The 240,850-nt window shown below is 33.8% G+C and overlaps 16 protein-coding genes and 1 non-coding gene across 22 annotated transcripts; 8 read left to right on the top strand and 9 right to left on the bottom strand.

The window, feature by feature from the left end:
• Positions 1-4,262: 4,262 nt before the first annotated feature.
• LOC126768139 (lipase member H-like) lies at positions 4,263-8,856 on the bottom strand. The gene is made up of 6 exons (XM_050486071.1): positions 8,690-8,856; positions 8,023-8,203; positions 7,338-7,486; positions 5,818-6,060; positions 5,263-5,593; positions 4,263-4,396 (listed from the first exon to the last, which is right to left on the bottom strand). The coding sequence occupies exons 1-6, from the start codon at positions 8,724-8,726 to the stop codon at positions 4,366-4,368; spliced, it is 972 nt and encodes a 323-aa protein (XP_050342028.1). The 5' UTR covers positions 8,727-8,856; the 3' UTR covers positions 4,263-4,365.
• A 9,321-nt stretch (positions 8,857-18,177) lies between these two features.
• On the bottom strand, positions 18,178-20,199 carry LOC126781367 (pancreatic lipase-related protein 2-like). Its single transcript, XM_050506327.1, has 5 exons — positions 20,163-20,199; positions 19,925-20,087; positions 19,401-19,795; positions 18,973-19,300; positions 18,178-18,223 (listed from the first exon to the last, which is right to left on the bottom strand). The coding sequence occupies exons 1-5, from the start codon at positions 20,197-20,199 to the stop codon at positions 18,178-18,180; spliced, it is 969 nt and encodes a 322-aa protein (XP_050362284.1).
• Positions 20,200-21,924: 1,725 nt separating this feature from the next.
• On the bottom strand, positions 21,925-24,119 carry LOC126768162 (pancreatic lipase-related protein 2-like). The gene is made up of 5 exons (XM_050486109.1): positions 24,083-24,119; positions 23,816-24,005; positions 22,884-23,278; positions 22,203-22,536; positions 21,925-21,970 (listed from the first exon to the last, which is right to left on the bottom strand). The coding sequence occupies exons 1-5, from the start codon at positions 24,117-24,119 to the stop codon at positions 21,925-21,927; spliced, it is 1,002 nt and encodes a 333-aa protein (XP_050342066.1).
• Positions 24,120-27,172: 3,053 nt separating this feature from the next.
• LOC126768153 (pancreatic triacylglycerol lipase-like) lies at positions 27,173-32,539 on the bottom strand. Its single transcript, XM_050486097.1, has 5 exons — positions 32,503-32,539; positions 32,235-32,424; positions 28,470-28,864; positions 27,783-28,116; positions 27,173-27,218 (listed from the first exon to the last, which is right to left on the bottom strand). Exons 1-5 carry the CDS (start codon positions 32,537-32,539, stop codon positions 27,173-27,175), a joined length of 1,002 nt encoding a protein of 333 aa, XP_050342054.1.
• Positions 32,540-40,908: 8,369 nt separating this feature from the next.
• On the bottom strand, positions 40,909-43,472 carry LOC126768146 (pancreatic triacylglycerol lipase-like). Its single transcript, XM_050486084.1, has 5 exons — positions 43,436-43,472; positions 42,897-43,086; positions 42,342-42,736; positions 41,615-41,948; positions 40,909-40,954 (listed from the first exon to the last, which is right to left on the bottom strand). Exons 1-5 carry the CDS (start codon positions 43,470-43,472, stop codon positions 40,909-40,911), a joined length of 1,002 nt encoding a protein of 333 aa, XP_050342041.1.
• Positions 43,473-56,515: 13,043 nt separating this feature from the next.
• On the top strand, positions 56,516-63,325 carry LOC126769842 (pancreatic triacylglycerol lipase-like). Its single transcript, XM_050488746.1, has 6 exons — positions 56,516-56,561; positions 59,322-59,376; positions 60,816-60,961; positions 61,995-62,234; positions 62,764-63,112; positions 63,261-63,325. Exons 1-6 carry the CDS (start codon positions 56,516-56,518, stop codon positions 63,316-63,318), a joined length of 894 nt encoding a protein of 297 aa, XP_050344703.1. The 3' UTR covers positions 63,319-63,325.
• A 2,285-nt stretch (positions 63,326-65,610) lies between these two features.
• Positions 65,611-71,589, top strand: LOC126781361 (pancreatic triacylglycerol lipase-like). The gene is made up of 6 exons (XM_050506315.1): positions 65,611-65,653; positions 65,800-65,968; positions 69,608-69,756; positions 70,273-70,521; positions 70,911-71,244; positions 71,532-71,589. Exons 1-6 carry the CDS (start codon positions 65,611-65,613, stop codon positions 71,587-71,589), a joined length of 1,002 nt encoding a protein of 333 aa, XP_050362272.1.
• A 3,910-nt stretch (positions 71,590-75,499) lies between these two features.
• On the bottom strand, positions 75,500-79,362 carry LOC126770773 (uncharacterized). Its single transcript, XM_050490326.1, has 5 exons — positions 79,293-79,362; positions 77,388-77,534; positions 76,577-76,669; positions 76,055-76,271; positions 75,500-75,719 (listed from the first exon to the last, which is right to left on the bottom strand). Exons 1-5 carry the CDS (start codon positions 79,360-79,362, stop codon positions 75,500-75,502), a joined length of 747 nt encoding a protein of 248 aa, XP_050346283.1.
• A 5,141-nt stretch (positions 79,363-84,503) lies between these two features.
• On the top strand, positions 84,504-88,020 carry LOC126770781 (uncharacterized). Its single transcript, XM_050490340.1, has 5 exons — positions 84,504-84,576; positions 85,884-86,036; positions 86,151-86,240; positions 86,429-86,788; positions 86,867-88,020. The coding sequence occupies exons 1-5, from the start codon at positions 84,504-84,506 to the stop codon at positions 88,018-88,020; spliced, it is 1,830 nt and encodes a 609-aa protein (XP_050346297.1).
• Positions 88,021-88,869: 849 nt separating this feature from the next.
• LOC126781351 (uncharacterized) lies at positions 88,870-90,400 on the top strand. The gene is made up of 4 exons (XM_050506302.1): positions 88,870-88,876; positions 89,314-89,829; positions 89,908-90,076; positions 90,145-90,400. The coding sequence occupies exons 1-4, from the start codon at positions 88,870-88,872 to the stop codon at positions 90,398-90,400; spliced, it is 948 nt and encodes a 315-aa protein (XP_050362259.1).
• Positions 90,401-90,874: 474 nt separating this feature from the next.
• Positions 90,875-91,874, top strand: LOC126781344 (uncharacterized). Its single transcript, XM_050506290.1, has 4 exons — positions 90,875-90,944; positions 91,022-91,354; positions 91,433-91,601; positions 91,706-91,874. The coding sequence occupies exons 1-4, from the start codon at positions 90,875-90,877 to the stop codon at positions 91,872-91,874; spliced, it is 741 nt and encodes a 246-aa protein (XP_050362247.1).
• Positions 91,875-95,882: 4,008 nt separating this feature from the next.
• Positions 95,883-104,499, top strand: LOC126770904 (N-alpha-acetyltransferase 35, NatC auxiliary subunit). Of its 3 annotated transcripts, none has more exons than XM_050490530.1 (14): positions 95,883-95,978; positions 96,767-96,849; positions 96,926-97,077; positions 97,552-97,775; positions 98,120-98,300; positions 99,081-99,270; positions 99,373-99,554; positions 100,002-100,241; positions 100,890-101,030; positions 101,235-101,398; positions 102,001-102,181; positions 102,920-103,077; positions 103,436-103,529; positions 104,152-104,498. In XM_050490530.1, exons 2-14 carry the CDS (start codon positions 96,771-96,773, stop codon positions 104,290-104,292), a joined length of 2,127 nt encoding a protein of 708 aa, XP_050346487.1. In that variant the 5' UTR covers positions 95,883-95,978; positions 96,767-96,770; the 3' UTR covers positions 104,293-104,498. The 3 variants fall into 3 exon arrangements, with proteins under 3 accessions (XP_050346487.1, XP_050346474.1, XP_050346480.1); XM_050490517.1 differs by having other exon boundaries at positions 95,889-96,058; positions 104,152-104,499; XM_050490523.1 differs by having other exon boundaries at positions 95,892-96,058; positions 99,376-99,554.
• Trnad-guc (transfer RNA aspartic acid (anticodon GUC)) lies at positions 100,462-100,533 on the bottom strand. The gene has a single exon. It is a non-coding gene; the product is annotated as a tRNA-Asp (tRNA).
• A 2,830-nt stretch (positions 104,500-107,329) lies between the features above and the next one.
• LOC126768493 (uncharacterized) lies at positions 107,330-109,359 on the bottom strand. 2 transcript variants are annotated; one of them, XM_050486655.1, is made up of 4 exons: positions 109,229-109,359; positions 108,845-109,113; positions 108,604-108,748; positions 107,330-107,550 (listed from the first exon to the last, which is right to left on the bottom strand). In XM_050486655.1, the coding sequence occupies exons 2-4, from the start codon at positions 109,061-109,063 to the stop codon at positions 107,453-107,455; spliced, it is 462 nt and encodes a 153-aa protein (XP_050342612.1). In that variant the 5' UTR covers positions 109,064-109,113; positions 109,229-109,359; the 3' UTR covers positions 107,330-107,452. The 2 variants fall into 2 exon arrangements, with proteins under 2 accessions (XP_050342612.1, XP_050342603.1); XM_050486646.1 differs by having other exon boundaries at positions 108,845-109,080.
• Positions 109,360-116,900: 7,541 nt separating this feature from the next.
• On the top strand, positions 116,901-118,536 carry LOC126781334 (B1 protein-like). The gene is made up of 2 exons (XM_050506278.1): positions 116,901-116,991; positions 118,177-118,536. Exons 1-2 carry the CDS (start codon positions 116,938-116,940, stop codon positions 118,534-118,536), a joined length of 414 nt encoding a protein of 137 aa, XP_050362235.1. The 5' UTR covers positions 116,901-116,937.
• Positions 118,537-121,375: 2,839 nt separating this feature from the next.
• LOC126768274 (adenylate cyclase type 2-like) lies at positions 121,376-147,550 on the bottom strand. Of its 3 annotated transcripts, none has more exons than XM_050486289.1 (20): positions 147,090-147,550; positions 139,322-139,504; positions 138,344-138,490; positions 137,652-137,817; positions 136,282-136,490; positions 134,672-134,821; positions 133,562-133,680; positions 131,278-131,422; positions 131,059-131,195; positions 129,631-129,780; positions 128,237-128,381; positions 128,045-128,122; positions 127,343-127,479; positions 126,305-126,475; positions 125,489-125,804; positions 125,048-125,411; positions 124,500-124,678; positions 124,150-124,417; positions 123,715-123,839; positions 121,376-122,340 (listed from the first exon to the last, which is right to left on the bottom strand). In XM_050486289.1, exons 1-20 carry the CDS (start codon positions 147,090-147,092, stop codon positions 121,885-121,887), a joined length of 3,648 nt encoding a protein of 1,215 aa, XP_050342246.1. In that variant the 5' UTR covers positions 147,093-147,550; the 3' UTR covers positions 121,376-121,884. The 3 variants fall into 3 exon arrangements, with proteins under 3 accessions (XP_050342246.1, XP_050342248.1, XP_050342257.1); XM_050486291.1 differs by having other exon boundaries at positions 136,288-136,490; XM_050486300.1 differs by lacking the exon at positions 147,090-147,550 and adding an exon at positions 142,029-142,187.
• A 9,977-nt stretch (positions 147,551-157,527) lies between these two features.
• LOC126781088 (tsukushi-like) lies at positions 157,528-218,592 on the top strand. Its single transcript, XM_050505913.1, has 3 exons — positions 157,528-157,749; positions 200,362-200,445; positions 215,111-218,592. The coding sequence occupies exon 3, from the start codon at positions 215,139-215,141 to the stop codon at positions 216,867-216,869; it is 1,731 nt and encodes a 576-aa protein (XP_050361870.1). The 5' UTR covers positions 157,528-157,749; positions 200,362-200,445; positions 215,111-215,138; the 3' UTR covers positions 216,870-218,592.
• Positions 218,593-240,850: the final 22,258 nt, after the last annotated feature.

Here is a 240,850-nt window from a genome sequence, read left to right as displayed (position 1 = left end):
ATAAAGTCCGCCCACCCAAGGCTAAGCCAACCATCGTTATGCGCCGCAGTTTCAAAGACTTTAATAATCATGACTTCATGCGGGACTTGAACTCGATTGACTGGAATTCAGTTTTCAACGCTCCAACGATAAATGATAAACTAAGCATTTTTAATTTCCTACTTACTGAACTTTTTGATAAGCACGCTCTTAGACTTACTAAAATAAAACACATACCTGCTCCTTGGCTGACCGATGACATTAGAGCTCTAATGACAAAACGCAATGCTGCAAAGGCCAAATATAAATCCAGACCAACGGATGATAATCTGTCCAGGTACAAACGATTCACTTCCGTCAAAAATAAAAACCCGGCTGATGTATGGAGATTTTTAGAATCTCTGGGAATAGGACGATCAAAAACTAACATATCTCTTACGATAGATTTAGACAGACTAAACTGTCACTTTTCTAACTTAGGTAATTTCAATAACGTCCATAAATATGAAACCACAGCACATCTTAATGCACAAGTAAAACCTGACTATCCCATGTTTTCCTTCAGTACTGTCACCAACGACGACGTTATAAAGCACGTGTCCGCTATTACCTCTGACGCGACGGGTGGTGACGGTATAAACAGAAAAATGATAACCTTGGTCCTGAATAAAGTTGTACCTGTCCTCTGCCATATATTTAACTTCTCGTTATCTTCTAAAACGTTTCCTAGTACCTGGCATGTTGCCCATATTATTCCTATCCCTAAAATTTTAAATCCTACAACACCTTCACACTATCGACCAATTTGTATTTTTCCTTTTCTGTCTAAAGTCTTTGAACGTATTGTCCACTCTCAGCTTACTCTATTCCTATCACAGCATGATATCTAAAGCCCTTTCCAGTCTGGTTTCCATTCGGGACATAGTACTGTGACGGCACTTACTAAAGTTCTCGATGACATTAGATACGGATTAGACCAAAGGCATGTATAATAGCTTTACTAGACTTCAGCAACGCGTTTAATACGGTTGACTTTGATATCCTCCTAGCCATTTTGGACTCAATCAACATATCTCCAGATGTTGTCGAGTGGTTCCGAACCTATTTATATGGACGCCAACAGCGTGTACATGCTGGAGACAGGTTCTCATCATATTGTGTCAGTGCCGGTGTTTCCCAGGGTAGTGTACTTTCGCCGCTTTTATTCTCTATCTTCATCAACACTGTTACCAATCTTCTCTCCGTCCCTTTTCACTTGTATGCCGATGACCTGCAAATCTATTTGACTACACCAGTTGAGAATATTTCAGATGCTATAACTAAATTAAACTCTTTAACATTATTACCTGCTGGAGTAAATCATTTGGATTATCAATAAATGTCAGTAAGTCACAATTATGCATTATGCACCCCTAAGCAACTTTGTAAAGTTGACAAAATTGACCTACCTGATGTTATTTTTGATGGGATGATTTTGCCTAATAACAATGTTATTAAAAATCTAGGAGTTTTAATAGATGCTTCCTTTACCTGGCGACCACAGATTGTTGAAATTAGCCGTAAAATATTCACGACAATCCAACCTCTTCAAAGGATGAAAAACTTCCTACCCACTAAAACCAAAATACTACTTGCTAATTGCCTTCTGCTATCAATTTTGGATTATGCGGATGCGTGTTACCCTGACTTGTCAGAGGAACTAATTAACAAGTTGGAACGTCTGCAAAATATTTGCATAAGGTTTATATTTGGACTGAAGAAATTTGACTGTATTTCAGTACTCTGAAATACAGTCAAAAGTCGTTCTACCCTTAGGTGACTTACAATCAAAGATCGCCGCAATTTACATGTTCTTTCTCTCCTATATTCTATTTTATTTCACCCCTGTACTCCTCCCTATCTGAAGGAACGCTTTAATTTTCTTGGTTCGGACTCAACTCTTCAACTTAATCTTTGCTCCCAGAGTGAAAACAAATTAAGTTTGCCTATATGTCACTCTAAACTATATGCTAACTCATTCACGGCTAAGGCAGTAAGACTGTGGAATACACTTCCATCAGATATCCGTCAATCCTCTTCAATTTCTATCTTCAAAGTTCGAACTAGAAACTATTACCTATCTCTGTAACCTATCTACTTCCTTCACACTTCATCTGTCCACTCTTAATGTTATAAATGTTTGTATTGTAAAAAGATATATGTATGTATGTATTTATGTATATATGTATTGATATATGTTGTATGTTTTATAAATGTATATATGTATCTTTGTGTATGTGTTGTTTACATTTATATATGTATGTACAATGCACTCGCCCGTTAGGTCCTGCCAGCATCTTAATGCAGGGTTGTCTGGAAGAGATCCCTACTTGAATGATAAGACCGCCCTTGCACGCATCATGTTGAGGTCCACAATTTTTTTTTATTTAACATCGCTTCTCTTGAACTTTTGTTTTTCTTTCTTTTTTTTACTATTGTTTGTCTTTTCTTTTTTCGTTGTGAGTGTGTAATAAAGTCATTTGATAATAATAATAAACATTTAATAAATAAATACTCATATTTACGTTGTTTATGTTTTACTTATATACGTTGTTTTACGTGTGATCAGTAACAGTAACAGCCTGTTAATGTCCCACTGCTGGGCTAAGGCCTCCTCTCCCTTTTGAGGAGAAGGTTTGGAGCTTATTCCACCACGCTGCTCCAATGCGGGTTGGTAGAATACACATGTGGCAGAATTTCAATGAAAATAGATACATGCAGGTTTCCTCACGATGTTTTCCTTCACCGTTAAGCACGAGATGAATTATAAACACAAATTAAGCACATGAAAGAAAGAGAAATCTGGACGCCAATTCTACGAACAAATTGTCATTTTATCGAAAGCGAATCGATGCGTGTTCGTTGCTGTTTGTCCGTTTTCCTATTCTTTTATTTAATTATCGACTATTGCCGTAAAAGTAAACAATAAAATTTGGTTTTGACGTAACTGTATATGTTAACATATTGGTTCGGTTCCGATCCGAATAAATATAGAACAGTCAAAGTTGGATTGAAATTGAATCGGGAACGTATTGCAATCGTTATAGATTAGTAGAATTCTGCCTCTGGGTTAAAGTAAGCAGTCGGTAAGCAACGTTTATCAGTAATTTAGTGTAAAACGTAACTATAATGCAAACTAACTTCCTAATTGTTACTCGCGGATGTATTAATAACATTATATAAATTACATTCATTAATTCAATAAATTTGTTAACATTATATGTAGTTTTTTATAAATAATAAGCCGAGATGGCCTAGTGATCTAGATCTTAACCGGTGATCGTAGGTTTAAACCCGGGCAAGCACCACTGAATTTTCATGTGTTTAATTTGTGATTATAATTCATCTCGTGCGTTGACGGTGAAGGAAAACATCGTGAGGAAACCTGCATGTGTCTAGTTTCATTGAAATGATGTCACATGTGTATTCTACCAACCCACATTGGAGCAGCGTGGTGGAACAAGCTCCAAGCCTTCTCCTCAAAAAGGGAGAGGAGGCCTTAGCCCAGCAGTAGGGGAAAATTACAGGCTGTTACTGTTATAAATCTTATATACCATGGCTCTTAGTGTTTAGTGTTACAGCCCTAATGGTTAGTACACCTTCAATGATTTTTCAAGTGTTTAATTTGTGTTTATAAAATATCTCGTGCACAGAATTTATCTAAAATCACGTGACAGAGCAATCACACATTTACATTACTTTATTAAAATGCAATAATAACACGGTTTTCTTTCGCAATTGTAACTTCACTAACTATATTGAACATGACAATTAGCAAAGTTTGCGTCGGCAGCATAACGACAAACTGGTCTCGAATTACTAGACCCTTTTTATGCACTTTATTTAATCATAAAAATGTGGGTAAATCGTTTTTTTACAATCATGCCTTTACTCTCACTTTTCTATCAGAACACAGCATATTGCGTACTTGACGATAGAATAACTGATGATTATGTGTAACTTACGTGAGTAAGATGGCTTGTAACATGAACTCTAGAACTAGTATAAAGCTTCTACCATATTTAAACTGACATGTTATTTTTTATTAAGTATTAATATAATGATCGTTTTTTCCGTGGCGTTATTATTGATTAAATGTTGATTATTAAAACATTTTTTTCTTGCGCAAATCCAAACAAAAAACAAACAGTCAAAATGTACAATTTTTAGTATGATGTATGATGTGGCAAGTAAAATTATAAGGGTTTTAAGTACTAATACAGGTATTAATAACTATAAAGGCATTTATATCAGATCCAGTTTTTATTATGATTATATTTACATTTGATACTTAAAGATTTGTTTTTAAGAATAATTAAAAAATAACATTTCATTTAATTTATATATTCATTTCGTGTTGACGCGAAAAATTCCCGACCTGTAAATAAAATAAAATATTTCGTAGTATAACTATTTATATAAATCTTATATACACCTGTTTCGATGGAACTACGTCCAACATTAGTAAAATGATTTTTAATATTTAAAAAAAAAAACATATAATATAATATTCAAAAAACAAAATCCGTCTCTTTGATTTAGAATGATATCAAACAAACATAGAGTAAAAGATTTTTTTTATATTAAATATTAACTTATGCCGGGACTTTATATTTAACAAAGCGTTTTTGTACAACAGTAACCGATCGTTTGTGAGTTACGACTTACGAGCCAATCGTTCGTTCCTATACGTCACAGGCAACGTCATAACTTTTTGTAGCGACGCTTTTGAGTTTGTTATTTTAGGAAATTTCGGATAGTAACCGTGAGTATAACAAAAGTTGATTACAGTAACCAGGCGTACTATTATACGTACATATATACTATTTATAACATTTTAAATAGCCTCAAATATTACATACAGTATTTAAAAAAAAACATATAATATAATATTCAAAAAACAAAATCCGTCTCTTTGATTTAGAATGATATCAAACAAACATAAAGTAAAAGATTTTTTTTATATTAAATATTAACTTATGCCGGGTCTTTATATTTAACAAAGCGTTTTTGTACAACAGTAACCGATCGTTTTTGAGTTACGACTTACGAGCCAATCGTTCGTTCCTATACGTCACAGGCAACTTCATAACTTTTTGTAGCGACGCTTTTGAGTTTGTTATTTTAGGAAATTTCGGATAGTAACCGTGAGTATAACAAAAGTTGATTACAGTAACCAGGCGTACTATTATACGTACATATATACTATTTATAACATTTTAAATAGCCTCAAATATTACATACCGCGACTTATTTAAATCGCTATTGCCCATTGGGTAAAGATCTCCATTACAGCGGTTTCTTTTTACATCGTTTAAATTATTGCATTCATTAGCGTTAAGGTTGTTATATTTCACCGAATCCGCCATGTACTCGTAACCTTTGCTATGGGAACAAACGTTGATCAAGCAACCTGGCATACTCGAACCTCCATTCGGATAGAAATCGGCGTCACCCAATGGATCCATATAACCAAACATAAAGGTATTTGTGTGAATTACTTCGACATATCGTGCATTGGTATTTTTTAGACGATTTGCATCTTTCTTCCACAATGGACCGGCAGGGTCTAGGGCTGCAAAAAAAATTAATGTATTAGTTTCATTATCAATATATAGAAAAACCGCTTATATTCATTCATGTAATAATTGTTGTAACAATGTTTAGGGAGGAAGAAAAATTGTGCGAACGAAGGAAAACAAGGAAAGACTTATGATAGAGATGAATGCTTATAGTTAAACGTGTATTTGTAAGTTAAGTTTTGTTTAGCAGCATCTGTAGTAATTAATGTAAAATTACCTGTTATTCTCTTAACTTGAGAATGAGTAGAACGACCTGCGTTACCCACAATGTGGGCTCCGAGACTGAATCCCACAAGATGCATCCTATCATAGGAAGCTCCTAATGATACAAGCCAATTAATGAACGTGCCAAGACCTTCTCCTAAAGCGGCAACACCATTCTTCGCTGTTATGTAGTTGTGACCGGCTAATTCGCTCCAATCGAAAACTATGACATTGACATCGTCATTTTCCAAAAACGCTAAAATCAGGTTTTTTTTTATTGATACTTGAAATGTGTTGTAGGAAGAAGCTAGTACAGATTTTCAAGTTGTAATTAATGGGTGCGATTTGTTCTGCCCAAATTTTTAAACTCAATATTTGATTACTAGATATGGAGATAGTGATAGTGAATGTCAGTGTTAATTATGATGCCATACTGTTATATTTAAACGCCATGCAGTACAGAAACAGATTCATTTAATAATGCAATACAATTTGTTTTATGTAACTTAAATCCAGAAAAGTAAACAGCGATCTGTTTTATTTTCAATAACTACGTAATTTATCGATCCCTAATTGGGATTGTAATTGTTGCATAAAACTTAATATTTTCTTTCACTTACTCGGTCTAAAAATTATATTCATCAAATAAATTAAAAAAAAAATACTGTCTTGAACTTAACAAAAACTAACTGATCTTCATTAGGATGTTTCGCATCGGATAAAATTAATCAAGATATGCAAGGCGAAAGAAGGTTGGGGTGCATGTCAGTCACCTCCACGTGGTACACCCTCGGCAACGGGGTCGACCAGCAATCTGATGTTTTTTTTTTTTTTTTTTTTCTTTTTTTTTTTCCGGAATGCTTGTCGATCGCGGCTGAGACTGACGCGGCGGAAGTGTCGCGGGCCGCTCCTGGGACTTCTCTGTTGCGCAGAGTGGACCAGCGAGCGGCTTCGTGGCAAATAGGAGGACTCCGGGGTCCTTTTGGGCCGCCGGAGAGAGAGGAGGAGTTGGTCTCCGGAGTCCTTTCGGGCTGCCGGAGACGGGAGGAAGGAGTACTTCGGTCACCGTTTCCCCATCCAGGCGCCAGCTTGTGGTGGGACCGAGGGCCTTGCCTTTACCGACCGGGCCAAGAGGAGAAAACCTCAATAAAAAACAACAGGTGGGTTGCTCACCCAAAGCGACGGCCGCAGGCGGGGTCGCGGTGGTGAGCTAACGCGTTCCCGTAACCCCGCCACCATGCGGTGAGAAGGAAACGAGGAGGTTTTAGTGGGTAGGACGGTAGCTTTCTGCTCCGGTCGTGTCCGGGCGGCAGGCGTAAATGCCTTTCCTCCTCGAAAAAAAAAAGGCGAAAAAAGGTTCACCATCGTACGCGTACATAAATAATTGTACACACATATATATTTACATACACATTGACAACATAAATAAAACAGAATCGATTCCAAAATGTCAAGATTGGATTAGCGAAAACCAGACCCATCAACAAAATCTTTCAAATAATCTCTTAACTATCGATTTTGCTCATAAGATACCTTTTGTAAGTATTTTATTCATTTCATTATTTCCATTTCCAAGCCAGCCGTGAACGAGAAATACTGTAGTTTTTTCCATATTAAAATCAGAGCTTTTAATACTGTTGACGTCATCGTACACGAGAATTTCTGCTACTGTGGGGTGAGATCTGAAATTTTCGTTTGTTTACTTTATTTACTTGGCGAAGGGCTTTAAGCAAGCTCATTTGGGTAGGTAACACTCATCATATATTCTAACGCCAAACAGCAAATCTTAGGATCGTTGTGTTCTTGTTTGAAGGGTTAGTGGTAAATGAAGATATGGTCACCATATTATGTGACGACATCATCTTCATTATTTAGTAGAAATACAAATTGAATTTGACGAGCCAGTTAGCGTGGTTGGTAGATACTTGCCTTTCACGCCGAAGGTTGTGGGTTCGATTCCTACCCAGGACAGCCATTTGTGTGTATGAACATGTCTGTTTGTCCTGAGTCTGGGTGTAATTATCTCTATAAGTATGTATTTACAAAAGAAAAGTAGTATATGTAGCTTATCAGTTATCTGGTTTCCATAGCACAAGCTTTGTACAAGCTTAACGTAATTTGGGATCAGATGGGCGTGTGTGAAAAACGTCCCAGGATATTATTATTATTAATTGCAGTTTGTAATTAAGAAAGTTTAAATATGAAATGATATACGTGCCTGGTAAATAGCCAATAGTTGTTGTTGCTTGGGTGTCGGGATGATTTGATGATACGATTGTCAATTGGCGCTTTAATATCAACGAGATGTAGCTGACCATCTCCATCGCCAGGAAAGAGAAAGTAACGATCTCCCTCTTGATAACGTTCTTTTGAATCTTTGAGAATATTTGCGAAACAAACTGAAATGTTTATAATTGGACTGATATGTATAAATACCTAATTATTATTATGATTATGAATCAATAAAAATTAAAACTGTTTAATGAAAAAAAACAAATAAAATATAAAATTATTTAATTTTTAAAGACGATTTTACTATTTACATTTAAATAAAGGCTTCTGATTATCCTGAAACGTGTTAAGCAATCCTGGTTCAAAAAGTAAATGAAACTGGATAAAATAATAATAATAAAAATAAAATTAGTTTTAGTTGTTATAGTCGAGGAATCCTTAACATCCAGATTAAACAACGATCCCCATTGTAGCGGATGTAGCGGCCCCGTAAAATCGGGATGCCAAACATTCTCCAATAAATTAAAAATATAACTTATTTATGACAGAATATTTACATGACTTTATTATTTTGTAGCAAGGTAAAAATAAATTTTAAAATGTCACTACATTGTGCTATGGTAATTAATTGACTAATATTTTTAATATCGTACCTGATATGATTGAAGCTAATAATGCAAGTTGCTTCATGTTTCCAAAACAAATTGTCACTGACGTACATAAAACTATAATAATATTGAAAGACAATATAACAACTACAATTTAGATTATCTCATAATTGGTTAGATAACGTTTAACTATTGAGATATTAACTATGCAATACAACATGTAAATAACCATAGCGTGTATTTATATGTTCTGACGGGCTATTCTGTAAGATGTTGTGTATTTACATATTCACATTCTATAATTATCATAATTATTGTATTATATATCAATTATTAATGTAGTTCATTTCAATTTAAATTCAATGGTCGAAGTTGATGACGAGAGTCGAATTCGTTACAGATTAACTTAACAATTGTCGATACTAACTTGCTCCACGATGCTTTTCTTAAATTTGTTATACGTAAACAAGACTATTGATAGATATAAAGCCAAAGCGCTACGTAAATGATACATTTCGGTTTTTTATATAAATATATTTAATAAAATCTTAGCCTGGCTTTATTTTACCTACAAATTAATCATTAAATATTTGACAGCAATATATATTTGAGGTTTAAATACTGGTACAATACAGTACATACATTAGGATAGTATACTTGGTTTGTAGGGCTTAATGATAAAGAATTAGTTGATATTTCTCGCCATTCAAACTTTGAGACAAAAGCAAACACTTATCCCAGTTGGCCTAGTTGTATATTTAATAAACAATCATACGAATGCAGTACAAGTAGCAGATATTTTTGATAAAAATATAAAGGTAGTTAAAGTAAGAATATGATATATATCTGATACATAAAAATTACCAGTCGCTTAATTACCTTAACTATTCGGATTTTTTTTTAACTTTGAAAAACTAAGTTAATTTTGATAATTGACTTATTGCTAACAAACAGACTCATCCTTAAGTGTTTTGTTGTTTTATATATAGATGTAACAATAATTTCAATGGCCACTTGGCACAATTTCGTTTGATTTAGAGGACACTTACATAACACTTTATCGTTTAATCTCAGATAACAATTTAATTATAGCAATTGAGTGAAAATGTAACTATGGAAAATTATACTTATATTTATAAAATATAAAAAGGTGATATTTCTTCTAATAACTTGTCATGACGGTTTTTTTCATATGAAAAAAAATAATAATTAGTTGCTTTATTATCAAGGAAATTTTATTAAAATGAAATTCGTTTTCTTACAGTTTTTTTTTGGTTGCAGTTTAAGAGATAATTTCAAATATCAAATACGCGAGACAATTTTATAAATGTTCGGCCAATCGATCATAAGTAAAAATGCTTACCGCCCAACGAAGTGGGCACGGGTCAGCTAGTTAGACAATAAAAGTAAATGAAATCCCCTTAGACCTTTTTTTTTTTTTTTTTTTTTTTTTTTTTTCGGGGAGGAAAGGCATTTACTGCCGTCCGGTCCGGGGGGACAGGGACGGGTATGTGGGACTCACGGGGCAGAAGGCCCCGTCCTACCCACTAAAACCTCCCCGGATTTCCGCTTTTCCGCAAGGCGGCGGGGTCACGGGAACGTTGTGACTTACAACCGCAACCCCGCCAGCGGTCGTCGCCATAAGGCGACCCATCTCGAGAGCGCGCCAGGATGTTAGGGCGCGCCTCCCTCCTCTCTGTGCCTCTGTCCTGTTACGTGACGGACTCCCCCGAGTCCGCCACTGGAGGCTGGGCGTCAGGGCTTGAAGCCCCGCGGCGGATCAACAAACTGCCTCCGCCGCCAACCACACCTTAACTCTGCGGCAGCATCCGGCCTGCGAAGGCACGTCGCCGTCGAAGAGGTCTCCTTCTTCGTTGCGGGAGCGAGTCCACGTCGTCCTCTCGCTCCCGCTCTGCCTTCTCCTTTTGCGACATGACGCATGCGCTGAACCGGGACACTGCCGCCCAGATCTCTTCGCTTCCGGCCATCTTCTCGACGACGGCCGGAAGCGACAGGTCTCCACCTACGGCCGTGGATAGGACCGCGCGAGGCTCCGCCCAAGCCGGGCACTCTACGCGCGTGTGTTCCGCCGTATCCACGGCTCCTCCGCCACAATGGTGGCACTCCACCGTCGGCTCCCTACCGACCACCTCACACAGGTACCGGCCGAAACAACCGTGGCCGTTCAAAAGCTGTGTGAGGTGATACGTGGGTGGGCCGTGCTTGCGCTCGACCCACTTCCTCAGCACCGGCCGAATGGCCGCAACGAGGTCCCGGCTAGCACCCGGGACACCCAGTCTCTCCGACCACTCGGCGAATACCCTCTCGTGGGCCTCCTCTCGCCACGTCCGAACCTCACGTGGGTGGGGCCGGCTCTCCTCCGCTCTCATTAACGCCTTGATCCGCCAATAGACCCTCGAGTTAGCCTCGGCCTCGAGGTCCCATGGCGGGCTTCCGGCGAGCAGGCACGCCGCGGTGTACGACACCGTGCGGTACGCCCGAGCCGCTCTGAGCGCCATCGCTCGCTGTGGACGTCGCAGCGAGGCGACGTTGCGGGCGCTCAGAGCGTCCGCCCATATCGGCGCCCCGTAGAGCGCCATCGAGCGCACGACGCCGGTGTACAGGCGCCTGCAGGAGCCTCCTGGCCCACCCACGTTCGGGAGGATCCTCCCTAGCGCCCCGGCTGCAGCCACCAACTTTGGGGCCAAGCGCCGGAAGTGCTCTTCGAACTTCCACCTGCCGTCGAGCACGAGTCCCAGGTACTTCATCGTCGACCCGACGGCGATGGAAGTTCCGCCCACCGTTATCGCCGCCCCCGGAGGTGGCGCGTTCCGAGGCCCGTGAAAGACGAGGGCCTCGGATTTGTGTAGGGCCACCTCGAGGCCCAACGCGCGGATTCGGTGGACCACGTGCGCCACCCCAGCCGTGGCGCGATAGGCCGCCTCCCGGTATGAACTGCCGCGGGCCGACACGAGGGTGTCGTCAGCGTAGCACGTGACGCTGACCCCCCGCAACGTGGCCCCGCGCAGCACCCAGTCGTAGCCGATGCACCACAGGAGCGGTCCTAGTACCGACCCCTGCGGAACACCGCACGACAACGACCTGACGGCCCATCCGTCCGCAGTCGGGAAGGCCACCGCCCTGCCCGAGAAGTAATCGGCCACGGTACGCCGCAGGTAGCCCGGCACACCGTGGAACCGCAGGGTCTCCATCACCGTTTCCCAGGGCAGGGTGTTGAAGGCATTGGAAATATCCAGCGACACTGCCAACACCACCCCGCCCCGAGACACCTCCTCCTCGGCCAGGCCCCTCACCCTGGCGATCGCGTCGAGCGTCGAGCGGCCGGGACGGAACCCGTATTGCCGCTCGTCGAGTCCCGGCTCCATACTGCCGACGAGACGGGCAGCGAGCACCCGCTCGAAGAGCTTGCTCACCTCGTCGAGCAACACGATCGGGCGGTAGGCTGACGGCTGATCGGACGGACGCCCGTCCTTGCGGATCAGAACGAGCGTGCCCGTTTTCCACCGTCGCGGGAACCTACCCTGAGCCAGGCATGCGGTGAAGAGGCGCCGCATGCTCTCGCCGAGCTCCTCCGACGCGATCTTCAGGGCTCGACCGGGGATTCCGTCGGGCCCAGGGGCTGTCTTTTTCGACCCTAGTCTGATGACAGCCGTCTGCAGTTCCGCCTCGGTGATCGGAGTCACCGGTGACCCGTCGTCCTCCTCTTGGGGCCTGCTCGCGGGCGGCACCATGGCCGGTGGCACGAACTCTCCCCGCTCGGGGAAGAGCGTGTCCACAACCCTCGCCAAGAGCTGCGGCTGGAGACTGCTGGTCAGCGGAGGAGCCCAGGGTCGGAGCTTTTGTCTCACGACCCGATACGGGCGCCCCCACGGATCGCCGTTTAGCGTCTCCAGCCATTCCTCCCACGCCGCCTCTTTGGCCTGTGCTATGGCCTTCTGTAGGGCCTGGCAGGCGGTCCTATATCCGGTGTAGAAGACCTCCTCCGCGTCGTCATCACGGACCCTTCGTCTCCTACACCGAATGTAACGGCGCCGTGCTGCCACGCACGCCTTGCGCAGCAAACGGAGCTCCGGACGCCACCAGTACACCCGCCGACGTTGCGGGCGTGGCTTAGCCCTCGGCATCGCCGCGTCGCACACCCGGGACAGGGCGCCGTCGATCCGGTCGGCCTCCTGGTCGATCCGGAGGACCGGGTCGGAACCGGCCCCCCAAGCTTCGACGATGGCCGCCTCCTTCGCCAACTGTCCGTCGAGGCGACCCAGGCACCAACGCGGACGACTTTCCGTTCTTCCGTCAGCAGTGGGCCGAACATCCCAACGAGCCGACGCAGAGACATCGAACCGAATATATCGGTGATCCGACAGTGTCTCCACGCCAGTCTCGACCCTCCAGTTTTGAGCACGGCGGGCCAGGGCGTTGGACGCGAACGTAACGTCCACGATCGATTCGCCCTGTCGCCGCACGCACGTGCTCTCCGACCCACTGTTGAGGACCGCCAGCCCCAACGAGACCGCCCACTCCTCGAGCACCTCACCCCGGGCATTGGCCACAGGAGAACCCCAAGCCGTTGATTTGGCGTTGAAGTCCCCCGCGACCAACACCGGTGCGGGCGCCGCTTGCCCGATCAGAGTCCCGACCTCTGCCAGCGTCTGCTCAAACTCGGCGAGACTCCGACTGGGCGAGGCGTAGACGGCGACGACCGTCACACCGCCGACGACGGCCAGCACGCACCCCCTGCTCCTGGCCACACCCTCGATGGCCGGAGCACCAGCGACCGCAGGGGCGACGATCGCCACGACCCGTTCATGGTCGGAGACCCAGTCGTCCCGCGAGGGAACGAAGTAGGGCTCCGATACCACCGCCACGTTGATCTGCCACTCTGCCATGCTTTGGACTAGGAGGTCCTGGGCCCTGGCTGAGTGGTTGATATTGGCCTGGAGACAGCGCAGGGCCATCACTGCGCGGTCTCCATCGGCTCCGCCTCTATGCGTGGAGACGCGGCTACCGGGCCTTTCGTCGCCACCTTCCCTGTCTTCTTTCTCTGCGCGGCGCCCTTTCCGCCCTGGCACGACTTGCTGCAGGCGGCATGGGCAGCTGGCTTACCGGCCGCAGTGCAGACCACGCAGCTGGCTACGGTGGCGGAGCACTCCCGAGCCTTATGACCGGGCTGACCACAGCGGAAGCACAGACGGCTTCGGTCGACGTCCCGGTCACATTTTGCCCCCATGTGCCCCCGCTCGAGGCACCGGAAACAGTGCAGCGGTCTGGGGTCGAGCAGCATGACTCGCGCCGACACCCACCCGACCCTTATGCGACCTACCTCCACGACCTTCTTTGCGGCCGAAACGGGGCAGCTCAGCCATAGAGAGCCCGAGCCGCTCGAGCCGCGAGCGATGATACCCGCTTTAATGGCCCCGGTAGGGCAGCCGCCTTGTTCAGCGACCGCCGCCACGGCTTCCGCCACCGTCACGGAGTCGTCCAGGTCTAGTACCCTTAGTTCGACACACTTTGTGGGTCGATGGATCTGGACGATCTCCGGGCTGAGGGCCTCGCGGAGCTTTTCCGCCAGGGCATCCGCCGCCTTCTCGGCCTCGTTGGTGCCCGGCGGCACCTCGAGCATCCGCGCTCCCGTCGCCGCGGTCCGGAACCGTACCGCCGTCAAGCCGACCTCCCGGAGGCTGATCCGGCTTTTGGCCAGGGCCAGAGCCTTCTCGTAGCTCCACCCCTTTTCCTCAGCACCGGGCTTCAGCGTCAGCGTTATCGCTGCGGTGCGAGGGGGGCGGAGTTTCCTCGTAACCGGGACCTTTTTGGTGGCCCCGGAAGAAGTCGGCTTCGCCGCCGCTGGCTTGGCACCCGGCTTCTCTGCCTTCTTTGGCCTGTTCCTAGCGACCACGACGCTCCACGTGGCCGGAGTGGCGGCCGGCTCCGCTGACGACTGAGGAGCCACCCTCCTGGCTGCCGCCTCTTGGGCAGCCATACTTCTCTTAGGCCGCTTCGGCCTGATAGCAGCAGGCTTGGCGGCACTGGCCTCGATGCCCTCCGTTGCGTGGGAGGCGGCTGGAGCCTCCTTTCCCGCCGCGGCTACGGCCGCTGCCTGCGCTACCCTACGGTCAGCGGCGAGTGGAGGCCGCAGCCGAGGCTCCGGAAGGAGGCGGCCCTCGAGGCCCTCGAGGCGAGCATTCAGCATCGTGCTGAACTGCTCGCGGTTCGCGCGCAGCGCTTCCTCCATGACGTTTTGGAGGTTCGCCTCCGTCGCCGCCACCGGCCGCTGGCGCATTTCGGCGACTTCCCGGCGCAACTCGGCCAGTTGGCCGGAGAGTCGCGTGTTAGCCGCCTCCAGTCGCGCCACCTCCTCCGTCACCGTGAGGGCCCTTAGATCCGCCACCGCACCTTTAATGGTGACGGCGGCGGACTTCAGGGCCCGAACGAACGTACCCTTCAGGTTGCCCGACCTGTCGGCAACCTGCAGAACGACGTCGAGCGCCTCCTTCACCGCCGCGTCCAGCGCGGCAGACGTCTGCGGCACGTCCACGGTCGCGCCGGGTTGGCGTTTCTCTGCTCGGGCCGCCCTTTCTTCAGTGGCCACCTTGGCCGCCGCACTGTACGCGGCCAGTGCGTCCTCCGCCTCGTACCGCCGCTCCTTTGCCTTAGCGGCTTTTAGCTCCTCGCGGGAGCGCCCGAGGCCGACGTATTCGCCCGTCGTGGGCGGTCGACCACGCCCCCTTTTGGGGGAGGGCTTCAGCCATTTGCTGATGCCTGACCCCGAGAAGCCGCCTTCGCTCATACCCGCGTCGCTCTCGGAGCCGGAGTAGCTCTCCGGCCCAGGACGGGGCCGCTTCTCGCCCTTCCGCCGACGACAGGCGGGGTCTCTTGAAGAGACCATCACCATGCTGGTGGCCGACGAGTCGGACTCTGAGAGTCGTTCCAGTCGGACCACCAGTTTTTTGGACACGAGAGTGTCTTTGGTTTCGGCGCGCGCTATTGGGGCGCCCGCCTCCACCGCCATGTTATCGTTGTCCATATGATCGCCGAGTCCGTTGTTTTTAAATGTTTTGTTTTGTTTATTCATGTATAATCCCACGAGTATGGGGGAAATAAAAAGTCCACCAAGGCAGTGCCCCCTGTACCTTGGTAACCCTATATACACCGTGAGGTCGGGTGGTATCACGGGATCTACAAACTAATGTTTTTTATTGAGGTTGTCTCCTCTTGGCCCAGCCGGTTAAGGCAAGGCCCTCGGTCCCACCACGGGCTGCGAGACATGTCCACAACACCCGGATGGGGAAACGAGTTTGAGAGGCGGTGACCTTTTAGTCTGTCCACCCAGCATCGATACCGACACTGGGCGAACCCGCCTCTCCCACCTCCTTTCTCCGGCAGCCCAAAAAGACCCCGGAGACCAACTCTAACTCGACTGACTCCACCATTGGGAGTAACCTCCAATAAATAAATAAATGAAAGAAGTAAAGTAAATAAAACAAGAAAATAAAACAAAACAAAATTAACAAAAAATGAAACAGAAGAAAAGAAAACGAAACGAAACAAAACGGAAGAAGAACAAAACAAAACAAAGAAAGAAAGCAGAGAGCTTCTTCCTTCCACCTTCAATTTGCCACAAAGCCGCTCGCACAGTCCAGTCTGCTGAACAGAAAAGTACCAGGAACGGCCCGTGGCATTACCGTCGCGTCAGTCTTAGCCGCGGTCGACAGGCCCTCCGAGAAAACATCGGATTACTTGTCGACCCCGTTGCCCAGGGTGCACCACGTGGAGGTGACTGACATGCACCCCAAATCCCCTTAGACCTAGCCTATTCACGTTATTATAGACTAACGTGATCCAAGTGTAAAATATTCTATATCTGATAAATATTTTGACTTTGAATTTTAGTCGAAATACAGTACTGCATGTATACGAAACAATGCAAAAATTTAAATTGTATATTTAGTATTTTTTTATTGATAATATTAATCTTCATTCATTGATATTAATTATATCTGTGACGTATGAATAATACGTTCCGATAAGAGATTTTGATTAAATTAAGTCATACGTTTTAATTGATTTACACTTTAAAATATATTTCAAACTAAACTAAAAATTAATGAAATATATTAAATATTATTTACGTCGAAGTTTAGTTTAGTTTATAAGGCAAAATTATTGTTTAAATATTTACAATGCGTAATGTAATAAAAATAATAAAGTTTACTACACACCAATACAAAACTTAAAGAAATAAATACAGATATGATGTTACAAACGGCGGAGCGAAGTAAAGGCGAAAAGAAGAGCGATTTCTTCGAGACAACTTTAGAGCAAGGGAAAAAAATAATCTTAATATATATCTTAATATATGGTATATTTGTGACGGTGTACCTTTTTAATATGTCTATATTAAGATACACAAATATGTATTTGTATATACACGTAATAACATTTTATTTAAATGTGCTAAAGAGAAGAAAATAAACTTCGAAGTAAATCAAACTCAACATTTCGTGATATTATAACATGCAAATTAATGCTAAATATTTCTTACAGCGCCAGTGTCTATGGCGATGGTGAACACTTATCATCAGGTGGCCAATTTGCCAGTTCATCTACTTATTTAAAAAAAAGGCTTTTATGAGCCTGCGCCTAATCGTTTTATGAGGTTGAGGCAATAGAGAGTGCACTTGCGTACTAGTGCACTAAAATGTACTTCGCATTGGCTAGTCTCTCCACAAAATGATCGCTGTTGCCGAATTCGGACCGGAGGACATCAATCATCCTCAACGACATGCACCATATATATATATTTTTTTTTTTTTTTTTTTTTATAGTAAAGGAAGGCGGACGAGCATATGGGCCACCTGATGGTAAGTGGTCACCAACGCTCTTAGACATTGGCATTGTAAGAAATGTCAACCATCGCTTACATATCCAATGCGCCACCAACCTTGGGAACTAAGATTTTATGTCCCTTGTGCCTGTAATTACACTGGCTCACTCACCCTTCAAACCGGAACACAACAATATCAAGTATTGCTGTTTTGCGGTAGAATATCTGATGAGTGGGTGGTACCTACCCAGACGAGCTTGCACAAAGCCCTACCACCAGTTATATATATATATCAAGTAATATAATTTATAGTATCGTTGTATATAAAAGTTAGTTTTTTTAATGATAAAATAATCTTTAAAAAACACAACTAATTCCATGAAAATCCATTTTAATCACATCAGCGGAAATGTTGTTCATGTAAGAATGTTTTTTTTTTAAATAAAACAATAACAATTATAGAAATATAATTATTTTACTTTGTATCATTATAGGTTGTATAAAAATCTCCGAGTTATTGAGTTATATTTAATTATTTCTGATTTAAAAAAAGAAAAATATAATCAATGTAAATTGGTCTAACTACACTTTTTTATTATAAATAAGAGCAAGATTTTAAAGATGGAGTTTATTCTTCAATTGATTAATTTGAATGATGACCATATATACTATCAATTACCTAAGTTAACAATTAAAAGGGCCAGCTACTTCCCGTGGCTACAGTGTAGATACCATTTCTGAAAAAAAATACAAAAAAGTAAATAAAAATAAAAAGTAACATCCTGAAAATGCCTAGGCCAAGGCCTCCTCTTCCTTTGATGAGACGATTTGGGGTTTTTTCCACAATGTTGCTCTATCGTGGGCTGGTAGATTCACATGTGGCAGAATTTTAGTGCAATTAGACACATGCACGAGATGATTTATAAACACAAATTAAGCACATGAAAGTTCAGTTGTGCTTGCCTGGGTTTGAACCCGCAATCATCGGCTTCACCTTGACTTCGATTTCATAAGTTAAAACTGGAGCCAGCTTTGTATCATTACGTCATTGTTTGCTGTAGAATCTAAATGCTAAATGTAGATAATTATTTATAGACAATAATCAATCGCCAAGATTTTCGAGCTGATGTAACTTTCAAATGTTTATAAGATAGCAACTTGTAATAATTATCATATAAATATGATTATACAATAAACAGTATAATGTAACATTTTATATTTACAGTAGGTATATTGTAATTTTATTTCAACGAATAATAATTTATCCAACTGAAATCAAATCCAAATCAAGTTTAAATTATTGCGAAACTAAGACAAACAAAGAGACAAACGTACAGTAAAATTGACATAATATCAAAAAGGTATGACATTTATATCAACAATAACATTCCTCACGATCGTTTTTTAACAAAACAATATATTTTTACACATACAAAATTATCCTATAATAGCTCAACAATATCAATTATTATTAAAATTGACTTACCCTTTTTTACTTAAAATTCCATTACCCATATTAAAAGTCCTACCATTACATTGGTTTATGATAGCTTGCCAGAGATCTGTGCATTCTCTACCGGTTAAGTGATTTGTTCGAATACTCGAAGCAAATAATTGATATGAACGAGAGTGCGAGCATTGATTCGTGTCACAACCTGGCTGCGTTTGACCCCCATTAGAGTAAAAGTCAACATGGGCTATGGGTTCTGTAATACCCCGAGCAAGTATGTTTGTGTGAATTGCTTCAACATATTGGCCAGAACTCCTGTTTAATGCAAACGGATTGCTCCAAAATGGACCAGCAGGGTCGAGTCCTGCAATGAAAGTGTTAAGCTTGTTAGCGTGGTTTTTTTTATTTTGACAATATTTGAATTAAAATAAAAAAAACAAATCTTATATTAATTGTATACTAACCAGTAACCCTAATCGGTCGACCTCCTACTTCCCGCCCAGCATTGCCTACTAAATGAGCTCCAAGACTATAACCGATAAGGTGAACAGTATCCCAATTTCCACCACCGGTACGAATCAGCCATTGCAAGAAGTTTCCAAGAAACCTGCCTGCCGCTGGTACTCTTACAGAAGCACTAACGTAATCACCACTAGCATCGGCCCTCCAGTCAACAACAATTACATTAACGTCAAATACATCTAGAAATGCTGATGTGATCATAGTGTTCACGGGAGCATTGCCATCTCGGCCCCACCCATGAGCTATAACTTTAAGAGGCTTGTTACTATCATAATTTGACGTCCATAATGATATGGCATCTCCGCTCACAATAATTTGTGGTGTGATTGGATTCTGCCTGTAATAAATGTAATAATGTACATATATAATTAAAGATGAACATCATTTCTGGTTCTGATTTTAAATTGATATCTTTTTTGATCGTTTTAATGGATAAGATACCTTTTAGTTTAACTTAATATCATACCTCGTATAAAGCCAATAAGCGTTGTTATCGTTGGAATTTTGTAAATTTTCAAAGACATCTTTTAGAAAATTATTGTATTGTGATAAATTTTCAACCACTATTTTGTCCTCTTCAGTAGAAACACGAGATCGTAACGTGGAGGCAATAACATTGACGGTACACACTAAAAATATAAACAGTACATTAAAATAAGAAAATAATATATATATATAACTTTATATAATGTTTTAATACTTACTCGATGTGATTAAGATGAGAATCTTCAAGATCTCCATATTGTCGCCAATAACACTTGTACTACGACTAAGACAAAGTTTTTTTGCTTTTTAATGTTGTTATTTTATAATCATGCATGTAATTGAATATATTTTTGATAATACCTAATCTCGCTAATGATAAATAAATATAAAATTATTATGCAGATAATCTTTACTTTGCTAATAATGTAATTGCGTGATTACCATATGTATTCCACATGGAAGTTTTGCTTATTTACGATATAATAAGGTCTATGCTTTTGTTAATGATAATGAAGTACGTCAGATACGCCCGTAGAAGTATGATATACAATGTAACTGTTGTAAAACTATTCTTTAATAATTGTGAATGTATAGGTTAATAAAACATTCCTTGTTCAGACAGCAAATACGATAATTTGAATGGATTAGAATAATAATAATGATAATATCCTGGGACATTTTTCACACACGGTCATCTGATCCCAAATTAAGCTTGTACAGAGATATACTACAAATGTACAACTGATATACTACAAATACTATTTTTCTTTTTTAAACATACTTATATAGATTATTGCACCCAATTACACCCAGACTCAGGACAAACAGACATGTTCATGCACGAACTCGAATCGAACCCACAACCTTTGGTGAGAAAGGCAAGCATCCACCAACTACGCCAACCGGCTCGGCAATATTTATTTACCAAAAAGCTTGCAAAATTTTATCTCGTTAAATAATGATCATAAATAACATTTGATTCACAGGACTGGAGACAGGATAAGACATTGGAATTTAGATTATAGTAGTTGATTTAATGCTATCGGGAAACTGTAGTTGGTACTTATGAATATGATGTTGTAAAAGTAATGATATCTTCGGAATCTCCGTTTCTTAAAAATCTTATAATATTAAATGAGCAATTCTTGTTGTTGTTGTCGGACGATTTGGCGCAAATTTTGTATTTATATAAGGTTTTGCTTTTTAAGTTTATCTATATAGGTGTATTTTCTGAAAACAGTTGAAGTTGCACTCCCTAATACTTTCATTGAATTAACCATTTAAACAGTTATAATTATAAAAATAGTCTTTTCTTTAAATAATTCGTTGTCTCTCAAAATATAACTATATATTTCGCCTCTCTTATCTAAAACTCTCGCTTCTTGGGTTAATATTTATAATAATTATTGACAACAGTCAATCATCGATCATATCAAGGAGGATAAAGCACGGCACTCCCGTGCTTTCCAAAGCACGGGAGTGCCGTGCTTTGGAAAGCACGTAAAGCCGTCCTGCGCCTGAAGTCTCTTGTCTCGTGTCGGATTAGGGTCCCATCGGATTATGACAGCGAGGGAATGAATAGAGCATCTATGTTTGCGGCTTATCTCTCTTGAAATTGGACGCCGTGGCCGAAATCAGTCAGATGAACATCATCATCATCAACATCATAAAAAAGTAAATGCGTTATGTAATTTTGGTGAATAATGAGCCTGATATATATAATAAGCAAAGTTTACATGCAATGTTTTTAGCTTTATTTTTTAAATTTCGATTTGTTAATGCATAAAATTTAATTCATCTCTTTATATTCTAAAATAATATTAGTACCATCGTATCTTTCAGATTCATGCTGTCTATTGATGTATTTAAATCCAAAAAGATTTTTAAAAATAATATAATTGAAAAGTATTAACTGAAGGTGAAAAAAACATTTTTGGGGTATTTTAATGTTTTATTACAAGAGTTTATCCAACGTCTTCTTTAGAAAGGCCAGTTGCTACCAGTCCTTAATCCGTAGAGTCCCGCTCTGTAACAATATACACAATTTTTAGCTTTCAAATTAAATGAAATTATTTTAAATAATATTTTTTAGTCTATGCTCTATAACTTACTAAGAATAGCGTATTGATAATAGAAATTTAGTGTGGTGTATTTGTATTCTGATACATGTTTATTTTAATATAAAATTAAAATTTTTAATTAAATAATTAAGATTTTTCAAAATAAAAGAGAAGGAAGTATTCGAAAAAAGGACTCACCCACTTTTTCCCAAGTCACGGTTACCCATACGAAGCTGGTTACCAGTGCAAGCGCTAAGTTGAGCTTGATTAAGATTAGAACACTGTCTCCCAATGAAGTTGTTAAATCTTATACTGGCAGCGAAAAGTTGAGTGGCGCGGCCGTGGGAACAGGTGCTTATAAGGCAACCGGGTTGTGGGTTTCTACCGCCGTTGGGGTAGAAATCAGCGTTAGAGATCGGATCGAAAATACCCAGAAGACCACCATCGGTGTGGATTGATTCAACGTAAACACCGGAGTTACGATTGAGTGCGTTGGAGTTACCACCCCACTGTGGGCCAGCAGGATCCAAACCTGCGAATACAACATTTTTAAAATACCCACATACTTTAGGAAGAATGAAATCGAGGGTTAGTATTCGTATTTAATCAAACACACTTTATTTACGTTAGATTTTCTTACATAGACTATGTAAAAGATCGAGATTATCATTATAGTAATCATTACTGGTCTGAGACCTGCTAGAAACTTAGTTAGTCCAGACCAGCTAACAAGACAACTTCTCAGACCGGCTAGAAACTTAGGCTTACCCTTTTATACAAATTACAGTTCTGTATTTTAATGAATTATATTTCATTTCAATGTTAAAATGACGTTTCATGCTCAACCATACTACACGTAAAATATGAAGTTTATTGTACCTGTGACACGGGCAGCGCGACCTCCGATAGTGCGACCAGCATTGCCAACAATATGGGCGCCCAAACTGAAGCCAACCAAGTGTAGTTGATTCCAGTTGCCACCAGCGTTATTGAAGAGCCATGCTATGAAATTTCCAAGATGATGACCAACATCGGGCACACCGCGGACTGCTGTTGTGTATAAGCCGTTAGCGAGACGGTTCCAGTCCACAACGATCACATTTACGTCTTGAACTGCGAGGAAAGCGGACGTGATCAACGGGTTCATTTCACTGTTGCCATTGTTGTTCCATCCGTGGACTATAACTTTGGTGGGTCTGTTAGCTCGGTAGTTCGAGTTACGGACGGAATTAATGTTTCCATTCACCAAGATCTGACGACTGGTTGGGTTATTTCTGTAATAAATATATGAACGTATTGTAACTAAAATATAAATAGCAAGCCACAGTTGTATGTTTAAAAGACAAAGAAGCCAAATATTTAAGAATTCAAGATAAACTTTCGTGGTTTTTGTAGTGGCATCATTTAATTGTTATTTGGTTGTTTTTATTGTTAAATAAATAAAATAAAAAATCTGTTTAAAAATGAGAAATGTAAATGTAGCAATAAGATTGATATGTATTTTTGAAAAAAATAATAATTGTAAAATAATCCTGTAAGAACTAGAGCAATTAGTCTATTAATAACAGGACATTTTTTTTAATTAAAAAAGTTTATCTGGCTGAGTATGGAATATAAGTTATATCGATATTTGAATAAAGGCATGCGGTTATATTTATGTATTAACATGTTAATCGTAGATATACCAGTTAATAGCAGTTTTATGTGCTACTGCCACCTAGTATCCTATGCTGGACTATAAAACTTGCAAAGTATTTCCTAGTAAGAAGGTATGGTAATAATTATGAAAGATTATTATTGATAAAACTGACCTGGTAAAAAGCCAATACTGGTTGTTGGCGCCATTTCTAGTGTTCAATAGCTCCGTTTCTTCCGCTGGGGCCTGAAGATCTACCAGCTGAGGAACACCTTCGCCATTTGGCATCCAGATGTAACGGCTCACTCCTTCGATATAGTGGCTGTTGTCTCCAGGTACCAAATTAATGGCGCTCCCAGCACACACTATTAAAAATATTTTTAATAAATAAGGCAATGTTATAATATTTGAAATTTGTTTTTATATTTTAAATTCTACTCACATGTTACAGTAGCGAGAAGAACCGTTAAGAGTTTCATGGTGTCAGGTGTTATACGAATTGTTATGAATCTCCGTATTTTTATAAGGGCTATCAACAAAAAAACAATTCAATTTGATTGATCAGGTCTAATCCGATATGTTAAAAATACAAAATAGTTTATATTAAAGATAGTGTGACGACGTATTGGTAGCAATTAAATTATATATATAAGTATACTATCTGCTCGACTCGACTTCGCACAGGTATGATTTATGTTTTATTTCGCATATCTTTTCCAAAATTATTTTATGTGGAATCTGTAAAATAACTTTTAAGGTTTTTGTGAAAATGTTGCATTTGTAATTCTGGATCTGATTCTAAAATGTTCACATCATTTTTATAAAAAGTATTACATAGAGAAAAATAAATTAGAAAAATCAAATATTGACTTGGATATTCGATCGATTGAGTTTTTGATAGTCACTCACTCGAGAATACAGCAAGACTTACAAATCTCAAGATCTGACATACATCATTCCCCAAGAGCTCACCACCAACCCGACTCATTTAATTACTTAGATGTCTTTCAAACTAGACATTGCAGAAGTCTACTTGCACTAAAGTACTACTCAAGTAAATGTAATATACGTATGGGTGGTGTTTTTAAGAGCTTTCGGATAAAAATACAGTTTCAAAGACACTTATTTTAGTGTTTATATAAATGTTACTATTGTCTGTAAGAAATATGGAGTGGTGGTAAAGCTTTGTGCAAGCTCGTCTGGGTAGGTACAATCTCATCAGATGTTCTACCGCAAAACAGCTGTACTTGGTATTGTTGTGTTCCGGTTTGAAGGGTGAGTGAGCCAGTGTAATTACAGGCACAAGGAATATAACATCTTAGTTCCCAAGGTTGGTGGCGCATTGGGGATGTAAGCGATGGTTAACATTTCTTACATTGCCAACGACTATGGCCGTTGGTGACTACTTACCATCAGGTGGCCCATATGCTCGTCCGCCTACCCATTCAATAATAAAAAAAAAAAGTTAGCAACCGCTTCATCGGTGTATTTTCATCATCGTCGTCATTCGAACCGAAGTTAAACTACCCGCATATGTATAATATTGCGGTGTTTGTAATTATATTGTGTTGTATATATTTTCGATACGAAACGTTTTAAGATATATATTAACATATCATATCAATTGTTTGATTGTTTTGTTAATGTTGCCGTTATATTTATTAACTCAGTATTTTTCTGTCAAATAATATCTTTGCTTTATCTTATCTCGAAGATTATTTTAATAATGATGTTATGAAACATTCTTATAGGATTCATATAGGAAGCTCCCTCTACCCAAATAGTCCAAAATCACGATGGATAGGAACTTATTCTATTTTTGAGGTTTTCTTTTCTTGTGTATAGTGTAAATTATAAATACTCATCTAGCAAGGCTAGGCATGTAACTTTGCGTCTTGCAGTTTTATTCTGTAAGAACTCACATCATTACTCACCCTGATGTGTTTGTCATATCAATCTTTAAAATCTATTTTTTTCACCTGACTAATCGTATGTTGCCTTGTCGGAAAACCAGCGACATTATTTATTTACGCACCATAAAACAAAACTAACAATGTATTTATCAAAAATTACAACAAAATATTTGTTTTATTTTTTTAAATTATTTATTCCAATTCCAATTGAATACATAGCGAAGACAGGACTACGTCGGTCGGTCTAGTATGTATATAACTTTTTACGAAAATGAATTTACAAAATTTTTAAAAGAAGAAAATTTTCTGCAGAGCTGATCCGGCCAGAGAAAAAATAATAAGAATCAAACTATTAAATTTGTATTATTTTATTTTCATTAGTAAAGTCATTCGAACAAAATTCTATTATTATTAATCTTGTAAAAGAAATTAAAATTGATAATATTAATCGATTTATCAGTAGATTGTTTAAACCAAGCAGGGAGTATAAACAAAACCTTAGATTAATAAGATGATGTGCATGTCATTTCATTTTATCAATTTAATTATTTTAATTACTTAAATTTTAAATGATTTTGATAGTAAATCATGAACTAGAAATGGAGTCAAAAGTGTTATTCGAAAATATGTCACCCAATTAAAAATCAACTTTTATCTATACAAATAAATAAAATTGAAGGGTCTGTCAGTGTATTTTTTTTATATTATTCTAGGTAGACGGCATAGGCATTGGCAATGTAAAAATTTTAAGCATTCCTTACATCGCCAATGCGCCAAAAATCTTGTGAACTATGATGTTATATCCCTTGCAACTAAAGTTATACTAGCTCACACACCCTTCAAACCGGAAAGCAAAAATACGAATTATTGCTGTTTAGCGATAGAATATTTGATGAGTAATGTATACAACCAAGGTGTATATAACCAAGGTAGTTGAAGCAATTAAAAAAAATAATGGTAAATGGATAACGGTCTTGCTTGGAAGTTCTTTCAAAGCAATCTGCATTAATGGATTCGATATCTCTTACCACCACATCTCTTATCACCATATCGATATCTCTTATCACCATATAACCCGCACTTAACCCCTAGTAATTTTAACTTATTCCCGAAATTGAAGAAACATATTCGTAGAACTTTCTATGTTTTACTTCATAAAGGATGCAGCCACTCTAAATATTCAATATCTTTTTCATATTTAATAAAGTTATTTAAAATGTTTTATGTTATTTGTGGTTAAAACGCCAATCACAATTTTACCCTGTCGTTTCTCGTCGTTACACCGTTTCATCATGAATTTTTTGGAAATTCAAAACCATATTACTTATCAAATTAATGGTATAGCTGACAGCTTCTAATTGAATATTGCTCAATTTAATTAAATCAATAAGCTTATACATACAAATAATATCGTTTTTTGGAAAAGTATTCAAACTTCGTAAATTGCCTTACTTACTTATGCTTTAACAATATAATAAGCAATTTGGTGTACGTGTCTTAATGCGGGGACTTTTTGGTTAGTGTCATGTGTAAACAAGTATTAAGGTTTACAGGGAATGAAAAAATAAATGTTGTTTTAATAAATAGTTTAATGTTTTAGTTGTAGTTCTCTGTACTACTTAAAAAGGCCAACTGTTTCCAGTCCTTAATCCGAAGAGTCCAGATCTGTAACAATATAAGTAGCATCAATAATAATTTGTTAAATTAGTGGCCCTCTTTACTAAAATAATTACACTTGAGTTGAGTTTGAAAATATCGACCTAATGATAGCGCATACAAACTATAAAAGAAACATACATTATAAACTAAAAAAGAAACATATGTTTTAATTGATAATTAAGTGTATATATGAGAGAATACAGTTTATTACTATATTTATAGATATTTGACAATAGGATATAATGCAATTTAGACTAGTAGTATGGAATTTTTGCTGCACTCCATTTCTTTGGAATGAACGTGATTCTGTTATGTTGGCCCTACTCCTCTTCTCTTTTCAATTATGTATCGGATTTATTTCTCGTCAGATCATGAGACTAAAGTAATAGAGATAGTAGCTTTTATTGTGTATACACTTTACTACAAAATATCCTGCGTTATCGTTTAGTCTCTGTTGAGAATAGTTGCCACATTGTGTAAAGAATGGCTTAATGGACTGATATGACTAATTTTCATTGGTCTCTTATTATTACTTACTGTTACTCTTCAATTTTTGCATAAAATACTCACCCTCTTTTCCCCAAGTCATGATTACCCATACGAAGCTGATTACCACTGCAGTTGTTATTTTGGGCTTGATTCAGATTAGAGCATTGCCTCCCAATAAAGTGGTTAAATCTTATACTGGCAGCGAAAAGTTGATAGGCACGACTGTGGGAACAGTTACTTAATGAGCAACCAGGCTGAGGGTTTCTACCACCATTGGGGTAGAAATCAGCGTCAGAGATAGGGTCGAATATACCCAGAAGACCACCATCGGTGTGGATGGATTCGACGTATACACCAGAATTACGGTTGAGTGCGTTGGAGTTACCACCCCACTGTGGGCCAGCAGGATCCAAACCTGCAATTATAAAAGTTTAATATATTCAATTATACATATAAATTTCGTATATGATGAAATCGATTGATAAGGGGTTAATTGTAATATTTTTATATCATGGTATTTATTAATAGCAAATCGAATCAAAATCCTTTATCATTAAAGGGTTTTACGAAGACTTTTATTAAAGTTCTATATACAAGTCTTTATACAAATATAAATATTTGACAATAAAATTAATTATTCAAGATTTAATATACGAATACTTATACTCGTATGTTCAAAGAAGGCTTTAAATAAAAAAAAAGTTTACCGCTCGAGAACTTATTATTATAATATATAAATAAAAATTATAATATTTAAGTCATTTTTACCTGTGACACGAATAGCGCGACCTCCGACAGTGCGACCAGCATTGCCAACAACATGGGCACCCAAACTGAAGCCCACCAAGTGTAATTGATTCCAGTTGCCACCAGCGTTATTGAAGAGCCATATTAAGAAATTTCCAAGATGACGGCCAACATCGGGCACACCGCGGACTGCTGTTGTATATAAGCCGTTAGCAAGACTATTCCAGTCGACAACGATCACATTTACGTCTTGAACCGCGAGGAAAGCGGACGTGATCAACGGGTTTATTTGACTGTTGCCATTGCTGTTCCATCCGTGGACAATAACTTTGGTGGGTCTGTTAGCTCGGTAGTTCGAGTTACGCACGGAATTAATGTTTCCATTTACCAAGACCTGACGACTAGTTGGATTATTCCTGTAACAAACACATCACCAGATACTGTAACTAACATTGGAATTATAATTATAAATAGGAGAAGTCATGAAAGACAGAGCAATTAAATTAAGCAGTCTGCTTAAAAGTAGGAAAAATAAATGATAACATTACGATTGGTATATTAATTTGAAACCAATAATGGTGGAGTGGTGAAATATTGTATAAAATGTTTCAATCGGTGTCTTTTAAGGCGGTCTTTTCCCATATTTTATTTTGTATCTTTGTTTTTGTTCCAACGAAACCAGTAGATGCTGCAAATCTATATAATCGGCTTATTAAAGTAATTATGTAATTTAAGTAATTATAAAAAATTGTATATTGTTTAGCTAATAATAATTCTATTGTAAAAAGCGGTTGCCGAAGAACCGTCCGTGCAGTGACGGAGAAAGAATACATTTCACTGCCCCTCTCTTTCCCATGGGTGTCGTAAAAGGCGACTAAGGGATATCTGAGCGACCATCTGCTCATCTGGCGGTAAGATGCTAACATCCGCCTGGCTTGTTACCACCGTACGCATGGTGAAAAACTCGTGAAGTGGCTTGCAGCCGCGTTTCGAGGTCAGCCAGCGTACAGCCAGTGCCCGAGCGAGTATTGCCGCGATGGGTGTTGGTCCAGTGGAGACGGCTGTTGAACTGATACCGGGGGAAACTGTATTGACCTGCCGGACAGGGAGACCTGAAGAAACGGCTGTTCCGCCGCTGGCCGCCCGTGGCATAGTACAGGGGCCCGAGCGTGCCTAACCAGCTCGCGAGGCTGCCCCACCAGGCCACGCATAATCTTGGGGTGGACCATCGTGCCGGTTGGTGACCGGAAGGTAGGGTCCCGGCGGCCGATTCCGGGGGGGTTCGGGGGCCCTTCCGTCCGGCGGATCAGTATATTTTCCCTTTTGGCAACCATTTGGGGAAACACGCCTCCATACTTTGCCCATCCCTTTCGTGGCAATACGTCGCTCGCTTCAAGTCTCTTTTCCTTATTTTTCCAAATGGTAGCGCAACTAAGAAATAACGGTCGTTCAGCGGTGCACACCTCCACCATACCCACGCTGTTTGAGGTCGAGTTCTCTAACATCCGAGGACTCCACGCTAACTTCAACGCTGTCCACCACCATCTCGAGACAGCACGGCCAGCAATGTTGTTTCTCACAGAGACGCAAATACTCCGCCCTGCCGACACCAGCTACCTTAACTATCCCGGCTACATGCTTGAAGAATCTTTCATGATGTTTGTTGTCACCGATTGCGCAGCTTGGAGGACCCCTCCTTCTCCATGTTGGTGGTACGTGTGGACCTGGTTCGTCAGAGCCGAGTCTACGTGTGCCTCTACAGATCCCACAATGGTGACTTGGAGACAAGCCGATTATTTGACCATCTTAGTCGGATGGCAGATGCTGCGCAAGAGCAGTTTCCTAATGCGAAATTGGTGTTTTTGGGGGATTTTAATGTTCACCATGAATCATGGTTGAAATCCCTCAAAACTGACCATGCTGGAAGAACTGCTCATGCTTTTGCTCTCACACACGACTTGACACAACTGGTTGATCAGCCCACCAGGAGCCCAGACATTAATGGGCAAGCGCCTTCTCTACTGGATCTTCTGCTGACTTCTCACCCGGTGGAATATCAGGTTGTGGTTCAAGCTCCACTTGGTTCTTCGGATCATGGCCTTATATCTACCAAAGTGCCACAGGCCAAGCTGCCGCCATCAGCGGTATGCAAACGTCGCGTTTGGCACTATAAGTCGGCAGATGGGGACGGTATGCGCGATTATTATGCGTCTGTGCCTTGGAAGGCACGTTGCTTCAGTGGGAATGACCCGACAGCTAGTGCCGCTGCTGTTGCTGATGAGATCATGTTAGGAATGGAATACTACATTCCTAGCTCAGATCTCATCAATAGGGGTACGCGTAACCGTTGGTTCACTCGTGAATATGCCGACGCTGTGTCATCTAAGCAGGCGGCATATCGCGCGTGGATCAACGGCTGCATTAGCGGGGCATCTAACATTGACTCACTGAAAGCAAACTACAATAAAAATTCCAAGTCCTGTAGGAAGGCATACACGAGAGCGGATGCACAGCGCATTGTACAGATTGGTCATGACCTTATTTCGCATCCTAGGGGCTCCCGTAGCTTCTGGCGTCTGACCAAGTCTGTGCAAAACAATTTCTGCCAACCTTCGCTGCCACCGCTCAGAAATCCGGACGGATCGCTAGCTCAAGTCCGCGGGAGAAAGCCGATCTCCTGGCTAAACTCTTTGCCGATAACTCGGTGATCGATTATTGTAGTGCGCTGCCACCAACAATACCTTCATGTGGCCACACGATGCATGACATCAAAATCAGGCAACGTGATGTGCGTGCGGAGCTGCAATCACTTGATATACGGAAAGCTAGCGGTCCCGATGGAATACCAGCCGTAGTGCTGAAGAAGTGCGCGGCGGAGCTGTCTCCTGTGTTAACGCGCCTGTTCCAACTTTCTCTCTCTTCGGGATGTGTGCCGGAGGCTTGGAGAAGAGCTAATGTGCAAGCGGTTCCCAAAAAAGGGGATCGGTCTGACCCGGCAAATTATCGACCAATAGCTATCACCTCAGTACTTTGTAAGGTGATGGAACGGATTCTAAACAACCAACTGATCCATTACCTAGAAGATCACTGTCTAATTAATGATCGTCAGTACGGGTTTCGACCAAAACAGTCCACAGGTGATCTTCTAGCGTACGTAACACACCTCTGGGGTGAAGCTATCGACAAGCATGGAGAATCGTTGGCTGTCAGCCTCGATACCTCCAAGGCTTTCGACAGGATCTGGCACAGAAGTCTTCTCTCCAAACTGCCGGCATATGGTCTGCCTGCTCAGCTATGCACCTGGATTGCCAGCTTCCTACACAAGCGTAGCCTTCGTGTTTTAGTAGATGGTTGAGCTTCACAATTCTATGTAGTGAATGCTGGCGTCCCCCAGGGATCTGTGCTATCTCCCACATTCTTTCTTTTGCATATCAATGATATGCTCTCTCTTGGGAACATACATTGCTATGCAGATGATAGTACAGTGCATGGTGGATACCACGGACGCGCAGTGGCTGGGCGGGCGGAAACTGAGGAGAGGCGGGAGAATCTTGTTATTGAACTCGATAGGACATTAGAGCTCATCGCCAAATGGGGTTCTGATAATCTTGTTGAGTTTAATGCCAAGAAAACACAGGTGTGCGCTCTCACAGCGAAAAAGTCTTATTAAAGGTGGTATTAAGTGATCGTGCTACCCAGTACCCTATGCTGGACCATAAACTTACAAAGTCTTTACTCGAAAGAAGGTATAGTTAATAACGAATGATCATTAATGATAAAACTGACCTGGTAAAAAGCCAGTACTGGTTGTTGGCGCCATTTCTAGTGTTTAATAGCTCTGCTTCATCTGCTCGGGCCTGGAGATCTACTAGCTGAGGAACACCTTCGCCATTGGGCATCCAGATGTAGCGGCTTACTCCTTCAACATAGTGGCTGTTATCTCCAGGCACCAAATTAATGGCGCTCCCAGCACACACTATTAAAAATATTTTTTAATAAATAAGGCAATGTTATAATATTTTAAATACGTTTTTATATTTTAAAATTTCCTTACATGTTACTGCAGCGAGAAGAACCGTTAAGAGCTTCATGTTAGCAGGTTGTATACGTATGATATATTTCTTGTATTTATTATAGCGGTTATCAATTAAATCTGAATGATTAGGTATAATCCGATTATACGAAAAAAGAAAATTGTCTAGTAATATTAAAGACTAGCGCTGGATCCACGGCTTCGCCCACGTCATAATCGAAAATCCAGTTAAACGGGATAAAAAGGCCAAAATATGTTAATTATGTCATTTTTTATCTTTGATAGAGTATAAATAACAAATATAGTAAGAATAAGTAACAAATATTCACAACACACACACAACCTTTCATTTTTCATTTTTATGATATTAATACCATTATTAATATTGTTTTTTTTATTTTATTTTTATTTTTTTATGTAACATTTGCACCTCGCAAATGACGCACTTGTAACCAAAATTTACCATCGCGCGATTAAGTGGGAACGATCGTGTTTGATAGAGCTCACAAGGTTATAGTAGACGCGATACATAAAACTCATACTTGTGATACTTGTTACCAATAGAAGTTGAAGAGTTCAAAAAAGGTGTAAGGTTTTTTCGGAACATATAAAGCCGGCGTGCAAGAACTTACAAATTGCGAAGAGAGAAATAGAGACTCTGGCGTTTGACGAGCAGTTTTGACCTAGGCGGAACATGTTCATCATCACATGTTCTACGCGTTAGATTGAACCAAGCGCAGATTTTACGATTGTCGCAGGTTCAAGCGAGGTAAGGCAATCTCGAACACCTTCATTGGACATACTGTGGCTGCATTGGGAGTAAAGGATGAGACTAGCTCATCGACATCCACCAGAAGGGCCTAAAGTACGCCCGACAGTAACAGTACATAACCACAATTAGAGCAGATTACGCATGTGCTTGACCCCAGAATGCCCCATTTCTTAGCAATAAATTAGCTAGTTCTACACCTTTAATATAATATAATTATAATAAAACAACAATTATATTATCATAATTTGTTGGATGATTATCAAAAATATGGCATAAATAGTGATATGTGGTAATGTATTGGTTTTGATAATACATTAAAAATCTGTATGTAAAAATATAGGCTTTAATAAACTGATATTGAAAGTCATCGTTACATATAGATTTAATCATCGTAATAGCTTATTACGTGGTAAGTATGTGGGGCGCTTCATATCAGTTGTTATAATTTTTTATCGATAGCTATGCACAAAGTTAAATTCCTGAAGAAGGAATGAGTTCATATGTAGACAGTGCTTCTAACAATTTTTCATCCAGCCTTTTCTATTCTTAATCGTCGGCCCAGCATCTATTAATAATAATGCAAGCCTACCCTTGCCAGAGGACTTGAATTAATTGTAGGATTTGTTGTTAAATTGGGGCGTTGAGGTCTTGGGAATTATATTTTTAACTCAAATTGATTAGAGTAAGATGATTGCTATATTTAAAGCCTTTGATGTATTTAGTTTCAATGTGTTTCCGATAAACATGTAGTAAGTGGAATCATCCCCAATGTTATTAGTGAGGAAGGTTGTATGTGGAAATAAAGTTCCAATTTAAAACACACATATGTTACGTCGTATGTTAAATTTTAATTATGACAAAGCAACCGAAGGAAAAATATATTAACCGATTTATTATTGTTCTTTCCTTTAAAGCAAGCAATTTTTCATTCGACCCTTACTAACAGTACCACATAATATATTTTGAGCAACAAAAACAGCATTGCAATTTTAATTGCAATAGCGGTAACCAACGGTTAAACATCAGCGATATGCATATACATATCAAGAGGCAATTCATCAGACATTTTTGGCCCTCGTTAATTATAAGAGTACTATCATATTCTTGCAGTTAAATCTACTACAAATTTTATTATTTATATTCAATGAATAAACCTATGTTCTGCAAGTTATTTATTTATTTAAAAACTTTTTTGACCACCACAGTGTGTAGTAGGACAAAAGGCGGACTTAATGCCTAAAGGTCCTCTACCAGTCAACCTTTAGGCTAAGCAGAAATTCGTGAAGGCGGTAATTAATAATCAAAAATATACATACATACAAATATAACAACAACAAAGAAAATAAAAAACAGAGCTATAATATACATATGAATAATAATGCATTATTTTAAAATACTCAAAGTGATCGGCAATGTTCTTCAATTAATGTAAACTTGTTAGCATATTAAATCACTATTTCAGCTTAAATTGAAATAATCAATGATAATATGTACTTATCGTATCGATTCAATAAGCATGGATCACCTTATTAATTTTGATAATGGTTTATTACAATACACAAAGTTTTAAGGTGCCATAGTAAATAATTATAATTTAATCCATATAATTGTATGTCGGTTACACTTGCAACGTCTATATATAAATGTTATTTGAATTCATTTCATAAATTATTTTATTTTAATTGGTATGGTTAACAATTAGACCAGATTGAAGACACGACGACGAAGGGATAAGTGGATTATTGTTAATGGTTTATTACTAAAGAATTCAACAGTTATTTTTACATGCTGTTCCATGCATAAACATTCTATAAAAATGATTTATTTCAAGTTCTTAAATCTAAGCTTAATATTTTTCAAGGTGTTAAAAGAATTTACTAATTTTTATATTGTAATGACAATTATTCTCTGAATTCAAAATGTTTTTCAAATATTTATTTCTTATATTATTTTATTTGGAAGTAATTTAAAAGTCACAGATATTTTTTCCTTATTTAAATATTTTAATAAACAATAGTAATTGTTTCTTTGATAAAGTGCCCTGATACATATCAATCCATTAATCAAAAATCATACTTCGTGGTTGGATTTTACAAACAATTTATTGATAAAATGATATGTATATCGTTTATTATCTTAATTCAAATAAGATATTCATAGAAGTAAGTTTGTTTGATGCTGTAACGATAGAAATATTACCATGTTCGTACATCGTAATGAACTTTAATAAAAAAGATTTTATAGAATTCAACAAATAAGGATTGTACACGTCAGGTCAGTGTTCTTTTCTGTATTATATCTTGTTTTTCTAACGGTATTATATCGTTATTTTTGTTTCTTTATGTAACAGATATTATTTTATAATTAAATATATGTTTTATTACATTTATTTATTTTGAGAAACATACAGCATAATATAATATATAAACAATTGCTAACAAAATAAGTATCACATAAGCCAATAAAGTTTTCACTTGTACATTCAAACATGGAGTGAACCTAACAATAACAAGTTATTTGACAATTAATTAAAATATATAAAGTCAAGTATTTAAAATATAGTTTAAAAAGCAGAACAAAAAAAAAACGATAGGAATATTAATGACAAATACAGTTTTTTAAGGTTTCTAAGAACTTAAATAAATTTTCGTTAAAGATATCTATATTAGTGTAGCGTTTATTATAATTGTCACATGCTCTTACCAAAAAGCGATTTTTAGCATAGTTCGTTCTACACATTGGGACATAAAAGGTATGTTTTGAACGGGCAATGGAATGTGAACACTTGATATAAATATTGTTGACTAAGTACATTAAATCGACAAAATTATTTTATTATAATTTTGTAAAGAAAAACTTGATCTTTGCATTCCCTGCGTTTCTCAAGCGACAAAATATTAAGCTTATTAATAGAATTGGACCCAAATTTACGCGCTAATCTTCTAATAAATTTATCCTGTACATATTCGATAGCCATAGTATATTTAGAGTATTGTAGAGTCCAAACCGTTGAAGCGAATTTCAAATTAGATCTTACATACGAATTATACAACACATTATATGTTTTGATATTTCTAAAGTCTCTTCCCTGACGAAATATGAAACCCAACTGAAAATGTTATTATATAGCACTTATCAAAATTAAGATGTAGGCCGTTAGATGAACAATATTGCACTAAAATATCTAAATTATATTGCAAATTTGAGTAGTCATCACTTTTTTTAAAGTTTTTAAATAGTTTTGTATCATCGGCATATAGAAGTATGTTAGGATTTTGAAAATTTTTCAGTATATCATTAATGAAAATGTTAAACAATAGGGGACCGAGGTGAGAGCCCTGAGAAACCCCAGATGTTATGGGGACAAAACTAGATATGTCCTTTGACAGCGACTACTTGAGTTCTATCACGGACATATGACGTTATCCATCTTAGCAAAATCGCCGTGTATACAATATATTCAAGTTTTTTAATTAATAACGAATGTGGAATTTTATCAAATGCTTTTGAGTAATCGGTATACACTGCGTCAACCTGATTTCCTCTCTCCATGGCTAAAAGAACAACATCGAGAAACTCAACAAGATTAGACTCAACTGATCTTTTATTCACGAATCCATGTTGTTGGGTAATGAACAGGGGTTTTATTAAAGGAAACAAAGTATCGTAAATAATCTTCTCAAATAATATAGGTATGATTGACAACATTGAAATTCCACGATAATTTTTGACATTATTCTTATCTCCATTTTTAAAAATGCGAACAAAAAGGGATTTTTTCCAAACAGGTGGTAATGTGCCTGAATATATGGATTTGTTAAAAAGTAAATGTAAAGGAATTAATAAAGGTTTAAAAACATAGGAGGTAATCCATCTGGGCCACAGCCTTTAGATGAGTTGAGTTTTGAGAGATATATTCAACGGTACGGCGTGATACATTAATAGTACTAATTAAGGACTGACTATCATGCTTGTTTAAAGTATCAGTATAGGGTTGATTCTCAACATCTACTTCAAAAACTGATTTAAAGAAGTTACTAAATAGATTAGAGATGGAAGAACCGTCGGAGCCAACAGTATTATCATGAAACATGGTGTCAGGTATGTTATTACTTTCTTTGATTACCTTTTACCTTTCTTTGATTTTATAAATGACCAAAATTTCTGAGAACTGTGATAAATATACATTGTTAAGAATATTAGTGTATTATTAACAAAGGAGTATTTAATGTCACGGAGCACACGCCGTCAGTTGAAGAAAAAACATAAATTGACACTTCTGCATCGCCGTCTGCTGTCAAAGCACACATTTTTTCACAATTTTTATTACTCCATATTATTTTCTGTATTCTTCGCTATTCAAGATTTAAATGAAATATTATTTAAATACATATAAGTTTGTAACGTCAAAGAGTTTTACTTCTACGTACAAATTAGCGCAATCATCATCAAAATATATCAAGGCACATGTATGGATCATTGACGCCATAGTCAAATACATCAAGCTATATCCATACATTGACACCATAGTCTTACTACATATTACATAATTTCTCTACTGAACAGATTTTCATATGGTCTTCTCCAATGGATAGAGTGATTCATGGGGAAGGTTTAGGTGTATAATTAATTTAGGTTTTATTGTACGTTCTTATGAAATCGATAAATGCCGGTTGTTTTAGAATATCAGCAATGTTTGCATTTTATGGATCTTGTTTTATTTCTCAGTAAACTAACTACACACTGCCAGTACACATATCTATTTACGTTAAGCTAAATTGCAACGGAAATCGGTCATTAGTTTTTTTTATTATTAAACAATATTAATTGTAAATAACTTCTGCAAGAAACGTTGTTTCCGAATAAATAATATTGTATACATTTTACGATTTAGAACAGTATTTTTAAATAATATAATAAACGCCTTATAAATATTAATAATAAAAAATACTTTTTATGATTTGATTCAATAATACTTTTGCAAATATTACACGCTTTATCAAAATTATTAACATATTAATTTAAAACGACTTCTGCTAATAAAAAATTCTCTGCTATTACACGATGTTTCTATAAATGATTTTATTTATTAGATTGGATCTGATTGTTACATCCAATTAACGATATTACGTGTATTATTAAAATAAGTATGAAATGACTTTTTATAATTTAGCTTAACCAGCTTTCTTAGGCCTAACTCCTGCTCGTTTCTAAGCTTCGAAAATCAATAAATAAAAAATATATCAAAGTTTTCGAAAGTTTTGGTTAAAATGAATTTAGACATTTAAAAAAATTTATTTTAAAGTTTAAAGGGGGATTACATAAATTGCATTGGCTTGGAGTAGTCTACTGCTGAGATGCGTCCTCTCTACTCACTTTCTACGTTTTTTATTACTCACATTTTATATTAGAAACGAATTGCTTAAATATAAAACCAGGCGTAAGGCAAATAGAAGTCAGTAATAATTAATTGTAATGTTATCGTAAATAGATTTTGTAATTGAAAATAAGTCTACAATATATATAAAAAATAAATTATATAATGCTTTATATGATATCCGTTTTTGATACAGATAAATCACGGAAAGTTCCTACTTTCGTACGTAAAATCTAATCTTTATTTTCGAAAGAACTTTAGACGCCACTAATGCTGAATCTAATTAGTCTCAGTTGAGCAAATACTATTATTTTCTTATAATTTGTGAAATATTATAGTAAATCAAATCTAAGTTAATTTGGCGAAAACACGTTAAACGTTAAAAAACGAGAAAAAATTATAAGAAACATGATCATTATTCTCCTTGAAATTCTCTTTTATAATAAATAGTAAAAAAACAAAATGTGTACAATTTACTTCTCTAATGTATAAAATCTATGTATCTTTAAATGGGAAGAATTAAATTATAGATACATTTAGATGTTAGTTATAATATTTTGGCACTAATATTAATAGTCGTTAAGTACGCTGTGTTCGGCATTGTGCATTGGTAAACTTCGAGTTTCCTTATCATACAAATGTTTTACGGTAATCGGTCTAGTTATTCATCTATTTTCTTATAGAAAAAGGATGATTTGTAATCTGGGCTTTAGCTTCCTTTGAGAAGTAAATTAATATAGTGAAAAATATTAAAAACGCTTGCAAAATACTTGTAATTTTGTATGAGTATCATTTTGGCGATTTATAGTTTTTCCTTTCCCCTGACGATATTACATATTATTAGAAAAAAAAGTATACTAATAACGCATTGAAATATGCCAAATAAATTTTAGAATGTAAGTTAATTGTTAAAAATATTATATTTGTCTTTGGTGACAGGTAGCGATAGAATCAAGCGTAACTTTAATAAATTTGCAATGGGTCATATGCACTCATATGTGTTGATAATGATGATCGTTAAGAGGACATCATATATAGAAAATCCAAATACGACACGACACCACCTCTACAATAAACTCACCCGAGTGGACACACCTGGTCGTTGAAGCCGGAAAACAATCCTGGCTTGCGGCAGGCTATTAATTGATTGATATACTCTACGCATATCGCCTAGCAGTTTAAGCGTCATCAAGCGGCGTACAAGAGTTTTCCTTAACGCAGTGTTGAGTTTTGTAAATTAAAATAGTTGATTTCTATAAAGCCTAATTAACATAGCTATACGATTTTAATAAAATATACTAAGTTCTTGACGTGATATCTCGGGCAGCCAATCTTAATGATGACAAATTCAAATTCTGCCAAGACTTCAGTTTGAAAAATATGTATACAGTACAGTACAGTACAGTAACAACCTGCACTGCAGTACAGTAACAACCTGTTAATGTTGGGACATTAACAGGTTGTTACTGTACAGCAGTGAGCTGCTGGGCTAAGGCCTCATCTCCCTTTTGAGGGGAAGGTTTGCAGCTTATTCCACCACGCTGCTCCAATGCGGGTTGGTAGAATACACACGTGGCATAATTTCAATTAAATTAGACACATGCAGGTTTCCTCGCCATGTTCTCCTTCACCGTCAAGCACGAGTGAATTATAAACACAAATTAAGCACATGAAAATTGAGTGGTGCTTGCCCGGGCTTGAACCCACGATTATCGGTTAAGATTCACGCGTTCTAACCACTAGGTCATCTCGGCTTTAATTTTTTTTTAATGTGTGTATTTACTATGAATTGTAAAATAGTTATGATGCTTTTAATTTAAAGTTTGATTTATATAGATAGTTCAGTCCACGAAGACGCGTCATACTAAATTTTGCGGGGGTAAGTGCGGGGTGTGGTAAATTGTCGAGTCTCGACCACGGTTCAAGCAAGGCCTACGAGCCTTTTATTCTTGAGTCAACGAGAATGTTGTTCTACTTAAATTACAAACCTTATTTTTTAAATTTCCAGAAAAAAGAATATCAGAATAGTGTGAAGATAGAATCTTCAAACATAAAATGTGCAATTTTGGTGTATAATACGCCTATTATATTTATAGCAAAGGGGTGGAAAATGTCTCGGAATTTAGATTTAAATTAACTTGGTTAGTGTCATGACAATATTGTACAGAATTATTGGGATTTGGGAAAGTAAAAATATAGATATTGTTTTAATAAATAATTTAATGTTTCAGACTAGTTCACTGTATTTTATTTAGTAATAAAAGTAAGCGTATCCAGTTTAGAAAGGCCACCTGTTTCCAGTCCTCAATCCGAAGAGTCCATTTCTGAAAAAAATATACAATTCTACATTAAAATATACTGGTACTGGTACAACTTTATATGAATATACAATGGTCCTACCATTAATTTTAAAAAATAGTTAACTAAAATAATTAGAATAAGAACTGAGAATTAAAAAAATCCTAATGATATTACTGTTTTTGATACTTTACAATTGAAAAAAGAATAAAGTATTTCAAATATATATTTTTTATAATATATGTCCGCGAAACGGCCAATGTGCTGGTAAGTGGTCACCTCTGCCTATAGTCATTGACGCTGTAATATTTACCGGTAAGGCAATGCACCACTAACCTTGGCAACTAAGATGGTATATTCCTTGTGCCTGTAATTACACTGACTTACTTCTATATACCAGGAAATACAGTTTATGACTACATGAATTAATTTGACATTAGAATGTAATGTTACAGCGGTAGTATAAATTAAGTAATACCTAATATATATGTATATAATTAGTATTTGTAGGTAGTATCGAATCAGTGTTATAATCCATTTTATTTGGAAAGTATATGAAGCTATAGTCTCCGTTGAGACTATTTTTCCGTGATCCGCATTGTGTAAAGAATGGCTTAAAGGACTGATGACACTAATTTCCATTACATGGTCAGTTACTATTTTACTATTCCATAAAAAATACTTACCCTCTTTTTCCCAAGTCACGATTACCCATACGAAGCTGATTACCACTGCAGTTGTTATTTTGGGCTTGATTCAGATTAGAGCATTGCCTTCCAATAAAGTTGTTAAACCTTATACTGGCAGCGAAAAGTTGATTGGCACGGCCGTGGGAGCAGGTGCTTATTGAACAACCAGGTTGAGGGTTTCTGCCACCGTTGGGGTAGAAATCAGCGTTGGAGATAGGGTCGAATATACCCAGAAGACCACCATCAGTGTGGATTGATTCGACGTATACACCAGAATTACGATTAAGTGCATTGGAGTTACCACCCCATTGTGGGCCAGCTGGATCTAAGCCTGAAATTGTAAAAGTTTAATATATTCAATAATTTATATATATTTCACAAAGGATGAAATCGTTCGATAAGGGTTTAATTGTAACATTTTTGTTCATGAACTCAAATCGAAACGTTTTCTCAATAAAGGATTTTACAAATACTTTCAAAACATTGTTACAAAATTATTATGTTAACCTACCAATAGTATAATGCACATTTCGATAATATGTTAATTTACTATTGATAAATATGTATTCCATTGAGAAATCCCATAAAAACAAAAAGAGAAGATGATGATTATTATTATGCAACATATATAATACGAGCACTTATACGTTTGAATAATATATCTGGTTTAAATAAAAACACCTCTAACGCTCAAGAACTTGGTATGCATTTGAGTTAATTGTACCTGTGACACGGGCAGCGCGACCTCCGATAGTGCGACCAGCATTGCCAACAATATGGGCGCCCAAACTGAAGCCTACCAAGTGTAGTTGATTCCAGTTGCCACCAGCGTTATTGAAGAGCCATGCTATGAAATTTCCAAGATGACGACCAACATCGGGCACACCGCGGACTGCTGTTGTATATAAGCCGTTAGCGAGACGGTTCCAGTCCACAACGATCACATTTACGTCTTGAACCGCGAGGAAAGCGGACGTGATCAACGGGTTCATTTCACTGTTGCCATTGTTGTTCCATCCGTGGACAATAACTTTGGTGGGTCTGTTAGCTCGGTAGTTCGAGTTACGGACGGAATTAATGTTTCCATTCACCAAGATCTGACGACTGGTTGGGTTATTTCTGTAAAAAGTATAACAGATGTGAATAATATTAGGATTAATAATACTTTTTTTGGTATTTACTCGTTTGTTCAAATCGATGAATGAAATATATTCCAACAGATTGTAAAACCACATTTGCTTAGAAAATTTAAATTAAAACATATATAAATAAAACTGACCTGGTAAAGAGCCAATACTGGTTGTTGGCTCCATTTCTCGTGTTCAATAGCTCTACTTCATTCGCTGGGGCCTGAAGATCTACTAGCTGAGGAACACCTTCGCCATTTGGCATCCAGATGTAACGGCTCACTCCTTCGACATAGTGGCTGTTGTCTCCTGGCACCAAAGGAATGGCGCTTCCAGCACACACTATTGAAACACATGATGTTATTATTTTATATTTTTAATATAGCAGTTCATTTTTTTTTAAATTTTCGATTTCGAACTGTTGTACTTATGTTTGAACTCATATTTACTCAATATTACATACTTGAAGAATTAAACTGTAAATGTAAAAAATGGTAACAATTACGACAATCCTTATAATACAAATTAAAAAAGTAATAAATTAATAAAAAAGTAGAACAAAACATTATCATTGTAAGTTAAGCAGCAATACACAGCAGTCGGCAGCTTTACTATTTGGGGGTAGAATAAATAAAAAGTAGGGTTCTATCCATAGGACAATTAAAAAATATTACAATAAAATTTTACTCACATGTTACCGAAGCGAGAAGAATCGTTAAGAGCTTCATGACTTGTGGTCTCATACGTAGTTACGTTTGTCAGTATTTATTGTATTTGTTATCATCAAATGTTAATTATCGTTAATTAAATCTGATATATTTCGCCAAGAATAGAGTCACGTAAATGAAAAAGTCAATTTGTTTATAATATAAAAAAAAAATATATATATATAAATATATATATAAATATATATGTATATATATATATATATATATATATATATATATATATTATGAGTAGAAATTTTGTTTCATATAATTTTTAGATCACATCTATACAAATTAACAAAAATTGAAGTATCTGTGTGTGATTTCAAAATAACTACCTTTTCTAAAGTTAATATGACAATTTGATAGTTACCAAAATCAAAACAAGCATTTTTTGTCTGTCTATTGGTCCGGGGTAATCTTTAAAATGGCTAAAAATCACAAATTCAAAATACCGAGTTATTATAAGAAGTATATTAAGGTACCGTATAGTCTTTATTTCATCAAAATCTGTTGAGTTTATCGAAAGTTATAAGAATTAAAGTCCAGGTACGTATTGTTGTTGTTATAGTTTATATGTTGGTCATTAGCCCATAGATGTGGTGTCCTAAAAACCTCAATTTCTGAATCGCGGTGTTCAGATTCTCTCGAGTAGAGTGTTACCTTCTGCCATATATATTCATTCGAGTTTCGTTCAAATTTGCGTTGTCGTTGTTCTATCATCATTTCGTCTGATTGTTTTGAGTTTTTTCATTAATTTCATTATTAAATCAAACAATTAATCAACAGCTAATCGTCGTCCACTGCTGAACATGGCCTGTCTCCTTTCTCCCAAAGTGCGCCAAAGCTCCCGGTTCTAATGCGCATCTACCATGTAGGAGGGTTTGCACATACTCGCCACGCTGGGCAGGCGAGTTGGCGAGCGCAGTAGGGGATTAAGATGTTAACGGGTGGGATGCTGCTCTCCATTCTCCCTTTCCCCGTTCCTTAGTCTCCTCTTACGACATCCACGGGATGAGATTGAGGGAGTACTATTCTAGGCCGGCACTCCACAGCTTAATTTCATTATTAGATTGATAATATTAAATACTTTGTAGCTTTAGGTTGCAATTGTAATTTTGTTCTACTAGTCTTAATTTTTTAAGTTAATATTATTATTTTGAATTTTATAGATCATTACTTTTTTCTTTTAAGGTTACCCTGCAAGAGCTTAATAAAGTTTGCATTAAATTGTTTATTTTTATCCTTATTTATATTTTAATTTGATTATAAAGGTTGTATTTTTTCTATTACTTGCTCAGCTTTACTCATCTTGAACCCATATCAACTAGTAGGAATCGTATGAGACGAACAAGGGAATTTTACTAACCACTTCATCGTAACTGGCGAAACTCACGCTTATTATCATTATAAATAAGGATCATGATAGCATTTTCATACTGATAAGTTGCAAATTTACCGACCATTTCGACGTTAGAAAAAAGGAAAATATTTTGAGGATTGCAATTTTAAATATTGGAACTATGAGTAGAAGATATACTGCGGTGGTCCTTAAAAATATATTTGTGAATGAGATAATGATATGAAAAATGATAAACGTGTTATTATTTGATAAAAAAGGCGAAAGATTAGAATTATCAAAACAATTTTTAACGTCACTCATTTTTAGTAATTATGTTAGCACATCAATTCTTTCTCATTTTTAGTAATTATGTTATCATATCAATTACATATTTACGACAGGCGAAATTATTATTTAAGTATTATTATTAATTAAGTATTCTTTTTAGATTTATTATCAAAAAAATCACCACAATGGATTCATGTTTCTGATAAGAGCATTTTGATTACTATTTATACAGTTTGTATAAAACTCATTATGCTGTTTAGAGAACTTTGTAAAATACTGAATCTATACGGTACTTAACTGTTTTTTACATACAATTTCGCAGTTCGCAGTATATCCATATACATATAATAAATCTGTAACTGATCTCTGTCTGTATATATATGAGTAAAACTACGTATTACCGGGGGCCTTTATCAACGCAATAGAACCCAAAACAATGATTGTTAGAATTTACACTGTATACATACATTTTCGCAGTTCGCAGTACATTAAAATCTATCTAAAATATAAAAATCTCGTGTCACGTGTTTGTGGTCGAACTCCTTCGAAGCGATTCGACAAACTTTTATGAATTTTATTATGTATATTTGGGAGCTATGAGAATAGATCGTAAAGTATATTTCATACCGCTAGCTGATAAGGGTGTCCCTCCCTATCCAAATTTTTTTCCTATTTTTTAGACATTTTTTTTATTTGTACTTTAAATTGTGTTGAAATTTTGCTAAATATTTAACGACTTATTTAATTGATAAGAAATATAAACGTGTTTTATGATATTGAAAAGGTTGGTGAAATACTAAAAGATTAAATACATTATCGGTATACCGTTTTTATCAGTAAATACAACAATTTGGTCTATTTGTGTGTGTGTGTTACAGTGAAAACTGCCAGCAAGACGCATGGAGGCCCATTTGGCCGTCGAACTAATAAAGCATCAAGCATGCGTAATAATAGAGCAGAATGAACAAACGAACAAATCCAACAAAATAACGAAAATGTGCGTGTGAGTATGTCACCAATGAATGGTTTGCTCATCGGCACGTATCTTGTAGCAAGGCTGTTCTTGAAGTCCATTCGCATACGAAAAAATATTGCAAAAGACTTCGTTCCTCTCCGGGTCTCTTCTTCCCCAACCGTACATTGTTTTTTTGTTATCGTTTTAATTTACAAGGGACAAGCAATTATAACAATATTTAATTTATAGTAGACTGTTTTGATTGTTTGAAACTTTTGAAGACATTTTTGATGTTTAATTTATTTTTAAAGGGTTTAAATTACCATGACAATATTCAAAATAAAATCCTTTAGAATATCATTATACTGAATCAAATTTAATTATTTAATGCAATAAGTAGTATTAATTCCATTTGAATTCGGTTAGCAGCGTTACCTTTGATCAGACTATGTTTGTTTATATAGTTAGTGTGAAATAAATCACCTCGAGTTGTGTAAAATATTAAATTATATTTCAAATTTTTTTTAGTAGTAACTCAATTGGTCTGCTTTATTAAAAACCGTTAGTTGCTGATAATGCGAAGGCAGTTTTGATTGAAAGGCAATTAAAAGACGTGGTTGCCTCACTGGAATTATAAAAGGATTAATTTGAATTAAATCTTAGGAGTAATGGCAAAATTAAATTTAGGAATGATGGCCAGTGACGCGACAGCAAAATAGCCAGCCCAAAGATTATGTTCCATTCGTATGTACTATGTTTGTCTCATATTCTACCACCAAACAGCAATATTTAATATTGTTGAATTCCGGCTTAAAGGGCGATGGAGCCAGTGTAATTACAGGCATAAGGGAAAATTTAGTTCCCAAGGTTGGTGGCGCATTTGCGATGTAAGGAATGGTTAATATTTTATAGTGCCAATGTATATGGGTGGGGGTGACCATTTACCAATATTATAAAGAAAACAAATAACGGACCACCTTTTTCAAAAGTTTTGTCTCATAATGTCGGCCAAATGTACGATGAGCCACCACTCTCACACAAAATCCTTAGACATAACCTAAGAAAACAATAATAAATAAACGCATGATAAAATTCGCAGGGTGGTGCTTTATGCATATATGTATAAAGACAATCAATAAATCGCAAGGCCAAACGATGATCGCACTCAATCGCTCTTTGAAATTAATTAACTACTTTAGGATAAATATATATTACTTTTTTCATTTTACATTTAACTTTTAATCAAACAATGAATATGTCCATTACATTGATGATATACATTAAATTGAGAAAATGAATGGTTGGTGTTTTTTTGTTTTTATTGGCGGTTAACGTCTACAGCGCTCCTTTCCTTTTTCTGTCATAGATCCCATCCCTACACACTTACAGGCAAGTACTGGCAGAACAACGTTTGTCGGGTCAGCTAGTATATATATATGTAGCAATTCATTCCAACCACAAGAGGAGTACGGACAAAATCCAACTTTGACATCGAATTGACGCGATATCATTATCATTGGTCGATATCTTAACCTATAATATACACTATGTATTCACGAGAAATTTTTAATGTCGCGAAGTTGTAATCGGAATTTTGGAAGTTAAATTAAGGTGGTTATAATAAGTCTGTAGTAGTGGAATAGTGTTGTTTTATAAATAAAGGTAAATTAATCAATAACTGTTTATAGTAATTAATGTGTAATAATTATTATATTGTGCTATAATTTAACATCTCATCACCATGGTTTGAAGGGATCGCGGATTTAACTTGTTATATCTCTTTTTGTGCGGAATAAGGTTTAAGAAATAATTAGATAACAGTGTTAAGCCCAAAGTGCTACACAGCATAAACAATCGACTTTTATATTCGAATTATAAAGTTACTTATTTATTAATATAATTTGAATTTGGAAATTCGAGTAATTATTTCTAAATACACATTTCCGCTAATCAACGGTTATACTCCCTGGTTGGTTATAAATAATCTATTGATAAATTAGATATAGATAATATTGTATCGTAATATTATTATATAATATAATTCAAATAATATTCGTTATTCGAATGTGCTTAGGAAAAATAAATGAAATAGTGAACTTTATGTTTTATTTATTATAAATATAATATGCAATGCCTCGTTGGTTTAGTGACTAGACGTTAGGCCACAGATAGAGGTCCTGGGTTAAATTCCAAGGTCGAGCAATAAAAGGGTTTTTCTGTCGAAAATATTCAGTAGTAGCCCGGAGTCTGGAAGTTGGAAGTGTGTACACCACCGTGCCTCGGAAAGCACGCAGGCCGTTGATCCTGCGCCTGAACTCTTTCTGGTCGTGTCGGATTGCCGTCCCATCGAATTATAAGAACTAGGGAATAGAGAGTGCAACTGTGTTTGCGCACACACTTGTGCACTATAATATATCTTGCGCAGTTGGCCAATCTCTCTTAAGATTGATCACCGTGACCGAGATTGACCGAGGACATTATTATTATTATATAATATTGGGTCAGATGTCAACTTGTGTTTTTGGTTGGTTAACTGTATGAGACTTATAAAGTGAGAATAGCTGCTCCACGCAGCTTCACCTGCCTTAAACGTTGCTGGTCTGCCCCTTTGGTTATGTTATAATATGGATATAAAATCTTAATAAATGTTATTCTTATTACTATCGTCTTATCCGACTGGTACATCCTGAGATTAGCTGAGGTTATCGCAGTCATACAAACAAAAACCTATTCAGCTGTATATAATAGCATGGAAGAGATTATGTTATATATCAGTTCTGTCAGTGTGGTGATAATTATAATAATTAATGTGTTTTTGATAAATATGTCAAATTGAGATTTTAAATTGATTTAAAGATAATGTATTAAAGATAAATAGACAAGATTGATAATAGAAATATTTTATAAAAAATCAAATCATAAACACAATCAATTTCTTATTATATTATTATATTTTAATAATAATAATAATATTTTATTTATTTCTACACAAAAAGTTTACAAATTAACATATAACATTTAAATATTAGCTAAATAATAATAAAAATAATAATATGAAACAAATATGATGTCCATGCTTATGTGAGCGTGAGTACGTGTGTGCGCACGCGTGTATGAGTGTGTGTGTGTGCATTTAATTTAATTTTAAGGGTGTAAATAAACTATTTATATTTGTGTCAGTTAGTTCCAAAAGGTACTTAAAGATGAATTGCTTTAGTTGTCTGTTTCCTTCCATTGTGTATTTCCTAAGGTTGAGCTTAGCGTGTAATATGTTATTAATTCTAGGAGCCAGATTATTGTAGGATCTTTGGGCAAATCTTGTCCTAAAAAAGGGAACAAGACATTTATTTAGTCTTTTATAAGTAATCTCAGTTATTAAACCTTAACTCTATGGAATCTGCATGTTATTTGGTATATGAATAGCTTACGTACATTCAAAGCTTGACGAGCCGGTTGGCGTGGTTGGTAGATACTTGCCTTTTCACGCCAAAGGTTGTGGGTTCGATTCCCACTCAGGACAGACATTTATGTGCGTGAACATGTCTGTTTGTCCTGAGTCTGGGTATAATTTTCTATATAATTATGTATTTACAAAAGAAAAGTAGTATATGTAGTATATAAGTTGTCTGGTTCCCATAGCACAAGCTTTGTACAAGCTTAATTTGGGATCAGATCCCATCAGATCAATGAATGTCCCAAGATATTATTATTATTATTATAAAACTTGAGTTGTAACATACAATAATGTGGTTGAGTGGCAAATTGGAAGTGCTGTAAGTACCTTTTATTACGGCTCTATGAGCTCTTTCTAGCTTGGTTAAGTGCACTTGTGCAACACTTCCCCAAGTACATATTCAATCACTTATTAGTGATTCTCCCAGTGTTTTGTATGTTCTAATTTTTTTTTCAGCCTTTTGCCGTCCACTGCTGGACGAAAGCCTCCCCCATAGAACGCCAACCATCCTGATCTTGGGCAGTCCGCATCCATCCCGAACCTGCCACCTTTTTTAAATCGTCGGCCCATCTTGTCACAGGGCGTCCTACACTACGTTTGCCTAAGCGTGGTCTCCACTCTAACTCGTGTCAGCTCCATCGGCCATCAATACGTCTGGAGACATGATCAGCCCACTTCCACTTCAGCGAGCTAATTCTACGCGCGATGTCGGTGACTTTAGTTCTCTGGCGAATGTCCTCATTTCGTATTCTAGCTGCTAGAGAAACTCCAAGCATCGCACGTTCCATTGCTCGCTGAGCGACCCTAAATTTGTGGACCAGTCCCGTAGGACTGTTCCACAAATTTAGGTACCGAAACGTGGACACTTACCGTAGTAAGTGTCCACGTTTCGGACGTCTTAAGCGATTGTGGGATCGACGATTCAAAAATATGACGTAACCTCCCGAATGCCGCCCAGCCCAAACGTATTCTTCTTTTAGCTTCCTTCTCAAACTTGTGCCGGCCAAGTTATATAGTTTGGCCCAAGTAGATATATTCCTGACAACTTCAAGTGGAGAGCCATTTACGACGACTGGTCTCGGTCGGTTTGCCATAATTTTGGTCTTTTCAATGTTCATCCCGAGATCTACTTGTCTTGAAGAATCGCTCAGGCTGTTTAGCATCTCTTCCAAATCCTGCAGTCTCCGCCATGATGACAATGTCGTCGGCAAATCGCAGATGTGTAATGTGTTGGCCATTTATATTAATGTTCTAATAAGTAAGGAAAAATTAGCCACTGTGCGTAAGTTTTTGAAAACAAAAATTAGTTTTCTAATACGACTAGAGATAAGAGAAATATGAGAATCCAATTTTAGGCCTCTGCCTCGAATCTCGCGGGCAGCGGGGCGGCGGCGGCGGCGGCGCGGGAGCGGCAGGATCTTACGCGTATAATCAAATGGACCGGCCCTCGAATACAGCGGTGCAGGAGCGGCGCGGGGGCGGGCAACGAGCGGTGCACTCCAGTCAAGCGGTGACCGCCCGCGTTGCGCGTCTGCATTGTAGGTTTAGTGTTGTACATTTTTTTTGTGACGTATCAAAATGTCTTCGGACGTGCAAGAGCTAATTATTTCGGCAATCTTTGAGAGGACACCCATATGGAACAGCAAAGATGTGAACCATAAAAATAGAAGAATAATTAACCAATTATTAGTCGTAGAATTTGTCGGGATTTTGTCTCTGTTCTTCATAATTTCGATAAAACTCGCCATTTATTTTCCTTGCCCTATAGTAGGGATCCACTTCTTCTTTTGCCCACAATAAATCGAGCGTTAGGAATAAATTTGAATCAAAAAGATGTCGCCGTTTTTCAGACATTTCGTTCGCGAATAAAAACAAATATCTCGACAACACAACCACGAACACAACACTACACCGCTATAGTGCCGCGCGATCTGCCCGCTAGTTTGGAGAACAGGTATGCGTTGCCCGCCCCGCTGCCGCGCCGCCGCCGCCGCCGCCCCGCTGCCCGCAAAATTCGAGGCAGAGGCCTTAAAGGTTCATCAATCATGATACTAAGACACTTGATGGTTTTAACGCGGCTTAAAGAGGAGCAGTTGCAATTAGGTGGAGTGTCAGAATGATAATTACAAGGAAGTGTGTGTATTTAAGGTAAATGAAGTGCTTGGGCTACCAAGATCGTTTATTGAAAAACATATAATAACAGTTTTATTTATATATATTTATAGGTATAATAACGAATTTTCTAGCATGCAGTAACCTTGGATAAGCCTTTTTCAGCAATTTTTTTGACATCTTCCCAAGATGATCCATGAAAGATTAGGACGGTGTCGTCAGCAAACATCATTAATTTGCTATTATTTAAGGGGATTTTACAGAGATCATTAATACATGTTAGAAATAGCGTTGGGCCCAAGGTATTACCCTGAGGAATGCCGTAATTACAGGACATAGAATCACTCGTTATTCTATTCACCCTAATAATCTGACTACGTTTTTTAGATAATATTTGAATCAAGTATTTGTTAGTGCCACTCCACGGATGTTTAATACTCTAGATAAGCTTGTGCATGTACAATGGGGGCGTGATACGTTGTCGATTCTATTACATGGATATTTATGAGTGTACAACTTCGAGTCTTTTGGTACTGATGCCTTAGTTTTACTGAAACAGATATACTTCGTCTTCAATCAATCAACAGCCAATCGTTGTCCACTGCTGAACATAGGCCTCTCCCAAGGTGCGCCAAAGCTCCCTGTCCTCCGCCTTCCGCATCCAGTTGGTGCCCACCACCTTCTTAAGGTCGTCGGTCCACCTGGCTGGAGGGCGCCATACGCTGCGCTTGCCGATTCGCGGTCTCCACTCTAGGACTCGTCTGCTCCAACGGCCATCGGTTCTACGACGTACGTGACCAGCCCACTGCTACTTCAGCCTGCTAATTTTGCAAGCTATGTCGGTGACTCCGGTTCTTTTCCGATAATCTCATTTCTGATCTTATCCTTCAAAGATACTCCGAGCATAGCTCGCTCCATAGCACGCTGCTTCGTCTTACTGGTATTAAGTGTTAATAGGTTGTCTTCCAGCCAAGAAATAATAGCGGAAAGTCCATTTTCTGCCAGGTGGTGCAGATAATAACAACAGTGCAATACTTGGGTATAATTATAGATGAAACACTTAGTTGGAATAAATACATAGCATCAGTTTCCAAAAGAATAAGAAAATTAATATACATTTTTAAAATGTTCAGGCATATTGCGGATATTCCCCTCTTAATAAGAACGTATAAAGCTCTAGCAGAATGTATACTTACGTATTGTATTTGTTCATAGGGTGCCGCTGCCAAAACTCATATGTTAATGGCTGAGCGTGCCCAGCGAGCACTACTTAAAGTAATTATGTATTTACCATTCCGATTTTTAACAAAAAAGGTTTATGAAAAGGCGGATGTTTTTTTTTTTTTTTTATAGAAAAGGAAGGCGGACGAGCATATGGGCCACCTGATGGTAAGTGGTCACCAACGCTCTTAGACATTGGCATTGTAAGAAATGTCAACCATCGCTTACATATCCAATGCGCCACCAACCTTGGGAACTAAGATTTTATGTCCCTTGTGCCTGTAATTACACTGGCTCACTCACCCTTCAAACCGGAACACAACAATATCAAGTATTGCTGTTTTGCGGTAGAATATCTGATGAGTGGGTGGTACCTACCCAGACGAGCTTGCACAAAACCCTACCACCAGTAAGAAAACTTTTTGTACACTTATGTATACAAAAATACCATAAAACAGTTGTCCCACTCCTACCCACAACTGATTTCAGTAGAAGAGATCGATTTCTTTACAATAATGTTAAAAGTAAATTTGCACAGCAACAATATAACAGTCTCGCACCTAGACTTTATAAAAAATTAAATCAATTTTCAAGAATAAAGGACATTAATAACTATCAATTAAAAGTCAAAACTAAAACATGGCTAAAACAACTTAATTATGAAGACATTGAGAAACTATAAACTACCTCATAAATGAACATCCATATCACACGCTCAATTATAGCACACACACACACACGCACATTTACACACTCTCGCACACACGGTTTGGATTAACTTACAATAATTAGTAATAAGAACCTTTGTAATACTTTCTAATAATTGAATAGGAAGGAACTGACTTCTAACGCACGGGTAACACCAGTTCAGGAGTCAGGGCTACTTTTTATAATATGTATGTATTGGATAACAATAAAGTATTATTATTATTATTATTATTATTTCTATTTAACTTTTAAAGTTTCTCTTCTTTCGAAGGGTTTAATCCTAAAACGCGGGCTGCAGCCAAGCGTTAAGGAGTGTTGCTTATATTAAAAACGTTGATGATAAAGTGCATACGTTTTCCTGTTAGTGTGTTAAGGGATGTTTTAAGATTTGTGGCGTTTTGTTGTATCTGAGTTTGGATTACTTGCAATTCTGTTCTAACTTCATCGTAAATCTGATCAATGGTTTCTTGTGATAATAATTTCTTTTGTATAATAGCTCTACGTTGGTCACCAATTCTCTGTCTGCTTACTTCCATATGTGAAGAAAGATATGAATTTGTGTCTGATTCTAAATTTGTAAGATATAGGTAGGTACGTAGGATGAACTTATTCATTTCCATACTCCATTTTTTACGTTTTTTTTACGCCACTGGTGGTGGGCACAGGTTCACTGACAAAATTTGTCTCCTGTGCAACATCCGCCAGTTGAGCACCGGTTGATGATGAATTTGGTGAAGATGCATACAAAATTGGTGATGAAGAGGGTATTGATGGGAATAAAGATTTGGAGGATGAATTAGAAGTCTGCGTGGACTCTTCTTCTAACGATGGCTCGTTCGCCTGTATATATTTTTTAGTTTTAGACCTAGTTATCATATTATTCCCACGAGTAGCTAGGGACATAAAAGTCAATCACAGCAGAGCCCTGCATTCACTGTGATAAGGGTAAATTAAATTAGAGGTCCCCTTGTCTCTAAAGTTCGCATACTAACGACTAAGCACCCCCTTAGCCATGGAGCCCTCGGCGTACGCTGTTCCACCTTGGCTTGGGTTGTATCTCTCTTGGTCTGTCTTCTCATCTTAGGCCAATCCAACATGAGTAGCTCGTAACGTAAAGATACGTCGGTGGGGTTATTATTATTATTATTTAATGTTACGTTAGTTTTTATATAAATCAAAATTCACTAGTATAATATTTGTATGTACAAAATAAAAATGCCTGAATGAAATTATTAGCAAATAAAGTTTTTAATGTTTAACAGGAGTTGAGCGAGTGAAAGTAAATTTTGAAATATTTAAATATCATCGCATCACTCCCTGACGGAGTATGCTTCAGAGGCATTCCCTGGCGGTGGTTGTCGGCGGAGACCTCTCCTTGCCGCAGCATCATCAATGCGACGTTTGGAAGCGAAGGGTGCTGGTCGGAAATGGTCACCTTCTATGAAAGTGTGATGTCACACATGGAGGCCGCGCAGCGAGAGCGGGAAGAGGATGCCGCTACAGATTCGCTCCACCGAAGAAGACCGGGGAGAAGAAAGAGGCGCTATGCGCACTTCCTCAACCCATCGCAATAGGCGCCGCCGGGACTAGGTTCCTAGAGAATGGAGGCCCATATAGGTCGGCAGGCCTACAGAGCCTAACAGAGAGGTAACACGCGCAAGCAGACACCAGCGAGCCCCATATACCCCCCCACTATACCCGTGGGGAAAACGCGTAACGAGTTTTTCCTGCGAAAAAAAGGTTAGTATCTTATTAAAATAAACTGACTGAAAAAAACTATTACGGATTGAAAAAAATTGTTTTGTTTTTGATACTATATATTCATGTTTGTATGGAAGTCCGTGATTTTGAAGTATGAACATAGACAGTTTTTAGTACTTTTTATAGTTTTGACATATTTCAACAGGTAGTAGAGTAGGTTGATTGATAATATTCATACTTAAGTATTTGTTTTCGGAGCACTAGAACTATATTATTGAAAAAAAGGGAACTCGATAACATTTATACCTTAAAATTTCGATACTGAGTTTATAATTGTAATTCAGGAAAAGAAGATTTATCCTTATCTTTATCAGTTTTATCGTTTTTAAAAAACATAGATCTTAAGCCGATTCTTTAACCTATTTCAGGTATTTAGTTTACGTAAATAACAAGATCATACAAAAATTTATTTATTTCCATAGTCCGTGACTATGGAAATAAATTAATTTATTATGCTTATGTATAAATTATTTAATGATTATTAATTGAAAGCATTGTAAGAATATTGTAGAGAGCGCAAATTTAAAATAAACGCGAATGCTAATAATTGTTTGAATGTGGAAGGCAGTATATCTGCAGGCACAAGGAACATAACATCTTAGTTCCCAAGGCTGGTAGTGCATCGGCTATGTATGATGATAGTTAATATTTCGTACAGTGAATTACTCTATAGTATCAACTTACCATTATGGTTAAAAAAAATCTTTCTTTTTAATAGAAAATGTATATACCCAGATGTGGGAGTTGTGACATTTACCGGGACGTCATGGTAGTATGCGCAAGGGATCCCGTAAAGACTCCCGAAGTGAGGATACTGCTGGTTTTTTAGTGGATATTCCGGTGCACTGAAAGTTCTTGGCACCGGTGAGTCCAACATACCACTTCACTTCTCTTAAAAGCGTTCTTTCAGAGAAAAATAAAGTAGTGATAAATGCCGATTCTTTCTGTTGACATTGTTGTTAAGTATCAATAAAAATTTAAAGTTTTCATAATTATCCAAAGAATGATCAAAGGAGTGGTCTATCTAAACAAATATTATTTCAATAAATAATGATTATTATTTTGTTATAAGTAAGTCGAATAGTTAATATCTGACAGTTTTACAGTCGTTGATATTTATCAACGTGTTGGATTACAATTTCTTAAAAACATATAAGTAGTTAGATAAATTGAATGTATAAAAACCAAGCGCAATTGGTTATTACGATTTTTCTGGAAACAAAATGTCCGTTATCAAGTGCATTGTAGTGCTATGTGTTGCTATTGCAGGTGAGAAATAATAGAAAATAGAAAACGATGGTGAACGTTTTAATTTATTCGGGTTACATGAAATAAAACGACTTAAATTATATTAAAAGATTTTTTTAAATCTTTCTTATAGAAAGCAATAATATAATTCATTTATCTATTTAAAGAATAAAAATAAAGTCGCTTTTCGCATCTGTTTGTTGGTTGACTATTTCTAAATCTCCACGATTTTAGTGTCTGTGAGAGATGTTTATAATCTTCTATATAATTCATTATATTATTTTAATAATAACACAGAATGTTTTATGTTTTAATCGAGTCCTAGCACTCTTTAAATGTCAATCTAATTATACAATCGTTGTAAAATTTCGAATATTATATAATAAAATTTAATAATATTTCTCTAGAATAAATGAAAATGTTGTATATGTATTACGCAGATATTAAGATATAAGTGATATTCCTAAAAACCTAAACCTTATTATAAATCTAATTCTTATTAATATGGAAGCAAAAATATTAAATATTATAAGTTATTATTATTAGTTATCGTAAGATATATATATATTGTCCTGAGTCTGGGTGTAATTATCTATATAAGTATGTTTACTAATAGTAAGTATATTTACTAAAGAAAAGTAGTATATCAGTTGTCTGGTATATAGTACAATAGTACAAGATCTGCTTAGTTTGGGATCAGATGGCCGTGTGTGAATGTTGTCCCAGAATATTATATTATTATATCTACGCCCCACATGCTTCTTCACAACTCGTATGAAAAGCGTTGTATTATACTAACTAATATTATAAATGCAAAAGTGAGTTTGTCTTTTTGTTATAACTTCACGTCGTTAATGTTCAACCGATCATCATAAAATTTTGCATACAGGTTGTCAGATACAGAAAAGAAAATGGCTTACCTGACACTTCGACTTCTTAAAACCATAACATATTCTTTGTCTTTATTTACCATACCACACCAAATTTCATCAAAATCGGTTTAGTGGTTTAGCTGTGAAAGCGGAACAGACAGACAGAGTTACTTTCATATTTATATTATTAATATAGATCACCTTATTGTAATTGGTAGATTTGTTTTCGTTTAACTTTATTCTCCAAACATCAATACTTTGTATTGTTACATTCCGGTTTGAAGCAAGTTTGACGTGACGGCGTGAGAATCGGATTGTATTTCTTTCAATGCAAATATCAGATTAGATTACTTATTTCAAGCCCGTCTTAATGTTATAATTAAAAAAAATACATGTGGTTTCAAATCTGTTTCAATTTGTACTTTAATTGATGGAGTCTGAACCGAATTTGCTATCGAATATATCCTTCTTTTCTGCTTTAACGGTGATTTCAAAATAAACAACATATTTACTAATATTTGTATGAATATAACATCTATAAACGCGAATCATTATCATCGGTACATAACGTGATTAAGATATTTGTATTGATAACATTTTTCAGTAACCTATCAGTTTTATAATCCAATTTATATAATGTTATCATTAACATTTAGGGTACTGTGTATGTATAACGGTATAACGGAGTTTTATATACTCGACTTAGATTAATAAATCCGTTAATTTACCGAAAATAATATATTTATACGAGACGGTCAACTTTTCTTATCATTATAATTATGCATGCATTATATTTATTTTATATAGTATATAAGGATTTACATAAACGTGGTTATCGTAATGCTATTGGTTTAGTTGACATTTTCTACAATCATCGTCATATTTCTTCATTACGAATTACTCCGTCCATTGGTGAAAACCGTATGAAAATGTTTGGTATTTTTTGAGTTTATCGCTCTTAGACAAATAGATGGAGCAAGAGGCTTTGTTTTATAATATGTAGTGATGATTATATTTTGTAACAAGTTTAATCTGTAATTTTAATTTATCTCGTGCTCAAAGAAATTCTGTATCTCTATAATAGATAATATAAACGAGCCTTTGACGTTACATTGTAATATTTTTATCATCACTACAATATAAACGAATAATAAAAGAAATGCCTTATGATATTTAAGTATTACACTACTGGGTATATAATCCCCGAGGCATTAATATACAAGGTCGATGCGAGTTTTATAATCGATTCTGACATGAAAATATCAAATATTTTAAGATATATCGATAACAAATTACGTCCTTATTATAAATTATCGAGTTCCTACGATGTTAATAATGATAACGGTACGTTTTCGATCGGATATCGATTTTGTTCCCTTTCCTTCATTTATTCCCTGTTAAATTATAAGTAGAAGCCAATTATACTAATTTATTAACGTAATGGTAACGAACCGATTATATTCCGAACTAACTTTGCAATGAACCGCAACTGGATTGTTGTATTAGTAGAATTGGACTTCAGATACTTATTTACTTGTTTTGTCATTCTAATTGTATATGTTAACGTTAATAGAATTGTCTGTTTGTTTGAATGCGATAAAGTTATAAGCTGCAGAATGGTTCTTCATACGGTTTTCACCAATTATCGGAGTGATTCTTGAGGAAGGTTTAGTTTTATAATTCTTTAAGTTTTGTGTAAGTTGGCTGAAATCTGTTGTAAAGTCATACAACAGGGAGTTTTACTGGCGTGCGTAACGTAAACCAAAAGATTTATAATATTATAACGATACAAACGTTTTATGTAGAGCCTTATTTTGGAAATGGCTATTTATTTACAGGGCTGATAAATATTAAAAAATACTGTTATAGAGAAAGAAAAACTTGATAAAATAAACCTTTTCATTTTCAGCAACAAATGGCTTCGCCCTCGGCCCCACGCAGATCGTCTTCCATTTATACACGAGGTTTGTATCAAACGAGTAATTTTTGGAACAAAAATATGAACAACGAGTACTAAAAAAAGTTTGGAATATTCCCTGAATAGACTTTAATTTTAGTCAATATTACTATTTTATATTTATAACTGCAAGGAAACAAATTGTTTTAATTTTATTTATTTATTTCGAACAATTAATATGTATCACAAACAATATATACGATAGTAAATACAACAGTATTAAAATGTATCAGCGACTGGACTTGCTATGGAAGCGTATACTTAAGCCGGGAAGAGGGAATTTAAACAGTAAAGGCGATTATCATTGTTCATGCCAGCAATTTACATTTTATGTTGCATATCAATATGCATTACAATGTATGGGAAATATAAAATATTATTTAGGAATTACACTAAAAAATACGACAGACGCTTAGTCTAAGGGTTTTGTAATGTATGTTTAAAATTCTTACGAAAAAAATAAGAAAGTTATTTTTTTTTATATAGAATAGGAAGGTGGATGAGCATATGGGCCACCTGATGGTAAGTGGTCACCAAACGCCCTTAGACATTGGCATTGTAAGAAATGTTATATATGCTTATAGCCATTGCGCCACCAACCTTGGGAACTAAGATTTTATGTCCCTTGTGCCTGTAATTACACTGGCTCACTCACCCTTCAAACCGGAACACAACAATATCAAGTATTGCTGTTTTGCGGTAGAATATCTGATGAGTGGGTGGTACCTACCCAGACGAGCTTGCACAAAGCCCTACCACCAGTAAATTAAATTAATTGTTTTTTAGTATTATAAGCAGTTATTTAATTAATACAGTAAATGGTATGACAAAAAAAATCCTATATTAATTATACTATTATTATGTTATTATTTTTTTTACACCGTAGAGTAAGTCTAGTGTCTAATTTATAAATCTTTATCAGGATCCCAAGAGTCTAGGTTCGTGTCCCGGGTCAGGCCATTAAAAGTCAATGTATTTTAAGCAGTACAGAGTTTGCAAGTTGGCCGTATCGGATGAGACTTTATCTCTTCATAAATAGTAGTTGAATCAATCGGTAGTCTAAACCAATCGAAGAAGGGGTAAAGAAAAACAAACCTTGGATTTACGTATTACATGCGAATTGCTAATAGCTCTGCTTTGTATATCTTGATTAATATATTTTATTTATACTTCACTATTTCACTACTTATAAAAATCTACTTTAATTTTAATTTCAAAGTTTCGATAACAACTTCGCCGATATTCAAGACGTGATTTTTCGCGCATCTATAGTGAAAATCATAGATAATCTCCAACGATAGCGTCAATTCAATATCAATTGTTTAATTGTCGTAACTCCTTTTGTGGTTCGAATGGGCTAAACTAATAAAGTTGTTACCTCATCCCTTTCCCTTATGTGACTTATTGGTGGGACTTGGTTTTATACCATTTTTGTTTTTATTATAGGTCGAACCCTGAACTGAGTCAGCCTCTGTTGCCTTCTGAGGCATCCATCATGAATTCTTCATTTCAACGCTCGAAGCGCACCATCATCACAATTCACAATCATAGACAATCCGTTGGTGGAAACTTTAACGCTTTTGTAATTCCGGGTATGTATCTATTATAATAGAGTACGAATATTATGGAATTGTAAATTTTTTTTTCTATAAATTATTGATTTATTTTTATCTGAATTAGGTGAAGAAATATCTGTTTCAGTTATCACTTATTTTTGCTATGAATCAGACATTTTTAGGACATATCTCATGATCGGTATAAAAAACGAGTAAATTACCTGCTGCTACTGTACACGACTGTCTCGACTGTTTAGAAGCTAGCTTATAAAAGTGAAGTTCCAAAGGTCCTGGGTTCAAAATCTACTTCGAACCTATGAAATGTCCGCTTGGAATCTGGAAGTTAGCAATGTTTGAACTCGCTTGCGTCATTATTACATATAATAATTTGTTGCTTCATACCTAAATAAAATCATACCTAAACTAAAAGTCAACTGGGTTGCCAGTAATAAACAAGATATTAATTTCTTAATAATTTGAAGGGACTTATAAATGTTGTAGTTTTTTAATTACAATGTAGTCACTGTATGGAATAGCTCTGCCCCCTACGACTCGGGTCTTAGTAGTTTAGGATTATAAAGATTTTTATTATCACTATTATTATTAGTACTCAAGTCGTATCGTCGAATCACAAATTTTAACTTGAATATGCATTATTTCATTTTAATTAATGGTTATTATTTTTATAAATAAAATGAATCTATTAATTTTCAATAGATTAGAATTGTAATGAAATGTTTACAAAATTTGAAAGAAATTGCTTTTATGGCACTTTAATGAGCAGTAAAAGTCAGCAATCAAAGTAACTGTAAAGTAGCGGCTAAACCGTCGAACAAACAGATTTAGCTATGACTTTTTCTTTGGAATGTCAATTTCTTTATTATGTGAATGAATATTCTTGTTACAGTTATCGTCAGGTTATTTAGTATTTCCATTAAAAAATAAATAATAAAAGGTAGTTAACTAACAAGTCCAAATTGAAGTGCATATTATATAGTATAAATAAATAAATGAAATATGGTGCAATTAATGAATGAAAATAAAATGAATATCTTCGATTTCTTTAAAGCTCACCTTGGTGCTGAGGACGTAAATGTGATCGCCGTTGACTGGAGCCCCGGAGCGTCCTCGTACACCTTTGCACTCAGCAATGTCCCACAGGTTGGAAATGTCATCGCCCAATTTGTAAACATTCTCACAAACTTCGGATACAGCACTGAAAACATTCGTATAGTTGGTGTCGGTCTAGGAGCTCATGCTGCTGGTATTGCAGCTAGAAGAATCCAAGGAACCATCCCTCATGTTGTCGGTAATCATCTTTTAAATAAACGTATACATTATATTAAAAAAGCAATAAGACATTCATCATATGGTCATTCAAAATGACGAAATATGGTGAATAGGTTTCTATTATTCTGGTTTTTTGGATCATAGTTTGTAATACCAACAAATATTTAAGTGTTTCTACTAATGCTTTTTTTTTGTAAAATATTAAAACAACGAAGACAAAGAAACTAAACAGCTGACAAGCTGCACTTCTCTACTTCTTCCTTTAGACCATTTATAAAATAATGATGACCTGGAAGATAAATGAAAACAGAACTTGAACTATTTAATTATTTATTTATAATTAAGTTGATTTTGTAAATACTGTGAACTAAGACCGAAATATACTTATAAATAAAAGCATATTAGAGTATGTAATATAAAAAAAATTAACACATGTATAAAACATGTTATAACTGGTATGCACCACAATTTTCCCTTAGCCATAAATTGAATTTCAGGAGAAATATAAAAATATAAACACTCAGACGTAACCTAATTTAATGTTACAGCTCTTGACCCCTCTTTAATCGGCTGGACTCATCATCCTGATATCCTGAATAAGAATGACGCTAATATTGTTGAAGTAATCCACACAACATCTGGTGTTTATGGCTACGATAAGCCACTCGGTGATATTGATTTCTATCCTAACGGGGGTACCGTCCAAACTGGTTGTGGAACTGATACTACATGTTCCCACACCTACGCATACGTTTTTTATGCTGAATCGATAACTGCTGAAGCTGCTAATGGGAACAAGTTCGTCGGAACTGCTTGCGAATCATTGGAAGAAGCCTCGACATTACGTTGCACTGGCGAAAAGAATGCTATATTCGGTGGAACCAATACTAAGACTAGGTGAGTTGTAAAGTATATGGATATAGCAGATTTCTTTTTTGTTGATAGAGTAGTTGAGTTGTAAATAGTCGCGTTATATTTTGTATAGTTGTAGTCTGTAAAATAATATCTTATTATCTGTGTATTTAAATATTTGTTTTTGTTTCAGTGGTAGCGGCATTTATTTGTTCCTGACCAACATTCAGCCACCCTTCGCTAGGGGTTGAAGTGGAGATTTTTTAAGAATAATGTTATGTTTTATGTTATAATAAACGTATTTATTTTTAATTATTTATTTAAACGATTCCTATATATTAAAGAAAAAAACACAATATAATATTTTAATAAATAATGGTCTCCTAAGAATATGACAATTAAAGAGATCTGTAAGACAAAAGTAACAGAATTTAAATGTACAGGAATGTAGGTGCTGATATAATAACCCTGATTTTAATTTTTATATAGCTTTTATCACGATATATTTTCTAACCAATGAGATGTAATATATGCAATTGCTAATCGACCGATTAGGTGGTAGGGCTTTGTGTAAATTGTGTGTGTGTGGACCTGGGTCGTTATTACACATTCACCAGATATTCTACGCTAAGCAGCACTACTAAGAATTATCTTGAAGGGTCAGTTCCCAAGGTTTTACATGCGTTCATTTCAATTTCTCATAATATTTCTAAAATTGCTTATTCGAATTGCAATATGTGCAATGCAATGTTTATTTACATATATGTAAATAAACACATTACATTTTACATATATGTAAATAAACATTGCATTAACATTTAAAATTAAAATGATATTTATTTTTATAAAGATTAATTATTTGTCACTATGATACTAAAAAGCCGAGATGGCCCAGTGGTAAGAACGCGTGAATCTTAACCGATGATCGTGGGTTCAAACCCGGGCAAGCACCTCTGAATTTTCATGTGCTTAATTTATGATTATAATTCATCTCGTGCTTTACGGTGAAGGAAAACATCGTGAGGAAACCTGCATGTGTCTAATTTCACTGAAATACTGCCACATGTGAATTCTACCAACCCGCATTGGAGCAGCGTGGTGGAATAAGCTCCAAACCTTCTCCTCAAAAAGAGGAGAGGAGGCCTTTAGCCCAGCAGTGGGACATTCACAGGCTGTTACGGTACGGTTACGGATGATACTAAATTGTAGTGTAGGTATTTTTGCTCTTTTTTTAAACATTAAAATGTTTAATGTGTTTGTTTTTACAAGTTACGAGATTTACGAGTCCTTCATTAAAAGTATTTTTTGTATCTGTTATAGGTTCGACTGTATCGATTCAAAGGCGTTTAAACCGACCATAACTCTCTCTCCGACTACTTCAGCATATTAAGCTTTATCTCAAAATATATGCAATCTATTAATATACTATAGAGCTTATGTTTGACCTAAAACTATAAACTAAAGTAATATGAAAACTTCATATAAAGTTTTTTCTGTGAAACCGAAAAAAAGCAGAAAATTCAACTCTATATAATGTTAGCATAAAGTATGATAAGTATTATTATTTCAGTCATCATATCATCAGTGTTGTATTATTTGTATGTTCTACATTATTTTGAACTTTCTCTTGATTAAGTTTAAAAATATATATTTTTTTATTTACTTGCCGGGGTTTAATAACAATGTATAATATGTTTACAGAAAGTTATTGCACACCTTAAAAGATATGTAATAAAAAAACAAACAGCTCCATTTTTTAAAGCGCTTTATTGACTGGACATAAAAGATTTTTAGTTAAATTCAAGGGCAATAAAGGATGTCCCTTACTTCTATCTTCGTTAAATATACATTTTTCTCCTGACTGCATTTCGATAGTAAAGTTAGAGCTAAAGCGTGATATTAAAAAATTGCTAACAACAATCCACTAGGCACCACATGTACTTCACAGTAACAGATTTTATTTATTCGAGGCGTAACTATTAACAGATGACGTTGAATCAATGCTGAAGTTTCATTGACTAAGTCTAATCTGAATATTATATTATCTTTATACAGCAAATACTATAGCCATGACGATTGCTCAAGCATTAAAGCTAAAGTTCGTATGGTTACTAAAATGTCATTTTTCATTCGTCAGCTATAACCACTATTTTTACTATTTGTTTCCTTAGATGTGAAAAGTATCTAAGGACTGTAATAGGAAAAAGATATAAAACAGGTTTATTTTAAATGAAATGGTAATATATATACCAATACATCGTAATAAACTTTATTTTTATCATTTTAATATTTCATAGGGAACGGTGTTAAAATGCAAGTAGTAAACAAGCTTCAATAAAATACTAGAAGGCAGTTTTCGCGATTCATCTCAAAATTAAGGTTTTGTCTCTCACGACAATTAAAATTCCACGTCATATTTGTTTAACATATTTCGTTGATTATATTTGTGTTAAATATAATATTTTATCTAAATTATCAATGATCGATGGTCATTTGATGTTAACATTAAAAAAACTCACAGAAATTCCATTCATTTTAAAACAATGAAGCGCACAGCATTTGTTTTAATAATCGGGCTATCGGCTGGTAAGTATTTTCATAAATTATTATTAAAGATAAAACAAAAATATTAGAATTTTTGTATTTTAAAAACCAAATATTTCTTTAATTGACAGATATTTTTTTTTTCAAAAGAAGAAGTTTTTAACCTGTGCTATTGTGAAAAATTACAGTACTCTCAGCTGATCCTATTATTAGGAAACTAGACCCTTTACGTTTCCAACATGAAAGGGATGCCAGTGGAAAATATCATTTAGTGGACTTGTGGATGAAGCTGAGCGATTTATTGCTTACTGTTAGATATAATCCGGCTATATCAAATGTATATCATTTATTCACAAGGTAATTTATTTATTTATAAGCTTTAATGTACACAAACACAAAATATCATAGTATGTGATTGATATAAGACTAAAGATTGAAAGAGTGCTAATCACACAGGCCTAGCGATCTCTTCCTGGCGACCTTTTTAACAGATACCTTAATAATAAAAATTCGATAGTGAATATAGAAATACACAATAAAAAAATGTATGTTGTAATAAGGAATGGATATGTAAGGTAGTACGAAATATTTACCTAACTTACGTTACAAAAAAAAATATAAAAAATAAGAAAACATATGTACATGTTAAACATATGTATATGTACATGTTATGTTAACCGTGGAGTACCGGCTTAGAATAGTACTCCCCCAATCTCATCCCGTGGGTGTCGTAAGAGGCGATTGAGGGACGGGGAAAAGGGGAGATGGGCAGCAGCGTCCCCCCTCCCATAAACATCTTACCCCCTACTGCGCTCGCCAACACGCCTGCCCAGCGCGGCGAGTATGGGCAAACCCCTCCCTTAATGGCAGATGCGCCCAAAAAAAGGCCCCCAGTTACCGGCAAGCCCGCTAGGCCCGACCAAGGTAGCGGTCGCGGTATCGGCAGGGCAGGGGGTGCTAAGAATCACCGGTTCACGGCAGGCTACCGTATAAAACGACTGAAAATGGCAACGTATAATGGACGCTCGATGAGGCTGGACCATCACCTCGCCGAATTAGAGGTAGAGTTAAGTCATATAAACTGGCATATACTGGGGTTATCTGAAGTCCGAAGACAGGGGGAGGACACGATAACTCTAGAGTCCGGTAACTTACTCTACTTCCGCGAAGGTGATAACCTCTCCCAGGGTGGTGTCGGTTTTCTAGTCAAAAAGGATCTCATTAGCAGCATTGTGGAAATCAGTAGTGTGTCGAACCGGGTAGCGTACCTTGTCCTAAAACTTTCCGACAGGTACTCCCTGAAGGTTGTACAGGTATATGCGCCAACTTCGACATACTCTGATGATGTGGTCGAAGCGATTTACGAGGACATCGCAAAGGCCCTCAACGACACCTCGAGGGCCCACTACAATGTTGTTATGGGAGACTTTAATGCTAAAGTGGGAGTACAAGATAGCGGTGAATCGAAAGTCGGACCTTACGGCTTGGGCTGCAGAAATCACAGGGGGCAAATGCTGGTAAACTTTCAAAAAAAGCCTCAGAGGAGGTGGACCTGGCGAAGCCCCGATAACGTGACAAGGAACGAGATAGACTTTATCATTTCGAATAAAAGGCACATATTTAGAGATGTTTCAGTGATCAACAAGTTTAATACCGGAAGTGATCACCGCTTGGTTTGAGGCACTCTAAATATCAACTTAAAAGCCGAAAGATCGAGAATGATGAGGTCTACTCTCCGACCTACCATGCTCCAAGCTGCTCAAGGCTCCGAAAAGTTCCAAATGGAACTTCAAAATCAATTCACCGCGTTGGAAACCATAAGCAGCATTGATGAGAGAACCGACACGCTGGTCAAAATACTGCAAAACACATCCCGCAAGTGTTTTCCGCCACAGAGAAGAGACAACGCACCGAAACTCTCTGCTGAGACACTCGAGCTCATGAGAAAACGACGAGAACTACCATCGTTTTTGTCAGATAAGGCCTTAAACCGAACAATAAAAACGCTGACGCGACGCGATCTCCGACGCTCCAATTCCCGTGCCATCAAGGCTGCGATTGAGCAAAATCGGGGATCGAAAGTGTTCGCTCGCAAGTTTGGGAGGCCGCGTCTGACAAAACTTAAAACTGAAAATGGTGGGGTCGTTACCTCTAGGCCTGAGATTATCGGAGAAGTAGAGAGGTTTTATGGGCAGTTGTTCTCTTCAAGATCGGATAAACCCGTGGGAATCAGTATTGATGACCAGCGCGCCCCTCTTATGCGCCATTACTCCGAGGAGCTAACCCGGTCGTTGACCAAGGAGAGATTAGGGCGGCTCTAGAACAGCTTAAAAACAACAAAGCTCCGGGAGATGACGGAATCACAACAGAGTTGCTTAAGGCAGGCGGGACTCCGGTCCTGAAAGAGCTAGCAAGCCTCTTTAATTCCGTCATCCAACATGGCAAGACCCCGGAAACGTGGAGCGGGAGTGAGGTGGTACTGTTTTTCAAGAAAGGTGATAAAACCCTCTTGAAAAACTACAGACCAATCTCCCTCCTGAGTCACGTGTATAAGCTGTTCTCAAGAGTCGTCACGAACCGTCTCGCCAGACGACTTGACGAGTTCCAGCCCCCAGAGCAAGCCGGCTTTCGATCAGGCTACAGCACCGTGGACCACATCCATACTGTTCGGCAGATTGTGCAGAAGACCGAAGAGTACAATCAGCCACTGTGTATGGCATTTGTGGACTACGAGAAAGCCTTCGACTCCATCGAAACCTGGGCAGTGCTCGACTCATTGCAGAGATGTCATATCGATTGGAGATGTATCGAGGTACTGAGATGTCTGTACAACGCCGCTACAATGACTGTCCACATCCAGGACTGTAAGACGAAGGCGATCCAACTGCGCAAAGGGGTGAGACAGGGGGATGTAATATCCCCGAAACTGTTCACCAACGCGTTGGAAGACGTTTTCAAAACGCTGGATTGGACTAGGTATGGAGTCAATGTAAACGGCGAGTACATCTCACACCTTCGATTTGCCGACGATATCGTCATCATAGCAGAGTCGCTGGAACAACTCACCGAAATGCTGCGTAGCCTAGGCGAGTCTTCCCCGTGTGTCGGTCTCGGTATGAACTTGGTCAAGACCAAGGTCATGTTCAATAGGCATGTCGTGCCGGGACCGATATACGTCGAGGGGAAACCTCTCGAAGTTGTTAGTGAATATACCTACCTAGGACAGATAATACAAGTCGGTAGGAACAACTTCGAGAAGGAAGCCGATCGATAAATTCGCTTGGGATGGGCAGCATTTGGCAACCTTCGTCAAGTCCTCAAGTCGTCTATACCGCAATGTTTGAAGACGAAAGTCTTCAACCAATGCGTCTTACCTGCCATGACATACGGTGCCGAAACGTGGACACTAACTGCGGGACTAGTCCACAAATTCAAAGTCGCTCAGCGTGCTATGGAGCGAGCTATGCTCGGAGTATCTTTGAAGGATAAGATCAGAAATGAGATTATCCGGAAAAGAACCGGAGTCACCGACATAGCTTGCAAAATTAGCAGGCTGAAGTGGCAGTGGGCTGGTCACGTATGTCGTAGGACCGATGGCCGTTGGAGCAGACGAGTCCTAGAGTGGAGACCGCGAATCGGCAAGCGCAGCGTAGGGCGCCCTCCAGCCAGGTGGACCGACGACCTTAAGAAGGTGGCGGGCACCAACTGGATGCGGAAGGCGGAGGACAGGGAGCTTTGGCGCACCTTGGGAGAGGCCTATGTTCAGCAGTGGACAACGATTGGCTGTTGATTGATGTACATAAATAAACAAAATACGCTATGTATTTACACGCTAAATAAAGATAAAAATCATTGATATAATGTCACACATTGTTAGGAATGTTATTTTAATAATTAAAATCTTCATATAGTCTATGTATGTTACACAATTAAAAGCAAATTATGGTCTAAATATGATACCGCATGATTACTAAAGTATTAAATATTTGATTTCAGACAAAACCCCTCATTAAGTCAGCCGCTGCTTTTTAATAATTCTGACCTTCTCCAGTCATCAAACTTCAATAGCAACAGAAGAACTGCCCTTCTCATTCACGGATGGCGAGATAATGCCGTTGCTGATTTTAATACAGTCCTTGTTCCTGGTTTGTATTAAGAGTAGTTATGGTTCTAGATTTTAAGTAATACTAATATGAAATTCACGCTTGTCATGCATGTCAATAGTTTTAAATAAAAGGGGGTGAAAAGCGCATCTACATATGTAATGATATTGCATTCTAAAAACTGTTCCGAAATGCTTATGTACCTATACAAGTTAAGTGTTTATGTATATTAGTTTAATGGTTTAATCAGTTAGGCATTACAAAGAAAATGTCTCCTCATTTATTAGTATAACTTCGCTCATATTAGCATTGTAAGCGGTATAAGCTAATTTTACACTGTCAATGCATTCTCAGTACAATCACGGGATGTGAGATGTTGTATCTCTTGTGACTGTAATTACACTGGCTCACTCTTATACACCTTCGGAAAACAGCGATATAAAATATTGAAAAACTTCAATGAACAGATTGAATAATTGAAGATAGCTTGCATCACATAATGAATACATCCAATAACTATCTAGATGAGATTGTATTGTTTGTTTTCTTTATTCGTAGCCCTTCTATCAGCTGAAGACCTAAATGTGATTGTGGTAGACTGGAGCGCCGGTTCTAATACCATTAATCTGGCTGTTCAAATCGAAAATGCCATCGCCTCCGGTCGGGCTGTTGCAAATTTTATTAACTGGCTCAACAGATCCACTGGTTCCACGCCGTCACAGTTCCATATTATAGGCCATGGAATTGGTGGTCATCAGGCTGGTTTAGTGGGAAGAAATGTGGAAGGAGATGTTGGTTATATAACTGGTATGTGATTTGTTTTCCTTGTACTTACTTCCCAGTGATATGTAGATAAAATCGCGCTCGTTATTTTAAATTTACGTATTTTGAAGAGAGGACCTTCTGCATAATACGTAGAAAACCAAGTAATTAAACGAAAATGAGATATTCTAGTGAATTTGTTAATTTCATCAAATTAAGTTAAATAAATGCAATTTTATAAAAGTCTAGTATTGAAGGAACAAATTTAAGTACCTCATCACACATTTCACTCTTTTGTATAACTGAAAATATTATATAGAATTTTAAAAATATTCTAAAAAACTGTATATTATTCGCTTATTAAGTTTTATTAGTCTTTATAAATATTATATATATATAATCTAAGTAACTGAATAAAATACAACATTTTTTAGCATTGGACCCATCATTAGTTGGATGGATTAATCATAACTATCGGTTCCACCCTGATGACGGTGAATACACAGAAGTAATCCACACGAACTGCGGTGTCAACGGATACCTTGCAGATTTAGGCCAAGTAGACTTCTATCCCAATGGAGGGGAATCGATGCCTGGTTGTGCTAGCCATGCGTGTGATCATGCAAGAAGTTACTTCTACTTTGCGGAATCAATAGCTTCTGGAGGTTTCACCGGTAGAGAGTGCTCGTCATACTTCGCTGCTATTTTACACACGTGCAATTTACTACCCGGGAGATTGCGAATGGGGGGATTGACGCCTAAGAATGGGTACGCATCTACGTTAATTTATAATAATGCGTGTAATTCTTGCAACGAAAAGCTTTTAAAATCTGCCATTTTGTCAAACATAATTTCTTTGAATTATAGATATAAAATATTTTAATTATTAGATAACAGACCGCTGCTACTACCGATAGTACCGGTTTTAGACTATCAAGTTTAAAACAAAAAAGATGATGGTTTTGGTTTGAAGTCATAGGCAGATATTTCTATTTTACTTTTTAAAGGCTTAAAATAAGGCACAATATTTATTATTGATTGATTTTTGTTTTCAGCCAAACTGGTGTGTATTTGCTCGAAACGAACGCCGCTCCGCCATTTTCACGTGGTTGAATGAAATTAATTTAGTATAAAAAAGAAAAAAATTAAAAAATGACATACTAATATTATTTTTTTGTGTTTTATTTTATACCAGTTCATATAAATACAAAAATATGAATTAATGCATAAACATGAAAAAAAAACTAGCAGCTTTGTACGGTTTTGCCCACGTTAAACGTTGTTGATCCGACTCATGGGTTGTAGTGTAATGTTATACAGACGTAAATTGTAAATCAGTTTTTTGGTAAAAACTTGTGTAAAAACAAGTTTATCTTAAATACTGTTTTTATCTACAAGTAAATTGTTACGTTAGTAGGGAATTATTGATTTGTTTGATAACAATAATCGCAGAAATTTAATTAATTTTATAAAATACAAAATATTTAATCACGATTGTAAATAAGATTAGTGTAAGCGATTGTTTTAACGATATTTTTTATAGATAAGTCTTAGTGTCCAAACGCTGTTCATGTAAACTGCTCCAAGATGCTATCATTTGCGCTACTTTTGTGTGCATCCATATGTTCTGGTAAGTTATATTCAATAAATGTAACAACAAAATGCATAGTGTACATTTTGTCGAATCATTATTATGCTAAAAAAGATTGACCTTAAACTTTACCATATCTCTGAAAACTCAGTGAAACACTAAAACTGCAAATTTGCAAAATGCTTTGAAACAAAGTGTAAGCGTTTAGCATCTACCCTTTTTCACTTACAAGTTGCGTAGCTGTTCTCTAGTAAGTTGCACGGGTGCATAATGCAGTTCTACAAGCTGCAGTTCTGTGTAGAAAGGCACCCTAATTATAATAAGCAATTATTTGTTTCATCTATTCTATAATCTATAATTCTTCTATAATCTTATATTTTTCAATTAAATCACATTGTTTAACAGTTTAATACAGAGAATGTTATTTAACATTTATTTTGTAAGCATTATCTTTACGATCGCTTTCACGATTATGCCATTTAAAGTCTTCCCGGTATATCATATAAAGTTAGTTTGACTGATGACACCACTCCTTAAGTTTTCTTTTCGTGGGTTCATTATACATACTGCCTCTTTTGTAGCATAATACATATTAACTAATTATAAATTAAGTAAATTATTAATCGATGGAAGTTCTTTGTTTAAGCATTACAGCCAAACCAGATACTAACAGGCCTTGCTCAGCCACGTTTTCAATATGCGGCTGATTCGAATGGAGATTTTCAAATATTCGATATGTGGACGACGCTGAATGATTATTTGAAAGGATCCAAGTTCAACCCATCTGTATCAAATGTTTATCATTTGTTTACCAGGTACTTTTAAAAATCCTTAAAACTTAGAAATAATATATTAACAAATTAACCTTTGGTAAGTTATTGTGGAGTCTGGCGCACACGGCTGTATCTCCTCATTAATAATCCTCCTCAAATATAAAAATAAAATAAAAGTTGTAAATGCCCATTTACAACTTTCACCTTTTGAAGAGATTTTGGAGCTTATTCCCTCCAATGCGGGTTATTTGGGTCCTTATAATAAATTTTTTCATCGCCTAGTACAAGATTTATCTTAAACATAAATCAAGCACATGAAAGCACAGGGGTTCTTGCCCGACTTTGAAAACGCAATATTTTTTAATGTAATTTGCTTTTCTTATAACCACTTTACGAATGATTTTTTATTTCACGTATTTCACTTTAGCACGTAATTTTTATTTCAGAAATAATCCAACTAAGAGCCAGCCAATAGTTACTAACCCTGGCTTACTATCTCAGACTAATTACAAGAACACTAGTAGGACTATTGTCCTCATTCACGGATGGTTGAATTCAGCTACATCAGATTTTAATAATGTTCTCGTACCTGGTAAGAAAATTCTCATTGTAAATATGTAAGATTATTGAACGTTTAGATGGAAAACTGATTAAAGTTAGAAAATTAACTGTTGCTAATACTAAAAAGGCAGATTTTCATCTAAGTAAATTTAAATAAATACATATTGAAATTTAAACCGAAGCAAAAATATTCTTGGGCAAAAGAAGTATTAAATTTTCGCAATTACGAGTAAGCAATTAGGTATTTTTAATTCACTTTTATTGGTGCTTAGTTTCTTTGACGCAGAGATATTTATCAGTTGTATAGTTTGCGCATTAAAGTTACCTGGTTTTCAGAGAGTTTGTTACGAAGGGCCCAAGTTTCCATACTTCCTATGAAGTACAAAATTAGTTTATATATAATTTGCATCAGGATACTTTCCTATTCAATTCTAATATATTAATATTTTACATATGTTTATAGTACTCTTGGCTGCTGAAGATCTAAATGTAATAGTAGTGGACTGGAGTACTGGAGCTAGTTCTTTAAATTATAGAGAAGTAAATCAAAATTGTATTCGATCCGGCGCAGCGGTGGGTCAGTTTATTAACTGGTTGAACGAAGCAAGTGGTTCAACACTTGATCAGTATCATATTATCGGTCACGGAGTCGGTGGACATCAAGCTGGTATTGTGGGAAGATATTTAGGTGGTCGAGTGCCCTATATTACTGGTAAGAATATTTCTTATATTAAGGCAATGGGATATATAAATAATAATGATTACTTTGGACAAGGTGCAATATGTGACTAACATATTTTGGTTTATTTTTTGTAAATATTATTACTTAAAATATATTATTGTTCATATTATTGGAAAAAGCAATAGATTTTGTCGTTAATTTATAAAGATAATTTAAAGAATTTTTTTTCTTAATCTGGTTAACTAAACACGTTTAAGTAGATCGCGGGCTCATATCAACTGGAGATGTGCTCACTTTGATTATAATTTATCTTGTGCTAGATTATGAAAAAACTTCATGATAAACAAGTGTGAGCCCGGTGAATAATCTGACACTTATATTTTCACCAATCTACTGAGGAGCAGCTGAGTTGGAGCTTCCGAGTAGAGCTTTTTTAACGAAGAGAAGCCCTTTGTCCATCAGTGAAATATTTTCAGGTTGTTACTTTTATTTTCAGGTCTGGACCCAGCACTCATTGGATGGGTTAATAATATTTTCCGTTTCCGACCTAGCGATGGATTGTATACTGAAGTTATTCATACCAACTATGGTGTATATGGTTATTTAGGTGACCTTGGTCTTGTTGATTTTTACCCTAACGGAGGCATTTCAATGCCTGGTTGCAATTCGAATGCTTGTGATCACGCTAGAGGTTTCCATTACTTAGCAGAATCTATTAAATCTGGAGGATTCACTGGAAGGGAATGTATGAATTATTACGCTGCTGTTTTAAAATTATGCTTTGGACCAAAAACTTTAAAAATGGGTGGACTTACTCCTAAAACTGGGTAAGTTTAACATTTAGTTTTTTTAATCTATACAAATTACTGATATTTTTAATTCGAAAGTATCTCTGTAAGTATGTTTAGTACTACTACTAGTAATGAAATTTAACATTGACGTAACCGAAAACCCTAGTAAGATATAGACATTTATGTGATTAGAGTTGTAAGGCTATTTGGAAGTATTTATTGGCATTTTTATTACAGAGAAACTGGCGTATATTTGCTCGAGACGAACGCTACTCCACCATTCTCCCAAGGATAATTTAATATTTAGAGTTCTTATTGAAATACTTATTGTTTGTGTTTTATATCATACATACATAAACCAAGTAAACATTTTGTTACATTACATTTTTTCTTGAAATAATAAAGTTCTAAATAAAAGATTAAACAAAATTTTATTTTTACATATTACTTTATTATAGTTATAATTATCAAACATAAGTCAACTAACTAATTTTATTATTAAAGCAATAAATAGGAGAAAGTATATCGCTGACTTTTTGTAAAAGAGCGTTAACAAGTTGGCAAGCTGAAGTTAATCTATGAAATGCCTTCTTTGTACTTAAATATATATTTTATCATAAAATTATCACAATTGATTTGGATGTTTTAAATATTTGGGAGCTCTTCTCTGAGAAGTCTCCGGTTCTGTACTTGGTTTGATTGTTGTTGTTTCATTTCTTCTCAGAGGAAAATCTAGAAGGCTGTTAAGAAATGCAACACTCTGTTCCGCTGTTTGATAGATATTGATTAAAAATGATTCTGCGTCAAAAGTGTTGCTATTTTCCGTCGTAGTTTCTTCTGTTGTTCTGTAAGCATTTATAAAAAGTAATATTAAGATGCATCGATATGAGGCAAAGTGCGTCATACATGATTATAATTGTATAATATTTGTTGTTAGGATATCTAAAGATATATTATTTTACATGTCTAAGATAAAATAAATAAATCGAAATAAAATATTAATAGAAAATGTTCATATAGTTTAGTATCTTTAGTTTTACAGTAATCTAAAAGGGAAATATGTATCACGCTAGATTTTTTTTAAAATTGATATTTTTTAAATCAGTTTAGATCCAATTTAATGGCAAAGAGTTTTCTTAAATTTTAATTTAATTCCTCTATTTGATTAAAATAGACTTACTCTTCAGGTTCCGCTGGTGGATCTTCCATTTCCATGCTACCTGCATTAGATTTGAAACAGCCTATTGGGAATTCCAACTGACTCTCTCCAAGTAACTTTGGCTCCAGCTCGAGACATCCGCGTAGGCCATCAGAAGTAGGCGCTAGGTCACTGAATTTTGCACATACTTGCGCAAATTTGCCAAAGACTTCTAGACATATTGGTGCTGGATTTTTACCTAAAATATTATTAATATTCCGTTTAGTTGCTACTGTCTATATATAAAGTATATAGAACGTAAAAAAATCTATATCCGTTCTCAATAAACGGTAGATAAAACAAAGAAAGGGACTTTTCAGCACATTGATATTAGATAAAAGATACGCGAATTATGTAGCGATATCTAATATAAGGCAAGTACTTAGAAAATATATTATAATAATTATAGATATAGGAAAGGGAGTATGTTAATATGACTAGCTTATGTTATACATTGTAAAATGCCCAACATATCAGTATACTTTACCATATTTTTCTCATTACCTTGTATCTTAGAAGAGTGTAAAAGATTTTTTCCATACGAAACGTTAACTGAGAACCCATCTTCAGGTGATAAGTATTTCATGTGAACGCAACCTAAAATGCGAAAAAATTAATTTATACGAAGGTAATCATCACCCTAGCTGTTATTCTCGTGTAAAATCAGAAAATATAGGAATTAATTAAGAATTTAAAAAAAAGACAAAACTACTGTTATACTTGTGGAATTTAGATTACCTAATAATTTAGTGATAACTCTACCATGCTAAAAATATGGGTCCGAAATCAATCCGATTTCGATATTTTTAACCACCAGACCAGACCAGACCTGACCAGATTAGAAATGACACTTTCGGATCTGCGGGGCTATACACATTCTATTTTATTAAATATTATTGTTTATCAAAAGAAAAATAAATAAAATTTAAGTTTTATAAGCTAATTTTAGATAAAGGTTCTTGAGTCGTTGATAATCTCTTTAAATGACGTGGCAATCTTTGAGCTATAAACGTGATAAAGAACATGAAATTTTGTAAAATTTTCTAGTAAAACATTCAATATTATAGTTAATATGTGGATATTGAACTATACCGATTTTTGTTTATTTATTTATACCGATAGTTAAATAGATCTACCACATCTCAACCATTTAGTGTTTTCATTGCCGACTAAGGGTTTATCAACCAGAAAACGCTTAGGAGATTTGATATCAGACAGGTATAATAGTAATCCTTCTTAACTTGTGTTTACTTCACACTATCTAAAAATAAACAAGGGTAATAAAGGATATTCAATATTCAATTACTAAACTCACCTGGTCCTCCAAGGTCAACAAATGTTATGTTGAAATCAACGCAACAAACGCAGGCTGGTCCTTTACACATGCAATTTCTATTTGGCTGGTCATTCCTTAACTCCGGTACCTCTATCAGCTTCTTCCCATCGTCCCAATCCAGGTAATCTAAAGTTAATAATTATATTATTAATATAAAAATAACAGCCAATAATTGTGCCACAAAAAAGCCAGTGGTAAGAACGTGTAAATTTTAACCGATCATAGTGGGTTCAAACCCTGGCAAGCACCACTGAGTTTTCAAGTGCTTATTTTATAATTATAATTCATCTCGTGCTTTACGGTGAAGGAAAACATCGTGAGGAAACCTGCATGTGTATAATTTTACTGAAATTCTGCCACATGTGTATTATACCAACCCGCACTGGAGCAGCGTGGTGGAATAAGCTCCAAGCCTTCTCCTCAAAAAGGGAGAGGAAGCCTTTAGCCCAGCAGTGGGACATTTAGAGGTTGTTACGGTAATTGTGCCACATTTGGACAAATGCATCTCTTGAAGTGAGGGCTAGGAGCTTATTCAACCACGCCCCAACGCATTTGGGAATATTCATACGTCAGAATTTCATCCGACAATAATTGTATGAATGTCAAAATATAATCTCAAAAAGCTAGAAAACGAAAGGTGATGATTGAGCTCAATGAAGTGCCCTAGGAGAGGCCTATATCCATTAGTGAACAAACTTATTCTGATGATGGTGTTGATAAAAGAAAATAATAATAAAATTGTTTTTGTTTTATGAAAATCGAAGTCTACTCTGAACAAAAAATAATATATTAAATATTCCAATAAGCTCCAAACCCTCTCGTCGAAAAACGATCCTTAGCCCAGCAACGGGATATTCACAGACTATTACTTTAAATTAGAAAACGTTTTAACTGAAATCTAGTTTCATTAATGATGCCAGTATTAAAGCCTTAGGCCTTTCTGTACTTTCACATAGAGGCTTACTTTCACTTATACGTCAGCGGTCTTTGTATTCGGTCACTTGAACAAGAATATCAGTCGTTAACCCTTTGTAAGTATTACATAAACGTAAGTGCGAATAGTTAGGTAATACTATAAGATTACGGTACTAATACATAACAAACAATTCTTTAATAAGTATTGAAAATGTAAAATACTGAATATGAAATTCTAAATGCAACTACTATATCATATATAAAGTACAAATCCACCCGGTTTCTTAGATATAGTATGATATAAAATATAGTGTTAAAAATAACTATATCGACTAATGCATGCATAAAAATTGTATAAACGATTTGCTTAAAACGCTTACGTGAATAAATCTATCTTTAAGTGAAGAAAAAACTACAATACGTTTTAATATTAGCTCGTACATATTATGTTTACAGTATATACAATTACACACAATTGGAGACTTAAACTAAAATATGAAATTGCAATATTAAAATTAAAAAAAAATTATAATTAAAAAAAAAGTCAGTTTAATAGAGTAATTAAATTAATATTTATATTTCATATATAACCGACATATTATGATCTTTTTGAATAAAACATTTATCTAAACCATACGAGAAAATATCAAAACGAAATGAATGATTCTTAGCTACAGCTAATTCAAAGTAAATATATTTTAAAACAATTTAATAAAAACTTGCTATAGTTCAAATAAAAAATCACCAAACACACAATTCATAACAACAATTCATAAAAAGTATGATAAAATTACTAAGTGATTGTTAGTCAACTAAAATGAGCAATTTCAATTCTAAATAATAAATAATTTGAAATCACATATTTTACATTCCCCATTAGAGCTCATTAAACGATTAAAATAAAACCAAAGAGGATAGTCACTATTATTCAATCAATCAAAACAAAAAAGGTATGGCAAACGTACTCACCTAAAATACTCGCACTGTTTGCAAATGCAAATAACGCAAGAAATAGTGAAAGCGTCACTTTAGCCGACATGTCGTGATATGATGAACGTTGAAGAAAAAATAATGTATTTAATTTAAATCTTGATTCGTTTCGAAAGAGGCGAGCGTCACCAGCGCCGAGTCTACACTGGTCCTTTCCTCGGATCTTAGCCGGTTTCTCCACACTCACAATAGAAGGTGAAATTGAAAATAAAGCATAACGCAGTAAAGTAATGACATGCACCAATGAGGTGCACTGAGAAAGCTAGAAAGGATCTAATCATAAACCTTATTTATAATTGTCTTTAAGAATATTAAAAAAAACATATTGACGCAATGAGAATAAACGAAGTTGCATGTTCATTATAACTGTTTTACAACTAAAAAACTACGGAAATCATGAAATGTTAATATTCCTGGAACGTAACAGCGTAAATGCTATTTAAAATACAATCGTAATAAGGTTTTAGAAATTGATTTCGGCTTTCACCGATCATACATATGTACATCGTACGTTCAATACGATACATATTACTTGTAATTTATATTTATTATCTGTTATAAAGATTGATAGCTTGAATGGTTAAAAATGCTAATTTAAGTAAGTACCATTACGATTTGAATAATTCATTTTGCCTCAGATATTTTATTTATTAAGGTTATAATGGTACTTCACACTACAACTCTTAGGAACTTAGTAGTAATTATAAACAGATATTTATAATTATGTATTCCAAATTATATACGGGTCATAACGCGTGTTAAAGCTAGTGTAATATAAACTGCATAAAAACAGTGCTCCTGCAACAGTTACTTTCTAATTTTATTAACTTTGATTATAATTTTTAGTAGTAAATTCTTATTTTGGATTATTATATTAACAAGCAATTATGAATTAGGTTATCAAAAATCAATATAATTGTATAAAATTATCTCTTACTATGCTATTCCTTAGTATAGAAAGCAGGTAGCTGGAGGTATCTTGACTTGACAGGGTTAAATTATGTTTAAATTCAACAACATACAATATTATTATCGATACGTGCGGATAGACCACTTGAGGTCTATCCGCACGTTCTGATAATACGTCTAACGCTTCGTATTTTTTTCTCGTTCGTTCAATGAAATATTTTATAATATATCTAGCCATGTTTAGAAAGAACATTTAAAATTAATGTTTTATTGATTTTAATAAGGTTTTATTTTGGCAGCGTATACTTAGAATAAAATCTATTTTAGTGATAATTTATATTTAGCTTGAAATATATTTGAAACAGACACAATTACGTATATAAATAGACGTTATATCACATTCCAAGAAGAACCATAATTGATATACTTCAACAATCATTGTAACGGAACGACATGATGTTTTTTCTCTGTACGATTACATGAATTTTAACTTTTTAAATAACCAGCTGAGCGCAAGTCGAACTCGGAAATGGTTCCGTACAATATTTGAATTGATAGTTGGGAAGATCAATTATTTTATTTCAATTTCGTAATGATAAAAAGAATGAAATAAAAATATTTTTATTAGGTTCAGAATATATTTATTGCAAAATTAGATATTGCGAAGAAGCTTGAGGTCTAGAATATTAGAACAAATCGTGGAGTTAATGCATCAGCGAGACATTATACTTCCTAAACAGGAAATAATTCGTTATTATTTGTTGGACTTAGCAAAGCCACAAATGAATTCAATAGAATATGTATAAATTATGCCGTACAACGGTATCGAAGGCAACGATGGGTCCTTCTATGGAACGCTCCATACATATAACTAATGGCGTTACTGGAACGCATACAGCCAAGTGCAGCTCGCTCCACTAGCCCACATCGAGGTCAATGAACAGACTTTAAGATTAAATTGAAAATAGATCCAGCTTTTACTAATTTCTCCAAGACGAAGTGTAATTCTTGCAATCAAATATAAATTTAACATAGTACCTACATAATGTTTTAGTTCTGAGTTTAAGAAAGGTTTAAAAAAAAAAAAAGTTTTTTTTTTCGTTTGATCGCAATAGACTATATGATATTTAAATGGAAATGCAAATATTTCCTAATTTATAACATATATTACTACCATACTATGACGACTAACGAGTTACGTCTTTTTATATTTCACTCTATTGAAATTTTTTATAGATATTATAACATCATAACCGTCTTATTATTAAGTGCCTTTAAAGCTGTGCTTTATTGTAAAATGAACTATTTCTGTAGTAATTATTATTAAAATTAAATTGATAAAGTATTAAACGTTTGCTGTGAGCTTAAAACCACAGTTTTTTTAAATAATAACAATTGTAAATTTATTTTATTTCTAGTAGTACCTAATTATTGTCTAGAGTAATTCTAATTTGATTAAAAATAGTATTTTTCGTTTTACCCGAGATGGTTAAGTGGTTAAAAACGTGAATTACAATTTAAGATTGTGGGTTCAAACTCGTTATTATGTGTTTAATTTGAATTTATAATTGATCTCGTGCTTGGCAGTAAAGGAAAACCATTTATGTGTCGCATTAAATTTTGCCACATATATATATCCATAAAAATTATAAAAAAACCCGCTGTTTCTTTCGCTGGTTCTTTTCAGGTCTGAGGTGTTTATTTCCGAACCGGTGGTAGATTTATGACAATCAATAAGTAAGTGTAACTATTAAACATTGAATAAAGATTTTTGATTTTGATATTTGGACCCTTATTGCAGCAGCATGGTGTAAGAAAAGAGAAGGCCTTTGTTACTGTTCCAACACAACATAAACATAATACTTTATATCGTAATATTTATCGCTTCAAAAGTTATGGAGTCAGTTCAAAAAACAAACATAACTCCGAGGTGACTTTCTCCTGTAGAAAGTGACCCGCGCGTCGATAACGAGCTCTTGTCTGTGGGTGCTACAGGCGGACGTTATGCGCCTAAAATGAATTGGTTCTTAACCGATTTATGATAAAAAGATAATAAGCTTAAGTATAAAAAATGTAAAGGTGAATCACAATTTTTATATATCTAAGCCTGGATATGAAGGCTGATATCTTATTATTGTGGAATACACTAAATATTTTTCTATAACAGATAACGCTTGTGAAAGAATTATAGTAATAAGGTTAAAAAGCCGAGATGGCCTAGTGGTAAGAACGCGTGAATCTTAACCGATGATCGTGGGTTCAAACCCGGGCAAGCACCACTGAATTTTCATGTGCTTAATTTGTGATTATAATTCATCTCGTGCTTGACGGTGAAGGAAAACATCGTGAGGAAACCTGCATGTGTCTAATTTTACTGAAATTCTGCCACATGTGTATTCCACCAACCCGCATTGGAGCAGCGTGGTGGAATAAGCTCCAAACCTTCTCCTCAAAAAGAGGTGCGGAGGCCTTTAGCCCAGCAGTGGGACATTCAGAGGCTGTTACGGTTACGGTTAAAATATAGTATAAGTTAAGTTTTTATAATGTTTCTTTTAATATTAAACACAACATGTGCATAATTTTATTAAACGGTTTATGTAAAAAAGTCTCTCTTTCAGTATTTTTAGTAAGAAATCGCTGGTTAAATCATCATAATATAAAATGAAAGCGTTCCAAGATATTAAACGATAAATTAATTATTCCTGATCGATTTTCTGCCACGGAAGACAATTTCAAAGAGAAGCCACAGCATATATTCTAACTCTCATACGGCTACCAAATACGGCCGGAAAAGAGGCAGCAGACTCAGGATGATGATTTTAACTTCGTCTTAAGGCATTTGAGCTAGTCGAACGAGGCTGTTAATATTGAAACTTTGTATGTATTTTTACCAAATGTCTTAATTCGTGAATTCTTAATTACATCAATCCATTCATATTGTTAAGCAGGTTTGAGTAGATTGAATTATTTCTGTTAAATTGTGATTAAAATTGTTGCCAGACCTATCGCAAAACTATAATTTCTTGTGAAAATAAGCCGAATTTAATAGAATAGAATAAACATGAAAAGTAAACATTTTGGACCAATTCACGGCGTCCTTACTATATCCGAGATCAACGCTCTTTTGACGAACGTTCTAGAATTTACCACGATTGGAGCCTTTTCTTTGAACGGAATAAAATGATTTTCAAAAAAGGTGAACTAGTATGTAGTTTTTTTATTCAATTAAGAAATTATCTAATACAAATGCACATACATTTAAAACAAATGTTTATTATTTTACTATATGATTTTCCTTATTGTTCTTCTTATTCATTCATTTTCTTTCGTTAGACGTATTCTTATACTAATATAAGTACGTGACGCCACTTCCACAAAAGCGGTCAATTGCTTTCTCCTGTCCTTTACGAATCGTTTGCGAGTGAAAGAGATGGTCGCTTTCCTTTCTCGTCATACGTTTCACATTTCTCTGTGTTTGAGTTATATGGAATCAGTTGTAACACCGGTGTGGTTCGTTTTAGGGCTAGTGTTTCTAGTAATTATAATTTAATTGGCCGTGAACGCTCAAGCAGGTGACTGGTGGCGATCGGTTTCGACGATTTTGTGACACGTAATAGACGACAATTACAGAGTGAGTATCATAATTATAATTATTGTTTTAGAATTATTTAGTCGATTTTTTAGATTAAATTTTGGCTCATTCTATGTAATAATATGAAAAGTTTGTTTATAACTATAACGTTTACATGAAAAATATATTTAAAAAAAATAAGGTATTTGATTCTGCGTGATAGTAAAGACTTCAACGGGTTTCAAGTTATGTTAAGTAGAGCTTTTTCGATATATATAATAATAATATAAAAATGAAAATATATGTAATTTAGTTTTAAGTCGAGATGCATAAAACATATGAGTTTTACTTTTTGTAAAACATTATATGATATACTAACATGATAAAAATTGTTATTAAACATATGAAGCATAGAGGTAGCTTGAAACATTAATTCGCAAAATAATATTTGTATATGCGATTTCCTTTTCCCAAATTTCGTACAAATATAAATTTAGCTGAAATTTTGTATTTACATAAGGTTTTGATTTTTAAGTTTATCTATATATAAAGACACGTATATTTCATGAAATATGGGTAACTAACTATTAGAACCGAGCGAACCAAAATTGCACAGTTACTTACGATGAAAATAATATTAGCTACAAAAAAATAATGTCTATACAATTTTGTCTTCTTTTTGTTTTCAGGCAGGGGTTGGGGTCTTCAAAATGAAGCTCTCCCTTGTGTTTGAGCTTCTACTTATATTTGTTTTACTTGCATTTGCAGCCTCTAAGAATATAGGTAAGAAAATATGCAAGTTATATTAACAGTATTTATATTTTATATGAAGCGACACTAGCGACTTCCATTATTACTATTACGCAAATCTAATTAAAGTAATAAATTAAATATGTAATCATATTATACTATTAAATTTAATATACGCATAGTATCATACTATACTGTTGCGCATATAGATTTCACCAATGAAATAATAATAAAAATGGGTCAAGTATTTTATAAAAAAAGGTTTATTATATACTATGTTATTCCTGCTTCTTTATTTATATACTTCAATCGTTGCGTCAGAAAATCATTAATGATGGTTAATAAAAAAAAAATTAAAAGTAAATTAAAATTATGTATATTATAATAGATAAAGACGACAATGTAGACCCTGATTTGTTAGTAACAATCAGGTTTAAAACAGAAGTAAAAAATATTCCAAAACGATACAAGAAACATTTTTTTACTTATCAAGTAACTTTGTAAAATAAGCATTTATTATATAAGAGTATGTATAGTTCGCTTGCTAAATTCCATATATAAACTTCTTCCGCGTATTATCATGAAATTAAACAAAAACGTATTAAATATTTCAATTCATTAATTTTTTTCTCTTTTAAAGTCTAGCGTGACTAACAAAGTGGTCGGTTTGGGTTTTCTAAATTTAAGTTATCTGATTAATTATTTTAATGTATTGAATTTTAAATATAATATTTATATTTATTTTAATATTGTATTATTTAAATAATTATAAATAATAAATTTGAAATTCAAGTTAGTTTTCTATATTGTAAATTACAATATATTTACCAAAAAATAAAATAATACGAGGTATGCATTTTTGAAAAGAGATATAAAACAGATTATGCTTAGAAGTGTTTTACATATATTTTATAGCGATTTTTTTTTATAATAATATTTATATAACAATCAAAATATAATTTCACGTTTATGTTTCGGATTATATTAATCAAACAGCGAAAACTATACATCGCAATTATAGGCTAACTTATCATGCCATGATACAAATTCAGCGTCGCTCACTCCAACTTAACATTTAAACATAACATAAACATATCGGAATATATATAATAATAATAAAAACGTGTAACAAGAAATATTCATCTAAGCAAAACAATACGAATTGAATAATAAATTAAAGATTTTGATGAGAAAAAATTGGATATCCAAAATTTACCTTTATTATTTTTTGTTAATGCATTTATTACCATATTTTTTTCAATATTCATAAAAGTAAATAGTAAATTTGTATTTTTTACAATATTGTCTTAATTATTATTATTAAATTTACTGTTTTTTAGGTCATCAAAAGAACCATAAAAAAGACATTCAGAAAGCAAATGACGGCATATCGATAGAGGACAATAGTATCAACAAATACTGCAAGTGTTCAGAGGCGTACTGTAATTGTTGCAGAGATTTTGCAGTTCCTGTTCTAAATCTAAACGGACCAGGTATGATTAAGTACCATTGATATTATAGACAAACAACTATTTGAACGCTACTAAATAATTTATTTAATTTCGATATGTCTTTAATAATTTATAATAAATTTTGTATTTTTTCAGGATGTGCTTCGTTAATGTATTTGAATGGCGACAAAATGTCGGTTTCATTAAGTTTCGGCAACAAAGTAATTACAAATCGGACACTTTCAAGTGAGTCAAACAGAAATCATTTATAGGTCAAATATTTATATTGTGGCTGATTTTTTAATCGGCATTTAATTTTTATCAGAAAGTTGAATTGACATTTTTACAAATTGTCTATACAATAACTATCAAAACGTTAATATGATTGTAAAATCGAAGCGAATACAATATTTTTTTTATTTTTCTTCTTCTAGGTCGCAGACCTAGTCCAGTTTGCATGCCTCTTCCCGGAGGTATATCAAAGTTTTGTGGACGAGTGTATAATATTGCAAGAGCTGGAGAAGAATTCAGAGCCTGTCTTGGATTGGAACTTCAAGCTAAAAGTACTGTAGAAGCAGCAGTTAGAGTATCCTGCTTCAAGTTTGGACCGAGGGGTGTCATTTCTGAGCCTGCCGATCCATTGCCCCTCGTGCCCCAAGATGAGAAGGTTACTGATGACGACGATGATGATGACGACGACGATGATGACGATGACGATGATGCTTTTGGACTCGAGGCAGATGATGACGATGACGATGATGATGAAGAAGACGACGACGATGATGACGATGATGGTAAGTTTTTGCTGCAATATAATATATTTTATTTTTCTTCATGTTGTGAGCACTTTAAATGCTATGTATTATTTTTAGGGGGGCTTGATGCTGTCAACGACGTAGATAGTGCGGACTATACAGGTTTCAGCTTATTGGGTGAAGACCTGTTAGGAGGACTATTTGGCTCGACAGGTGGTAAAAAAACTAACAAAAATAAAAACAAGCAAGCACCATGGCCTTCAACTACAACAACGAGACGTCCCCGTCCCAATCGTAGAACCACGAGAATACCTACTACAAGAACTACTACACCAAGAACTACAGTCACACGGACAACTACTGTAAGGGTACGTCCTGTCAATCGTAGACCAACACGTAGACCCGTTCGACGACCGACCAGACGATCAACGACAGTTTCTACTACCTTAAATGTTGAAAGCACTACTTTGTCAACAATATCCACAACAATAGAGCCAGTAACTTTAGTGGATTCAAAAATTTCTATCAATGAGCCACTGAATAACTCTCAAAATGTTGAGGCGCATCAGGTAATACCAATAACTGAAAAACCTTTACCATCTTCTGTTTCAACGACCACAAAAAGTGACACTACCTTTGAAGATCCTGGCATAGAAATGTCTTTGGCTCATATTACTGGACAATTATCTATTTTGCCAGTTACTCAATTAATCCCTACGGACATGAAGGAGCCAAGTGCGCAAGTAGTTAATAATGAAGACATGAATTTCGAAAAAGTGGACACAGTTACATCCAAGCCGCATTCAACCATTCCTTTTGCTACTACAGTGGATGATGATAATGATGAGGAAATGATTCAAATAGTTCAAAGCCTGGATTCTCATTCGGAAGAACACGCTGCTGATAGTGAGAATGTAGTAGATCAAACAAGATCACACAAAATTGAACCAATCCACCATTATGAAGGACTTTCTTTGCCAAAAAAGAAGCATCGGGGAGGACAGTTCCGTTTAGGTGATTTTGATGTTTTGGATTTGACTGGCATTGGTGAAAGTGTTGGACACCAACTTGGAATATTCGGTAAACATAAAAGGCAAAATAAAAATAAAGTTTACAAACCTCAAAACATGAAAGGTGTTAATGACTATGACGACATGCTTGGACTAGATGCTTTAAGCGATTCAATTGATTTACCTGATATAGACGATTTGAGCAGAAAAGACAGAAGACGACAAAACAAAATGATGCGCGGATTATGGCCGCAATCATGAAAAAACTCTATTAGATCTTAATCTTAATTTATTATTTATTTCACCACCTTAATTTATTTTCATTGTAAATAGTTATCATATGTAAGAAATTATTTATTTTTTCAAAATAGTAAAAAATTAAAGATATTTTTTGTTTTATTACCTTTAAATAAATAGACAGGCAAAACTAATTGCTTTTGCTTTGAAAATATTTTTATAATTTTTTGGATAAGACACTACTAGTGTTTGAAATCATTTCATTATTAATAAATGCTTAAATGAAATTAAAAGTCTGATTTTAAAAGTTAGTCTAAATAAACAATAACTTTTGAATAATAAAGTTTTAATTTATTATAATACGTGTATACGATATCAACATGGAATGAATGCTCTCTATATTTTATTATAAAGTAACGATTTAGATCTATAGATTGAATGTTTTTGAGTTATTAAGATGTGTTAAAAAAAAGCTTTAAAATGTCTAGAAATCCTAAAGTTGATTAACAAAAAGCACACAGAGAAAATAATAAACGGCAAGAATTTACTATGCTTTAAAGTAAATATATAAAAAAATATTGAAACAAATTATAAATATCTTCTAAGGAAAAAGAAAATCGAAGCTCAATCTTTATCACAATCGTAAAAATCTAGAAGGTAGTCACTCAGTTGTCAACTTTTAAATACAATGTTTTTATAATATATATAGATTCTATATAGATTAGTTAGATTTATTGGCTATGAGATAATTTGTAGCTTACTTTATCATTTAACTATTTTTTTTACATTTAACTTCTAAAAATGTATACGACAACCTATATATTTCTGTACCCTTCTAGATGCAACGATTCGACTAGTCTTACAACAGAATACATGGAGTGTATATATATTTTACGGCGATAATTTTAATTCAGTTGCAAATAACTTGCAGTCGCTGCGCGTTCCCAATACCGAAAGTAGGAATCGATACTGTCATTTTAAGTGACCACTTTCTCCGGACCATACATTAAAATTTAAAACTTGTTTACTATGTTCATTGACCGTATAGCTAAAGTTAAACTCGGAACTCTGTTACTGGACAGCAGTTAAATAGATGGAAGTGTCATGCTTCACTAGCAATAACAATTGGAAAGCCTAGCGAAACTGTTGTTATTTTAATCTCCAATATATAACATGTCTTTGTCCCTTAAATTGTTGTTGTCAAGTATCTTAGTTTCGTTTTGCTCTGCAAGACATGGTAAGTATACAGAGAATTTTTGTATAATTAGGAGCGCAATATCTTATTAGTTGACTTTAATTATGCCATTAATAATACAGGTGATTTTATTTCAAACCAAGACCGATCATATGACGTTATAAACTTCAAAATACCGAAAACGATTTGGAAAGAAGCTTTAAACCCAACACCTGTCCTTAAATCTCCTGTTACTATAACTGTACCAATACATGTAGCTGAAGAAGAATATGAAAATGAGATTGAAGACATAGAGAATGAGGCAACTGAATTAAACGTCGTAGTAGATTCAACTTTAGTCACCGAAGCGCCAGTAGCAGAATTACCAGTAGTGGCTGTATCACCAGCAACAGCTAATGTGACACAAAAACCGGTACTACAAGATGAAATTACACAAGAGCCGACTCAGGAAGTGGATGGTCAAGTAACGAGGTTTCCATGCACTTGTGCTAACGGTCAGTGTGGTTGTTGTACGGGAACTATCCTGGAGCGATTTAGGATGAAAGCTTGTGGGAATATATCTTTTGAACCAAAAGACTTCGTTTTTGATGTAAGACTAACTGTTAATAACAATACAGTTGTTCGGAGACGAGTTTCAGGTATTGTTTTAATTATTTTCGTTTAATTTTATTGAATATATAAAAATAAGTAAACTAACATTTTTATTACTATTATAGCAAGTGACCCACCTCCAATTTGCTTCAATCCTAGAAGAGCACCATTTGTTCGCGTTTGCGCAGAAATCAGCAATATTCGCATCCGAAATGGAAATGCTTTTGCTTGCTTAGACATAAATGCAGATATTGGAGGGTTTCCGGTATACTCAGCTTCATTCAGATGTTTTGGGTAACAATATTGTGCATTTTTAAGTTAGAGATATAAGAATAAAATAATGAATGTAAATATGTTTTCAGCTTAGGATCATCTGGATTGCAAACTGGATTAAAACCCAAGCCTGTATCATCAGGTCCTAAACCAGTAAGCCTTTTTGGAAGTGGTAATAATAACAATGAAGGTACTTTACTTGATGCAGCTGGGTCGCTTATTGGTGGAAACGGTAATGGTATTTTTGGAGCCCCAGGAGGCGGCATTTTTGGTGGAGGAGACGGTCCTTTAGATGCTATAGGTAATGCAGTTGGGGACTTTTTCGGTGGTAGAGAAAATCAATAAATAAATTTGGTTTTGAAATAATTACATTTATTAAAATTGTTTATATACATTATTTAAGTAACTTATTTTAGTTTTTAATAAAACATATTATATTTTAATATTCGTTTTCTTTTCATAAATATTTCCTAAAATTTCAATAAAAAAACATTTCAATGATTGTACGGTCAAATTATTAGCATGTGAAGGTATATAAACCGTTGCAAAAGTAAAACAAACAGTATAGTATACGAAAGTGAAATAAAGCAAACGCACAATTATTCGATTATGCAATCATTTCTGTTTAACTTAAAAAAAACTCAGAAAGATTTCAGGGTTATTATTTTAAGTATTTACTCTATGAGAAAGTGTTAAGCTCATGTCAATGAAATTTCACTATCACCATTAAACCGGTTCAAAACTGTGCAGCGAATTGGGACATGTTTATTATTCAGACAACCGGCATTCGCATAGCTTCGTCTTAAAGTAAGCTTTAACATGAGTTCTTATACCGAAAATTGCGCGATTCTTATTGTTCTTCTGTTTTTTATCAATGTACAAGGAATAAGTAAGTAAACAAAAAAATATATGATTTGAACTTTTATTTTTTTTTTTAAACAAATTAATTTATCACCTTTATTTTAGCGCCATCAAAAGATGTTTACAACAGAACAAATAATAGTGTAAATGATATCGAAGTACCCGACAGTCCATTACTATTACTCGATCGATTAAATTTACGCCAACTCTCTACCATATCACATTATGGGAGGCAAAACCAAGATGTAAGCGTACAGAATTCTACAACATCAAGACGTTGTTCCTGCTATCTTGGAGTGTGCAAATGTTGCACTGGGTATCTGTTGGACTTAATTAATCAAAAGGCATGTATGAAAGTCACTTATCATCCAGGGGATTTTGCCTTTGATGTTGCTATGTCTATGAATAATAGGATTCTTTATGAGAGCTCCTTGTCGGGTAAGCAAATAGAAACACTGTCTTAAAAGTTATTGAAATTAATCACTCATTAAATTTACCAAACTATATTTGTTTTAGGCAAAAATCCAAGACCAATATGCATAAGTCCCCCAAGAATTCCGAATTTAAAAGTATGCGCTAAGTTTTACAATGTGTTTTTTCCTGGTAGAAACTTTCACTTTTGCTTAGCGATGTCTGGAAAATGGCGATCCTTCACGTTGTTTAACTTTGCTTTCGATTGTCTGAGGTATTTTTCATTATTAAATATTATTTAATGTGTTATATAATATTTTAAATCTTCTTATGGATTCAGAGATAGACAATTTGAATTGCTACTCGTATCTCTTGCAGGATGGGTGCTAACGGAATCGTTATGATAGGTCCTGAAGAAAATGGTGGAATATCGGTTCCTAACCCTCAAGGTGGTGTTGATGCAGTCATTGACGCTGGCGAAGATGATATTGAAGATTACGACGAAAATAACATTGTGCGATCCCTGCTTGAAATGTTTGAGGAATAACAATATTTATTCAGATGTATTTATTTATTGGAAAATGTGTTTGTTTTGGTGTTTAAGCTATAATAATAATTTATATAAATTAAGGATATATTAACTTATTAAATATATACATATATTGTTTTAAATTATTATTTAACTAAATACTCTGATCGCAGCGTAAGGGTTAGTATCATTAATTTCTCGTTAACGACTTCTCTCTAAGAAATTTTCACAATGAAAGAGAAAATGTTTCATCCAGTTAATAGATGGCTATTTAATGACGTTCGGTGGTGGTGTGTCCAGTGTGCGTATGCGCAGGAGTTTCTCTCTAGAAAGTCCCGCCAGCCAGTTGCGCTCATTCAGCGCATATCTTGCATACAAATCAAAACAAACCAACCTTAATCTATCTGTATTGACGTAACTTACCAACGTGTAGTCATTTGAATTGTATCCCTTGAGACGGCAACAATAGATAACAATACTGGACGTAAGAAAAATGAAAATGAGAGTGATTATTTTGTTTATAATTATTTGTTATGTGACTTCTGTTATCAGTGGTGAGTAATTGAAATTAAATATATTTATTAAATGTTAACTATCTGATATATTTTTTTGTTTGGTTACATGCTTAATAATAAATTAGTAAGTCTTTCATAATGCACTATATCTTATTTGTCAATTACATTAAATTAGACCAAATGATTAAATTTTGTTTTAGGTGAGTCATCAAAACAGCGAATTTTATACTTGGATACTATAAAAGAAGACAATGCTATGGATGTTACTGATTTCTCTGTTTATTACGATATAGAAACAAACAAGGTAACAGTTTTAACTCTTTATTTGATTATAAAATGTTCTACAATATCTTTTTAACTTTTATATGTATGCAGTTATGTCGGTAGTTATAACTGCCTCGTTGGTCTAGTGGCTTGATGTAGAGCAAACCCGGAGGTCCTGGGTTCAATTCCCAGGTCGTGCCAATAAAAAGTTATTGGGTTTTTCTGTCAGAAAATTCTAAGTAGCATCCCAGAGTCTGGAAGTTGGAAGTGTGTACACTCCTGTGCCTTGGAAAGAACGTAACACAGGCCCTGCGCCTGAACTCTTTCCGGTCGTTGCCGTCCCATCGGATTATGAGAATGAAGGAAGAGAGAGTGCACCTGTGTTTGCGCACACGCTTGTGCACTATAATATCTCCTGCGCAGTTGGCTAATCTCTCTTGAGATTTGCCGCCGTGACCGAAATCGGTCTGGAGGACATTATTATAAGGTATTTATAACGACAAGTTACGATATCTTTTTCAGACCATAAAACGAATGATGCCCAGACCCTGGTACAAGCCAGGCTGGCTATTAAGGCTACCTTTTAGAGGAGGTCCCTGCGAATGCGAAGGCTTGCAATGCAAGTGTTGCACTGGTGTTCGAATACAAGCTTTCAACTTTGATAGACGGAGTAAGAAATTTTATTTATTAATGGTAAATTAGAGAGATTAGAATCATTATATACATTTTGTGCATTTAACGGATAAATATTGTTATTTAAACATTTAAATTGTATTTTGATTGTTAATTATAATTTAACTTTTTTTATTTAACAATATATTAGGTCTTCGTTTTGAATACGAGAAGTGTTCATTGTACATACCCATACAAAACTTAATATCTCCTGCGCCGTTGGCTAGGATACCGTAACTCGCTTAGATAGACTTTTATATATTAAAAATAATTAATTTTTTATAAATATTTTTTATTACGTTTTACATTATTATTTTTTTAACGTTTATCATTATTTGCTTATTAACGACTTCTTATGTATACTACATAAAGTATATTACTGTGTGAGAAAACGATACATAATATATATGCTTTACATAAAAAAAGTTAAATTTCTAAAAAGTCCTTTAAACAACTACTTACTTGGAAGTTTACGCTTAATCACGTTTTATTTATTTTATTATCATTATAATATGCTATCCGCTCCAACTTCGTTAATTTTATATTCGTTGTTTTATTCGTTTATACCTACATCAAACATACCTATCTCTTTAAAAACTACAACGAAAAGTTCGTTGTGGTTTTTAAAATAACATTCTGTCTAGCCTAGGGCGGACTGGTAGCAAAAATTAAAAGACAAGCTGCCTGAATGCTTTTACAATGTTGTTTTGTTATGTTGATCAAAAAAGTATATTAAATTAAAACTTACCAAATGATCTTTGAATATTTAATAGTTAACTGCTTCTAAACGTGACGTGACAATTAAAATAAACTGTTTTCATTCGTATTATTTCAGCTTGCGCAACATTAACGTATGAACCTGAGGATTCTACACTTGATTTGGAAGTGATGATGAACAATGCCAGTGTTTTCAGGGATTCTTTTTCAAGTGAGCTGCAAATTGTGTTTTTTTTTTTAATTTGTTAATAATATTTTATGATCTGTATAATTTTCAAATACAGAAAGAAAAGTTTATATTTGAAATAAAAAGAAAAAATATGCATAGAATATATATATATTTTTAGCACGAAATCCACCGCCCTTCTGTCTACCGATACCGGTACCATATTTACCACCTGGATTGGTCGACATGTGTGTCAGACTATTTGATATTTCTATAGTGGAACAAAGGTTACATGTTTGCATGGATATGGACACGCGGATTGATAAGGCACCTGTTGTAGTAAGTTTTAAAATACATATTAGACATATATTTTATAAAAAAAAAACCATATAATACTGTTGTATATGAAGTACGATTGTACTAAAGAAGAACTCGAAGTGCAGACGAAGTCACAATATTAAAAAATATTATATATTCTACATACTGATCCCATAGCACACAATTTTATAAATAAAAAACTTTTGCATAGTATTTTTATATTGGTGGCAGTAGTCTTGTTCTCGGTCCATTTTCCAATTATTATGTGGCCGGACAATAAACAAATAAGGGATACAAAATCTCAGGTCCCATTGTTGTCGGCGCATTAATGGTGTATTAAGTGGTTTAAATACTGCTTACAGTGCCAGCTTCTGTAGGTGACAATTTATTATCAGGTGGCTTCTTTCCTATAGTCCCAAAATATAATATAATAAAAACAATATAATTATATTCATATAGCCATTTACTACATTACATTTACCTCCTGATACCTATGTGTTGTTGTGTATAAAAAATAAATCGAATTGAAAAAATTGAATATTTCTTTCATTTTCAGATTCTACATTTTGATTGCATGGACATGGGAGCGAGCGGCGTAGGACTATCAAAACCTGGTGGCGGTGGTGGTACTCAGCCTAATATTTCCCAAGATTCCTCGAATGTGACCACACAAGAACCAATACAACTAGATAGTGATGTATATGACGCCGTTACTGAAAGTGTGGATACAACAGAAAAAACTACATTTAAAAGCATCAAATATATTTAAATTTTAAATCAATTTTTTTAAAAGTATTGTAAGATATTTATTTCATGAAAAATAAAATGCTGGAAAGAGTTTTATTATTAATCATTTAAATATTGATTGATAGCATTCTATTATTTTAATTCTGAAAAAATATTTCGAATCTGTAAGATTTCAAGCAAATTACTACATATTACATCAAATTGTTCAACAGCTACAGCATAAATATATTTAAAAGGTGAAATTTGTTTCTAGGATCTAAGAAATGAGACTCTACGTCGCTTAATAATAAATTCCTTACGTTGATCTGTTGATAAATTGAACGGTCTCTATGTAAAAATAAATAAAGTAACTACTTTAAATAACGTATTTACGTAAAGTAGAAATAATTAAAACACACATAAGAACACACACATAAGAATTAAACACACAAAGTTAAAGAAATAATTTAATAACAGCCAAAATAAATTTTAGTCTTTCTTTCTTTCTTCTTGCAAAAAGAAAGACTGAAATTTAGCAAGTCTACACTCCATATTACAAAAAAAAAGTCTGTTTCCAAACGTAATTTAAGAGTTGGGTAACACTAAATGTTCCAGTACCTACTTATACCTACCTAATCGTTAGACAATATCTGTCATTTCTTGACTACTAAATGTCAAATGCGGTATCTTAAACTTGACCCTAATATTGATTGTTTTCTAGATATATATAACTAAAATTAAATGGTAATATATTTTCTTGATTATAATACATTTTAGTTTGCTTCAAAAATGGGTGATACTGATGATTTTTTCGATGGTGACGGGTTAGTAATGTGATGCATGCTTTTATTTTATTCCTACTTTATCTCTTGTTTCATTTAAAATTAAACCTTTTTTTCACAATTTTATGTACACCTTTAATTGATTTTGTCAGAGTTTTTTAGAAATTTCTAATTAAAATGTTAAATATTTTTGATAAGTTCTTTAATTGCTTAACTATTTTTACTCTTCTGTTCCTCCCATGCTCTTGCTCTGTATTCTAACACTATATGCAAAGAGTCACACAAACAGTGTACGAATAAGGTATATATTTTTTAATACTGAACTAAAAACATTTGTATTATGTTGCTTATCCATAACATTATTACTGTTATATTAATATAACTTTGAAGTTTAGTCTTTTTTATTATATTTGTATCCATTTTTAATGAATATCATTTTGTACTATAGTTTTATTGTATCCATAGGTTTATAAATATATTATAGTATTTGCTTTTTTTTATTTCATATTATTTTTATTGTAATGTAAATACTATCAATTTACAACAAATATTTGGGGAGGGCTTAATTTGGTCATGTTATGTAAAATTAACATAGTTACATTATGTATTATATGCATACATATTCGAATCATATTAGGAATAATAATTGTCATAAATTTGAATTAAATAAGCATAACATTAATAGGATGTGTTGAATTATAAATTTTGGTATAAATTTTTACTTAACTGTGTACATAAAAACCTTTACAGGACAATGGAATCTTTACCAACATCACCTGAAGTCACCTACAACTGGGTTGATATTACAACAGATTTTTTTAAAAACATTCAAGGTATGTTCATTAAAAAAAATGGTTTTTGGAGTAAAAGTATGTAAATGAAATAAAATACAATTAAATATGCTTCCAGATCTTCAATTAGGCGAACTATTGCATGATGGACATCTATTTGGTTTATTCGAGGCGATGTCGGCCATTGAAATGATGGACCCCAAAATGGACGCAGGAATGTTATGTAACAGAGGCAATCCGAAGCCACTAAATTTTCAGCAGGCTGTTTTGGTGAGATTATGTTATACATATTTATATACTGCATATGTATATGTTAGTTAAAATATTACTATATCAGAATTATTCAATGGAAAAATTTCTTGCCATTATTATATTTTTTAAATCATATTAGTGCTTTCTAAAGTTGGAAATAATTAAAGCCAAGTGTATTTGCGAGATATTTTTCAATGATAATATATCACTACTAAGTCGCTTTACATTTGTGATGTGCAATATATTATCTGTCGATGATGATTAACACACATATATCTTCTTGAATACACAATTAAGGAACACAGATAATTAAACATATTTTATAAATTGTGTGTGGTTGTGTGGCTTCTAAAATTTGTAAATATCAGTCCATAAATTTGTTTTCAATGAACAAACATATTTTGGCGAGCAATCTACATTGAAGTATAATTATATGTGCTATATGACTGTTTTGTGTGAAAGAAAAAGTCAAATTTTATTTTATTTTTTCAGAGTGGCAAATTAAAGATAGATGACTTGGAACCAAGTGAAATTATAGGAATCATAGATGCAACAGTAGCTTGTATTGTTTCCTGGTTGGAGGGACACTCTCTAGCACAAACTGTATTCACTAATGTTTATTTACACCAACCTCATTCAATTATAAATAGTCCATTGAAAGCATATTGCATCGCTGTCTACAAACTCCTGGATTGTATAAGAGACTGTATAACGAAGTAAGGAATTTACAATGTATATAACATTTTATTCCCCCCTTCTAGTATTGATAATAAAAACCTAATTTAATTAATGGATTATTATTGGTTCTATCGCAACTTTTATTTTGAGAATTAAAAAAAATTTATTTATTCATAACTTAACATTAACTACAAAATAACACTTAATATATTGTTGAATTTACTAATCTTCTTTAGTATTTCTCTATATTTTCAAATATAAAATTATACAAATCTTAAGGAACTATCTTAAGGAACTACTATCCATCTATACCAACTTACAGATGTGAAATAAAAGTTCGTGTAAAAAGTAGATATTTATATATTAAATTGATTATTTACAGGGCACAAGTGTTTGAAGAGGAAGATTTTCTTCCTATGGGCTACGGTTATCGTCTTGGTTCAAATCTTCAATCAGGAAACCAACATGATGCCAGCTTAGAAGTCAGTGAACAGAAGTGTATATCAATGTTACGTGAACAGGAAGAAGAGCTTAATAAAAAAGCTAGAAGTCAAGAAGATGAGGTATATTTTCATTTATTTATTTGTAATTTACACACACACCCCTATCAATGTGTTCTTTTGTGTTGGTCCTTCTTACACACAGAGAAAAAAATTGACTTAAAATATACTCAAAACATTAAAAATGCTCTCACATTGTCTATCCTTTGATGAACTAACAATTGCTTACTTATCAATAATTATAGTTATTAGGTATTTATTATAATTATTAATTTAATAAATAAGGTCAATGAATGTAGCAACGGCAAAATATTTTGTTTAATAAAAAAAATATGGTTTTGTGTTTTGGTAAAGAATGGAACATTTTTTCTCTGATATGATTATTATAATTGTTTTCAAAAGGTGCAAATGTCTGCTACTTAACACCCTTCTCTGAAGGAGTGAGGAGCTTCCACAGCAATGATTCGTGCAAATTCAAGTGGCAGAAATTCTGCTAATGATGCATTCTTTATTGCTGAAAATGAGATGAAGTATATGAAACAGTGATCATTAACAGCTTCCACCACCTCCTCCACCTCCCAAGACAACATCTTTGCTTGAGAAGGTTTTGGAATTTATTCCTCCATGCTGTTCCCATGCAGGTTAATGAACTTATGTGTCAAAATTTTATTGACATTACACACATGTAGAATTCCTCACAATGTTTTTGATAAATAATAAACACAAAAAATCGGTGGCTTACCGGGGCTTGAACCCGTAATCACTGGTTACTGTTCTTACCACTGGCCCAGTGGCTCGGCACTTTTATAGTAATTTTATGCATTGATTAAATTTTATTTTCAGGCTAATAACTTATGGGCTGCATTAGCGGCCAGAATACGATTTACGAGGATGTTCTATCAAGCGCTGCTCTTAATAACAAAGAGGGATTCCCAGTCCGGCGCGGATTGTGTTGCTCTATTGAACGGCTGCTCTGAAATGATGAAGGTCATTATAAAGACTGCTAGTAAAGGAACACAACCGCTTGAAAACCGTAAGTGATTGTAAACATTTTGATAAAGTTAAATCCTAGACTAATTCTTGGAATGGTGGTATCTTCCATGATATCATAAATTAAGACAATCAATGTTTTCAGTAGATATACCCAACCCAATGGGTTTTGAACCGATGATAAACCAGCGCCTCCTACCGCCGACGTTTCCTCGATACACGCGCATCAAGCCGAGACTCGAAGCGTTGCATTACTTCGACGATCTCGTCACTAGACTCCGACACGCATGGAAGATTAAATCGTGCACGAATTTTCACACCGCATTGGTAAGTAATGAATATTAACATTTGACGATTTTTTTTGGCGCACTGGTGTTTAATTCGTACCAAATATATTGTATTTGTGATATAAAATAATTTAAAAAATAACAGCCTCAAATGCCTTACTGATTGGGTAATGCTGCTCCATTGCGGGTTGGTGCACATCTGCCCGATTTCCACTCATACAGGCTTCCTTTCATGCATATCAATTCAATACTACAATGACTAATGGTTTATTCAAGAATGGTCATCAATTGAGGACTTAAGTGCCTCACTCATATTGTGGAGTTGAACAAAATCTTTAGGGGGCTAGGCATTGGGCTGGCAGCCAGAAGCAAAAGGGTACCAAGTCCATTATACAACTACCACACAGCGCCAATAAATAATATTATATAAGGATAGTAAGTACATAATGAGTGATATGAAACACTTTAATCTTAACTTCTTTTTTAGGACTTTTTCATGGAGTTCAGTCGTCAACGTGCATGTATACTCTCTAGATCTGCTCTACAGTTGCTTTACCTGAGTCCATCCCCAGCGATAACGGCCTCTATGGCTCAGAGTAATGTCAGCAGTCCTCAAGGACGGCAGCGGCCTCAGCATGCCTTTATTGAAATCCTGAGAGAATCTGTAAAGACATTTGTAAATCCACCGGCACTCGCCCTGAAGCCAAGCAGTGGACCGAATCCACCAGTAAGTTTGTCTTTTTGCAAAATTTCATCATAATAACATATTTATAAGATCTTTATTGTGAATCAATACCATAGATTATATATAATTTGAGATTTCAATCAATGATGCAATCAGTCAAAAGTATTTGCTCCAACTCTTGCCTATTGGTATAGATTTATAGGTTTCCAAAAAAATATATAGTAATGAAAGCTAAAAAAAAAATAATAATAAAAAAAATAAACTCCACGGCGGGGAATCGAACCCCGGTCTCCCGCGTGACAGGCGGGGATACTTACCACTATACTACCGAGGATTGTGAAGTTAGTTGCTAAATTCTCGTTCCGATTCAGCAGCCACTGTCAATTTATTTGAAAAGCTCAGTAACTTTTATTGTTTCAGTGATCTATTTTTATGAGCAAATGAAATACAATATTATACATTAGTTATCGGCGGCGCGGAATTATCAACAATCAATTCAAAGACGCAAAATTATTTACTATAGTACAAAAATAAGAACACCATGTGATGTAATTATATAATAATATGTATGTTTTGATATATATATAATATTCGAAGTCGAAATTAACGGAGCGAAACAAAAATCTATGAAGCTCTGTAACATATGACTTAATAATATTTACTTAATTTTTCATACTATTTTCGTTTTAGGCTCGAGAGTTCGTCGAGAATTTCCTGGTGCGCTGTGTGCGGCCGTTCGCGGTGCTGGTGCAGGTGTGCGGGCACAACCGCGCGCGGCAGCGGGACAAGCTCGCACTGCTGCTGGACGACTTCGCCGCCTTGCAGGAAGAGGTCGCCTACCGCTATTATATTCGTCTATCCGTAGTGGGAGTAGAACCGAATTTCAATTAGTCATTTCGTCAGAAAAAAAGGCATATAAATACATATGAATCGATAAAGCTAATTTTTGGATATGTTGTAGAGGAGGCTCAAAATAACTTAACTTCAAATTGTCGACCAATATTTTCTATTAAACTTCAACCGGTGTGCTCGTAGGCGGAGAGCGTGGACGCGCTGGTGGGCGGCGCAGTAGGCTCAGCTCCACGCGCGTGCTTCGGCACGTGGATCCTGTACCACGTACTGCGCGTCATGATCGCCTACCTACTGTCCGGCCTGGAGCTGGAGCTGTACAGCGTGCACGAGTACCACTATATCTTCTGGTGAGAACATCATTGTTACCATAGGTCACTTTTTAATATCCAGGGTTAGAATTTGATAATCGTAATTATCGACCCCACTTGGCTACAGGTGATGTTTCTAAATAATTCAAATATAAAAATGTACTTTTCCTATAGTATATTCCGTCTATGTGGAACAAAGTTAAATTTTGATTAAGTGTGTCTATCACTTATGTCAGTAAGTTCTGACATTGCCGAAGTAAAGCTAGAATCTACATGTAGTGGCAAGAAAATTAAATTTCAAGACAGATAGATATGATAGTGACATAGCGAATACAGATTAAAAAAATCTCATTTAATATCATTTAATATAAAAAAAATCGTGTCTAAAATCAGTGCAAGAATTGGGTTAATTTAATGATTTTTTTTTTAAACCAAACGTGGTTTGTTTTTTGGTTATTGTTTTATTGTATATTTTAACCAAAAGGACTTGATCCTTTTGGTTAAAATAAACAATAAAATAAAATATGACAGTTATCAAATAAGTTGTTTTGTTTCTCTCATGCTTTTAACGGTTAGTGTGGCGCGAGCACTGTAGCGCTACTTCCGAAGGGTGCCTTTTGAAGTGTAGTATTGCTACGCAGGTACTTGTACGAGTTCCTGTACAGCTGGATGGTGTCTGCGCTGGGGCGCGCCGAAAACCTATCGGGGGAGCGCAAGGACCCCAAACGGATCGCAGCCCGCAAGAAGAAACGCAGCCGACCGTACGCCAGGGAGGGCCTCATGTGTCAGGTCATGCAGAACATGTGCGGCGGGTACTTTAAGGTAGGACTTCCATAGAGATGCCAACTGCATACTTTTATACTAGTCTTATCCCACGGTTTCGCATGAGTTAAATAAAAATGATATACATGTTTGTACTCTTCTCATTAACTTAGACAAGTTAGGCTTATACAAGTTAGGTTAAAAGTTAGTAAGTAAGTAGGTTAGCTGTTATCTTTCTCCGGACAATGTTTGGTCACGTGACATGTAAAATATTTAAGTAATTTGTACATATTTTTAAGTGTTTTCTACAAATTATATAACTTATCTAGGCCCGCTGAACAACTTGTCAGTTCGATGACATTAATTGTTATTTACGTTATATATGTATATTGAGAGTTGTATTTAAAAATGTGTTCATTAAATATTTTATTGTTAAAAATTAACTTATTTGTAGGATGTTTGTACAAGCGTTTTTAATTTTTTTTTTTGTTTAAAAAAGTATTGTTATCACAATTCTTTTTTAAACAAAAAAAAAAAACAGTGAAAATTTGAATTTAGAACGAGAATTTGCGATACCAAATTACCTATCAAGGATATGTGTTCCTTATGCCGTCTATACTCCGTGTGTGTGTACTGTGTGTGTATTTGTGTATATACTTGATGCAATCGCTCCTTTTTAACATTTGGATGTATATTTTTATTTATTTAGAATCATGTTTGTTAATTTTTTTTTTACTTATTTCTACTGTTTTAATTGTGCAATATGTTTAAATTAACGTTAAACATATATTTTCACAGGCTCTAGTCGCTTTTAAACTGCAAGGGAAGATCCGGCAGCCGCAGTCGGAGTTCGACAACGAAGCGGTTCGCTACAAGCATAGATTCGCGCCGCTCTCAGTACTCACTCCCCCGCAGGTTCATTACCACGAGTTCTGTGAAATGACGCAGCCATTACAGTGAGTGCTATGTGTACTTGTAGTTCTCTGAGTAAAAACGGCTTGCCACCCACGCACCAGTTAATCCACCGCCAAACATTAGGACAATAGGGATGTTTTAGGTACCATTGTGCAGTGACGGTTTAAAGAATAGTTTATAGAACAAAATTTCTTATGGTGCGGACTTATAATGGGAGAGACCAATTTCTACCAGGTGGCCCATTTGCTCTTTGAAAACATCGCTACGGATGAGTTTTTAAAGCCTATAAACTAAGACTTAAAAAAATTTTAAAAATGTAGTACTTCATTCGACTTGTAAAAGATTTTACAGAAACATAAATGGACCAAGTTTTCTATTTAATATTAATATTTTTTACAGATATGAAAATCCTATAATTCTGTATGTAGCTGGATGCAAACATTTCCAGCAAGCGAGAACGTTTTTAGAAACGATCACAACACCGGACCAGGAGGTATGTAAATAATAAATAGACAACATTTCGGTTTCTAAACGTTAACTGCTCTATTGTAATTGTATGCTTATAGTATAGTCTGGATTAATCTGACATTTAAATCCCAGGAACTGCAATATTTTACAATACCATAAACTTGTTTAATAGAAGAGTGACTTTGGACATTTTTGAAGTGAAACCTCCTAGTAGGAATAATGAATCCTCCTCCTAGGGTGTATTATCGAAAATACTGGTAGTAGGGCTTTGCGCAAGTTCGTCTGGGTAGGTACCACCCACTCATCAGATATTCTACCGCAAAACAGTAGTACTTGGTATTGTTGTGTTTCGGTTTGAAGGGTGAGTGAGCCAGTGTAATTACAGGCACAATAGGCATTTTAGTTAGCCAAGGTTGGTGGCGCATTGGCGATGTAAGCGATGGTTAACATTTCTTACAATGCCAATGTCTATGGGCGTTGGTGACCATTTACCATCAGGTGGCCCAATTAATCGTCTGCCTACCTATACATTAAAAATAAATCGTTAGGTAGCAAGACAGAGATAGCTATATAATTTATGTTTCACTTCTACGTGTACGGTGTTGTAACCGCGTTTTTTTATTTTACTATCAACTGTTTCGTTTCAGGTAACCGATCTTCTGAAAGTGGCAAAAACCAACTTTGTAGTGTTAAAATTGTTAGCCGGCGGTCACAAGAAGGATTCGACGACGCCTCCTGAATTCGATTTCTCTGTGCATAGACATTTTCCTATAATAAAATTAGTGTAATGAATTTTATATGATAAACATTTTTACTCTCTTTAACACATTTTATACAAATGATTTTTTATATGGAGAGTAAATTCAATTGGAAAAAAAAATTATATAATAATTATAAATTATTTATAATTATGGAGTTTTAGTTCAATTACTTGAAGGGCATAGTGGACGGTGTAATTGTACATATACTGTATTAGTAACGTGTTTAAATAAATATTATTGTGAAAATATATATATAATACTATGAAATATAATATTGCAAAAATGTACTTGTTTTTTTTTTATAAATACCCATTTTTAAGTTATATTAAATGCTGTTTCGGTTTTTCATGGACTCATGTATATTTTTGAAGTAAGAAATAATCGATTTTTTAGTTATATCCTAATTAATGAGAGATAACATTTTTGATTTACGAATATTAAATTGAAATAATAATTAATATGTTATGAAAGATTAAAACAGTATTTTTTTTTGCTGGCAACAAAATTTTATGTTGTGAAACAACATAAAATGTCTCTGTTTTAATGTAGTGATGTAATCTCATGATTTTCATTAATTACATTATTATATAATATTAAATGGTTAATACTTTAATTGTAGACATTTTCAAGACAATTTTGGATTATCTTTGGCGTATTATTATAAATTATTTTGCGGTAGGTTTGTTTGTTATTTTTTTCAAAGTATTTATAAACTTTGGCACTTCACGCCATTGAACAATTATCTTAGTCGCGGTAAAAAAAAAAACATTAATTCGTGACTTGATGTTTATTAAGTGACGTGTTGTTGGTGTCTTATTTTTAGAATATACAAAACATAAATGAATGCTTAAGCACTTTTAATGGGCTCGATAATAACCTACAAATAATTTAAAATTGTTTTTTGTTGTCAGGCCAAATAATCTATTATGACAATAACCCCCGTTTTAGGATTCATGAAAACAAGTTTATCTGTGTATTACTAGTATTTCTTTTTAAGAGCGCGTCTAAAGCTAGCAAAATTTCAAATGTCACCCGCGTGTTCCTCACAAGCCCTTCTTAACACGCGATATCATTTCAATGCATTTATATTCAAAACGACCATCAGTATTAAATTTAGTTTTATATCTTTGTTGTACATATTTTACAAATTATTGTGAAGGATATCATACAGTTCTTTTAACTATACTATGGTAATTGACAAAGCGCTGTCAAATTTTTCCTAGTCCTCGTCTCAACAGCGCCGCAGCGACTAAATAATTAATGTTTGAAATATAAGTGATATGTGACAGGAGACGAAAATATTTTTATTATAAAAATAAAACGAAACGGTTTTTTAAAAAAATCTTGATTGGCAATCCATTTTTATTAATATAATTCATTGTACAAACAGACTTAAAGTGAGCCTGTAAATGTCCCACTGCTGGGTGAAAGCCTCCTCTCGTTTTTTGAGAAGGTTGGAGCTTATTCCAGCACGCTGCCCCAATTCGGGTTGGTAGAATACACATGTGGCAGACAAACAAACGTAAAAATAGGTAGAGTTATATGAACATTTAATGTAGATCCTCACTACCCGGAATGGTAGCTAATAAAATTATATAATGAAAGTGTAATGAGCCTTTTTTAAAACTTTACAAGCGCACGCATTTGATACAAATCCACACTATGCTTATCTAATTATATTTGTAGACGGTATCATTTCCACGCCGACTCCACTTGCGTGGACTTTGTATTTATTTAATTAGACTTATTAGAAATGACAGCAGCGACGTCAGAACAGAAACATTGATTTTTCAAATCAATTCAAATCAGTTCATTAATTGCACGCTATTTCTATATCCGTGACGATTGCGGAAATATTTTAAAATAAAGAACAAAGAATGTTGAAAAATATTAAATTAATCTTTATCATAGCATTCAAGTATAGTAATTAAACTTTTTGTTATAAATAGAAAGAGGAATATGAGAAGGTTAAAAATCTGATAAATGGTTATATATTTTCTTCAAGATAATTGCACAATTCAAACGCGAAGTGGCGTGGCGGTGCTCTATTATCGCCACAAAATAAGAATGGCAATTCACTCAGTTTTATGTTACTTTTTAAACATAGCTATAATTAAACTTAATGTATTAATGTTTTTAAAAAGTATTTATTTATTAGCTTTTTTAGCTTCGCCTGTTAGTAGGTTATGCGAGGTCAAATTCTGCGATAGAATTTTAAAAATTGTTATTACCAAAAATATTTAATTGAAATTTCACGTACTCGTTTTTTTCTGGTAATACAAATATGTATGAATTTCGTTATAGACCAGAGTTGAAATAATGAAAAAATGTTCATAAATTGTTTAAAAATCAACGTTTGTCTAACTATATTTGCGCTTAGTGTTTACATACTACATACCTATTCCACCGTCTAATTAATCAAGTAATGTCAATCTCGGTTCGTAGTAAAATCAATTTAACTTCGATGTGTACTTTATTCTATGTTGGATCGCGTATCCATTTATTGGTTAATCCATTTGTCGTCGTAACCCAAGTCTCAAAATGATTCGTTTGCGCTATAAAACTCGTCAATTTTCATTTAGATAAAAATAAGATATTTGCACCATCATAAGCATAAGTGAATATCTTAATAAATAATTTGCAAGTTGTAAAAATTAAATAATTTTTTATATCTAAGTAAATTCAATTATTTTTTTCCTCTGTTTCATTACTTCGACATAAAAGTTTTATACACAATACAAGTACAGTCTAAGTTAAATTTTAACTGCATAAAGGGCTTTACTATGAAAAGAAATCATTAACTCGATGCAAAAAATCATACCTCGATCGAATTACTTGTCCTTTAAATTAAACTATACTTCTGAAAGATAGTACTAAGAAAACTGACTTTAAAAAAGTAACAACATTTGTATCACACATTGACATTTTTCGAAGATCCTTCGTTTTTTAAATGTGACATAATATTATTATGTTGATATAAATTTGTACCGGAAGTGTTTTCTTTCACTGGGACGAAAACGAGCCATGGGCAGAGAAGGGTTAAAAATAAATTCACATTATGCAGTTACTTTAAAAAGCAATGTTAGTATAGAAATATATTTATTTATTAGTTTATATAATTGTGTAAATAAATATATTATGTAGTGCTTTAAAACATGAGTAATGTGATATGTTTAATAATGTCAGACTATTGTTCGTCTTCTTCGTCTGAACCTGCATCCGAGACATCAGTATAACAATCTTGCTCAAATGTTTTCACTTTCAGAAAATCGGTAGCTTGCGGTCCTGTAAACGTTCATAAAAATATTTGAATCTCTCGTTAAAATTTTAAACATACATAATTTATGAGCCGATAGACATTCACAATATTATCAGTGGAAATGCGTTAGTGAGAGTATGTATATAAAAGGAAATAACTCTATATAATAACTTAGTAACTCACTTGCGAAATGTTACGCAATATTGATACGTAAACCCTTTAAATGTTATAATTATTATACTCAATGTCGCATATCACTTTCAGACATTCGCGGTCTGTTCTGCGATTTCGTTTCAGTTTGTTCTAACAGCTCTGAAAGTATTCCTATACCTGTAGATGTTCTGTAAGAACAAATTGGAAGGACACCGTTGAAAACGGTCGTGAAATGTCAAAAACTTATATACGACATTGACCATAATAATTATAACATTTCAAGAATACACGTATTCAAATAGTGTACCACCATAAGTCGGTTGTCAATTTCGCGGGTGAGTAGCACAGCTGATATTTATTTCTATTCATCGAAGACAATACCCGTAATTTTTTACGATTTATGCTGTATGAAAGTTATAATAGCGACTAATATTTTAAGCGGCAACACTGTCTTACTTTAACTGAATACAGAGATATTTTGCACGTTACCGTTTCAAAAGTTTTTTTTTTTTTGATTCACTTAAAGCACTTAGTACATTATTATAAAGACTCTTCGATAAATTCCTTTTGTTTGCACTAACTTATTGTAAATATTAAAAGCGTGTATATGTTATTGGTAGGAAGGCATTTTTTTCTTCAACTATGATCAAATATATCAAATCTTTATATATGTATTGCCTCTGCCTTTGCTGTGTTTTTCTATTTCTATACACTACATTGATTGATTTTCGTAGCATAAGTAAATAGTATAAAATAGTAATTAAAAAGAGGTAATTTTCATGCAAAATAAATCATTGAAAGTAAATTAATCTAGTTAAATGACGATACAAACGAGATCGTTAGGTAACATCGTACCCAAACAAAGTATTAATATGATTTCCATTATTATGAAACAGTAATAAAACAATTATATATTTCAATATTACCTTCCACATAAACGACACTAGTACCGAAATCCTGTACGGGTGTTGGAGTTATGGGTCGATTCTGTACGACTGCCGATGCATTTTCCTCAACTTCACCTTCTTCGTCGCTCTCTATAATAATTTCTATTTCTTCGCAATCTTCTACCTAAATATAAAATAAAAAAAGCATAATTTAAATATAGAATGTTTTGATTTCGTTCGTCGTTCGTAAATTTTTATTATGACGAATATTAAAACATACCCGTATATCAAAAGATTGTTGTTTATTCTTAAAGTCTTGTAACAATCTGGCTGAACTGGGGGTAATACTTGGTGTTAGTTTCACGTAACTCGGTGAGGGTGTTCCCAGTTTACTGCAACCTTCATGGACATAACCCGGATCCAGGTTTAAGGCCAGCTGTGGTTTACCGAGACCACGCCGTCTTCGTAGATGACAGCCAGATCCCGATTCTTCAGCCATTGTGTTGAAGCTATTTGCTATATTCAATTTTATCAAAACAAAATATGTTCCTTTAAAGTACATACATATAAATATTAATTTAGTTTTATATTTATTTCTTCTAAATAAGTTTAATAAGGATAGAATAATTTTGAAGTTCAAATTTAATTATATAATAAATTTTACCTCTTTTGCTATAGGAATGCTTGAGAAAAAAGCGTTTTTTATCTAATATCACTATTACACTTGTTTTAGTCAATTTTAGTTTCGTAACCTAGATAAACTTTCAGGTGTACAATGCCGAGACTGACTAAGGAGCAACGATGGACGCATCAACATGAAGCCGTATAACATTAATCTGTGGGTTTTGTTTCAGTAGGAATAAACATTTTTACTTCGAAATGAAACAAAAAAAAATCAAAGAGAAAAGAATGACATAAAAACTTTTAATGTATTTATTTTAGGCACTACATTTGTCACCCGAGAAAATAGTCATTTGCACCCATAGACACTGGCTCTACGAATATCAAGTAGTGTGCGCCAGCAACAATGGGTTCTAAGACGTATCCCATGTTGCAAGCACATGGGATACGTCTTCTACAGGCACATCTTCAAGCATAAAAACTGATGACGGCCCCAATTAAATGTGATTTATTAATTTTATTTGCAATTTAAATCTAGGTCAGCTGTCTCCAGTGAGTAGTGATGTGATTCCCATGTGAATCTTAATCGATGATTTCAGGTACAAACCTGCTCAAGCTCAATTGAATTTTCTTGTGCTTATAGTTTATCTTCAATTAATTCTGTAGCCACCACCACCAAACCACATTGGAGCAGCATGGGGGAATTAGCCCCAAACTTCCTCCTCTAGAGAAGGCCTTTGACGATTTTAGAGTTTTGCGCGTCAAGTGTCCAACCATAAAATAAAATAAAATACATTGAATAATTACTCTCCCGCGTCACTCACATGTTACATTATTTCATTTTAATACACGATTAATAATTTACTAGAAATTAATAATAAACTTGGTATAGTATTTAACTGTATTTTTATTACAGATATAAAAAGTTAACCTTGACTTTATATTATAAATTATGCTAGTTTATTACGAAGACAAGATCGTTAAGGTATTAATACTTTTTGCATATAATAATTTGGCCTAAAAGTTATATATACATATACATTAAATAGTACATGGTGACTTTATAAATCACTCAGGTCGAGCAGAGCAGTGATAAAAATAACACTGCTGAAAGAAAACAATGGGTTTTTTCTTAGGGGTATTTTTACCTTGGGTCACATTAGATTTATTCAGAGCGATGACTTTGTGAGGTCTTGATATTTTTATCTGGGGTCTTCTTTTTGCCTGAAATGCTGCCAACCTTGAGAACAAAACCTTTGGTATTAAATCCATTTATGTATGAAAATGAACTAAATTTCTAAATTTGCCTGAAGCGAGCAATAAACCTATAGTATGCGACACCAAAATAAAAAAAAATTAACAAATCGAAGAAAACTATCTGAAACCTAATGCCTAATTAATAATAATAAGTACACGTTATTGCCAACTTAATGATCAAATGACAACTGAAAATTTTATAAAAGCACCCTTATTTATAAAAAGTATATAGTTTGCAAAATAGAGTTATATAGTTTGCAAAGGTTTTCCTCCCCTGGTACTTTTATGGTTTCACCACCTACTCAAATAATAACTTTTGTCATTATGTACAATAACCCACATTTCAACAAACTATAATCGCAGATTTATTATATTTGTACTGACAAAATAGAGGTAAACAGCCTATACATATTCGACTGCTAAGCAATGGCCTCTCATCTAAACCACCCAATTCCACCACGCAGCTCAATATTTCTTGGATATATACGTGGTGGAATGTCATCCGTAACATGAAGTATTCTTAAGAATAGAGGAAATTAAATACATAAAAATAACCTTACATATACTAAAGTAGTGACTTTTCAAATTGCACAGATTAATCACACAAACGCATTAATTTTCAGAAGTTGACAAGTTATTGGTTTTGATAAAGATTGTTACCATTAAATAATTTGAACTAAAGTCATAGAAAAGTAGGCGCATGTCAGTAAGTGCATGGTAAGCTGCAATATTATAATTCAATTCCGATAAAAACTACACGATTTTGTTTAAACCTTTGTTAATTGTCATTATACTGAGAAATAAAACAAAATCAAAATAACTAGTAAAAAAATAAAAATAATAATGTCCTCCAGAACGATTCCGGCCACGGCGGCCTATCTCAAGAGAGATTAGCCAACTGCACAGGAGATATTTATATTGTATTTATAGTGCACATTTATTTTATAGTGCACAAGTGTGTGCGCAAACACAGTTGCACTCTATTCCTTAGCTCTCATAATTCGATGGGACGGGAATCCGACACGAACGGAAATAGTTCAGGCGCAGGACCAACAGCAAATAGCTAGTAAGTAAGTATTAGTGAGAGAAACATTTTACTTTAAGCGCTACGTGTAATAAATATTGCGTTTACACTTAGCAATTTGATATAGCCTCTAACTTTGTATTTTTATTACAAATATTAAAAAGATCTCAACTTGAATTGACAACGTTTTTATTATGAAGATAAGATTTTTACACACTTCTTGCAAAGACTAATTTAGCCAAAGAAGTGATATTTGTAGATATACATAGGTATACATACATATTGGCGGTGATTAAGGTGCAAGCCCAGATGAGGTATCTGGGCCTGATCCTGGACGGAAGATGGAGCTTCAGGCAGCATTTTGTCCATCTCGGCCCGAAGCTCATAAGCGCTGCTGCTGCTCTGGGCCGCCTCCTACCGAATGTAGGAGAGCCGGAAACACCATGTCGGCGTTAATACGCTGGTGTGGTACGCTCCATGGCGTTGTACGGTGCACCCATTTGGGTGGATGCTCTCACCGCTCGTAACAGAGCTCTTCTGCGGAGGCCGCAAAGAGTCATAGCGGTGAGAGCGATACGTGGGTACGGTGTCATGGACGGCAGCGACACTTCTCGCGAGCGATCCGCCCTGGGAACTCCAGACAGAGGTGCTTGCGGAAGTGCACCGGTTCCGGGTGGAAACGAGGTCAAGCGGCGTCCGTCCAGGGTCGGCGGAGGTTGAGCGAGTCAGGGCCTTAGTCCAGCGAGCCTTGATTCGTAGGTGGGAGGAGGACCTGAGGTCCCCCTCGGCAGGCCTAGTGACAGTGGAGGCGGTCCGCCCCCACTTGAGCCGCTGGGTGGAACGGAGTCACGGCACACTCACATTCAGGCTGACGCAGGTACTTACCGGACACGGTTGTTTCGGTAAGTACCTGCACCGGATAGCGAGGCGGGAGGTGACACCCTCCTGCCATGATGTGTGGTGGTGATGTGATGCTGTGGTGCGCCTTCGGACACAGCGTGCCACACTCTGATGTGCCACTTGGGGACCTCAGCGCCTGTCCCTGGCGGCCTTAGTCGGTGAAGACCTCTCGCTGCCGAGTGTGATAAATGCCATGCTTGGTAGCGAGAGGTGCTGGTTGGAGACGGTCTCCTTCTGCGAAAATGTCATGTCGCAGAAGGAGGCAGCGGAGCGGGAGCGTGAGGAAAGGGCCTCCGCTGACTCGCTTCGCCGAAGAAGACCGGGGAGAAGGCGTCGGCGCTATGCACATCTTCTCCTCCCGCCCTAAGTGTTGCCGGGGTTAGGGGGTCTTTGTACCCTGAGAACCCCCTAGGATTTGGAGGCCTGCAGAAGCGGGCCAACCGTCGGGGCGTCACGGTAGTATGCGAAAGCGATCCAGTGACGCCCCTCGAAAAGGCGGTGTGGGTACCGCTGATTTTTTAGTGGGTATTCCGGCACATACTCGGCGCCGGCGAGTCCCACATACCCCCCCACTTCAAGTGGGGGAAACGCGTAACCGCGTTTTTCCAGCGAAAAAAAAAAAGGTATACATACATATTAAAAACAACACTGACACTCACAGACATAGATATCCACGTTTGAATTTGAGGCTGCTTCAGAATGGGGGCGGGGGCATTCCGAAGTGGTTAGAGTAAAATTAAATTTATTTATAATATTATATAAATTATATTATATGAAGTCATCTGTAAATAAAAATGCCATTTTATATTTTCCAATTAGTACCGTTTTGATATATTGCAAGATATTTTAATATAAACGTATGAGGAAAAGACATGGGGCGATAAGATGCATTTCAATTCAGGCGGATACATCCCTCAGCTTTATAGGGAGGTGTTATTATTTTTGCTTACATCTTTTTATTTAAAAAGCATTTAGAGAAAACGCTAATTTAACTGTATAAGTCTGGACAAGTAGCGGTTATATATCTTGATATATAGTAGGGGAAGGCCGGGCAAAGTTAATACCTTAATCTTTGGCGGGCTATGGGAAGGAAACCAATACAGATAGATAAAAAAATATTATTGAATTTGAAACAGTATTTATTCAACTTGTTAATATAATCAACAAAAAACACGTAACATCAGTACTTTACTTCAAATTATTAATCACATTAAAATTGGTACCGCTATCCGCTTTGCCTAAGCCACCGGCTAAAGTGGATATGCTTATAGGACAATTGTCACACAGAAATATGCCATTTCTCTCATAAGCCGTGCATTTCTCGTGACTCCATTACTTAAAGGAATTGCATTGGATCCAGTCATCAACCGGTGTTCGTTAATTTCCATATAATCCTTTCCACAAAAACAGCACGTACACTATTCATCATTTTCTTTGTCCTTAGATCCTTTAGCTTTAATAATTTTGGTCAATTTTGTTCGTTCTAGCATTATTTAATATAGAACTTATTGATCGTGACGAACACTTATTATATTATATTTAATTATTGATTGTCATAAATTTAACACCGGCATGGAAATAAACTTCAATTTAATTATACATATAAAATATTAAAATTTTTAGGTAGTCAAAAATAAATATTCGCTAATAACTTCAAAAGAGGCAGTTATTTTGAAATGACAGATATACATTAATTTTATTTATTTGTATATATTCAATACTCGAAAAAAATTCAAAAGTGCTTTTATGACTCGAATTTATACATAAAATATTCAACCATTTTATTTTATATCGTAACGTTAGAAAAATTGAGTGCGCTTCCAATGCATTAAACTATATTGTCGTGCCGGTTGGTAGATACTTGCCTTTCACTCCGAAGGTTGTGGGTTCGATTCTCACCCAGGACAGACATTTGTATGCATGAACATGTCTGTTTGGCCTGAGTTTGGGTGTACGTATCTATATAAGTATATATTTACAAAAGAAAAGTAGTATATGTAGTATATCAGTTGTCTGGTTTTCATAGTACAAGCTCTGCTTAGTTTGGGATCTGATACCCGTGTGTGAATAATGTCCCAGGATATTATAAAATATTAGTAAGACAATGATTAATGATTATTATAATATTTTATTTACTTACAACGAGGTTATAACCTGCATAATTATAGTCATCAAGGACCTAGTAATTGATTAATATCAGGATAATAATTGATTAAGAAAATAATATTTTTTTGATTATTGTTTTTTTTAGGAAAGCAGCTATACAAAAATTGCATCGTAGGAAAAATTAGCCGTGTAAAAGCAAAAAATAACTCATCGTTAGCATTTAGTCTAGATTGCTATTAATCTTAACTTGTTATTATAATAGTCCAACATTTATGCGGAGGCACTAATACATAGCTTTATCTTACATTATTTCACACTTTCTACACCTTAGATCAGAGAAGAACAATCGGAAAAAACTCGGCAGGATTTTTTTAAATTTCGATTTTTAAAATTATAGGTTTTATAAAAAAGTCTTTTGGTTTTGTAATATCCTTTAGCACACATATGTTTCTTAACGGTTTTTTTTTTCACAATTTAATATTTTTAAACATTAACTGGGATCCTGTTGTAACAGCGTATATATACGTTGTCCAACAACAGATTTACTAACTCTGTGTAATTGGGTAATAGTAGTTACAAATTTGCTCCTAGTGTTAACAGTACGTACGTCACAATTTCGGGAAAAATCATTAATTTTATTGTTTTGATAAATAAGTAAATTAAACAGGTCTTAAAACGAAATAAACGAAGTAAACAAGTATGAGTTTTAAATTAATTAAAAATCTGTAATAAAAACAATACAAGTTTTATTAGGAATCGACTCTGAACTTGTGAATGCAAAGGTCAGATACAAGTATCCCTTATACGGCGTGGTCTAGATAATAAAAGGTCGACAGCGATATAAAGAAAACATGTATACCTGACACTGATTAAATATACTAAAATTCATGTGAATTGTTTTGGTGTAAATTAAAATATAAAATTATGTATTTTCAAGGATACTCATAGATTATTAAACTCCTATAGAACATTTATTATTCACTGGATGTTATCGTAAATATTTTTGAATAGCTATTCATATTAAAGGTTGCCAAGGTCTTTAAGGCTTACGAATGTAAGCTTTCATTTTGTTTAAATATTAATATCTTACAACTGGAATAATGAAAATAGTCGAAAATATATTTTAAGTTTTATCTTAACCTAAGTCTGCCAAGTAGTTAATAGAGGTCGCTTTTCCCTTCGATGCTATACGCATTGCTTTGGTGAAATTGGTCCTGTATAATATTACGAGTAAGGCTACCAGTCTAATCAGTCCTAAGATATACATAAACTAAGATGTCACAAATTAATAATGGTAATAATATATAAACGTATAATAGTTTTTGTTTGGCCTATGCCCTCGTTTTTCCAAACTTCGAGCTGCTGTTGATAATTTCTTGACGACGAAACCCAATAACTTTTTACTAGCCCGATCTGGGAATTAAACCTAGTACGTCGGGGTTTGAAGACTTATAAGTTGTCTTCGAACCAACGAGGCAGTCAGATTAATATAATATCATATCAATCGGATTAGTAGTCTTTCAAAGAATCTGAAAAAGATTAAATATATGTGTTAATTCTATATAATTTAAAGCGTTTCTTCTTTACTTATTTTTTTTAAAGAAAGAAAGAACAGAAATAAATAAAGACGCTCTATTTTCATAATTGTTCCCTTTTTGCTACGAAGCTATTCATCACAATTTTTAATTAACGACATCAGTATATTGAATAATACAATACAATGAGAGCCTTGGCCTTATTTTTGCCGGTTATGTTACTAATATTTTTCTTATGATTTTTGTAACTGCTCCAACCTCCAGCGAAGTGAGGGCTGCGTGGGGCATATTTATCTGTGACGCCCAACTGTGACGGTCAACAACCTCTTAATGAATTGAAATGCTAACTTATAAAATTAAGTGACAATTGTTACATTTTTTTATCTTAAAAAATTATAAATTATAAAAAATACACAACTAAGATTTAAAGCAGGTTATTACGTGCAGTTCTAATAAAATTAGTGGGTAGTCTTATATTAGAGTACTATCGCAACAATATCATTCCAAACGTGATATATGGCTACGTCAAGACAATAATTAATAAGAAGTTTATATCTAGATGTGATTTAAAATTTTCAAATAGGTACTTACCTAATTAAAATATTCTACTAATATTCAAGTATTATGAAAAGTAACACAATATCGCAAAATGTATGTCATATAAAAGCAAACCTACTCCAACTTCTTAAAGTGGAATGTCGATTCTAAGCCGGATCCCGTCGTTAGTGTGTACATGTTTAAGTAGGCAAGTCAGTGATCTGCCCGCAGTGGGTAAATGCCTTATGTAATACTGGATGGTATTGAAAGTTACGTTTTTTGAAACGTAACGAATTCGCCCTGACGTCCTTCCTATACTTGTATAAAAACTTGTTAAGTCTGATTTCTCATTTATTTCATTCCATAAATGATTCGTATCAACAAGGATTCAAAATGAAGGCGGTCATATTTATTTGTATTGTTATTATCGCGAGTTTGGAAGCGCATGTAAGTAAATTGTTTTAAATATATATCGACGCTTTTTTGTCTTTTTATTTGTTATTGTCAATTTTTGTATGCATTTTCCTCTTATTTATTTTTCTAATAAACCTTTACATTATGGTTTAGTGTAGGATCGTTTAGGTAGTTAGTAGATTAAAGCATTGTTTGGCTGTACTACATAAGTGATGAGAGTCGAGAGAGAGAGTAGATGTATCAAAATTTACAAGTCATAGTTTCAATTAACAATATCAATTTTCTCTTACAATAAAATTGGTGGAAAGGCTTGGGCAAGCCGACCTGATTAGGTACAACTAACTCATCACTTATCCTTTCGTAAAATAGCACTACTTAGGATTATTGTGTTCCAGTTTAAAAGGTAAGCCAGTATAATTACCAGCCAGCAAACAAGGGACGTAACTTCTTTGTTCCTAAGGTTGGTGGTGGATTGACGATGTAAGGAATGCCTAATATATGTGTAGCATCAACGTCCGTGGAGAACACTTACCATCCGGTGTCCAATTTGCCAGTACCTTCGTATTTTAATAAAGAAATACATTTATTCACTTTCCCTTCAAACTGTTTACAGTGATACAAAAATATATGTAATATGTTAGGATGAGAAAATGTGATTAGTAAGAAGAATTTGTCTTACCACAGGAAATTCTAATATTTGATGTGTACAAGGTGATACACCTTGTATCAAATCGATATTTTTATAGAATCAAACAATATTATAGTTGAATTTCCATAATTAAATATTCATACAACATATTCAATAACTAAATATATATAATTTATTAAGTCAAACTAAGTTTTGTATATTATATGACTGGCGGTAGGACTTTGTGCAAGTTCCTCTGAGTAGGTTACCACCCACTCATCATATATTCTACCGCAAAACAGCAATAATAAATATCATGAATTCATTAAGAATCTGGTTAAACATCTCTAAGTAACCTAAGTTTTGAATAAGTTATGTTGATATTATTTTCTTCAAATTCATGCAAAATCGACTTTATTGATTAATTGGGTACTTTCGCATTATAATAGCCAGTAGTTTGAGAGTGGAAATGAGCTATTTATTTCCATTGTCAACAAAATAATAAAAGATAATTGAATATTTGTAGATCTCCAAAGTGTTCAAATTCATTTGTGAACAATTATAAGTATTTAAATTTTCTTTTTTTTTAGAACGTTCACTTATCGCAAACACAAAAAGAAAAGGTCAAAAACTACACAGCCGAATGTATGAAAGAGACGGGCGTGAAACCAGAAATTTTAGCTGAAGCCAAAAAGGGACACCTATCTAACGATGAGGGCTTAAAGAAGTTCATACTTTGCTTCTTCCAAAAAGCGAATATAATTACTCCTGATGGAAAATTGAACAGTGACGTAGCTCTATCGAAATTACCGACTGGTATTGACAAGATTGCTGCAGCTAAAACGTTGAACGAGTGCAAGAACAAGAAAGGCGACAGCCAAGCGGACACCGCGTACGAAATATTCAAATGTTATTACACCAATACAAAACAACATGTCTTATTCGAGTAATATTTCTAATTTCAGTGTTATATTATAGTGTTGTTATATTTAACTTAATTATTATTAAACATCATTCATAAGTTCCTTTTGATGTTTATTTAATTACTATTTTTAGGGATTATTTTATGAATTAAATAATAATATCGACCTGATTTTAACAGGCAATTTAAAGGCCATGTAAAGGTGCAGGAGGTAAAAGTTACAATAATTTATAACGGTTACGATACGATCTTGATTTTATTCCGATCCAACTTCGACCTAACCGCAACTGGTTGTTAGTAGAATATGAAAACGGTTAAACAGCAACGATTTACTTTCGATTCGACTACTATAAAGTTAAATTTTTTAGTAGAAATGGCTCCAGGGTGCATTTCCTATTTTTACAACGTGACAGGTCAAAGGTCCAACTGATTATATGTTTTTCGAAACACAGGAAGAAATATTGCCAGATTCTTAACTCTCCCAGGATTGGAACTACGGACTTGGCTATGTAGACTTATAAACTAGCTTTTAGACCATAATAATGACTAACAACCAAAAAATTTTATTTAATGTCCCCTTTGAAGTGATTTTAAAAAGTTATTTGACTGAATATTAATTAGCGGCCTAGTAATCCTATCCTTAAGATTATACTTGCAATAATTACATTTATTAGAATGACTAATTGTAGCCGATGAATTGAAGCGAGTAAAAATTAATTATTTACAATAATCTTATCAATATACAATTGTATGATAATCTTTGAAGTAAAAACGAGAACAAAGCGTTTTGTTATTAAAGTAATTTCAGAATTATTTTAATATGCAAAAATAATAATGAATCCGCATAAAAACTATTAGGAATTGCAGCAACTCTTATGAAGAGTATAACGGACTCCTATAATTAATATGGATATAATTAATGTTATATTTCAATAGTGTAATTCTGTATAACTCAATTCGTATACACTTGTGAAACTTTGAAAACCGACTTACATCGTTATTCTATTTTGACTCAGCCTTTGGGCTACATAAGCGCCAGTTCTTGGGTCACCAGAACTGTGGAAAAATATACTTCACAATTACTGCAATTTAAGTTAAGCCCTATCTATGCTTTCAATTTTCATAATTTTCGGATTTGCTTAAAGGTTCTCGCAGAATGGACTGCCGCTTTACGTCCTACATGTATAACGAAACCCAATTGTTGAGGCATAATTTAATTTTTAATTTGCTTCTTAATATTTTGCAACATATCTTAGAGGCTAGTCACCGAATGGTGCTGCCAATTGCAATGGGACGTATTCCTCCATCTTTTTTTAAAAGCCACTAAACTTGCACCATAAAGGACGGTGATTGTTTTTGGAATTCGACCAAAGAGCATTAAGTTAACTAAATTTGTTAATTCCCGAATTAATTTTTCCTTGTCTTCATTAAAAACTGACGGAATTAACTAGTCTTTTAGGTGCTGTGGGGTAAGACCGTCCAAACCTCCAGCAGAACCATTCGAGAAAGAATAAATCCAAGTCTGAATAGCATTATGGAGGACGTTATGGAGTCTACAGGGAGAAAGGAATTTTGAGAAGGTTGTATTAGTAAAGCATGTTTATCCTTGGGACCTTGACGAAAATAATAGATTTAAAGCGCCTCTGACATTTCCATCACTTACTTTACGCTCAATTATAAGCTTGGTGTGAATGTATAATATTTAATTATGCAATATAAAATCTCTATATATTGCATATATAACGCTACTTCATTTTAAAAAAATATATCAAGAACACTATAACGCGTTCAACTACTCGCGTTGAAATAATTTATTCTTTTAAGTCGTTATCCTCATTTCTAAACAAGAGAAATATTAACATCACATTGTGGTCCGTGTTACCATAAAATATTCCTTGCATAATACAAACGCCTTGGTAATAATTACAAAATGTAACTAAGTATATATATAGTATCTATTGTAAGGATGAGTTATTACATAAAAACCCTGGTAAGTTTTTATTCATTAACTAATCTTTATAAATACAGGCATATGCTAAGTGATTGTCAAGTGTTAGTCTTTGCTTTGTTGGAGCAGTTTCTCTATATTTATATTCGATATATTAGATATTTATTTTATAATTAATTAAATACAAGTAGGATAAATGATAAAGATGCATACGGTATTGTATATCGTCCTCGTAACGGCGGCTTTGGTTTACGGAAAAACTGTAAGTAAATTTTTTTAAGTTAATTTTTACTAGGATTTTTTTTCTTAGTTTGATTGATAATAATAAAAATATAAATGAACTGCGATCACTCATTTTTCTTCAAGAAAAAAGTAACAAATAGTTGTTTATGTTTATATACTTTAAATTTTAAATTGTGATTAAAATAATTTAAAATTTACTATAAATTATTTTTAGAGCTACGTAAGCATTCCTCCTGAATTATTACCAAATATGTTTAATCAATCAATGAATTGTGTTGGGAAAACCGGCATTGATACCGAATCGATGCAGAAAATTCTTGCCTGGAAATTCGAAGACACAGACAGCACAAGAAAGTACATTTATTGTTTTGCTACATCAACCGGATATGCGGATGAAGACGGTTACCTCGTTAAAGATAAAATTATAAAATTGGTTGGAAATCACAGGAACAAAAATGAACTTGTTAAGGTTGTTGATGATTGCAACAGTTCCAAAGGATCCAGTAAGTACGAAACTATGTACAAAACAGCGATATGTTTCCTTGAAAAATCACCAATTTTATTTACATTGTAATTATTTGTACAAAAAATACTGTTTAAATTAAATATATATATATATATATATATATATATATATATATTTTTTTTTTTTTTGAAATAAAACGAAACAAATGATTTTGGATAAAATTTTATTTCTCGATTATTATGACTTATTTATATTCCTGAGAAAATTTTCTCACGACTAAATTATAGATATTTCAACTTACCAGAAAAAAAAACTTTTTCTGTTCTAATTTTAAACGAACACAAATTGATTTCACATTAGCAGCAGATTCGTGAGATTGAAAATGATAATATTTAAATTAAATTATTATTAAAAATCCAATTTATATATTTTATTAGGATTCAGTGGAATCACCTCGTGACTATAGCAGATGTCTTTCTGCAAAATGTGAAGTAAACTAAAAAAAGTATGATATTGGTAAAAACCACAATAAAATATATAATATGGATAACTTACGTAGCGAAAGATTAAAGTTTACAATTATAAAATATTTTTAAATATTAACATAATATACTCATACGCAATTACAAACATTTGCTCTTATTACTTCTACAAAATATATCCATATATACTTAAGAACTTAAAAATTCGAATTAAATTAAACACAAAACATACATACATTAGCAACGAGTCTCTATAATATCAGGTTCGAAGGAAGAATCGCTAAGATCATCTCGTGGAGGTATTGGAATTACATTTTGAACACTTTCTAAATAACTTATGGATCTGTTTAATTTATTAAAGCTTTTAAATTGATTACTTTCATCTAATTCATAGTCCGCATTATTACATGTAGGAATATATCCTGTGTTATAAATTGAATTATGTGATGCTGTATCCATAGTACTAGTTTCTTCAGAAGTATCGGTTAATATTGTATTTCTAGCTACAAAATTCTGTATTCTATCCCCTAATCTGAAATAATCTGAGCTGTTCTGTTTTTTTACTAGATTAAAATGATCATCCAATGGTACGAAATAGGTCTTGATATAGCCTCTGCCTTTCACGAATGTTTCTCCTCGATATGTTGTCAGGATGCCACATTCATCTAAAATTATCGCAGTATTTTCAGTAACCTATAAAGTAATAATATAAAATTAATCATTTCTTCTAATAAAACTTATTTCAATGAGTAAAACATTCAAACGTTTTGGAGTTATTTGATAATCATTTTCAGACTTAAGGCGACTTAAACTTATTTGCTAATCAGTAACAGTACAGTAACACTAACAGCCCGTTTTGTCCCACTGCTGGGCTAAGGCCTCCTCACTAAAATAGATTTTATTCTAAGTATACGCTGCCAAAATCAAACCTTATTAAAATCAATAAAACATTAATTTTAAATGTTCTTTCTAAACATGGCTAGATATATTATAAAATATTTCATTGAACGAACGAGAAAAAAATACGAAGCGTTAGACGTATTATCAGAACGTGCGGATAGACCTCAAGTGGTCTATCCGCACGTATCGATAATAATATTGTATGTTGTTGAATTTAAACATAATTTAACCCTGTCAAGTCAAGATACCTCCAGCTACCTGCTTTCTATACTAAGGAATAGCATCCGTAACAGCCTGTGAATGTCCCACTGCTGGGCTAAAGGCCTCCTCTCCTCTTTTTGAGGAGAAGGTTTGGAGCTTATTCCACCACACTGCTTCAATGCGGGTTGGTGGAATACACGTGTGGTAGAATTTCAGTGAAATTCGACACATGTAGGTTTCCTCACGATGTTTTCCTTCACCGTCAAGCACGAGATGAATTATAATAACAAATTAAACACATGAAAATTCCGTGGTGCTTGCCCGGGTTTGAACCCACGATCATCGGTTAAGATTCACGCGTTCTTACTACTGGGCCATCTCGGCTTTTTTTGCTATTCATTAATTATTATAAATGCTATGACTGCCTCGTTGGTTTAGTGGCTTGATGTAAGACCGCAGACCCAGAGGTCCTGGGTTCAATTCCCAGGTCGGGCCAATAAAAAAGTTATTGAGTTTTTCTGTCAGAAAATTCTCAGTAGCAGCCCGGAGTCTGGAAGTTGGAATTGTGTACACTCCCGTGCCTCGGAAAGCACGTAAAGCCGTTCATCCTGCGCCTGAACTCTTTCCGGTCGCGTCGGATTGCCGTCAAATTGGATTATGAGAGCTAGGAAATAGAGAGTGCACCTGTGTTTGCGCACACACTTGTGCACTATAATATCTCCTGCATAGTTGGCCAATCTCTCTTGAGATTGGCCGCCGTGGCCGAAATCGGTCTGGAGGACATCATTATTATTATTATTATTATTATTATATATGCTATAAAATAATAATCAGTATTCATTAAAATTGACATAAATTATCATACTTAGCTGTGAAGGAACTTTTAACCTATGAAACATCAATGAACATAAATATTTAATTTACGGTTTTGCTGACATAATATAAACAATCTATTCAGTCACTAACTTGTATTCTACCGGTTTCACCAGTAGAATCCATCCGCGACGCCATATTAACAGCATTACCCCAGATATCGTATAAAGGTTTTAGTGATCCAACAACACCAGCTGCAACTTCGCCATTTGATATACCTTTAAAATATTATACTTTTACAAATAAAATCAAGTTAAAATTGAAGTAACTGAAAAATTCCCTCTGTTAGACTAAGGTCTCCTTTCTTTTTGAGGAGAAGGTTTGCCATATGGATTAGTGGATAAACATGTACGAGATTAATCCAACATGTAGGTATCCTAACAATTGTTTTCTCCACTGCTGAGCATGACATAAATAATAAAAACATAAAAGTTTAGTTTGTCAGATTCACGTGTTCTAAATACTTCATAAATAAACGAATAACTATTTAAAAACATATATAAATAGTTCAAATACCAGATATAGTACCTATTCGTAAGTTTAACCCTTCGAAGCTTTGAAAAGAACCACGATTAAAAGTTTGTAATTGCATCATCATAGCTGCTGCAAATTCAACCATTGTCACCACGATTGTCTGATTATATGGCGTGTTTTTCGCCCTATCAAACACTGAACTATAGGAAGTAGAATCGAATGAATCCCGTCGGTTTGGGTCTAATCCACATGCTGCCATATACGTCCACCCAGCCATTTTGATCTTTTCTACTTTATGTATTGACGTACCAGTTAGAAGAAGCTGAAAATTTCGAGGAATTACTTTGAGAAAATTGTAATTTTATATTAAAGCTTAATATAAACCGTTATTTAAATATACTCACCCGATCAAAGTCAGATATGACCTCGTCTAATATACTAAGAACGAATTTATCACTCAAGTCTGCATCGTTTTCGAGTCCTAATTTGTAGTCTGTCAGTGAAGCGAACATTACTGCCACATTATCATATTTCTCATAATACAATTCATCTATAGACCTATTTAGATCTAAATATACTTGAACTGAAAAAGTTATATTAGCCAATCAATAAATAAGGTAGTCATAGTGGTATTCTACTGTATAGCTTAGTAGTCGCAAGTTCTGGGAATCTTAAAAGTTATTGGGTGTTTTTCTGTAGATAAATCTATTTACACTCTCGAGCCTCGGAAGCTACGAAATGCCGTTGATCTCTTTCCAAACGTGTCAAATTTTACGTCCCATCGGATTATGACAGTTAGGGGAATATAAAGAGCATATATGATTGCGTATGCGCTTCTGCATATGTCTCCAGTAAATGACTAGTAACCCTTCATAATGGCAGTACCCGAATTCGGTCACGAGAATCTGAATCATCAAGTATCATTAAAGTATTTTTGTATAGAAATACGAACCTACGTGTGCAGGTAAAATATTTTCAAGAAGCATGTTATTGACTTTCAACATCGTTTCAGCTTCTTCCTGTTCCTCGCTTAGCTGAATTTGCCACAGGTGATCTAATCGATTTCTGTATTCAGTAGTTCTGTCGATCCAGTACAACGTAATTGTTATAAATATCACTGACAATGTATGAGATATTCTCGGGTCTAAGCCCACATTCCAAGTGAGATCTGTCGAGAAGAGCGAAGACTTAATTTCCCAAACCACCCATAGATAGAATATGGTCATTATGCCAGCAACTATCCATTTGAATATAAAAAATACTCTGCTAAATAAAAAGTTCAAAAGTAGGGCCAGACTCCAACACTGCGTGACATGCTGAAAAAGACGATATGACAGATCAATGACGCGGTTTTTTTTTAAATAAAATAATAATGCAAAGAAAATATGATTACCCACGACGACACGCAATTTGACAAGACGGTTGCAATCGACGGTTCCACTTGGACCTCGGAGCAAGCAATAACATTAACCATCGAAGTGGCAGTTAGACCCAAACTTATTATTATGTACACTGCTGTTCTTATTTTCGCCGATTTTATTATTGTTAGAGATATGTCGTAAATTTTTCGAAGCCATCGATTTTGAGGCTCGTCGATACCTTTACATTTTGTCCAAACTAATTGAAACCAACTTAATGGCTGCATTATAACTAGTAATATCACTAATAGCGAACACAACGTTTTTGTGTACCATAGAAATTCGAAATACCTGAAAACAGTTTATGCAACATGTCAAAATTGTAGACACAAATTATTCTGGTATTTATGTCTATCTGATTATTTATATATCTAGTTTGATATTTTAATAAAATAAAAATTTCTATTTTACACTTTCATTTTAAATATAGTTATAGTACTTGAAGTGAAATTTTGAACTTGCAACTTAAAGGTAAATCCTTGTCATATTTAAGCATTTTTAAGATTGTTACCCATCTAAATATATTACTTAGCTATTGTAAAAAATGTTATACTCGTACAGCGCCTTAATAATCTGCACGCCTACTACACGAAACGTAAATTGGAACATAATTGACTTCTATAACAAATGTAATTAAAACTTGCTCATTCTTTCGTGCTTGATTATGTAGGCAAACTTTTAAAATTTAAAATCAAGTGTTTTGAAATAAATAATTTATTTGATATTATTGTATCACTGGTTTATCTCACTTCAATTTATCTTTCCAGTTTATTAAAGTTTATCATACTTACCAATTAGTAGTAACTCCGTTGATTATCATGATTAAGATCAATATAATGAGACAGCATGTTATATAATATTTAAATAACGGATCCGGTTGCTGTAGAAATGATCCTTCCAGTTTCAAATTTTTGTACATCAATGTTATCCTGTTTAAACTAGATTCGTGTTTCAGATGTTCCCTAGAATTTGACGTGTAATATTTTATATTTCGAATTATATTCAACAGTGTGGTACATGTTTCTCTTTTATTAAATAATAAATTATACAAATTTTCAATATGTAATTGATCTTACATTGCCAACCATTAGTAGCTTTACGTTAATATTTTGATTAAATATTATTTTGAGTGTAGTATAATAGTAATAGTAACTGGGCTAAGGTCTCCTCTCCTTTTTTGAGGAGAAGGTTTGGAGCTTATTCCACCACGCTACTCCATTCTGGCACATGTGAGGAATTCACATGTGCCAGAATTTCAGTGAAATTAGACACATGCAGGTTTTCGCTCGATGTTTTCTGTCACCGTCAAGCACGAGATGTATTATAAATATAAATTAAGCACATGATAAATTCAGTGGTGCTTGCCTGTGTTTGAACCCATCATCAGTTAAGATTCACGCATTATAACCACTAGACCATCTAGGCTCTCTTAAGTGTAAGGTTTTGAAAAATAAGAATATTTTATATTATGTAGTTAGTCTAAGCCTAAATTAAATCGTGCCATCTTGTATCACCCATCATCGGATTTCCAATCGAAATTGAAAAAGTAGAAAATAAAACTGTGCTTAGAGACAAGAGGGCTTTATATAATTTTATTAATATTCAATGTACGTATATATTTTTTAATTATGACTACTGCAACTTTCTTTCCTTCCCGTCCGATGACACAATAGGCAACCAATGGGCGATCAATATTTAATCAGATTAGATAATTTGACTTTACTCATAATTTCAGGAACTGCCAAAAGAAGACATATTACAAACCATCATTTCGAAATTTTTGAAATGGCAATACTATTAAAAACTGGTAATTTTTTTTACGTACGTACTTTCCATTTGTCATATCTTCAATTTCCTTTGCCATTTGAGCATCAGCTGCTTTAAGCATTTGTTGGTATTCAACAAGATTTTCATCCATGAAGGCGGTGGTTCTACGAAATGTTGATGAACTTCTATTTTCCGATCGCTACTAAAAATATAAATAATATTATAAATTGCATTGATTGATGTTAACTACTAGTGAGGAATTTGTTATTTCAGGGCGTTTAAAATAAATAACCGCGACGCGTGTTAGTTCCCAAACATCTTAGTTCCCATGGTTGTTGGTGAATTGTCAATGTAAGGGATGTTAATATTTCTTAAATAAAAATGTCTATGGTCAGTGGTGACCACTTACCATCAGATGGCCCACTTGTCACTTAGCAGCAATAAACGCTTTACGACGTATATTTATTATTGTCGAAATATAAATAGATAAAGACAATAGATTTCAGTAGTTCAAGTTTTCTTTTCCGTTTGTAAAATGATTTTTGTTTGGAATTCATTAGAAACCTTTAGTTTTATTAATACAATAAATAAATATAAATATTTTCCTGAATTTCGACAACTGGGCGAAAACAACTACATACGATATAAATACTAAATACTCATAAGTTTTGTCTTTTCCATTTTGGCGACTATAATAAAAACTAACGTAAATATAGCTTAATAGTCATGATAGAATCAAATATCACAGAGTAATAACTACTTACTCTACCGCGCGAGCGAGATGTGATTATCTTGTTGAAGCCAACAGAAGCCCTTCGAAACGGTTTGTAATCCGCTGGAGGCTACGAAAACAAATTGAAAAATTTAAATGTTGTCTATTATTTAGAACGATAGATGAAGCCACTTTATTCTTTATAGGTATTATTAAAATAATTGTGGGTTATATATTATAATACCTTTGGTGGTCTCGAGAGGAGATATGTTTCCAGTTTGTTCTTAATTATAAACGGGTCGCTCTGAGACGCGAAGTTCGGTTCGATGATGTATTCTCTCGCATAGTCCAATAGAAGTTCCAGCGTTTGCTTCGTAACATGGACTTTGCTGTAATACATTAAAATGTGATATGAATTAAATTACATTTCAACAGATAAAATGTATTATAGCGATTTTATTTTTTGATTCGAAATTTGAAATTTTTCCAGTTTTATTTGAACACGTTTCGACGTAATTTGGACATATTTTTTTTGTTTTTAAGTCGCACTGTTAAAAGCGAATTGAATAACAATATTCGTTGAAATGAAATCCACTTTAGCCATTACGAATGCTACTCGTTTTTACTATTACTATATATATTCTAAATTGTATCAAATTCATTTATTCAATTACATTGCAGCCTTCCAACAAATCAAGTTCCAACGTTCAACGTTTTGTTGCATGCAGATAATCAATCTCTCTGTCCCATGTCGGTCTGTCTGCATGAAACTGCAGAACTATTGTTTTAATGACAAGCAATTCAGTCTTTGTGCATTTGCGCCAGGATATATTGTGGGCCAAAACAATTACGAGATTGTACATTGGTACGTAGTTGAAATATTGTTATGTCGATTTCACTGCGTTATACTATTATCTTGATTCAGTGCGGTATATACTGCTTGTTCTCATTAAATTCAGTTATGTGAACATGATTTTGTTAAGATATAACATAATTATTATGTAGCATAGAGTGTATTTATTTAAAGGTGTGTTTATAGAGTTGGGTTAGATAAAACATTTTTTGTAAACGTTAATATATATATTTTTAAATGATTTATCAAAGGTTAAGAAGGTTTGGAGCTTATTCCACCATGCTGCTCCAATGCGGGTTGGTGAAATACACATGTGGCGGAATTTCGGTTAATTGGCACATGTAGGTTTCCTCACGATGTTTTCCTTCATCGTAAAGCACGAGATGAATTATAATCACAAATTAAGCACATGAAAATTCAGTGGTACTTGCCCGGGTTTGAACCCACGATCATCGGTTAAAATTTACGCGTTCTCCTCAAAAAGGGAGAGGAGGTCTTAGCCCAGCTGTGGGACACAGACTCTTAAGAGTACGAGTTATAAAACATTTTGAAAAGTCTTAATTTAAACAAAATATAGATTAGAGATTGGAGAACATTTACTTATCCAATTTCAATAATATATTATTCAATTATTATAACTTCTTGTGACGACGGCGAAGATAAATTTCAACCAATATGGGAAATCGTACAAGACAGATATGTTTCATAAAATAAATGAGAGTAAATCCGGTCACAGCTAATATTAAAAGGGTTTCTTTATGTAGTATAAAATTTTAAAATCTTACCCTGCTTTTCCCGTAGATTCCATTTTATTGGCAATAGTGACGTCTTTCGACCAGATATCGAATTGCCATTTTCGAATGCCGATCAAACCGCTCAAGATTTTCCCTGAGTGCACACCGATTCGCATATCAATATTCAAGCAGCGCTTTTCTCTGGAAAGATATATTATTTTTAGTGTTTGCCATTTTATTTCCACATTATATTAAATTGGTTCTTTCGCGTTTTTCAGTTCCTTTGTGTTGTATAAAAACGAATTCAAAAGAATTTTTTTATGTTTCTACTATTAGTATGTACTCAAATAAATTTCACTCGAATAAATGTGAGTCAGTAACAGTTTTTATTTAACCGATTACTTGGCTATGGTTCTCTTTTTGTAAAGAAAGTTTTGAGCTTGTTCTGCGCAGTTCAGTTTCACTTACGATGTTTTACTTCGCCAGTGAGTATAAGTTATTATAAAACAAATTAAACGTATGATGAGATGCGGATCTTTGTTTAAGTTTTAATTCTATTTTTACTGCAAATTAATGATAAAAAAATCCTCTGCTGAGGATGATTAATAATTGTTAGGTAATTATTATTCTCTATACCAGTAGAGTCACGTCAAAATGTAGTTATTAAAAAATTTACAGATATAATAATTTAAAATATCTTACAATATTTAGTATAATTACTTATAAATATATTGTGATAATAAACGTGCAATATATTTAACATTTAGTCTTCAAGAAGACATTCCATAAGCTGAAGGCTTAGTTTGAGGAGTTGGCCGGTTGCCAAACAGATTATTGAGTTTCAGGTAAATTTATATAATATGGATATTAAGCATGCTTAGATGTTTAATGCCAATCTTTCATGTAAGTAGCATATATACATATACTTATATATATAATCATGCCGCCGATGAATGGAAATCATAGCATATTATTATTTGCCTATTAGTGTACATTATGAAATGCTAACAATCCATCATATTACTACAGTTTTGAAATTAAAACTGTAGTATTAAGGGTAAAAAATATAAAATATGTAAAATAAATTCATTTTTAGCTTCCGACGCAAGAATATAATCATCCGGGTTTTATAAGTTTAACGTGTTTTTTTATACCTATCTGTGGCATCAAAGTTCCTAAATTAATGAATTTCGATTTCGTTTGAGTTTTTTTTGAAAGGTACCTTGACAAAGAATTTTCTTAGCTATGATTAAAGAAAATCTGTTCTGCTATTTGAAGATCATCAGATCTTTTCCATCTATATTACAAAAATATGGCGTGAATTTGAGCTCATTGGAATAAACTCAACCAGAAGGCTAAATATACTTAGCCTATACATGTATAAATATTAGAGCATTTTTTAGTCAGGATCTTTTAAATTTTTAATTTAAGTTTAAATATCATGTATGTATATAGTTTAAGCATCATATAACTTTATACCTGACATCTTTAATTATATGTATCATTTCCAACCCAAGGTCAACACAATTTTTGGCATGCTGTTCCGTTGGCTTCGGTATTCCACTTACACAATAGTAGCAGTCACCCAAAAATTTGATTCTTAGTACGTCGTGTTCCTGAAAATTTTATATTATTTTTGTTTATCATGTTGAAAAATAAGGATTTTCAAGTAAAATTCGTGAAAGATCAGGAACTTACTTCAGAAGCTTCGTCGAACCTCCCGAACAGTTCATTGAGTAGTTCCACCATTCTCATTGGTGACAAGGTCGTTGAGATTTTCGTATAGTTCACAACATCCGCGTACAATATGCTGACATTGTCGTGTTCTTCTACATATAATTGGCTAAAAGGCAAATAAGATTTTTAAGTTTTTTTAAAAAATATAAAACACACATGCTGAGAGCTCTACTACCATAAGAAAAAAAATCACAATAAGCGATCGCGACACTGCTGATTAGATTAAGTTGCTTTAATTAATTTGTATTGCTCTTAAATGACAAGAAGATATTCTAATAAACAATTCTAATGAAGTTATCTGTAATTTTATTCATACTAGCTATTACTACAAAAAAATGTTTTTTTTTTTTAATAGTTGACTAAGTTTTTTTTTATATAGTAAGATAGGCGCGAACAAGCGAATGGGCCACCTGATGGTAATAGGTCAGTACCGCCCATAAACATTAGTGCTCTAAGAAATAGTATCCATATCTTAAATCGCTAATGCGTTACGCATTATTTTTGGAGCAATGAATATTATCTGATTTATAATTAATAAAATGAATTAAAGGACACCTATCACCTATTTATGGTAAGTGGTGACCACTGGTCATAGATACCTGGTACATACATAGTTATTTATATAAATATATTAAATTATTCATTAAGAAATACAATGGTTTATTGTTTGGCAGAATAAAACCCTATGATCTAACCAAACGCCGCCATTTTGTAAACGTTGTGATAGTTGATACAACACACAAGATCATGAACAGAACTGCAATATCAAATTCGAAAATAAGATTATCCCAATTAATTATCTGTATTAAATGATAAATAACTTGTTTTATGAATAAGTACATTATATTATAAATAACTAATTAATTAACAATTCAGCAATGAGCACGCGACTTGATCATCAATCGTTTAAATTAAATACGATAATCCATATGTTTTTTTAAAATTACATTAAATTCCAATATACCTAAGAATGCTATTTTGTTGAACTAATATTTCATTATAAATATTAATTAATATACAACGTAAAACTTCATAATATCATGACGTATGTATGTATGTTTTTATATAGTAGTGTTCGCTTAATCATCGAAATTCAAAAATAATCAATGACATAAATGAATTTAGAGCTGAGATGGTAGTTAGAACGCGAATCTCATCTCATCGGTACAATTTTAACCGATGATGGCGGGTTCAAACTCAGACGAGCACTGATCTTTCACATGTTTTATTTGTGTTAATAATTCATCTTTTTCTTGGCGCTGAAGAAAAACATCGTGAGGAAACCTGTATGTGTCTGATTTAACTGAAATTCTGCCACATGTGTAACCAACCAGCATTGGAGAAGCGTGGTGTTATAAGCTTCAAACCTTCACCTCAAAGGGAGATGAGGCCTTATATGTATATGCCGTGTTAACTAGTATAGATTAGGATCTATACTGATTAACTGATAATTTAGGAATTCCTCTTTTTTAATAATATAGGTAGACAAATGAGTAAATGGGTCACCTGATGGTAAGTCACTTTAAGAATTATTAACAATCTCTCAAATCGTCAATGCACCATTAATCTGCGGAACTAAGATGTTATGTCCCGGAGCCGGAGTTACACCGGAGTTACACTTATCCTTCAAACCGGAAATATTTAACATTTATTATTAACAATAACACTAAGTATTGCTCAAAAAAAAAAGTCGAGATGGCCCAGTGGTAAGAACGCGTGAATCTTAACCGATGAACGTGGGTTCAAACCCGGGCAAGCACCTCTGAATTTTCATGTGCTTAATTTCTGTTTATAATTCATCTCGTGCTTTTCGGTGAAGGAAAACATCGTGAGGAAACCTGCATGTGTCTTATTTCATCGAAATTCTGCCACATGTGTATTCCACCAACCCACATTGGAGCAGCGTGGTGGAATAAGCTCCAAACCTTCTCCTCAAATAGGGAGAGGAGGCCTTAGCCCAGCAGTGGGACATTTACAGGCTGTTACTTTACTTTACTTTAAGTATCGCTGTTTGGCGGTAGAATACATGATAAGTATGTGGTATAAAACGCTGATTAAACGCTTACTAAATGTACCACACAACGCATAAAGAATTATTCAAACCGACCTGGTAGCCTGAGCTAAGTGCACTAAAAATCTTAAGATTTATAATATAAAATATAGATGAAAGTAATACGAAAAATTGTAGTAGAAATTTCATAAATATAAGTTGAAAGTCTTAATAAAAGTAGTATTAATATATTACCTAAAGGATTTCATATTATGACTGTGGCTCTGCGATCGGATATCCAAGAACATGTTTCTGATGTCTTGCCTCACTCTCGAAACGATATGTTCAGGTAAAATACTTAACATGAGTCGTTCCTAAAAATATATATCATTATTTATATAAAATTCTACGGCTGTTCAGGTATTGAATTTAAAAAAACGTTAAGATATTGATATTAAAATAATTAAAAATATTATTATGTCAACATTACATTTTAGACATTGATTAATATATATTTAAAATGAAACGGTCATTTGAATGTATTGATAAATGTTTTGTTTCCCTTTAACAATAGTGATTTCAAATTAAGGTAAATATTCCTTATATATATCTCTCTCTCTTATTAAATAAAGAAGATTAGGTACGAAAATAATCAATTCAACGCCTTTAAAACTCATAGCACACGTACATCAAAATAACTTTGAGTTCTATGCATTTTTTTGTTTTTATTTTGGAAGCTAATACCTACCTAAGCCGAGTTGGCCCAGTGGTAAAAGCTAAGTTGGCCCAGTGGTAACAACGCGTGAATTTTAATCGATGTTCATGGGTTCAAAGGGCAAGCACCGCTGAATTTTCATGTTCTTAATTTGTGGTTATAATTCATCTCGTGCTTTACGGTGAAGGAAAACATCGTGAGGAAACCATGTGTCTAAATTTTACTGAAATTATGCCACATGCGTATTCCGCCAACCCGCACTGGAGCAGAGTGGTGGAATAAGCTCCAAAATCTTCTCCTCAAAAAAGGGAGCGGAGAGGCCTTTAGCCCAGCATTGGGACATTCATAGGCTCTTACGTAATACCTACCACAAAAAGTTAAGAGATTATTTATGATTATATATTTATGGTAAGCAAATTTTCTTCTATAGACACTAGCACTGCAAGACGACAAATCATCAATACGCAGCCGACATGGGAACTAAGATATTATGTCCCTTGTGCATGTACCAGCTTATATAGTCTTCAAAATGAAACCCAAAAATAATATTGTTATTTAAATATCTTGCACTTCGTCTGTACTTCGATGAGTTTGTTAATTAACTGTGAATATAAAGTTCTAACAATAATAATATTATATAATTGCTATACCTCTTGATCTTTGACAAATTTAAGTCTTAGCGTGCTTTCAACGCAGGCACGTCTGTCTAGAAATGACCGTCGCGTGACTATCTCATTCATCAGTCTGAAATATATACCCATGAGATTGACTCCAATCAGATAAATAACTTCACATGCGACCTGGAATAAAATAAATTATTTATTTATCTTATTCTTAAGATAACGTCATTTTGAAATAAGAAGCCATAGCTTTTAATTTGATGATAGAGATTATTGTTAAATATTTTTCCTTCGATAAGAATGTTATCTTGTCATTAGTCTGAACACTATGTTTTATCTATTTTAATCAAAACTAACAATGGTCCACGAAACTAAGATAACCTTCAATTTCGGGTAATAACTAGTGAATTTTCACTTGCTTCATTTTTCTATCAGTAATCGTCATATAAATAAAAAATATCTATCTAGTATATGTCTGATTCGAGCCATCAGTAAAGCAGTGTGATGAAATGACGTCTAAATCATCACTTTAAGTATAGCCTATCTAGGTTCAAATATTAGTTATTATAAAGTTATAGTTAATCTATATATATATATATATATATATATATATATATATATATATATATATATATATATTCTATATAATTCATCTATTTGCGACCATTTCGAACCTTAGAATAATTTGCCGTTAACTTTGCTATAGTTATAAATCGTAACAGGATTTCGAAACCTACATAGTTAAGAGCGTAAATGCCTGTTTACACGAGTTTTCTGATTATGTTTCTTTCTGTATATTCAGACATTTGCCAATTACATAAATAATCTCTTAATAATAGAGTGTATTAATGAAACCGTAAATGAACAACTGAAATTTAGCAAATATTTTTTTAAGTTGAAACCTACACGCGGTCGTGATTTGCACAGCTTAGTGTGAATTGGTCGTTTTATTTTATCCAAAAATAACTTGTAAATTATTGCTGTTAACGCTACACAGAGGAGGAGGAGGAGAAAGAGGTCTTAGTCCAACAGTTACTTACTTTCTTTTACTTTACACTACACATCCAAAGAATTCGTATAATTAAATCATACACATTGTTCTTCGATATATATTCATTTCAAATTAATTTCTCATTTGTAATCATTTTCGACGAATCATTGATTGATTGAAAACTTAAAACTATAATATCTTAAGCTTCATTTAAACGGATGATAATACGATTGAATTTTGTTATTGTCATTTTTGATATGATCATACAAATGGAAATGATAAAGAATACGAACGATGTACTTTAAGCAACTAATTCTTTGTTCACACATGTTTATTAGAGGAGTACATTGCTTTTGTATTCAGTTTTAGGTATTTTAGTCCTGTTCACATATATCATATCACTTTCAATTTCCATTAAGTTTTTCTAGTGTCTCTTTTGACAATTGCTAGATTATATTTTGAAATTTTGAAAGTTCTTTAAATTATTTAAATTACTCTTCTAATTATTTTGTCTTTAAATAACATAATATATTTTAACATACGGATTAATTGTCTTGCAGCGTCATTATCATAAACATAATATAAAACATTCACAATCGATAAAAAAAAAACAATTAAAGCTTTAAAACAATGTAAAAAGATATCTAACCCTTACCACTACCTCGATGTTCGGGTTACCGATATATGTGACGAATGCGAATACAAATATATAAACAATGCTGACGATGGACCCTAAAATTATCGCTAGGTAATTATTTCTCATCGGTAGAAATATGTATACCGACAGAAGAGCCATCGTGGAATACGCTGGTCTCAAAGCCAGCCCTTCAAAAGCGCTGTAAATCGCCACGGTAATATCTGCAATAAATAAAAATAATTATTGTTATTAAAAAAAATATATTTTTTAGAAATTATTAATAAAGTCGGATTTACTGATTCGATTAAACACTGAACGGTCATTGGTCGCTTGTTACGTACGTCATCAACTGCTATCGACCAATTACCATTCAAATTAAAGGAAAATTTATTAATCTCTTTGAACAACGGGTTTCAGAAAATGGAGATGAAAAAAAAAAGGAAATGAAATCGGTTCTTTTATTAAATAACTATATTTTAATGTTGAACAGCATTGAATGTAAGTATGACATAGCTTAACTAATTAAGTTATGATCGTAGTAAATTACTGTATAGTTTTACCCTGTACGAAGTGGTTGTAAAATTTTCATTTGTTTTTAAGAAAAATGAAATAAATAAATATAAAAATTCATATATTAAAAAAATAAAAATTAAATTTATTAGCGATGCCTTTTCAAGGAATTAGTAATATTCCTATTTTTCCCTCCAGTTAAACGTTAGGCTTTTAAAAATCGCAATAAACTAATAAAAGAAGTAGAAAATAAGCAATGAAAAGATTTATAGTGCATACATAAGCAAATAAGCCTCAATAGCTAGAGAAGTTCACAGGTTCAATTCTGACCCCATGGGCTATTGATGCATCCTAAATACCTTACTACAAAAGCCTGTGAATGTCCCACTGCTGGGCTAAAGGCCTCCTCTCTTCTTTTTGAGGAGAAGTTTTGGAGCTTATTCCACCACGCTGCTCCAATGCGGGTTGGTGGAATACACATGTGGCAGAATTTCAGTGAAATTAGACACATGCAGGTTTCCTCACGATGTTTTCCTTCACCGTAAAGCACGAGATGAATTATAATCGCAAATTAAGCAAATGAAAATTCAGTGGTACTTGCCCGGGTTTGAACCCACGATCATCGGTTAGGATTCCCGCGTTCTTACCACTCGGCCATCTCGGCTCATAATCTGAGCCAACTGTCAATTCTCAGTTAATGTATATAAATATATAAAATAATGAACTAAGAACAATATATTGATGATTTCATGCATATAATACAATGATTATTTAAAAATATGGATACCAGAAAATATATATTTTTTATTAGTTGAGTAGTAATTTTTTATTTTTATTACTTATAATAAGATATCTAGAATGATATATTTTACCTGATATAACGAGATCAGCTGTGAGAATGAATGTGACCATAATTGGAATCCAGAACCATTTCCTTTTGAGCGGTTTGTAGAAACATTTGCAGAAGGAAAGTGTCGGTATTGCTATCCTTAAAAAATACATTCCCATTGATAAATAAGTTGATTTCCACTGTACTTGCTGAAATGTAAATTTATAAGATAAAGTCTTTGAATAATTTACTTTTGCACGTATACCACGTTGTTTTAATTTTAATTATATATACATGATAGCAGGTAAACGGCTCACCTGGTGGTTAAATGGGTATTACAATCGATAATTATTAACATTATAAAAATACTGACCATTAATTTTTACTGTTTATTGTGTTACATATAATTATGATCCTTGTTTGGTCGAAATAAATGTTTCTATTCTATTAGGCCGTTAATGAGATGCAAGACAGGCACTAAGATTGATGGACAAGTGAGCCAATGTCGATCACATCCATAATACAACAATAGATACTTTATATAGGTGTTTGATTAAATTAGCAAATGAATAAATTGAATTTATCATGATCACCACTATAAGTCCGCTACAAATATTGTTCGTTTCTGAGATATAAAATATAATTTTACAATTTAAATTTTACTTTGTTTTTATGGACGTATAAAATTGTTAAGTCAATATATATCTCAAGGTTATAAAAAAAGGTAAAACTGACCTCATTGTAAGTACTAGCAATTACGACGATAATGTGAGTCGTTGAAAAAAATACTAAAAGCGACACGTAAATGTATATAAGCGTTTCTCTCAGTTTGTCATCATATTTTCGATATAGACCTTCCAGATCTTTCTGATAAAATTGATCCTGAAATATAAAATAAATTTTGTTCGAACTTTAAACCGAAAAAGCACACAGTAAAGTACAGTGCCAGTATGTGAAAGTGGCACTGCTGGGCCACTTCTGGGCCTCCTGTCTTTTTTCACAAGAAGGTATGGAGCTTATTCCATCACGATGCTCCAATGCGGGTTGGTGAAATACAAACGTGGCTGAATTTCAGTGAAATTAGACAAATGCAGGTTTCCTTACGATATTTTCCTTCTCCGTCATTCTAACAACTGGGCCATCTCGGCTCAAGTCGAAAAAGCATAGAATATAAATTGAAAATGAAAGAGTGTTTCACAGTAGATATAAATAATACAGAGAGACAAATATCATATGACAATTAAGGTTAAGGCTTCCACACTTCAAAGCTAATAAAGAAGACAAACAAACAAGAGAAGCCTGGATTGTGTGAAAATAACACGTGCAAGAGGGAAGCAACTGAGTAGAGATAGAAACGAATGGAAAAGAAAACTACACCACGTTGTCCCCAAATAAATGGGATAAGGGCAAAAACAGCTTGAAGATTTGGCATACTTTAACGGCTTGCCCGATTCCAATCCTTCTCATTTAATCACTCACTACGAGTATTAACAATTTATTATTATAAATTATCAGAATGTTTTGTAATCAATTACTAATCGAAACAGAATCTATCATTACACATTGGATAACAAAACAAGATATTTTTTTTATGATTTTCATATATTTTCAGTTTGATTTTCAATATAATGATAATTTAATATTTATACGGTATTCGGTAAAATATTCGCTAATTGCCTATCATCTTTTCTTAGTTTAAGTATCTCTAGGTACCCTTAAATATTTCCAATTCCATTGTTTCCCGCCGTTTTGTTCTGCCTCTTGACTTCTGAACTCGTGGAGTGATGATAGTACACTGGTCGCTCTCCCAGAATTCATGGAGTATCGAGCCAGTAACTCCAGAGCTCCAACTTGGAGCACCACGGAGCCCGTTGTCCTAGACAGGGTGCCATCATCCTACAATAAAAATATTATTTTTAAAAAAGATTTAATATAGAGGCCGTGACTGTATGTTCTATTGCAAGGCAATCATTATCTTAAGGAGAAGGCCTGGAATTTATTTGACAATGTGACAGATTGTAATCCTACATAATATACAGTTGCCTCATAGTATTTTCGTTCAATGCTGAGCGCGAGATGAATTAAAAATAAACTAATTACATGAGCAATCTGTAAAATTGGTACTATCACGTTTAGTGGTTAATTTAAGCTGTGATGTGTTCTATCCACAGAGTCACCTCGGCGCCCTAAAGAAAAAAATATTTATCTGACAGCTTTACATGTCAGTATATTATTAATTAGATGGATTTTGAGTAAAGCAATCGCACATTTTCCTAATTTTTTACATTTGAGGGAGAGCTTAGAAGGGTCGTTAAGTGTTTAGTTAAATAATACTGTATCTTCTTCTTTCGAATGTCAAATCATTAATGATAGACAGAGTTTGTGTGTTTAACAAAAAAGCCACTAAGCAACGTTTATAAGTAAAGCCGTATGTATATAACTAGTAATTTTATAAATCAGCGACATGATTTTTAGTAAATATGAAAATAACATTTTTATATTTACTAAAAATCATGTCATTGATAAGATTAAGCGGTTGCGAAGGTCAGATGGGAATCGGTTTGGAAAACTTGGTAACCTGTTGTTTAACATGCATCCGAAGACTGGGATTTACTTTAATACAAAATACCCGTTCCAAGGTTAATCGAATTATTTATTATTGCACAAGATAAGCAACGAATGATTTTAAAAGGCGCGTCTTTAAACTCTCTAAGTAATAATGACGTACGTGTGATTAAAAAACATTAACCCTGATTGAATTAATTGATATACTTTATTGCATACATAGATTAATAATAGGAAAAAAATTTTAGGAATTCAAATAGAAGAACCGTTGTACAGTGCTTAGTTTGGTTACTCAATATATCCATATGGGAGAAACTATGTCACAGTAAATAATAATTGTTTTAATATAAGTATCATATCCTTCTTATTATTTCTTTATTTATTTAATGTATAGTAAACTGTTGCACTATACATTTTATTGGCAATGTGTTGATTTGTTGAAGAAGATTTTTACTGGTATATTACCGGGCTTTGTGTAAGCTCGTCTGGGTAGGTACCACCCATTCATCAGATATTCTACCGCAAAACAGCAGTAATTGGTATTGTTGTGTTCTGGTTCGAAGGGTAAGTCAGCCAGTGTAAAAAAAGTAAAGTATCAATAATGTAACTCCTAGTATCCACATACTATTAAAAAAGTACAACAATTTACCGCTAAGGGTTGTATTAAATTTACAATGTGTATCAAAATTATAGATTAATAAGTACACTAAAATTAATATTTAAAACGATTGTGAAAATATTTGTGCTGTGGATTTTTTAGATTTACTTATAGAACATGCAAAAATATCAATATCTACAAATTGTATGTTGTACGACTCCACCATACGGCGCATGGGTGACCGAAGACCTGCGTTCGTCAGATAAGTACTTAATGCGAACAGGCACCCGGCACGCGTTTTATATTTTATCAACAGTCCTGGGTAATACATAACATAATCTATTTATAAGGTCAATGCAATTGATATAGTTGTTGACGAGTTTGTATAATGTAATGGCTTCTAAGTAATTTCGTCAAGATCGAAGGCTTAAATGGTTATATTTGTTGATAGCATATGATAAGTAGCGTTTGTAGTGCATGCCGCGCAAAAATTTGTATTGAACATTTTCAATTATGTCGATATACTTGTTGCAGAAAGGTTTTAGATATAATAAACACTATTACATGTACGTTAACTGTCGATTTGAGTAATGTACTATTTGAAGCAAAATAATTTAAATATATGTAATACATATTTTTTATATTAATTAATAAATACACCAGTAGAAGTCATAAATTTTATTATTTGTTAATTTTAATATCTTTAATATAATAAACTTATGAGATGTTTTAAAATTAATTAAAACAAAATATATTATTAATTCGATGACAGTCGTTCAGTTCTTTTTTTTATATATGCGCGGGAAAACTATTTTTTTAACTTTTTTACCAAACAATAGCAATGACGTTCAGAAACCGATTATATTTTTATTAAATCAAATACAATATAGAAAGATGTGATTATTAAATATATTAAGTGAAGTACATATATAAGTATTTCTAACATAATTAATTTAAATAAATGTTTATATATTATAAAAAATATGATATTAAGAGTGTATACTGCCTCAATTCAATTAAAAGTGTACATTGAGATTACTTTATTACTGCATTGCGACCACGACCGCTCTGAAGAGTGTCACGACGAAGTAGAAAGAAGAAGAATACTACCTCAACTTGAATTGAAATTTTGCCCCCGTCTAACCAATGCGCAAAGCTGCTATCTCGTGGTGCAAATGAATCTTCTATCTTGAATATTTGAATATGGCAGGTACGACAATTCATAAAAGCTTATTATATCAATAAACAAACACTTACTTTACTTCAATTCTGTCTTTTATTTTTTTATTGCAGACATATCCCATTCGTCCAATAGAAATCGTCACTTATTAAAATGTAATACGTATAAACATGCGCTTGCGCAAGCAACTCAATCTCCCAGTTCGAAGTCCGGAGCGCTAATAAATTGGATCAGCGTCGCGGGTCGGACGGTACCTTTTGTTTTTTGTTCTTTATTTAAATATTTTTATTTTCTATTTTTATTCCATTTTTGATTTGTATATTTTGTAATTGTGTTTGAGAATGGTGTGTTCTCCTGTAATTGGTTGTGCATAGTTAGTTTTGAGTTAATGTAAAAAGTGATTTGAATGTGTCTTATGTACAACTGTTGGAGATCCAAATAAATAAATAAATACTCATTGCTTCACCCGCTTGTATGTTATTTAGACAGGACGTGATTGTAAGGCAATAAAATTAAACCTTTTTTTTTCTCTCGTTGGAAATACACATTTTTGTGTTTTTCCCCCACATGAGGTGGGGGGGTATGTGGGACTCGCCGGCGCTGAAGGCGCCGGAATACCCACTAAAAAACCAGCGGTACCCACTCCGTCTTGTCGGGGGACGTCACGGGATCGCTTGCGCCTACTACCGTGCCGTCCCGACGGTTGGCCCGCTTCTGCGGGCCTCCAAATCCTAGGGGGTACTCGGGGTACAGAGACCCCCTGGCCCCGGCGACACTCACGGCGGGAGGAGAAGATGCGCATAGCGCCGACGTCTTAAATTTGTCACGGTTACTCCTTCCCCGACTAGACGCTCACTAAGAACGGATTTCAAGCAAATCCTATCCAAAATATATTTTTCTTCTTATCTACCCGTACGAAGTCGGGACGATTAGCTAGTATAATATAAGGATTAAATCATTAGGATACGGAGAAGAAAAAAAGACGGAAAAAACCTAACACTCATTACGTTCGTCACGCAACGCATCGTTTTACATTTTTTTTTAATTAGGTGTATGTTAATATTTTTTATAATAATTATTTAAATTGCATCACAATGAACTTTAAACAATATCAATATAATTTTACATTTGCTTGTGTTGATTTTTTACTTAATCATATTATTATATTATTTGTTATATAATTATTTTTCTATATAAATGATAGGCGGACGAACAAATGAGTCACCCAGCGGTCACCACTGCCATTAGCCATTGACGCTGTAAGAAATACCAACTACTTACACCGCCAATGCGACACAATCCTTGGGAACAAAGATGTTATGTCCCTCGTGCCTTGAGTTACACTGACTCACTAAAGCCGAAACAACAAAACTTGTTGTTTGGCCATAGAATATGTAATAAGCGAGAGGTACTCATACAGGTAGGCTTGCGAAAAGCTCTACCACCAACTACAGCAAGGTGGCGAATTTTGTTTATGATATATTTTATGATATTATTTATTTAACAGATTGCATTCATGTTTGTTTATATAACTTTGCAAATTAATTCAATTTATCTGTATTAATTTTTGTGAACCGATTACAACAAATTAAAAAAGGTGTGACTTGAATATTCAAGGATTAAAACAATAAAAACTATCTTAGTATACCTTATTTTAGATATATTCGCCGGGAGGGCAAATGACTCTACTCCACCTGATGGTAAGTGGTGGTAGTAGAGTCTAAACGCGACGACGGCCAGTACAGACGGGAAAAATGTTCTGCACTAGCCGCCTTCGCCTTGCCGGCCCGCAAGATGCCTCTTCACGCCTCGTTTGAAGGAATCCGGGTTGTAACCTTATTTTAGATGCCTGAATCACGCTATTAATATTTTCTGTGATAATTGCTATGTATACAAATAGTCGTAATACATTTATTGTTTGTATAAATTATAAAGCTGACGAGTTTGTATAGTGAAACGCGTGTTAAACTTAGAAACTACTCTCATTTGACACAGTCTGTTTGTATAAGATAGTATGTTTATTGAGGAAAGTTACGTTAACACACACAATCACAGTTTCCAATAAACAATTTAAACATGAAAAAAAAAATAGTTTGGCTTTTAACAATTTCTATAGATCCGTCATTCTAGTATCTGTAGTTTGATCAGATCCATAAACTTTTGATAGTATTTTTATTTCTCTGGATACAAGTTAATAAATTATGCATGATTACTTCATGAGGTGCATTCATACGTTCCAATGATAATAAATTATAATGAAACGTCTTCCGTTTTCGTTACTTAAAAATATTAATTTTAATTAATGTTTTTTTCTACTCGAAATTATAGCCTAAAATACAAAAATAGTATTCGATTTTTGAAAAGTTTAGAACGCGGTTATTTGCTTGCCAGTCATTTCAAATCAATTCGTTTTGTGTGAGCGAGAAGGGTGCCGAACTCTTATGGCATTTTAATCTTTTGTCGCTGTTCAACGATGGTAAAATTGTTTAAAAAAATGAACTACAGGTTTTATGTAGGTACCCGTTACCTATAGTTTTATCTATCGCATTTGTCAAACGTATTGTTTACATTTCGTTTAATTTGAAAGTGTGGTGACTATTATACTATTGAAAGAGCCACGTAGTAACTATTAATGACAGTAAGCTGTCAAAAAAATATTGGTTAAGGAATGTTTGGTTAATATTATAGAAGACTTTTATGACCTTTGGAATGAAACGCTCGCATCGAAGACACTATAAACTAAATATATAATGATGACATTAATTTTATTGTAAACATTAATTATTGTGGAAATTATTTTACCGGGTTTTCTCTAGTCTGTGGTATTTATTTTTGAACTGGTGGTAGGTTATTAATAACATTGACGAGCCGGTTGGCGTAGTTGGTAGAACACTTGCCTTTCACGCCGAAGGTTGTGGGTTCGATTCCCACCCAGGACAGACATTTGTGTGCATGAGCATGTCTGTTTGTCCTGAGTCTGGGTGTAATTATCTATATAAGTATGTATTTACAAAAAGAAAAGTAGTATATGTAGTATATCAGTTGTCTGGTTTCCATAGCACAAGCTTTGTACAAGCTTAATTTGGGATCAGATGGCCGTGTGTGAAAAATGTCCCACGATATTATTATTAATAAATATATATAATCAGCCTGTTCGTATACAACTACTGTTTGATTCTTATTCCATCACGCTGCTCCAATGAGGGTTCTTCTATGTTCGCCCGGATTTGAAAACGCGTCTTCGGTTAAAATGTATTTTAACCATCTCGGATTTTAAATATTTGTACAAAATTCAAGAACAAGCTATGCGTTCATTACATATGTTAATGATTAAGATACTGTGGACCATTTAACACGTGAATGTTATTTTTTTATAACAATGTAATCTTTGATGAACAATTCTAAATAATTAAAGCGATGCCTTCCTTTTTCATTCAAAATATAATGCGTCTAACTTCATAGGACATAATGATGACATTCGCATGAACGTGATTTATTTTCATGAGTCATCCCTCATCTGTTTATACTTAGATCCGTACATTGATTAATAGTCAAAACTAATTTCATTTATATCTTGAATATAATATGATGCTTGTTATTTCAAATAAAATAAATACAAATAGAAACTCCTTTTTCATTTAAAATATAATTCTAAGGAGCCAGTATGCATAACTTATTCTGTTTACAAGTAAGTTACCTTAATGCTGTAACATTTGTTAACTAATAATATCAAGAATATATGACACAATTGAAAAAAGTTGCTTTCCGAAATATGATGTAAACACTGGCAACCCAAACTGGCTGCCAATGGTGATTTCTCGACGAAAAATTCAATAACTTTATTTAGTTCTATCGGGGTATGAACATAGAATTTACTTCTACTTAGATATAAAGTAGTCATTAGATCAAAAATACAATCAATCTAATAATAATTGCAGCGTAATGCTTACATTTTTATAATTAACTAGTATCCGCTCGTGTGTTTGGGATGTTGGTCAGGTGTTAGGTAGATATGGAGCAATAAATGGTATCTAATTTTTATGCAGACGACGACTATACGACGAAGCCACTCGATGTCACTGCCTAACTGTGACATCAATTCCATCGCGCACAATGAAATTTTGGAACACCTTTCTTTGTCGCACTTCCGAAAAATGGAATTCTTTACCAGTTTAAGTTTTCCCCTTCTCTTACAACCTGGGTTCCTTTAAACGAGGCGTGAAGAGGCATCTTGCGGGCCGGCAAGGTAGGGGTAGCTAGTGCAGTGATTGGTAGGCGGACGAACATACGGGCTACCTGGTAAGTGGTTGGTAAGTTTTCACCAACGCCCATGGATATTGGAATTGTAAGAAATGTTAACCATCGCTTACATCGCCAATGCATCACCATGGGAACTAAGATGCTACGTCACTTGTGCCTGTAATTACACTAGCTCACTCATCCTTTAAACAGGAACACAGCAATACCAAGTGCTGCTGTTTTGCGGTAGAATACCTGATAGGTAGGTACCCAGACGAGCTTGCACAAAGCCCTACTACCAGTAAATATCTCTATATCTTCCCGATTGTACCGGCCGTCGTCGCGTTAGGACTCTACTACCACTTACCATCAGGTGGAGTAGACTCATTTGCCTTCCCGGCAATTATAAAAATACACTGTCAACAGCATCCAAACAAGTCGATGAGGCTTAATTACTAGTGTCAAAAATCCATACAAATCCATTTTTTTTAATAATAATCAATAAATATAAAGATTTCAAAAATAGAACAGTTAAGTATACTTAAATTTAAATACATTGAAACTAGAGTTCACTGTTAATTCGTATAAATATTAATACTATAAATCCAGGATTGATATCAATTCATTGCGATAATTTTAGCATTTTGTCGTGTGTTGTCAAAACATGAATAGTAATTATTGATTGACATTACATTTACTCTACGTACCTTTGATATATTTAGTGATTATGAATTTATAATCATAAAACAAGAAAATTATATGTATTTAAAACATATGATATCACTTGAAAATGATGCACTTCTAGCGTTATCATTATAAATAAATGGTACTAATATTTCACATAGAATATACATTATATAAAATTATATAATAATTTATAATTATATAAATTTATTTACCATCGTCACTGATGATTAAGCATTCTTGTATAAAACAAAACAAAATTCACAGAACACGATAAACAAAAATATTTGTCTTCAATTCGTCGTCAAATAGCGGTCACTAATGTATGAAATTCAACTCACGAGTCCAATTGATAATTATTGATAAAAATAATTTGATAAGCGCCACTCATCGCACGCTGGTATTAGCAGTTTACGATAAATTCCTTATCAAGGTATGCTTCAATCGGGTTGTGATGAATAACGATTTACATACGATTTGAAACCGATTTCACATGTAAATCCTTTTAGAAATAAGATAAATAATGTTCAACCAATCCGTATCGTATTCTGATTACTAGAATTAAAATTTTTAAGATTATTTTATTGGAATGATATTTATTTTATATATTTTTTATAGCTAAATAGGTTATAAGAAACGATGTGACGTGACTAAGACAATACCGCCTACTTCGTGAAAAGATTTAGCGCAAATGATCCACTTTTGTTCGGTACGATCTTTAAATAATGAAATAATTAAAAACGTTGTTTATTTCGAAAGCTGCACTTCAAATCTTTATGAATCATAAAATTGACCTCCAAAACGAATGCATTATGTACATATATATGTACACTAGTTTTCGGACGCGGCTTCGCCTGCGTGTTTGAGGAAGGGGGGGGGGGTATTTGGTAATAAAAAAATTAAACTATGTCCTTCCTTGGGGTTCAAGCTTTCTTCATACTAAATTTTGACAAAATCAGTTCAGTGTATAGCAGTAAAGGTTTCTTAGTAATTCTAATATTTTTCTTTTACTAGAATTGTATATCTCCAGTGCGAATTACTACATAAACAATGAAACATTCATTTTGATAATATGTGATAATGATGATAATGATGTTATTCTCGTGACCGATTTCCAAGGCGATGAGAGTGAAAACACATTCAACTTAAAAAATGAAACCTGGCTACTATTTAGAACTTCATAACAGCAATACCCAATATTGCTTAATAAGCCCTGTATGGACCTAGGAACTCGGGATTTGCAACCTTAATGTTTTGAATTAATCAGCGTCATCATTCTGTTATCATCCACTGCTTATTATTATTACATAGATCTCTTCTTGGTACGCCACTGAGCTCGATCTTCTCTTAATTTTCAGTTTAGAGTTTACTCCACCACACTACTATAATGCTGTTAATTTACACATTTTATTTGACATGACAAAATAAAATTCCATATATAAAATCTGACGTCTCCTCCCGTATCACTCGTGGACGAACTCGAGAAACTAGTATTCTAATAAAAAAACTTTCGTAATATTTCAAAGGTAATTTTCTAGACCAATCACAGACCGTGTGAACTTGTAGGTAACAAATTGTAATGAAATTTGTACGTAGGTACTAATTGTCTCTCAAACTCATTAACTTTTGTTTACCCACTCAAAAAGAGAGAGCAAAAGTGTTCACTTATAGGTACCGTATTTTTTCATAAGAAGTTCCAAATTCAAATTATTTTCATTCAAATAGATTTTAATACTTTTTTTTTTTTAAATATATCTAGTGATCTAAAAAGTTTTATATTGCCAATTATAAGCCGGGGAGGCACAACAAAAGAAAATGACTTGTCTAGATGGTATATTATTTAAATGTATAAAACCACAGAGTATGTACTCACAAGCTTTAGAAATTCGGTCCAAGAAAAATAAATTATTTAGTTTCTGTATAATATTTCAAAATAGTTTATACTTTGAATCACTAAACAGCGCCTTCTATCGATAAATATAGGAACTACGTACACATTGTGCCGCTTTACGTATTATTACTAGAGGTCGTTGTAATCGCTATCAACAAAACATGCATACTAATATGAAAAGCAAAATAATAATTGTTGTTTTAAATTATATATTTAAAAAAAAATGTAATACAATGTATAAAATCTATATATAAATAGGCAATGACGAAATAATTCAGTTTTCTCTTTTTTGTTTGGTAATTACTACACATTAGTGTTAATTGTTATCAATAAAATATCGACTATTGGACGAACACTAAATATTTAATTAAATTTTAGTACTTAAGTTTTGACAAATATTTTAATAAATATCTTTTTTATCGGCTTATAATAATTTGATCAATACATTAATACTTAAAGAGAAAACTTTGTACCCATTTTTAAGCACATTGCGCGCACGGAAGGATGTGAGATTTAGAATAGTTAATGTTTATATGGAGAAAAACTGCAGAAACCCAACAGTTATGTATATTTGTATTATAACTACATTATATTAAATAAAACATAACGTTCATGCTACCAATGTCAAACACAGTTATCAAAATCAATCGTTATCAAACGGTTTCGCTAAGTATAATGCAAAAATGCATAGAAGAACAAAAAATAAGTTCCGAATTTTATATATAACTTATACACTGCTGAGCTTCTAGTAATAATAAAAGCAGGTTATATAATAAGGGAAGTCAGTTTGTTAATAAATAAAATTATTTCAATCAATACGCTTATATTTACTTTTAACCGTTCCTTTATCCTGTTTTCTAATCACAATGCACATTACACACACGTGCAGACCACAGTTTAGATTGCATTGTATCGACATCTAACCGAATACGTTTCCCAAACAACCCTATATAATCATATTATGATTGAGTAAATCACGTGGCTTAAACAACCTCATCGATATAATTGTTGTTTAGTTTACTTTATAAATATAATACTTTATCGGAATAAATACAGCCGTATATATATTATATTTAAATAAATAAAAAAGAAAATGCAAGCAGTTTAAATTCGGAATTTAGTGTCATACAATAAATTGTCAAAAGATATATGATTGATTGCTTCGTTGGTAAACGAAACTTCTTTCTATACATATGTAGTGAAGTTAATGCTTAAATGCTGAAAAATAATATAAAACAGATATTAAAAAAAAGATTTTACTTTATAAATAATTCGTAAAAGGAAACGATAACTAAATAATATGTAATCAAAGTTTATAAATTATTACAATAGCAAACGCTCAATTCTATTTCGTGAAATATAAATATTTACAAAGCTTAATTAAGAGGCACATAGCAGCTGATTTATGGATAGAAAAAAGTGGGCGGATGCTTTCTATTTGTGATGACAGATGAAATAAGAACGGGTGTAAAAATATCATCCTACTGTTAAGCAGTCACACGAATATCTATTGTCGGGGATATAAAAAAATTCGCACGCCCCGTCGTGTGCTTTTGTACTTTTAATATACTAAGTAATATTTCATTTCGGGAGTCGGGAATTGATTCATTTTCTACGAATTTTATCGTTACAATATGCCCTTTGTTATCTATAAGAATGCATATACATAAATTATTTTTTACTATATTAACTATTAAATTTATTTAAAGTATTTGTATTTTTTTTATTAGCCGTATGTGTTTGTAAGTCTTAAGAATTGTCAGTTGAGAATAACGACGTAAAGAAGCTTGCGTCTTGGTCTTTTACTAGTTATTCTACGAAGTGTTAGATTCATGAGATTAATAGACGCTGTGCGAGCTTATACTTCTAAGTCATCCACACGTTTCTTATGCGCTCAGCCAGTGTTGAATATCCTTCCAGCTTCTGTATGCAATTCAAAGGGCATTATAATCTCGGCTTCTTAAAAATAAAGTGAATTAATGTACATAGTTTAAGCAAGCGTGTTCCACCTAAGACCGCATCAATACTAAGAGACTATAAGAAAAAAAACACTATAACTATAAGAAAAAGAATGTGGCCGTCACGAGACGGTCGGCAGATTTGAAACATCGAAACTGATGCGTATTATAAAAAATATAATTAAAATCACCTAACATCACCCCCCCCCCCATGTTCACATGCGTTTCACATGCGGTTGAAGCCGCGGGCGGAATATACTTATTATCTATAACAACGTGCCACGCACACCCAAGAAAGTAGAGAGTGGCGGAGAGGGTGCATGAGGGCAGAAGAGATCGTCATGCCGTATACCGTCACGACATACGATTCTATCTCCAAGGCGCTCCAATACTTGTTTCACATAGAAAAAGTAATTTAATATGTTTAAATGTACTCGAAGGTGCTAATCTTAACAATTACAAATCCGATTTAATTTTTTTTGTGTTGGGCAGGTAATTTAAGGAGAAACCGTTCCGGCTTCGCCCGCATGAGGCTGGACGACAAGGTGTATGCGATTTCATGACGATTGGTTGAGTAGTAAAGACGTGAAAACATAACAAACGAACAAACTTACATTCGCATACCTATGTAACATTAGTTATGATGTCAAAGGTAGCTTTACGGCGATATCTTATGAACGGATCAGTAACCACAAATGTCAATCTGGCAAACGCTATCAGTATTTAGCTAATGTATTTTATTATGTACATTCGTTATGTGTAGTAAGCATGCATGTGTATGTGTTATATAAGGTATAAATAAATAGGAGGGGAGGAGGGGGCCAACTTGTAACTTGTTTTAATGAAAGTATTGATTGTTGCTTCTACATACTCTTTAATGTTATGTATATTAGGAAAAATAATAACGAATTTGTGAGAAATAGTAATACACATAATAAATACTAGTATTTATTATGGAACAGGAGTAATAAATTTGTGTTTGTTCCTAGGAACAAACACAAATTTATTACTCCTGTTAATCAGTCGAGTAGTTGCATAGTCAGTAATTCTTTTGTGGGGCAATTTATATGGTTTCACAACAGAGTTCCAGAAAATGTGCAAACTGCATCTACTGCTAAATTAAAAAAAATGCTAAGAGACGTGCATAAGGTTATTAGTGAGTTCTCAGTTGATAGCAGCTTGGGAATGTTCCTGGCCTTATCCTTCAAAATATTTTTTATTGTAGTCTGTTATAGAATTACACAAAAAAAACCTGCTGAGCAACATTTGTCGGTTATGTCTGATCTATGAAATTTCAATTTGAAGTAAAATAAAACTATGAATGACCTTTTAGTGAATATTCAATTCAATTCAATTCAAATACACTTTATTAACACCACATTGAAATACTATTATTAAATAAGGCTAAGGAAGATATACAAGGGCGGCCTTATCGCTAAGAAAGCGATCTATTCTTAGGTGAATATTAAAACGTATATTTCTATGTTTAATTCAAATTATTTGTAGTATCGTTTTGTTATTGATCATCTCTTATCCTTTTTTATATTATTGAATATACATTTTCTGGAATTAAGCCGAGATCGCCCAGTGGTAAGAACGCGTGAATCTTAACCGATGATCGTGGGTTCAAACCCGGGCTAGCACCACTGAATTTTCATGTGCTTAATTTGTGATTATAATTCATCTTGTGCTTTACGGTGAAGGAAAACATCGTGAGGAAACCTGCATGTGTCTAATTTCACTGAAATTCTGCCACATGTGTATTCCACCAACCCGCATTGGAGCAGCGTGGTGGAATAAGCTCCAAACCTTCTCCTCAAAAAGTGGAGAGGAGGCCTTTAGCCCAGCAGTGGGATTCACAGGCTGTTACGGATTACGGAAGGTAGTATATTATAATTCATTCATTATATTTTATTTTTAATAATAGTGTTGTTTTAATCATTTATAACAATTATTATTATACTTACAAAAGTAAACTAATAGCTTGTAAATGTCTCGTTTAGCCAAATCCACCACGTTGCTTAAATGCGGGTTGGTGGATACACATGTGAAAGTATTTCATCCGATGCCGACGACGGTTTCTTTACGATGTTTTCCTTCACGAGCACGAGATGACTTATAAATACATATCACCGTAACCGTAACAGCCTGTGAATGTCCCACTGCTGGGCTAAAGGCCTCCTCTCCTCTTTTTGAGGAGAAGGTTTGGAGCTTATTCCACCACGCTGCTCCAATGCGGGTTGGTGGAATACATATCAATCACATGAAAATTCAGTTGTGATTACCAGGAATTGAACTCGGAATCTTCGGTTAAGATCCCACCTCGGCTCTAGTTTACGAAATTATAAAATTACTAAATAATCTTTTAATTTAACATCTGTTCGTTGATTTTGTTTATTCTCCCATTACCCATATTTATGCTAAATATAAATACTAGTTATTTATGTACTTGGTAGTAAGAGAATATTAAATCGCAAAGAGAATTTATATAACAGGCCATGTAAAGACTTTCTAACTTACCTTTTTGTAGTATATAAAAATTATAATAAGAAGATTTTTTCATGTCAATATTATCTTCATGTAATTAGTTTTAATGAAAACCATTTTGTTATCAATTATCAATCGTATTATCAAGGTCACTAATAACACAGAGTCCATAAATAATACTTTTTATTGCAGTGCCATGGGAGTGAGCCAGTGTAATTAGATACATAAGGCATCTTAGTAGATAATTGGTGACGCATTGACACTGTAAAATATAGTTAATATTTGTTATATGGTCAATGAGTACTGGCGATGGTGACCACTTAGTATTAGGTTGGTCTTATTACTCTTCACCGTCTCATTTTCAATAAATACTGGTGGGAGGGCTTTGTGCAAGCTTGTCTATTCTACCGCAAAACAGCAGTACTTGGTATTGTTGTGTTCCGGTTTAAAGGGTGAGTGAGCCAGTGTAATTACAGGCACAAGGGACATAAAATCTTAGTTCCCAAGGTTGGTGGCGCATTGGATATGTAAGCGATGGTTGACATTTCTTACAATGCTAATGTCTAAGAGCGTTGGTGACCACTTACCATCAGGTGGCCCATATGCTCGTCCGCCTTCCTTTTCTATAAAAAAAATAATAAGTTTTTATTTTCAAGCATCAAGTACATAAAATTATAATAAAATTGAAAACTAAAATCACTAATGAATATTATATATTGTTTGATATTATAGATATATACATTTATGTATTAATATGTTAACAAAATGACACGAATATATAATTTGTTATTTTCAAATAAATCTCACCACGCAATCTGAGGTCTGTATGTAAACACGTGCGTGCCTTTGTCGTAATATAATCAGAAGGCCTAAGTAAACAAACCCTTGGCTGCAGATTAGAAGCTCGTTAGTCTATCAAATAGATTATCTCTGTCGTATAAGTCTCGGAACTGTAATTCTATCTCGGAGCTGTGCTGTTTCTGTTTCCGTTTTGCTAAGTGAATTATTACATGTTGAAATCTATAAATAAAACAAATTCACATGTACATGTTAAACAAAAAGTGATTTCGCAGATTGGTCAAATTTGTGTTAATTAATATTTCCAGTTTGCAAACTATTTCCCGAAAATGTTTTGGATAGTTCCAGGATATTTTATGCTCTATAATTGTATGACAAATATTTTAACCTGGAAACCGGAGAGATGATACTGTTGAAAACCTGTTTTTTGATCAAGGTCGGAAATTCAGAATATTAATTAAAATGCTAAACTCAGTAGAGTTTCTACCAAATTACAACTATGTAAATAGTTTTACAACAAATATATAAATAGACAAAGACAAAATTGTGCAGTATCTCTTTCTTCTCAGTGTGAAAACCTTTTTTTTGTTTGATAGATTATATACAACTTTAAATTTATCAAAAAAAATTAATAAGATATGAGCAAAAGAAAAAACACGTTTAAAATATTCACATTTTATTTTTACCTAATTCATATATATTTATAAGACTAATACTGTGAAACACTATACGAACAATAGTTTTTGAAACGCGCGACAATCCGAGCAAACGTGAATATGTCGTTCGAACATTGATCGTAAAAATTAATAGGTCAATTTTGTTACTCTTTTGAGCACGTTAGAAGTATTGAGATATTTGGAGTAGAGCATACAATATTCAGCTCAGTCGTATTCAAAAGTACAGCTAGCATATAAAGTGAGTTGAATTACAAAATAAAACCATAGCAATGGAGAGCCAGTAAATATTACTAGAGAGTAATATTTACTTAGTCAGACCGTCGTAGCTATGAGAATAAAATTTTTATGAAACTATTTTACGACTATTTAAAATGAAGTTCTATATAAAAATTTAGTATCTTTTTAGAACTAGAATAAAGGGGTTATCTTTTATATTTCGTAATATGTGATGTAGAACGTGTTGTGTAGATTTAATATAATTTTTTTAATATAAAATATAGGTATATGATGTTGGATAACTTATTAATAAAAATTTCTTTTTTATTTTAATCCATCGCAGCTAGGTACTAGTACTAATGATGACTTTGTTCATTAACATAAACTATGACATAATTTTCATCAAATTTGTAATTGTATTATTTGTATAATATAATTACATTTAATATATATAAATCTTTTAATCTCTAACCAAACGCCGATGGTATCACTTATTTAATTGAATTTGTCATTGTTACCGTGACTCACAGATCGCAATCTCCGTAGCTTCCTGACGTTTGTGGGCGGTGACAAACGCAGCATCGTCCAGTAACATCAGTCAGATCTTGATTTGACTCCGCTATGGTGTTGGCATAACGCCAGAATTTGAAAGATAATAGAAAAGGGCGGGCACTCCAAAATTTTACTTCAAATGAAACGGATTTTCAAAACTATTTTGATTTTATGATCAGTCTAATGCCCTGATTCTAGAAAGCCGAGAGACACAAACGGCATTAAATTATTATTTAAGAATCGTAACGAGGCAAACACTTGGGCTATATAATTAAATACTATTTTCTGGCCTTAACATATGAAATGGTATAACATTCTTTTGCCAGATTGTGATTACAAAACCTAAGGCTTACTATTTTAGTATATTTATGTATATACATAAGTATTGTTGAATTATTATTTAAATCAACATCATTAGCCAATCGCAATCTATTGCTGGGTCTATTTCAAAGTAAATTTTCCCGATTCACATTTTACCGCTCTCAGGCAGATTCAGTGCTTTCTGGTCCACTTGGCTAGATGGTGCCTTACGATGTATTCAATTTAGTGGATTCACAGTCTCGGTAAATATACCTTTAATCAACCCTTCAAACATCTATTTCGTCACCATTTAACAGGAGACGCTTATCATATATAGGTGTGAAAAACAAATGCTTCCGAGTCTGGACTCCTCATTAAACAATTGTAATTTAATGAATATACAAGTACTGAGAATTCAATCAACTCTCTGGCATCTTGCTTGTAGCTTAAAGCAGTGATCATTGCATCGGCAATGCTTATATTAAGTTAGTTTTCTATTCAGACACATATTCGTACAAGCCTGGATCTTTCACGGGTTTCCTTAGGAACAGTTATGTGTACTCGTGAAAAAATTCTAATTTTGTCGTTATCTTTTTATGACAAATACAGTTGTGTAGAGTAACAGTCTCCTCTATCTTCGCCATTGTGCTGGCATCGTGCCAAATAAGAGGATAATAGAAAAGGGCGTAAACCATTTAATACAAACGCGATTAATTTATTCTGATTTATATGCAAATTCAATTTATTGTCCGTAAATATTGTGATATGGCTTATTGCTATCTATAAATTTGTCCGTCCAGTGTAATGAACGTTTTATGCCAACTAACTCTATTTAGTCTAATGATAGGAAGGTATTCGTGGTTTATATAGGTGCGTATTTAATGTGTTGGACAATTTGTTTGTTGAATATCTATGTATGACATTATTTATTGGTGGGCTTTGGTAGCCCCTTCGGTGAGTATCGCTCACTCATTAGTTCCCTCTTTGTTAAACATAAATAATTTGATATTGCTGTTTAGTTTAGTATTAATAGTAGTATAACTGTTATAAGGCTACCTTGCCTTCCTAAAATGAATTATATAAAATTTTTCTAATCGATTACTGAAACAGTATTTAAATTTAAGTATGTGTATGTGTTTGATACGAGTGTTGTTTTTTTTTTAATAATTTTATAAGCAGTGTTAATATTTTCGTTTTTTTTTTACATGATCTGAGGTAAATTATCTTTAAATAATCTACAGTGTTACTAAATTATAATTCAAATGCACTCAAATTCTTCAAATTGTAAACCAAAAATGACAAATTGGTGTATGATAACCAACGCATATCACGGTGGCATTATTTCCTGTCGTTCCTGTGGTTGCTTATGGCTCTCCCAAATCATATATATAATTTAATCATAACCGGAAATTACTCCTAAATTCCATTATCTGCAAATCTAAACGGACGTATAAGGTATGTTATTTAATTATAAAACCTAGTAATTGCTTTGCCACTAATATCTTTAAAATGTAATTAAAAATTTTAAAAGCATGTTTAACGTATACCGAATTAGGTAAAGGTAATTCAATTATGGCAAATGCACCAAAAGCGGGCACCGCTGAGCTCCACCAAAAACAGCTTTTGACAGCTCGGCTTTGGAGCTTATGCGAAAATTTATAGAAAATTGCATGGTACACGCGTTGCGCTCATAGGGTGCGCGGGAAACCATCGGGGGGTGTATATTTAGAATGCTTCAAGCCGTAGATCGTCAGTCTACGTTTAACTTGCGGGTGGAGTGCACGTCTCTGTTCCCTTCGCTTCAACATCGACGCACGTTCGCTCGTAATTAACATAAATGAAAAAATAATTAATACAGTTCTAACTTTGTGTGCTGTGCCCAAATTGGATTTGAACGTGTCTGTGTCTCACGATTTCAGTGACTGAGTTACTATATTAAATTAAATATTAACCGGTGAAAGGACTCTTGCTGAAAACTGAAGTTATTCTTTTAAAGGTATGAACTACTATTAAGTATAAATAGTGATTTATATTTTATTATTCTTCATTTTATTTACGAAAAATCCGTATCAGAATTTTTATTACTCCATTATCTATAACTTAGTTAATTTATAGAATGGGTTATTGTTAGTGTTATCACAGCTTTTAATGACATGGAAACGTGTTTCACAATATGCTTTATAAGAACAATAAAAATAAATAAATCTTATTAACATTAGATAGATAAGTAAAAACGCCTAATTTTAATATATAAAAATATTTTTTTCATTTTTATATAGTATATTTTTACCGTATGATTATTTTAAAAACTATACAAGTTTGTACATATAAAAACTTCTGAGCATATTAAGATGTCGTTTTATCATATAAAATACACTATTGTTTATTTTAACTAAACATATAAATCAGAAAATAAGTCACAAGCGACATTTGATACATAGGTTTGATACATAAGGTAAAAAAAGAAAATATTCATAGCATTGTGCGACAAAGCGTTTCATGATATATAAGACGTAGTTTGATCACTCGTATCGCAAATTTGACGTATAAAATATTTATTGGAGTATCTTTTTCATGTTGAAACATAACATAGCCGGTCAGAAAGCGGCCGGTGAAGTGAGGCATGCGAGGAATTTCCACTATACGGACATTAGCCGACAGGAAAATTCGCTTTTCGACATAAGAAAATTGTATATATATCTAACGATTATAGATAGTTTATTTGATATTTTTACGATGACCTAATTTATCTTGTAGTTCGTTAACCATATGAATATTTGTTATATATTTAATATGTTATTATTTAAACAATTTGTTTTTTTTTTATTTAAATAATTATTTTTATATAATATTAAAATCAAAATAAATTAAAATTATGTTGAATTAAATAATTATAAAGTAATTTGGCCCTACTGACTATCAACGTACAATCAAAACTTTTGTTTTGAGAAAGCTGAAATTTAGAACATGGTTTTATGTAATAACGTTAGCATCCGTTAAGAAAGGATTTTTTTGGTAAGTTTAATGGGGAGAAATGGGGAGGATACTTCTTAAGAATTTTACCCTTACGAAGTCTGGGCTGGTAGCTAGTTATTTAAAAATAAACAGTGTTTACGTGCATTGAGCCATATTATTCAATCTTTTCATATTCCACTTCTTGTTTTATAAATTACTGTGGGGTATCTTTCAAGTTTTTCGGGCAAAAAATCGTTAGAAGTCTCTAACATTATATTTAACGAGTAGCACGTTATATTTAAAAAACAAATTCTCTGTTACAATGTCAAAGATTCCCTTGTAAGTTTCTTTTACATACTCAAAGTTCGAAAGGTATGTAAAAATAAGATACTTTTGTAAATAAAAAGAATGCGATAGATTATTTCCGTTTCAGTTTTTTTCTCTGCTGTTTCCATGGCTACTTATACTTAAAGTAACATTTAAAAAAATATTTATTTAATTTGACTCTTACAACACTTTTGAATACTCGTTTATAATATCGCGATATAGTTTCTACTAAGGAACTGACAAGAATCTCAGTTATTATTCACTCAGTAAATATACATATTATGTAAACATACTGTTTAAAATTAATAAAATTTACTAGTATAATAAATAGTACTAGCCTGTTAATCTAAGTTTTGAGGAAAAGGTTTGACGCTTATTCCACCCCGCTACTACAATGTGGGTTGACGGATATACACTTGGCAGTTTTATCCAACTCATGCAGATTTTTAAGATATTTTGCTTCATATCCGAGCACGAGATTAATAAAAACAAATTAGCCACATGAAAATTCATTCGTGTTTGCCTGAGTTTGAACCCGTAACCATCGCCTAAGATTCACGTGTTCGAACCACTGGGTCATTTTACCTATAATATAATAATTTCGATAAATCATCCAACACGTTCCTCGGTATTTATATTATAAGACGATATCAAATAATTTTGCTTTATTTAATAGGCTCTCGGGACTGAGGTCTGTATACAGTTACCACCAATTAGTTTATGAGCGGCGGTTTTCTTTGATGGCTGGCGGTAAGACGGTTGTAAACATTAAATTGATCGAATGAGATCTGAGACCGCCCTGAAGTCATTTCGATCTCACTGAGCACTTCTTAAACGATAACGATAATCCCAATCAACAATGCACTAGAAATCACTAATTACCGCTCGCGTAATGAAATCAATAGAATCTTAATAATAAATGAACCAATTAGGTGGCTTAGTATAATATTGATGAAGCCGAATACATGAATTATGTAAGCACGACTCAATTAAGAAGAAATGATAGAACAGCTGGTTTCGTGTTATTTGTTCTTTCACTTGAGATATTTGGATTTAGTTAATTATTGACAATCATTATCGACTTTACGTAAATACGTTGTTTAACGATTATTTAGTTAACACTGATTTCATAAGTTGATACGGTGCAGTGGTTAGAAAAATTCTTAACCGATGATCGCGGGTTCAAATCCAAGAACCACTGAGTTTTCATGTGCTTAATTTGTGTTGATAATTCATCTCGTGCTCGGCTCAGTGAAGGAAAACATCGTGAGGAAATCTGCATTGAAGCACCGCGGTGGAATAAGCCCCATCTCTCTCTTCAAAGTGAGATGAGGCCTTAGCCCAGTCGTGAGAAATATAAAGGCTGTTTTACTGATTTCATTCTATGTCATCAATGATTTGACTTTCGAAAGAAGACATAGTATTGTTTAACTAATTCCCCAAAGCAATATTTATAAGCGGTATAATAATACTTAATTCGTATATTTTTGCTAACTTTGAACTACTGAGCTGTATTGGAACAGTGAGTCAAAATAATTGTAGCTACAGTGAATAAATAATTTATTATACTTCTATCGTTATAGACATCTGACAGACTCCACTTACGAACAAATGGCAATGGCAGCATTAGTACTTTTGCCTACTCATTATTTAAAAAAAAACATTGACATATTACTAAAGCACTTTTTGAAGATGTTAATAAAAAAAAATATTTGTAATTGGAATTAAATAATTTTTTAATAGTTATAAAAATATTTAAATAAACTCAAAGTTGTATCGTAAATTTGAGCAACTACTAGAATCATTATATTCAAATATTTGCAGAGGTATATGAAACTTGTGTCGTTAGCTGTAAATCGTGAAACATATGTATGTTATTTCGTCTTCAACCTCTTGTGTTCGAAAACTTCAGAAAACTGCCTTATTTATTGTAGTTAAAAGTTCGACATAAAATATAATTATTTGTATACGTAGCATAGTGTTAAACGAGTCGATTCGACCATTGGAAGCTTGCTTGGAGCAATTTTTTTTATCTTATTTGCAATATTGAAACTCGTCAATAACAACTAATTAAAAAAAAAAAGAAAATTGGTTGACCATATTCTATATACATATATTTAGAACGTCACGACCATTTCCGAAATCTTAAATAAAAATAAATCATTAGGAACAGTCTTATATGAAATATATATTAATAACAAAGTATGTTTTCAATAAATAATTCATATAAGAAGTCACTTAATATAAGCAGGTCGGAGTTTGACCTAACGCAGCATCCATGTAATCCTCATTCCGCGAAAAGGCGTTAAAAGTTCACCAACTCGAAACTTTCATCTTACATTCATAAACATTTTGCTTCACTAACTTCCGATCCCGCACACTTAATATTTCACATTCAAAACACTTGAAATGATTCTACCTCGGAATATTTTATATAACTAGTCTACGTTTCAAACTTGGAACGTATTTTAATTATGTTTAAATATTAATTTCTCTCCAACGTTAAGTACCGCTCTGTTAATGAGTTCAAATTTGTAAGCCGTTTTTTTTATTTTTAATATTTTCATGTATTTTAGATTACATATTTAGTCCACAATACTTACACGATTTTCAAAAATATGCATAGCTATTTTTTAAATTATTTATCAAGATCATATTATTAAGACACGCCCCAAATATATCGACATAAAGTATTTTTTAATAGTTAACCTCTCTATATCAAATTAGGGATGGTAACTAAATAAAATCAATTTTTACATAAGGTTTTTATCTTGTATAAAATAAAAGTATTGTTGTAATTGATGAATCTTAATAAAATATATATATATGCTACCTATATATATGCTATAGCATTATAGAATCATGATTGTAGCCAGTTTTAAACTAATGACTAATTTAAATTCTTCGCTTCATTCTTATAACATCTTAATAAAAATAGAAATTAAAGAATTTTTAATAAACACGTAATTGATCATTAAAATGTTTACAACGGAAATACACGCGTACGCTGGATCGGTTTTATAGCATACGAAAGCAATGTTATGACGTTCTTTAGCTTTTATTCAAATAAACTGTCACTTATCAGTGAAATAACATCCTTTATTGACTAATTTTACAGCCGTTTATAGGAGTTTTACGTAACTTAATAGGTACCTTACGTGGTTATAACATTTATAATAACTTTTGAAAATTTTCGAGTAGCTATTCATCTTAATAAATAATAAACGGCTAAATTGCTGTAGTTACATGATATTATGTAAAATTTTATACCTCAATCGTAAATTTTTAAATAAAATGAAAAAGTATGTTTAATATTTATGATTACGTACTTCGAATAAATATAAAAAAAAAAACTATTTCAAAATAAGAATAGTCGGTTATGATTTTTCTTATGACCACTGATTGCTATTAGAAATCCAACGGCCTTATTTATAAACAATCTTATCGTTAAACTGAAAGCAGTTAAACGCTGATTTCGCACTTTCTGACATTATTGATTTGACATTCGAAAAAGAAGACGCAGCATTGGTTAAATAATCACCCGCTAAACGTTTATAAATAAGGTCGTAAATGCTTATAAATGAATAATACTTACATAGTCCTGTCTCACGTTTTCTTTAATTGTGAAACCAAGCCGCTTTATATATTATATAATGATGCTTAAAGATTACTCAAATGCTAGATATAATTTACTATAAATGTACAGGTAAAAGGCTACGCTGCCCCGTTTGGAATCATCATATTAAATTACAAATCAATACTTACCCACTCATCATTTACATGTGTAGGATTTTTAAAGTATTTATTAATGTGTTTTTATTATATTTTAATATATACGCTTTAACTTTTGCAATGTATGTACATTTTAATGGAGGTAACAAAGAGAACTCGTGCAGTCGATTTGGTCGGCGCGGAGATCCCGGGCTAGTCGTGACCACGCCAGGTGCAACACTGTTGAACAAAGGGCAAAATAATAAAAAAGTTATGACTCGGATGTTATATCTGAACTAATACTATAAATTTTAAAGTAACTCTTTCTGTCTTTTGCGCTTTCACGGTTAAGCCACTAATCCGATTTTGATGAAATTTCATGAAGCAAGATTGAATCTTAAGAACAAAATACATATAAATATATTCCATTGATTCAATTCAAATGAATATTTAATTGATAGAGCATCATGAAATGTTTGCATATGGATACAGAAAGTAAACGGATACCTAGCACCAAACACCCCCCCACCCCATCTCGCACGCTGTTGACGCAACGTGCGGAAACCATAACCGTATAATTAATTAAATATATACATTTCTTTTCAACAATAAAAACTGTAACAATACAAAAGCAATAATAATGCAAATTAAGTATAATTATAAATCAATTAAAGTAAATTCATAAAATGGGGCTAAGAAAGAAGATATTAAATTAATACATCAATAAAGACAATATCGCATTATAAGTACTTAATTGTATACGTTGGGACGTCGGTCGAAGTGTATACTATTAGCATATATTCAACGTATGGATATAAGTACGGGCAAAGTGAATAAATTATTAACAGTCTAGTCTGTTTTGTAGGTATATTTCTGCAATATATTATATAATAGCTATAAATATCGACTTCATATGTGGAAAATAAGGGTATTATTATATTTTAAACAGTGTTGTGTTCCGGTTGTAATGGTGAGTGTAACATGCATTGGATATATAAGGGATAATTAGTATTTCTTAAGGTGCAAATGTCCATGGGTGGTAATGACCACTTATCGTTGGTCCATTTTTTCCGTCCGCCTAACTATGATATAAAAAATCATTCGCTAACTGAAGTAAGTATCGTACAAAATGCCCCGCTTAATTTTGCATACGCTTATTTAAATATTTTATCATATTTATAAAACCATTGTTAAAAATTGCAGTGTGGAAGAGTTTAAAATTTAAATGTTTTCTTTTTAATTTTGTATTTTGATAACGAATAACACTTTGTGACTATCATCATGTGACATTAAAATAAGGTCTCGTTTGTTCTTTATATATAACTCAACCAGATTTGAACACGTGTTAAAATTCGCGTTGTTTGTCTATTGGACTATCTCAAGTTTAATAAAATAATAATTTTAAAGTTCATATACGAGCACCCTCTTCGAAATTAATTATAATTAACTTCGGGAAATAGGGAGAAATGAATACAAACATTATTATTATTATGATTCAAAATAATTTCATTTGAAAAATTAGTATTGTATTACTTATTATTTAAACAGTAATAAGTAAATATTCGTAAGTAATATTTTTATTGCATTATTGCTGGGAGATGGCTTCAATTTTTTTCAAAGAGAAGCCTTGGAACTTATTCAATCCACTGATCCACTGGTGTATCCACCATCCACATGGGGCAGAATTTCATCTTTAACGTTTGTTTTACACACAGAATACGTCAAAACAGTGTCCGGATTTGAACGTGGGATTTGATTAATATCCAAGGGTATTATTCACTGCGCCATCTCGGTTTTTTTAATACAAAAAGATTTTGTTTATTTTATATTGATATTTTTTGGGACGATTTCGCTGCGGATACCGCATTGATTGTAAAGTTAATCCTTCAAAAATGTAAATCCTATTTGATTTTTATAAGCATTGCGTTTTTTATTATGTAGTGAAATTTGTCTAAGTATGACAATTATACACAATGTTTGTGAATGATTACGAGATTTAACACATGTGTCGTCAATTTATGTTTAACAGAGAAAGATAAATAGATAGTACATATATATACTCATACTTATTAAAAAAATTAAATTCATAAAAATATATTTATAAAAAAAATATTAGGCATTATATATTTTTATCTTTGCCTTAACTTATTCATAAATTAAAAAAATATTTATAGCACGCTCAACTATGAATGCATGGAATCGGTCTATTGTTTTTCGATAGAATAACCATTGAACACCCCTTTATCTCAGCCGGTAACGACCAATACATCAGGGCTAAGGGTGCACGATCAATATTCAATATCCGGACAGAATTTGCCTCTTCCGTCTACGGATACACCAACTACAATAGCTTGATACGTTCTCGTAATGTTTGTAGATTAATAAAGTTAGTATATAAGTTTAAGGTAAATAGTGAAAACTCAATTCAAGGATTTAATTGTTTTATTATAAAACTAACCAACAATCACAACTTTATACATACAAAATTCAGATTAATGTTTTTCTTTTAAATAATGATTTTTAATCGAATATCTACTCACTTAAACTTTGCTAATCTCAACTGATCATACGTTTATTAAATATCATTTAATATTTAAAACTCGTCTAACTTAAATATAAGATAGACATTCTTTGTTGCCGATTCAAAGTTAGTTTAAACAAAAAAGTTACAATATAATGATCATAATAAAAAGCTGGAAAAGGCGGTCTTATTACTCGAACCAATCACTTAAAGACAGACTTTGCGTCTGTGTAAGATTTACAAACAGAACGAGATTGATGAAAAATGTATATTTCTAGTGTCTAAGTATATACTTTAGTAACTGAATACTAATTAAATAAAGACGCAAGGTACTGGTACCCCAGTGGATAGAACACATGCATAGAAAATAATAGTTTCAAATACGGACGTGTAATTTTTAAGTGCTTAATTTGTTTGTAAGTAATTTCTTGTGTAGTAAAGGAAAATTAAGTGAAATCACATTTGTCAGATTTAATTCTGCCGCATGTGTAACCACAAGCTCGCATCTAACCAGCGAGACGGAATTACCTCTAAACCTTCTACTGAAAAGTCTTTGTCCAGTTGTGGGATGTTACATCAGTGGGACAATTACAATACACTAACAATACACTACAATATACTGGTGGTAGGGCTTTGTGCAAGCTCGTCTGGGTAGGTACCACCCACTCATCAGATATTCTACCGCAAAACAGCAATACTTGATATTGTTGTGTTCCGGTTTGAAGGGTGAGTGAGCCAGTGTAATTACAGGCACAAGGGACATAAAATCTTAGTTCCCAAGGTTGGTGGCGCATTGGCTATAAGCGATGGTTGACATTTCTTACAATGCCAATGTCTAAGAGCGTTTGGTGACCACTTACCATCAGGTAATATGCTCGTCCGCCTTCCTTTTCTATAAAAAAAATAATAAGTTTTTATTTTCAAGCATCAAGTACATAAAATTATAATAAAATTCAAAACTAAAATCACTAATGAATATTATATATTGTTACCATCAGGTGGCCCATATGCTCGTCCACCTTCCTATTCTATAAAAAAAAAACACACTGAATAATTTTATAAATCGAGCTACAAAAACTGATGAAAATTACGTATAATATTTTGAAATGTACGAACATAATATACACACATACATATATATAATAATACTTGAGAAGTTAGGATATAAGCCAATATAATACTTAAAATGCTTAATGAGGAAAATACGTACTTTCAAAATTTCCTATACATTTAAACAACTTCGCGCACCGTACAACTTCTCGGGTCGACATTAAGTAGGTACACACGCGCTGAAACTTCAAAACACTATTCCTCTAAATATTCTTCGTCGTCTAATAAACAAAATTATAAGTTAGAGCTCCTTTCAAACAACAAGACTAAACTTAGTAATTAAAATTTCGCTTACTTTATTATTGTTTGCTCTTGAAACGATTTCAAGCAACAAGAATATATAACAATATTTATAAATAATACTTCATTGTCGCTCAGTTTGATTAATATTATATAAAAATATTGAGATAGACAATAAATTGCATGCATCATTGAGCTTGTATGTCTTTATTTGGGCGTATCTCGTATTGAGCGGTAAAATATATTTTCGTGTAATTTGTAAACCTACAATATAATCGCGTGATGATATAAGCCACAAACAAACGTTATTCAATCACTTAATTCTATATTTTAAATATGTTACTTTTTATGTTTAAATAATATTAAAATATTTAATTAGATTACACAAAATATATATTCAAATAAATGTAGTTGTGCTCTTGTAGAAATATTATAGATGACTTCCCTCCGGTTACCCATATATAAGTGACAGTTTTATAAAATAAAAAGACTAGTTTTCGTCCGCTGTTTTGCTCGCATATTAAGATGGTAAAATGTTAAGTATAGAAAAGTAGAAGTCCTTCCGCGGGGTTTAAGCATACTTCATATCCAATTTCATCAAAATCGGTTCAGTAGCTTGCTAGCCATGAAAGCGTAACAGGCAGGTAGAGTTTCTTTGCATTCATAGTTTTAGTGTAGATATAAATAAACTTTATCACTGAAACTAAAATTACTATAATGTGATATTTATATGTCAATCAGATTTTTACGTCACACTTGAAAGACAAATAAATCTTTAATAACATTTACATTATCTAAATTTTCACTTATTAGAACTTTTAAATATATTAAGCGCAAAAACAGTAAACGAAGATTATAGGTTAACCAATTCATGTTGCAGTTAGCTCAAACAGCCCCAACGTTCCTGTTTTCTCATATATCATTAGCTAATTTATGTTGAATTCACTAGAATTGCTTGCATGTCTGATCTTATCTGTCGAGATACTCGTTAAGACGCCTTGCTAGTTGGTTAAGTTGTTAGCTGGAAATTCTACTAGTTCCTAGATAGATTTTCGATTCGCATGTAATTACATTTAAGTTCAGCGTTTTCTAACGTACGCTTAGTCTTTATTTAGTTTGTAAAATTACCATTGTTTTAAATCGATCGAAATGATGACGTTGATACCAATTGATTGAAATGATCAATCTTAAAATGTATTTTAAAGAATTCGATCTCGCCTTTGGTTAACTATTATGGAGAGTTCGTTGTCCTTCGCATCTCATGGCCCGTCCGACCGCGTCGCAGGTGCAGCGCGTACACCTGCCGACCCGCCAACTTACCATAAAATGCGATTCCACACTACCCTGACTGAAACAAAGCGTCATCTCGCTCACGCCACTAAGTAAAAGAGAGATAGCAACACAATCACGACCGACATTAACTCAATATACGGCGGACCGAACGCGGGCGATGGAATATCAGTTTTTACCGGTGCAAAAACTATCGGAATTTGAAGTCTGGGTCGGCAGCTGTAATCACCCGCCCGGGACTTACTCTTAAAACAATATCTTCTCTTTATATTTCATCGGACAGGTGTAATTTATGGCCTTCAACCGTCTCGCTCTGACGTAGTTTTGATTTTTAACTCTCCTGCATTGCCGTGAGCGTTATTTCCGTTCTTGCAGTTTTATTTTACTTCTGTCTGGCGTCCGTCTTGCACTTGCTATTTGTTTAAGAGTTTAAATTGGTTTTTCTTTTTCACTTTACTTCAGATCGATATGTGGTATTTAACACGCGAATGGATTACAGTTACTTAATTGTTTTAAGGCTAGATTGTTTACTTTACATTGAAATACAATAAAAATCAACTAAATTAATATAAACAGTAAATAATTTTAAATTAATTCAGATTGATCTAAAAATTCAATTATTAACTGCACTTCATAGTCAAATCAACAGTCAAAAAAATAGTAAAGCCATTGTTGAAATACCAGCCAGTCGAACGGATTGCGATATCAAAACATCAAATCAATATAGAAGCGTGTCTAAATCTCCATTCACAGAATAGCGGACCGCTTTTGTATTTAAAACTTTTTATGCTTCTATGCCTTTTGTTTTTTTAGCATTGCTCTATTTACAATACATAACGGTAGTTCTAAGTGATAAGTGACTTTAATAATCATTTATCTTCATACATAATATACGCAATGAAATGTAACCTACTTTTGAAATATAAACATTTTATTATAAAAGTATTTAATGGGAAGATTTGGAGAGTGAAGACAGATACCAAGTTATTAAAAGTCACGCCGCGGTTAGTTGAACAATACGCCTTAATTAAAACCTTCACTATCAGACGTATGCCGTCGTTCATACCTTATAATGGTTTAATCATAAGAGGAAGCGGGACACTTAAAAATTAAATAGAGGCAAGGTTCAGTCGAGAAACGAGAAACCAAAGAATTTGCAGGTGTAAGTTGATAAATATGAAATGAGTGCGGGCTTAACATCGCCGTGTAAAACGAAAGAGTAGATTAAAATAAATGGTGCCGAAGGGACGGCAGAGACTACGTATATATTTCTTAGTTTTACATCTCCTTGCCAAGTTTAAATACTAAATGAAAAAAAATTATACTGTAATATAATAATTTAAAAAGAGATCTTATAATTTAGAGATAGAATAAAAAAAGTAATTTTAAGTATGTTTTATTATGTTTATATTCGAATAAATGTTTGTTATGTTTAAAGGAAATTTATAGTTTATGCTATTAAAATAATTTATAGCCAATATATATTTATAGTTATACTAACAATAGGCTGATATCTTAAATTGCAATGCACCGATCTACTCGTGTATTCGTTTTGCTTTTATCGCGTTCTTGTTGGTCTAGACGTAATATTTCCCCAGGAACAATAATAGTTACAGACATATCACATAATTTCAAATTCCTATGTCGTGTTTTGATGTAGATTCTACTCAGGCGCTCTATATGCAATTGTATTGTTCTTTTTTTGTCCTGTCCCATCACTTAATTGATCCATTTGCGTAGTGTAGCTGATTTATTAATCAATGTTTCGAACAATATAGAAATATTCCCATAAATAAATAATACTTCGTTACGGAAGAATTTTATTCCAATAGTACACCGTATACGCGTTCATATTTCTTTAAATAGTACTCGTTTACTCAGTGAACAAATCAAATAAAAAGCTCTTACTTTGAAGGCAAATGTGAGTTTATTAAAACAAAACATCACCACACTCATTTTCAATTCCGGAGGAGGAGTGCAGTGGGACTTCTTAGCATTAGCATTCACATTCACGGGGCGCCCGCGTGCGGTAGGTGTGTTTAATTTGAATTATCTGACTGACAGAATGTCTAAGCAAAACACAGGAAAAACTTAAACAATAAAGCTTTTAAAAAATGTTTCTATGAAAAGGAATTCTCTGTTGGACGAGGAATATTAAAATGGCTATGTTATTATTTTCAAAGCGACCGCAACATGAATCGCGAATATTAACTCTTGACTCATTCTTGATTAAAATACGCGATTTCGGACAGGATGACTGATGCGCGTGATTTACTAGAATAATGATGTTTTTTAATATGGGCGGATATTATAACTTCGTGATGGGAAGGCTTCTCGTGCTGATGCATACAAATTAAGACACGCATTTAAAATCAAATAAAATATCTATTTAATCGAGAATTTATTATTCAGCTGTGATTTATTCGATGTAATCGCCTACACTTTGTCGCTTTGAGCTCGAACAAGACTAAGAAGAGCTGAGTATTTTGAATTGTCCTCTTTTACATTGTCGCAAAAAGCCGAGATGGCCTAGTGGTTAAAACACGTGAATCTTAATCGTGGGTTCAAACCCCTGCAAGTACCACTGAATTTTCATGTGCTTAATTTGTGTTTATAATTTATCTCGTGCTTGACAGTGAAGGAAAATATCGTGATGAAACCTACATGTGTCTAATTTCATTGAAATTCTGCCACATGTGTATTCTACCAACCCGCTTTGGAGCAGCGTGGTGGAATAAGCTCCAAACCTTCTCCTCAAAAGGGAGGAGAGACTCAGCAGTGGGACATTAACATTCTGTTACTACTATATTGTCGCTGTACCAATAAATTTCCTGACCAAGTTTTTGTTTGCTAGAGTATTGATAAAATTATTAGAAATTCAACGCGTCTTCAATCGCAAATTATGCTCAGAGATGAAGTAAGGAATATGGTAAATAAACCTCTTAATCATCTAATTTCATCTGAGGTATGAGATATTTCGGAAGTCATCCATATCATAGATACGTTGTTGTTGAACGACGATTATGTGGGTAAATTTAATTATTTGAGACACTGGTCATTATGTGTGTGTATATATATACAGCCAGACCCAGTATTTAAAGACTAAAGTCTAACCAAGTCCATCGATACTTCTTCGAAATCATTGGCTTACATTGCAAGTCTCTCGTTTATGGATCCATTAAACGAAGTTCTTTAAGTGTCGTCTTAGTGTGTAGCTGTGACTGACAGTTTGCACCTTGCAGCGTCGCTAATCCAGCTTGGAACGCTCATCTAAATATAGAAGTACCACGAGATGATTGCAGTCTAACGAGTTTTGCGGTCAGCTTGCCCCTACTGCGGTTACAAGATATTTTTTACAGAAACAGGACGCTCCATTTATAGATGTTTTGTAACTTATTATTTTCTCTTCAATTCTTACTTGGCGCTTTTCCGTAAGTGACTTGGTATGGGATATGATTAATTTACAAAAATGCAGCATTTTCCTTACTCTCTAAAAATCACAGCACATTTATCTTTCTCGGCATTAATGCGCAAAAATCGCGCCGTTCTTCTGTCGCCATAAATCATTACCATCAACAGTTCTTCTCACGACAACGTCGCCTTCCATCGGACGCTTTCAATCTGGCTTCCTTTATTTCGTTACGATAATTCCTTCGTCTATAATTTCATCGCTTCTATACAACTATATAAGTATGTATATAAAATGAAAGCGTATGTCTGTTATTTCAAAAAGACTGCATATTTTGAAGTTAATTCCGCTGTTTGCACGTTATCAAAACCAAAACGACCATTATCTTTGTTTTATATATTTATATCATTATGGTTATCATAAAGACATAAAAATTACAACTATAAATATAATGATAATTGGATTATTTATTTTACTCGTTTATAGGTATCGTTTAGTTTACATTTCATTAAAATCGGTTGAGTCTAGCTAGTTATAAGAATCATTTACAACTATTTCAAAATTTATTAATATTGAAATTTTGGCTTTAGTTTTATTTTATTATTATATTAAATGTATGTATACAATTTAATGCAAGTGAAGCCGGGTGGCACAGGGATTCTCTAAGTACTGTATGTGAAATTGGCAATAAATTCTGATTAAAAAATATTATTCGAAAAGGCTAGTTAACAATAGGCAATGATAGAGATGTTTCTCGTTATGAAGATGTTCACTTGGAGTTTTTGTTAGGTTTAACAATACGTATTATTTGGCTACGAGCCTACGCTGCCCACACGCCTCTGCTAATGGCCAGGATTGTATAAAGGAAAGATGTAAAAAGGAATGACTCGGTTTGTAAAGGCCAATAATAAGTTCTCATGTGGCTGTAAAGGGGCTATTGTTGAGATTTTTTTTCAGTTTATCGTGGCTTTGTATAATGGGGTAGGTGTCAATCGTGGCGGGCAGGCAGGTGTACCGTCCGGCCGGTCGAGGGATAAAAATGGTCATAATTTAATTCTGCAGCTGCCCGTCAAGCGACGTTCGCTCCGAGCTCGCATTGCTTTTTCCTTTTGTAATAATGAATTCCAGAAAAATTTTAACCGACAGTCATTATTTTTAATATTTCATTCGGTTACGCTCTACGTGAGTTGTAATTAGATGGTATTTTCTGGCGTAACGCCGAATTAGCCGTCTTGTATCTGTTATGATTGTATAATAGCTTCGAAAATGAACACCGACGAAACATTCAAATTAAACATAGCAGGACTTACAATTTAATTTCATTTTAGTTAGTATATAAAATGTAAACATATTATTGATCACTTAATTTTTTTTTTTTTCAACCCATCCATTTATTTACAAACTTTCGAATTACATATTTAAGAATATTTTACTTAATTTTCATAATATAGGTATTTATATGTACATAGATTATATATTAATGATCTCTTAAAGCAATTAAATTGATAAACCTATAGCTAAGTTAAGCAACTCCTCAATCAACATAGCGAATAATTAATCTCAATTAAGACGCTTCAATAATATTACTTCAGCGCAACACGAAATACGTGCAATACTCCGCCCGTTAAGAATTTATTTTCCTATTGAAATTGTTTTAATATAAGTATGAAGAAAATTTCTATGAGGCGTGTGGCTCGAAGCATCCAACGTTAATCTCCTTTGAATAAAACATAAGATATTCGATAGCGTTCTATTAGGGTTAAGGCATATTTAATATAGCTTACTATTGGGAGTATGGGGCGCTTGCCACGGCTTCGACGTAATCTCGACGCACGCGCGCCTAATGTCGAAGGCTTCCATCAAACGCTTAATTAATTCCAAATAAAAAGACGCTTTATGGAAAAGGGAATTATAATGAGATAATGTTATAATCCCTATTCAATTTTAATATAATTATTATTAGCCATGTTTAATAGCAGCTCAAATTTTCTAGTATAATTTTGCCTCGAGCGTACTTTGATCGAATCAAAGCTGCAATTTTTGAATAACCAGCTTTCTATTTGTTTATTAGGGCTTTAGTACATATTATGCTGTAAATGTATTCATATAATAAAAGATTACATATCTAAGCTGAATAATAAGTATCATTACTAAGCTTAGTTCTTAAATCCAGTTGTAATCAAAGAATGTTTGCATTTGAATGCAACGCGTCGTATGTGATACTGTATCTTGGATAATTATGCGTTAGTTTTTTTAAATAGGATATTAAATATTAATGTATGTGAGATGTCGTTCGCACAATCTCGTCGTTTCAATTAACCCGCCCACGTAACACATAAACCTCCGATCTCGAACTATTGCCCGATCAATTTGCTTTATCTCTAGGTACCTACTTCTTATCATCAAATAAAATATTTACAGCGCAATAAAAGTCGTCCCGAAATAATAAACCTCATAACTGGATAATGAAAGTTGGGACGCCAGTGCGATAGCGTGATATGTGCTCGGAGCTTTTTGTCGTTAGATATCTAATTTGATGCCGGCGACCGCGGTGTATTTAATACTTTTAGGTGTATTTGTAAAGGAGAGTGTGGGTGTCGTAATAAACAAGTTAGATGTTAATTTGATAGATGATATTACAGAGTTTTGTTTGTTTATTTTGATAATTTAATTTTGTACTTTAAAACTGTAGCGTAATAAGGATAGAAAGTTTTTGAATTTGCTGAATGAATGAAATAAATTACATAATGCAGAAGTTATAACGAACTAAACATAAAATGGTTCGCTTCCGTATCGAAGCATTCTTATTGTGGTACAGTAGGCAGACCAAGTCACGATCCGAGTGGGCGGTGCAGCCCCGAGCCTGAGGGTGGCCTACAATTCTCTAATACGCTTTGTTTGCCCAACATTTCCTGCACTGTAGCCAACTTTGAAAGGTTTAATCATTCAATATATAAGAAATAATAACCAGCCATCAAAACATCCCACGTGCATTCCTTTCATTGTGTAATTAGACATTATAATGCCTTGTCAGACTGTCACTTCTATTCTGTAGAACGTTTAACGCCTGTCTTATTATATTACGTGGGTTTTTGGATAATTTCTATATTCATTTCAGACAGGAAGCATTCATATGAAAGAATATTCCGCTCGCACGACTAACCATCTCAACGAAATTAATTATCCAAACGTTTATCTAATATTGATTAAATAGATAAATACGATTATTCAGTTGAAACGAAACGAGACCTGTCTATATTTTATTTATTTGTGATCGTTCTAATTATTCATTTAAGCATGGTGATTGTAAACAGATTAAAAATTCAATATTTATTCAAATAATCTCATTCATAGTCGACTGTGCATTAAAAAATGATTTAACCGGATCCGCTGCTAAAGTAGGAGTTATTGTATTAGTCTTTGAAAATTGTATGTTAATACGTGGACACCTGCTGAATATATTTGAGGACAGTTTTCCATAAAGCAAAACTTGTTATGAATTTGAACTCTATTCAAATAGCAATAAGAACTGCAGATAAACGTTAGAATAAGTATTATTGTATGGAACAGGCATGTTTGAACGTTCGCCGAGTGCACTCGTCTATGTAAACTTATTAATATAAGCAGACCACTGCCACGAGGTGTTATGTAAATTGATATATGAATATATGACAGACAAACGATTATCGGATTACATCAATTTAAATAATTGTTTAGAGTATTAACATGTTCGGTGACAATATTAAATAAAAATCAAATCTTTTTAGAAGTCATTCTATTCGAAATTCGAAAAATTAGATACACATTTTTACATAAAAAACCATGAAAAGTATGTTCGGTTAAATAAGCGCAAACGAAAACATTGTATTTGTATATACGATCAAAATGTAAATAAGAATTATATGATAGCGAACAAATCACCGACATATCCAGTACAAATTGAGCAACGATCGATGTATGTACGACATACATAATGAAATAAAATACAATCATTATCTTGCAATGAAGCCTACAATCTTGTTAAGTAGTTAAGTAAGTACGTAATGATATTGAGAGGATTCTTTTATCTCTCTCTCGCATCTACTGGTATATCAAAGCACTCTGTGATTATCGTTGTACAAGAAAAAAGTTTTAACTTATCTGTGCTGTCAGTATCACTAATCTTTCATCTCATAGAATGTTCGTCGTTTCGTAATCATCACTAGACGAATTATTAGCCATGTTGTATTATTTAACAGATATCGAATTTTACGTGGGAATAAATACTAAATTTTAGTAATTAAAGTGGCTTCTGTTATCTATTCAACGATTCTATTTGTGACGTAATTAATTCTAGATTTAGTTACCACGTCATTAGAGCTTTAAGAACGAGTTCGACACACCGCAGAATATGATAGTGTAGTATAAATTACAAATGTAACATTTAAGCCGGTTTTTAAAATTTCACGTGTGAGATATGAAGTGTGTTCTCTCAGAATAGAACTGCAGCTATTAGAGGTATAAAATGTATATACAATATAATACCTATCTTCCCTTCTTATCAGGTAACTTATATTTAAATTTAAGGATCATTTTAGGAAAAATTGGGCACAGTGTCACTTACAATTAACTAAAGTAAAAAAGAAAACCAAAAATATACTCTATTTCAGTTCGCTTTTACAAGTATCAATTGTCAATTAGGATAATAAAGTTTCTATACGTGTGAGCCCTTAAAGAACGAATCTACTGTTTTTGATAAAAGAAATGTTCCTTTCCTGTTTCGTTCGGATTGCCGTGGGCTATACGATATCAACTAACTCAATGTTGGATAGTATCAAATATCAAAGAATAAAAAATAATATCACAGACGACTTTTATATTGTTTTATAATGCGATTTTTATTATTCGAGTGAATTAAATTCGTAGAATATAACTAAAATATGACGAGAGCTACTATACAGTTCAAGTCAGTTCAGTAAAATAATTAAATGTCGAATTTCATCGAATGCATACTGCGCGTATCTAGAACACTGACCCTATAATTACATAGAGATTGATAGTACCGACAAACAAAGATTACACTCGCTTGTGGAACTATTCTAATAAGCACATACTCCAAGCTCCACAGAACACGGTCGTGATATGTCAGAAAGGGATAACATACATTGACTATAATATTTAAAGGATATACTTCATAATAGCGTATCACTGCAAGAGTGAGATAGGTATTGATTTGTTGATAAGGATAAATTTTTTCCAAAAACTTTGATTATGACGCTGCGTGGAAATAAAAACATGCAGGCGTCTCTAATCACCAAATTCTAAACTGATATACAGATACACCAATGGCACGCTAACACGTCTGCGGAGACCACACGAAAACATAATAAATAGACATAATTATATTACGTATATAACGAAATATAATGTGGATTTAGTCACTACTTATCCAACACAATGTTTTAAAATAATATCTTTAATGTTTTTACATTTTTTTTTTCTATTAATTCTGGAATATGAAATCAGTGCTGGAATTAGATAATTTTAATAAGTAAAATAAAAAAAACTTCCAATCAAATCAACAAGCGGGGACGACTCGCATATAAATAAATAATAATCGACCAATCCCGACGGATCTATAAATGATGAGTTTCGTTTCAGATAAGATCATATCCAACATGATTGATGGATATTATTTTAAATTACTTAGTAATTCTATTATCATTGCTTTATTGTTTTATTCTACAATAATCATCTAATAGCATGCTCTAGTATCTAATGAGGTTTTATTAATTTTATCTTTAATTGTTGATACATATATACTCTGGATGACCGAGTTTTAAGCGCGTTGCTTTATTAAGATGATCGTGAAATAATTTTTTTCACGTATTATTTATATATAATACTTTGAAGACAGAATATAAAATTACACTTTTAAGCACATTATATCAAGACACGAACAGAACAATTCAAATTAATTAATCATTTATGCATATAAAAATCATTTACAGGTCACATCGATCTCATACTGACAGACGACAGTTACCATGGTAACCGCACGTTAAGAATACTAAAAAAAAAACCTATTTGACAGCTACGACGTGTATGCTGCCAGAGCTATTGTCCACAGATAATTACTATCAATATTATAAAAGGCAATGTCTTAAATGACTAAACATTTAATATGTAACGTAGAAGCGCACTTTTGGGTCAAAAATTGAAAATTGAAAATTTATATTTTTAGAACAGGAAGACGCTTCGAGGCTGTTACTTTTAATTTGAAATTTATTATATTAAAAAAAAAATATTCGCCTTTTAAGATAACGACGTTTTAAATAATAGTCCATATTAGAAATATTATAAATCTTTTTATCTGTCTGTTGCGCTTTCACTGATAAAACAATGTTTTTGATAAAATTTAGTATGAAGTATGGTTGAACACTATGGAAGAACATAGACTACTTTTTTTACCTCATATCCTCAGTCAAATATACGGGAGAAGCCGTGGGCGAAAACTAGTATATAATCATCGTATGATGAACGAACTAAACGTTCAACATGTTATATTATTCACTCAACAATGCTTAATACCAGCGAGGAATGACTGAGCATAAACTGTGGATCTCTTGCATGATTAGAATAAGTATTGTCTATAACTTTCAATGTTGTATGATAAAGTGTGTCTTGACTTCTTTTGTAAAGAATACATTACATGAAACATCGCTTAGTTAAAAGATTAACATACAAATATAACCTATATATATTAGAGATGTAAATAGTGCATTGTAATGAAGGCTCTGCTTTTATTACTATTCATTGGAAGGCAAGCATTTTTTATATGTATATAATACTTAATTATACCTATTTCGTACGGGTATAATATTTTTTCCTGAGATATTTTTAATCAATCAGAGATTAATACGTTAAGAAAAAAAAGGAGTGTAGCAACCAGGATACCGATAGAATTTCATTAGACACATGTATATTTTTCCTCACGTTCTCTTCGAGATAAATGATAGACATATAAAAACACCATGGTCCTCCGCGGCCACTCGATCTTGGCTCACAAGGCATAATAACAAAAAGTAATTAATATTTAATACTCATTTATATTAACTTACATACAAAAAGACAGTATGATATGTCATAGCTTACACGCCAAATTAATCGAGAGTCCGCCTCGAAATTCGAGTCTCGTACTAATGATCGTAATGACTTAAATAGCTACTTCTATCTTGTAGCATCACAATAAAAAAAAAAGATTAATGAATACTGGCAACTCAGGCGTCTTTCATTTTGAAGGTACCGTGTAGTTAAACATTAATAACGGTTCGTAAAAATCCAATAGCTGGGCAGAATCTAATATTAAATTTAAAGCCTAGCTCATCACGCATCTAGTTTACGGCAAATAAAATAAAATAAAGTAAAACAACACTTACTCGGGATCGAACTGCGATTTTCAGTTAAAATTGAATCAAAATATCCACTGAACTATATCGGCACCGTATCGTTACTTTAAGCATAATTAAATATCACGAACGTGAGTTGTATCTCGTTACTTTTCCGTGTATTTAAATAATCAAATCACTATCTACTCTTATTTATTCATATGTAGTGTGTTTAATATATGAATAAACAGATTAAAATATAAAACCTGCTTTCGCGTTTGTTTTACATAAACTCATTCCTAGCAACTTTAGTATAAGGAAAGAAAAAAAAATATCTACATTGAATATCGAAATGGGACCACACAGTCGTTCGCCTGCGCACATAGTCGCACTCTTGTTAGTCTAATGATATGCACATTTATTTGAACATCGAGTTGTGTCGGTATGGATATGGAATATTATGTGTGGATTATATCGTTGTTCGCCACACACGACCCTAATGTCTAATTTGTACTATGGGATGCATAATTAATATCTTTCACTGGAGTTTTAAACGGAACCTTTTACACCTAAATGTATGTTATATATTCCAAACAATACCGTATATTCTTCAGTGAAAAATCAGCTTTCATATTATTATTGTTAATGTAATGAAAAACTCAAATAAATATTTTCTGCGTAATTTTAATATAATAACGGTGACCAACTAAACTTACTATATTTAGAATGAATTGAATATAAAATAGTGTTACATTTAATAATAATATACTTTATTGCACATCAAGACATAACAATACAGTAAGCAAATAACATTACACTAACAACATTAATAAGTATATAATCTAAACCGAACCGAACTGAAACCTTCCTCTTGAATCATTCCGTGCATTGGTAAAAGCGGTATTAAAATACATTCGGTAGTTTTCGAGTTTATCACGTTCACACAGATAGACAGACAGACGTGTCGGATGAGCTTGTGTTATAATATATAGTGATATGTATACATTTAAATGTATTTCCGAGAGTCTCAAGCCTGATATCAATTTATTAACTGATTTGTATGCAAAGTATAGTTGGTACGAAATTGTTTGTCTATTAGTAGTTTCGTGGAAGCATCCCCTTTCTTTGAATGCAGGCCAAATTATTGTGTAAACTGGCGCGTTGCCCGCTAAGGAAACCTTGTTTTCCATATAATAGTAATATAATGTCGTCATTTTTCATAAAACTCGGCTAAACTATAAATCTAGCATCTATTGTTGTGCTGGCTAAAGCTTCCAGAGTGAATATAGGTTTTGGTATATAAATTAAAGTATATAATGTTAAGTAATTTTTTTTTTCAATCTCAAAGTAAGTCATAGAACTTTTCGCTTGTTGTTGTCGATGTTTTTTCTTTAGAGTACGAGATGAATTGTAAATACAAATTAACTAAGTAAAAATTCAGTGGTGCTTGTCCTGGTTGGAACCTGAAATTTTCGTTTTAGATTTACTTGTTATAACCAATTACCCTTCGTGGCTCTTGCTTCGTCACAATCATTTTGATAATGATATTTTCAAATAGCTCGTCTAGATTCATGTCAGCGCCATACATATGTATATTTATATAAAACAAACCGGTAAAGGCTCATATTAAACAATGATAATTTCTGTATGGGTCCTATACACCTTCAACTAGACTCCGGACCTCACTAAAAACATTATTCAAATATAATCTTTAATGCTTTTAACTTAAAAATCAAAGTCGCGTGATATACATATCCCTAAGCTACAAATATGGACGTTACATGAATCGTATTGTGGGGTGGCGAACAAGTATCCGTTCTCTAATCTGCATATGGACGTTCCCGTCTAACACACCATCTTATATAGTTAATTTGTACATGCAATTCTACGACTTATATACAAAGCAGTACGGTCCAATTACGTTTGAATAAAAAAAGTCAAATAAAGTATTCACTTTTAATTATCCGGCCTCAAACTAAGTCCGTATGCATAAATAAAGTCAGTACAGAATTTCATTAACAGAGCTATTATTTTTTTTTCCAACAGTCGACGTTATTGTCCGAATGATATAATATTTTACGGCCGCTGTTTATAATAGAGTTTTCAGTACACAATGTTTGCAAATAAAGACGTCTATTACTGCTTTATTATTTACGGTGAATGCTCTTAGAATTGCAATAAAAACAGATCATAATTCCTAGTTATGAAGCGTGATTGATGGTTCGGTTCAGGTAAAGCGGGTGTTTAATAAATATTCGTTTTTATTAAAAAAAAATTCAACCCAAAACATAAATAGTTCTTTTATTCGGTGAACAATAGACTCTAAAACTGGCGAAGCGAATTCGAATCAGTTACGGCTGTTTAACATTCTTAATCGGTATTTTTTATATGGTATCAATAGTCGTTAATAACAATTTCATCTCATTAATAATCAGTGAAGCGACGGAGGATGCTTTTACGCGCTTAAAAGTTTCCTACTCGTATTATTTTCGAATGGTAACGTGCACATTAATATCATTTAATGTTTTCATTCCGGTCGAATAATGCCTCGTGACATAAAAAGGGGGTTCTAATTGTCATGGCGTGTGTTTAATTAATATATATCCCCAACTGATTAATTATTTTGGCAACAATAATCAAATAATATATTGCTCGAAATACTCATAATTTTTTGTGTCGTGTTACATTTGTCTAATGTTTGCGTTCGACAGACCATTTATTGAAAGGTTATAGCTATTCTATGAAATTTAATCGATAACGTTTAAAAAACCGCACAGAGAGAAAAAAAAACTTCAAATTTACATCCGAAATTACTAATGAAATGAATTCATTAACGATATTCAGGTTAAACATAAAACGAAACGAGGTATGTTATTAAATATTTATTACGCTTCATCATTTAATTGGAAGCTTAAACATGAAAATCTACCTCTAGAACTCTTTACCGTTAGTTCACGTTTCATTGCACCAATAGAAAATTTCGTCAGAATTCATACTATAATTCAACCTTTTAAATTTTTCTGCATTCATGATTCTATACCGCTAATTTATTTCGACATCCGTACTACCGCAGCCCCGTTTAGCGTAGAAAAATTAAGTAATTCATTCAGCATAAAAGGGTAGACTGTATTTGACGTAAAAAAGCGGGTATGAAGCCATCATTCGAAATAGACGCGCATGACTGGCTCCCAACGGGCGGCTGCCTCGTTCAACCGCTCGACGCATTCTTATTCCGATGTTTAGATAAACATTAATAGGTACCCATTCAACTCCGAATAAAATTCCCTTGTTTCAATTATTTCCGGACAACGATTTATGTACATGTTTTATGCATATGTATTGTGCATATCTGCTATCAAAGTGCTGACTCTAATTAAATTAAAACGTTACGATAATATCTCATTATGCGTTGCTAGTTTAACTCAACCTTCTTGTTTATTTTAAACAGGAAAATTAGACGTGAACATGTAGTATTTACTACTGTTGTAATTAAAAACAAAAAGTAAGGTAACTTTGTTAGAAATTGAAGAATACCGTGGAAATGAAGGATTTGTGTCAAGTGGTTTTCCGTCGAGCTTTCGCTGTCGGCCACACGAGTGCTGTGTAAGCAAGGCAAGTCGGACGAACGCGGTGGCTAATGAAGATATGCGAGCGCACTCGGCCGTGTAAACAAGCGCAGCCTGAGGCTCTGTTGCTATTTGCTCCCGCGGGATTAGTAATTTAAAAGTCAATGCGGACACTTGAAAGGGTCAATCGCATCGCGCGCCCGAAGTATTGAAAACAGGATACCCTTTTCTGTATTCCGGTGGTAGCCCATGAAAGTTATAAGGGCTGAGTTGTTGAACTATGTAATTGACTTGGTTCTGCGGTTGCAAGCTTTGTTCGCCTAAGGGCGGATAATCGAAAACGCCTCTTATAAGCCCAGAATGACGGGAGCGAAACAATACGAAGTTGATATGTGGACTCGCTAGACGGTCCCTTGTTTGATTTGCAAAGAGCTATTTGCGCAAAGACCTCGGACAGAGCAGGAAATTGAGCTCCGCCAACGATACGACTAGGCTAACACTTGTCCAATTACTTCCGTTCAGTAGCTAACTGCTAAACGGGTTAACACGTCAATCGTTTTAATATACTGCGAGTTGAAGGTGACTCATATGACATTGTAATTTTCGCGTGATACGGTTTCTGTAACGAAAACTAATATGTTATATGAAAAAAACAAATAAAAAACAACACAGAGGACATGACGCCTGTTATAAAATAGACAAAAGCGTTTAGCTTCAACACGAATAGTGAGCTATTTAAATCTGAAGCGTTCCCTGTGCCATCAATTTTATTTTCTCGCACAAAACATGTCGGCTGTCGCAACGCATTATGCCGGGAGCGCCACACGCAACATTCGAACTGCGTTTTATTTTAGGCAAACGTGGACGTGGACGTTTTCAATGATTGACTTATCCGGGGGTAATTTGAGAGGCACTCGCGACGTGAGCGGTCGCGCGATGCACGGTCCGCGACTGCCTTCCTAGGGTAACTCAATACTCGCTCTCGAGCGACAAGATCCAACGGTGACAGGTATTAAAATAAGGGCTCTTTAATGTTACCGATGCATATATAAAAGATAAATTCTTGAAGTGCCGGAAGAATCAAATCACTATTTGTTAATCTTGTTTTGTGGTTTAATAAACGTAAATTCATAAAGCGATTCCATATATACGGAATAAATAATGTGCTTTCTATAAATGATTTATTAATTAATGAGTGGTAATCACAACAATTTTTTTAAATTAAAAACTTGCAACATAAACGTATATTATTTAATACTTATAACAAAACTGAAAATAATTTACTTATGGATATGTAACGTTATAATTATTATTTTCCTTATAAGTTATTTTTAATCTTACAATTTGTTACAGTATACATCGTGTATAACCGCCGCTTTATAATATGACCCGAGCCAATCGATCTTAGTTGGAAGCGAAGTAAATACTCCTTTGTTTGGTAGAGGAAAATATTGACGGTCCCATGTGATTTAAAAGTCTTCTGTTTTAAGAGAAAACCAATACGGATGTACCATCTGCGTGTTGTCTTTTTCAAATGGCCGGGAACACGGAGTAACTTGATACGCTACTCGGAACAGGATGAACTGGATAAAACGAACAAATACTATTGTAGTGATTCTAAATAGCAACAGAACGTGACTTAGAGAAATAATCAACGATACAAACGCAATGAGGAGAAGCTTAGTGAAATGAAAAGAAAATAAAAACCGGGATTCCAACTGCGTTAGCTGGCTTAACGCATCACCATAATTCAATCGTATAGCCCGCTCTTTGCTACCAAAAAGAACATCGAATTTATTACAAAGCGCGCATGGTACGACCCCTACCTATTATTTATGGCACTCGGTTGGTCTGTCACAAAAAACGGACGGGTGCTTCGAATGTCTCAGCGGGTTACTTAGGAATATAAGCTGCAATAACACGCACTTCCTCTAAGCGTAGAATGAACAATGCTTGCAATTTATTGTATAGTGAACCTTGTTACGTTAAAACTTAAAACTGTTTTGAAACGCCGATAAAGTATTCTATTTTTCCATTGCTATATCAGTGAACAGTAATCCGGATTTATTGAATACACTACATTGGAGATAGGTTTTAATGCGAGCCATGTGGTAGCAAATGTGGGAACCCCGCCAAGACGTTGCCCCACTAAATGACATCGTTACACCATTGTTACGCTGTTACAATGCACATTTTAATTCAACGGTACATTCTTTTTAATTTGTTCGTTTTACTTAAGTAATTAAAGCAAATTAGTTCAAAATAAAATTTGTCTGAATTAAAAAATATATATTCACCGATAAATTTATCTATAATTCTATTAATTTGAACCAGGTGTTTTCTCTTAACTTTTCATTTGAAACATCAACAACTAGTGCAAAGGATTTTGACGGAAATGAAAAAAAAAAACTTCCACAAATTGGACATGAAGTGTTGTCATTGAGTCTATAGAATTGAGCAAGGAACCTTACTATAGTATACGAATCCCTTTAAGTCTCCTTTTGTTATTAAAGAACACTCGAACGCTATTTGACCTGGTACTAATTATTGTAAGAAACTCCTGAGAAGCAAAAGATTCATAAACCATCTGCGTTATTTACAAGACACATCCAACAAAGCGAAGAGTGTCGTTCGGAAGCGATCAATTTTAATCCCGAAAACGAGACAAATATCACGAATCGGGTCATCGGCTATTTTCTCACGTTTGTTGAAGAATTAAAGAGTGATAATATTTATTAAACGTTTCACTTGAAACGACTGACGTCTATAAATCAAGTTTGTAACACCAATATACGTCATGGAAGATTTACTTTAAATGGAACCACATTTTTTTACAAGAATACGTCTTCGAAAAGTCGCGGTCTAATAATGTCAAGAATTTTGGTCGTGATGTTATCGTTATTATTTTCTCTAGTAATTAGTATTTATTACTAGCAGGTTTTGGTTCAAGCTTATAACGAGATGATCTTGAGTTTGGAAGCGGTTCCGAAGTGAGTAATGTGGTCAAGCGACGGATGAGTTGAGCAATTAAAGCGGTTCTTGAATGGGAATGCTGCCTTAGATGTGGCGCGCGATAATGGCACGAATTTATATGACTACTTTTTTTAAGGAAGTTGAACAAAGAAAGACTACCTTTTAAATAAAATATTTGTTACTTTATGAGTGCGTAAGGTTGCTTTCGAATTTTTGTCCATTATCAAATGTCTAAATCTCAGAAGTCCAAAACGCGATATGTGTGGGATATAACGGTTGCGTGTTTAACAAGTTGACAAAAAGGCGGGCTACCGTTCTTGTGAGAAATTTGGCTTACCATCTGCCTGGAATGCGATACATGGAAATTAATGTGCTACTTAACGCTTAAATAAACTGGCACGTTTACCCCCGCCGATCCATCGTTCCGTATAAATCATATGATAATTGAATCATATGCTGCGTGTCAAAAGTAATTAACGAACGCTGCGATACGCATCTTGGGCCACATGTGCTTTTTTAATAACGTCCCGTCTCAGTTTCCTCTCGCACACGCGACTCACGCTCGAGATAATATCAAATAGTATTCCTTTAATACTTTTATAATGAAAATTGTTACTCTCTCGACTGAGCCGCGATGACTTTATTATATTAACATCATTGTAAGAGTAAATTGAACTATGACGATGCTGCGGGCGCTAAAGCAATTGCTTACGCATATGCTATGACATTTTTCTTCTTGTTTGATATCGTAACGACCGCTAGATAGTTTATGTTAATTAATATGAATGATCTTAATGATAGTATTTAAATGTAGTTTATTTATAAAGTTCATCTGTAACTGTTTTTATAACAGATGTCCGTGACAAGGCTTCATAAACATCGGGCTTTTAATTTAAATATATGTATGCTGGTTTGTGGTTCCATAAATTCTGAGAGCCAATTTATTCATAGGATTTATAACACGAATTTCATTTGTATCGTTTCTCGTGTAAATTTTAGCCGGGGGCAAAGACAACGATTGGCCTGGAGTAGCCTAAACCGTCGGGCCACGATGGGCTATAAAAATGCTTCGCAGTCGTAAACCAATTACCTTAATGTAACTACGCATCAAAACAACCTTTTAGCAATTCGCTTACCAGCTCTTTCCCACGGAATGTTTGCTTCTAATATAATTAAGAATAAAATACATTAAACACGTTAAAAGATAGCTAATTTTCAGAGAATTACACGAGCCCTTTAATACGTCTTTTCTGAAAGTCTTCCTTTTTTTGGCACAATTTTTCATCAGTGTTCCCTTTTAAGGATAAAATATTGGAGGTATCGCGTGCCTGCCCCGACCTGTAATGAGACCCTTAGGAATACGAAGCAATATCTTAATACTCACCTCGGCCCGGGGTGACAAATACGGGGCCTTCGCGTGGAAACTGTAAATAATTTATAACAGCTCGCTTTACGACGTTTCTAACTCGGTGCGATGACAAGACAGGGCTCAGGGAAAGATATTGCACGTCGAATAAACATTGGGCCACCTGACGAGGCACGGCATCTATTAACTTAATACATTGCAAAATGTGCTATATGGTATTGTGCTAAAATTCAAAATTCGTTGCAAACTTTGGCAGGATTAAATGCTTTCTCACACGGCGCTAGCGTAAAGTAGAATTATCGCTGACGAGCTCGCGCTAGTAGTTACATTTTCTCATTGGGGCTTAGTAATTTTACCACGCAGGCACTTCAAAGGTCCCAACGCAAACGATATTCAAGTCAAGCATTTGAAACTAATATAGCATCAGTCGAATGACAAATACGTAATGAAAATTTCATTTGCGTTGCCAGGATCAAAGGTGACGAATAGTAATAACTGTTTAGGTTCTTCAAAGAGTCGTGAATATGGCAGGACACGTATAATAAACACGTTTACGAGTGTATATTAATTTATTTCGTCCTGGAAACAATCGTATTCCTTAAAAGCTTCGTAGCTGAAAGTTGAATACGAGAGCTCATAAAATAGTCGTAAAGAGTGGTGGAGAGCACCGAGCGTGCTTTAGAAGCGCTGGGCGATCGGCACTTTGATTTGTGTGTAGCAGCTGCTTGGAGCGTTAATAACTTAATTCGTCAGAGCCGACGGCGCGGAAGAGGATTTCCAAACGACGCCATACTTGTTACAAGAGCGCGGGCGCCGGGAAATACATCGATGGAGAAACATTAGAGTGGAGTCATAACAATAGATACGTGTAAATAGTAATTACAGTTTTCTTATCTTAATATTAAACTGTAATATAGCGGAATTATGAAATAATCGTTTAAAAGTCTAAAATAAAATAAATTAAATATTATTTAATAATTAAATTTAAAAGCTTTTAAATTAATATATGGGTTGTATTATTTTCGATATCGCAAAAGTATTTTGGTATATTTATATACTGTTGTTTAACAATATTTTATTTTTTAAACTATCGAAAATTTGAATCTCGCCGTTTCCAACATTCGCACGATAAATAAATTCATCAACACCAAAAAGCTCAAAGTTATGCTGTATTTACATAAACTAATGGAAATAGTAACATGTCACACTAAGTTTAATATTTATATTTAGTATGTTTTTATCTTAACGCGTCACGATGTCAAACATTTAAAATGTATTAAGTGTAGTTTCCGCAGAGCGATTTGTGTGGATCGATGCTTCTTTAGAGTCTTAGTTATTGACTATTGAAACGGTAGTTATTTCGGATGCGACTTAAAAGGATCATCGTTTTAACACCCTCTTCGAACGGAAATAGTTGTATCAGTCAACAGAAATGTTGCTTTAGATGTTCTAAAAAGGTTTTATATATTAAAACAAACTCTAAGAACTTGATTTATGGTTATTCAATATGCGATGAAAAAGTTTTCAAAGTAATGGTCGAATTAATTTGTTTAAAAATCGCTTTTATATTATGTCTTTTTTAAGATTCTATTTTAACAAATGAATAAACCGATGTTCTGTGCTTAGAATACGTGACGTGAACCCGAAGATTGTGTGTGCAAGCTTGGAGCAGACACCACTGAATTTTTATATACATGCTACACGCCTTTTTAAAGAGAGATAGATAGATGCAAAGGAGAAGAGATTTCGGTCCAGATGGAACATTTACAGGCTACTTTTTGGATATTTTTTTAATTGAAAACAAAGGTTTAACCCAAAGTTGTCGTCATGTTAAATGTATTAAAGGAGGAGATAAAATTAATTACATTAATCCAAAATCGATACGGACCGAGATCCCATATAAGTCCGGAAGCAATGCCCTAGGATATATATTATTACGTAAATACAATTGCACGAAATAGCCGAGGTTGCTCTAATTCAGTTATAGAAAGGTATAACAGAATGTTTCTAAATAAAACATATATTTATTGATGACATTATATAACATTTACTTATAAACTTATTTTAGTTTTACTAGTGGTATTGATTTGTGCAAGCTCATAGCAACTTACTTACTTCGTAACTTGGTATTATTATGTTCCGGTTTGAATGATGAGTGAGCCAGTGTAATTACAGGCACAAGGGACATAAAATCTTAGGTCCAAAGGTTGGTGGCGCATTGGCTATGTAAGCGATGTTTGACATTTCTTACAATGCCAATGTTTAAGGGCGTTGGTGACCACTTACCATCAGGTGGCCCAAATGCTCGTCCGCCTTTCTATTCTATATAAAAAAATATATAGTTATATTATATAAAACCTGTTCAGAAGGTATAATTGTAAAAATGATTTAGTTGCCCACGCTTAGTGCCTTTCATTTTAGGATCAGAATATTATGAGTTTTTATATTTTGATAAAATAAATTGAAAATATTTTTGATTAGTTATTACACTATTACGTGTTGAATCTAAACTGGATTGGAATCGATGACGTTTTTTATCTAAAAATAAGCGACAAGACAATATTTGCAAATGTGCACATACATGTATCCTAAAGACGACATAGAACTCGAGTAAACTTATAAGGTGCCGATTTGGCAAAAAAATTAACCCCGAATGACGATCATGCTTTACGATGAACATGACTTTCAAATAAGACAGTCACATGTAAAAAAAAATCTCTAATGTAAATATTATTATAATGCATAATGTATCTTGTATACACTTAAATATTCAAACTAGTTTTATATTTAAAAAATCTAATCATTAGCTTCAACTTTTAATACATTTTCCCAATAATTAATTAATTAATGTAAAATATGGAACAAAAACGATAACAATGCAATGTTTGTGAGAAAAGTTATTTCCACCTAAAAAAACTCTATGATCGTACTGTGCCAATTCCCTTAATTAAGAGATGGGTGTGGATTTGTGAAACGCCTATTGAACTACGGTAAAATGGCAGAACTCAATGAGCGCTCCTGTGGTATTTAATCAAACAGGAACTATTGATTTTTGAACTAACTGACTATATTTACTTGTCTCCAATTTGTGCTTACGCTCGTAGAATATATACAAATGTTAGAGTCAGACTAGCGCCGGACTAGGACGTGACGGTGCAGCTTTATCTCTTATTGTATTCCAATTCTCACACGTTTATACTGTCCTGTTATTCTGTTGCTACTGCGTTTTTTTAAAATAAACTTTTGTATCAATTATAACTGAGAATATATATATATATATATATATATATATTCTCAGTATAATATATATATATATATATATATATACTCTGTTTGATATTTTGTAAATAAGCATTTTAAGGCTTGAGGGTTCTTAACTATTTTAAGTTTCTAATAAAAATAATGCAAAGGCGAGCTCTAGTGACCCTTGACAAGTTTAAGAGTGGCTACCATCGAAGCGTCAGTGTGAATTATGAGAGAACCAAAATTTAAAGTTGTTTCGACGTATCTTAACGTTAAGCATTTAAGGTATTACGACCGTAATATTATGACAGTAAAGGCTATGTTTCTGCAATATTCAATCACTTGTAACTTCTGATTCAAGTGTACAAATAAAAATGATTACAGTGACAGTTCTCATAGGAATAACTTTTTTAATTTTTACCTGTTGTCATGACAACGGAATTCGTTAATTATTTACATCTTAGTTATAACTTATTTTACCTTAAAAAATATACGTTTAAATAATACACAATAATTTAAGAAAAGGTAAATTAATAATAGCATCTCACTGTTGGGCTCAGGGCTTATTTTGAGGTTTATAGCTTATCCCACCGAGTTGCTCCAATGAGGGTTGGTGCATCCACATGTGGCAGAGTGTACTCCGACACGTGCAGGTATCCTCGCGATGTTTACCTTTACCGCTGATAATGAGAAAAATAATAAACATAACTCAGTTCTGCTTACTTGGATTTCCCGCATTATATTAATATTCAAAATAAAATTTTATATATAAACGATATAGTAAAATAGATTCACTTTTCGAAAATACATAGCTCATGAAAAGGTCAACGTTTTGTGGGATCACAAGTACAAATAAACAAATACACGGCTCTTCAATACGACGGAAATAATTAAAGATTCATGACTGCTTCCTGATTACAAAATAGTTTTAGAATGTTATTGCTTTACATAGCTTTAAATACAAATAAAGAAAACATTTATTTATCAATTACATATAATTTAAATACCTTTTTAACATTCAAACTTTTTAAATTTCAACAAGTATTACTAGCTAATTAATTGCTAGTTTTCGCCCGCGGCGAACCCGTTTGTTAGAGGGACGGAGTTAGGTATAAAAAATATATCCTACATCCTTCTTTGAGACTCAAGGTTGCTTCATACAAAATTTCATTAAAATGTAACAGACAGACAAACATTTATAATATAGTATAGATATGGATTATCTCGTAATTTATAATTTGTTTTGGTGCATTGATGTGCAATAATCTAATTTAATTGCGTGGCACAAAATCTCCTTTTTTATAGAATTTCGAAAACATCTGGTTATATTCTGTTGAAGCGCGTCAATTGCACCCTTGCGTTTCGTTGTCAACTGACATCCCGTATTAATGACCTATCGGATGCGGATTATATTTATGAATTAACTGGGCATATGAAATATCGTAGACTAATTCGCGATGGCATAGTATTAAATAATATTATCGATTTAGTCATAGAAGTAGATACACATTATTAGCTACAATAAAGATAGTATTTCAACTTCATTCGCCATACAAATATAAACAAACCGTATTTTACGAGCGAAAGGGCGATTGTATGTTCTCTGAAATATTACGCTCTACTCGTGTTCTTAATCCGGCAACATATAAATATTGCAACTTGACAGCGAATAGAGAACATATTGGTAATATTGTGACTGTCGCCGCTATTGTCGAGTTAATATCGAATGCAACAAAGGCCGACGTACTCCCGATTCCAAAAACGTATACGACTGAATGCGTCAGATTATAGGCATAAATTATTAGGTACTTTTGTTCAAATCGAAGCGCTGGACTCGACCCATTCAATTACTCGGCTCAAGGAGTGCCGAGTCTTTTCCCGATATTTGTGTAAGGGATTAGTTCGGGTATCTGTGTCGGTATCTCCGTAAGATAAGTACGAATATACGTCAACGTCGGACAACTAAGCCGATTATTTTAAATGTATTCACTTCCTTAATGTATGTCGTTTTTCACCCGGTCCGTGGCACTTACCGTAGATTTGGTTATGATCCGGTCAATGACTGGTTGGTATTATTTCACGTTTATCCGACGTTTAATAAAATATTTTAATCTACTAGACCCCGTTGATAGAATACATAATTAAAAACAAAAACAAACAATCAATCTTGTCGATGGAAAATAAAACGAATAAAATCAATTTTGGAATGTCACTCATTGGCTTACAAGTCAGGACCAAAATATATATTAAACTGAATTATAAGTAAACTATCACACACGCTCTTCCAAACTTCAATCTACGCAAACAATAAAGTTCGTTATCTAAGATGAGATCCATAATCCATAAATTATTATGTCAAAATATTGTATGCCTACGACGGAAATAAAGACGTCATAAGATTGAAGATTGTGCTTGAAATATGAATTTTATTGTATTGCATTTGTAACTCGTTTGATGTATAAATAAGAGGCATGAAGCTCAGATAAGCTTGGTTTTAAAATACACATTGTGCCGTCAAAAGGAAGCAGGTAGTATTACTATGAAATGAACTAAAATATAAAGTAATAACTGTACAACGCCCACCTGGACGTGCATTGATAAATGCGACTTTCACAGGCTTTGTCGCATTAAGCCTTCTGAACCGAACAATCTTATACTATGAATTACACAATACTGACGGACCAATTTTAATTACTTGGAACATGTGCTTATGATTACGTTTCTTGTAATAGTATAATAATATAGTTATTATATCAGGTGTCTATATCAAAAAGTCGCCAGTCCCACTGTTGGGCTAAAGGAAATAGGTTTCCTAGCGAAGGTTCCAAAGGTTCCAAAGTTATTCCCTCACGCTTCTCCAAGGTTAATACATGTGATGAAATTTACATTATGCTGAATTTCATTGCCGAGAACGAGATATGAATGAATAAGAATGACTTATAAACAAAAATACTTGCCCGAGTACTAAATCGCAATCTTCGATTGAGACTCATTTGTTACAATTGGGCAATTTCATCGTTTTCCAATTACAAATTCTTATTAATAAGTCATCCATAAGTGAATTGCTATTTTAGTAAGAGAGCTCAAAAAATTTAAAAATAGAAGATTATGACAAAATACAAAGATTCCATGAGATTCCATGAGCGATTATGAAAACATTATTTTAAAACCCGCCTTCGTCTAATCTTTGAGGAAGGATGTTTATTGTTGTCAACATCGTTATATTTATTTATATTTTTTTTACCTATTCAGACATACGCGTTTTGTAATAAGTGATTCATATTAAATACCTACACTACTCATTACAACTACTTCACTCTTTTTTTATTTTGTTCTTTATTATTCCTATTAAAGTGATTACATATTACACTTACGAATATTTTAGTATAAATATGGTATCTTGGTTACAATGCCACACGACTATATTTTAGACGGCATGTTTTTTTTATAAATTTGTAATGTTTGTTTTTATTAACTGTGACATCAATTCCATCGCGCACAAAGAAATTTGGCAACTTCTTTCTTTGTCGCACTACCAAAAAATGGAATTCCTTACCAGCTCACGTGTTCCCCTCCTCTTACAACCCGGGTTCCTTCAAACGAGGCGTGAAGAGGCATCTTGCGGGCTGGCAAGGCGGGGACGGTTAGTACAGAACATTATTCCCGACTGTACTGGCCGTCGTCGCGTTTGGACTCTACTACCACTTACCATCAGGTGGAGTAGAGTCATTTGCCATCCCGGCGCATATAAAAAAAAATTAATTTTAGTTTACTCTTATAATATTTTTTAATTAATTTAATTATGACAGCGTGGAAATGCGGCCCGTGTTATGGTCGTCGGTCGGGATCGGGAGGTACTTTATAAATTTGATTTAAAAAAAAGGTCATTAACCAAATTGATGTAGTTATCTTTTGTATTGTATAATTTATCAAACCATTGTTAACTTTAAATGATAGAAAATAAAACATTATGTTTGTTAAAATTAATAATAAAAAATATATTATTATACATATATTAATTAGAATTAAATATATTCTGTATGACATAAAACACACTAGGCATTCTCTGTCCATTAACCCCATTGCTACTTATCAAGATGGCGATAATTACTTAAAAATACATAAGCGATGTACATTATGTTCTATTATATTAATTTTATATCGAAATGTAAACAAAAAATGAATATTATAAAATTTAATCCATACCAATGAAATTACATTCTACTAATTAACATGTAAATAAAATTATAATTAAAATTCGTGACAATAAAAAAATATTAAATGACATGACGTGTTTATTTGTATTTTTTGTTCACTTGACATGTCTATTAATAATGACAATTTAAAAAGTAAATAATAAATAAATATTTCAACTTTAAAACAACTGGGGTCACAAAATTAACGATTGCGTGCGATATATATTTTTTTACAATTAGAGAATGTTCTCCTAATACAAAAGCAGGTGGCTTATAATTTATAAGGGTGAGTAAACCCTTTATAGGGTTGGAAATTATCCACGTATTTTGCATATTTTTTTTGTTCACCAACCATAAACGTTACAACATGTGGTCATTAATAACCGACTTAGAATTATTTTAGAACTATCGTTTGCATAACTGTTACAATAAATAAAGTTATTGAATTTCAAAAATATGTTGATCCGAAAATCTATCAATTAAATTTGAATTTAGAATATAATTTAAAAATATATAATATAAATCGACTATTCGAACCTTTAAAATGTTTTTTTTTTTAAAGATTAGAAAAAAAAATATTTTTGATGTCTGATTAGATGTTAAGTTATTTTATTTTATTTTTAAACACCATTTTCAATACGAATTATATCAGAACTTAATGTGTACAAATATTCCAACAAAAAAAAAAGAAATGAATCAATACTTACAGATTTCTAATTTCAAATGTAAATTATTTGCCAATCGACTTTGAGTTATAAAAACGAAATATGCATCATTCGAGCAAGCTCTTAAATTATTCTGAATAGTCAACAATATTAAATAAGATACAAAGCTACCATCGGACCAAAATGTAACTATGATAGTACTGAGAAACACCAACATAAAATTTATAGTTACTTTTTCCTTTAATAAAATTCATTTTGTTATTATTTTTATCCAATCGACCTTATTTCGCTATTTTACTTAGTGGGGCGGATAAAAGAAAAATAAAAACGGGCTCCGTTTATTTGTGATCCTCTCTTTCAGTGTTTTCAGTGTACATAAACTCGTAACCTCATTACTGTCGTTTCTTGAACAATAAAACTTATTTTAAACAACAGTTTATTTTTGTATTTACTAACTCAATTCATGTACTTATTTTCTAAAACTAAAAAATATAAAATAAATACAGAAAAGTAATAGTATATTGTTAAAATTCTTTTTATAGATTTCTGAATACGATATAAGTTATAATTATTTATTTATTCAATCAAATTATAAAATAATGCTCTCATTTAATATCATTTTATTGTTAAATTTATTTGTCTCATTTCTATATACATTTGTGATTATATTTTGGTAAATAACTTTTTACATAAATATAAAAAGACTTGTTGTTTTTAAATTACGCATGATATCTTATTCTAAAAAATGACAGGCAAATTATTATAAATACGACAAAATTAGGTTGTATTTGTGTGCTTACCATTACGTCACCCCTTTCGCGTGCTCGCCACACAAGGTGGGGTCGCTCAGTTATATTATCACCTGTCTACATCAGCTTACACTATTATTATCGCTTACATTTTAAAGTAAAATTTACTTGTCTCATATTTAAACTTATTTTTAATTATTTACTATTGATGACTTTTCCTGACTCTTGTCTGATTTCATGACGGACATTCTAAAAAAAAACTAACGAACTGCTTAGAAAATGTTATAATGCTCAATTTAAATACAGTAGCATTCTCTATTTCCACAATCTTATAATCCCATGGGATGGCAATCAAATACGACCGGGGAGTTTAGACTTTAGACCAAAGGCTTAACGTGCTTTGAGAGGTAAAGAAGAATAAATATAGCTAACTTCTAGATGTCGACCAATATCTGTAAGTGAGCTCAGAACTTCGGGGCTAGCGGAATCATAAGATTGGTACTGAACCAAAGAGGCAATTTAGTTATTTATTATTGTATCATGAAAGCAGTTAATTAAATGTAACTGTCCAAACATCGAAATATTATTTTGATTGCGAGTTTTATTAAAGTATAGGTAACAGCCTGTGAATGTCCCACTGCTGGGTTAAGACCTCTTCTCCCTTTTTGAGGAGAAGGTTTGGAGCTTATTCCAACATGCTGCGCCAATGCGGGTTGGTAGAATACACATGTGGCAGAATTTCAGTGAAATTAGACACATGCAGGTTTCCTCACGATGTTTTCTTTCACCGTAATTAAGGTATGATAAATTATATTTGAAATGGCGGAGCTTTTAAGCATTTTATCTAACTTTCACATATTTAATTTTCGTGTAATTTGAATTTTGTATTTAAATACTATGGCTTAACATAACCTTACATAGAAAGGAGATATACAACAATTTTCAAATATAATTTTTTAATTAGTAGTGAAGTTTCGTATATTTGTGATTTTTTTTTATTCTAAGCACCTTTATGGTTTAAGTTTGTATTTTAAAATTAAAAAGAATACAGATAATTAATTATAAGATAAAGTTTCATAAGTAGTTACTGAGTCGAACGACGAGTGTTCTTAGAATTTGTCGACAAGTTTTTATTTTCTTAGAACGAAATGTGCTGTTTTGACTCGTCTAGATAACGCATCAGCTACTTTATTTATCCATATGAAAATGTTATATTAATATCATTTATACTACTAAAACATCTCTAATTATGTGCTTTATTATTTCGTGTTGATTAGCACTTGGGGAAATTATATTAATTATATTAATTTGATATTCATATAAAACATTTTTGATGTTAGCTTAGGCTCACTTCATGTGTAAGGGCTTTATATTGTTACATGTATCCCATTATTAAAAAAAAAAAAAACGAGATAAAACAGCAGTAGCCACTTACGTAAGCAGGACGCTGGCAAAGCTGTATATAATAAAAATTTAAATGACGTCAATTTTGCACGACACCTCGAAATGTGATAAATCAAAAAGTTAAGGATCTTTTTTAAAATTTAAAATATTTTAAGTCGACTTGCCTGGTTTTGCTGGTCTAATCAATGATCATTTATATAAATCTTGGTAAATCCTAGTTAAGAATGACATTACAAGTGTACGTCTGTTCAAATATGCGTTCGAGATGTTCCTAAATAAACAACCTACCCACGCCTTCTTAACGCCTTACAGAATAGATAACCTGTCCTGACAAATCTGTAAGAATACGGCCGAGTAAAAAGATTAACTCGAGTGATACAGGGCAGTAAGTGGCAATAAATTTAAAACCGGCTTGTAGAGATATAATAAAGTATGTTTGTCTTATATCTATGTAGTCACGATTCGCGGAATTCGTAGAAAACATCCTGAGATATCAATGGTGCATTTTCATTCGTGGTAAGGAAAATGAAGAATCGCTTTGTATTTCTTTACCGCCGAGCACGAGATGAATTTTAAGCAGAAATTAACTTTAGTTATTTAGTTTTTGAATTAATTTTAAAATTGGAGCAGATATTTAATACAAATAAAGAATCAAAATAAGAGCAAGACGCACATGTATGTAGAGAAATTTAAATTAAAAAAAAAAAAAAACAAGAAAATAAAAGCACATCTTACTGAACTCATTGGTGCTCGCTCGGTTTGAAGCAGAAATCCTTGGTTAGATTCGCGTTTTCTACCCTTTAGGCCATATTCGCTTTACATAAGTGAATATGGCCTAAAGGGTAGAAAAGGTTTTACATTATTTCAAATATCATATTTTGAACTAGTTCAAATGAAAAGTAAACAATACTATGCCTTCTTCTTTCAAATGTCAAATCAATAACGACAGAAAGAGAGAAATCACTGCATAAAAAAACAGACGCTAAACAAAATTTATAATTAAGGCCGTTATATTTTAAAACTTATTTAATACAATGTACATTGTTGAGAATTAAAATAGTTACGAAAATTTTTAGTCAAAGAACGAAAATAATCAAGGAGGGGGAGGAGATACAAGAAAATTAACAGCTATAAACTACAAACCTGGAATGCGATGGCTGCATCTTTTACGAGCCTGCACAGTAGCTACACAATTTCTCGTTGCAAAGCGTTTTGAGTCGCGAATCTTAAAAGCGATGGAAAATTTAAAGAGTTTGTAAAGAAAATAATTAAGGGAATGGTGCAGACTGAAAGCGCTACTGGTAAATTCGTTGCAATTCGTAACTTTGTTACGTACACTGATTTACCTCGTTAACGTGTTGTAATTTGATGAGCATATTTAATCTGTGAGAATTTTTATCACGATGAACAAAATATATTAACTCTACTAATGAGCTTGATACGTATTTTTTTAACTAAAGGCATCTTCTATTCTAAATTTAAAATATTTTTTTCATAATTTTTAAAAGCAATTTTATATCGTCATTTTACAGGATTATATTAAATATTGCAATCTGTTCGGGATGTAGTTTCTACCGAGAACCGGCTTGAAACTCAGTTGTTACTGTTTTCCATTAATTAATTAACATAATAAGTGTGTTAAATATATACAATTTATGTATCTGAATATGAATATCAAAAAATAATAACTCAACGCTTTTTATCGTCGGTATAATATATAATGATATTTAATAACGATATATAAAAAAATAATGATTTTAAATAATTATTTTCAAAGTTAAATTATGACCATGTCTATATTTAGATGATAAATTTATTGTACTCAATAATCTTCTATCGGATCGTACGCAGTAAACAAGCCTACAGATTATTGTAGAGGCTGTCTGGATTCTTATGACAAATATCCCATGGCATGTTTGCTACAGTTTGTTTGTGTACAAGAACCAGATCTCATTAATCTGGTTTTGAAATATGAAATATTCACTGTCCCCTTTTTGATATTCTCGAATATATTTTGAACTCTATGCATTAAAACGGTCGTACTAAAATAGGATCACGTCGGACGCTTGCCACGATACACGTTTCAGATAAATTTGCTTCATTTTTCTTTCACTCATGACCCGTCGCCGTATAAACGTTCCTGGAATCATTTTTTGTACGGTAACCGCGAGAATTACGACATTAATCAACCGAAATGAACCCTTTAGCGAAACGTCAAAGCGTTTATACGGATCTTAGAGGTAACGAGCTACGCTTACTCGCAGCGAAACAAAAGAATACTCACTCGCTATCCGCCCATCGGCGCGTGTTTCGCAGTTCAAACAAACGCACGCAATCCAACCGCTTTCTCTTAGATAAGACAGTAACTTCGACCAGCATTAATTTCACCTCGGAGATTGTTAAATTAAACGTAAATGTATTTAAACCTTCTTTGTCCTATTGTGTTTTCGTTATTTTTATCTTGCATTCATTAAGTAGCTAAGCGTATTCAGGTTTCGACATAAAAAGCTCTGAGTAAGTTTCGTTATAAAAATGTTTATGAGTCGAATCGGGCGGGTAAATAGAATGGGTCTGGGCCTTTCACTTAGGGCTAACCGATTGTAAGAGGGATTTGAATTCCATGGGGTGAATGGCGCTCAGGTGAATAAGGGAGTCTGGGTCCGTTCGTTCCGATTTAGAATCGTCCGAGCGTCCAAGCAAACATTTCCACTTGATTAGAGAACGACAGTTGCCCGGGACACCTGTGTCTAAGAGTTGACTTTTCTACACGCTTTGTTCGAATCCAGATCGTATCTGACAAAGTTTTATCATTTAGTTCCGATGGGGGCACCATTTGATTTTGTATGACGGAAACGCATTTGTAGTTTGCTAGATCATTGTATCATGTTTAATACATTATTTTGTATCCTGATGTAAAAATATTTTATCATTATTCCAAATATGTAAATAAAAATATTTGTAAGTTTGTCCTTTATGGGTTCCTAAAGCATTCATCCCATTGTGATGAAATTTAAGTGAGGTGTTCTGCGTGCGCTACCGAAGGTGGCCCGAATAAAAACAACTTCCTATGTAGATCCTTATTCTAAGCGTGTGAAGTAAGGACGGGTAGCTAGTTATTAAATATATATATTATGGAGTATTATTTAAAAAAAAAAGAAATAAAAATCTATTCAAAACGAAAAAGAGACTCGAACTTCGTGGATCCATAAAGAAATACTTCTTGTTTATGAAGGTCTGTTTTATTAAACCTTAAACGCGAGGAACCTTTATCGATTCATTATAATAGCAGTTATAGTGGCCGAAATAGGTAATAAATGTGAGAAGCTACATCCATTAACATTACAGGCGGTAATCTCAAGTAAAAAAATAACCCTTTTTAATATATTTCAGTTAGTTGATTTGTATAGATTTAAAAAAAAGATTTTAAGAAACGTCATTATTAACGGATTATATTTGAAATGTATTCTTGAAAAATGTTTTATTTGATGTATGTTAATGTTGAATTTATTGTTACAGACGCACATTCGTTAATGGTCTGGCTATAAGGGCTCATGACTCCTCAAAACGAAACTTTATAACGACAAGCTTCTGCCTACTTCGGTGAGTGAAACTGGTTTACCGTGGTTTTATAATTATAAAATAATATAATGGCTTCAAATAAAATTAGACATTTTTTTGCACAATTTTATAAAGCCTAATGTACTCCTTCTTTACTAAAGAAATTTGACAAACATTTTTAAGAAAATACGATCTCGTTCAAATAAAGATAATGTCATTTAAAAAGAAAATCTTAATCAGTTAAAAAATGCTTAGTTCTTTCATATTTTAAGCATCTTTTTTCTATCAACTGTGTTATATAAACGTTATATATTTAAACGTATAAAATATATTAAAGTATTTTCTACTACAGTACCTAATGTATTTTTTAATACCAGCCTAAAATAAACATCAATCTTGGGAACGTACGAGGTACCCCTTGCAGTTTTTCAATATAGCAACACCTGAGAGCCATTTGTGCGGTGTTTCCTCTAAGCTGCGAGCTTTGTAAATGTTGAACCATTTGTTGCTAGATTGAAAAACTGTTTCATACAACTGCAACAGTTTGGTTCCGCTTTTCGTATTTATACCCGGTTTTACTGGTCGTTTCAGAGAGGCCATTGAAAGCTATACGATGTAGGAAAAATCCAAATACAAAAAACATGTTAATTTTTTTTATTCTCTAAAGTAACAATGTGAGAATGCAGCGAATTTGAAATTTAAAAAAGGAATTCAATTTCGTATGATTCATACTTTATGGCACTATGACTAATTTATTCGATTGTTTCCTAACAAAGAAAATTTGCGTATATGTATAATTAAGAATGTAAATATTAATTCCTTTTTTAATAAAATTCGAAATTAAATTCTTTTTTTAAAATATTTGCTATATTTTTATACTAATAATAAATCACTTCAAAACATGATACGCTGACAAATAATCCTTTAAAAGGTTTACCAAAATCAATTGAACTTTACGCACTTATGCGTCCATGTTTTGATACATGTCCACAAACAAAATATGACCTATCATTTTTCAATGACACTCCCTTTGGACGTATATAGCGGTGTATTTGAATGATGCGTATTTTCAAATATGTCATAAAACTAAGAACTAAGAATGTGTTAGAGATGACATGTCCATTAAAAAATCTATATTTTTAACATTGTTTGTTCTATTTAGTATAACGCATAAATTGATGTTTTAATTATATATTTTCTTATTATTAAAGAGAAATTGTTTTATTTCAAGATAACAGAAATAGAATTATAGTTAAAAATAATAAATGCCGGTTTTAGCTAGTTTAGTTCGTCTTATAAAGTTGTACTTGTAAAAAAAATCTACCAACGAAGAATCTACCAAGAACGAAAGAAGAAAATCATTAATCAAGAAGGCCTTACAACTAACGGTTAATAAAAAAACTGCTTATCGTAATTAATTAATTTCGAATTAATCTTCTAAATTAAAAACGTATTAGCATTGATCGTAATAATGGTGATTTCTATTTTTTTAACCTTATATCACGAGAGAGACGTCAAAACGAATTGTAACATTCAAATGTGATGTAATAAAATTATTTATAATATTAATTTGAGTGGATTATTATTATTAATTAGCCAATTTTATAGTCTGATGTCATTTCCAATATGTTCAGTGTTCCGATTCTCCAATATGTCAATCCCACGACCGACTGCGTTCAAATGACCACGCGGGGTGAGTGACGGGATATACGCCGGCCTGGAGCAAGCTTGCCATAAATTCAACTTTTATTGTTCGATTGTTTAGCCCACGTCGAAAACCCCTGATATTTATTACACGAACGAGCATTTAAAACTATAATTTAAAGCATTCACACCGAAGCGAGCACTTTATCGTCTTCATAGATCAAAATTTACAATTATATTTGTATTGAAAAATACTGTGTACTTAAAAACAATGGGATCGATTACAATTATCAAACGAAGTAATTAGACGTACATATATATTACAATGTGACATATAATATGTCTTCCAATCAGTTACAATTATTACAGATAGTTAAATTGGTCTCTGTTACTTAGCAATTTCCCTGATTAAGGGCATCAATACCTATGTACGGTGGCGACAGCGCGGCAAATAGGTCGATTCAGTTTCATGAATATTTATGCGCTAAGCTAACTTAATATTTGGATACGGCATTTTGTAATACAATATTATTCAGGGCAAGCTATGTATTACAAAGTCGAAGCGAATTTCTTATTTCGATAAACAATATTTGAATCTTTTTTTAATCAAATTAATAACTTACATTATTCACACAAAGCCATCTGATCCCAAACCAAGCAGAGCTCGTACTATGGAAACGAGACAACTGATATACTACGTATATTATTTTTCTTTTGTAAATACATACTTATATAGATAATTACATCCGGACAATATAAACATCAGTTTAACAACTTTTATAATTTATTGTCCCGGTTATTTTGTCAACGTATATAAATGAGATATCGTTATTATATAATATAATAAAATTCATTTAATCCACTTGAAAAATAATAATTTACTTATTCATGTATCAATTACGACTTCAATATTTTATCACCATACCCGAAATAAATGATTGCGGTATAAAATTAAATCTCTCTTTTAATATGCAAAATACTGTCAATTTCAATTTAATATTGTTATGAAGCGTTTACTATTAAACATATTGATGTGTGCTCGAATCAAACGGAATACCGAATGGATACATTACATTCTATTATGAAATTTGCAGTGTTTATCATAATTGATGTGTTATTTATTACTGGCAGTTTGTATGATATCCTTAAGACAATGCCGGTCACTTGCTTCGTTGTCTCTTGACATTGATGGGCACATGCGGGTACTAAATTGGAGTACCGATCAGCCAGACATCCTGTCCCAGCATCGACATGCTTTTGTCAGAGATTCAAAGGTAGTTATCTGAAAATGGGTCAGAGATTTCCGAATGGTATTTTAGGCAAAGGTACTTCAGTATACTCCCTTATTCGTTTTATTTCTTAGATGTAAAAGGTAGTTAGTGTTCGTGTTTTATTATCAATTACGTAATTACATAAAATAAGCTAATGTTTTTGTTAAAATTTATTAAAAGTTTTTATATGAATTTTTTTTAAATAGGTTACTAGGAAGAGAAAAAAGATCGAACATTGTTAGAACGAAATATTTTCAAATGGGCCGTCTAAACGAATGGTGGGTAAAAAATTCAAGAGAATATAAACAAAGGTTTGTTTGGTTGTAGCTGGGAGGTGAGCCTCATTTCAGCAGGCGGATAAGTGCTGGCGTAATCTGTGCTTGGGCTCGTGTAAATGCAAATTGTCCCATAAAGCCATCGCACGGTCCCCTCTCCCATTTTCAATCCCTCCCTCACCCTTAATGAAGAGCCTTAACGCTCTCTTCGGACCTCGAAGCTGGTTCGTCATCTCAACGTTTTACTATACGAAATTAGAATCGCCCCGAAATTGTTCTATCTATGTATCGAATACCTAAATTGTTCGAATGTAATCAAAGTTTCTAATTACAGGGTTAGTTAACGACACGTTACGTAACATATGTCCTTTGTTTTATATAATGTATTATTTAATAATAATAAAATTTAAATTTTATTGGATTAATTATAAAGTTAAATTGAAAGCATAATTTTCTTTTGTGTCAAATCTTCCATATAAAGAAATATGATAGTTGTGTATTTGATGATGATGAGATGAAGCTTTAGTGAGTTGTTCTGAGTACACATGAGAAAATTCCTAGTCCGTATTTTTTTAGTTGTCCTTTAATCTAAACGTCTTATGTTCTATCAACGCGATGCGAAAGGTATGGTCGGCGGGCGGTCTAGTTAATTTATTTTCACACCATATACAATAGTACAGATTATCGCTTTGTATACATCGTTAGTTAGTAATATTATATACTAGTTTTTTAGTATCGGCTATTTAAGTAAGACTCTTTAAGGTGCTGCCCTTATTCTCAAAGGCAGATCCTGTTGTGGGTAACCGTTTTTATATTAAAATACTGCACATATTTTAACATTTGCATAATAGATTAAAGCTTATGTTAAAAATTATTTTCGACGAACTTTTGAAGATTAATTTTATTTATATCTACGACGCAATAGTAATATTTTAAGCGATATAAGATTTAATTCACTGTTTTTATAAAAGATATTTTTTGACGTATTAATAAAGAGATTTTTCAAAAAGTAAAACAAAAAAGTCGGTATACTCGTGTAACTTGTGTAATGTAAAGGAAAAACGAACAATTTCGGGACACTTGGAGCATAGTGTTTGTCAAGGGCATTGCGTTCAGTACCCCACTTGCCTAATTTGAAAGCAGCCACGAACTTCTCATTAACGATTCGCGTCCAATAAATGTTTTATGAACAAAGAGCTTCCCCTTTAGCGGTTGTAGGTGAAACAATAAGTACGCCGCGTGGGGACTCCGTGTTGAATTACAAATACGCTGACTTGACGTGAATTCGAATGAGTTGGACTATTTGTACCTCGGTCTCGCACGGGTATAGTTTCTTTGTTATATTGTTATATCTTAGTGTAAGTGCGACAAGTTGCACACGTTTACTCCAATATCCTAACATAACTAACGTGCAGTGAAAATGCCATTGTAAGCTGCTCAATACTGTACTGTAGCGTAAGAAAAATGATGTTATTACAAAAATATCAGTATGAAACCACGAAGTATAATAAGTTTGTTCAGTTTAATAAAAGTTAGACGTGACTAATATATTTCTTTATACGGTTTATTGAAAATTTCGACGTCGTGAGGTTTACAAAAGTATTCCGTGGAAACACACACAAAATAAAAACTCTGTAAAAACATACATTTATTCTGAAAATGTAGAGTGAATCTACACGAGTGTTGTATAAAAATTCATTCATCTCTGCTTGAACAGATGCGCGGACAAATATAAAATATTCATACGGATGGAATTGGAAAATTCTTCTTTTAGGTTGTTGATTAATAAATAAATACCTCGCAAAACGAAACGATAAAAAATGTATTATTCTAAATTCAAAAAGCAGCAATGCTATTATAATTCTCTAAGAGTTCACTTCATTACTCACCCGTCAAATGTTGACAACTGACTTATTGTAATACAGGTACTATTTTGTGTATTGTTGAAGTGATATAATTTTCATGGTTAATATCGCATGATTTTCTGACATTTCAAGACAGTTTTCTGCAGTATGTTTTGATTTTGTTCTTACAGAATAGGCAACTCGTTTGATATGAGTTACTTTATGAGTTTAATTACAAAATGATCAATTACAAGGCATCCCCACTTTTTTATAACACGTTTTATATAGATTCAAATCACTGTAGATCGTGACGAATGTTATAATTGTTGTATTGGTTCACGAGAAAAATAATTATGGAAGTTTGAAATGTTATATTCTCGGGCGGTCAAGCGAAACGGTGGGAACGTTTTAAATTTGACTTAATCTACATTTGATCCGAACGAAGCTCTTAGCGGTTTTTTAGACCACAATGTTGATACTGTTTTTTATACGTTTTCAAACGTGCTATATTTCACGCTTTGTGATTTAAAAATGAAATAGATATGTTATAATATTATGTGTTTTATATTTAATTGTTATTTTATTATATTTTATTTAGATTGCAGTTAATGCAAAATGAATCAAATTAAAATATTATTAATTCAAATATCAAATAAAATCACTTTTCAAGTTTATATATACCGTTTATAGAGGTTTTAAAATAAAAATATACTTTTATTTACTTTTAATATGCGGTTTCATGGTCCATTTCCCTATATCGGTTTGATTATTTGAATATACCGCGTCTGATATTCGATACTGTTTCAATGGGTTAAGTATCACCGTACAACCTACTGCATTACTATCTGTTATGTACCATAAAACTATTCAAGTAAAACTAATCTGTAATACTTTACAATAAATGTCAAGTTTGCGTAATCAAATACAGTTGTAATCGATACATGTATGTCTAGAGTACATAGATCATCGGATAACAGGGTAAGGCCACTGTGGTAGACTTCGAATCTCGTGAGAGTTGCTTTATAAACCTATAGACATGTTTTGACGTTTAGTGAGATTTCATGGGAACATTTTATTAATTTCATCGTAAAAAATAGAACGATTTATGGTATATTAATATAGATAACAATTATTTATTAATCGTTTGGATTCCAATTTCAAATATTTTATGATGACGTGTTTTATAGCAATAAATTAATTTGTAGACAGATTTTATTAATATTGCTTTTCGTGTGTTTGTATATATTATACAAAGCTTAATTAATTTATATGTAAAGAGATACCGAAGGTTTTAATTTTAGCGAACGTATTTAATTTATTAAGAGCTGGTGTGATCAGTTTTTTTTTCTTTTGATAAATTAATAAATACGTCGTATATTTTTAGTGTTTCAATGTTTTATTCGATAAAATAGAATAGATTTTTTTGTTGCTAATATTTTGAACAAGGAATAGTAAATATCGTTAAATTAGCTGATTATACAATATAAACTTTAACATTGTACTAAATGTCCGTGTCCTTGTTAAGCTTATTTGCATAATAGAAATAGCAACTAATAACGACCTCATATAAAGTCGAGAAGTCAAGGATTCTAATGTTATGAAAAAACTAGTAGGTTTCATAATCTCGGCCTTAACTTCGTCGCATTTGTAAGGAAATGCTAGTTGAACACTCATAGACTATACACACGTATATCATATGCCTACTCCATGCAGGCATATGAGGGCTGAGTAATGAAAAACACAGAATCTTGCCACTTTAGTCTCGGTTAGCTATTTTAATGAATCCTGTTACTTTGTAAAAATGTTTCTGCTTATAAGGTAAAGTTCATTCTTCTATGGGAGATTGTAAGAAAACGACATAGACAAAAGTCAGTTTACTATATAATTTATACTTAATTTTGATTATGCCGAATGTAAAACGGAATTATGCCATGTTTGTGTAAATTATTCGGAATAAACATGTTTATATTTTCGAATATTTGTGTCAATAAAAATCGTATCGTATTGACAGTATTAGTTATTCTAAAGAAATCTCGTGTAAATAAATAAAAATAATAATGTAAGTAAATAAATAATAAAAGATCGTCTCGTGTAAATAATATTATTTGCAAAAATATCGAATCTTTAACAGATACATCAATAAATCTAAGACAGCTATCGGTACGTACAATGACCTCCGGAAGCAGCTGACAAGCGATAAGGCAGGTTCAGAGCGCGCCCATTTATCTTACGGTTGCTTCATTCATGTTTTTACTAGCGAAGTGCAGGATGTGGAACCGCTATAGAATTTCAAAGATGCGTTCCTTTTTTACGACCGTTACTTCTTTATCAGTTGCAGAATGCTTCGGTTTCTGATAAAGTCAGTCGGCTTTGCAAAAATAGCAAATTTGGGTCATGTTTTAGCAGTATATTAATATTAGTTTTAAATATTCGTTTTATCACTATAATAATAATTTAGTGATTTATTGAATTATAAATAGTAATATATAGAATATTACTGATTGTATTTATTATATAAATAAAGGTAAGTATTCAATTTAATTTTTAGGTCGGTTATCTTTTTATATAGAAAACAAATATTTGTTTTTTATATTACATAGAAGTCGTCGCTAACTAATTTCAAAACGTATTTTATCATTATTTGTCTTTGAGATCTTTAGTATAACTAACTAAAGGGTTGTTTGGATAAAATAAAATTGACAATCGAAGGGTCCGACCCTCAAAAATAATATTTCGCGACATTCTTTCGTGCGCCGCTGTATTAATAAGGCTGTGCAATAGTTCCGGACTTTGATTTTATATTTTTAGATTGTAGTGTTGTAAGCTGACAATTTTATATTTAAACAGAGATTTTTAATGCAATGGAAATGTGTAACGTTCAAATGCCCTATTATAAAAAATGTCCAATCAGCCATGTCAATTCGAATTAGTAAATAAACAACTCCCAAATACCCAGACAGTCTATAAGCTCTTCGTTCCACGTTCGACGGATTAAATTTGCAATACAGCGTCTCATTAACGTTTATAATTTAAAAAAAACATGCATTATATATGAAAACTTTTCATTTGTAATTTGACATAAAACAACTTTCGTACTTTCACACTGCTGTGGATTCAAAAATTCTAAATTTATTCTACTCAGATCTTTACTTTATGTATCATAAAACTGCAACGTAAATCCTCTAGCGACAAGTTGTACGTAACAGCCGTAATATATTTATTACCTTATACGCGTATTGCTTATCAAATCTTGGGTACTGTAAAATATATTGTACTCGTAATATCTTATATTTATTGCTAGCAGTGAGCGTGATGTACGACGTAATAGGTAATGACGTCAACACAGCGTAAAAACTTTTCTTATTCAATGCAAGGATTGTGTTTTGCCCGACTGAATGGTTAGTTGGAAATGAAATCCTCCCATTCATTCGCTCATTCATTCATAAAACGCATTACTGTCGCCGAGTGCCCTAACCCCGTCTCGGCTGCTGCGGATACGTAAGAGAATCCCTCATACGTTGAAATAGGGAATGAGTAGTGAAACGTTGGATTTGGTTGCGAGCTACGCTTTCGGAAACGCGGGCAAGCTTAGCCGTATGCAACTTTATACAGCCGTCGGGTATCAAGCGTCTGCGCTTTGTATTCGCCTTTAATAAAACTGAAAGAATATAATCAATTATTTTGCGTTTCTATTCAAATGTTCTTAGTTGCATTTGGAACTTATAGATCAATTGATGAAATGTATTCGTTCATTTATCGACAATACTTTAGTGGTATTAACACATAATTGCATAATGATAGATTGGTATACTAATAAGGTTTTATTTTTTCAAAATAACGCCAGCTATATAATTTATCATATGAATTATTGACAACTGATTTACGATCGCGGCTTTGTCCGCATGGTGGAGAGGTGTTATGTATAAAAAAGTATCTTATGTCCTTCCTTGGGGCTTAAGCTAGCTTCATGCCAAACTTGATCAAAATAAGATCAGTAGTTTAGCCATGAAAACTTAACAAACAGACAGAGCTACTTTCAGATTTATTATATTAGTATAGTCATAGATCTTCCTTAAAAAGAGGTTGTATATGTTCATCTGATATAGTTCTTTGAATATCGAACAAATTCTTTCGCTAACATAATGGAAAGCTTAATTTATTGTAAGCACCGATTTCTCACTATAAAAAGAATGTAAATGTTTTCCGTGATCATTTACCTAAAACCCACTCAATTTAATAACCCTAAAAGAGGCGCTATATCTCATACGAAATCCGAGGGATATTCGCCCTGGCTCGGTCGGCGTTGGCATCCAATGGCTTCCAAGTGATGATAACGATCCAACGCCTCATGAGCTATTTTATTACTCAGCCTTACCAACTTTGCAAAGATGCGCCACCGATAGGATTGACTAATTTCCAGTATTTCCTCCAAAGCATTGCGAATCTTCATTAGGTTCGAGCCATTTGCAAGGCTTAGAGGTCGATCCGTGCGACATTACTGACGTAAGTACGTCATTTACACTTTTCCAAGTCATCTCCATTAAAATACCACGACTTCATTTCATCCGCTTGATATTAAATTATGAAAATGTAATCATAACTTTTAACTTTTTTTTAAATAATGTTTTGGTGATATATGAATATTTTTCTTCGAAATAACCGTGATAATGTAAAATAGCCTTTATGTTTTAATATTTTTATTCCACATCTCTAAAAACTTTTGAGTTTTGGTTATAGTAAAGGCAAAGTTTCGCTCACACGCTAATGCGCAAAGAGAAAATTTAATGTTAAATATACGATACAAAGCTGGCCTTAACGAAGCATTCAATGTCTGAGTATTTTTTAATCGAGTTAAATGTATACAAGCTTGCTTTTAATCTGCGCCTTTTGCTTTGGCCCAAATCCGTTCATTGACTATTCATCCGTGGCCCGCATCCAATCGAGGCGAGTTGAACGTAATCCAAGCGACGAAAGTCAAAGCGAAAGCATGTTGGTGTTCGCTAAAAGCCCTTTGGCGAGTACAGCGAGTTGGTACCGCGCAGCAGTCTTCTAGCTCACGCCATTACAGGGCCAAGTGGCAAGTTTTGTGCTCGACTCATGGACGATTCATCGACGCCTCTCGTTAGGGCTCACGCTTGAATGCCGCCTTAGCACTCCTCATTATTGCGTTTATAAAAGCGTCCATAGAGAAACCTGATTCACTAAGACCGCTCTGTTGCGATGAAAGAGAAAATGGGATTGTGTAGACGTTTTGTTCGGGAAGGTTCTTTTTTATCCTTTTAGCTATGAGTTTGTTTTGTGGACGATCTAAAGAGAAATTTTGTGCCAATGTCTTGTATTGTGAATGTAACGAGGTAACATTTCTCGCGTTTGTTGTCAAATTGTATTAATTTTTTAAGAAATTCTCTGAGAATATAATATTGCGAGCATTACATATGGTTGCTTCTTATATATCAAGTCGTTGTTATCATGTTAATATATATACTTATGTCATCAGGTAATCTATCAGAGTATAGTAGAGCCTTTACAATATACTTAAACTAATCACTTCAGTTTTGTGGTATCGATATACATATAATTTGTAATATAAATTAATAAATCCATCTGTGATTGTGAGAAAGCGTTGGGGTTCTCTAATCTGGCATTGATTACAAAATCAATATCCATGGAATATAACTATTGGCAGGTGTTCTCCCTCGCAACATTAAAATTTGTTAGCCACCGCGAAATAGGGTGTGGACACTTTATCATCGTTTATTTAGATTAACTTTCATATCGCCTTAATAAAACGACCCTAAAGACCGATTACGTTACTAAAATAACGAAGGTGTATACGTAATTGTCAAAATATTTTAGTTTACTTTTCTAATTTATAACGATGACAGTTTGCTATTGCTAGCCTTTAAATAAAAATTCTTAAAAAATACTTTTTTAGTGATAGTCTTTTTTTTTTTATTACTAATCGATAGATTTTTGTGTCCGTCTCTTTTTTTAAGTTTGATTCTCTCCGTTAATTGCGGACTTGACTTAAATACCAGGTCGGGCCAATAAAACATCATCGGGTTTTTTTTGTAGAAGATACTCAATAGCAGCCCGTTGTCTAGAAGTTGGAAGCACGTAAAACCGTTGGTCCTGCTCCTGAAGTAATTCCGGTCATGTCAGATTGTCGTCCCATTTAATTGCGAGGCTGAGGAAATAGAGAGTGGATCTGTGTGTGCGCACACACTTATGTACTATTATATAACCTGCGCAGTTATTTTTTGAGATTGGCCGCAATAGCCGAAATCAATCAGGAGGAAGACAACTTATAACTCTCCGTATAAAATAATAGATAATGTAGGATGTAAATGGTATCGCTACATTTCAGTTAAAATGATAATAGTTAAAAACGTAACAAGAAAAAAGTACACCAACATTGCACGCTTGATTTTAACACACAAACTAATTCAATTTACTCTTCTTCCGTAAAGGGAAGTTTTGTCGTTTATTCTCCTACAATTTAGTGTAAAGTTACAATAGCTATTCGAACGTTGTCACTCAGCTTGGTTTTGTTTGTTCTTGGACTTCTTAGTCAGAGAAGTTTCCTCATTACGCCACTTAGATCTCGACACCACTCTGAATATTAGGCGGACCATACTAACATTTGTATGTAACGTTAGCTTTAGAATATGAAACTCGTATTTCATTTTGTTTCATTCCAAAACAATATTTTTATATCTCGACTGAGCCATAACATCGCTGGAACATATCAGCAGTTTTTGTTGTATTGAATTGTATCTGAACAATTAGAAAATAGAAAAATATTTTCATTTCCAAGCAAACCATCAACAAGTGGATTTAAATAATAAAAATAATATAATATTTCTGTTGAAATAAACATATTGAAAATTTATATTGGCTTAAAATTAATAATTATTTTTAAAATGGCAACACACGATTTAAGCGACTCATAAAAGCAGAGAGGGTTCGGATATTTCTCGGGAAGAGGAGCGGTTAACCGACTTTTACACTGCTTTTATTGTCTCAACTCCCCCTGTAAACCCTCCTTTGCGTTAGTAATGTCTCAAGTTGTATTAACACCGTGATAACTTTAGTAAACGCTCCCAACATTCACCACTGTTTATTACCTTTACAATTATACATGAATAAGAGGATAGTTTTGATAATTTCAATGGGCTGATGATTTTGTCTGATATTAATAGGAGTACCAAAACTGATATTGAATTTGCTTTGGGACGAGGTGTTCAGTAAATTACGCGCGGCTCTATTACATTTAATGTTATTATGGCTCGTTTCGGTTGTGTATTTCGCAATAGGTAAAATAAATTTTGGTTCAATATGTAACTTCGGGTCTTGCGTTTAAGTTCATTGAATTGCTAATGATAAGACATTAAGACATTACTTTTTAAGACATTTTTCGTATAATTCTTATTCATTTATTACAAATCTTTCGATTAGGGATTTTTTGGGAAATCGTATTTACTAAATTTCGTAAAAGAATTCAAAGGGAATTAGACTTATCAAAATCCCTCGTCTTAATGTCAAAAGCGTTACTCAACTTTTCAATAAGAAAACATTCAAATTCCATTAGAAGTGCGTTTAAGAAATGAAATCAAAACAAAGTTTTCTTCACATTTGATTTTATCAAAAGGAAATTAAAACATAGCCGCTGCTCATTTCATGGAATGTTAGTTGAGTAAAAAATTTCCAACAAATTTAGCGGTTTCGATCGATGACGTTGGTAATGGAAAAGTTCAATAGGTAACAACAAAGGCCGATACAAGTTAACGAAGCTCACGAAAGCGAAATTCATGATGGGAGCGCGCTCTGGTGGACAGGAAATTAAAAGACAAAAGAGTGCCGCTTAGAACAATGTGGACTCGGGAATGGAGGGCGTGCCGTTCCCTTCGCTTCCTTATCGGAGCCGCTTAGCCACGACTACCTTAGACTAAGAGTTAAATTATGAATGAAGTGTTATTCAAAACCATACTGCCTTAAGTGCCTGAATTGTGATATCAATCTAACAGCATGTCATATTCTCGAAGTTCTTAAAGTAATTGTGACAAATCTATAATAAAATTGATTATTATATTTAAATAGTTTTTAACACTCATAGCAGCAGTTGATATTATCATTCAACCATTTTCGTCCACGTGATTAAGTAATACCGTTCGAACATAACGGAATTAATCCGGTCTTATACGGGAATCTAATGTATACGGAGTGTGTAGACGTATGGTTTCTGTAATTCAGGCGAGCTGGCGTAATCCATTCGTACGGTGATATCGAATTGCTGGGGGACAATTTCTCACGTCTCCGACGTAACGTCAACTTCCTATATGATATTCTATTTGATATTTTTTTTATATTACATTTTGCACACGTGGATTATAATTAAAAGTCGTTGAACATTTGATTTCGGATAAACGATAACTGACAAAGAGATGGAACAAGCGCCATATTCCTGACTCTGTTTTCTAATTCAATTTGCATTCGAAATCAAAAACTTTTCGTGACACTGTTTTGCATTATTAATACTTTGGCATAGCGTGATCTCCCGAGAGGCACACTAGAAGCTATAAATTGAATTCCAACCTTCGCAATTAGTTATTCCCGCGCGTGAAAACTTTCGAGATCGTTCGCCTTCGTTAACAGATGTTACGGTGCTATTCATTATACATTCCATCGAAATGTAAAGCTGAACATTTAATATAAAGTACCGATGTTCCTTTGTTGAGCAATGAAACAGTTTGGAAAGTATTATCGAGGAATCACTTGGGCGTTGACGGATTAGTGAAATAGGCTTAGGCTCTAGTTTCCCGTTTATAAAATACATCCATCTTGCATGCGACCGCGAGACGATAAATAAAGGTACGCAATATTTCCTCTAAATGGTTAGAACGAGACTAGCTGAAGCATTATCCCTTGCGCCATGTGGTCTTATTCTGGCGCCAGTGCAAGAAATGACGTCAAATTTATGTATCGTCCTGGATTTAAGGTTCCTATAATATATACAATCCAGAAAGCTTTATATACTTAAATAGTTAAATTTGTTAGCAAATGTATATTTTTATGACATAATCAATTATGTACCTTGAACTATCTGAAAATTGTACTTCAATTTAATTTTAAAATGCTTGTCTTCGTTATTATTACCAAGATTGGAGTTAAATTGTCAAGAATGGATAAATTTAATAGTTATTATGTATATTAAGTATAATTTAAAGGATACGAATGTCCAACTTTTTGCATTAAAACACTTTACCCCTTTCTAAAGAGGAACGTTTTCTTATCGCTTTAATTTAGGACTAAAAATTTCATTCCTCCTCTGATAACTAAAATATTTATGCATCTGGTGTGTGGTTGAAATTTTATAATGTCGTATTGTAACTCTTTGTAATAATAATAAAAGCAATGGAACTTTATTGTTTTCAGTGATAGGATGTCAAATGGACAAAGTTTACCTCAGTGTGTAGTGATATGATAATAAAAAAAGTGTATATATTTAAATACGGCATAAAAACAGTTAAATACTCGAATTTTTTTTCTTTAACTCGAAATATGCTCTCTGTATTTACTGCCTTGTTTATTTTGTTCTTTTATCGGGCGAGTTTATGTATTGTTTATATTTTTTGGTATTTGAAATTACAATTTTTTTTCTTTTTTATTGCAGGTCCAAGGTAGCGTATACATGAGATGTTATGGGCTCACGCGGCTTTGAAAAGTGGCAGTGGTTGGTGGTAGTCGTGGCGTGGGCATGTGGTGCCGCTGCAAGAACTCTATGCCCACCGCGATGTGCATGCGACGACGCATTGAGAGCTGCCTCGTGCGCAAATGCCGGTCTAGAGATCGTTCCCATCCAATTGAACCCAGAAGCAACCCACATCAACTTAACTCACAATGCCATCGACAATCTTTTGTATACGTTCGCTTTTTATACACAACTCACCATCCTCGATATATCTTATAATCGTGTACAAGATTTAGGTAGTAAGAATTTCGATAACAATATGGAGATGACTCACCTGAATGTTAGTCACAATGCGCTAAAACGACTGGATAAAGACACATTTGTGGGCCTTAAGAGATTGATTGATTTAGACTTATCAGATAATGAAATTTCAAACATACATCTTCAAACTTTTAAGGATCTAACTACACTAGAACGGCTCGATTTATCAAACAACAAACTTGTGAATTTCGAAGCTGAAACATTTGAACCACTTTCTTCCCTTAAAATACTTTCTCTTAAAAATAATTCTATTTTAGAAATACCATCAGCAAATCTGTTTTTTGTTGTTCATTTGGAATATTTGGATCTCTCAGAAAATTTAATTCAACAAATAGATAAGCATGGAATTCCATTTTTGAAAGAGTTGAAGCATTTAGATTTTAACAATAATATCATTGAAGGTGTCGACCAGTTGGGTTTTCACAATTTACCTTCTCTGCGTTATTTAGATCTCAGCGATAATAATTTGACATCGATCCCTACATCCGCTCTGTCGAAACTATCAAACTTGTCACATTTGTACTTAAGTGGAAACTTTTTTCATAACATTTCATCATTGTCTTTCCAAAGCTTGTTCCACTTAAAACATTTGCATTTGAGTAGACTGTATGAGCTAGAGAAAGTAGATTCCAGAGCATTTGTAGATAATATTAATTTACAAAAAATATGGATGAATGAAAATTTAAAAGTGAGAGAGGTTCCACCAAGACTATTTCATGGAAATCCAAAATTAACGCACATTTATATGAGAAATAATGCACTAGAAACGCTTGAAGCATCTCATTTCCCAATCGATACTCTTCAAGAACTAGAGATTTCTGGTAATCCTTTTGTATGCAATTGTTCTTTACTTTGGCTTTGGAAACTCGGTAGAGACTGTGAAATACGTAACAAAAAGTTTGACAATACAAGTACTATATTGAGGATCGACTATGAGGATGTGAAATGTGCGGCGCCTGGACATTTAACAGGCGTTTTATTCGTGCAAATTCCGGAATCAGAGTTTAGATGTTCAAGTGGATGGGTGGTTGTTGCGATTGTGGTGCTAACTGTGAGTATAATTATAAGTATCGTGGGTGGATTCCTGTATTTCATGGGTCCGTTAAAAAGGTGTAAAGGAGATAAATCAAAGCAAGTTATGAACAGTGTAATGTTAAACGCTGACGTATCTAAATTAGGAAATGGATTAGGATACTCAACACGCAGTAGGGAGCAGGATAATAAAAGAGAAGTGGACAGGTATCTTATGATCGGTTCGTCAGTAACCAACAATTTTCACTCCTTAAATCCTCCCTGGCATAGTGTGGACAAAAATCCATATTATCAAGAAGATAGCGAAGAACATATCTATCAGCAATTCGCATATGAAACTATACCTCATCACAGAACCCCAGAGAAGCCACACATAGTGTACGTTTAACAAAAATTTACAATTATGGACAATAAAAATCGAGTAATATCATTCCTTCGTCGTATTATGGAAGACATTCATTATAGACATAGTGATTGACGGAGATATTGAATTTTGCAATAATGTAAATAGTGATGGTTAAAACTGTAATATGTGATAGCTTTGTATATAGATATGTAAATATAATATTACCGATAAAGACATTTTCGATTGTGTACTTAAATTGTTTAGACATGTTATATTGACGTCGTTTTAATAATTTGCCCTTTATTATTAATCTCCTTTTAGATTTAGTATTGATTTGTAATGGTCATAGTTATGTTTGCATTTAAGTTTATGCAGTAAGTTTTTTCAGATGTAACACAAATTTATAAAATATGTACACAATAGATTATTTAATCGTTTCGTTTTAGTAATTCCTGAACAATATTGATGCGATTTGTAAAATAATTTAAAAATAATAATGACATGTAATTTATATGATAAATATCTGTGTAATTGCATAGTAGTTATACATATATTTTCTGAATGAAAACACCAAAACATGATGAAAACTTTGTACAAATGCGAGCAATATAGATTAATAATTTCAAATACTATAATACGTTAATTTTTATTAAATCATTGTTATAGCGTGTAATTGTATTTAGAAGAAAACAGAATAACATGTATATGTACTGCTTAGAAAAATCATAGCCTATCTGCATAGAAGTTCTAGAGTATTTGCCTCAATTTGTAATGGCAATGTTCTTGCAATTAAACATTTCATTTGGTATACGAGATAATTCTAAGGCCTCGATTTCGTGTTAGAGTTGTTTGCACGGGGCCAATATTTGAGCCAATGTTTGTATGGGTTGGCTATTTGACTGTCTTCCTAATTTGAAACCTTAAAAACGAGTTTGATTAGCGAATTTTTAATTATAAACTTTATTAAAAACCAATAAAGTATATTTAACTGGAATATATTGTATGTTTAAATTTAAAAATGAAGGCAAATACTTTAGCGTTAAAACTTATCATATAGAAAATATTATTATAAACCAGCTGCTCTGATGGTGAGGGGTACAAATCAAATAATTACATTATTTATTGGCTATTTTTGTATATTGATTTCATGATAATTATTTGAAGCATTTCGTTGAAAAGATATTAAATTAATATTTTTATACTTAGGGAATATTAATTGTATGAGACAAGTGGTTCAAAGTTACTAACTAAGTTCGTTTACTCTTCTTATCTTTGTGTACGTAAGTTGCTCAAATTGTTTCGTATACTTAAATTTTTATGACGTACATAAATAATATATTAGCATAAAAAATATTTACAAAATAGTTATATAATAAGCAATACAGATAAATAATAATAATAAGGTCATTGACATTATATATAATTTTAAAATTCGAAAAAACATTATTAATTTATATTTAAAAATATATTCACTTAATTGCCTAAATGATTATCTTATTGTTAGTAACTTTAGAACCACAAAAATAATGTTATAGCTGAAATTAATCTTAAAATATACTTTTTTAACAATTCTATTTATCTTATATACTTTTCATAATATATGCCTACTTCATAACCAATCAACTATACCTATTCAATCGATAGTACAGTCATAGTGATAGCGTAAGACTATTTATACATACTTACTACTTTAAAAATTTTGTTATGAAACTTATTTAAATATATAATGCATTGAAACAAACGACAAATAAACAATTAAAAACAATTATTTGATTTTTTATTAAGAATCCTTTTAGAAGACAAAATATGAAATGAAATGTCTGATACATATTTATTTAATAAAACCACGTTAAATAAATAACATGATTTTTGATACTTAGTAAATATGGAATAAACATTTTTTTTATTAAAAAAGAAATTCAGAGATTAGAGATTGCATACAAATATCGACCTTTCAATACATTTATACGGTTTTTCACACAAATCATTTATGGGTTAAGCATATGGTTTAATTTGTGACCTTAACATTGTTTTTAGAGAAAAAAGTGGAGTATTATTATACATTTCTGAACTAAAAAGTAGTTAAATCGATTGTTTGATTATATGAATAGGTTATTGTACAATTTATATGTATTTAATTATTTTTTTCACACAGTATCTTCTTAATACAAATAGTATGTAACCAGATTTTATTTAAACAGGACCTCTCTAACAGAAATATTGTCGTCAGTTTCTATTGTTACTGTTGCACGCGATGACTATTTTCAAAAAATATTTTAAATTGAATTGTCAGTTTTATCATTAGAAAAATGATAAAATATTTACATATAAAATACGAGTAAAGTACAGAAGTAACAGTAGCAAAAGGTATGTAAAGTAAAATGCTCTTTATACAAGGCAAAAGCTCTCTTAAGGAGTGGGTTGAATGTTGGTAGACTTAAATGATGATGTGCTACTGATCAACTTTAGTCACTGCGGTCATTCTTAACGAAAAATAGCCAACTGCGCAGAACATATTATAGTGTACAAGTTTATGCGCAAACATTAGTACTTACTGCATAACCCGATCCGACAGGAAATCCGACACGACCGGAAATAGTTCAGGCTCAGAACAAGGTGGCATTGGAGTGAAAGCTTTAAAATTGTGGCCTAAGAATTAGTTACTAAATAAACCAAATATTTTTTATGGGTCAACTCGGGGTTCAAATCCAGGATCTAGTGTGCAGCGTTATTACCACTAACGAGGCAGTCATCATCATAGACATCAAAATACACAATTTTAATTCATAAAATGAATATAAACGGAAATATTCAATCAATTAATAGTAATTTACCTTTTTATGAGATGAATATGTACCAGTAATGAGTTCGGTTTCGCAACAAGTTGATTATGATAAAGTCATTTGTTCCACAGCGGCAACCGATGACAGTCATTGGACGTCGATGAGCCTATGAGTGAAAATTTTACATTTTCCAATGAATTAATTTAACTCTGATGCTTTTTGATGTATGATTATTTTTTTTTGGACATTATTCACACATGGCCATCTGATCCCAAACTAAGCAGAGCTTGTACTATGGAAACCAGATAACTGATATACCACATATACTACTTTTGTTTAGTAAATACATACTTGTATAGATAATTACACCCAGACTCAGGACAAACAGACATTTTCATGCACACAATTGTCTGTTCTGAGTGGGAATCGAACCCACAACCATCGGTGTGAAAGATAAGTATCTACCAACCACGCCAACCAGCTCGTCCATTGTTATTGCATTATAGATTTAGCTTTTATTTTTTATTTAATAATTTATTTTAATAAATGACGAGAAATTTTATATGTATAACCTAACTGACAAAATATATATGTACCAAAACACCGAATTCATAGCAAAAAATTTATAACTTTTCGAAAATATTTTACTACATTATTACATAAATAGCAGTTTCATTCAATTTAAATTTAAAATATTGACAATACAAGCGTGAATTTCATGTCCGTGTCAAGCTTGATAATTATACTACTTTCTAGCACTACAAATTTGATAACGCATGTAATTAATTGTTTTGTAATTAGTATTCCATATCATTATCCTGGCCCTGGGATAATTTTTATTTCAATTTAATTACATCTTATATTAAAGATTATATATAACTATTATATTAACGATTATATATATGAATATTTAAAATTTAAGTAACGAGGCGTTAAAGTCGTCTGTAAGTTACGAAGATTACGAACTGTTTTTTTAGATTAAGGTTTTATAATTACGCCTCGTAGATAAATTTAGTATACAAAACAAAAGGATTAACTTATTGAATATAAACGGACATCAGTCGTTTTGTCATTATGATGTAACAAGCAGCAACACAAATTTACTTTATTTAAATACATTGGGATTTCATTACATACAATGTGAGTTGATACAATGTGATTGACATCTTGCTTCATTTTCATGAAGATCCAAAATAATAATAATCATCATTCTCCAAAAGTGTGCGTTTCTGTTATTCTTACAAAATGGGGTTGCATACGAGAGGGTCCTAGCCGGTACTACCGCAGATTTGTAATAAAGATAAATGAATGTCAAAGCGCCTAAAGGTTGCTAAAGGTAGGGTAGCTCTAAAGTAAAATTACGTTGAAAAGTAAAACAACTAGTCCCGTGTAATGGAGTTAACGTGTAGAGCATTTATATTACAATTAAGAATTATTTCAGCTCGTATTAATTTTCTAACAGATATACAGACTACGTGCTTATATACAGAGTGAGGTATTATATTAATTAATTATAAGTATTTCGATTATTTACTAAATGAGTCGCATAATTAAATGCTTGTTAGTGTTTTCCGGTATATAATACTTATATATAAAAGACAATGTTTTGACTACGCAGCCTAAACTAATATAAGAAACTTGATATTGGAGGCCGTTTTTGAATGGAGAGGTGTACTAAGTAAGGATTTTTTTTTAAATCTCAAAATTAAGTCAATTAAGGAAAAAAACAAAAATATTATCTGATACGCATATTTATAACAAGTGCTCAAAACCAGCATTCAATAAGTTTTATTATTAATTAATTAATATATTAGAAGATAAAAATAAATATTCAAAACAAACCTATAACTAACTAGAATAAAAAAAATGCTTACACCTATTTCGGGCCAATAAAAATAGTAAAGTGAGGTGAGGTTATACCTTTTTCAACTAATATGGTGCCGACCATGAAATCTAAGTCATAACATTCCTTGAGTTCGTTATTACAATTTCGTATTTACAGTAAATATGAGTTTTCTTTTCAGGTTGAAACAATTACTTAAAAAATATTTTAGGAACTCTCTTGATAAAATTCCCATCTGTTTATTCAACGGCATTGGATAATATAGTAACGTCCACAGTACTAGCCCATGGCTATGGGCGGAAAATCGAGAGTGATAAATGTTTTTAGATTCGTGACGGTCAGCCGTTTGGTTTAAATCTGCAAACGGATGGACGGGCAGTTTTAATGGTCTCGGCAAAGGAGCCAAAATTGTAGCATAAATTTTGGAAACCTTTCCAATTTTTCCGAAATACGTTGCCGTATCCGGCTCGATGTCTATTGGCTTTTAATTTATTTGTCTGCACCAAATTCGTATGGCGTTTCAGTTTGTTTGTAATTCTGACGTTGTATCCATTAAAAATTCGTTTCACGCTCAGCTTTAAGTCAGTTTATTTCAATTTTACACTACGGCCTCTGTCAATAATTTACGCGTGTTTGTGAGACTGCGAATATACATACATATTTAAATGTTCGTGTTGATATTGACGAACGTGTTTTATTATAAAATGAATTTTGAGAGTTGTTTTCGAATATTGGTTTGACCTGTCATTTAATGAACACAATTCGTGAAGAAAAACTGTATATTATTTTTTAATGTAATGTTAAGAGATGATTAAAAAAAATCCAGGAGTTTTATTGCGATTCCAATTTGTTACCTGAATTTATTATTAAAACAAAACTTCATCGCTTTCACATTACTGCATGATACATCAGAGAGACGTAAAAATAAAAACAGCAATCAACTGGTAATAAAGTCGAACCAATCAAACTACATCACATAAAAAGGCTTTAACGGGAAAAAATAAAGACCTTTTACCCAACCGTGAGAGTAGGCCGTGTAGCGTCGTTTCAGCTGGGGTGGGAAGATTTATTTCACGACACTACTTGTTATGGTACCAAAGGGACATTCCCGAGAATGCAGCCTTCAAGGGATCATTCCCCATTATGTCCACAGATCGGCAAAAGCCGCTAGATATTTTGCGGGTTTCTGTGTGGGAATTGGGATTAATTTGGTTTTAGTATGTATAAACAAAGATATTACGAGCCCTTATATTTCGTAGTGGATCGTAGTACTAAAGCTTTTGTTAAAACAGCTTATTAATTATGAATCGAGACAAAAATTGGAAATTAGGGTTTTAATTAACTTCCAAAACATTCAACTGCATTTTGTCTTGTAAGTGTTCTTTATTCGAATTTTTTTATTTTTTTTATTTTGTCGAATATTAATAAAGCGTTTCGGTCTTATAAATAGAACTGTAAAGAGTTTTTAGTCCGCATTTTTATTTATATTTTTAATTTAAAATGCGTATGCAATTAATAAAAAAGTTAAATTGATTGATGACATATAAATTGTCTTTGAATTGTTTTATGTAGGGTTAAAATAACTTGGAAAATAATTCTTTATTACTGAATTATTTTCGATTGAATCCACATGTCGAATCGGTGGTAACTTAATCTTGCAACATAACGATTATAAGAGCCCACTTAAATAATAAAATATTTTGATTTTAATTACCTGATACCTAATAGGTGAATGATCGCTTTTTAAAAGTAGACCATCATATTGTGAGGTATTAAATTGTCAAAATATAATTTCAAATGCGTATGGAATGTACGTTACGTACCTTAACATAATTACAATTTGTAGTAAGGAAGCTCATTGATCGCTTTTGGGCGATCGTTCTTGCAATGCACATTACGGAATGAGGTTCGATAATGTAGTAGTAGAAGTGTAAATAAATTTTATAGTCCAAGATAAAACCCATTACGCGTGGTTTACGAGTAGCACTCCCCTAATGATGCGAGTGCTATGCAGGGGTGATTGGTTGGCTGAGGGTATATTTGTATTAATGTTGATTAATACATACAAATATAAAATACACGTCAGTCATTCTCACGCAAGTTCTCACAATAGTACCTGTATGTAAGTATGTTTGAACTTATTGGTACATAACCCTACTTATTAAAGTAGGTACTTTCATAAATGCTTGAAGCATCGTTTGAAGCATCATCGTAACGATTTAAAGGTTAAAATAGTTGTATTGTTAAATTAAGAAAAGGACCAATGTGCCTTTACGATGCAATTTTATTATAAGTATAAGGAAAATGCGCGCGTGGTTTAAGCTTTCAACGTTGGATCAGCAAAGGCTTCAGACAGTTGGCTCACAATGTTAATGTTGCTAGAAGCCTGGTTTTCAGTGTTTTTTAAAAAGATACACTGCACAGTCTGGGTTAGTTCGGCGCTTTTTAAAATGTATGTCTGCAATAAAAGGATAGAAGAGTCGTATCGAAAGCAATTTCAATTCTAGTGGAATGGAAAAATACTACGTATAAATTGAAATTAATACATATTTGTTTTTTTTTACAAATATAAACTTAAGTAAGCTTATATCTTATTTTGAAAGGCTTAAAGGTAGGTGTTTATGCAGACGTATGTAACTAGACGACTCCAGAGTGGATGTGCGCTCTCATGTATAATCAAGCTATTATTATTTTAGTTTTTGTACTAAAACTCGACATTTTCATACTATACTAAACTAAGTAGTCAGACCAACCCCCACTGGCGAGTCAGAACAAAAAATTTAAATTCCGCATAATTTATTTCCATAAGAATTATTAACATTGAGGACATAGTAATCCAAATTAGAGCCAGTTACAATTCATGACCGCGTCTAAGTGCTATTCTAATAGTGCCATGAATGGTAGTAGCAACCTCATGTCATCAGTGGAAGAAATCCGGGGTGTTATTTTACTCCAAGGCCCAAGACTTTTTCCTCAAGAGTTAACTGACAACAGATAAAGTTTTGTTAATTATTGTTGCTTAAGATATATTTTGTTTTATTTATGTGGATAAATTCAGTTAAAAGTAACACTTTATATAACACACGTAATTTATGTAACACAGTAACAGTAACAGCATGTTTATGTCCCACTGCTGGGCTAAGGCCTCCTCTCCCTTTTGAGGAGATGGTTTGGAGCTTATTCTACCACGCTGCTCTAAAGCCGAGATGGCCTAATGGTTAAAACGCGTGAATCTTAACCGATGATCGTGGGTTCAAACCGGGCAAGCACCGCTGAATTTTCATGTGCTTAATTTGTGTTTATAATTTATCTCGTGCTTGACGGCGAAGGAAAACATCGTGAGGAAACCTGCATGTGTATTCTACCAACATTATATCACGTATCGTTAATGTTTGGGTTTCTTAAGTCAGACGCTGCGGCGTCGTTGATACGATAGATCTACGAAAAAGAAAATTGATAGTGTTATATTATATTATAATTGAAAGAACTATACAATAATCTTCAGAACAATTTGTAAAAAATGTGCAACATGCAATAAATATTAAATAAATAGTTGCCGGTTGTTGTATATATATTGAAATGAGATTGGGCGTGTAAGCGATGCGGTTGAAATATCATTTTTTACTGGACTTAGGCGTGATCTTATTAGTAAAAGATTAAATTCTAGATTAAGTCGGAAACTAATATAATTTTTGCGGTTAAAATACAAACGCACAACGCTACTGGTGTAGATACTTTAAAACATTCCGATATATTTTTGGCAAATGCAAACATGCAAGTTTTAACTACTGCTGTGAGATACGAACAGTATATATTGCAATATGATTTTATATCTGTGACAAATATTTTTTTTTATATTACAAACTGAACCATAAACATAAACAAATATTTAAAGAAATAAACTTTTAAACTTTAGTAGCAGCCTGTCAATGTCCCATTGTAAAGCAAACCTACTCATTATACATTACTTAGTAAATTATTGTCTTTCGGAGCTTTTACAATACCTCATCTATTATCTTTGAAGTCAACATAGAATTAACTTCTTCACGCCTTTGACCAACATTGCGAAATTATTACGTACGCTAATGACGTCATTCCGTTTCAAACGTCGGGTGTGTGTATGGTTTTAAATGTGGCTGTGGCAGCTCGTATAATGGCCGAACTAAATTATTATTATTTTATTTTATGGATAAGTAGGCGGACGAGCAAATGGGCCACCTGATGGTAAATGGTTACCACCGCTCATAGACATTGGCATTGATAAACAAAGTTAACCATCGCTTACATTGCCAATGCGCCACCAACATTGGGAACTAAGATGTTATGTTCCTTGTGCCTGCAATTCCAATATAAATGTTATAATAATAATAATAATATTAGCCTTACAATAAAAGCGTAAGTTATAGTCAAATAATACATAACATCATTATATATTAAGCTGCTGAACAAACCCTTGGATTCCTTCAAAAAAGGTGCTCTCAACGGACTAGTTAAAATTGCCGTTCAAATGAATATGTGGCATCCAGTAATAATAACCTTTAAAATTGAAGTTCTTAAACAACGTACATTCAAGCAAAAATAAAGGCAATAAAAGTGAATTGGAGGTAGACGAAGAATACTCTTGTTATCGTCGTCAGAACGCGCGCAGGGCTCACCGTCAGCTGTATGTCTAGTGAAACGTTGAACAAAATAAAAGAGTAGATCATACTCTTATTTTGTTAACTTTTAATATTATTAAGTAAAAGTTGACATTTTGAAACGCGATGATCATATAGGACAGCGCCGCTTAGAGAAATAAGTGACAATTAAATTAGTTTAAAAAAAAGTTGAAAAGGTAATAAAATACAATTCGGATGCATAAGCATAGAAAGATTTTTACATAAGTAATCTTCTATCTTTCTATCTATGGTCTATAAAATGTATAGTTCAAATAATTTACAATACTAATGACTACATTTAAACAAATTGCAGCGAAATGAAAATCGATACATAAAAAAACAGCAACGAGATCGTTACCGCACATGAAATCTTTTGTGGAAGCCAATAGCAGTGGAGGTTATTGCGGATGTAAAGGCCAAATTATTGTCTGCCTTTTCGTATCTCGATTACTGTTCGTACACGCACCACGCAAAAACCTATGATTGGATTTTTATGAAAGTCAGGACGGTATAATATGTATTCCTGGCGGTACACAGAAAAGTCGCTTTGACAGAATCATAGGTCCCTTACCGTAGATTGCCGTTGCGGAATTCTTCTGCAGGTAATTTTAGGACCTACAATTCATTACTATTATAATTTGTTTTTTTTGAAATGACGTTCAACGACTTGATAAGGAAATATCAAATGTATGTGTAGTCAAATTAAATATGAAAAACTATATAAGAATAGTAAATAAATTCAAAAACCACATTGAAATATCAATAAGACGGTTAAAGTTAGTATTCGTTGATGTATGATACTGGTGGTAGGGCTTTGTGCAAGCTCGTCTGGGTAGGTACCACCCACTCATCAGATATTCTACCGCAAAACAGCAGTACTTGGTATTGTTGTGTTCCAGTTTGAAGGGTGAATAAGCCAGTGTAATTACAGGCACAAGGGACATAAAATCTTAGTTTCCAAGGTTGGTGGCGCATTGGATATGTAAGCGATGGTTGACATTTCTTACAATGCCAATGTCTAAGGGCGTTGGTGACCACTTACCATCAGGTGGTCTATATGCTCGTCCGCCTTCCTATTCTATAAAAAAAAAAATGTTCATCCAGGATACATAAATAATATTCTGTATGATTATTCATTATAGAAGTGTGTCTTTTCAATGATGTAAAAGAGTAAATGAGTAAATGCCTGTTCTTTATAGAATCTACAATGCAACCGGTAGTAACTTTAGACTAAAATTAACATTGCAAAATGACAATTCAAGAATGCTTGTAAGAGTCTACTTGAACAAAATGCGTCTAGAGTTTGACTTTGATGATGAAAATTGTATCCAAAGGAATCTACTAGAAAAATAACTGTTCTTTATATCATTTAACGATAAAAATAAAGATAAATTATTCTTGATCACAATTTAATTTTTGAACAAAAGCATATATATTACAACTACTACAAAATAAACATACAAATCTGTAATTAATTTTAAATTTATGTTAGACTGCGCTTCATGATTAGCATGACCATTATGATATTAATAAACATGAAAGGCGAACTCATTTATTTAATGTATTTTGTGTTGCATACAAGCTTTTATATAAAACTCAAAGCCAACAGTTGTTTTATATTAATGTGCTAGTGTGAACTCGAAATAAACAGTGTTTTATTAAAGTAATGAAAAAAATCTTATTTATATATTATATAATAAATTAAAGTTTATTTTAATGGTTTTGTTTTAACTTTTACCATCCGCCTTAAACAAAGAATGCGGACTCAGATTCCAAAAAACAAAGCTGATATACAGTATTCATAATTATTATTATATTATTATTCAATCTTGTGATTGGATATTTAGGTCAAAATATATATAATATATTTATATTTCTGTGATCATTTACTTTACAAATATTTGTGCAACAGAATGAACATATCGAATATTTTATTTATTTTTGTGTATTCGAAAATAAATATTCTATATTCAAATTTTCATTCGATTTTTTGTACATAATAATACAACAATCAAAGCTTCTGAATCATAGCTATTATAAATACAACATTGTTCTTACGAAAATAGCATAAATTAAACGCCCCAGAAACGAATTTATCTTTTTTTACCATCAGCATACTAATGGTAGCAGCCCCTCTTCCCTCCAGGGCCTCCGCATCAATAAAATTAACATTGTAATCCACTTTAAGTTACCAAAAAATTACAAGTAAGACGTGTTTTTTTTTATTTTTCACAGATTCACAACGACTTTTTTTTTCATCATCGTTAAGCGTAAATGATAAATTTGTATGCCTACAGGATAAGATTAAATGAGGTGTGTGTCATTCCATTAAGTTTGCAACGTATATTCCATTACCTTTATGAAACTTTATTAAATAAAAAACTGACTTTGACTGGCTCGTTGGTCTAGTGGCTAGATATAAGGCCGGAGATCCCAAAGGCCTGGGTTCAAGCCCCAAGTCGGGTTAATAAAATGTTGTTTGGTTTTTCTGTCGAAAATTTTTAATGGCAGCCAGTCTAGATGTTGGAAATAAATACACGTAAAGTCCGTCCTTCGACTCATGTGAGTCGAAGGATCGACTTCCTATCGGATTATGTGAGTAAGGGAAGGAATAGAGAGTACATTGTGTTTGCGCACACATTGTCCTATGCAGTTGACTAATTTCGCTTAAGATTTGCCACCGTGACCGAAATCGGGATAACATTAAATAAAAAAAATACAGCAAATATAGTAAAAATATATATTTTTTATCGTTTGCTTTGCGTTTTCCTTGAACTTCCTTAACAATCACTCGCTAAATAAATATACCGATTTCAAACGTGGAGTATTAAGTTTGAGGATGGATTCTCACACATGATAATTCTAATACTTTTGAATTGTGATAACAAATATATCCGTTTCCGTTCAAAATTTGTTTTCTTTACCACAATGGTTTGTGCGTTGTTGTGAATATAAACAAGCCTAACGCTTATAATATTTGTTAAGGTTTGTTTTGTCTTCTTATATAGTTATTTCACAATTTTTAGTTTAGGAATACAGTGACTTAGGGAGAATCGTATTGTAATATTATATTTTATTACTTATTTCGGTATTTTTATTTAAAGTCAGTAGGCACACTGCCAAATGGGCCATTTAATGGTAAGTGGTCACCACCACCTCTAAACATTGGCGCTGTAAGAAATGCGCCACCAACTGTGAGAACAAGGATGTTATGTCCCTTGTGTCTGTAGTTACACTTGCTCAATCACCCTTAATGCCGCAACACGACACTACTAAATATTGTTTTTAGGCTTTAGAATATTTGTTGAGTGGGTGATGATGAGTTATTTTTGATTAAATTTACGTACTGGAATCCGTACCCATTTATTTAACTCTACAAATATATGTGTAAATAAGTATACGTATGTATTATAAACGCACACAATATGGACTGTATACATACGCATCAAGTGTTTCAATTATTTTTTGTAATTTCGATTAAAAGTAAAAATGTGCGGAAGGAAATTTAAATTAATCTTTCGTAGTTTTCTACGTAAGATCGAGTTGTTAATTTTAAATAATAAAAATAAAATATTATAAAAATCAAGGCAAAATATGTTATTAAGTATAGTATAATCATATTGATATTTTTTTTACTTATTTCAACTTAAGTTTCAACTTCAAACACGACTTTTCGAGTCTTACGTATACTATAAGCATAATTATTATATGTAGTTTTTCAATTAGATCCTTATAGTAATTTTCTATTAAATTGGAAAAGTTTTTTCCAAGATAAAGAAAAACGTCAACCACTTATTTTGTGTCAGCGTCTACAGACATTAATTATGTATAAGGATTTAATTAGAAGGGACAATCGCATCTTGTTTGATTTTTCTTAACGTTATGAATTATTTAGTGGGTTGTATCTTTAGGTATAAATAGCTATTTCCCTTTTTTAAGGAATTACGTATGTTCCTATATACTTCTCCAACTAAGCGTAAAGCTTGTGTTAGGAGTGGTGATACCAAAAGTCCAAGGGGTCAGGGTCGAAATTACACTATTACATCACTAGATGACATTCGAAAAGCGGACTCCAGACTTTTGCGCGAATCAATTTGAATTCACGCGTTGTTTTTTTAGCGAATCCGTGTGAAACATGCCACTTCATATTCGAAATCGTTCACGATTCAAGTCGGTTTAGTTTGATCAAATAGCACATATATTGATATGACCGTGGCGCTGTACACTTTTGCTGAGTATGATTAGTATGCATACCTGACTTAAATTCTGATCGGCCATTTTCAAGAGAGTCTAGCGAACTGCGCAGGGCATATTATAGTGCACAAGCGCACTCTATATTCCGAAATTGTTTTGTATAAAATGCATAGGAAACAAGATCTACATTATGTATTATTATATGTATATAAAATATAATGTATTCATATATCAATAGCTTCGTTATGAATTCCATAATACCGGGTGAATTATAAATAAACCTGCAAATTCAGTAGTGTGTACGGATTTCAACCCGCGATCTTCGGTTAAGATAGGCGTTCTATTTATATAGTGTGTAAGGACGTTTTATTGTAAGTTGACGTCCTCTTTCAACAAATTTACTGAATTATTGACAATTGCATAAATTACCAGCCAGTTTTTTTAATTACCTTTTTTCACAAATAAGGTAGTTCATAGATCTAATGTCAAGTGCAATAATGCAGAATGTTTTTTAATGAGTTTCACCTCAGTCGAAGCCACAAATTGGATTATAATGTTAATATCATGATTCCGCGGGGTCTGGTATCACTGCGGGGAACAATTTCGGTACGTCTATTATTCTCATTTCAATAAGAAATAAATTACGTTTTCTTATTACGTTTTTCATTATACACGAATATTCAACAAAGTTCAATTTTGCGAAGCGTATTATCAAATATTTTAATGAATATTTTGACGGCTCGAATGATTCTCTTTGTTTTGCGTGAAAAATATGTAAATGTATAAATGATAATATTTAATGTTTATTATTTACCATTTCATATAATATATTAATTTAGTTGACACTAGATATGTTTTTTTTTAAGTTTATGGTAAAATTATTTGAATAAAGCTAATGAAAAACATACATTATTATTTTATCCGAAGTTTGTTTATTTGCATACAATTGCGATTATTTATTATAATATAAAAATAGTATAGTAGTTTTTCTTATTTGAAATTGATTTGCCGACATATTAAACAAATATATACGTATGTCTATAAAAACAGTAATTTTAAACTTAGTTTTAAATGTCATAATATTAAAGTTAATAAAATTCCGAGCCAATACACGAATTATTTCGCTAATGCTTTTTTGGCGAGCCTTTACAAACTTTTTCGCCGTTAGCAAGTTTTTCTGTTAGTAACTAAATTTAATAACTTTATTGCCTGTATTGCATGCAGTTCATGTTTCTAATTTGTAAATGGAGTTACTGTTGTTGAATTTTTTTTTTAATTTTTTCTTGTTAGACGCAGTAAGCGAAAATTAAATGCTAGTGGAATTTGATGCTGTTTAAGTAGAGGAAATGCATCTAAGTAGATTTAAAATTCTTGTTTATATCAGAGTTACTTGTAAAACTTATATTTAAGACTAGCTTCTTTCCGCAGCTACGCACGCGTATGAAGAGGCAGAAAACCTTTGAGTTGTGTAAGGGTATAAGCCAAATTTCATAAAAATTCATTCAGTAGTTTTTACCTGAAAGAGTAACAAAAATCCATCCATACAACCTCAAAAGCTTTCGCGTTTATAATATTACTAGAATTGATTTATCGCCGCTAAAAATTAGCTTTATAATTTAATTCGAAAAGAAAATACCGTAAGGGTGACGCAGAGGTGAATTTTGCAAATTTCCTTAAAGCTATTGAAAGATTCATGAGGAATTACGATGGAAAATAAATGTAATGACTTTTAATTTTGTCTAAGCCAAGGAAAAGAAATGAAAATATAATTGAATCGAGGCCAGTGAACCCTTTACCTCTCTAGAGAAAAATACGCAAGATATTTTTTTTTTAGTAAATAACTAAAGAGCGTTTAAGCTTTAAGTAATTTTTGCGATTATTTTCGTAAAATTTAAAAATATCGTTTCGAACTCGAAATACATAAAAACTGGCATTTTAAAATGACAGCATAGATAAGCTCTCATGTCAAGAGTCGTACTGTAAAAAATGGAGCCGACAGGCGGCACTTTTTAACCGTTTTAGTGATCCTTATGCATTTGTTAAAACCTATATTCATGTTCTATACGAATGTTGTTTTAGTCGGTTCCATTTTTAAAAATCATCTGCTTAAATCGTTTGTCTGTTCTAATCAAATTTAAATCAATCAACAGCCAATCGTTGTCCACTGCTGAACATAGGCCTCTCCCAAGGTGCGCCAAAGCTCCCTGTCCTCCGCCTTCCGCATCCAGTTGGTGCCCGCCACCTCCTTAAGGTCGTCGGTCCACCTGGCTGGAGGGCGCCCTACGCTGCGCTTGCCGATTCGCGGTCTCCACTCTAGGACTCGTCTGCTCCAACGGCCATCGGTCCTACGACATACGTGACCAGCCCACTGCCACTTCAGCCTGCTAATTTTGCAAGCTATGTCGGTGACTCCGGTTCTTTTCCGGATAATCTCATTTCTGATCTTATCCTTCAAAGATACTCCGAGCATAGCTCGCTCCATAGCACGCTGAGCGACTTTGAATTTGTGGACTAGTCCCGCAGTTAGTGTCCACGTTTCGGCACCGTATGTCATGGCAGGTAAGACGCATTGGTTGAACACTTTCGTCTTCAAACATTGCGGTATAGACGACTTGAGGACTTGACGAAGGTTGCCAAATGCTGCCCATCCCAAGCGAATTCTTCGATCGGCTTCCTTCTCGAAGTTGTTCCTACCGACTTGTATTATCTGTCCTAGGTAGGTATATTCACTAACAACTTCGAGAGGTTTCCCCTCGACGTATATCGGTCCCGGCACGACATGCCTATTGAACATGACCTTGGTCTTGTCCAAGTTCATACCGAGACCGACACGCCGGGAAGACTCGCCTAGGCTACGCAGCATTTCGGTGAGTTGTTCCAGTGACTCTGCTATGATGACGATATCGTCGGCAAATCGAAGGTGTGAGATGTACTCGCCGTTTACATTGACTCCATACCTAGTCCAATCCAGCGTTTTGAAAACGTCTTCCAACGCGTTGGTGAACAGTTTCGGGGATATTACATCCCCCTGTCTCACCCCTCTGCGCAGTTGGATCGCCTTCGTCTTACAGTCCTGGATGTGGACAGTCATTGTAGCGGCGTTGTACAGACATCTCAGTACCTCGATATATCTCCAATCGATATGACATCTCTGCAATGAGTCGAGCACTGCCCAGGTTTCGATGGAGTCGAAGGCTTTCTCGTAGTCCACAAATGCCATACACAGCGGCTGATTGTACTCTTCGGTCTTCTGCACAATCTGCCGAACAGTATGGATGTGGTCCACGGTGCTGTAGCCTGATCGAAAGCCGGCTTGCTCTGGGGGCTGGAACTCGTCAAGTCGTCTGGCGAGACGGTTCGTGACGACTCTTGAGAACAGCTTATACACGTGACTCAGGAGGGAGATTGGTCTGTAGTTTTTCAAGAGGGTTTTATCACCTTTCTTGAAAAACAGTACCACCTCACTCCCGCTCCACGTTTCCGGGGTCTTGCCATGTTGGATGACGGAATTAAAGAGGCTTGCTAGCTCTTTCAGGACCGGAGTCCCGCCTGCCTTAAGCAACTCTGTTGTGATTCCGTCATCTCCCGGAGCTTTGTTGTTTTTAAGCTGTTCTAGAGCCGCCCTAATCTCTCCTTGGTCAACGACCGGGAGCTCCTCGGAGTAATGGCGCATAAGAGGGGCGCGCTGGTCATCAATACTGATTCCCACGGGTTTATCCGATCTTGAAGAGAACAACTGCCCATAAAACCTCTCTACTTCTCCGACAATCTCAGGCCTAGAGGTAACGACCCCACCATTTTCAGTTTTAAGTTTTGTCAGACGCGGCCTCCCAAACTTGTGAGCGAACACTTTCGATCCCCGATTTTGCTCAATCGCAGCCTTGATGGCACGGGTATTGGAGTGTCGGAGATCGCGTCGCGTCAGCGTTTTTATTGTTCGGTTTAAGGCCTTATCTGACAAAAACGATGGTAGTTCTCGTCGTTTTCTCATAAGCTCGAGTGTCTCAGCAGAGAGTTTTGGTGCGTTGTCTCTTCTCTGTGGCGGAAAACACTTGCGGGATGTGTTTTGCAGTATTTTGACCAGCGTGTCGGTTCTCTCATCAATGCTGCTTATGGTTTCCAACGCGGTGAATTGATTTTGAAGTTCCATTTGGAACTTTTCGGAGCCTTGAGCAGCTTGGAGCATGGTAGGTCGGAGAGTAGACCCCATCATTCTCGATCTTTCGGCTTTTAAGTTGATATTTAGAGTGCCTCGAACCAAGCGGTGATCACTTCCGGTATTAAACCTGTTGATCACTGAAACATCTCTAAATATGTGCCTTTTATTCGAAATGATAAAGTCTATCTCGTTCCTTGTCACGTTATCGGGGCTTCGCCAGGTCCACCTCCTCTGAGGCTTCTTTTGAAAGAAAGAATTCATCAAAAAAAGCCCCTGCGCTTCGAGAAAGTTTACCAGCATTTGCCCCCTGTGATTTCTGCAGCCCAAGCCGTAAGGTCCGACTTTCGATTCACCGCTATCTTGTACTCCCACTTTAGCATTAAAGTCTCCCATAACAACATTGTAGTGGGCCCTCGAGGTGTCGTTGAGGGCCTTTGCGATGTCCTCGTACATCGCTTCGACCACATCATCAGAGTATGTCGAAGTTGGCGCATATACCTGTACAACCTTCAGGGAGTACCTGTCGGAAAGTTTTAGGACAAGGTACGCTACCCGGTTCGACACACTACTGATTTCCACAATGCTGCTAATGAGATCCTTTTTGACTAGAAAACCGACACCACCCTGGGAGAGGTTATCACCTTCGCGGAAGTAGAGTAAGTTACCGGAATCTAGAGTTATCGTGTCCTCCCCCTGTCTTCGGACTTCAGATAACCCCAGTATATGCCAGTTTATATGACTTAACTCTACTTCTAATTCGGCGAGGTGATGGTCCAGCCTCATCGAGCGTCCATTATACGTTGCCATGTTCAGTCGTTTTATACGGTAGCCTGCCGTGAACCGGTGATTCTTAGCACCCCCTGCCCTGCCGATACCGCGACCGCTACCTTGGTCGGGCCTAGCGGGCTTGCCGGTAACTGGGGGCCTTTTTTTGGGCGCATCTGCCATTAAGGGAGGGGTTTGCCCATACTCGCCGCGCTGGGCAGGCGTGTTGGCGAGCGCAGTAGGGGGGTAAGATGTTTATGGGAGGGGGGACGCTGCTGCCCATCCCCCCTTTTCCCCGTCCCTCAGTCGCCTCTTACGACACCCACGGGATGAGATTGGGGGAGTACTATTCTAAGCCGGTACTCCACGGAATCTGTCTGTTCAAATGTTTATTTTACATCAAAGGATAAATTATAACATTCATATGAAATCTTAACCTACTTAAATTGCCGCAGTATATACTTACATTGTTTTTTTTTAAAAGTATTATAATATGTGTAAGTGAATTAAACCCTATATAGATAGATTTTTTTATATAAACATATTTTTTAAATAATTCATAATGTCAATTGTCTTACTAAATATTAATAAAAATTGCCTATTTTTAGATAAGTTTTTGAAGCCTGCTATTTCAGTGTGGGTTGGTATATACTTGGCATAATTGTATTCGACGCAGATTTCCTCGCGATGTTTTTTTATAACATGATATTAAAAATGATACATTTTCCTAACCCATTTTTTATGGTTTGTGTGTCAAGTGATCTTGAATAAAATAAAACTTAAGGGTAGTTCGATCGATATGAATTAACAATAAATAAAGCAATCGTACAACGCACTTTAATACATTTTTCACCTTTCAATGCGTCTCACGTAAGCCTACGACAAAGACAGGGTTGAACTGTCGAGAAACGACCTTGATTTTACTTTCCCGTCTCACGTAATTGGCAACAGTCTAAAGCCTTACGTGACATCGTTTGAAGCCGTTTGCAGAATGTGCCTCTAGAATTAAACCTTTAATGAGATGTTAGCCTTTAAATTCTAACGATGTACCAACTCCGAAATTGTTAAATCGATTTTGATTAAAATGAAAAATATAAAAGGTATCGCTAAACCAATTTCTTTCATTTAAATTTTTGGTAAATGTGTTTTTTTTATCTAAGATAAATATTGTATAAGAATAATTTTTAATGTTATAAAATATTTTCTTTAATATTATTTTAATTTGTACGTAGTTTTATAAATAGTTTATATAAAACATTTATTGTTTGAATCAAAACAATATGCTGTAACAGATAAAGAGAAAGATATTAATCGTGTATGGTATTTTTATATCAAATAATATAATCCTAAAACCTACAAAGCATTTCTTAAAATTTCTATCAAAAGGTATGTATGTGAAGTGTTACAAACAACACTACAAAGTAACTTCGAATTAAGAATAACTTCGAATGTTGTTATGGTTCAAATAACCTAGAGGGCCAGTTTACCACCAGTAGCATTTGAAGTAGCAAAATATCGTAGCGAAGGCGGTACTTAATACGTCATGACTTTCAAATTATAAACCTCAATAATATAACATTATGGAAATTTGAAAGTTCACACGTGTTGGTCGTAGCTGGCGCTGAGGGCGGAAACAGGCACATGACAACGAAATTCCATCAGCATTATGTTATAATAAGTCGACGTGAAAATTTGCGGTGCCTCGAGCCGGTTTTCATTAAGTGCGAATTGCCGGTAGAATAAACGTTGCGTTGTTTGAGCTAACGGCAAAGCATATAGTTTGAGGACTTAAATTCATGGATGGGATGTACACTTCATGTTCGTTGCTTGTTTATGTCAACGTAAAATCGTAACTACCGTCAGGTTATAACAAATGTAAATAGATTGCGAGGTGTAGAAAAGATGAGAAATTACTTTAATTTATAATCACTTATGTTATCAGAATAGATGAGGTACAGGAATTAAATTCCAGACGGTGATTAGTGTAAAATGTGCGACGAAAAAGTTACAAAACACAGTGTATCCCGTACAGTGGTTGTAATAACGCGTTACACGAGGAAATTCCTATAAGAAGCCAACGATGACGACGGGCCAAAAACCATCCAGATCAGCCTAGGAATTCGGAAACCCTACAAGATAAAAAAAAAACAATCCAAAAATTTTGGTGGTAATGCTGCCTGGAAATGAAAACATGCAGGCACTAAAGTATAAACCGATAGGAAGATACAGCAAATGTGTGTGATGTATTGTGTGTGGTGACTTCAAGACAACATAATAAAAGAGCTCGTATCTTGTTTGTAATTTAACATAAATTTACCTGATCTATTAAAACAAGTTTCTTTATTAGACAGTTAACTATTTATCTAGATTTATTATAAATTAATAATCCATACAATTAACCGGTACTATAAACACTTGATATATTATGAAAAAACGCCTAAAATATTTATTTAGCAATATTTTTAATAAGCAATAAGTTTAATAGCAATTCAATATCAACTAAACATTGTCATCTATCGAGTTGAGTATGCTGATATATGTTCTGTATTTAACCTTTTTACTGGTGGTAGGGCTTTGTGCAAGCTCGTCTGGGTAGGTACCACCCACTCATCAGATATTCTACCGCAAAACAGCAATACTTAATATTGTTGTGTTCCGGTTTGAAGGGTGAGTGAGCCAGTGTAATTACAGGCACAAGGGACATAACATCTTAGTTCCCATGGTTGGTGGCGCATTGGTGATGTAAGCAATGGTTAACATTTCTTACAATGCCAATGTCTAAGGGCGTTTGGTGACCACTTACCATCAGGTGACCCATATGCTCGTCCGCCTTCCTATTCTATAAAAAAAAAAAAAACCAATAATGATTGCACTAAAGAAAGGCTAGTACGAAAATTAGTATTTTTATTACTAACATTATGATATTATGTTCCTTAGTATTTTAGTTGTTGAATTAGTCATTATAACGAAATAAGTTTGGTAATTTTATTGCTTTGCTAGAAATATATAAAATGTAGGGCCGATATTCTACCCACATGTTTTGTTATCTGGTGTGCTCTCATGTTAGTGCTCTCCCAATATTTCAAAGAACTTTCATCTTCAAGTTGAAAGTTGTTAGACGATTATTTGATTTGATTTAAGTAGTCCTCGATGTCTATCTTCAATCAAACTTATTAACTTTTTGTTTTAAATATCTTTAATAAATATATAATAACTTTTTGTTCGGATACTTTTTATAAAAAATATATTTATAAAAGTAAATACGTACAGTGTACACATTGTGTATGTTACTTAAATGTAAATTTTGACAAGAGAACGCTACGCTAATGTACCTCTTGCCGCGTAGGTTACGCGTACGTCTTTTTTTTAATTCATACTTTTAAAAATATTGTAATATCTCAAAAAATACTTGTTGGAGTTACAAAGTGAAAATGGCAATGATTATAAAATTACTTATTAAATATTAGTCGTTTTCTTAAATAAAGTATTTAATTACATTATATTCATATTTTCAATCTTCTTTGAATATCTATTAGAGAAATATAAAGCACCGTACTCCCATAATGAAGGTTTGGTTTATGGAGGATTTTATAATCGTCTATGTATCACATATACTTATTATTATATGGCGGCATTATATGTAAGGGAGTTTTTGAGTTTTAGCGAATGATGTGTCTTCTTCTTTCAAATGTCAAATCATTAAAAACACAAAGAGTCAGTGTTTTACTAAAAGGTTACAGCCATGTGCGTATTTAAAAAAAATACAAAACATAATATTCAACAGTTAATTTCTATCCGGAAAGTATAATAATTAAAAATACATACACAATACAATTTATGTAATTGTCATTTATCTATCGTTTTTTTTTATTTATTTTTTTTCGAGAACATTGCTAAAGGAAAACATCTTGAGGAAATCGGCACGTGTCCGGCAAGAGTGTAATTAAAATTAGAATACGATGCTTAAAAACTTTTCTTTAATAAAAAAACATTACAATTTAAAACTACTGTCTTTGTAAATCGAAGCTTACTTTTTCATAATATAATGATTTATATCCATACGTTCATCGATTGTTTGACCGTAGTCAAATCCAATGGAACATGGCCTGCATCCACTCCACGACTCTCGACTTTGTCGCAATCCTGGAGTGATATCAATTTGCATGCACTTATCTCGAGTGCGTTCGAGTGTTGTCCCTTTGTTACCGTTTTTGCCCCTTGCCTCATTTTATTGTATTATTGGATCATGAATATATAAACCAATGTGAATGCCTTTTATCAAATTTTGAATGAATATTCACACTGTGCAATTCATTTTGTTATCGATTGCTCACGCCTCAAAAACTCAACTGTTTGCAGGTTGTTTAGTAATTTGAAAGCAACGGATTTAAACTTGACCCCTAACCCTCTAAGATTCTTTAACGTGTCTTCTCATTTTACCTTTTCTTGAAATTTCCTTTTTGAAAACGTCAGTGATTTTTATTTTGACTGTCAATAAGTAGATGTTATACTTCTGTAGTGGTTAAGAAAATTTTAATAATGTTATATCCATTAATAAATTCCTTTAAAATTGTTAGTATTATAATTATAAATTCTGTTCAAAAAATATTCCGGTTGTGTTTCTTTGGTAAAACCCACAGCTATGCAATGGCTTCTTCTCTTAAGGTGAAGGCTTGGAGTTTATTACACTGAGCTTTTCCAATTCTATCCACCATAAACAAGTGGCAAAAGTTCGTCTGAAACGTCATGCAGGGTATTTTTGTCAGGGCTTAAACTTAGTAATCTTCTGTTAAAATTCACATGTTCTAGGCACTGATTCATCGGATCGGATCCTAAATATTTATTTAGGAAAATGTATTCTTCTAAAACAACAACGTTTTATAATCGATATGAATAGAAAACTACGTTGCCTTGAAAATGTATGAATTCACATCAGCTGAGAATTTGCGCTCACGGAATCAGCACTGCATTGAACATGCACTTCATTGAAATACCGTTTGTGACATTCGTGGCATGCTATTATTGCACTTTCCAATTATTCGTCGAGACGTAATTAGAATAGGTCCGTATAATGAACTGTGAGCTTATATTTGACCATTTTAGCTACAAATGTTTAACAGCTCACTAGTGTTTGTCAACCTGATGGATTTGTTCCAATCCTCCTAAGCATCTACACTCTAGATTTCCGAGTTTTGGTGAGTGAGCAGGTACAAAGACAATAAAATCTTACTTTTAGATTCTATGCCCATGTTCATGGGTGGAGTCAACGAGGGGCCATCATGTAATAATTTTGCAAGTCTTTTTTTTTTTTTTTATAGAATAGGAAGGCGGACGAGCATATGGGCCACCTGATGGTAAGTGGTCACCAACGCTCTTAGACATTGGCATTGTAAGAAATGTCAACCATCGCTTACATATCCAATGCGCCACCAACCTTGGGAACTAAGATTTTATGTCCCTTGTGCCTGTAATTACACTGGCTCACTCACCCTTCAAACCGGAACACAACAAAATCAAGTATTGCTGTTTTGCGGTAGAATATCTGAGAGTGGGTGGTACCTACCCAGACGAGCTTGTACAAAGCCCTACCACCAGTAAACACCTACCTACTACCTTAAAAA

This window comes from Nymphalis io, chromosome 1 (assembly GCF_905147045.1).
Source record: "Nymphalis io chromosome 1, ilAglIoxx1.1, whole genome shotgun sequence".
Classification (NCBI taxonomy): domain Eukaryota; kingdom Metazoa; phylum Arthropoda; class Insecta; order Lepidoptera; family Nymphalidae; genus Nymphalis; species Nymphalis io.
The sequence above is the reverse complement of the archived record's forward strand: the minus strand, read 5'-3'. Positions and strand labels throughout refer to the sequence as shown.

Coding starts and splice junctions, on each gene's coding strand:
- LOC126768274 (XM_050486289.1), bottom strand. Junction 129,781..131,058: donor CATATAATTAAAGATGTCAG/GTATAAAGTTAT, acceptor ATATCTTTCCAG/AGAAAAGCGCTGCTTGAATA. Junction 126,476..127,342: donor GAAGATATGACAAATGGAAA/GTACGTACGTAA, acceptor GTCAAATTCTAG/GGAACATCTGAAACACGAAT.
- LOC126768146 (XM_050486084.1), bottom strand. CDS start 43,472: ATGAAGCTCTTAACGATTCTTCTCGCTTCGGTAACAT. Junction 43,087..43,435: donor TCTTCTCGCTTCGGTAACAT/GTGAGTAAAATT, acceptor GTGTTTCAATAG/TGTGTGCTGGAAGCGCCATT. Junction 41,949..42,341: donor TCGCGCTGCCCGTGTCACAG/GTACAATTAACT, acceptor TTACAATTTCAG/GCTTAGATCCAGCTGGCCCA.
- LOC126781361 (XM_050506315.1), top strand. CDS start 65,611: ATGAAGCGCACAGCATTTGTTTTAATAATCGGGCTATCGGCTG. Junction 65,654..65,799: donor AATAATCGGGCTATCGGCTG/GTAAGTATTTTC, acceptor GAAAAATTACAG/TACTCTCAGCTGATCCTATT. Junction 70,522..70,910: donor AGATGTTGGTTATATAACTG/GTATGTGATTTG, acceptor AACATTTTTTAG/CATTGGACCCATCATTAGTT.
- LOC126781351 (XM_050506302.1), top strand. Junction 89,830..89,907: donor TGTTCGGAGACGAGTTTCAG/GTATTGTTTTAA, acceptor TTACTATTATAG/CAAGTGACCCACCTCCAATT. Junction 90,077..90,144: donor GCTTCATTCAGATGTTTTGG/GTAACAATATTG, acceptor ATATGTTTTCAG/CTTAGGATCATCTGGATTGC.
- LOC126781367 (XM_050506327.1), bottom strand. CDS start 20,199: ATGGAGATCTTGAAGATTCTCATCTTAATCACATCGA. Junction 20,088..20,162: donor TCTCATCTTAATCACATCGA/GTAAGTATTAAA, acceptor TTATATTTTTAG/TGTGTACCGTCAATGTTATT. Junction 19,301..19,400: donor TCGACCGATTAGGGTTACTG/GTTAGTATACAA, acceptor CTTTCATTGCAG/GACTCGACCCTGCTGGTCCA.
- LOC126770781 (XM_050490340.1), top strand. CDS start 84,504: ATGAAGCTCTCCCTTGTGTTTGAGCTTCTACTTATATTTGTTTTACTT. Junction 84,577..85,883: donor TGCAGCCTCTAAGAATATAG/GTAAGAAAATAT, acceptor ACTGTTTTTTAG/GTCATCAAAAGAACCATAAA. Junction 86,789..86,866: donor CGACGATGATGACGATGATG/GTAAGTTTTTGC, acceptor TATTATTTTTAG/GGGGGCTTGATGCTGTCAAC.
- LOC126769842 (XM_050488746.1), top strand. CDS start 56,516: ATGTCCGTTATCAAGTGCATTGTAGTGCTATGTGTTGCTATTGCAG. Junction 56,562..59,321: donor GCTATGTGTTGCTATTGCAG/GTGAGAAATAAT, acceptor TTTCATTTTCAG/CAACAAATGGCTTCGCCCTC. Junction 60,962..61,994: donor TAACGCTTTTGTAATTCCGG/GTATGTATCTAT, acceptor ATTTCTTTAAAG/CTCACCTTGGTGCTGAGGAC.
- LOC126770773 (XM_050490326.1), bottom strand. CDS start 79,362: ATGTCGGCTAAAGTGACGCTTTCACTATTTCTTGCGTTATTTGCATTT. Junction 76,272..76,576: donor ACACTCTTCTAAGATACAAG/GTAATGAGAAAA, acceptor ATAATATTTTAG/GTAAAAATCCAGCACCAATA. Junction 75,720..76,054: donor CCACCAGCGGAACCTGAAGA/GTAAGTCTATTT, acceptor AAATGCTTACAG/AACAACAGAAGAAACTACGA.
- LOC126768153 (XM_050486097.1), bottom strand. CDS start 32,539: ATGAAGCTCTTAACGGTTCTTCTCGCTGCAGTAACAT. Junction 32,425..32,502: donor TCTTCTCGCTGCAGTAACAT/GTAAGGAAATTT, acceptor TATTTTTAATAG/TGTGTGCTGGGAGCGCCATT. Junction 28,865..32,234: donor CAGTACTGGCTTTTTACCAG/GTCAGTTTTATC, acceptor TGTTTGTTACAG/GAATAATCCAACTAGTCGTC.
- LOC126781344 (XM_050506290.1), top strand. CDS start 90,875: ATGAGTTCTTATACCGAAAATTGCGCGATTCTTATTGTTCTTCTGTTT. Junction 91,355..91,432: donor TTATGAGAGCTCCTTGTCGG/GTAAGCAAATAG, acceptor TATTTGTTTTAG/GCAAAAATCCAAGACCAATA. Junction 91,602..91,705: donor TTTGCTTTCGATTGTCTGAG/GTATTTTTCATT, acceptor TATCTCTTGCAG/GATGGGTGCTAACGGAATCG.
- LOC126781334 (XM_050506278.1), top strand. CDS start 116,938: ATGAAGGCGGTCATATTTATTTGTATTGTTATTATCGCGAGTTTGGAA. Junction 116,992..118,176: donor TCGCGAGTTTGGAAGCGCAT/GTAAGTAAATTG, acceptor CTTTTTTTTTAG/AACGTTCACTTATCGCAAAC.
- LOC126768162 (XM_050486109.1), bottom strand. CDS start 24,119: ATGAAACTCTTAACGGTTCTTCTCGCTACTGTAACAT. Junction 24,006..24,082: donor TCTTCTCGCTACTGTAACAT/GTGAGTAGAATT, acceptor TATTTTTAATAG/TGTGTGCTGGGAGCGCCATT. Junction 22,537..22,883: donor TCGCGCTGCCCGTGTCACAG/GTACAATAAACT, acceptor TTGTATTCGCAG/GTTTGGATCCTGCTGGCCCA.
- LOC126770904 (XM_050490517.1), top strand. CDS start 96,024: ATGGGTGATACTGATGATTTTTTCGATGGTGACGG. Junction 98,301..99,080: donor CTAGAAGTCAAGAAGATGAG/GTATATTTTCAT, acceptor TTTTATTTTCAG/GCTAATAACTTATGGGCTGC. Junction 99,555..100,001: donor CGAATTTTCACACCGCATTG/GTAAGTAATGAA, acceptor CTTCTTTTTTAG/GACTTTTTCATGGAGTTCAG.
- LOC126781088 (XM_050505913.1), top strand. CDS start 215,139: ATGGGCTCACGCGGCTTTGAAAAGTGGCAGTGGTTGGTGGTAGTCGTG.
- LOC126768139 (XM_050486071.1), bottom strand. CDS start 8,726: ATGAAGCAACTTGCATTATTAGCTTCAATCATATCAG. Junction 7,487..8,022: donor AACTATTGGCTATTTACCAG/GCACGTATATCA, acceptor CGAAAATTTCAG/ATCTCACCCCACAGTAGCAG. Junction 4,397..5,262: donor AGCGATTTAAATAAGTCGCG/GTATGTAATATT, acceptor TTTTATTTACAG/GTCGGGAATTTTTCGCGTCA.
- LOC126768493 (XM_050486655.1), bottom strand. CDS start 109,063: ATGGCTGAAGAATCGGGATCTGGCTGTCATCTACGAAGACGGCGTGGT. Junction 108,749..108,844: donor AACAATCTTTTGATATACGG/GTATGTTTTAAT, acceptor TTTTATATTTAG/GTAGAAGATTGCGAAGAAAT. Junction 107,551..108,603: donor TAGTGTCGTTTATGTGGAAG/GTAATATTGAAA, acceptor GAACGTTTACAG/GACCGCAAGCTACCGATTTT.